General features: G+C 48.1%; 1 protein-coding gene across 2 annotated transcripts; it reads left to right on the top strand.

The window, feature by feature from the left end:
• The first annotated feature begins 100,996 nt into the window (after positions 1-100,996).
• Positions 100,997-233,596, top strand: Slc24a4 (solute carrier family 24 member 4). Of its 2 annotated transcripts, none has more exons than XM_038337416.1 (17): positions 100,997-101,126; positions 103,171-103,281; positions 185,992-186,068; positions 188,803-188,877; positions 191,787-191,871; positions 192,461-192,564; positions 193,289-193,363; positions 196,698-196,723; positions 198,542-198,595; positions 200,201-200,286; positions 204,788-204,957; positions 208,812-209,016; positions 221,282-221,448; positions 227,084-227,198; positions 231,437-231,549; positions 231,976-232,041; positions 233,444-233,596. In XM_038337416.1, exons 1-17 carry the CDS (start codon positions 100,997-100,999, stop codon positions 233,594-233,596), a joined length of 1,812 nt encoding a protein of 603 aa, XP_038193344.1. The 2 variants fall into 2 exon arrangements, with proteins under 2 accessions (XP_038193344.1, XP_038193343.1); XM_038337415.1 differs by having other exon boundaries at positions 200,201-200,343.
• Positions 233,597-247,309: the final 13,713 nt, after the last annotated feature.

The following is a 247,309-nucleotide window of genomic DNA, read 5'->3' as shown; positions in this document are numbered from 1 at the left end:
AGTGGTAGAGCCCTTGTCTTGCTTGCCTAGCATGGTTAAAGCCCTAGGTTCGAGCCTCTGCACTGAAGGAAAAAAATGACAGAGAAAGGGAGAACATGGACAGCGCAGTCTCCTCAATAGATCAGAAAAGAGCAGAGGATGCCTGAGCTGACATGGGGGTGGGGAGGAGGCCCAATGGCGAGAAAGCATGCCTTCTACAGGATAGCAGGGGCAGGGTAGGGCCAGACTGGGAGGAAGGGACAGGAGATGAAGGAACAGCAGGTGGGCCCTGAGACTTTTCTTTGCCTCCTGGAAAATCTAAAAGAACAGGAGAGGGTTTGCACAGTGGCTCGCTTGTACTTGATACTATCTAGACAAATGGGCATTCTGCAGAGACGGTGGGAGCTCAGCTCAGGATGGAGACAAGCAGGGTTTTTCACAGCAGGTTTGAGGGCTGGAGCGGGGCAGAGGCACTGAGTTAAGGTGTGAAAGGGGGTTTCTCTCCATCAGTGTGAAAGTGAACCCCGAGATGTGTAGTCATACTTGGATGTGAGCCCCAAGGACAAAAACCCTTGTGCTTCACTTGCCCAAGAAGACCATGGATGTATATGGACTCGTTCCCACAGTTTTACCTCCTCAACATTCATTTCCCCCTCTGCGAGTAAGAACAGTAGGTTTTGCTCTAAGAAACCTGTCTCTTCCCTGCTCTGAAGAGGAAGGACCACACTCTCGGCTCCAGGGCTGACCATGTGACTGAAGAGTTGGTCACAGTGATTGGTGTAACCTTAAGTCCAGAGTCACAGGACTTCAGTCCCAGGCCAGAGTTTTGGTGGGTATGCTGGAGACTGACTCCAAGACCTTGTAAGTGGCTTTCAAGGTTGACACTCACCCACTGAATTACATCTCCAGACCCAGACCATATGGGAAAGAACACTCCACTTCCCATTAGGCTACTGATTTGGTGGGATCTAGCCCCCGGGAAGGGGTCATCTTTACCTTTTTCTGGGGGAGCATTCTGCCCCAGAAAGAGATCAACACAGAAGAAAGCTAAAAGGGAGGGAGTGGAGAGAAAGCTCCAAACCGGTGCTGCACTTGCGTACCTCAGGAAGTTAGCTACAAACACCGATAGTTCCTGACCCAAGGCTCCTGCTTGTTCTTCTCAGCTAGTTTGAGCTAGATTTTCTAGAATTTGCAGAACAAGGGTTCTGTCTAAAGAAAGCCCACTGCATAGAAACCAGCAGTGGCGATCTTCCCCCCATTTTATTTTATTTGTTTTTTCAAATATATAACAGCCCTAGCTTTTCTGGAACTTGCACTGTAGACCAGGCTGGACTTGAACTCGCAGAGATCTACCTGTCTCTGCCTCCCGAGTGCTGGGATTAAAGGCGTGCTCCATCACTGCCCGGCTACGCTACCACCGCCTGGCTTATCCCCCACATTTGAAAGCTCAGCCCCTCACATCTACAGACTGAAGCTAATACCAGCCCTGCTCATCCCACAGGGCTGCCAAAGAACCAAGGGATCACATAGGACAGACAGACAAGTCTTTCAAAATTATTAAACCACCCCATAACTGCGCCAGGAAATAACCGGCAAGCAGCAGTTCTCAAGATTCTTGACAATTCTGAATGGAAATGTTTCAAGCCATGAAACCAAGCTGCTTTAAGATTTTCTTCCTGTCATGAAGAGAAGCAATAAGTAGAGGACTGGGGTGAAGGCTCAGTGGGTAAGAATGCTTGCTATGTAAGCATAAGGAAGGACCCAAGTTCAAATCCCCAGTCCCCACATAAAAAGCCAGATGTGGCGGTACCCCTGTAATCCCTGTGCTGTAGGACGTGACGGCTGCTAGCCGAGCTCCAGGCTCAGTGAGAGATTCTGTCTCAGAGAAGTAAGGTGCAGAGGGATAGAGCAGACATTGATGTCATCTACATGGGGAATGTACACACTGTCTTGTCACACATGCAGACACCATACACACTATACCAGAGGGGACGGGGAGAGAGAGAGAGAGAGAGAGAGAGAGAGAGAGAGAGAGAGAGAGAGAGAGAGAGAGAGAGAGAGAGAGAGAGAGAGAAGCAGGAGGCCTGGTGAAAGGCAGAGAAAGTTGAGTTTAGATTTCTCAAGGTTTTGTAAACATAGAAAAAAACATCATCAAATTCCTGATCACAGGCAGGACTTAGATTGGATTCGAATGTTCCAATGCTTGGCCCATACATTCTCATTGAACCTTAGGAGAGAGAACGTTGGTGACAAGAAGACAGAGCTAGGCAGGCAATAGTTGCTCAGCTCAAGGGTCCTTGTGACTTCTTGTGCTTTGGCTCGCTTGCCTGCCCCTTACTCCTTCTTTCTCTCTAATCAGGATGAAAGATATCTTGAATAGCCAGGGCTCTTATCTCACCGCATGGGACATTTTTTTTTCTTTAGAAAAAAATAGACAAGGGCAATTAAACTCACCTCCACATAACAATATGTTTAGTCTTCTGCTGATCTTGCAAAGAGAAGGAATTTCCAACCTCCTGCTTCCAATGATAGTAAAATCATTAAGGACACATCTGAACCTCTAAAACCCTGAAGGTTCTTCAGTCGCCACTCAATAGAAAGGTATCAAGACAGTGACCTGGTAAAAGGAGGTGTCCAGTGACCAAGTTGGAAAGGTTCTGATGGAGCCCCATCTGTCCATCAAACACAGGCTTCCTTCAGACTAAGAGGGACACTCCAGGCTTATTAACTCTGTCCCTGTTTCATGCGGCTCAGTCATGCTGCAGCTCTAAATAAGAAACAATTTTCCATTTTGTCCTCAAGAAGATTTTAAATTTAGTGTATGTGTGTGTGTGTGTGTGTGTGTGTGTGTTTTGCCTGCATGTATGCATGTCCATTACATACATGACTGGTGCTTGAGGAGGTCAGTATCCACAAGTGTCAGATCCCCTGAGAATAGTGGGAACAGAGCCAGGGTCCTCTCCTAGAATAAAAGTGCTCTTAACCACTGAGCATCTCTCCAGCCCCCTTAAAAAGATTTAAAATAATGCCAAACAAAAGTCAACATTTTTACCAACCTGAAAATACATATATGTATATATGTAAATATATAGGTATCTATATATGTGAAAATAAATAAAATAGTTAAATGTTTCTATGATTATTTATTTATATTTATTTTGACTTTTTAAGACAGGATCTTACTATAGTCCAGGCTGGTCACAAATTCTTTGCAATCTTTTGTCTTAGCCTCAAGAGTGCTAGATGGAATTACATGAAATACCTCCATGCCTGACTCTAAGATTTTAACTTTTAATATAAAAAAGTCATGTCTAAGCCAGATGTAGTGGTGCACACCTTTAATTCCAGCACTGAGGAGCAGAGGCAAGCAAATCTCTATGAGTTTGAAGCCAGCCTGACCTACATAGTGAATTCCAGAACAGCCTGAACTACATAGTGAAACCCTGTCTCTGGGGTGTGTGTGTGTGGGGGGGGGGTGAGGGAGGGTGATATATCTAAGTTGCATAGCATAATATATCTCAAAGTGTGCTCTCCAATACCCTGATTCAAAATGTGCAATTTGATTCAGACTCTGTTGAAGGTTGCCAACATTTCTGTCCTCATTCCTGGAAATCCTTTAACAGTTTAAGGCTGGGGACCTCCAGGGTTCTAATAATGTAAGCCAGGCAGTGCAGATCTCAGACCTTATTTCTGTGGATGATAAGGTGGGGCCTCAGGTAAACAGGAACTGTTTCAGTTAAGTGTTAAGGTGCTGTACAGGACTGCCCTCTGAGCCAAACTGCCGTCACCTTCATTTCTGCTGGGTCATGCTATAAGCTGGGACTGCTGACTATTTACCTCCCCTCATAGAAGGAGCAGGTGGCGAGGGTCATGGGACCCTCACCTGAGTATCCAGCTGCCCCTCCTAACCAACTGCATGCAATTCATGCGTTCTTGGGGGAGGAGCTTAGAGGATATACAGGTGGGAAGGATGGGAATGGGGCTCTATCTACACAGCCATCGGAAAGTCATTATCCTTGCCAGACGCAGATCTTCCAGTGTAGGTGCTTTAAGATCATCTATTCTCCTGCCAGTAACATCTCACCCACTGCCCTGTACGTACGTTCAACACACTCTGGTTCTCTCGGTGAATTTTGGTGGAATCTTACCTCGCTTTGTCGCTGGAACCTTAGGAGGAGGTGCAGATGCTGTTTGCATCCTTCCCACCTAGGGAAGGAATTTTAGCAACACATGGTACGCATTGGTCTTGGAGTCATTTTGGCCACCCCTGCGCAATGCTGGAAGCTGTTGGCCCATTGGTTCTGAAGTGAGATACTAATGTTGGTTGGGTATGGCGGACTGCTTGCCTGGAATGCAGTTCAGCTCCCAGTACTGAGTAAGCTGCACGAGGGCGCACCCATGTAACCCCAGCATGTATTAGGTGCAGGCAGGATCAGACGTTCAAGGTCATTTGTGAGTATATATTGAGTTTGGAGACATCTGGAACTACATGAGATCTTATCTCAAGCGTTTTAAATAATCAAGGATAGCTTTGACCATTTCTGTGCCTCAGTTTCTTTATCTGTAAATTGGGGTTTATAACACTATCTACTTTGTATTATTGCAAGGTAGAATGAGGTTGTCATCATAAACCAAGAAGATCAGATTATTTTCTGTTTTTCTTTTCTTTTTCTTTTTTTTTTTTTTTTTTTTTTTTTGGTTTTTCAAGACAGGGTTTCTCTGTAGCTTTGAAACCTTCCTGGAACTAGTTCTTGTAGATGAGGCTGGCTTCGAACTCACAGCAATCTGCCTGCCTCTGCCTCCCAAGTGCTGGGATTAAAGGCGTGTGTCACCACCGCCTGGCATAAGCAACATGTTCCTCATATGTACCCGAGGAAACAGGCCTTCAGAGCAAGCTGAAGATCAGTTTCTAATGAATAAGTATTCAATAAACATTAACTATTCATGCTACTTAAAGTATGTTTGAGTAGTTTTGGTCTTATTCATTTTATGTGGATTATATAGTTAATCTTTAGTTATACCATTTCTATATCCTTGGGAGAAAACAGTGCTACGGCTTCATTCATTCATTCATTCATTCATTCATTCATCATTGAGCCAATCACTCAGTCGTGAAGACTCCCTTTTCTGTAAGCCCATTGTATTCCCACATGCTTTCTCTTTCTCTCTGTGTGTGTGCATGCAGGTATGTGAGTGTGTGTATTTGTGTGTGTGCATATATGTATGTATGTGTGCGTATGTATGTATGTGGGTACAGGCAGATCCCTGTAGCTCACTGGTCAGCCAGCCAAGCCAGATCATGAGCTCCAGGTTCAGTGAGAGATCCTGCCTTAAAAAAAAGGTAGAGAGTTGTGCTCAGTAGTTAAGAGTATTTGCTGCTCATCCCAGGCTCAGGTTCAGTTCAGGTCAGTTCCCAGCTCCCACAAGGCAGCTCACAACACTCCAGTTCCAGGGGATCTGGTGCCTCTTCTGACCTCTTTGGGCTCCTGCAAGCATGTGTTTATGTACATATACTCAGTAATACAGACATACACATAAAAATAAATAAATAAAATTTAAATAAAATTTAAAAATAAGGTAGACTGTAACACCCAACACTGACCTCTGTCCTCTATACACTTAATGTATAATATATACAAACTCTGGACACACGGCGACACACACACACACACACACACCCATGTACAGAGACAGAGACAAAAGTACAATTAAATCTCTTCCTTTGCTGCTGCTGGAGCTGCTGCTTCCAATCCAGTGGAATCCCATATGGGTCCTTTTTCTTCCATCACCTCCCTTCTGATTTGGACAGCACCTTTTCTAGCATGTGGTTGCTTGTGGATCTTTTGTTCCAGCCTTCTTGCTTTTCAGTTGGGAAAACATAGGCCTGGGAAGGGAAGGAGACTCCTACAGGTCCTAGAGCGAGAGGCAAAACAGAAAATGCCCCTGACCTCCCAGGTCCCCTTGCTCCCAGATACTTGTGGGTGGCCTGCAGAAATGACCAACACTGGGCTTTAGCCAGAAACTCACGCTCTCAGGAAAGGGAAGAAAGCCAGAGGAATCTACCCGACTGCTTTAGGGTTCAAAGGAGCTCCTCAGCTGGCCCGAAAACTCCTCCCACTGACACTACCTCTTCCTCCTCCCCCTCTCTGTCCTTCCAAAACATGGAGAGCAGCTGCACTCCTCCACAGCTGAAGGTGGCACCTATTCCTGGCAGGTGGAGCTGCTGAGCCCTAGCTGGAAGGTTGCTCTAATCCTGCTCTCTCCCACGCTAATTCCCTGCAAATAATCTCCCAGGCTGGCTTTAGCCTACTTCCAAGGCTAGAAGGCACAGGAGGTAAACCAGTGGCTTAATGACCTGCAGGAGACAAAGACCCTTATCACTCCACAAACCGGATGATGGGCTGGGAGCTGAGATTCAGCGAGGCTGTCAAGGTCCGGAGCTACTCAGCTTCAGAGACTTGAATTCTGCCGTTGCACCACAAAGCTCCCCCGGGGAAAATGGGAAGCCCTCTGTATGGTGAATTATGAATGAGCTTGCTCCTGCCTCTCTCAGCGCCCTTCTGCCTTCCGGGAATGTAACTGTGGTGGGCTGACTTTGCTGCAGTCCCGAGGGGGAATGTCAGTGTGTCTTCCTTGAAATGACTTGTGGGTGGGTCTGCTCATCTCCATCGCCGAAGGGTTATTTGGAAACAGGAGCTGCAGTGTGGGGCTCTGCCTAGCTCCCACACATGCTCACGGTACAGGCCAGTGCGTGGGTGGCTGACTGCTTCAGGTTTCTGCATGGCTCCCAGATCCCCCTCCCCAACCCTGTGATGAAGGCTGACTCAATTCGTTCAAGGCTTGAGGCTCCATGCTTATCCTAGAGAGCCCAGGCTATCACCCGCTGTGTTCCAAATGCTGTCCCAAGAGTCTCACAAATATTAGCTCCCCTAATAAGCCTGAGCAGTGTCTAGTCTTAGTTCCAATTTCTCCATTTCTAGATGGGTAAACTGAGGCAGGGAGAAATGTGGTCACCAAAATCACACAGCAGGTAGGTGGAACTATGATTTAAAGTCATATTAGCAGGGTCACAGCCCTCATGCTCCAAAGCACCCTACTGTATAGTCACTGTTCAATGCATGCACCCTGTGTGACCTTCAGAAGAGACTAGGATAGAAATGTCATGACCCCCAAAATTCCAGCTGGAATAGCAACACCGGAAGTGAAGGACAGAAAGGGGTGTGGTACTCAACGCCAAGTACAATTGGATTCTAGAATTGGAGACAGGGATATTTATTAATTAATATGCAATTAACATCAGTCTTATGCTTGTTTAGCTTTATTATTTGCTGATGTGCCTATTGTCTACAGATGGACAATAAAATATATGTTTGATGAGCGTAGGAATGTTGAGCCAGGCCTGGTGGCCTGGGTCTGTGAGCTCCACTACTCAGAGGACTGAAGCAGGAGGATCCCGAATTCAAGGCATGCTTTTACTATAGCGTGAGTTCAGGGCCAACCAAGGCAACTAAGTGAGACCTTGCCTCACAACAGGATGTGAGAGAAGGCTGAGGATATAGCTCAGTGGTAAAGCACTGCCCTGGCATTTCAGAACTCCCGGGTTCAAGCCTCAGCATGAAGCAAGGAGCTCTGTAGAGTCTCTGCATCTCCAGCACTGAAAGTAACATCTGGTATGCAGTAGTTGCTCAATATTTGTTTGAACTGGACATGCATTCGTTGTGAATTCTCTCATTGAGAGGTGGGTCTGCCTCTCCTCACGTTGCATGGAGGCTTACCTTGGTGGCTCACTCGCCTCGGTGGCCCACTTGCCTGGATGGTTTGCTCAGCCAACACAACCCAGCAGAAGCGCTGCTCTAGGACCTCTGAACCTGTTGTAAGGAGTGTTTAGGGTTCGACCTGGAGTTCTTGGAATGCTCACTACTCCTGGATGGCTCCTTTTGGACTCTTCTTCCTCTTCCAAGCATTTCAAGGCCCCAGAAGAGACTGTACAGACAGCAGCTAAAACCAAGCCTGGGTTGACTGTCCCTGCCAATGACTGGTCACAGCAGAGACTGGGATGGGTACCCAATTTAGATGAGAATTCAAACCATCACAGCTGAAAATATATGCTTGCAATAACATGACAGATCCCAAGTGAGAGCCACCTAGTGGGACCTGGTCACTACAAAGAGTCATGGAAGATAGAGTGGAATTTTATATATGTGGATGAAGAGAGGAAGTGAGCACATGCCCGTGATAAAAAATAAACATGTATATTTTGGGCTCATTCATGTAAAATCATGTATATATGATTATGTATAAAGAGAACCCTAGAAGAGGGCCACCAAATAGTTAATGGTAATTAGTCTCAGGATGAAGACATCCAGGGCACCTTTAACTGTCTTCATGTTTTAAAGATTCATTCAGGTTGCTTAGAGTGTGTCTAAGTTATTTATATAATTAAATATAATCATCAAGGTTATTGAAGGTGAGATGAAAGAAAAATAATCAACTCAGAGTTTTTCTATGACACAGTGGACAGCCTCGAAGATTGCCATGACTGTTCTTGTGAATATCGCCCTGTGCAAGGTCATGTTAATCTCTGGACTAGTGGTTCTCAACCTGTGTGTTGTGGCCCCTTTGGGGGTCAAATGACCCTTTCCCAGGGGTCGCATATCAGATATCCTGCATATCAGATATCTATTTACGATTCATAATAGTAGCAAAATTGCAGTTGTGAAGTAGCAATGCAATAATTTTATGGTTGGAGGTCACCAAAACATGAGGAACTGTACTAAGGGGTCTCAGCATTAGCAAGGTTGAGAACCACAGCTCTGGACCATTCCACTTCTAATATATGTGCTGCTCAAGAAAGATCATGCCTAGTCTTTGGGGGTAGTAAAATTAAGAGGACTTAAAATTTCCATCCCTAACCTTCTCTTTAGACCCTGGGTCAGATGAAATTGAAGAACTTGCCCAGCCTTACAAGACTGCTAAATCAGTCAGAACTTTTATTTGAAACAGAAACCATCTCTGGTTGATTTAAACATAAAAGAAATGTATTAAAAGGTCAGTGAACATCTATTTATGACAAGAACTCTCAGCAAACTAGGAATAGCAGGGACCTCCTCACCCTAATACAGAATTCATGCAAAAATCTATAGCTCCTGTTATACCTAATGTCACAGACTGGATGCTTCCCCCCAAACTGGAAAAGGTAAAGACGATCGCTCTCACCACTCCTAGTTAACGTGTAGCCAGGATAAAGAATTGAGAGAAAGAGAGAAGAGGCAGAAGGATAAAGAAGACCTTAAAACAGCCAACACTATGTCTACACAGGAGAGCTCAAAGAATTTCTAGTCCCTCTTAGATCTAGCATGCGAGTTTAGGAGAATGTAAGACACCAGCTCAATGTGCTAAAATGTACATTTGTCATTGCATCCCCTACATGTTAGCAATGAACAGGGGACACTGAAAAATATTCAAATGATGTCATTTACAGCAACACCAAAACCACAAAATACTTGGAGATAAAGAGTGTGCAAGCTTTGGGAGCTGAAAACTGCAAAATATTGATGAGAGAAATCCCAGAAATCTTAGATGAGATACTGTGCTCATGGACTGGAAATAATGAAACCTATAACACGCCAGCACCTCCCCACCCCAATCTCCACTATCCTATCGATCTCCAGTTTCAATGCGATTCTAATCATTGAATCTAATACGAGCAGGCTTCTGTTGAGAATTAAAAAGGTGATTTTAATATTTTTATAAAAGAGCAAAGTGCCTAAATGGGCCCAAATGGTGCTGATAAAAAACAAAATTATAGGACTTATAATAATAAGTCTGATTTTAAGGCTTATTGTAGATAGAACTGTAGTGATCAACACGGTGTGGTGTTGACAGGAAAGACACGGATCAGCACAACAGAGAACAAACAGTCTGGAAAAAAGCATGGCAAGTGGCTTTGTGATGTCAGTGCTGACGTAGTTCATAGAGGGAGGCTGGTGTTTCCGCAAAGGACAAGGGAACTATTCACTATTTCTTTGCAAAATGCAAGGAACTTCGTGCCACGTACCAAAGCTATCTTGGAACACTTAACTCCAAGAAACTACTAAAATTATGAAACAGGAGAAAAATCTTTGTTATTTGGGGCTAGATAAATATTTCTAGGTACACAAGAAACATGAGTCACAAAAGAAAAAAAAGATAAAATGAAATTGCACACAAATTAGAGCCTCTACATTGAAAGGCACTTATGAAAACAAAAAAAATCAAGCCACAGACTGGAAGAAAAAATTGTAAAACATATCTGATAAAGGACTGGTACTGGAATACATAAAGACCTCTAAATAAAATTCAGTAATAAAAAAGATCCTGCAGGGGTTGAAAAGAGAAATGTCACTCTTCCCCATGAGTTCGTGTGTCTGAACGCTTGGTCCCCAGCCAGGTGCCACTTGCTGTTCCCTCTGGGCCTCCTGAGTGTGTAGGCCATGTGACCAGGCAGCTTCCAGCTCCTACCTCCACGCATTCTCTGCCTGTTGCCACATCTGCCCCACCATGATAGACTCTATCTTTCTGGAACCAGTAATCCACAATAAACCTTTTCTCTCTATCTTGCTTATAGTGGGATGATTTTTCACAGCAACGGAAGTGAAATGAATAGAAAGATTAATACAAAATAAGCAAAAGATTTGAACAGAAACTTTGCCAAAGGATGCATGGGGATGCCAAAAGATGTTATTATAACAGCTGCAATCCACAGTTACAAAACACGCGTCGAGACTACAATTACAATTAAGTGAATTCAAGTCAAGACTATAAAGAAAAAGGTGCTGAAGGTTGAGGCAGGAAGATTGCTTGAGTCCAGAAGTTCAAGGACAGCCAGGGAGCAGAGGAAAATCCTATCTCAAATAAAATTTCTTAATTAAATTAAAGCTATGATGAATTACCACAGTGAGCTAATGGAGTGTTCGACTTTTTCTATCTGATGGTATCCAATGCTAGTAAGGATGCTGAGCAGCTGGGACTCTGGCCAGTGCTGGCAGAAATGGGGTGATCTGGCCATGGTGGAGAGCAGCTGGGCAATTTTCTACCTAGATATGTAGTCCCACCTCTCTGTGTCTAACCAGGCGAAGTGTGTGCACCAGGCTCCTATGCTCTTCGTATACAGCCTTTTTATTAAGTTCCTGTGCTTTCTTTGGGGTGTTTTCTGTGTTCCTGTTGGGCACATCTGTAACAGATAACTTGCTTTATCTTCTCAGTTAGGAGATTTACCACAAAAGAAAAGGTTCCAATTCTAGAGGCTGAGAGGGATTGCAAAGTCCACTACGTCAGTGTGTGTGAAGGGCGCCTTCCCAGCTCTTATCTTTCCAACCAAGGCCAAGAGCTTAATTACCACTTAGCAGGTGGCTATCGACTCTTCACAGGCTCTGAATCAATTAAAAGCCAGGGGCACATTATTGTACATACTTTAGCTGGATCTGCTGGCCTGTCCACCTGAGATGAGAGTCCACCTGGGCCCTGTAGCACATGGGTAGCCCATGAGAGCAGACAGGCTACCCCAAAATAGAGGAGGAGCAGGAGGCATGCCTCCCTACTGTCCCCAGTCTCAGAGGCTAGAGTTTCCAGTAGCCTCAGTGCCCTGAAGGAGCAAGAAAGAGGAGACAGAAGCTGGGAAGAGCAAAGGGAGGATGAGGAGAGGCCAATTTGAGGGTTGGAAACCAAACCCTTTTTTCCCCTTGTGTTCCCAGAGTATCTCAGGCCTCGTTCACTGCTTCCTGTCCTGTCTCCGCATCTCTCCAACCCTTGACATAGCTGCTGAATGCTCAGAGGATCTAGGTCCTCATCCACTGTATACCTACACATCAGTAAAACAGCACCCCTAGGCTGCTGTCTCCACACAGAAGCACCCCTAGGCTGCTGTCTCCATACAGATGGCCAGTTCCCAACCGAGGAAGGAATTCTGGAGGGTGCTTGGGAAAGGAAATGTGGAAGACAGAAAATATGGAAAGGAGCAGGGAGAGGAGTGGAGGGAAACAGGTGCACCCAGACAACATAATCAGAGATGCCCTAAATAAATTATAGAAATCAGAAAGTGGTTCAGCAGTTAAGACCTCTGGCTGATCTTCCAGAGAACCACGGTTCGATTCCCAGAACCTACACAGCAGTCCAAAACTGTATGTCTCTCCAATTCGAGGGGATCTGATGCCTTCTTCTGATCTCCTTGGGCAGCAGGCATGCCAGTGGCACACAGACATACGTGCAGATAAAACTCCACACACATGAAATAGTAAGTTTTAAGGAAGATGGGGTGAATTAGTGAGCAGCTACCTCTGCTTTTCCCATCACTGCAGGCCAACTGCCAGGGCCATCACCTGGTTCGCCATGAACTTCTGAGATGGTTAACTCCGACCTGTCTGAATCGTCAAGGACTTCTGATAAACCACTCCCAGCACCTCTTGGCTTCAGCCGCTGTAAGCCACAAGCTCTTCTTTCCCCTGAGTTTCCAAGAGCTACTGTTTTGTCCTGGTGCGGGGGACACTCTCCAGTTGCTACCTAGCCCTGGCTGCTGGTTGTAGGAATTTATCTCAGGACTTGGTTTTTACTCTTCTTGCTTCACATCCTTAGTGGTGCCAAAATCTCTTTGGATTTCTAAGATGTCTTTAGACTTTTGGTATAACAGCCACCAACCTTTCCTCCGACTTTCTTCTCCTCCCACAAAGAGACCGAAATGGCCAGGTACTTACTTCTTCCCCTCCCAAGCCCATCTGTGACAAAACTGGGGGACACGAGGGCGCTCTTATCCAGCTCTGTGGGACTGCTAAGGAGGGCGCTCTTATCCAGCTCTGTGGGACTGCTAAGGAGGGCGCTTTTTAGTGTCTCCTGGGTAAGGCTTTCCTCTCTAAGATCAAGAGTTGAACAAGTAGCAATCCTCTTTTTCATGTTTGTGTTGCTCTGCACATGTGTGGCGTTGGACTTGTGGCAACCATCTGTGACCACAGGCACAAGCAGAGGAGCAAGCCATTACACCGACGAGTGCGCAGACCTAGAAGCCCACAGGTTACTAAATGAAAATCCCAGTGTCAAGTGTGTTGTTTACTGGGAGTAGGTGATAAGACCATGTTTTTGAAGACACCATGTGTTTTGGTTGTGGAACAAAGAGAGGTCAAACCCGAACTGAGGTGAGAGCTCCTCCCACGGGCTAGCTTTTGCAATGCCTGAAGGGCCTGTGTAGGGAGCCAAAGGAGAAAGGTCATTAAGGGTCTCAAGCAGCTGTTGACTCCCTTGTGCTGTGATACCAACACTCCTGGAGCCAAGAATGCTCAGAAGTGTGTCCGCCATCTTTCATTCTTGAACTATGACCTGGAAATGAGCATGCTCAGGAACATGCTGGCCCGCTAAGAATACATGTAATTATACACATATGTTTTTTCTTGGAATAAAACCCCCACACTTCTGTTAGGAATATTTTCCTAATGCGAGCTCTCTGCCGATGTAAAATCCCAATCAAGCCAAATCAAAACAAGCCAAATTAAGGACTATCCAGGTTTAATGGGAGTTCTGCGTTCTCTGGTGGTTCTGAGGGGGAACAGGGAGGCCGCAAAAGCCACTGGTAGGAAAAGAGACCACGTGATCCTCTGTTGGGAGTTCATTTAAATACTCTGTGGGAGTGGTCCTGACCCCCACCCCCACCCCAGGGAGGGGTCAGGACCTGGACTGCTGGGATTTGGAGTCCAAACCAATATAACTCTAAGGTCTGGGATAGATTCGAGAGACTGGGGCCTATGCTCCCAACTTAACAATTTCTTTTTGTTTGGGGAGTGTATTGCCTTTTGTTACTTGTTACTGCTTGTTTTGCTTGTTTGAGACAGGGTCACACTATATAGCTAAGTCTGGCTTGAGCCTTGGACCTCCTGCCTCCACCTCTTAATATTGGGATTACAGGTGTGTGCCACGGTGGCCTGTGTGGGTATTCTTTGGAAATAACTCCCTTGCTCTCCTTAGGCACTGCAGCTAATAGATCTTTCTCCACTCTTTTATCTCTTGGCTGTGCTATTTTTGGCTTTGTGCTCACAGAGATGCAAGCCCATTATGCTCAGTTTCAAAACTTCTGCTCTAAAAAAAAAAAAAAAAAAAAAGGATGGATTCTGAGCACTGGTGTTACTTCCGACACTCTCCCCTCTTCCTGGAGCCAGCAATGCAATTCACTGGAGACAGACACTGTCAGCATTGTCAGGCTCTCCGTGCTGCCATTCTAGTATGTTGGGGGGTGGAACCTGGGTGGAATCAGCTCCCCCTTTTCCTGGCCCTCTAGTCTAGCTGTCTCCATTCTTAGGCTGTATATTCTGATTAGCAGCAATATAATTATAGATTATAGATAATTCCTATAAAGGGGATAAGCAGGGTGATACGCTGGGAAATATTTGGGGTATCTGGTAATGAGATGAGGGGGCATTTCAGACAGGAAGATAGCTAATGAAAGCTTGGTCATGAAGGGGTCACATTTGAAATGAGGCACGACATGAGAAGGAGTTATGTCATGGTGTAAAGATCCCAAAAGGTTTTCTGAAGCAGAGAAAGCTACAAGTGCAAAGGCCCTGTGGCAGGAAAGAGCTGGGACACGAGAGACACTAAACAAACGCAGTGGAGACAGAAGTACCCTGAGCGATGGCAGGAATGGAGGAAGCTCAGGTTGGACGGGAGAAGTCAGAGTCTGTCAGCCACACAGGCTGTGACAGAGGCTCTGCATGTGATTCTGACTGAGAAGTAACTGAAAGTTTTGTTATGTGTTGTTGGACAGAATCCTGCTACATGACCTAGCCTGGCCTCGGACTGGAGCCACCTGCCTTAGCCTCCAAATATGGGATTGCAGACTTTAAGAAAATCCTGGGCACTGGGGATCTACTCAAATCCTTATGCTTTTGTGACAAGCACTTGACCAACTAAGCCATCTCAGCAATACCTGTGTGAGCCTGATGCTGACTGTATTTCCCAATTCCCAGCATTCCAGGGCACTCCCAGCGCCCTGGTTTGTAGTGTTCTTCAAGAGCCTTACCCACTGCATCCTTCACTATGGGGTGATCTGCATTCTGGGGGCATGGGCAGCATACCTCACACGCCCTGCTTTGAGGAGGAGCAGGCGAGGGTTACTTCCCTCTACCCAGTTTGACGTCCCTCTTCTTGTAGCCCCCCCCCCCCCCCCCCCCGTCCACATTCTCTCTTTTCTCTTCAGTTGTGACCAAAAAGAACATGATGTGTTTCTTCACCAAACCCTCAGGATAGTTTGCCTCACCCTTCCTAGCCTCTGTCACCTGGGACCTGGCACAAGTAAGGCGGTAGCTCTGCTGTCCAGGAAAGCATCAGGAATACCCACTGCCCACCGAGTTCCCAGCTCTGCAGAGAAACTGCAGCCAAGCCCTGGACCCCATTGTTTGCACTCCTGTTGGGAATTATTTTTCCTTTGGGTTTCAGCAGCAAAAATCGCTATCTCTGATAGGAGTCCCTTGGCTTTTCCGAAACAGAAGGAGCAACATGCCTGTCAAAGCAAGGTTATTTTGCATGTACAACTCTTTTTCCTCCCTCCCTCCCTCCCTCCCTCTCTCCCTCCCTCCCTCCCTCCCCCCTCCCTTCCTCCCTCCTTCCCTCCCTCCTTCCTTTCTCTGTTGTTGCTTGCCTTCTGGCCTTCCTTCTGGTTGCTTTTTACACACCCTGAGGAAGTGTCAAGAGACTCTGGTCAGTTCTGTACTCATTCTGTGTGACAGAGGAAGTCTCTGCATTGTAGACATGTTTTGTCACAGTTCAAGAACGTGAGCTTTGAATGTGAGACGTGCCCAGCCCCACAGCCCAGGCAGTTAGTGTGAAGTGCTTATGTCAAGGTGGGCTGCTGCCGGCTGGCCTGGTACTGCGCAGAAAGACGCTGGCGGCTTCAATGAAGGCTGATTAGACAGCAGGGCAGAAATTGGCTCGCAGTTGTCAGAGGTTCCTGCAGAAGTGCTGAGTATGTAAACCCATCATCGCTTACAAACGAGGCTCTGGCTTCAAAGAGCTCAGCCTCAAAGGGCAGCGGGGAAGCTGGGAGGCGGTGCTCGCCTGTGATCATGCCACACTAAAAGGGTGCCCTCACACTCTCTGTCACTCCAGTCACAGAAGACAACAAATGTGGAGGCCTGGCCCTGCTTAGAGCCCAGAAGACTGGCCATGCAAGGAGCTCAAAAGATAGAGGGTTTGGGCAGTGGAAAGCTGGAGAGAGAAACCGGAGGACACGGAATGAGGACAAAGGGCAGTGCTTGACACAGCACGAACACACAATTGCTATTTGTTGCATGAATGTGCACAAAAGGATAAGTGGATGGTTAATGCGCCAGTGTTCTAAGGACTGGAGGTCTGTGGACGCGCAGTAAAGTGAGACTCCTGCCCTGTACAGTGGCCATTGTAGAGGCAGGGGAAGGGGACGATCAAGAACATGCAGACATCTGATGCTTCCCTGAAGGAAAGAAGCTGCCAGGGGGAAAGGGTTGTAGAAGCGCAGGGCAAGTGGGTCTGGAATTCTGCACAGGGCAGCCAGGGCAGGCCTCCATGACAGGTCAAAGAAACAGAAGCAAAATAAAAAGCCAGGCATGGTGATCACAGCCCCTAAGAAGCAAAGACAGGAGGATCCCTGAAGCTCATCAGTTGACTAGCCTGGCCAACGCAGTGAGGGAGAGGGAGTAGAAGGGGGAGGGGATAAAGAGAGGGAGGGAAGGAAAGCAGGAGAGAGACCCTGTGTCAAAAAATAAAAAAGGTGAGTAGCAACATCTTAGCGATCATGTAGCCAACACACACACACACACACACACACACACACACACACACACACAGGAAAGGCCAACTCTATGTGACAGAGACGCCCTGGGTGACACTAAGCTGTGGCCTGGGCTCTGGACAGTGAGTCGGCTCTCCTGAAATGGAGAGAGATAATTGAGAGGACACAAGTGAGAGCATGCTATTCATCAGGCCTGGTGCTTGGCCTCCCTTTGACACGACTGATTTGTTTATCCTGTTGTGTCTTTTGTCCTGATCCCAGTTAATGCCTCTGCTGAAAACTTGGATGAAGATTTTTAGTGAGGAAAACAGGTCGTCTCGGGGGACAGAGAAGGACTCTGTGACAGAACCCTTGTCCTCCCTTTATTGAAATGAAGCTGCCCCAGTTACCAGGAAGACTGTTCGTGTCGGGGTTTCCCAGACAGCTGGCTTAGTTAGTAAGGGCAGTGCAGCATGGGTTGCTCACCGATCTTCTGAATAGCCCTTGGAGGTGGCAGCCTGCAATGCTGACTGACATTTGTGACAAGGTGGTTCTAGCTAGGGCCAGGCCTTCTGCCCCGTGGGTTGCCAGCTGGCTTTATCAGCTCGGCAAGATTCTAGGCCCAAGTGAGAAGACGAGTTCCCTGCCTCTGCCGTCCTCACCCACATCTGCTTTGCTGGACTTCTTCTGACAACGCAGCTGTGATATGAAGAAGAAACTGGGGGTGTTGATTTAGTCTAGAAAACAGAAGGGCTCTATGAGCACAGTATCTGATAGGAGGTACTAAGAATATTCTAGAAAGTTCCCGACCCAGGCAGGGGCATAGTTTGGCTTCGTACATAAGCATAGTCTGGAATAATGTCTGAATGGGTGGTTAGCGAGGAAGGTTTCCCCACCCATTCCTCTTTTGTGATTGCTATCCTGGGTCAGAGCTCTGCCAAAAGAGCAGGTCCTAGATCCCCACACACCCTCACCCTATGCAGCGGGTAAGGGGTAAGGTCTGCCACCTTACCAAGACCACAGGTCTTCTGGCTGGCTCCTGTCCATCAGTTGCTTTCCCTTGAGAATTTGAACTAGTCTACTGCATGGGGCTGACAGGTTGTGTTGGGGTCCCACATGTAGCTCCTCTGTATCACAAACACACATAGCTTTGTGGCACATCTGTCTGCTCTGCACAAGGACTTTTGCCTAACACTAGAGATGCATTCCACCCATGCCCAAGGCCAGCCAGAAGCACCAGTGAATGAATGACCCCAGAGCAGCCCTTAGTATGCCAAACAGAGATAAATGTACCCAGATGCCTTGACCCTCAGCTGAAACAGCAGCTTTCCATGATTTTCTAACAGGACCCAGTTTAGTTGCCCATAACAGCCATTCATTTGATAAAGCCCCATTTACCGACTTCTTTCCCCTGCCTCACTTACTCCCTTAGAGGTGTCTTTGGGGCTATCTCTCCCAAACAGACAACTTGTATGAAATTCTTTTTTTCAGAATCTGCATCTTTGACAACCCAAACTAAGATGGGATTGACTCTAGGAGTTGGTGTGGGTATGAGCTCGGACACTCTTGAGTCAGATGTTAGTGCGGTACCAAGACAAGAGAGTTAGTCCAAGAATGGAGTTACTGAGAGTCAAGGGGAAGATGTCATAAGACACCCAAGAAACATCTCTGTCCCTTTCCACCCTCCAGCTGCTTCCTTCTGCTGGTAACTGATGGAGGAGAGTCATCTGTCTATGTGTTACTTTCATTAGTTAATAAAGAAACTGCCTTGGCCCTTTAATAGGACAGAAAATTAGATAGGTGGAGTAGACAGAACAGAATTGTGGGAGAGAGAAAGCAGAGTCAGGCAGATGCTTCAGGCAGTCGCCATAGCTCTCCTCTCCAAGATGGACGCAGGCTAAGAATCTTCCTGGTAAGCCACCCCTTGTGGTACTACACAGATTACTAAATATGGGTTAAAGCAAGATGTGAGAATTAGCCAATAAGAGGCTGAAACTAATGGGCCAGGCAGTGTTTAAAAGAATACAGTTTCCGTGTAATTATTTTGTGTAAAGCTAGCCGGGTGGCGGGACACAGCCCCATTCCATCTACAGGTAACTCTTCCCAGGACACTTACAACCTGCCAGACACTCCCTAGGTGGTAGATCTGTGCAGCAGCGAAGATTCAGCCAACAAAAATTCCAAGATGCCCAGTTAAACTCAGGATATGCTCACACTAAAAATAGCTGTTCATCTGAATTCCAAATGTGTTGGTTTCTAACTTTATCTGGCAAGCCTATGGCCAGTAAGTCAAGTGTTCATCCCATTTTGAAGACAGGAAGCAGAGTAAAGGAGAAGTCCATCCAGGTCCACACAGCTGCTCAGTTAGAGGGCTGGACTGGAAAGTCTCAATCCAGAACTTCCTCCTCTGTCACCTTGATGGGTTCTTTGCCATCCAGCAGTGATCCGAGCTTATAGGAGTCGTATTAGTGTGTTGGAAAGAGAGGCTATGCATTGGTCAGATAGAAGAGCTGGTGTGCTTGGCCACAGTGCTGTCAATCATTGAGAGCATCTCTTCCCAGGCTTTGCAAAGGAGTGGCCTGGTGTGCATGTCCCACGATGATGCAGGTGGAAAGCATTTTGATTGATCTTTGATTCTTGCCTGGGGAAATATTTAATGAGAACTCCTTTGGTGTATTGTGGGGACCAGATCTTGTCCTGGAAAAGGGCGTGTAAGTGACCCTGTGGATCAGTTGTAGTAAGCCACCATCTGCCCTGGGTTTCCCCCAATAGTCCTCAGTGACAGCTCCAAGCCTCATCTGATTTAACCTTGGTGTGTCTGTGGCATAGGGAGAGGGCTTGAGATAGAGTTTCACTATATCTCTACCAGGCTGGACTTGAACTTATGCAGAATCCAGACTAGATTTGAATTCACAACAATCCTCCTGCCTCAGCTTTGTTAGTTCTGGAGTTTCAGATGTGCCATCATTCCCAGCATGAATCAGCATTCATCTTATTATACGATATTATCTCTAATTAGTCAGACTGGATGGATGGTTTAGTAGTGCTCTCTTGGGTGCTTCTAGCTTTCATGGCCTCACCCAGTTGTAACAAGTATCTTAGCCTGTTTCTGTTGCTATAACAGGATGCTTGAGACAAGGTAATTTATAAAGAGGGGAAGCTTATTTGAATCACGCTTCTGGAGGTTGAGAAATCCAAGAGCATGGTGCCAGCATTTACTTGTCATCTGCCCAGGGCCTTCTATGTCATAACCTGATGGAGGTACCACATAGTGACACATAGTGAGTATGCTAAAGTGGGTCCCTCCTCCTATAAAGCCACTATAACCCCCATGAAAACCCCATTCTCATTACCTTGGCTTGATAATACTAATGACCAATCAAAGATTCCACATTCAAATACCATTAATAAATGAATTTGGGGATTAAATTTTCAGTCCATGAAGTTTAAAGGAACATATTGAAACTATAGTAACATGAAAACAGTTTAAAATTTTTGCTTGTTTGTTTTGTTTTTCAAGACAGGGCTTCTCTGTAGCTTTGGAGCCTGTCCTGGAACTAGCTCTTGTAGACCAGGCTGGCCTTGAGCTAGCAGAGATCCACCTGCCTCTGCCTCCCGAGTGCTGGAATTAAAGGCGTGTGCCAGCACCGCACGGCAAGAACACTTTAATTTTTAAAAAATGTATTTTATGTATATGTATGTAGGTGTTTTGCCTACATGTATGCCCATGTACTATTCACATGACTGATATCCGTGGAAGTCTAAAGAGGGAGTCAGATGCCCTGGTGACTGGAGTTACAGGTGTTGTGAGCCACCATGTTGGTGCTAGGAACTAAACATGGTTCTCTGGAAGAACAGTACATGTTCTTAAAAGCTGAGCCATCTCCAACCTATGAGAACACTTTAGTCTGTGGTCCAGTTTAGATGACTGCTAGCAGTAGCCCTCATTCTCTGTGGCACAAATTATCAACACCCCCTTCTCAAGGACAGTATGCAGGTGCTGGAGCACATGTGACCGGGGGAAGCTAACTGTTACAACAGCTTTGACTGTGTGCAGTAAAAATATTTGATTTGATGCACTGGGCCTGATGGGCACTTGTACCAGTGGCTTGTGCAAGTCTCTGTGGTGGCCCGTGAGATCTTGGAGCCATTAGGCTGCCAATGGATGGTATTAGTAGGAAATATGGGGCATCAAGGATTAGGAGTCATATTAATGTGTTGGAAAGAGAAGCTGCGCACTGGGCAGACAGCAGAGGGAATGTTCTTGGCTGCATTGTTACAGCTGCCAGTCACTGAGAGCATCTCTCTTCCCAGTCTTTGCCTTGCTTAGATGCTTTCACGTCATGCAGGAAGACCATCTGTCAGCATCCAAAGGACACCGAAATCTGAAATAAGCCAATGGTAATTGTGGACTCTACACAAGGCACAAGACCGTTTGTAAGCATCCAAGTCACTGGCTACATGAAAACGGGAAGACATAAATCTGATGGCAAATATCCATGTGTGCTAAAAGATCAAAACTGCTAGCTTTTGGACAGGATGCCCAAGGAGAAAGGTTTAGCACCAGCAGCTACTGAAAGGATATTTATATAACTCTCTGTGTACCAGGGATCTTGATCCATCTGAAAAGACTGTTCTTTAAAATTAATCCTGCTTTTTTGAGGAACAAATGAACTGAATAGACACATCTTCAAAGAAGACGTTTTGTGGCCAATAAGCACGTGAGAAGATTTTTTTCACCACCCACTAGTGAGGAAGTACTAATCATAGGTGACAGGATCGTACTCAAGAGGATGACTGGCATCCAAGTTCGGACCACTAATAAGAGGTGCAGAGCTGAAGTCCCAGCGCTTGAGAGAGGCAGCAGAAGGGTCAGGAGTTCAAGGTCAGACTGGGATCCGTGAGACCCTGGCTCAAAATCGACAAACAACAAAATAATTGTTTTAAAGAAGGGTGGAGATGGTCTGCCGGTTCCTCGGAATCCTCTAAGAAAGTTAAAAGTACAGCAAAGAATGAGCATCTGTCCCAGCAGCTCTGTCTTTGGGCACATGCACCACAGAGTGGGGTTAGGGACTGAAGTAGATGTAGTCTACTTCTGAGCACAGTAGCATTGTTCACAAAAGACAGGAAGCCTTCCACGTGCCAAGAGTGGACGGATGGATTAAACAAAAGGTGTTACCAATACTCCCTAGAGTATTACTCACCCTTTAAAAGGGAGAAGCTCCGATCTCACTGCAGAATAATTAACCCTGAAGACACTAAGCCAGCAGTGAAGCAGCAGCTCTGACATGATCCGACGTGTAGGAAGCATTGTGGAGTAGAGGAATTCCCAAGGCAAGTGTAACAGTGATTACTGGAAGCTGGGGTGGGGTGGGAAGTAGAAGGAGTTACTATTTCCAGTTAGGATGGCATCTTGATTACTTTCCTGTTGCTGATGATAAAATGCTCTGACAAAGGCAACTTGAGGAAGAAAGGATACTCTCTTGTCTTGTAGTTCCAGGGAGAGACAGTCCATCACAGTGGAGAAGGCACTGTGGCAGGGGCAAGAGGCCAGCCAGTCACATTACATCCACGCTCAGGAAGCAGAAAGTGAGCAGGAAATGGGGCTGGGATATCAAGCTTCAAGGCCTGTAGACAGTGACCCATTTCCTCCAGTGAGGTTTCACCCTAAAAGGGTCAACAACCTTCCCAAACAAGGTCACTAGCTGAGGACCAAGTGTTCACACACGTGAGTCTAGGGAGACATTGCACATTTAAACTACGACAGATGGGGCCAGCAAGATGGCTCAGCAGGTAAAGGCACTTGACACCACACCCGATCACCTGAAGTTCAGTTCCTGGGACCCACATGGAGGAAGGAGAGATCCAGCTCCCACAAGTGGTCCTCTGACCTTTATATGTGTGTGCGTACACACACATGTAATTCAATATAGTTAAAACCCAATACAATAGATGATAAAAAGAACCCAGGAAAAAGAATCTTCAGAGAGAACGATGAGATGGAGCAGGAACATGAATTTGGAGCAGGAACATGAATTTACTGAACTTGGGTCATCTCAAAGCAGAATGTACGCAGTGCTTTTTACAGAGATGTGGGTGGAGCCCAAGGCCTTGAGCATGGTTGGCAAGCACCATACCACTGAGATTATCCTCATCCCCATCCAATTATTATGTGTTGATTACAATAATAAAAACAGATTAAAAATGGCTAAGTGAGAAATTTTGTAGTATGTATATTTTACCCTACATAAAAATTCTCTTGCTCACTTTTTTTTTTTTACCCCAAACTTTTCTGCACATGTGCAATGAGAAGTGATCACTGCTAATGTGTGGGCGCCACCGGCAGCACAGCCTCACAGACGGACAGACAGATGATGCCAACTGGAGGGCAATGCCAGCTGCTGTGCCAAGTGAAGGGTCAGGCAGCTTTAAAGAGAATTTGCTTTTTCTCAACCAGTTCATGGATTCAAAGCAAGGCATTAGGAAGCTCATCCTGCCAAATAAGAGGCATCCAAAGGAATGTAAACATGACCACAGATTTAGTTAAAACACCTGGCATTCGAGATAATATTGGCTTTGTGGTCTCAGATATCCATTTTGGTGGAAGGCAGTTTCATAATAAAACAAATGATGGCTTTGCTAAATTTAACTGTCGAGTAGCAATGACCCTGGAATTGGTTGTGATGGACTTGTAATTTCTAATTCATTCAGAACAGCTGTAATAATCTAACCAACTGAAATTAAAGCTGCAGTAGTTAAATGAGACAAATATTTTTATATATACCCAGAGTAACTGTGATAAAGCCGAAGTCATATTAAACCAGCAGCAACAACAACAAAAATCTGGCACAGAGCATGTTTGCTTGCTTTTGCTAAAAGTCATTAATCAGAGTTTAAAAATGCTTGAGCTTTGGCAGAAATATAAAATTGAGGAGGTTCCAGGAGCCCCTGTGAACAACCAAGCTTGGGCATGGATGCTCACATCCCTTGTACAAATTGGCAGAGTGGTTGCTTGTGCCCTATGCACATCCTTCAGGGTGCTTTCCTTTGCCTCTGGAGGCTTCCAGCACGTTAGCATGGGTGCCTCACTCACAGTCTGTGGCCCTCCTGTGTTCCAGGGTAACTGCCAATGGGTAGTTAACATGAAATCACAAACATTCTTAAAGCACCGTGAGATTTTCTGGGCATGGTGGTACAACACCTTTAATCCCAGTACTTGGCAGGCTGAGGCTGGTAGATCTCTGCGAGATGGAGGCCAGCCTGGTGTAGCTTGTCTCAAACAACCAACAAAAAAAACCTGTGGAATTTTTTATTTTTGGTTGTGTGTGTGTGTGTGTGTGTGTGAATTGAGTGCATAGTTCTCAAACTTTGTAGCTGACAACACCATGTCATGATATCATTCAAACATATATGCTCTCACAATCCAAGGGCTGTAGGTTACACACTCCTGGATTTAATGTATGGCCCAAAGCAGTTTTTCATCCCTTGTAGTGAAGAGAAGCAAAAAGGATGGATACCTGATCTAAAATAGCATAAATTCTATGTCAATAGTTGCTCTAATCACATGTTGTAAAAAAGGAACAAAGAAAACATCTACACATGTTTGGTAAAGGCATAGTTCTTCTCTGAAATATTTTTGATCCATAGTTGGCTCAGTCTTTGAATGTGAAACCTATACCTATGGCGGGCTACCTATGCATGTGGCTGGCTGCCTATGCATGTGTGAGCTGCCTGTGCATCTATGGGCTGCCTATGCATGTGTGGGCTACCTATGCATGTGTGGGCTACCTATGCATGTGTGGGCTGCCTATGTATGTGTGGGCTACCTGTGCATGTGGCAGGCTACCTCTGCATGTGTGGGCTGCCTGTGCATGTGGTGGTCTACCTGTGCCTTGTGAATCAGCCTAAGTCTGGCAACATGCCAGACTTTTGATTTTCTTCCAAGAGTCTCCTCTATATTTTGATCAAAAATTCTCTGGAAATACTTAATCAAAATACTCAGTGTGTGGAACACTAATGAAGCTTTAAAAAAACTGTTGATAAATTTGCAGTGATTGAAATCAAAGTGTACAGGACAAGGGGTCAGGGGGTCAGGTACTATGATAGAGTGCCTGTCCATCAGGCACAGGGCCTTGGGTTCAATTCTCAGCATGGGGCAAAGCATGGAGGGGCATCCCTGAAGAGAACAGGGAAGGAGCTGAGCAGAGCTCAGGGCAAGAACATCTGTGGCTCTGCCCGCACTCTGCTCCAACCTTAACTTGATGTGGAATAGCTGAGTATTTGGGTACTGTGGATAATTGTACAAATTCATATTCTTTACCAGAGTGGGACAGAATTGACAAAGCTAACACTCTAAGAGTGACAAAATATTCAAAATAATAAAATATTTTAGTTGATGATTTTAAAAAATCTTCTAACAGTATTTATCAAAAAGAGGTGCTCTAAAAGCAGATAAAAGACAATTTCAGTGAAAATACTTGGATTAAAATAGTTACACTTTTTAAATATGAAATAGGTTAAAAATGAGATCATTTTCCTTGAAGTTCACTAGAAATCTTGGTACCTGTAAAACGTGTTTTCTGAACTGGCTATGGTTGTACATGTCTATAATTCTGGCACACAAGAGGCTGAGGCAGGAGAATCACTGTGGGCATTAGGCCTGCCTGAGCTATAGGGTGAGTTTCTGTCTCAAAGAGAATCCTTTATCAATTAAAAAAAACATGATCTGTAGAGAAGAGTATTTGGAAAATGTCAACAATTTCAAATTTATTATCAATTCAATGCAAATTTGAAGACAACTTCAGTCTACTTTATAAAATTCTAAAAATAATGAGGCCAAAACCCCAAATTCATACTTTAGAAGCATAACTGTGAGAGAGTACTGAAATCAGATACATATACATATATATGCATGTACCAATAATTAATAAAAATGAAGTCATAAATTTGAAAGACAGCAATAAGAGGAATATGGAACGGTCTGGGGGAAGGAAAGGGAGGGGAAAATTATGTATTTATATTATTATTTCGAAACATAAAAAGGTTCAACGGAAACCCTAAAACTAAGGCTAAGAGTGAAGAGGATGCCTGTGCTGACCTCTGGCCTCTGCACAGCCATGCACGTGAGCACCCATGTGCACAGCCACACAGATACATACACATGCACGTGCACATCAAAGCTCCTCATCGATTTTTAGCCTAAAACTCCCCATAATTTTGTTCAAACACGGAGCACCAAAGCCCTAACGGCTTCTCCCAGCTCAGAAATAACACCAAGCAAGACTCATCCAAAAGTCTAAGGACACCGATTTGTATAAACATGCTTCCTGGGGCTGGAGCGATGGCTGAACAGTTAAGAGCACTTGCTGGTCTTGCAAAGGATCGGGGTTACTTCCCAGCACCCACGTCAGGTGGCTCATAACCTCCTGTAAGTCCAGCTCATGAGGATCTATTGCCTCTGACCCCCACAGGCTCGTGCACACACGTGTACATACTCCCTAAATACACAAAATTAGACATAAAGTAAATCATTTTTTAAAAAGAATATCTTCCTCTCAAAGATGACAAAAGTCCTGCCCAGGCTGCCTGCACCACCATTCTGGGCTCCTCTAGGTTGGATGACAGATAGTTGAACCCAGGATTTTAATAGGTGTTTGTTTCCCAAACGGTTCTGGTCAGTGCCAGTGTGCAAAGGCGAGAATCCCTTTGCCATTTGAGGAAAGGAAAGAGGGACTGTCTTTTGCTCTGTCAGCACACAGACACATTGAATTTCATGGCTGAGTGACACATTAGACTTGGCCTAGAGCCCCATTTAAATTTTTCTCTGTTGTAGTAAAACACACGTAATATAATATTACCATTTTAACCATGTTTAAGTGTATAATTCAATGGCATTTGCAGTATATGACACTCCCGATCCACCTCCGGAACATTTTCATCCTGTCAGACTGAAACTGTCTGACAGATTGAAACAGGAGCCCTCTAGTCCCTCCTTGCCAAAGCCTAGTAATGGCTGTTTAACTCTTTGCTTATGTAACCTCCTGCCAATTTGTTCTTTGGTCTTCCTTCTGAGTACCAACTAGGCTGGACACTGCTTAGCTTCCAGGATCAGACACATTTAAGGGGTTACACCATCAACTATTTGTTCTTCTGTAACTGGATTATCTTGAACAATGTCCTCACACAGCTTGAACCAGAATCTGTCTTCTTGGTTTGTGAGCACCCCATATCTTTTGTGAGCTGTGTTTCTGTAAACATGGTGTGTAGTATCTGCTGGCGTCCATTCTTTTGGATGTGTACCCAGAAGTGAAATTTCTGAATTATATCTAAATTCTATATCTAATTTTTGGGGAGCCTGCTAACCCATTTTATATCTTATATTCTCACCAGCAATGTGGAAAGGTTCCAGTTTCTTCCCACCACCTCCTATACTAGTGTTTTGCTTTCTGATAATGACCATCCCCGTGGGTATAAAATGGTATCTTACTACAGCTTTGATTCCCATTTCCCTCTTCATGTCTGTGTTGGCTCTTTGTGTATTTTGTTTGAAGAAATCCCTATTGAAGTCCTTTGCTCATTTTTAGTTGTTGTTGGAACAATACCTCCTTTTACGTAGAAGAAAAATTGATCATAAAAGGGTTACACGGAGAATAAAAGCCCAGGCATGGTGGCACACACCTTTAATCCTGAAGGCAGAGACAGGCAGAACTCTGTGGGTTCAAGGCTAGCCTAGCCAACTTAATGAGTTCTAGACCTACATAATGAGACCTTATTTCAGGGGGATGCTATGTGGGGACTTAGGATGTAGCTCGACAGCTTGCGCAGGGCCTTAGTTTCATGTCCAGAACCACAAAAAGTGTGAGAACAAGCATGCGCTCGCGCAAACACACACACACACACACACACACACACACACACACAGACACACACACACACACATCATATACTTTGGGCTTGGAGATAACTACCCATAATTCTATACCTCTCAGGAGGCTGAGACAGGTACATCACCAAGTCAAGGTTCAAATGGGCTTCAGTGTGAACTCAAAGTCATCCTGGAAAAATTAATGAGACACTGTCTCAAAATAAAAAGTTAAATATGGGTTAAGAATATAGTTCAGTAGTATAGCGCCCGTCTAGCAAACACAAGACCCTAGATCTGATCCCCAGCAACACAGATGCAGACACACAGACCACACACACACACACACACACACACACACACACACACACACACAGCTCTGTGAATTCAGAAGGACTATAAATCTAAGCTGTCCTGACCTCTCAAGAGGGCTCTTTTGCCTGTTGTTTGATTTCAATCTGTACAGAGGAAGAGCCTGAGGTCTGGACGGTTCAGCACATCATGGGCTTGTCTTGCTTTTTCCTGCCCAATAATCACAGCCTGCTTCTCAATGTCGGGTTATGCATTCAGTCGTTGCTCTTCCAAGTGGAAGAGCACTAATCAGCGTATGGAGATAGGGCTTTTAATGAAATACTTAAGGCTAGTTGATACTATACAGGAGAACTGGTTTCATTTCTTAGACTCTTCTGGAAGCTCCTTATTTCTCTATTCTTTCTGTCCTTACATGGCTTACCCACCCACTCTGTCTCACTGCATCATGGATAACCCATTGGCTCTCATTCTGCCTGCTGAGGACTCTAATCCAATAGAACCCATTAGAGGAGATGGACACCAGGAGTGTGTACACCATGGACCACAGGAGAACACAGCGAGAGATACCATCTGTTAACCAGAAAGAGCCTCCACTAGACTCGCACACACCCTGCTGAGCCCTGACTGTGGACCTCCAGCTTCCAGAATGGAGCTGGTTGGTGACTGCATACCACCCCGCCTGTGATATTCTGCTATGACAGACCCTGCTGAAGAGGACACCTGGATTCCAGAGAGATCTCCCATCCCAGGGCAGGAGGATGGGCAGATTCACAAAGCAGGATCCTCTCTAGGCTGAGGTCATGTTAGATCTTCCTGGAATCTTATAGGCATAATCTGGCAACCAAGTAATCCTCTTCTGGCAGAACCCAACTTCCTGCTGTGGAAAACAGAACTTAACAATGGCTACTGAAGTATCTCCCGAGGCTTCCTGGATATCAAGTGGCTGTCATGGAAAAGGGATGATTTCAAAGCCCCAGGCACATACCTATTGGATTTCCTCAAAGCTTGTATGCTTTTACCATGACCAGTTCTCTTCTCACAACCTTTAGTTTGGATTGCTTTTTTTCTTGGCTGCTTCTTTATTACTATTATTATTATCATTTGCTTTTATTTTATGTCTATGAGTGCTTTCTCTGTGTGTATGCAGGTATACCACTGGTTCCTGCAGAAGCCACAAGAGGGTGTTAGATCCCCTGGAACTGTAGTTGCAGATAGTTGTTGGCCATCATGCAGGTGTTGGGAAGTCAACCCTGGTCCTCTGCAAGAGTACTAAGTTCTCTTAACTGCGGAGCCATGTGTCTTGCCCAGAAGATTGGCGCTAAGGATGTGCCTAGGGCAGAGGCAGGATGCAAAGGCGCAAATGTAAAGACTAAGAAAACGTTCCAATCCAGTCCTAGGATTGAGTTGGGTACCATCAGGATTGCCTTACACAGCACAGCCCCCGTGTCCACAGACTAAATTTTCTGAGTCATCAACTTCTTCCTTTCTGCCCCTCCCCCTTTACTCTTTTTTTTTTCTTTTTTTTCTGCAGTCCCTGGCCTCCCTGCCTTCCTTCCTGTTTCTGCCTTGCTCACACCTCTCCCAGCTATATTCTGGGTAACCTTGTGTTTCTTCATGTCTTTGCTTGCAGATGACAGGACTTCACAGTAGGAAACCAGGACTGGCTGAGACTCTTTGGGTTCTCTAACGCCAGCGCCAGAACTGAGTGGGATGAGAGCCCTAGACGGAAGGCTAAGGAAGGGGTAAGGCTGGACTTTGCTTAGGAATGAAGATGTTAAGCCTGGTACTCACTCCACTCCGTCACTTTTTTTAGTGCGCATCTGAAACTTCCTAATACACTGGCTCTGTTGGGGCAGATCTAGGGGTGGGTCCTGGATCCTGCATTTCTAGAGGCTCCCAAGAAGTATAGTAGCTGCTGGAGGTGCATGGACTGTAAGTATCAAGGCCCCAAGTCATTACCTAACTGCTGGGATTTTAGGGTCCTCGAAGGCAGGAGTGCTCCTCAGCATCATGACCTCTAGGACCACGACCCCTGGGAGGTGAGAAGCCCTGGCCTTCCTTCTGCACCTGAATTTTATCAGGTGTGTGTCTGCAGGCAGATTGTGCATCACTACACGTCACCTCTCAGAGGGCAGAACATAGCAGCTACCGCTCCCAGCCTGTGACTCAGACTGCATCCCGGCCGTTTTCCAGCTGATGCTAATGCTACACAGGAGGACTGCTGTCATGGAGTGTCTGAAACCCGGGTACCATGTAGGCTCCACACGAGAGGATCACACGGACATGGGTGTGACACGTATGACGCTGGCTCTGTCTTTAATGCGCACTGTGATCTGGGCACATCCCTCCGTTTTCCGAGATCCTATTTCCAGGCTTCAGAACCACGATGATGCGCTCACTCTGTGGAGCTACTGAGCAGATGGCAGCGAATGTTGGCAGGTACCTCACAAATGCTTGTCCCCACGCTGATTATCCAGCCCACACCAGAGAGTTGTCAGTAGTGTCACGTTAATTAAAAAACTACTTCTAGGGGCTGGGGTGTAGCTCAGAGTCTGAGCATAGGACAAGCGAGGTACTGGGTAAGATTCTCAGCACCCCATGACCCTCACCCCACGGTTATTTTAGTTGTTTCACTTACCCTGTTCTTGGAATAGAGTGTGTGAACTGAATGAATTGGTTTGGTCTTGTTCAGGGGCACTGTTTAGGAAGGCGGAGTCTAGATAGGAATGGCGTCTCAGCTCCTTGAGAGCCCACATGGCTGTAGAGCTTCAAATACTGCTTTTGGTGCAGTAGGGCTGGGACGAGAATTTGAACGATTGCATTTCTAACAAGTTCCCAGGTGGTTTTGGTCTGGGGACCATCTTCAAATAGAGTTTTACAATGGGGCTGAGCAGGTGGCTCAGTGGCTAAGAGCACTCGCTGCTCTTGCAAAGGACCCCAGTTCAGTTTCTATCGTCTACACGTCACCTCATGACCATCTGTAACCCCAGTTCTGGGGTACCCACCCCCTCTCTGGCTTTCACTGATGCCAGGAATGCACATAGTAATACACATCCGTCCATTAGGGATGGAAACACTCAAACACATCGAATTTTAAAATTTTTAAAAAGAAATTAGGATGATATAGCACAAAAAGTCCACGGTCCTATCCCATCCTACCCTGTGATTTCCCAGGTGACTTTTCAGGAAATAGGGATTTGAGATCTCCTCTCGGTGTCAGCCGAGTCTTTCACTCCGAGTGTACATTGACCTCTAGACCCTCGACATGGGCGGCCTCACCTGCTTCAAGGGGCTTTGGGCCAGGGAGGAAGAGGTTGTTTCAGTCAGGGCTGTGTAATGCTGTGAGAACCATTCTAATTGATGTAATTCTCATAAAATAATCTGCTGATCTGTAAAATGGGGAAAATATTATCCGTCCTCGTGATGAGTCACTGTGGATCTGGATGACCCACTGCATCCAAAAGCACTTTGGAAATTGAAAATTTGTAAATATGAGGATTATGTTTTTTTTTTTTAAAAAAAAGAAAAAGGCAAGCTCACAGAAAAGCTTTCTGTGCCAACTTCTGAAAAACGGACTTCAAGGACTTTGCTAGGGGGATCATGGGATGGATGCAGACAACCAAATATTTTTAAAGGTGCTCCTGACTTAATCGAACAATAAATTGGAATCTGTTAATTTTGACCACCTCCAAGAAGAAGAAGAAGAAGCTGGGAGTGAACACCCTTTAATGGTTCTACTTAAATTGCTAACTGTTAGTTAGATTGTTAATGGTTAGATTGTTAACTGTGCCACATCTATAACAGCTGGCCACACACACCTGCATGCCAGAGCAAAAAATCCACGAGAATGGGATTGCAAACGCAGGGTGGCCACTGGAGCTGAAGGACCAACAGCAACGTTGCTTAAGTTCCAGCGCTAGTCTGGAAGCCCATTGACTTCATCCTGTAGCTAGATCCAGTCACAAGACGTAATTGAACAAAAGTGCAAAGACCATGAGGGCTCCCAAAGTGTCTCAAGGTCAGTTTTCATCCGAAGCCTCCAGCTATGCTCTGGTAGGATTTTACGTCCTTTCCTTCTCAAAGAAGAGGAAGCTGAGGCCGAGAGAGGTTAAGGGTCAAGACTATAAAGTTATTAAGTAATGGGAGCGATTGTGGTGGGTCTGTTGATTCCAAAGCAGATGTGCTTTATGGTCTTCTGGAAGAAGCTTCAAGGAGCAGTCCACCTCATCTGGTGCGCCATGGGTTCTGTACCTTCTTCTACACTAAGGAAAGGGGGAAAGGTCCTTCAGTTTTGTTTAAGCTATCTTTGGTTTGAAAGTGTTCCTTCCTGCTGGTTTCAGCTGAAATCAGCTAAAATTCTCTCTCTGTCCCTCTGTCTCTGTCTCTCTCTGTATATGTGTGTACATGGGTGTGGTGGGTGTGTTCTGGCCCATGTAGGTGTGTGTAGAGAGCGTGATTCCAGGTGTCTGCAATCACTCTCTGCCTTTTTATTTTAAAGTCAAATTCTCTCAGTTAACCCAGAGCTACACAGAGAAGAACATGACCTTGGCCCAGGCAGCTGTGTTAACACACTGGAGACTTTATCTTTTTGTATTCAACTAGCCCTGGGATGAATAGGTGGATTAATTCTACCTGTAAGATGTAACTCTGGTTTGCTAAAGTACTCTGGATAAATGGCCTTGTCTCTTGGGGAAAGCAGAGAAACCAGATTTGTTCTCTCCCCTTGCCTTCCTGTCTACCTATTTCTATTTCTCTCTCTCTTTTGCCTGGGGTGCTGGTAGCCATTATCCCAGAGGTCCAGTCTGCACTGAAGGAAAAGAGATCAGGCAAGACCCTAGCCTTCTGTTACATCCTTGAGTTCGGGGTGGGGCAGAGGAGAGAATAACAATCTTGATATCCAGGCTTCCGACATCAAGACAATTCTGTGGATCAAGTCTTAGCTTGTTTCTGTTCCAGTATGGAGGCATTAGACACCCCCAAACCCTATTAACTTGGGTTAAATGGAGGGGGGACCTGAAATGCAGTTTCAGTTCTAGGAACACAATTTTATTCTATTGTCAAGTGCATTGTAACTGGACCAAGCTCGGCCAAGAGGTCCTGCTGGGATGTTCAGGGGAGATGCAATTAACATATTGTTGCTATGCCAACACTAATAATTTCTTTTGGGACTTGTTTTCTTCATATAGGCATTGTGGCTAAGTCAATAGTGTAGAGGAGGTAACTGGCATTGGAAGGGAAGGCTAACCTATTTCAGGGAACAGTCTGTTTTCAAGGATTTGAGTAGTGCCCCTTGGCAGGACAACAGAATGCTAATTATGCATTTATTAAAGATAGCTCCAAACGCCAACCTGGCACTGCCCAAATACCCACAGTTTTAAGTCTGAGGAACCCTGAGTGCTGCTCCCACCATGATATGTGCCCTGGAAGGTGACATTGCAAATGGCTGGATACAGGCATCAATCATTTCCAAAGGCACTTGAGTGTACCCTGAGCATGCTAGGGAATTTGGGCTGAGTTTGGGCTTCTTTAGCAACTACTGGTTACCAACGGCTTTTTATTCACTCCCAAATTAGATTTATTCTTTAGTCTTTGACCCTTTTGCAGTTCTCCTAAGTGACTTCTCAGACATGGTTCTAGTATGTGACATCTACAGAAGAATACAGAGTCAGAGTCTTATAGCTGGAAGTTGAAGGTCAAGGTAGGTGATTTGTGCCCAGTGAGGAAGAACAGAACAAAGACTTAATGGCCTTGCAGTGTGAAAGATGAGCAGCCAGGACCAGAGAGGACCTGTAGCTTACAGTGCTGGGATCTTGAGAATGAGTTCTGCAAGTGGTTCAGCCGGGTGTGAGCGCATCAGCACCGTGGGTACATGAACCTGTGTAAATATGTTTTCTTGTGTGTAAAAGAGGCAGAGTGATCATATAAGCCCGAGGGAGGCAGTGAAGAAGAAGCAGCTGAGCAGCACCCAGGCAGGTGGGAAGTTGCTCAGTCACTGGCTTCCATGGGTCTCCCCTCTGTAGAAGACTTGGCTTAGGTTTTAATCTTTTTAAAACACGCACACTTTTTTATGAGTGTAGGTGTTTTCCCTGCTTGTGTATCTGTACGCCATGTTTATGCAGTGCTCACGGAGGACAGAAGAGGGGATTGGATCCCCTGGAACTGGAGTTGCAGACAGCTGTGAGCTGCCATGAGGGTGCTGGAAATCAAATCCAGGTCCTCTGATAGAGCAGTCGGCGTGCTTAGCGGCTGAGAAATCTCTCCAATCTCCAACTTTGTGCCCTTTTATAAGTCAGTGCTCGGGTTTCTTCCTCGAGCTATTTTGGTTCTGTTTGTCAAGTCTTTGCCACAAGAACTGTAGGCCATTTTTAAAGTGTTGTTCAAGGGTTGGGAATAAGGCTTGGTGGGTCAGTAAAGCCCTTGCCATACAAACATAGGGACCTGAGTTCAGGTTCCCAGCACAGATGTAGAAAGCAGGAAAAGGTGGCACACAGCTGTAATCTCAGGGCTGGGAAGCAGAAATAGGGAGGTTGCTGGAGCTCACTGGCCGGCTGACTTCACAAAATCGATGAGCTCCAGATTAAGTGAGAGACCGTGTCTCAAAAATCCTAAGGTGGGGAGCACCGAGGAAGACTCTTGACAGTAGCCTTTGGCCTCTGTATGCATGCACACGTGTGTACACACAACAGAGCACACAAACACGAGACATGCTCATACCATGAGTGCTAAAAAAATTTAAGGCTCAGAGAGACACTATGAAGAAGTAGAACGGTCAGTGTAATCTCATGATGTCAAAAGTAAATGTTTCTGACTTTGCCAACACTAAACGCCTTACAGTCAGACTTTCTTTTCCTGGATCCAGGGCCTGTGTCTGCTTGCCACAAACTCCACCATTGTCTTCACCTCTAACCACTGAGCTACACATCTCTAGCCCTCCAGTCAGACCTTGACCTCCTTCCTTTCCTCTCCTCCCCTCCCTCTTTCCTTCTTTCCCTTCCTTCTTTCCTTCCTTAACAGAATCTTTAAGCGAATCCCATGCTGCTTCACATTTTATACCCCTGCCTCCATCTCCTGAGTGCTGTGACTACAGGCATGTTCCTCCACGCCAGGGCTAGATTTCAATTTTCCACACTTTCCATCAATGATATCAGGACTCTGATGACTCTCCTTTCTTGCATCAAAAGACAAAAGGGATGGAAATTTGTGGGTCACTACTTACTGTTATCAGAAGGGAGCCATTCTTTCAAAACTGCCAGGAGCATCCCCCACTGCTCACATGGACAAGCCTCACAATTTGACCCTCTCTGGATGTGGTCAACTGGAGCAAACTCGTGAAAGGCCATGCGTCAAGAACACTATGCAAGTGAGAAAAGCTAGCCTAAGGATTAACAAAAGGGTAATTGAGAGCTTTGAGGATGGTGACACGTAGTAGTTTCTAAGGTTACAAGTCAGCATATTGAAAGTCGTGGGCAGTTTGTTTCTCCGCTTGTGACGGCTTGTGGTAACCAGGGATGCGCATGTGAGCCTCAGCTGTACCTTCTCCAGGAGACAGACCCTGAGAGGCTGACCTTCTCAGGCTTCTGGTCGAGTCAGGACAGTTGGAAAGGAGGTGGGGAGTCAGGAAGACTGTCTCTGTCTTCATTCTGCTTTGCCTCCAGCAAATGTGTCTCCTCCCAGCATTGTCTCTATGGCTATAGCTGTCACTCTTATGAGAGATTACAGGGGCCAGCTTCTCCCCTTAGGTGCTGGGGCAGAGACGAAACCCTGTTAAACAATACTGATAACAGCCAAATGCCATCGTGATGCCAGGTAAGCCTTTGTTAGTCTTGTCTCACAAGCACCTTTAGATGTATTTTTATGAATGAATGAAACTGCCAGGACAGTCTGTCTATTCAACAGACTTCAGCAGGGCCTATGCATCGCTCTGCACTCCCGCTACAAGGGACATGTAAACTACAGCTGCTGAAGACCCCTGCATCAGGAAACACTGCTCCAGCCAGATCCACAGCAGCATGGGAAGCCTTCACCTGATGCAGGACAAACCTTGATAGACTCTAAGTGACCTCATTTCTGGCTGTTGCTCCAGACCTTGCTAAGGCGTCTTCTACCAGGTCTGAAGGAGCAAGTACACACCCCTAGTGACTCAGAAAAGGCATATGATGGACAGATGTGAGGGCTGGACCAGTGCTTGGCTGTGATGGATCTTGGCACAACTGGGAGAGGTGCAAGTTTTAAGTACCACATCTACATGACACACCCATGCTATGCCCCTCTTGGCCCTATAACCAGACAGCCCCATTTACTTTTGGGGTCACCCAGGAAGTCTCTCTGTGCGACCCACCCTGGTGTTGCAATTCTCGGCCCCCATAAAAGACTTTCTCCCAGATCTTTTGGTCTCTGTCATGAAGTGCTGCTGCCCAGTCTGCAGCAGGGGCAGCATCAGCAACTGCAGCGCAGGAGGGCAGGAGGGAGCAGAGGCAGTGTAGGTGGCTGAGGGCAGGAAAGACTGAGTCTGTGGACAGCCCAAGATAAAGGGCTGCAGTCAAAGAGGCTGGAAAAAGCTCCAGAGAGCTGCCAAGCCCTAAAAGCTGAGGGCCACTGCCTCAGTTACTTTTCTGTTGCTGTGATAGATACCATGACCAAAGGCCTCTTAAGAAAGAGTTGATTTTGACTTACGCTTCCAGGGAGATGAGTCCGTCATGGGTGGTGGTGGGGGGAGGCATGGCAGGCAAGTACAGGAAGCTAGCTGATCAGATCGCCATCCACACAGAAAGCAGAGAAGAGCATCAGAAGGTGGGGTGAGGTTCTAAACCCTCGAAGCCCACTTGCTCCAGCAAGGCTCCGCCTCCTAAAGATTCCATAACTTCCCCAGGCAGTGCCCACAAAGGGATCAAGTATTCAAATGCATGAGCCCATGGGGGCATTTGTCTCTTTAACCTCCACAGCTACAATACCCCAAGCCCCAGAGCTGTAACAGGAGTTGCTGTTAGGATCCCCAAATCCCAGCTCTTCCCAGAAGGATTGCTGTAACTATGGCCCCCACTTGCTGCTGCCCCGATGACAGATTTAGCAGGTAGAATCAGGCCTCAGCAGGATTGGGCACACCTAGAGAAGAGGGTGCTTTTGCAGGACCCACTGTTCCTCCAGAAACATGGTCTATTATTAACGTTAATAAAACTCTAACAGAGAATGTGGATGCTTTAAAGAATATCAGACCTGCCGGGCGGTGGTGGCGCATGCCTTTAATCCCAGCACTCGGGAGGCAGAGGCAGGCGGATCTCTGAGTTCGAGGCCAGCCTGGTCTACAAGAGCTAGTTCCAGGACAGGCTCTAGAAACTACAGGGAAACCCTGTCTCAAAAAACCAAAAAAAAAAAAAAAAAAAAAAAAAAAAGAATATCAGACCTGCTTAAGATGTTATTACGGTAGAATGATGGGTTTGACACCATCATTCAGGAAGCTGTTATAGGCTTTCAGGTAAGATGTTGAGATCAGCAGTGTTGCCAGCAATCCGTCCATCTGCTACACATTCTCGCTGTCAACAGGACAGTGTCGAGTCGTAAGCCCCACGGCTTTGTCAGGACTTCCTCTAGTCACTCAAGCCTGTATGGCCCACACAAGGCAGACTGGAAGCTTCTGGATTCTGGTCACCCTCCAGAAAAGGCTGCCAAGAATGGAAGATAAGAATCCTAGTATCTTTGCCTCCTGGAAGGTCGCCCTGAGCTGCCAGCATTACCATCTCCTATGATTCCAGAGAGGCCTGATTCCTGGTGACCCATAGTGATGAACGGCTTGCCCTCTGCTCACTTCCCCTTTGAATATCTCATGTCTCCACTTTATCAGGTAAATCCTAGAATGGCTTACCAACTTCAACTCACCCTCCTTTCCACATCTGCCTCTGGGGCAACCTAAGATATTATTTTCCAAAATAAGTAAATTTGGAGTATTTTGGATTCACAGACAAGTTGCAAAAATCACACAGAGACGTCATTAGGTCATTACTATCCCTTTCCTGGCTCCTCCTGTGGTCCCTCCTGTGGGTCAGTCACCATCACTGAGAGGCCCATACTGGTTTACTCCCACCAACTAAACTCTAGACTTCATTGGGATATCATCCAAATTTTGGAGGAAGTCTGTTTTCTGGGAGAGGATGAAGGGATGCAGCCCACATCCTCTCCAGTGTCCTCTGCTCTATCACAGTTTCTCACTCCTTGCCTCCGGTGACCTTGACAGTTTTGAGGAACCACATCAGGATTTTGTAGACTGCTGCTTGGGTTTGGCTGCTGGGGTAGGTTTGGGCAAGGCCTCACAGGCCAGGCACTCTTCCTGTTCTGTCAGACCAGGGATGACATCACATTTTAGACTTAAAATGTTTTCAGTCCCCAAGCCATCGCCAACAGCCCTTTCTCCCGAAGAGGAACCTGGCTGGAGAGTGGTGAGCGTTTGAATGGTCCCATCAAGAACCAGTGACCATAATCCTATGTTCTCTGCTTGTCTGGGAATATGCGCTCTGTGTTTTGGGGTCTGTTAAGATTCTGACTTTCCTTAGCCAGCCGAAGGGATGCAACATAATGGAGATGCTAAGATGATACAAAGGCCTGCAAATCAAAACCACGCAGTGAGATTCCATCTCTCCAGTCAGAATGGCCACCATCAAGACAACAACGAATGCTGGTGAGGATTTGAAACAGTACAGTTAGTCACTGTGGGGATGTAAATTAGTCCAGTCACTATGCAAATCAGGACAGAAACGCTGCAAAAAAAAACCCCCCAAAAAACAGAAAACTAAGAATAGAACTCCCTTATGATCCAGTCGTATCACTGTTGGATCAAGAATCAGAGTTGACTTGTTCGGCTCACCCGTGTTTATTGCCATGCTAATCGCAATAGCCAAATTATGGAATGACTTTAAGGTATCTGTTAACAGATGAGTGGCATCTATACACAGTGGAGTGTGCCGAGCAATAAAGAATGATAGCATTGTGTTTTGTTTTGTTTAAATGGCTGGGTTTGGAGGTATACAGTTGTAATCTTAGCATTCTGGAAGGCAGGAGGATGAGGAGTTGGTTCAAGGCAAGTCTGGAATATATGAGACCCTATTCAAACAAGCTTAAGTCAAGGTAAAAAGTGAGAAATGAATGTTCCAACTCTCTTTATTTTGAGACAGTGTCTCACTAGCTGTCCAGGCTGGCTTTGAACTCACTCTATAGCCCAGAAGACCTTGGCCTTCAGCTCTTACTGACTCAGTCTCTTGAGTATCTGTATTATGGGTTTGCATCACCAGTCCCATATTTTTTGTGTGTCAGTGTTTGACCTGCATCACTTGTATGCCTGGTGCCCACAGAGGCCAGAAGAGGGCATCAGAGCCCATGGAACTAGAGTTACACATGGCTGTGAGCCACCCTGTGGGTGCTGGGTATTGAACCCAGGTCCTCTGGAAGAGCAGCCAGTCTTCTTAACCCCTGAGCCATCTCTTCTGCCCTATGTATGTAACTTCTGAGAAGCAGTGGTATCAACCTTACCACGGTCCTCCAATAATAAAATTATAAGAATCATGCATTGTCAAGCCTGTTCTGGTTTTCATGGCTGTAACAACATACTGGAGAGGGGTCTATAGAGAAAGACAGTTTATTTAGCTTACAATTCTGGAGGCTCAAGAACGTAGTGCTGGCATCTGCTTAGCTCTGGAGAGGGTCTCACAGCCCATGCCACCACAATAGAGGAGGGCATGCCGAAAATGTCATACATCAAGGGAGATGCAAGAGAGTGAGGAAAAGGGAGGATAGGGGAGGAAGCTCACTGTTTACAGTCAACTCTTCTGGTAGGAGGTAATTCACTCCTCCCAGACTTGACCCTTCTGGGGGTGATCATAACTCAGTCACCTCCTACCCTGGTTCACCTCTCAACATTGCCACACTGGGAACCTATCTCTCAGCATTTGAATCTTTGGGGACATGAGCCACATCCAAAGCTTAGCATTGACCTAAGATGCAATTTCCAATTGCAGGCTTCCATGTGGAATTGGTCAAAGGTGTGGTGTCTTTTGGGACAGCCATGTAGCCACATACAGGGACAGGGAGTCTGAAGTTACAGGACGTACATTTAAGTTGCTCCACTGAAGCAATAGAGGACTCAAAATCACCGTGTTCAAATGGAGTCACGTGTGAATTGTCAGCAAATCACAGCGTGCTGCCCAACCTGGCCAGTCCTGTGTCTCCGAGTATAGCTTACTTCACAGGCTGTTTTCCATCTGTGCCTTGCTATGTCCATATTCCTCCACAGTCTGGGCATTCCTCCCAGCTCAGCTCTACCTCGGTCATCTATTCATCTTTGAGTCACCTAGTGCTTGACTTAAGATCAGGCAGATTGTTGTAAAAATGACTGTGGTGGCCTGGAGGAGGTGGCTCCATACAGCATTTCCCTGAGCAAGCCTGAACCTGGGGTTTAAATTCCACCTGGAGTCTGACTCTAACTGGAGTCTGAACTGCTTACATAAAAAGCCAGATGTGGTGGCTCACCTGCAATCACAGCTCTGGGAAAGTAGAGACTGGAGGATCCCCAGGGCTTGCTGGTCAACTGATTCAACTGAATTGGTTAACCCCAGGTTCAGTGAGCCCCTTCCTCAAAAGATAAGGAGGAAAGCTATCGGAGAGGACACCTACCCATACACATGTATATTACCCACACACAGGCTTTCACACACAGACAGAAACATGCACATACATAACAAAAATGAATATTATACTAACTTTACATCAAACATAGCTCATTCGCGTGTCAACTCGTTTAATCCCCCAGAAGATCTGTAGCATTGTAAGAAGATTACACACAGCAGGTGCCCAGGAAATATGGATGGAAGCAACAGTGGCCAGCATCTCCTACTCTTACGTGAGGTCTGTCGAGGAATAGAGCTGGCTGAGAATGGTACACTTGTACTTCTAACAAAGCTCCAGATGGCTTCCTCTATCTCTGTACCTTGGGAATGCAGGCAGGGCTGGACAACACAAGGACCAAGACCCACCTCTTCCACTGCTCGGGAGAGGATTACAGAGTCTCAGGTTTGATGTTTTGAGGCCGTGAAGAAGCCAGTCGAGCCAAGGACTTCAAAAGCCTCATCAGAACCATCCATGTACACCTTCTCTGGGAAAGCAGGGTGTGTACTTTCCAGCACCAGGGATAGAGTGTTAAGAGTTTGAACTTAACATGGAGCCCAGTAATGGTTGCCAAGTGGCCCAGAGTCTGCTGTCCAAATAGGACTGTGATCTTTTCCAAGGCTGCCACAGATTAGGTAGATGTGGGGATGGTTCCTCAGATACTGGGGAATGTTCAGGGGTGATGGGGAGGTATATGGTGGAGGAATGACCTTTGGGTCAGGCAGCACTGTGTTCAAATCCAGCATCATTGGTCATCCACTGTTCAACCTGTGGTGAGCCGCTCACAGATTCTGTTTGCTTGGTGTAGATGTAGAGAATGCAGGCTCCACAGGGCTGCCCAGGAAATGGGATGCTCTGGAGATTTGAAAACAGCATTCTGAACAGGGAATTGGCTGCACAGGTGATGGATGGTCTGGGAAGGCCGTGGGGAAAGTAAAGCAAACAAAGGTGACTAGAAGATATTTCTGGGCCTGACGGTCCTGGGAAGAGGTGATGTCACCTTAACCTAGGGTCACACAAACAAGTTTGCTAGAAGCCTGGGGCTGGCCCTGTCACTGCACAAAGCCCTAGGCACAGGGTCACCTGTGACAGGGAGGAGAAGTCCCTATCCTATCCCTTCTCTACATAGCACTCTCCTGGCTGAACTCAGAAACTGAGCAGGGAGACTCAGAACCTGCTTGGCAGGCTCAGGGAAGGCATACATAAGACCCAAGATGCCTGGACACATCTTAAGGATCATCAGCCCTATTGCAAGACCATCCTCAGGAGCCAACTGGCTTCCTTAAGTCATTGCTGTCTCCTTGGATGGTTTTATAAAAGCCATTCATTGCTTTCTCTATCTCTCTGTATGGGAAGCACCAGGCTGAGTAACATAAGACACCTCACCAGTGGTATTTTATGGATGGGGTTCCTCAGACCAAAGGACCATCAGGGCCAGAGGATTAGGTGAGGCTGGATGCAGAAACATCATGAGAAGCAAGGATTACAGATACATCTCTGCCTATCTTGCCTTCCTCTCTCCAAACCTTCCCTCTACTTTTTTTTTTTTTTTGGGTGGGAATCTTGCTGCATAGCAAATTGACCTTGAGTCTCTTGATCCCACCTCCCAAGACCTGAGATTATAGATGAATACTACCAGGTTTGGTGGTTTTTTTTTTTTTTTGGTTTTTGTGTTGTTTTGTTGTTTTTGTTTTTTTGAGACAGTGTCTCTATATAGTCCTGGATGTTTTGGAACTTGCTATGTAGACCAGGGTGGCCTCAAGAGGTATGGCTGCCTCTGCCAGAGTGCTGGGATTAAAAGCGTGAGCTACTACTCTTGGTCAAGTTCTCTGAAAGAAGCGTTTGAACATCCAGAAACCACAGGCGTATCTAGGAATGCAGAAGGTGCGCCCAGGCTGGCGGGTGAGATCCACACATTCAGTTAGAGCTACCCAAGTGTGAAAAGCAAACATCTGCTCAAGTTCTCCGGAAGTCAAGGGTCCTTCTCGAAAGATAAAGGGCTCTGATAGGACCAAATTTAGCAAGTACAGCTGAGCTCAGGGGAGTGGCTGCTCTTTCCTTCCGCCCCTCCAAGCACCAGTCCACCCACTCCCTATGAAGCACGCCCTTCCTGCTCCAACACAACCCTTGGCTTTTGACTTTCTAAGATGTCAGCTGACCAAGCTCATTGAGTCCCAGAAGCCTACAAATTCTGCACGTCCTCAACTGGCTCCGTTCACTGGGCCCTTAGGTTAAATGACTGAGTCTGTCTCCAGATCCCTTTACAGGGCAGAGTGGGACAGGGGAGGAGCCTTCAAGCTGGCCTTTGGAGGAGCAGGTTGTGGCTAGGCAGGCTATGAAGCATGTTTCCTGCCAGAAGCAATTGCACATCTGGACCAGGGAAGAGCTGACTGAAACAAAGGCTTTGAAAGGACACTAGCAACCAAGCTTTTCTGGGTCCTGAGCTATGTCAGCACTTTTTATGGATCAGACTCCTTAGTCCCCATGGTGAGCCTCAGAAGTCAGTGTTCTAAGCACTGACACCCCATTTTATACAGATGAGGAAACTGAGATGGACAAGGGTGACCCCTGTGTCTGAGATGCGGGGAAGGGTTCGCAGCTGCTGGCATAGCCTACTTCTTTTTTTTTTCAAATTTTTCTCTATTCTGTACTTGTAAAGGTATAATAAAAATGCAGTATTTTAAATCAATCACTATATTAGACCATCCTTTAGGTAATAGAGAAGGCAAGGGAATTCCAAGCTGTAGAGAGTCCATTGACTGAATTGCCTTATTAATAACTCTCAGATCTGATTCTCCATTTTCCAGATTACTTCTTTTTTTTTCCATTTTTTTTTATTAAAGACTTCCATCTCCTCCCCCTTCCCTCCCCTCCCTTCCACCCATACCCCCACTCCACCCCTCTCCAAGACAAAGAACCATCAGGGTTCCCTTCACTATGGAAGTCAGGACCGTGAGGAGTGCGTTTACCCAGTGAGATGGTGGACAGATCTAACGGGAGACCACCAAGTCCAGTTGGAATGGGACTGATGGAACAGGGGACCAAACCGGACTCTCTGAATGTGGCTGACGGTGGAGGAGGACTGAGAAACCAAGGACAATGGCAATGAACATGAACTCTACAGCATGGACGGGCTCACTGTGAGCCTTGTCAGTTTGGTTGCTCACCTTCCTGGACTTAGGGGGAGCTGGGAGGACCTTGGACATAGCCTACTTCTTAAACCTCATGCCTGAGCATCAGACACTGCAGCTTCCACCAGTGAGGCTGGACATTCCCACCAATTTCTGTGGGATGCTTTTCTACCCCCTGTAGTGGGAGACATAGTCCCAAGTGACAGGCAGCTGGATCCCGGGTTCACAGTGTGAGGAGCTGGCGCCCTAGCTTAGGGCTCACTGTCACCTCCTCATCCCCATGCTCCCGTCCTCTTTTGAGTTCTTGCTTACTTGAGAAAGTCTTTAGTTTCTTTCACTTTTAATGGAAGATTTTTGCTGGATATAAATTTCTTGATTGGTGATTTGTTCTCCCTTTTAATACTTCAAGCTCCACTCTTCCTGCTTGCTTGGTGTGTGCAGAGCTGGCAGCTTGTGTCCCTGTTTGTGCATAGCGCAGACATTTCACCACCTCTGGCTTCTTCTGATGTTTTCTCTTTGTCCTTGCTTTGCTGTATTTTGGATATGTGTGCCTAGCTAGATATGAGGGTGTCTTTGTTTTTCTCATTTATTTCGAGTTTATTCTGCCTAGCAGATTGGCGTAGGGTTGTGGCCATTATTTCTTTAAAAGCTCCTCCATTTTCTTTTTCCTGTCTTTCTGGCATTCTAATTATGCACTTGTTATGGTTTTTAATATTATCCCAATGCTCTTTGAAATTGTTTTTTACATTTATTTGCTTGTGTGTGTCTGTGTATGTGTGTGTGTGCACACATATGTGCACACACACTTATTCCAGAGTGTGCATATGGAGGTCAAAGAACAACTTTCAGGAGTCGGTTCTCTCCTTCCCCCATGTGGGTTCTGGGGATTGAACTTAGATTCCCTGAGTCATCTTGAAGGCCTGGTCCCATAGTTCTTGATGTCCTGCTTTGTCCCTCTCCTCTTTGCAATCCAGTGAGAAGTAATTCTGCTGACCTGTCTTCAAGCCGCCTGAGTAGACTATGTCAGTCTCCTGAGGAACCCTTGGAATGTATTTCCTTCCTCCTTCCCTCCCTCTTTCTTCCTTCCCTCTTGCCTTCCTTCCTCCCTTCCTGCTCTTCCCCCCTACCCTCTTCCCTCCTTTTCTTTCCTTTCTTGCCTTTTCTTTTTCCATGATGTTGATTGAAAACTCTCTACCACTGAGTGCCATCTTCAGTCCTGAATGCCAGCCTTCATTTCTGTCACAAGGTCTTTAATTTCTAACATTTCCCTTTGGTATTTTATTAAATTTCCATTCCCTTGCTTACTTAGCTGTATGTCCTTATATGCATCGTGCATGCATAGCAATTATTTTTCTGGAGTTCCCCTGTCTGACATCCCACATCTGCCCTGTCAGAATGAGACTGGTTCTGGTGACTGCCTCTGGGTTCAGGGGTGCTTTCTTATCTTTGGGCAAAACTTGTAACTTCTGGCTGGGAGCTGGAGGTATCACGTTGGAAAAAGCAATGGAAGTAAGCAGGCAGTTGGTGGAGGGTTTCTGTTTATTGTCTAGCAGTGGAGTGTGTTTAATATTTAAGATGGTTGTGCTCTCTAAACCCTTTAGATTCCTCTGCTGTCCTTGTTTCATCTCCGTTTGACTTTGCATTTCCCCACTTAGCCATCCTGCTTAGAAAAAATTCTGTCCTGTAGATTTCTCAGCTATAATCTGTTGTTCCTGTGTTGGACTCTTGGTGTGGTAGCCTGGCTTCTTATTAGTTTTGTGACTTTGGACATGTTCCTTCACTGAGACTCTTTTCTCATCTATAATATAAAACAGAAATAATGTCCCCTTGTAGTACTGGCCTGAGGATTAAATGGAATACTAAATTAAAAATGATGAGCTCTGTGCCCAGGATAGACCACACTCTTGATTGAATCAATGGATCCTTCGGGCTCTGAATCACTAATTGCTACTTGTTGAGCTGGATGCTTGCAGAGTGTTGCTCTGTGTCTTTCAGCTGTGTAGTTAGAATAGAAACTCATCTCTCCTCATCCTCGTGGCTCCGCCGTATGGATGCTGCAATAGGCAAGTCTCTTAAAAATAAATGAAAGTGCCTTCTAGGTAACCCAGATACTTTAAGCAGCACCTAATGACATATTTAAGAGCAAGACCTGCTGGAACCAGGGAAAATAATAACCTCCTTAATGTCAGACACATCCAAGCTACATTCTCCCGTGTAAATAATACGCCCTTCAGAAGCATCCTAATTAGGTATTTACCTCAGCGATTGCAGCGGCTTCACCCTGCTCCCTAGGGTCGTATTAAACATTTGTGTCAGGGTGGTTGGGACTGAAAACAAACTGGCATCAAGAAAATAAATGGTGTCAAAGATTTTTTCCCCCCTGAGAAGATAGAGGGCTGGGGTTCTAGTGGGGGAAAGTGGTGGGAGTCCCACGGGTGGGCAGCCTACCTGTGTATGGAGGCAACTTCCTGTCAAGACTCCTGTAGGGCAGGGAGAAATAGCACTGCCGCTCCATGTCCATGCTGCAGAATTAGGATTTGGATCTGCAGGGGGATGGCTCCCTCCACTCATGTGCTGGTAGGGAGACGGGCTCTCACTGTGAGGAATCACTGGTTTGGGAGATGTCAAGAGGTACTACCAAAATCCTTATTCTCTTTGTCCTGGATCATTGGCAGTCCCTGGAGAGACAAGAGAGGCTTTGATAGCTTTGTCTGCAGCTGAGAAGGGACCTGCCCTCCGGCTCACTTCTTTTCTTTCTTCTTTGTGTCTCTCCTGTTGCTCTCCTGTCCCTCTCCTCACCCAGACCTCACTTCCTCTCCCTTTATTCCCTTCTGGTCTTCTGCATTTATTCCTCTTCAGAACCCCAAGATGCCCAGGCCATTATCACTGCCCCCTGGCTGGGAGATGGCATACCTGGGGCAGATATCTCAATGCTTTGAAAGTTGTGACAGTTTGGGGATATCCAGACAGCTCCTCACGAGGACCTGGCATGCAAACGCAGTTCTTAGAGCCTATTCTGTCACTTGCAGGCACCGTTATTGTGCCTCAGGGTCGAAGCCACTAGCCTTGCCTTACAGGCCTGGCTGTCTGTAGACACACAGTGAAGTCCACAGGACGGCCTGACGTTGAGGTTATCACCCAGATTCTTCTACACTCGGAGGTGTGAGGATTCGGGACTAGCTCACAGGGACAGCAGCAGTCACAGTCCAAATGGGGCAACAGTGTTTGGGTCTCGCTGCAACCCTGACTTGGGCTGTAGGAGCCCAAAGTCTTGACCTTTCTATTTGCATCTCCAGCACCTGCTATGGTTCTACTATACAATGTGACTCAAAGGCTCATGGTCTGAGCCAGTGGTCCCCAACTGGTGGCTCTGTTTTGGGAGGTTGTAGAACATTCAGGACATGGAGCCTAGTTGGCAGACATAGGGTGGAGGCTCGTGGGTTATAGGCCAGAGCTGGTTCTGCCTTGAGCCCACCAACTACCTGGTTGGTGCTGAGATGTGAGCAAACTTCAAGCTGCTCCTCCTGCTGCAGCAAGAGCCTCTCCCACCGCCATTGCTTCCCTGCCATGACAGGATACATCTCACTCAGACCCAGAGCCCAGAACTAAATCCCCTTTAAGTTGCTTCTTATTGAGCATTTGGTCATAACAGCAAGAATAATGTATCCGATGTCCTTCTTGCCTACCACAGGTGCCTTGGTAGCATGAGAAAGTTGAAAGGACCAGTGGCATTGTCTCACTCTGTAGTCCATGACCTGGCATCAATTGACTGGAGCATTGTATCAGATTGTGGGTGCTGCTATAACAAAACCCTGCAGGCTGAGTGTCTTAAACAACAAAAGATGTGTTTCCCACGGTTCTGGAGTCCAAAGGCTCAAGGTCAAGGTGTTGCAGGACTGGCTTCTTCTGAGATAGAGCCCTTTGACCTGCATATGTCTGCCTCTCTGTGTCCTTGCACGGTGACCCTATTTTGCACACCTGTGTCCTATTCTACTCTTCTTATAGGATTAGCAAGTATCCACATGACATCACTGAACTGTAGCCACCTTTTAAAAGTCCCTGTCTGAAGAATCACATCCTTAGCTATAGAGATTTGGAACTTCAGCATAGGAGGTGGGTGTTTGTGAGGTGTGTGTGTGTGAAGGTGGGGTGGGGGAGTTCATGTACATGTGTTCAAGTGTACCTGCACATGAGTGGACTATGCACACGTGCATGCAGGTATGTATATAAGGTGTGCATATGTGGGTGTGTGCCCATGTGCCCAAGTGTGTATACACATATATGGAATATGCATACATGCATGCAGGTGTGTGTATTTGCCTGTGTGTGCACATGCACATGTGTAGGACAGAGGGCAAGTCAGGTGTCTTCTTCAATCTCTCCGTTTTGTTGTTGAGACAGACTCTCTCACTCATCCTGGAGCCAGTGAGCTTCAGAGGCCGCTTGTTTGTGGTTAGCTCCTCCCTGCACACTGGAGTTAGAGATGTACCTTTGTGCCTCACATCAGGGACCCAAACCCAGTTCCTCACTTTGTGATTTGGCCATCTCTGTGGCCCCTAAACTTCAGTTTTTACAAATGAAGAGAGTAGAGCCCAAAAAAGGTGATCCACCTGCTCTTGCCTGTAGCCACACAGTGGGTCTGGTGGGACTGGGAGTGGCACTCGGGGGATTAGGGTTCCTAGCTATGTCTAGGCCTACTCTGTCACCTTTGGTAGATGTTTTCCATGATGGGGACTGCTATAAAGTCACTGGCCTCAGTATGGGTTTGAAAACACCTTCAGATCGCTGAGACATCTCCTGGGCTCCCCAGATGCCAGCCTTCATGTTTGGCTTTTCCTTCAACGGCTAACCAATTTTGTCCTCCTTCAGAGCGCAGTTGGGGAGCACTTCATTGTGCTCATTCCTGACGTATTTTGGGGTGTCTCAGGGGGCTGCTTATACATGCTACAAATGGGCCCTGTCTCTCAACACTCACCCCAAGTAGTAGAACGGTCACACTGTTCTGGTCTGCCAGTGGCTTTGCCAACACTGGCCCTAGTCATCCTGTGTCCTGGGGAACCCTCGGTCCCCCAAACAACAGGGACGATTGGCTCATCTCTCGCATCCCCCCATTGACCTGTCCAGTCTCCTCCCTCTCCCACCATGGCTCTCTAAAGTCCAGCTAAAACCATGGCCTCACCAATGTCTTCAGGACCTCAGGAACTGTGTTGGGAAAGGGGACATGTGGCATCTGGGAGTGGGTCTCCATGCTCCTGGCTGGCTGCCCACGACTCTGGCCAGTGGGCTGTCAATCTCTCTGGGGATGCACCTGCTGCTGTTGTGCTCATGCAGCAGGTTACCATCCATCTTTCCCTAGCACGCCTCCTGCCTCTTAGGGTGCCATCCTCTCCCAGTCAGCATCCCCTCCCAGTCCCGAAACCTCTCCGAGGGGTTTATTGCCTTGAGTAGCACCACGCAGCTTAGCTTCCAATTCTCACCCTCCCCAACTTGGCTTTCCCTCTGCACAGTGAGAAAATCCATTGACGTGGATTTCTCAAAACAATTAGCGCTTCCTTCCCTCAGAGGCAGACTGCTACAGGCAGCGTTGAAGCTGCAGTTCATCCTGAGGGTCGGCTTTGCATCACTGTGAATGATGGCCTGATATGAACGTTATAAAGGCATGCGTGGCAGGCTGTCATTCAGTCACTTGAGAATAAGGACAGCTATCAATCAAGCTCTGCCGTGTGTCCACACGGAGCCGGGATGTGCAGACACAGAGATGCACGAGACCACATCCCTTGCACTCCAATCGTTCCTTCTCCATCAAGGAGCCAGGAGGCCCTCAGCACCTATCAGGGGTCAGGGTTCACAATCTACCAAAGACTGGGTGATCTCAGTGGGGATGTGATCATCCTTGCTGAGGGGTGGGTGGCAGGGAGAGATGGCGTGAAGAGATTCTCAAATGGTGCTTAGGAACTGGTTGGAAATGCAACTGCCCAGCCCGACCCAGCCCAGCCCAGCCCAGCCCAGCCCAGCCTGACCTGGACCAGTCCAGCCCAGGCTCCCTAGATCAGAGTTGCTGGTGTGAGATTCAGCAATCTGTGCTGAGAAGTTTCCTGGGAATTTGAAAGTCATCGGGTCATCCCTCAGTGCCCTCAGCAGGTCATTACCACTGACCCTTCACCACAACCCCTGTGCCGGAGAATTGGCCCTGGTAGCAGGCTGCCTCACTTGTCGAGGGGACCCTCTTATGCCTCTAACAGCTTTGGAGCAGCAGCTGGGCTGAATGATTGTACAGTCACATTCTCTGCCTCCTCTGTGGAGGAGTGCTAGTTTGGGATGCAGACCCTAACCCAGGATCCCTCGTATGCTCAGCCTGTGGTCCCAGTGCTACTTAGTCTGGTTCTGTTCATTTCTATTTCCCCTCACATCCACCTGTGTTCTGGAGATCGACCAGTTAATTACTTGAATGAGAAACCGTGACTGGGGTTCTGCTTCTCAGAACCAAAGTCAAAGACTTCTCTAGGAAAAGAAATCTTTTGCTGGTCCCTTGGCAGGACCAATAAAAACCTGCCAATCAGGATAGCAGAGGACATATATAGGTCGAAGGAATCCAGTGTGTGCAGACATGAAGGTATGACCAGCATAGGAAGGTGGGGTTCTGATGGCCTTATAATGGCTACAGTGTGGGTGCCTGGGAAGAGCATGGGGAGTTGAAATGGAAGTCAGATGGGAACCAGAGACTGAAAATGTTATGAACCATCATGAAGGTTTGAATGTCATAGACAATGAGTGGGAGGTCACAGGAGTGAAAAGAGAATGGGCAAGACTAGATATGCATTTTGGGCAGATGACTGAACTCTAAGGAGAGAGGTTGGAGAGTGGAGAGATGAGAGGTTCAAGCCTCTTGGAAGGAGCATCCAGCAGTCCCTAAATGATTCAGGCTGGACCTTGGGAACTATGGGAGGATCAAGAAGCATTCTGTTGGTGAGAGATGCAGCCTGGGGACATAGGCAGCGGGGGATGGCAATCACTCTGGCCTACGTGGCTGGACAGAGCTGGCTGGCATGGTAATAACTATTCCTGGAAGAGAACTGGGCTCAGTTATGCATCACACTTGGTCAATAGCAGGGTCTGGGCGTAACTGAAGGCATCCACTCAGTGTAGAGCTGTCTCTCAGATTTCTGAGGTGTAGAGGGAGAGGCTTGAAGAGCAGGCAGAAGATGAAAGGGAGACAGACACAGAGCTCGCGTTCGAGGAGCTGGGACGATGTGCTGCCGTGGGAATCGGGGACAGAGCAGGAGGTAGGGGAGAGTGGTCATTGGAGTCACAAGCAGTAGCCGACAACTGCCTACTGGCCACCTTAACTGCATGCATTGTGACCTGGGTGTGGTGACAGCCCACTGGTTGTGGATTGAATGGAAGCTTAAGAGGTGTAGAAAGGTATGAAAGTAATTCCGTGAGGCTTGACCAGGTTGGGAAGGAGACAATGGAACTCTCCCTGGCTCTCCCTTCTCCCCACTACCATCCTGGAGCCTCCTTGAACTGGTAGCATGCCATTGTCAAGCAGAACAACGGGCCAGCTGGCTGGAGTCTGTGCATCAAATCCAATCACAACCTCCTAGACACAGGGAGGTTCTAGGGGTAACCTCCACCTAGAATGCCCAGCTTTTAACATCTAAGCTGCCTGTCACATGGAGGGAGATGATGTAGAAATGTGCACACAGAGAGAGGGAGAGGGCACACTCCAGAATTTCTCAGCCTCCCAACTCACCTGGTCTTCACATCAGCAGAGCAATTTGTATCTCCCTGGACAGATGGTGGCCCAAATTATTTAAACACACAGTTTTCACTTGAGATGCAAATAAACTCCCAGAGGCAGTTGTTACCTCCCCCTCAACCCCCAGGCTTTTTAAAAAAGCCAGGCTAACCAATCACGTCTGATTCCCTGGCTGCCTACTGGAGCCGTCAATCACTGAGAGGCCTCCTGACATGGATGAGAGCGGCAGCGAGCTTCTGTAGGGCTCTCCCAGAGACTTCACTTTAACTAACAAGGGTATTATTTCTGACGTGTTATTAAATCAGCAATCTTCCCCCCATTGCTTCAAAGCTTCTGTTCCCTTGGGATCATGTCTCCCAATCCAGCAATGGGGAGTTGTTTGCCTATGATTTAGAGAAGAGGGTAGAACTAAGCCAAGATGTCTTTACACAGACAGATTAGGGGCCGAGCCTAATTGCCGGTGTTTCCATATCTTCTTCTAGCACGCACTATGCTTGCCTCCCTTGATGTTAAACATTTGTTCTTTCCTCAAGACCTGGTTTCCTCCAGAGATCTGATAGATTTCCAGAGTTTACAAGTAATGTCCCCCAAAGTCCAAAGTTTTGTAATTATGGATAATAATGTCTAAGAGCAGGAGGCATATCATTGTTCCTCCCTTTTCCCTTTTCTCCGAGTAATGCAGGAACATAATGTCTGCCCACACTAGTGGTGCCCGGCTACCTCAGTTAGTAGAGCATGAGATGCTTAATCTCAGGGTCATGGGTTCGGGCCCCATGTTGGGTACCATTTGTTGACAGAAGTTTCTGTCCCACCTGGTCCCACAACTGTTCAGTCCCAAAGAAACACACAGAGGCTTATATTAATTATAAACTGTTTGGTCTATTAGCTCAGGCTTATTATTAACTAGTTCTTACAACTTAAATTCACCCATAATTCTTGTCTATGTTTAGCCATGTGGCTTGGTACCTTTTCTCAGTAAGGAATGCTCATCTTGCTTCCTCTGTGTCTGGCTTGCGACTGTGTCTCTGCCTTTCCTCTTCCCAGCATTCTCCTAGTCTGGTTGTCCTGCCTGGCTACTGGCCAATCAGCATTTTATTAAACCAATATGGGTGACAAATCTTTACAGTGTATGAGAGTATTATCCCATACTGGTAAGGCCAGACTTTCACTCTGCATGCTGATCTAATGGCACAGTCTCTGGGAACACTACTCAGAAATAACATTTCACCAGCTTTCTGGTCATCCTTTGTCCTAGAAAAGTTGACATATGACATTAACCATCATGCCATCCAAGCACGACTGCAGCAGGTGTCCAGTGAGCATGGGCTGAGTGAGTGAATGACTGTGGCTTATACTTTGCTTAGCGTATTCCCCACATGGACCTTCATCTCTTCCTCCCTGGTTTGGAATGTCCCCATTGGCTCTGTTTCCTAGGCCCCCACCCTGTGTTTTGAGATTTGACCCATGTATTGTTTCTACCTGTCTTTTGAAGTAGTCACTGTTCTGCTGATGTAACATAACACCATGTCCAAGGCAACTTATAAATGAAAACATGTAATTGGGAACTTGCTTACAGTTTCAGAGGGTGAGTCTATGACCATGATGGCAGGAATCATGGAAGCAGGCAGGCGCACATGGTGCTGGAGCAGTAGCTGAGAGTTTACGTCTGATCCACAAAGATGAGGCAAGAGCAGGAGAGGAATGTAGAAGGAGAGAGAGAGAGAGAGAGAGAGAGAGAGAGAGAGAGAGAGAGAGAGAGAGAGAGAGAGAACATGGGCTTTGAAACCTCAAAGCCCTGCCTCCCACCCCTGTGACAAGTTCACACTCCTAATCCTTCTCGAACTGTTCCACCAACTTCAGACCAAGCATTCAGATATCCAAACCTATGGGGGCCATTCTCATTCAAACACCACATCTCTCTTAGATTTTGGAAAGACAAATGTGGTCCTGACATCTCTTCCAAGACTTTAAAATATCTTTCCATTGTTACCAACTCATTTAACAGGTGTGTTCTGGACTCTTAGTTAAAAAACATAGTGGTCCTTTGGTGCCTGGCACAGAGCCAAGCAAGAGCAAATGGTCACATTGTAGTGGAGGAGAGGAATGAACAGGGAGTGACAGCCTGGCAGGGCTCAGGTTGGCCTGTGACTGAAGCCCCACACCCAGGTTCATAGACTGTAGTCTCATTGTGCTCACCTCCACAGCCCCTGTCTCTGAACTGCATTCTCCCTGACACACGGCTCTGGTTCCTCAGAAGGTCACAGGAAGCTAGAAATGGCATCAGAGATGGCAATTTACAAACAGGATGAACTCTTCTGGGAGGTGAGTTTTTGAGACAGTCTCTCACTAGTCTGTAACTTGCCAATTAAGCTATGTTGGCTGTCTGGAAAGTTACAGGGATTTACCTGTGCCTGCCTCCCTAATGCTGGGATTATAAGTGTTCTGCTACCATGCTTGTTTTGGTGTGTGTGTGTGTGTGTGTGTGTGTGTGTGTGTGTGTGTGTGTGTGTGTATTCATAAATGCATGCATGCGTGTGCATGTGTGTTACGGGAGTTGACATGGCTCTGGGAGTTCAACTCAGGTCCTTATGCTTGCCATATGAGCATTTAACCAATGCAGCTGTCTCCCCAGGCTAAACTTTGATTTTCCAAACTTTTCATAAAATGATGTCATATGATAAAGTCTTCATATCAGTCTATTTTCTGTTGCTACTACAAAATACCAGAGGTTAGAAATTATACAAGAAAAGATGTCTATTAATTTACATGGTGCTGGGCCAGCCTGACTCCTCTGAGTTCCCCTATGGCGGGATTGTATGCGAGAGGGCGAGGGATCATCGGGTGAAACGGAAAGCCAGGCAACAACCAGGAGCCCTGTGTTAATCCCTTCCTAGAGCAAACCCCCAATGGCCTAATGGCCTTCCACCAGGCCATGCCACCTTAATGTCCCACCACCTTTTAACATTTTCACACTCAACCTAAGCTTCCAATTCGCAAACACGTGGGGAACACACTTAGGCCACATCCAAACCATCTGTGGTAAAACAGACGGGAGAGAAAGTTTTGACTGAAACAGTCAGAGTTTTGCTTGTCTTTCACCTTGGATGGCTTGTAAAGACCTCATAGAGGCCTTTAAAGCAAAGTTCCAAACTGGTCTATAGACTAAACTTCTAAAGACCTTGTATGTGGCCCATCTGTGCTGGTCCAGCCTGTCTGCCTTACTCCCCTTTGGCCCTACCTTTCCACTGCATCCCCTTACAGTAAGAACATAAGTTCACTGCAGTGAGTCTTACACTGTAGTCATCTTCCAAGACAGTGAGCAGATCCAACTCAGCATGTGGGGTTGGCACCTTTGCGCATCTTTGCCTTGGAGTCTTAACCACTTGGTAGTCAGCCTGCTTCTCCACCCAGCAGAGCTGTGAGCTCCCAGGGACAGGAACTACGCCTCTTAGCTTTGCAGGTGGAGCACATTAACAGAACATAGGGAGCCTTGGTGGAACGAATGGGTAGGATCTGAGTGGAGCCACGTGTTGTCCTACCCAAGCAAGCTCTCAGCCTCGTCTCTGTTACCGGACAGTGACATCGCTTTTGATGTTCAGATCTGCCCCTGTCATGAGGGAGGAACACTGTGGCAGTAGGACCTGGAACTCAGCAACATCTCATTGTTTCTTCCTATAAACATTTGTGGTGTACTTGCTGTGTGCTCTGGTGATACTTTGTTTCTGACAAATAAAGCTTGCCTGCAGATCAGAGGGTGAAGCTAAGCCACTGGTTAAACATAGAGGCCAGGCAGTGGAGGCACACACCTTTACTCCCAGCACTTAGGAGGGTGAAGCAGAAAAATAAAGAGTTCAAGGCCACTCCCGGCCACAGGAGATTGAAACAATCTAAAAGAGAAACAAACCAGGCAGTGGAGGCTCACACCTTTAAACCCATCACTAGGGAGGTGGAGGCTGGAATATAAGGTGGGAGGAGACAAGATCTTGGTACATTCAGTCTGAGGATTCCTGGAGACAGGATCTTGACCCCTTGGGTCTGAGGATTCAGTAGAAGTAAAAAGTCTCTCTAGTGCCTGTCTCCTTTGCTTCACTGATCTTTCAGCATTTACACCAACATCTGACTCCAGCTTTTTATTAGTAAGACTAATTAGTGTGCCTCGAAAGGACTGGAGATAGAGCCTGACCAAGCAACATGATAGCTCACCCCCAGAGAGTTTACATGCTATGTACATAAAGCAAGACATGCGCTGTGTCAGATGGCACCCTGTGAGCATGCGTGGGCTAGGGAAAGGCGAGGCGGACAGAGCAGTGTTAAGGGGTTGTGGTTTTCAGCAGAATAAAGAAGTCGATCTCAGGAGTAATGGAGCACTGACTTGAGGGTCATGTGGCGAAGGAACCATGTGAGGCTTGGGGAAGAGGAGCCAGCAAAGACAAAGGCCCTGGCGTGGGTAGGTGCTGGACATATTTGAGGTGCATTTTACTTTGAGTGTGAATGCGGGTGCATGCGCCTGAGTGTGGAAGCAGAGGCCAACATCAGGTGCCTCCTCCCTTACTTTTTTTTTTCAGGATTTCTCACTGAGCCTGGAGCTCACTGATTTGGCAACACTGGCTGGTCAATGAGTTTACAGATCCCTCCATTTCTACTCCCCCAGTGCTGGGATTACAGGTTCATAACATTGCACCTGGCTTTTTGTGTGGATTCTGGGCTCTGAGCTTGGGTCAGCAAGCACCTTTACTGACTGAGCCAACTCCTCAGCCCTCAGACTTCAATTTGAATCCATCAGCAAATCTTCTCTGCCACATCCACAAAATAGTACCTGACTAGTTCCCACCGCCTGCTCTGTCACCTCCCCGGTCCAAACCAATGATTTTTTTCTTTGAGTAAATTTCTAGTTACACAACTGTTGCCGCCACAGTCTAATTTTAGAACATTTCCGTCATGTCTTCTCTAGCCGCTTGACATATGTAGATCATATACCATATGTGTCTTTTGTGTCTGGCTTCGTCCTTTCCTCATAATGTTCCGAGACACAATTGAGCAGAGCCTCATAGCTTCTTGCTGTCGATTAAATTATGTTTCCTCCCTGCATCCTTCGACTGAGATTCTACGCCCTGGTGTAGTATACTCGGAGTCAGGTGTTTGGGAAGGCACTGAGATCTTAAGATGATGGAGAACCTGTACTGAGGAGTGGCCACTGGAGGACACAGATGTTGTAATAAGGAGCCCACTTGTTTCCCAGTCGCCTGGCAGCTCCGACCTGAAATAATCACACAGAAACTATATTATTTAAAACACTGTTTGGCCCATTAGCTCTAGCTTCTTCTTGGCTAACTCTTACATATTAATGCAACCCATTTCTATTAGTCTGTGTATGGCCATGTGACTGTGACTTTATCAGGCTACACGGCTTCTCTCTGACTCTACCTCCTTTCTCCCAGCATTCAGTTTAGTTTTTCCCGCCTAACTAAGTTCTACCTTGTTATAGGTCCAAAGCAGTTTCTTTACTCATTAATGGTATTCACAGCATACAGAGGGGAATCCCACATCACACAAATGGAAGGTGCCAGGCATTCTATAATCCAGCAGAACAAATCTCAATGGGACCCAGACAGGCTGGCACCCTCACCTCAGACCTGCATCGTCCAGAGCTGTGAGGGAAAAGGTAAGCCCCTCATAGGTACCTTGTTATGGTGGTCTGAGCTAGCTAAGACACCTCTACCAGGAATCTGACCTTTACTCCACACTGGGAATCATGCGAGGGTTTGAATCTAGAACAGTGTGTACTAAGTTAGATTTCAAATCAATCTGTCTGGCTTCTATGCTCAGAGCTCAGGGAGTTCAGGGAAGACACGAAGAAGCAGGAAGACCCATGAGAGGGCCGTTCCTAACAGGTATCAGACATGATTCAGCATTAGGATGGCATCACCTCATACACGTCACAACATGGATAACCTCAGAACATTATGCGGAATGGACGGAGCCAGACACAAAAGACCACATGTGGTATGATCTACGTATGTCAAGCGGCTAGAGGAGACATGACGGAAATGTTCTAAAATTAGACTGTGGCGGCAACAGTTGTGTAACTAGAAATTTACTCAAAGAAAAAAATCATTGGTTTGGACCGGGGAGGTGACAGAGCAGGCGGTGGGAACTAGTCAGGTACTATTTTGTGGATGTGGCAGAGAAGATTTGCTGATGGATTCAAATTGAAGTCTGAGGGCTGGGGAGTTGGCTCAGTCAGTAAAGGTGCTCGCTGACCCAAGCTCAGAGCCCAGAATCCACACAAAAAGCCAGGTGCAATGTCATGAACCTGTAATCCCAGCACTGGGGGAGTAGAAATGGGGGAATCTGTAAGCTCGTTGGCCAGGCAGTGTGACCAAATCAGTGAGCTCCAGGTTCAGTGAGAAATCCTGCCGAAATCAAAAGAGAGAGGGGGGGAAAGGAAGGAAGGAGCTAAGAAGGAAGGGAGAGAGTAAGGAAGGGAGAGAGGGAGGGAGGGAGAAGGGAGAAACAAAAAAGAGAGAAAGCAAGGTAGGAAGGAAATCATGAGGTAGAGAATGCCTGAGGAAGACACATGACATTGACCTCTGACCTCCACACCCATGTACATGCATCCACACCCTCACACAGAGTAAAATGGGAAAGGAAAAGAAAAGATGAGCATTGGTTTAATGGAACAGATAGTTAAAGCAACTTGTAACACTTTCTATATCTCAGACCCAGGTCCTGGTCCTTTGTAAAGGTACAAAGACTCCATTCTGTAACAACTCTCCGAAGCATCTCACTTCACAGGAGAAACAGGAATTCGCTAAAGCACTGAGTGCTAAGTGACTTACCTGGATCTCATTGTTAGAGTGACCCCAGGAATGGAGTTGATATGAAAATGAAAAGCAGCCGTGAGAGGAGGGCATGCGTGTAGGGTGGATGGGGCCGCATGGGGACATCTGGGAGAGAGAGAGAGATCAGTGTAGAGACGTCAGTTCCTAGATGGTATTTAAAACCATGAGACTTACCCAAGGGCTGCACACAGACAAAGCAGAGAAGGGACCCCAGACCTGATGATCTCTGGGACTCTCCAAAGTGCCGCCGAGAGGAATGTGTTAGCTGTCTTTCTGTCACTGTGGACCGAAAAAAAAATCAACCTGAAAGAAAGAATTATTTTGGCTCATGATTTCAGAGGTTCTGGTCCATAATCATTTGGCCTTATTCCTCAGGCTTGGGGCAGCTCAACACTTCCTAGCTCTGGAGCACATGGAAGAAGCGGCTCTAGGGAGGAAAAGAAGAGACAGAGAAAGAGCCTGGGGTCCCGGTGCCCTCGATGACCCAACTCCCTTCCTCTAGGTGCCACCTCTAAAGGTCCAGCCACCTTCCAGCAGCACCACAGGCTGGGCACCACGCTTCAAGCAAACGGTCTTTGCAGAGCACACGAGATTCACACTGTAGTGGGAGAGACAGCCATGGGCTCATCAAAGAAGCTAGTCCAGGAGCCCATTGAAGGCCGGCTCCTGAGCTGCCTGGGGCTTTGTGAGGGCAGCTCTGTATCTGTGGAGAGAAATGAAGATGGAACATTTGAGGGCAAGGCTGCTATGCCAGGAAGCCCTGTGAATAGCATAGAAGGTGGTTTGGCTTAGAAAGGAAACTCAGTTCTTCCTCGGGGTGGGGGGGAGGGACTGCAGATGGGCCCAGGAGACAACATAGTCTGACTTCCACGGGCTACATGGTTTTCACTCCAATTTCAGTATAAGCAGAATGTGGAGGCAAAAATACTAGATTCTAGACATGAGTCACCAAGCCAGGTGAGCCTGCCAGCCCAGGTGATGACTAGGGCTCCCCTTTGGTCAAGTAGACAAGGTCTCCACACAGAGATTTGGGTAATTCGTGTAATTTGGGTAATTAATTGGTCTGATTTGCTCTCATCTGACCACACAGGTCTGGAAAGTGTTTGAGATACAATTAGAGGTTGCCACACGATTCCTTATTGACTCAGCTTGTGGGAGACTCTTCTTACATTTACCTGGTGTGGTGTGAATTACTTCATCTGATTTATACAGTAAACATGCAGTGTCTATATTTTCAGCTCTGCAGTGTATGGAGAACAGCAGACGGGAAGCCACAAGACTGACTTCTGCTCATCACAAGGCAATTTATACAGGGCAGTCGGGCAAGTTCATCTGCAAAATACCCTATGAGTTTATTAGGGCTAACCAAACCAAGAACCACAGACCTCACATTAAAAGAAGTCTATTTTCTCACAACCCTGGTGACTCGAAGTCTGAGATCAAAGTGTTGACAGGGTGTATTTCTCTGAGGCCTCTCCCTTGGTTTGCTTACGGTGCTTCTCTCTGTTTTCAGGCCGTCTGTGTGAGCCCATGGCCTAATCTCCTCTTGGAGCAATACTAGCCATACTGGATGAGGTCCTGTCAATATGACCTCATTAAACCTTAAACACATCGAGGTGCTTATGTTTTTTGGGTTTTTTGGTGCTTGTATGTTCATGTATATCTGAGTTCATCTGTGTGAGCACACACATGCATTTGTATGAAGGTCAGAGGTTGGCATCAGGTGTCAATCTTCAGGTCATTGCCCATCTGGTTTCTTTTAGAATCTCTTATTGGCCTGTAGCTTGCTAGCTCTAGATTAGCTGCGTAGTGAGCCCAGGGAAGTCTGCTTGTCTCTGCCTCCTTAGATCTGGGATTACAATGTGTACCATTATGCCTGGCTTTTTAAAAGTGTGGTTTCTGGGGATCAAACTCAGATCCCCCTGTTTGTGTGGCAAGCACTTTGCCTGTATAAGCTGTCTCCCGGCCCTGTAAATCACACTGAATCCCAGCTGTGCTGTCAAGGACGAGGCGCTGAGAAGGGTGATCTGAAAAGGATGCAGGTGGGCTCATAGCACCCATCCTGTCTCAAGATTCTGGGATCCTAGGTCTCCTCTGCCTTGCTAACTTCCCAGGTTAAGTTCCCTTGCTAACTTTCCCAGAAAGCTCCATTCCTCAGCTTTCATGGCTGCTCTGCCCTTCTCAGTGGGAACAGGTGAATCAGGAAATGTCAAAGAGGAGCCAATGAGAACTCTCTAGCAAGGGTCCTTCAAGGGACAGTGCCCCCAAGGGGAAGTTTCTAAATCTGTGGGGTGTATGTGTGTGTGTGTGTGTGTGTGTGTGTGTGTGTTAGACTGTTAAGGTGGCTGGACCCCTCAACTTTTTAGTGGACAGGAACTAGGGAAAAGTGTAGCTACGGGAGGGGTAGCTCCACACAAAGAGCTGAGCTGTCAGTCACAGCTGTCTCTGTATATTCATTCATGTGGTGAGGAAAAACTGTTCCTAATAATCCAGCATCTGATACTATTCTGCATAAAACCGAAAAGTATGGTGGGCCCCTGGTATTCATGGATTCTCCAACCTCAGAGACAAAACATTAGCGGAAACATTGTGCCTGTGCTGAACCCACGCTCTTCTCCTTGCCATTATCCCCTGAACAATTTGGTACAAGAGCAACCACATTCTCCTAACATTTACTTTGTAGTAAGTGTCATCAGTAGTGTCCAGGCCACTTCAGGTATCCAGGAGGATGTCTGCAGGTTATATGCAAACACGATACTGTTTTATGTAAAAAAGGAGTTGAGCATCTATGGATTAGGCCATCCGCGGGGAATTCTGGAGCCAATTCCCTGTGCAAAGATTATATATATTTCCCTTTGCAAACTGTTAATGTCCGCACTTTGTAGACATACCTAGCCAGTCAAACCCGGAAAAGCTTGTGTGTTACTTGCTTTAAACCTTTTCCGACACTTACAGTTAGTTTAGGGAACACTTACGTTCTGTGGCACAGGTTCCTGAAGGAGGACTCTAGCAGCAACCGTGACTGTCGTGCCTGGTCCCAAGGCAGCTCTCTTGTCCTCGGGCATCGTCTCAGTCGTGACAGTTCTGCCCATGCCTGCAGGCATCGGCCTCACTGTGTCTTCTGGTTTAGCTGGGACAGGAGTGATTACAATTTCCCCTCAGTCTTCTGCAGTCGACACATGCTGTAGGAGAAGTTTTAAATAGATTTTAAAATCAGGGTTGTGACAGTATTGCAAAATATTCTAAGACTCCATTCAGTGCCAACTTTGTCCGAGCAGTGGCTCTCTGGGTGAATGACACTTCTCTGCCTTCTTGGTGACATTCTACCTGGGTGGCTTTGACGCAAGCGGGACCCTTCCTGGAACCAGTGTCGTGCTGTCACCTGCCCAGACTGTGACTCAGGACTTAGAGGGTAGACTGGTCACTGCACAGATTCCAGAACGAGCTTTCTGGTGTGGTAGAGCTAAGGACGAGGGCAGATATCAGGAAGACTAGGCCCATTGAACCCAGTTACGCATGCCAAGCAGTGAGTAACAGCCTGAGACACCTGAGGGTCCATACTGGGGAAGAGCGGTGGGGACAGGATTGTCATCAGCAACGTCGCTGGGTGGGGACAGGGTGTCCACAGATGCTGTGCTCAGGGACAGGCCAGCTTGTTGTTCCAGTTTCGTTCCAAGCCCGGGAGCCCCCGCCCCCCCCCCACCTCACCTTGGGGCTTTGGGATTAATTAGTAACACAACATATAAATGAGGCCTGGGCCCTTTGGGATGGCCAGCCTCTCCTGGGTACTGAAGAGGTGGCTCCTGTTCCTTCCTCTCTGGCTCTTGGGCCTAGGTTCCTTTTCCTTTGTGCACCAATTCAAGACATCATGGACCCTCCACCAGAGGGAGATCTCCTTGGCATCATGCCAGAAGCCCTCTTTGACATCAGCCTATGAGTACTGTTGGGTGTCTGCTTTTGGCAAACATCATGAGGGCCCACTCTCCACCTTTCCTCCTCAAGTCCCACAGGAGACCAGTGAGAGCCACCAGATGCACTGGCCTTCATCTCTCAGCTCTCCCAGACAGCCACTTCCCTGACCCAAAGTGTTGCAGGTCACAGAGCAAATTTCCAGGTTCTACCGCACACCTAGGAATCCCAGTTGCTGGAGCTACAGTCTCAGGATCAGCGTTCTATTGATTTGCTTAGACAGGGTCTTGTCAATCAGTACTTTGGTATGAGCTCCCAAAGTCCTATGCATTTGAGAGCCCTTGGCTGTGGACCACAATCCCAGAGCCTTCCTGGCACCCATGACATTTACAGCTGGGAGCTAGTCTACCTGTCTAGTCTCCTTTCTCACAACCAGACTCGGGTCGACCTTGGCCTTGTTCCCACCCCATATGCTTTCCTGAGTTCCCTTTTCGGAGCTCTCTATGCATGCTCTGTCTCCTGTCTGGGTGAACTCATCTCTTTGTCCTTCTGGACTGTTCACATATTTTAGGACAAGGCCAACAGCACAGTTTCCGGAAGCCCTTTCTCCCTCCAATCTGTGTTGCTGCCCAGTATGGGCATACATCAATCATAGTTGTCCTCACCTTGTTTTGTCCTCTTTATCTGGTCCCACACAGCACCAGCCCCATCGGGGACCAGCCCCCCTGGAGTGTAAGGCAAGCAAGCACTTTACCTCTCAGTCCAGCTGCCTGGCCCATTCCTGGTGTATGCCCACGTAAGTGGTCTCTTAGACTCTGGTTTCCCATCTCTTCTTAATTGGAGCTCTGCCGTCTGCTGTTGGGCTTTGTGTAAACCTCCCTCATTAAAAAGCAGTTCCTTTGTTTTGTTCTGTGTGGTTCATATTTAGCCAAAGAGATTTATCTCTCCAATAAATGCCACTCTGCAGGGCGCCACATTCTCCTGCTCTTCCTATTGGGAAATGAAAGCAAGGCCCAGGATGTACCCAGAACCCCCGTGTTGTTGAGTGCAGGAACAAAGGACCATGGGAATTTCCTGAAACCTTACTGCCAGCTGGTAATCAAGGCAACGTCCCTGGCATTTATCTCCATGTTTACAGGGCTACATGAGATTCCTGGTGGAGGTGGTGGTGGTGTTGTAGCATGGAGCTATTTCCTTTGTCCTGTTAACAGCTTTATTTTTAATATGAGAGAAGTTGGTTTATGATCTAAGAGACCGGCTCACCTGTCAGGGAAGGTAGAACATGGTTTTCAGCAAGCCCATCATTCCATAAGGGACCAAGTTGGACCTGCAGACTCCAAGCTACAGAATGACGTAGCTTCAGAGAACACCTGGCTCCTGGTAACCCACGATGCAGGACAGTTTCTGTCTTCCATTGTACATTTGGGTACAAGGTCAGTCTAAAGAAGCCACTGGGTTTGAAGCCCATGTGCACACGTTTGTGTTACCAGAGAACAACCTTGGCTGTGGTCCCTCAGCTGCTCTCCACTTGGCTATTTTTGAGACATGGTCTCTTTCTCTTTTTCTCACCAGCCTGAAACTTGTTAAGTAGGCTAAAGTGGCTGGCCAGCAAGCCCCAGGCATCTGCCTGTCTCTACCTCCCCAGTGCTGGAAATATAATCACGCCACCACCTCTGAGATAGAGTCAAACGTAGCCCAGGGTGGTCTCAAACTCTCTATGTAGCTAGCTAAAGATGATCCTGAGCTCTTCTTTAAAACTTCCATTTATTTATTTATTTTTATGTGTGTGTGTGTGTGTGTGTGTGTGTGTGTGTGTGTTGGGAGGGTTGCTTGTGCCTTGAGGTGCATGTGGCAGTCAGAGGTTAACTTGTAGGAGTCACTTCTTTCCTTTCGTGTAGGATCTGGGGATTGAATTCAAGTTGTCAGGTTTGGTGACAGACACCTTTATACCCCGAGCCATCTCCCTGCCCCTGGCTTTGTTTTTAAATTTTATTATTTATATCTTTTTGAGACATGACCTTACTATATAGGCCTGACTAGCCTGGGAGTTGCTATGTAGATGAGACTGCTGTCAAGCTCTGAGATCTGCCTGCCTCTACTTCCCAAGTGCTGGGATTAATGGGATGTATCACTACACCCAGTTGGTTGAAAAGCAGCAACAACCTGGGGGTCTTGGAATACAGCTCCATTCCTTGTGCTTCTAAAACAAACACTTAACTGGCAGCGATGCCCTCTGCCCTGGCTCTCCTGTCTAAATCATTTCTGCAGCTAAACTGATTGCATAGACAGACATGAGCAGCTGGCCTGAAGACAAGGTTGTCATAGTCTCTGCCATCTGATCTGCTGCTGCATCAGAAGCTTGGGGTAAGCGGAGGCATGCGTGGGTGGCACTCACTGGTCTGGCTGTGTGCTGGGAGGGACACACGGCACTGTCTTCCTCCCAGCAGTCTAAAGCTTCTGAGTGAGAAGGGAACTTTGAAGATCACCTTGCCTGACTTCCCTGTCCCATGCTTGAATTCCCTCTGGACAGCTCCAGCAAATGATGGTTGTCTAGCCCTTGAACAATCATATCTCATGCCAGAAAGCTCATCTCTTGCCCTAGTGGCCCATTTAATTTCCAGCCCCCTCTCCCAGCCAGTGTTCTCAGACGTGAGGCAGACCGTTGGTTCCTGGAACTGTAGAGGACAGCAGGCTGCCCAGCCTGTAGAGAAAACCTTCAGACTGGAAGTTCCCCATTCCTGGGTCCCCACCCACTACTTTCTGTGGGTGGGTGGCAGGAACCTGTAATTTTCACCCTTTTCACGCACGATGAAGATGCCTGGCAAAGCCACGTGAGGCAAGATTCCTGTGGGAATAGCTCACGTCTTCACTTATTTCTCTCGAAGGTAAGGACCGTCCACACCATCCACACCGCAAAGCTGGCTGACACCACCTCAGGACTTGGTGCCATGTTGGGTACCTTAGCACACTCTTGATATGTGTTGAATGGCTACAAGGATAGATGGAGGAGGGGTTGACTGGGTGAGTGGTTGGATGAATGCAGAGATTGATGGATGGAACGGAGGGACGAGCTACTTACTAAGAAGAGGAAGCCAGCCTGGAAATGTGTAGGGGCAGCGATGCCTGTGGAACCTTCTTCATATCAGTACCAAGATGGGTAAGACAGCTGAGGCAGCAATAAAGCATTTGCAAAGAGTATACCTAATATATATCTGAGTGTTGGGAGCAAGCTGAATCTGATTTGCCTCCTTCTGTTGCATGTTAAAATCTGTCATGTAGTCAGTCACCAGTTGGTGTGGAAATGGTGTGGGAAGGCCTTCTGCATCTGTGTTGCTTTTATTGGTTAGTAAATAAAGAAGCTGCTTTCGGCCAGTGGCTTGACAGAATATAGCCAGGCTGGAAGAGATATATAGAGAGAAAGAAGACAGAGTCAGGGAGAAGCCATGTAGCCACCACCGGGGAACCCTGCCTCTGCTGGACCTCACTGAAATTTTGCCAGTAGGCTACGACCTGGTGGCAATGCACAGATTAATGGAGATGGGTTAGTTTAGGATATAAGAGCCATAAAGATGCTTAAGTGATTGGCAAAGCAGTGATTTACTTAATATAGTTTCTGAGTGATTATTCTGTGGTCTGGGCAGCCGGGAACGAACAAGCAGCCTCCCCCAACAACCACTGGCATAGAGAAGAGGCAACTGGAAGGAATATTAGTGGCCAATGGGTTGTACCATATTGTACAGCGAGAAGCCGGTGACGGAAGCAACTTCTCCAAATCACATGGGACATTTTCGGTGCCAGAGACAGCTCTGTGGTCCCCGCCTCCCCATTCTTGATCTAGTCCCACTTTGCAACCACACTTTATTTGCTCGGAGATGATTTTGTTTTACCCTAAATCTCTTCTGTGTTTGTTCCAAAATCTCCACTGAGCACTGATCATGCAGACCCGGGTTTGGATTCTGTAGAAAGTATCCATTCAGCCATCTCCTGCTTTCCATTTGGCCACACATGGGGACTAGCTATAACGAAGCAGGCTTTGGGAATACGTGGATGAGACATGACGTAGAAGAGAGAATGAGTAATGAGTAAACAAAAGGCAACGTGTTCCTGCCGTATAAGGGAAGTGGGCGCTCCAAGGAGAGACACAGAAGAGGTCTTCTCGGTCAGATAAAGCTGTAAAGTTGTCTTACTCTGTTTTGTCCCTCCATCACAGAATGGCGCAGACTGGTTAATTTATGAGGAGCAGAAGTTTATCTGTCTCACGGTTTGGAAGGCTAAGACGTCCAAGAGTAAAGGGCTGTACTCGTGAAGGCATCCGGGTGCAGTATCACCACACAGTAGTGAGCATCACATGATGTGTGTGGGGGTGGGGAGGAGAGAGAGAACAAGACGGAGATCATGAGCCAAACACACTCTTCGTTTTGAAAGCAGGAATCCACTCTACCATCACAGGATGTCCTAGGTTGTCTTCTAGTCCTGTGGTAAACACCACGACTGAAGGCAACATGAGGAGGAAGGGCTTGTCTGGCTGACGTGGCCCAATCACAGGCCTTCCCTGAAGGAAGCCAAAGCTGGAACTCAGGCAGGCCAGGAACCCGGAGACACATACGAAGCAAAGGCCATGGATGAATGCTGCTTACTGGCTTGCTTCTCCGGGCTTGCTCAGTCTCAGTCTGCTTTCTTACACACACCCAGGACAGCCTATCCAGGGGTGGTACCACCTATTAGTCATTCATCAAGAAGAGGCTTCATAGACTTTTTAATGGAGATAATTTGATAACTAAGGCTCCCTCTTCCCCGGGCGACTTCCGTCTGTGTCAAGCTGATCAATAAACTAACCAGCACACAGCATTGATCTGTCTCACTCATTCAAGTGCCAACTCTCAACACTTTCACACTGAAGATTCTAACACACCAGCTTTGGAGGATATAGGTACACCATGGTAAGGGCCTTGAAGGACCAATAAGAGTTTGCTAACACCTACAGAGGGCAGGCATTTGAAGCAGAGAAAATGTGTCTTCTAAGGCAGCAAGCTGGAAAAGACTCAGCTTATCTACAGTTCAAGGTCAGGAACGATGCGGGCTGTGACTCTGACACAGGAAGTGGGGTCACAGAGTCCAGGGTCTTCAACCAGGGAGAAGTGTGTGATTGCTGCCACCATTCTATGACTGGTTGTCCTCATGTTCTGATGAGATTCTGGGCAGCGAAACCTGAGAGAATGAACACAGTAAAGGAGAAGTCTCCCCAAAACCTGCTTATGACATGGTAGCTAGAGCGTGCGCTGGCAGCCTCAACTATTGTGGGAGACATACTGGTTTGCAGACATTTGGAAATGACTTTCACTTTGAGCTTTAATGCGGAAGCTAAACAAGTCTCCACTTGTGTACTTTATAAATGAGCAGGCAGCAGGCATTTGTCTCTCTTTTTTTTAAATTTGTGTGTATATGCTCATGTACATGTACTTATGTGTATAGGTGTATGTTCATGTGTGTTCGTGTGTGTTCACATGTTCATGTGTGGGTATGGAGGCCCAAAATTGATGTCTGGCGTCTTTCCCAGTTGTTTTCCAATTTGAGATTTTTGGTGTTTTTTGTTTTGGTTTGGCGTTTTTGTTTGTTTGTTTGTTTTCTTTTTTTTTTTTGGTTTTTCGAGACAGGGTTTCCCTGTAGTTTCTAGAGCCTGTCCTGGAGCTAGCTCTTGTAGACCAGGCTGGCCTCGAACTCAGAGATCCGCCTGCCTCTGCCTCCCGAGTGCTGGGATTAAAGGCGTGCGCTACCACCGCTCGGCTGTTTGTTTTTTGAGATGGGTTTTGCAGCTAGCACACACCGATTCCACCAGCTCTGCCAGCCAATCCCCAGCACCCTCCTGGGTCTGTGCCTCCCGTGTTGGCATCACAGCTATGGACTGCTGGGCCAGGATTTTTCTGTGGACACTGAGTATCTGAATTCAGTTCCTCATATTTGCATGGCAAGCGCTTTACCAATCGATCCATCACCCCCTTCTTTCCTTCTCTTTCTCAAGCTCTCTAACAATCTCCGTATGGAATCTAGGCTGCCAATTATGAGACTGCGATTTCAATCCAAAGACTGGCCACATCTGACCTGTAACCGATTTCCAGCAGCCATTGTGCCTGTGGGATGCAGAGACATCCGGGGAAGCTTGTAAGTCACCTAACAGAGCACTTAAAGAAATCTAATAAATAAGAAATACAATGCCACCATCAGAGGCTTTCATGGAGGTTGGAGCGAGTCAGAGAAGTAATTTGGGCAATAAATCCTGTGAATTCCCATTACCCACCCCCGCTTCAGACGAGTTAAAAATAGAAGCCTCAAATAAATATATATCAGAGGAAGGAAAAAAAGGAAGGGGTGATTTAGAAGGAATTCTTGGTGGTCAGGCTAAGCCAAGAGTGTGGAAATTAGAACCAGATTACGATCATGAGATACTACAGTGCTTTCCTAAGAGGTAGTTGGGGAATAAATGTCACTCTGCCCTCTAGAAACAAATCAAGATGAGCAAGGTGACAAGCCAGGGACATGTGAGCTGCTAGCTGTCCGCTCACTCCTTGAGAAGTCGTATGGAAGTTCTAGCAGGGGAGCAGAGCTACTTTAACCCAGACAGAAGGTCGGTCAGCAGCTCTGGCATAGACACAGGGAGACAGAAGGCAGGAGAGGGGAGTCTGCTGTCTCGGTGACCTGTCCTGTTGCCGTCATAAAATGTCCTGACATTAACAAGGGAGAGGGTTCATTTTGGTTCACAGTTCCAAGATATCATTCACCATGGTGAGGAAGACATGGTGGCAGGAGCTGTAGAAAGGGGGGCCACATTGCATACAAAGTCAGGCAGCAGAGTGTGATGTTGCTAGTGGCAGCTCTCTTCAGTTCTGGATTCCAGTCTATGAAATGGCGCCACCGTCAGCTTCTGCGGCTCTTCCTGACTCAGTGAACCTATCCTAGGTAATCCTTCACCGTTGTGCTCAGAGGCTTGCCTCCTCGATGATTCCAGTCATTAATTCTAGTCTGTCGAATTGACAACCAGTATTCACCCTCACACCTGCCTAGACAGCCAGATCCGCTGAACCATTCCTGACCCCTAACAGGTGACAGATGTCAGCTAGATGCCCTCACTTCTTGGCTGCCACAACCTGGACATCCTGTCCTGTCTGAATACGATTGGTAATGACCACGACAGGGATAACTTGGTTCTGATACCGAAACCCATCTGGCTTCCCCATCCACCCATTCAATGATCACTAGTGACCTCTGTTGATGAGGTCAATGGACACTTTCCCTGGTTTTCTCTCCACTGCATGTGGCTCTGCGGGGAGGGGAGGAGGGCTTCCTTCCGTGGGTTTCAACACGCCTTACCTTACGTGTATCTCAGTTCTCAATCCGTGTTCTCAGTAGCCTTTGCTGGCTCCCCACCTTCCGCTTGTGCGTGGATGTCATTAGAACACTGCCCTTTACTTTTTCTTTACCCTCCAAGCACCTTTGAGACCCCCGAATTCCTGCCCTCATCCAGTGTATGTCTTAGCTCCTCCAGATCTAGCTACTCCATGCAGCTGCCGCTAACCCGATATGGCTATTCAAATCCCAATTCTTTTCAAAAATTATAGTATTTTAAATTTTTATGTGTATTTTTAAAGGATTTTATGTACATTTAAAAAATGTGTATGAGTTTTGCTTTGCCTGCATGTATGCATGTGTCCCCCATGAACGCCTGGTATGTTAGAGGTCAGAAAGGGCCCTCGTTCTCTTGGAACTGGGGTTACAGGTGGTTATGCAAGTGCAAGGAATCAAATCCAGATCCTCTACAAGAAAAATACGTGCTTTAACCATTGAGCCGTCTCTCTAGCTCCTCCAATATGGATCCTTTAAGAAAATTGAGGCCACACAAGATGGCCCAGCAGGAAAGGGCACTTGCCACCAAGCCTGATGACCTGAGTTCAATCCCTGGGACCCACGTGGTGGAAGAAAAGAACAAGCTCAAGCGAGCTGTTCTCTGACCTCCACACCTGTATCATGGTACAGGTACATCAATACCCACACTCACACACAACATACATACGTGTGTATACAAAATTAATAAATAAATGCAATTTTTAAAATTAAAAGTAAAATAAATATGAATTAGCGGTCCAGTACCTTGGTCATTTAACCTGCAACTTGAGGGTTTGTTAGTGGCATAAAGCCACTGTGGTGGACAGCATTATGCAGGCTTTATTGCCCTTGGATACTCTGCAAACACCTCGCTGCCATGTCTCTAGTATATTACTCATAGAATATTGGGAGAGTGAGAAAGGGGTGCCTAAACCAAGGGAGATAAGAGAAAGGGCTAACAGGTCGGCTTCTGTTTTGAAGTAGCATGCAACCCACTATTAATGGGCTTTAGTCACTAGGGTGAGTTTATTGTGTCTTAAACTAAACAGAGCATGTTTTTTTGCTTGAAGCTTTAATCCAGTAACTGGCCAATGTTTTCAGAGGCCCTCTTCCTGCCTGGTCTCGTGTGCACATGCACACACACACACACACACACACACACACACACACACACACACACAGAGTGTAGACTATCCAAAAGCAAGCATCACCTTGGACATAGAGTAGCTGCCAGTAGCTCCTGGAGTAGGGCTAGTCCCCATTTCATTCCTGTCTGAAGAGGACAATGGCTCTTTTTAAATGTCTCCCCATACCTGAGACTATCACCATGGCCTATGCCAGGGCCACTGAAAGCAGTGCTTGATTCCGTCTTGGGTTTCACTTTGGTCTCTGGAATCATGTAGAAGTAGCTATTTCTGACTCAGAAAGATGCCTGGGCAGAAACTGGAGGCTGCTGGGAGTGAAAGGAACATGGACGCCGAGGAAGCCCCACAGGTGATCAGTAGAGGGGGGGTGGGTCTGCGAGGAGATGAGAAGTGGGTTGGACTCCATGCCCTGCTGTTTCAGAATCTGGTGAGGACTTGGCTCTGTGGGTCAGCCGGAACAGCCAGTCCGAGGCTGGAGCAGAACCAGCAGATCCAGGGTGCGGACGGCTCCTTCCACCTTGTCTGTGTCCTCGGAAAAGCTTTCTTTCCTCAGATGCAGAATCAACGGTTTTTCAAGGTGACCAGAGGACCAGCAAATGGGTGTTTATTTCAACTCTCAAAACACACAGGCTGGAAGGGTGACTTCGTGGTTAGGAAGACTTGTTGCTCTTCTAGAGTACCTGAGCTCAGACACGGTATTACACAGGGCAGCTCAAAACCATCTATACCTCAAGATTCAGGAGACCCTCTTCTGGTATCTGTGGGCACCTGCACACCTGTGGCACACACATGCGTGTGCACACGCAAGCGTGCTCTCTCTCTCACACACAAATAAAAACATTTTTAAAAATACAGTGATTAAGTTGGGTGGTGGTGGGGCACACACCTTTAATCCCAGCACTTGGGAGGCAGAGGCAGGTGGATCTCTGTGAATTTGAGACCAGCCCAGTCTACGGAGTGAGTTCCAGGACAGACAGGGTTACACAGAGAACCCCTGTCTTGAAATACCAAACAGAATATAATGATAAAAAAAGAAGTCATGAATTTGATAGAGACCAAAAAGGGGTATATGGCAGGATTTGAAGGAAGAAAAGGGAAATGTTTATATTATATATGTAATTATGTTTTAATTTTTAAAAATAAAAGGAATGGAGAATGTGTATGTTAGATGTTTTTTATTTTTTTTTTCTCAAAGTGTGGAGATACATACAAAGATTCAGGGAAAGAATTGAAGAATTAGGTGAGTGGTGGTGGGGGGTAAGGTTGCTCAGCCAAAAAAGGCATTTGCAGCCAAATCCTACAACCTGTGTTTCATTCCAAGGACCTACATGGCACAAAGAGAGAGCAACTCTGAAAGTTGTCCTTTGACATCCCTTGATGCCACAGCATGCATGCATGCACAGGTAACACAAGAGGACAGAGTGGTAAACATCTCCAGTTGACACCAAGAAAGAATAAGACCACTCCCATGACAGCATCAGAAGCTAATGATATGTTGGAATGGGAACAGACATCGGTTCGGTCATCTTTATTGCTCCTTTGTTTTTATCTGTTTGCCTTGAATCCACATCACATCTAACAAAAGCACCATATTCCTTAATGTTCTGGCAAAGACATTCTTCAGTCCTCAGGCTGGTAAAGCCACCTCTTTAGAGTGTAGAATTTAGAGAGTACGAATTAGGATAAGCATTCAAATGGATCGCCATCACAGAATGGCTTCCTGAGCACAGTGTGCGCGGAGCAGGAGTGGCTCTGCAGACTCCACCAACAATAGCTACTTTGTTCAGGAGCTTTATGAACCCCATTTAGCATTAAGTAGATTGTCACACCTGGAGGAGCTCCAACAGAGGGGCTTCAATTTTCTTATACGTAATATAGAGTGCTGGGAAAAATTGGCTGAGGAGATTGCAATTCCTCTCTTGCACAAATACTGAAAAATATTTTTCTTTGAAGTTGCTTAAGGTTATTTCTTTTTCCAAAGGCAGAACATTTGAAATGTGTTCGTGGTAGGAAGCCTTTCTGACAATTATTTACAAACCCCTGGGAGTTGGTGAAATGGGAAAGACAGCCACAGTTGTGGGTAAATGGTGTCTCTTAGGAAGATATGTTAAGACGGAAGTCACTGTACCAGTGGAGGTGCTATTAATTGGAAAGAGGGTCTTGGCATATGTTATCAAGTTAAGATGAGGTACTTTGAGTCCAAACCTAGTGAGATGTCTTTATAAGATGAGACCATTTGGATTTCAAGATCTAGACTCAGAGAGGAAAGCAGCGGGCAATGACTGGGACCAATCAGAGTGATGCAGCACCCAGCTGAGGGCACCAAGGATGCCCCCAGCTACCTGAAGCTAGATAGAAACCTAGGAAACAAGACAGGACTCTTCCAAAGACCCTTCACATGGAGCATGGCCCTGTGGCTGCCTGGATCTTACACTTCCAGTTTCTAGAACCAGGAAAAGTGACCCTCTGTTGTCTTGGGTTACCCTGAATGTGGACATTGATTGGGGCAACCCTACACACTCTGAATCCTAAGGTACTTTGTCCACTTTTATTTATTTAAAATACACACACATTGTTGTGTGAGTGATTTATGTGTCCATGTACATATGTGTAGTATGTGTGCCCTTAAGTGGATGTAAAGACCAGAGGCAGACATCTGTTATTCTCTGCTTTATTCTTCTTAGACAGGGTCTCTCACTAAATCTAGAGTTGCCATTTTTAGAAAGGCTTATGCCAGTAAGCTCCAACAATCTTCCTGTCTCTGTCCCACACTCTCCCAGCCTGGTGTTACAGGCACATGTGGCCATACCTGATGGAAGCTGCTGCTTCTTCTTCTCCTCCTCCTCCTCTTCCTTCTTCATCCTCCTCCTCCTTTCTTCTTCCTCCTTTCTCTTCACTGTATGTGTGAGGATATGAATGCCGGCCCTTATACTGATGCAGCAAGCACTTAGTCATGGAACCACCTTGTCTGTCCCTCTAAGGTCTTCTGGATATAGTAAGACATAGAAGCCTGATGGAGGATTCCCATTGGCTAATAAAGAAACTGCCTGGCCCATTTGATTGGCCAACATTTAGGTGGGCAGAGTAGACAGAACAGGAAAAAGGAAGTGAGGTAGATGGCTCAAAAAATTGCCCAGCCTCTCCTCTCTGAGGCAGACCGCCATGCCTCTCCTCAGAGAGAGATGCGATGGAGCCAGCCACCAGGTCAGACATGCTGAATCTTCCCCGGTAAGACACCGCTCGTGGTGTTACACAGATTATTAGATATGGGTTAGTCAAGATGTGAGTAAGAGGCAGAAAATAATGGGTCAAGCAGTATTTAAAAGAATACAACTTGTGTGTTGTTATTTCGGGGCATAAGCTAGCAGGCAGCCAGGAGCAGGGCAGGGCGAAAAGCAGGCCTGCCCAAAGCCCTCACTACAGAAGCCTTCTCTCCTTGGTTCCTCAGAGAAGCACGTCTTCATCCAACTGACTGCAATACCTCACAAATACCTCTCTGTCACTCTGTCCTTTTGCTCACTTCCAACCTCAACAAATCTCCCACTCTCTGAGCACACCCTCAACAACTGGAAAACACAGCTGAGCCTGGAAAAGGAGATTCAAATAGAGACACAATATAGGATCTGGATTTCTGAATACGAATTCACTCCTGAACCCAAGGAGATGATGTGCTCTAAGACATGGACTTTGACAGGGGAGATTTTTATTTATTATACTATTCTTTTTTACATAAGAAAATAAAGTATCTTTTTTGATTTTGCATACCATTCCCAGTCCCCACTCCCTTCCCTTCTCCCATTCCCTCCACAATGCCCCCTCCACCCACTCCTCAGAGAGAGTAAGGCACATTGCTTTGTGGAAGGTCCAAGGCCCTCCCTACTGTATCTAGGTTGAGCAAGGTATCCATCCAAAGAGAATAGGTTCCCAAAAAGCCAGTACAAGCAGTAGGGATAAATCCTAGTGTCACTGCCAGTGGTCTTGCAGTCTGCCCCAGTCATATAACTGTCACCCACATTCAGAGGGTCTAGTTCGGTGACAGGGGATATTTGTACCATAATCTCTGGAGACCTTGCTTGACACATTTAACTCTATGAACCTCAGGCCTGTTTATTTGTAAAATGGGTCTATAATTCCTGCCCAGCCATTTCTTTAGTCTTGTTTGGGTGTTAAATGAGAGAGTGGTGGGGGCAGTTATTTCAAAATGGGAATTACCTATGGAGACATTGCTTGTCCCAGAGTGGCTACAGAGCCCTGTTTCCGGGGAAGAACGAAGAGAGGGAGGGAGAAGCGATAGATTTAACATTCCTGTCTGTCTTCTTCTACCCAGTGCTCAGGGCAGGAGGATCTATCAAAGCAGAGGAGACCTCCAACCAGAGCCTGAGTCTCCAAAGCTAAACCCCCACTCTCACCTTCTTGCTGATACCCCCTGCTCCCAACCTGCTCCACTGATTGTATCTTTACATTATATATGTGTGTGTGTACATATGTATGCATGTGTGTGAGAGAGTTGCTTGTGTATGCATGTGTGTGTGTGTGTGTGTGTGTGTGTGCATGAATGTGTGTGTAGAGGCCAGAAGTCCACATTGGACATTTTTATCTATCATTCTATTCCCTCATTTCTGAGACAGGGTTAATCACTGAACCAGGAGCAAGCCCCTGAAATCTGCATCTTGGCCACCTCAACATTGTACAGACAGGGACACCTGTGCTTAACTTTCACACCCATGCTGGGGGTCCAAAATCAGGTCTCATTGCGTGCATACTAGGCCATGTCCTCAGGCTTCTATAATATTCTTATAACTGGGGAAACATGACCCTACGCCCTCTCAAACACTGTGCCTTCTCCCCCGCCCTCCCTTCTTTTCATCCTCTCTCCCTGTCTCAGCCCTCACCATCCCTTCGGAAAGTTTCCAGTAGAATGAAGGCACTGTTCTCAGAGGCCCTGCATGCAGAGCTCACTCTACACCCCAGCAGGAATTATCCCCTTTGAAGAATTCCCTCTTTAATCTCCTCCAAGGCAGGTCTTTGTGGTAAACAGAACAGAATGACACAATGCGCTTCGATCTAAAAGCCTTATTAAGCAGCATTCAGCAAATCTTGCAAATTTCTCATAATTAGAAGCATAATTAATTGGGTGGGTGAGTTTTTTTTTAATAGTATCTGGTGATTAGAACCAATCAAATATTTCAGATGATCTACTCAGCTTCGTGCAGGGCAATTATCTTCCCTAACGTGTGAATGAGCAACAGATATTTCTTGACTGAGTTAACACATGGTCTCTTACACCTGTGTCAAGAGCTTCATAGGGGATTTGGTCACAGCGGTGGAAGCATCTTTCTTTTTCTTCTGGGGTCTCTCCTGATACAATGAGAACATTTAAAGGCCAGCTTGTGGGTCTAGGAGAGAGAGAACTATGGATTAGGAACATCCTTCCTCTCTAGATAGCACCCTAGGCTGCACACCCTCCGCTCCCTTGCTAACTGTGAGAATTTAGGAAAGTGTGAGTCACCGGACTCTCGGCAGGAGAGGAGAGCTCAATGATGCCCTCCCTTACCCGCCTCATCCACTGGAGAAAATGAATCAGAATAGTCTTGGAATCAAGTCACATGTGTATAAATCGGAAGAGATGACCTCTGTGTGTAGCTTGTGACCCCAGAGACATCTAAACAGGACTGTGGGGATATTATTATTTTCTTTATCTTAAATTCCAGGTGAACCCCAACCCTGCCCTTCAGGAACTGGTCTAGACATGCACATCTGCTATAGTTTGAGTCATGGACAGAAGAGTCGATCCTGTTGGAGACTTCGGATGGTGGTGGGATCTTTAAGAGGCAGGGCTATGAAAGGCTAGAAGGGGAGCCTTCCTGGGCTGGCTTTCTGTTTGGCTACAAATTCTCCCCTCACAGCAGCTTGTGTTGTAATTCTGTCCACCACAAGACAATATAGCCAGCAGGGGGCCTTACCAGACCTAGAACCATGATAAATAAATGAGCAAAATAAACCTTTTTTCTTTATACAGGTCCCTACCTCATGTGCTTTGTTATAGTCATTTTATATATCATCCAACTGAAACTTCTGGTCCTTCTGAAATGCCCTCCATCAATGATTTTGCACCAGTCCTCACAAAGAAAGTGTCTCGTGAGGCTACCTGAGTCTTGACCTCTCAGCAGGCCAGACAAGGGGTGGATGGTTCTCACTCCTAGCACCCCCAGTCCTCTGCTGCCGCACCAGACACCAGTGCACTCCCACCTGCTGTCCACAGCCAGTGGTCATCAATTGAGCATCGATTTCTCGGGAATGATGGGGGAAATCACTCTTTTGCATTCCTGCCTTTGGCAAGAAAGGTCCTGATACCTATTCTTAGGGCACAGACCTTACTCTTGGCAAGTTACTACCAATTCCTAGGAGCCGAGGGAGTGAGGAGAGCCATAGTTAGACCCTTTGGAGAAGATCTTAGACACCAGATCACCCGGGTCAGCAACTGGGAGAACCCTGCTCTGGAGCAATGATGGAAGTGTCCCCTGCAGGGCTGGGTCCTCCCTGGACAGTGGGGGCTTTCACCTGTCTTCACTGGTACATCATTCTGTGAGGCTGATAACGGGAGAAGCCGGAGGTCATGGTGTCATGGGGAGGCTTGAGGGTGATTCTGCAGGCTTCACGGGGAAAGCCAGCCATTTCCACCTGTACCCTTTAGTATGAATGTCCCCCAGATCAGACCAGCCTCTCAGGGTGCATGGCAGTAGGCTGGGGCCACAGAGTTCTAGACAGTTGATTTCCCAAGGACATTTGGAACACCAGGAGAGGCACGTCACTCAAGTTAGAGCTTATTCAAGGGGCAATAACTAAATCTGGGTTTAAGGATGAGGAAATATAAGGTTTCATGTGAGCTCCCTTCACCCCAGCATACATCTGGTTCTTCCAGATTCTCGGGACAGAAGCTTGGGAGCCATCCCAACTCCTCCTTCTTCTGTTGCCCAGGGTTGCTTCCAATCACCAGCCAGTCCTCTCCACTCTGAATTCCTTTGGAGCCAGTGCCCTTTTGTCTAGGTTCACCACTGAGCCTGTGGTAACCTGGAGATCTTCTCATTTGCCTCCCAGTAATTGCCTCTTCAGCCTTCCTTCTGTGATAGTTGCAGAATGGTTTTCATTTCTGAGTTGTTTTTGTTGTTTGTTTGAGAGAGCATCTCAAGAACTCGCTTTGTAGTTGATGTTCTAGGGTGAGTTCAAGGATGGCCTTGAACTCCTGCTCCTCCCGCTCCCCCCTGCCAAGTGCTGGGATCACAGGTGTACACCACATACTATACCTGGCCTCAGAATATATTTAGCGTGTACAGGGCGGGGATGGGTGCATGCATGTGGAGAGAAGACGGCCTCAGGCATGATTCTTAGAAATGCCACTCACTTCCAGGGTCTCTCTGTCCTGCAGCTAGCTGGCTAGGCTAGGCTGGAGCCAGACACAGAAATACTCCTGTCTCCAGCACTGGTATTGTATGTGTGTATGGATCCTGGGGATTGAACACAGCTTCTCATATCAGTAAGGCAAGCTTTAGAAACTGAGCCGCACCCCTAGCTCCTCAGAAGGCTTTTAAAATGGTATTTTATTTTTAATGTATGTCCATATGCAAGTGTATGTGCAGGCCCCCATAGAGGCCAGAAGAGTGCATTAGATCTCCTGAAGTTGGAGTTACAAGTAGTTGTGACACACCCAGGGTGACTGCTGTGAACCAAACTCGAGTCCTCTAGAATAGCAGCAGACTTCTTTGACTACCAAGCCCTCTCAGCAGCCACCACACCCCCGAGAAGGGTTTTTAAAGCCAGATCCGACCATATCAGTCACTCATGCAAAACCCTTGGGCTCTCTTGCTCTCCACCTCCATTGTTGAGAAGTCAACAGCATCAGCAGAGACTTGTGTCTGAGAAGCCACCATGACAAGCGATCAATACCATGAGAGAGGTGGAGAATGGAGAGAGAGGAGCTCTCAGTTTCAAGATTTACCTTGTGGAGTCCAGAAGGAGAGCGAGCAGGGTCTAAGATGTTTGGGTAGGCTCTCCCTGACAGTCCCATGAAGAACATATGGGAAAATAGTGAGGAAGAGAGGGCAGATGGGAGAACCAGAGAAGCAGTGATCCCTGGGAGACACAATAGATGGACATTAAAGCAACATGAAGTTTCATCAACATGGCTGCCTAAACAGGACCTGCACAAGGACGACACCAACAGACACACTAAACAGAGAGGGGAAATCCCATGGGACCCTAATCTCAGACAAAGAACTATAGGCAACCAAGGAATGTTGAGAGTGGAAGGGACAGTCTTCCTCAGGGAGGGTCCCCTAATCGGGTATGCAATACCAAATGGTCAGCCCTGAAGCCCTGAAACCACATACATACAAGTAACAGTGTATACACACACACACACACACACACACACACACATATGTACATGCATACATACATATATATATGTATATATACACATACACATATATGTATATGTGCATATATACACACATATATATGCATATATATACACTAAACAGGTTATACTCATATACTTAGGAGTATGTGTGTGTGTACGCGCGCGTGCAAATGTGTGTGTGTGTGTGTGTAACAATGAAAGAAAAAGTAGCCATGAATTTGAGAGGGAGCAAAATGAGGTTCATGGAGAGGTTGGAGGGAGGGAAGGGAAGAGGAAACTGATGGGATAAGAATTCCAAAAAATTAAAAAGTATTTTTAAAAAGCAGAATCTTCCAGCATACCATTAGTAACTAGCAGGGTTGGACACACTTTGTTTGTAGAGGATCAGAGAGCAAATGTTTTCAGGTTTATAGGCCTTTTAGTCTTTGTCAGAAATATGTATCTGTTGGTATAATAGCTTGAAAGCAGCTAGACACTTTGTAAGTGAATGGTCATGGCTGTGTTCTAATAAAACTTTATTGATAAAATAAGCATGCTGGCTGATACCTTGTGTGAAATGATACCCAGGATTTTCTTAATCAGAATTCTGGGCCTGCCAGAGGTAAGGAGTTGAATATGTACATCTGAAAGTTGCAAAGCCAGGACCTATATAGGTGTAAATACAATAAAAAGAGTGGGATGCTGAGACCCCTAAAAACTCATTGTAGCAAGAAGACGTCCATACCCCTAGGTGTCAAGGGTCAAGAGAAGGAATGCAGTTGGTGGAGCCTGGGTATGAGATGGGGTCTGGAAAAAGGGGTCTCCTGGGAGAGATCCTGACTGTGATCGAAAGTGGTCGTTCTAAAGACTGTGTTCAAGCCACGAGGAGAGGCAGACAGGGACAGCTACCCTGACCTCACTCTTGACTGTTTATTTCTCCCAGAGTTGGCATTTGACTCATCTTCATACCTATCCTCTTTGTGACTCATCCTCCTGCCTCCAAGCCTATATGCATCTTAGACTAATGAATATCTTTAAGATATCACCAGAAGGCTGTTTCAAGACCCCACTTCATTAACTGTGTTAGGAAGGCAGGGGGTCTGATCATGAATGACTTTGAATATCCTGGCGAGTTTGTTCCGGTTGGACTGTGGGCCCTGTGGGCACAGGGGTATGAACAAAGGGCCAAGCAATAGTTGAGTCAATCACCTTGACTATTAAACATTCATATTGAGAGCTGAAAAGTTTCTCTCTCAACCCCTGACCTCCTGCCTCCTTTCCACCAGCTCTTACCTTGACCTGTTCATCACACAGACACAGCCACTGCTCCCCCACAGCCCTTTGTCTGATTCAATCTCTTTTTCAATGAAAATCATTTTTCTCTAAACAGCTCACTATCCATCTCGACTTCTTATAAACCTGCCTTGGGAAGATTTGCATGATGAAAGGGAAAATGAAATTGTCTTCTCCTTAGGGAAATAATTTGTGCACCTTCCGTTTGGAAATTATTCCAAGTTCATGCTTCTTGGGAAAGTCACAAACTGTTCCCTGGAATGGCACTAATAACCCATCCACAAGCATCCTGACCTTCATCTTGGTGCAGTGTTTATCTAGAATCCCCCCTGGCCTTGGAAAAGGGAAAAAGCGTCATAGATCAAGGTCATTCTTGGGCTTTCTTTCTTTTTCTTTCTTTCCTTCTTTCTTTCTTTCTTTCTTTCTTCCTTCCTTTCTTCCTTTTTTTGGAGACTGGGTTTTTCTGTGTGGCCCTGGCTGTCCTGGAACTCACTCTGTAGACCAGGTTGGCCTCAAACTCAGAGATTCTCCTGTCTCTGTCTCCCAAGTGTTGAGATTAAAGGCATATGCCACCACTGCCTGACTTTTTTTTTAAATTTTCTTTTTTATATGAATTTGTGTTTTGCCTATATGTATATCTGTATGAGGGTACCGGATCCCCTGGATCTGGAGTTACAGATAGTTGGGAGCTGCCGTGTGGTTGTTGGAACTTGAACCAGGATCCCCTGGGAGAACAGTCAGTCTTCTTAACCACTGAACCATCTCTCCAGCCCTGTTTTTTTTCTTTTCTTGTGTATTTAGGGGGTACATAAGTGCACATGTGTACACATCTGTGTGAAAGTCAGAGGACAGGCTCAGGTATAATGCTTCAGACACCTTCCACATTTTTTGTCTGAGGTGGGGTCTCTCATGATTCTGGAGCTTTACAAAATAAGCTGGCTAATTCACCTGACCAGTGAGCTGCCAGTGATCTGCCTGTCTGTACTGGCTGTCTTGCCATCTCTGGCTAATGCCACCATACCAGACTTTTATTACAAGGGTTCTGTGGATCTTCACACCTATAAGACACATGTTTTACCGAATGAATTATGTCCCCAACTCTTGTTATTGGACATTTATTAACAATTGGTTAAGGTCCCAACACCAGGTAAGGTCTAGGCAATAGACACATGTGTGTATTTGTGTGTGTGTGTGTGTGTGTGTGTGTAGGGGGATTCTCTATACAACATAAGCCCAGCACAGCAGGATCTGTCTGACGGATCCTCCTGGCTCATCTCTAAGTCAGGACCTAACACATAGTAGGTGCCCCAACACTCTTTGCTGAGTGGATGGATACTTGAAAGAAAGCTATATCCTGTTTTAATCTTAGACTCAAATAACAAGCAAGCCAATGTCCTTACCTATAAAAATGATTTGTTCAACCTAGTAAGAGTTAAGTTCTGCTCCTAAAAATGTCACATGCATGCAGTCACACGCCACATCACCACACTTCTTTATCCTGTGTGGGAGAAACCCATCTAAGCAAATGTTACAAGCATTGCAATCTCCAAAATGTCACTATGTCCTCTATGGGCCTCGTAAACAGGGCAAACTAAGAATTCAACAGCACAGACAGTAAGCTGTAGTATGAATAACTGCTTTTTCAGTAGCCCCCAACCCCCTTTTGTGTGTGGCTGTAAAGAAGAGCAGGCACAGAGCCCCGCCAATTCTCCCTCCACCACAGTTATGTGGAGCCAGTTGATGGAACTTTCTCTGTCCCCACTGGCCACACAATCAGCAAAATGATCAGCGGAGAGCTCCAGGCTGCCCCACTCACTGCCCTTGGCTTTTTGGTCAACTGAGCCCTGACAATAGCAGCCAGCAGTTGTCACGGCTCAGATAATAGGTCCGTGTCACCAGCCCCACATTTGTTGGCTGACAATGGCTCAGATTCTGCAGGCTGGCATTATCCAAAACCTGCTTCCCCACCCCCTACCCTTGAGGGATCTGTGAAAGAGACCTCAGTGGAGCTGAGCCAAGCTAGTCTGAATGACAAAGGGACTCTCCTGAGAAGCCTGAAAAGCTCTATTTGTAAATAAAAATGTCAGGTGGATTGATCTTGAAGAGCAGAGGATCGGGGACACGTGCCCTGCATGCCTGGCAGAGTTCCAGTTAAGACGTCTTCTAATGGCTGTGCTCACAAGTGTAGGGCAGAAGAGGGTGCAGAGAGCTCTGAGGTTCCCCTGTGTAGGTGGAAAGTACCATCCTCCTCTCCCTGAAAGCTCTTCCATGCCAGGTGTTAAACTTTGATCCATGCTTAACAATGAATTATTAGAGGCTCTGGGTCATAGGAGTATGTTATTGTCATCATGAACTATGCCCCTGACTAGCCTTTACAGTGACAGGGGTCATTGTTTATCTTGTCATTTAACCCAATTGAAACCAGACTCCCACTTCTACAGACAAAACAAAAACCAACCGAACCCCCCCCACCACCACCACCAGAAAAGAAACCAGCCACAGAGGGGTTCAACGGTTTGCTTAGAGTTGCCAGCTAATATACTTCAAAGCCAAAGATGCTGTGGAGAGGACTGACTTGAGTCCTCCTCACCTGAGTCATCACTTCTGTAATATCTCAGTCACCTCCTGTCTGCTAGGAATCTAAACAATGAAGACCTAGTCCCCGACAGAAACTGCCTTACTGCTCCGCTGGTCAAACCTCAATCCTGTTTCTCCTTTGTATCACGGAGCCCACGTTGACCTCCCTGGATCTTGTGCTCAGTGGTTACTGTTTTTACTTTGACTACATGGAATAGGTCAAGCTTTCTTCTATGACCGTCTATTTTAGTGCTTGAAGATGAAACACCTCTGAGGACTTCCTCTTCAATCTAAACAATCCCCAGACATCGTTGTTGGTGTTGTGTGCTTTAAATTGTTAAACTCAGTTTAGAACGTGGCCACCAGAAAACGACATGACATGCAACCTTTGGCCTGAGAAACAGTATAGAATTGCCTCTATTGCCTGTTTGGGTTGGAGTCTGTGCTTCCATGGATGACCCTCAGGCCTGCATGAGTCATTAGGATTAACTTCCACTTGGAGGTATGGCATAGAGAAGGTAAGGTTTAAGAACCAGAAATCAAGAAAACATGAAATGAAGGGGTTACTGTGGAAACTCCACAATGGGGCCCAGGCAGTGGTCCAGCTGTTGAAAAAGAACAGGACAGACACCAGGACAGGAAGGCCTTGGTCAGCTCCCCAAGCCATACACCCTCTGCCCTCCTTGGATCCACCAATGCCCTAATTTCAGGCGTCTTATTTTCTGGTTCAGCTAAGTTAAGCCCCATGTTGTTATTGCCAGGGTGACCAGAGAGCAGGTCCAGCTGAAGCTGCTAGTGGTCCATGCAAATTTGCTCTCTCCTTCCGTGATGATGGGATCTAAACTGTCTCCTGGAAGCCGTGTGCTAACCTGGGCTTTTTGGGAGTAACTGAACCATGATGATTTTGACCTCTCTAATAGATTAATCTACAGATAGACTCATAGCTGGACAGGCTACAGCAGAAGCTATAGGAGATAACGCCCTAGCTATAGGACACAGATGGCTGTGTTCTTGAAGGGGAGCTCTTGTTGCTGCCCCACACACTGTTCACCACCACGAAGTGAGCAGCCTCCTCTGTGTTTTCTGGTGGTCTTAGACAATCCTTGTGAAAGGGTCTTTTGGCCCCAAAGGGTTCACTACCCACAATTTGAGAATTGCTGGACAGTATATGGGACATACTTATGTCAGGATATTGGTTATCAGAAACTCCATTGTGACTTGCCATATTGCATTTTATCTGGCAAGCTAATGTTCTTTGGGCCAGCATAGTTTAGGATGTCCTGATTGCAGGAGATTGACCCTCCTCATCCCAAACACAGATCAACCTAGGAGTTGGAAGAACCAGGACTGAGTCCTTGCTCTCAGGCAGGGTCCTCTGCACGTTTCCTGCTTTGGGGTCCCCATGGTAACCACTGTCTTCCTGATCCAGTTCTCTTAGTGGGGCTTGTGAGTTTGTATATTCCAGATCCCACTGTGACAACTGCCTGGAAGCCCATCTGCGACAGAACTGAAGTCATGCTTGTCCCTCAGTCATCGCTCTGCTGCATCATCGTGTGTGCTCCGTGCCAGTCAGCTGTGTGTTGGTGAGCCCCAACACCCGGGGAAGGCAGCTGAAGGGAAGAAAAGGATATTTGGCTTGTGGATTCAGTCTATCATGGTGGAAAAGGCATCGTAGAACAAAATATGGTCATCATGTCAGGAGGAGGGAGGGAGGGAGAGAGAGAGAGAGAGAGAGAGAGAGAGAGAGAGAGAGAGATTAAACAATGTGCTACTTACTGATTTCATCTATCCCTTTTATTCCATATGGACTCCAAGCCATCGGTGAACCTCACAGTCAGAGCAGGTCTTTCCCCTTAGTGACTAGCACGCATTTCAAATAACTCTGGAAATGCTTTCACAGACAAATATGAAGTGTGCCTTAAGAAATAAGGTGCTTCTCCATCAAAATCAAGTCAACAATCAAGATTAGTCATTACTTGGGGCTGGGGCTCAGGGGATAAAGGCACTTGCCATTGAACCCAATATCCTGAGTTTAGTCTTTGGAACCCATATGGGGGAAAGAGAGAACCAACTCACAGGTTAGCTTCTAACTACCATGTACACACTTTGGCATGAACATGACTACACACACACACACACACACACAGCCTGAATAAATATATTTTAAAAGGTTAATTATTACAGTCTCCAGTCTTCTCTGTTAGACCCTGAACATCCTGGGAGCAGAAGCCATATCGTTTTTAGTTTCAATCTTCTCGGGGGCCAGCACAAGATCCAAACCAAAAGTCACTGGGATGGTTTGAATGTGTCTCTCAAAGTTCACGTGTTAATCTCCAACTCACATGTTACTGGCTGGAGGTGAGGCCTTTGGGAAACGTCTTGTTAGCTCTGCTTTCAATTTCGACTTAATGGTTCCCTCCAATCAGATTGTTCTGTGGCCACATCTGTGAAGCATTTTCTTACTTGTTAATTGTTGTAGGGAGACCCAGCCCACTGTGGGTGGTGCAATCCCTAGGCAGATGGGCCTAGGTTGTATAAAACAGGCAACTAAGCAAGCCCCGGGGATTAAGCCACTAAATAGCATTCTTCCATTGGTTTCTACTTCAAGCTCCTCCCTTGAGTTCCTACCTGTAAGCTAAAATCAACCCATGCTCTCTCCCCACTTCAAGTTGTTTTGGGCCCTGGTGTTTGTCTTAGTAACAGAAACTAAACTAATACAGGAGATAATTAGGTTTAGATGATGTTACGAGATCAGGACCCCGTGATCCCCTTAACGACTTCAGAAGAGAAGGAAGAGAGACTTGAGTTGCTACATTTGCTTTATCATACCAGGTGATCCGTTGCACCATGTCCTCAGCCACCAGGTCCTCCTCCACAGGTGCCAGCACCATGAACTTGGATTTCTGTCCTCTGGAATCATGATTCAAATAAACAGCTATTATTCATAAATCACACAGTCTTTGGCATTCAGAAGACAGACTACGACAGTCACCAGTATATATGTGGCATTAACAAATGCAGTCTAGTGCCCACTTGGCCTCCTGCCGACATACTGAGGACTTCAGGCTTACCGGAAATTAACTTACTCAGACCTGTATCCAGGCCACAAAATCCCATGGGGTTGGATCACCCCCAGACACAGCGATGGTTCATTGACCTTGTAGGCTGTTGGGAGGAGCTGTGAAATAAAGAAAGGAGCTCCCCGGAAGGAAAGGACCAAGACCCCAGCCCATCCTCTGAAGTGACTCTGTTCAGATGACAGACGTAGCAATACAGGCCCCTGTAATAGATACCTGGGATGTTGGATGGAGGCAGAATGAGAAACTCAGTGAGGGCCAAAAGTCAAAAGGAAACAAGTGTTTAAATTCAAGAAGACACAGGTCCCAACCAACGGTGGTGAGTTTATACTCCAGGGAAGCGGTTGGAAAGCTGGAAGCCCAGGCCAGATCTGCACAGAACTTCATCCAGGGTATCCTACCTTATTCCTTGAGGGATGGCAATAGGTTGGGTGGGACCCTACGGCAAAGCAGCAGAATCTGAGCTATCTGTATAGCTTCAGCATCAGGCTCTGCCCACCTGAGCGGCTGCCCAAGTTCACAGGCAAGAGGTGAGGGATGTTAGGATTGGACCTCAGCCCTGGCACACCAAAGCACTTCTGAGGAATTCCTTAGTCTGAGCCTCCACTGGCATGAAGAAGGATGAGCTGTGTTCTGGCCCCCATTGGCAACAGCGCCACTGTCTGCATTCACCTGGGATACTGGGAACTCCCCGTTATACTTGGGGGGGGGGGGCTGGCCACCCCTTTCTTGAGAAGGAGAATTGCCATTTCTTTTACTACCAGTTGAACCTTGACTGTTAATCCCCACTCTTTCGGGGTGCCTGGTGTCCATCTGAGCTTAACCCACGATGCAAGCTTTGCTGGAAAGGCCTTCAGGGCCAGGGGCTGCCACTCGATGCCTCCTCCGCTCCGAGCATTGGGCAAGCCCTGCCATGGTCTTCTCCCTCCTCTGATCCAACCACTCCGCCAGCTTCTTCCAAACGGTTAGATCTGGTTCCCTGGTAAAAGAATACGAGGTAGACTTTGATTAGTTTTTTTTTATTCTTCATGAAATCCATGTGAAATAAAAATTATTGTTTCCCCTTTAACATGATCCCCGAATCTACATTCTGTGCTCCTACACACCCCCTTCGATTCCTTCCACTCAAACCTCTCTGGACTTTTTGCTATTTCTTGAGCTCACCAAGTTCTTTATCACCCTAAGGCTGATGCAGGGGTAGTTGCCTCTGCCTGGGATAATTACTTCTCACTCTTCGGTTAGCTGCTCTTCATCCTTCCACGGAGAGGCCTTCCTTGACCTGCTCTCTTTTATTCTTTCTCCGGGACCTTTGTATGTGTGTCCCTGCTCATGTTTATCACGAGCTGTGATCATATATTGTACATATGTGTCCCATTTAAATGCCACAATTGTTTTTTGTGTTGCTGCTGTACTTACTGTCCCCAGTGCATTATCTGGTACATTAAAATGATCCATAAAGACTTCAAATGAGTAACAAAAAAGTATTGTTTCCGTTTTTAAAAGGAGGAGGAGCCAGAGAGATGGTTTGTCTAACTTGCAGAAGACCTGAGTTCAGTTCCCGGTGCCCACACGGCACCTTCTCTGACCTCAAAGGGCTCCAAGCATTCACATGCACGTGAAAATAAACACATGCAGGCACTCACTCGTACACATAAAATAAAATATCTTCTCTTTTTAAAGGTAAGAGCATCTGCTTCAAGAGCTGGTGGGCACTGATAATAGGATAATTGGAATTTGAACACTGGTTGTTTTACTCCAAGCTGTACTTACTCTCTGCCCCCGAAACAAATGATTTTTAAAAAAATGAACTGTGGCCGGGCGGTGGTGGCGCACGCCTTTAATCCCAGCACTCGGGAGGCAGAGGCAGGCGGATCTCTGTGAGTTCGAGACCAGCCTGGTCTATAAGAGCTAGCTCCAGGACAGGCTCTAAAGCTTCAGAGAAACCCTGTCTCGAAAAACCAAAAAAAAAAAAAAAAAAAAAAAAGAATTCACAGGCCTGGAAGCCCCCATCGCAAGTTCTCCAGATGACGCTGATGTAGCTGACTCACAGATGGGGGTGGGGCTGTCTGGGCATCTCCCACATTGGGTGACCCAGAGAGGAGGGCAGAGCTTCAGGTTCATCTACTTCTCCTGCTTTGTGTCTGCTCGTGAGTGATGTGTAATCCGCAGCCCACTGGGGGTCTTCTGGCACCTCCTGACAGAAGCACACCAGTCTTTTCTCCAAGCAAAGGGCACACTACCTTGAGGGCTGTCATTATCACGTATGATCAAGGTCTCCCAATAGGTGAGAATCGAAGGTTCTTTTTTTTTTTTTTTTTCAGTTTTTTTCGAGACAGGGTTTCCCTGTAGTTTCGAGAGCCTATCCTGGAACTAGCTCTTGTAGACCAGGCTGGCCTCGAACTCAGAGATCCGCCTGCCTCTGCCTCCCGAGTGCTGGGATTAAAGGCGTGCGCCACCACCTCCCGGCTGAATCGAAGGTTTTTGGTGTATGGTGTGTACAAAGTCATATACATCTACCTATAGAGACAATGGGAAGATGCCGTTCAATATCCCTATGAAGTCCAGCTGCCACCCAGCTACAGATAGCAAGGACAGCTGGGAATTCTGTACTTTGGGGAAGGATTCTCACCAGAGTTCAAAGTGGTGTGGTGTCTGGTGAGATGGGCTTTCCAGTCTCTGCTCTTCCATGGCGTATGGTACAGTGAATTCAGCTGCAGGTATATCTGTGGAGACTTTAATGGGGCATTTGCCTAACCCAGCCGTGTGGACAATTAATCAACCATTGGGATACTTTAATTTTCTAGTAACTAGAGTCTGACATTACAGACACTGATTTCCATTTAAGCCATCCATATCCTGTGCAAAGGCAGACCTCTAACTTTATCTAAATTTCCTTATAAGTGGCATGGCATATTGTCACATGGTCCCCTCCCATGGAAATTGGGACTGGAGGAGGCAATGACTGGGGAATCTCTGGTCCTTTTCAAGTGAGTCCCCTGGTAATGCCATATGAAAACCACGCATCCACAGGTTCAACTCTTAGAGCTGGAAGGAGCCTCACCTGCAGAAACCAGGCGCCTTGGGTTGTTCCTGCCAGCTAGACACACAAGGTAGTTTAGTTCTTGTTTTTTAAGAAAAGGCCAGGCACACAGACAGTGGCCACCTGCCCAGTAATGTGGATATTTCCGTTTACAACAGCCCAAGCGCGTAGCTTGTACTGTGTTAATATTGGATTATTTCTCTTCATAGTTAGCTGCCTCCTCACTTCTCTGTTTCCATGGCAACACTCCTCAAACACCACTTCCTACTCTGAATACACAATGTAAACAATCTGCTGTTGAACATTTCCCAATGTAGGGGATTGGAGCCAAAGCTGAGAAGCCTACGGTTAGAGAGGAAGGTGGGCCACTGAGAAGCAAGGTGCTGGCATTACAACGGAGGTGCCCACAACAGCTTGTGGGGATAAAGATTCCAGACAGTTACACATCACTCCATTCTTTCTGTGGGGGGAAATTTAGTTTAAGAAGAGGTTCAGGGGGCTCCTCTGCCATCGCTTAGGGATGAAGAGTCTCAGGATCCCGGAAGTGACATAAGTTGCTCCTATTGTGACAGAGCTAAGACAAGAATTAGGGCTTGTCTGAGAAATGCAAATATTTCCCCTCCAAGTGAGTCCTGGAAGCCCTCAGCTGCCCTGAGTCCACGGCAGTCACTATTGGTGTGTCTTGGCATTCTCCCCTATGGAGCCTGCATACTGAGCAATTCCTCCTAAGGTCAGCACTGTCACCCAGCTGGACACCCAGGCCATGCTGCAAAGACCCTGCTGGGTCTGCGTTCAGGGGGTTTTTAGGGATCCAGTAGCTGTATTTTTCAGCTGAGGAAAGCTGGGACTTGGTTTGCTGTCCCAAGCACATCTGAGGACCCTGCTCAAGGCATTGCTATTTTCTTTTTATCAAAGGAGCTATTTTTGTTTCCAGTCTCACCCACGCATAATAGTGTCCACAATTTCCACTTCTTCAGAAGCAAGGCGAGACTATTCTTTCTTCTTTTTTTTTCAAGCAGGAAAAAAAAAACCCAAAAACCCTCAGACCATTTTCTTTCAACTTCTTAGCAACCCTTAGCATTCTTTGACTTCTGAGCAAATGATCACATGATTTCTGTGTCTTTAGCAATGAGCCAAAGGACACTCATGGCCTCAGGAAGTTCAAGAAAGGCTCACAGAAGAAGTTGGAAACAAAATGCCAGCCCCAGGGGGATGGGTAGTGTTGGGAGGTGGCAGTGAGGTCCCCACCTAGCTGCTAGCTAGACTTTGGAGCAGCGAGAGGGGTGTGGAGAAGCTCATCACTGGGAGATTTTCAGCAAGTGACAGCCACCTAATGCTACCCTTGCAGTGCCCCGGGGGGCATCTATGGTCTGTTCCCTCAGCCACCAGAACATTGCTGCCTTGGGGCGGAACTTGCCTGCTGTCTATCCTCCTAAGGATGGCTCATCAGGTCTCCTCAGAGACACCAGTTAGAGACACATAGAACACTAAGAGGGTCCCCAAGAGGAAGACCTGACCCTTGCTGCCTATTCTGAGCAGATCTTACTGAAGTTGCCATCATGAGCGTCTTCTCAGGCCTTCAGAATTTCTCATGAGATGACATTGACAAGTCTGTCAGGGCTCCTGTCAGGCTCCCATTGCAAAGAGGGAATGGAACATTAAACCCAGGTAGCCTCTCAGACACAGGGATGCATGCCTTTGTTCTGTTGCTTCCTCTCAGAGGAAAGAGGGGGCTCAGAAAAAAAAAAAGCTGGGAGGCAGGAGATCATGCTTAGACATTTGACTCCATCACTACCTCACTGTGACCCTGAGCAAGTCATGCCCTTTCCCTGAACCTCAGTTTCCCCATCGATAATGTGCAGGGACTAGTTTGTATTCATATTCCTTAAACACGTGTTCTATAGGGATACTGGGTGGTAGGAGGTGATATAGGTTTGGACATGCCAAATGCAGCAAATGGAAGACGGTCTCCCACAAATCTTCTCAGCCCCCTTAGTTACGCCGTCCACATCCCCCAAGTGGGCAGAGCATGTAGCATGTTCAAAATTGTGGAAGTGAAATTTGGTTCTGAGGTGTTTAAAGACGAGCACATTCCAGATGACTATGATGTCTTGATGGGAACTAGAGGGGATAAGTGACAGAAATGGAAAACACGGGGTGGGGGCCGCCAGCGACTCTATCTGGGGAGGGCCATGGCATCCTTAACTTCTCTCCCAGGCCTGCTGTGTGTGTTCGAAAAGCCACCACATGGCTCTTGGTTATGAAACTCAGCTCGTGGATATTGATGCCCCAGGGCGGAGGGAAAAATGACTGCCGTGTTCAGAAGTCTCTCTCTTACAGGTCATCAGGGCGCCATTTAGTAAGTCCATCACTCAAGGGTACACATTTCTCTCCTGCTCAGCGATGCTACCTCTGTGCAAACTCAGGAGCCAAGGTGAGAAGCCAAAGAATGGTGGCAAGGGCTTCCTCCCCCCGTTACACAGCACAGCCTTCACACACACACACACACACACACACACACACACACACACACACACGGCTCATGGTGGTTAAGAGAAGGTTCCTAGAAACCCAGGCACACCCAGTGAGAAGTCCTCAGAAGGCAATTCTAAGGCAGAGTTCTGAAGTTCACCTGTCTGCCATCTGCTGCCTTTGAAGTGCTGGCCTTTGAGGCAGAATACTAATAATAAGTTTATATATTATATTTTCCAGCAGCCTGAAGGATTAGCACTCTCTGGGCTTAAATGGCCTCATGACTACTCACATGTGTGACCTACAGGAGGATGGTTTTCGCCACTGGTGATGAGGAGGACAGAAAGCTATTCTGCTCTCAGAACCAACAGGCTCTTTCCTGTCCCACTTTGAGATCTCTAAAACGTTTGCATTTCTTACCTGGAATTGCTCCATCTAATAGAAAGTAAGAATTTGTTGCAGAATTTGTCTTTTAACCCTGGTTTAAGAGGAGGGAGAGGGCAAAGAGCGGTCCCCAAAGCTAACCAAGAACATCCATCAGAAATCCTTTAAATTAAATTAAAACGCTGAATCATTCGGATCCATCCCATTGCATAACAGCCATTAAAGTATTAACATTACTTTGGGGGTACTCTGTTACGCAAGCTACTGCTAAATCTCCTCTGGGCCTTTAAAAAAATTCCCCCAAAGAGTGGTTGTTTGCTAATTTATTTGCAAATGGGCTGCATCTGTGTTCATCCTAGCCTCCTATTCAGTTTTTGGTCTCTACGCAAGGATGGCAGAGTGTGCAAATGCACTAGCATTCAAGACGTGTCTGATGTCTCCTTGCTCTATGCTTCTGGGCCTCAGTTTTCCCAGCAGGAGGGATGGGATGAGGAGGCTCATTCTTGGCAAGATGATAAGGAGCAGGGATCTTGGACTCTGGCTTTGTCACTTCTAGGTGTGTGACTTTGAGCAAGTGGCTGAGCTCTTCAGAGCCTCGACCTCTGACATCTGCAAATGATGCCCATGATGGTACTCAGTGCACAGAGTTATGAGGAAGACTCAGTGAGCAGATGGATATCAAGGGCTGGGATGACTGTCTGGTCCAGAGTGAGGACCAACAAGATGATCGTGCATGGCAGAAGACCCTCCTCTTATCTTTGGCTTCTTTTCCTATCCCGACAGGCAGCCATGGCCAGGTGGTTGACCTCCACCCCATGAGAGGAGAGGAAAATCTCCATAGCAGATCTGACCCATCAAAACCATCCCCTGAGATTCTGTTTTCCCACACTGCAGTCTCTACAGATGAACATGTTTCCCTGGATGCCCTATTATTAAAGATGGCATGGTCATGAGATCAAAAGAACAAGGAGCCGGGCCAGGCAGTGGTAGCACATACCTTTAATACCAGCACCTGAGAGGCAGAGGCAGGTGGATCTCTGTGAGTTTGAGAACAGCCTGGTCTACAGAGTGAGTTCCAGGACAGGCTCTAAAGCTACAGAGAAAACCTGTCTCGAAACAAACAAACAAACAAACAAAACAACAACAAAAAAACCCAAAACAACGACAACAACAACAAAAAACCCAAAACCAGCCAGTCGGAGAATAGCCACTTGCTACACTTCCAGTTGGGGTCTTGTGTGAGAGAGAAATAAACTCCTCAAGTGCTAAGTCAGTGAGATTTGGGGTTTCCATAGCAATGCCCTGGGTTAGGTACCAAGGCTAATGGGATTGTGACATCTTCCCCGAGGGACCAAACCTGGTTCCAATGGTTTGACCAGTCAGTTCCTAGTTTCTAATGTTAACGGGGCAACAACCAGATACTCCCAGTTCTCTAGCTGGGGACACAAGCTTGCAGGCCTGGCAAGTGCTGGCCTGGTACCTGGCGAGCTCTCTGCAGATGGCTGCCTAAGCTGGCCGCCTGGGCTGACTGCCCCCACACTCTGGACAATGGAGCATGTTTCTGCTCAGATGCCGCAGGGAACTGCTAGGGTTCCCCAGGCAGTAGCCCACGTTCAAATGCATCATTTTAGCTTGTAGAGCTTTGTCAGCCCCCTGCCTTCCTAGCTGGGCTATCCTCAGAGTGGGAAGGAGCAGGAATTCCTACCTGGGGGGGCCTCAGGATGGGTAAAATGAAATGTTTCCTCACTAAAACTCAGAACAAACACACTTCCCTGCAAAACACGGGGCCAGGGAGAGGCTCACTCAGCACGCGGGACCAGCTCTGATCTGAGGTGGAGATGTGTCTCTCCTGTAGCCCCGCTTTAACAATTCCCATATGCAGATGTGGCCCTAGGTGTCAAGTCCCCCCAACACTCTCTGGGCCCCCCTTTCCTGGCGTCTTTCCTCTTCACCATCATCATCATTCTCAACCACGCATCATGTCTCTTCCAGACAGGCCGAGCTTTTGATTCTTCAGCTGTAACAAATAAATGAAGAAATATGAAAACAGAATGAGTATATTGGCTAAAGATCAAACCCCCAAGCCTCCCTCGCTTTTGGCTGTACAGGGTACTGATTATAAAGGAAATCAGTCTGGCTTTTGTACCATGTCACAGCTTGTACTGAGCAAGAAGAGACCAGTCGAACAGCATGATCAGGGGCCTAAATCGGAGCCAAATGCCTTGCCAAATGGCTCTTGTCCCTGGGCCCAAGGTCTTCTCCCTGCTTTGGTGACAGGAGTAGGGTGAACAGAGGGCCAGCACTCACTGGGGTCGTCTGAGATTGGAAGCTCAAGTCTGGACACATCACTTGACCATAATTCCGTATCTTGAGTGGAGGTGGGTAGCGGCCCACCTAACGGAAGTCTCCCATGTGCCAAGCTGCTCAGTCAGACTTTTTCCAGTCTCCCTTTGGTAAGTAGGTCATGTGACCAGGTGTCCACCAGTGGAATATGAGGGGTGTCCCAGGTACTGCCGTGTCTGGGACTTATGACACTGCTGCTCCTCTATCCTGCTTTCCTCCACACTCCTGTTGACAACCAGGTGTGGGGATGAGTCAGCTGTGATTCTGGGGCTGGCAGAGCCACAATGTAGAAAGGACGAGGAGCCCTGAGTGACAAACCCAGGCTGCTCTTAAAGAGTATCATGTTGCATGTGATGTATGTGTTCATGTGTGTGAGGTTAGGGGCATGAATGCTATGGTATGCATGAGGAGGCCAGAAGACACTTTAAGTGTTAGTTCTTGCCTTCCAAATCTGATTTACATTGTCATGATCCTCCCTCCCTCCCTCCCTCCCTTCCTCCCTCCCTCCCTCCCTCCCTCCCTCCTTCCCTCCCTCCTTCCCTCCCTCCTTTACCCCTTCCCCCTCCTCCCTCTCTCTCATGCACACCCAGAAGACAGCATCAGATCCCCTGGAGCTAATGAGGCTATAAACTGTCCAGTGTGGGTGCTGGGAACTGAACCTGGGTCCTCTGGAAGAGTAGCCAGAACTCTTAACCACTGAGCCATCTCCCAGCCCCACTTGCCTTGTTTGTGACAGAGTCATTATGCCAGACAATCTGGTCTGCAGGCTTCTGGGGATTCTCCTGTCTCCACCTTCCGTCTCATTATAGGGACAGTGGGGTTACGGATGGCTTTACATAGGCCCTGGGGAATCCCAACTCAGGTCTTTGTGTTTAAGCAGCATTTACCCTCTGAGCTAGCTCCTGGCCTGATTGCACGCTCCCTTTGGCACTCTGGAGCTGACCCTCATGACTGTGGTCTGTCAATCCTTTTGGTTATATATTCTGTGTAGGTTATGGTGTAGGAAGTGGTAAGTGCTCTGCTATTAGGTGTCCGGGCTGTGTCTACTGAATAAATAGTGAACATCGGTATTGGCTACTTCTGCACTTAAATCACAAGGATCCGAGGGGCAAGTTTACAAAGTACTTCACAACCGCCTATCTTCATTTAAGGGAAGCAGCGTTGTCAAGTAAGTTGACGATGTGACTGTTGTAAGAAGGGCCAGGCAGGAGTGCCCAAGAGCACTGAGATGTGGCCGCAAGTCCCCGATGACCTTGACTGTGAAGGTAGGTAGAAGTCTGGCCTGGCGCTGAAGTGACAGTGAGCGTGGCTGGCAGCGAAATGCTCGCTATCTCCTCTGTGCGTAGTCAAAAATGTGTTTTCCTCTTCGGGAAGAGCTTTATTAAGCACCTCGGCGGGCTGGACACCACAAACTACAGATAAGACAGCAAGCCCTCGTGCCCCTCACTCACCAGGAGGAGAGTGAACTGTGTGGCAGACAAACTACAGCAGAGATGTCTACAGGGGCCTCTGGAGCAGAGTGGAACCAAGTTCAGCAGGAGGAGGAGGGGCAGGCAGGGAGAGTCTCAGAAGGCCAGGAGTAGGGAAGGTCCACTGCAGAGCTGGAGTCCCGCAGCTCCAACAACAACAACAACAACAACAACAACAACATGTTTAGAAGTCTCCTCAGCTTGGTGAGACCAGGCCAGAAAATGACAAGCCTTGGTCAAAAGGCCACCTCCATGTTACAGCATCTGTAGCCAGCACAGGAGGCTGCAGGTCCCTTTTCCCTTGGCATGACAGGCAGTAACAGGTGCTGCTGCGGCTGATCCCAGGTACCTGTGTGGCCCCACCCCTTGATACACTGCCCCTGACAAACAGCATGAGCTGAACAGAAACTTTTGTTGTTTGCTTTGTTTGTCCTTATTCATAGAGTTTAATCTGGCCCCTCAGTTCTCCGAGTGTGAGCCCAGGACAGGTAGCACTTGTTTTACTTAGGAAGGTTCTAGAAATATAAATACTCAGGCCTCACCCGGGATGATTGGAGCAGAAACCCGAGTAGGGCTCAGCAGGGTAGGTTTTAACAAACCGTCCAGGGGATTCTGAGGCACAAGAAAGGCTGAGAACCATTGCCTGGCCAAGGCAAACTAAATTGGTCCTCTTAAAGAGGAGGAACTAGAAGTCACAGAGATAGGTGGGAGGATGGCCCAGAGGGCAAAGTGCTTGCTGTGGAGCATGTAGGTCTGAGTTCAAATCCACAGCACACATGACCCACATAAAAGTCAGGCATGGTGGCATGCAGCTATAAACCCAGTGTTGGCGGTAAGAGGGACAGGAGACATCTGGAGCCTGACGCTCACTGATCAATCAGTCTAGCTCAAGGTGGTGAGCTCTAGGTTCAGTGAGATCTCAACTCTGTCTGAAAAAAAAAAGGTGGAAAGTAAAGGAAGAAGACACCCAGTGTGAACCTCTGGCCTATACATGTAACCTGGTGCACACATATGTACACACATGCATATGTTCTCCCCGAAAATAACTTTAGAAGTCACAGAGGTCATTCGAGCAGACTGTAAAAACCCAAGTAAGCTGCTGATGAAATAGCAAGGTTTATTATGTGATCCAAAAGGGGCGGGCAGTGGTGGTGTACAGCTTTAATCCCAGCACTCAGGAGGCAGAAGCAGGCTTGATCTTTGTGAGTTCGAGGCCTCTTTGGTCTACAAGAGCAAGTTCCAGGACAGGCTCCAAAACTACAGAGAACCCCTGTCTCAGAAGAAAAGAAAAGAAAAGGGTTCTGAAAGAAAATCAGCGTTGCACCCATCACCCACCCACTGAGCCACTGCCTGGCTGTGTGGACATCTATCCTGTCAAACAAGAAAATGCACAATTGCAGAAAGAGACACTCAGCGTCCAGTGGCATTGATGCCAGGGCTCAAGATAAACCCAGGAAAGTACTTTCCATTTGTGCCTGTGGTCTAGCTGATTTAGGAAATGCTCTTGAATGCTTTGAATTTGAAAGGTACATAATATCTAATTCTCTCTTCTGCAAGCTGAGTCATTAGCGCTGTTGTTGAGGCTATTTGGTAATGGGCACTATTTAAATGAAGCCAAAAAAAGTACAATTTCAAACAAATTGCTTTTTAAACTGTCAAATAAAAGGAATCCATTTGTGCATGTGAGATCACTCCAAGGATGCTAACTATTAACTGAAAGCAGTTGGAAAATGTCAAAGAGAAGTGTTGTACTCCAGGGCTGGCTGAACGTTTCCAGGTGGAAACTAAAGACTCCTTTGACCTGATCCGGAATCAACTTTCTGTTTTCATTAGCCCTATGTGAACTTCATGGATGCAAGTTTTAAGTATTAAATATTAAAAACAAGCCACTGGGTTTATTTATTTATTTGGATTTTTGTTGGTTTGGTTTTGGTTTTTTCTTTTGAGACAGGATTCTTTTTTTTTATTTGTTTATTATGTATACAGTATTCTCAGTATTTTGTCTGCATGTATGCCTACACGCCAGAAGAGGGCACCAGATCTCATTACAGATGGTTGTGAGCCACCATGTGGTTGCTGGGAATTGAACTCAGGACCTTTGGAAGAGCAGGCAATGCTCTTAACCGCTGAGCCATCTCTCCAGCCCCCCCCTTTTGCTATTGTTGCTTCATCTAATGCTACCCGAATGCTGTCTCAGATATCAGACATAGGTGTATTATGACATCAACTTTTTGTCTTAAATTGGGTATTAAGGGCCCTCGCCAAGCAGCTTTCCAAGTAACATATTTAACAGTTTCTTCTTCCTTTTGTTATTGATGAATTCATCCTTGTCTCGTCTAGTCAATGAGAAGGAAAGTCTGAAGCTGTGTGGAAAGTAACTTTCAGTCTCTAGTGTTGGAGCTTGGTAGCCAGCACCAAGCTGGAGGATGAGCCCCAAGGATGAGACACCAATACAGACCAGACAGAATTCCAGATGGTTCTACACAAGGCCCACTCGGCTCTTTCCGTTTCATACCCTCTAGGGCTTTCCACCTGTGGGTCAGTTTTGTGTCCACAACTTCAGTATCTTTGTAACGTCCATTATATTGGCAAATTATCCTGTGTTGTTTGGGTTCTCTGAGAAGTTGGAAATGAGGCTATGATCCCCTGCTTCAGACCCTATTATGTTTCTGTCTCAAGATCCCTTATCTGGGGAGGGACTGCTTTCCTCCAACTCTGTGATAGGGAGGGGGAAAAACAGCAAAATGCCCAAGAATAAGAGCATTGTGTCCTTGAGAGCAGCTAGAAGGTAAAGCCTTTCCAACAGATGTTACTATTGTTCCCCTCCCCCATGATTTTAAAAAAAAAAAAAAAACACCATTCCGGCTGTGGGAAGCAAGAGCCGGAAGTTCAGCAGTGGGAAACTCATTCATGAAGAGAATACTCAACTGGGAACTGCAGCTTGACGGCCTCACCTTCCCCAGACACATTTTGCTGGGTGTTTGTAAGCCTTGGATTTGGTGATCTGCTTTTTATCTACCTGCCTACCTGTCTGCCTGTCTGCTCCCTGTCCCTTTACTTTGATTTTTTTCTATAGCTAATAAACTCACCCATTCTCCTGACTATGCTGAACAATGTATAGAAAGGAAGATGCTGGAAACACTGATTCCCCCCACCCCACCCCCACCCCCACCGCCACAGCCACAGCCCACTAGGTACCTCTTACTTGTCTGTCCCCCTACTTGAATAACAAATGTAAAATGATCCTGTCAATGAAGTATAAAGGAACCTTGCAAGTGGTGGTCAGCAGAAAGAGGCGTACGCCCCCCCCGCCCCCAGTCCCCAGAAGGGACAAATGACTGTGCCCGAGGTCTCCAGGGAATCTGGTTTAAAACGCACATTGTTGCTCAGTAGGTCTAGGGTGGAGCTGCGCTGCCTGCAAGTCTCCTAAGCTCCCAGGCAATGCCTGGCTGTTGTGGACCACATTGCGGCCTAATGAGCAGCAAGGGAATGCTGGCTCTGCAAAACACTGACTTTCAGAATCCCACTTAGGCATGCATCTGAGGAACCGGCCCCCTTTGGTTCAGCGTTCCTTGAAAGCAGATACTGGGTCTTAATGCACATGCTTGTTGTTGTTTTGTTTCTTGACTGGTTGGCACTTGGCACGGAGCCCACACATCGTGGGTATGTATTTATTTAATTAAACAGAGTTGGCTTTGATCCAAATATGATTTTGAGTGGACTAAACCCCTAGTAAGCTCTGGGTAAAACCCGACAGGGAAGAAGTCTGAGTTAGAGATCCTTCCCGATAAAGGTTCCCTTTATTCTGCACATGACACCTCTGTTGCTCTTCGGAAATTTTACTCCTGTCACATTTTAAACGCGGTGTACACTAGAGAGCCAAAAGGAAGGGAGATGGGCGAATAAACCTAAACCAGAAAGTCCTGCAAAACTGTAAGGTTGCAAAACATCAAAGGCTCGCAACTGTTGCTGGTTGAGCCACAGAACTGCCGAGTTTCTCCCTCTGCTAGATTACCAGCGTTTTGCAGGTCGGTGTTGCGCCCCCCGATACACAGGTCCCTAGTTAGCCCTGAAAGCCCTGCAGAAACCGGTCCCGACGGGCGACGGTTGGCTTGGTGCAAACCTGTTTGTTAGCGCTGAGCGAGCAATTAAGCTGCTTGTGCATAGGCGACCTAAGAGTGGTGGTGTTGACCTCCTGAGTCGCTTAGGGGGCTCGTGGAGAACCAGGACCCAAGCGAGAGTTCTATAGAAACCCTGATTCTGAGAGTCCCTGGCGATGCGGTAACCTGTTCCACTGTACAATAACCACAGGTGCTGAGGACTCATTTCGGCTCCCCAGGGTCAGAGGGAGAAAAAAGGGGGACAAGGAAAAGGGATTATATTGGTCAGTGGTTGGGCCTCCCCCGGGGAAAGGGAGAAGCGCAAGGGGAGAGAGCCCCAGGGGAGGCGTACACGTGCAGGGGAGGGAGCGCGAGAGGCAGGCGGGCGGGCGGGCGGGAGGGGAGGAGTAGGGAGGCGAGAGCAGCTTGCGGGAGGCGCCACGGCCTCGCAGACGCAGGCGCCGGCCGCCAAGGAGCCAGAGAGAAAGTTCCCGGGGACAGTTCGCCTGCCGGAGGGCCCAAGCTGAGGCCGCTGGCCGAGACTGTCTCGAGTCCGGCGCGTGCAGCGCGCAGTTCGCCTGCACGTACTTGGCTGCCCGGGCTTGCTTTTCGAGAAGCAGAGGAGCATCGCGGGCGGGCGGGCAGCCGGAGCGGCCGCGACTAAACTTGGACTAGGAGGATGCTGCGAGTGGGCGCGGCGGCGCGGGGCGCGGGGGCGCTCGCCAAGCTCTGATTGCTCCCGGCGGGCTCCGAGCGCGCCGAGGCGCAGTAGGCAGGTAGTGGCTCCAAGCGCCCGGACTGAGCCAAACCTACCAGCCAAGGCCGCCAGCGCCACCGTGCAGGCATCGTCTCCTCGCCACGGAGTCATGGTGCGCGCAGCGCGCACGCCCCGCGAGGAACTCTGAGCTCCGGCAGTGCAGTGAACCCCCTCCTCCGGTATCCCCACCCGAGCTTCCCGCGCCTGCCTTGCTCGCGGACCATGAAGCTATCGCCTGGAACCCCTTGCTTCTGAGCTGTGTATCGTCCCCCTGCAGCCCTAGCGCTGCTGGACCACCGACAGCGCTCCAACCGACCCTTCAATCTCGGAATCTTCTTCCAGGGACGCCGGGCGCTTGGAGATGGCGCTCCGCGAATCCCTCCAGCGGCGCAAAGTTCGCAGGAGGCGAGAGATGCTGCCGCAGCAAGTTGGCTTCGTTTGCGCCGTGCTGGCCCTGGTGTGCTGTGCGTCTGGCCTCTTTGGAAGCTTGGGTAGGTGCAGGGATGATGTTCTCTACCCCGGTAGTCAGGGGCCCTGAGCTGGGAAGCCTCAGGACAGCTACAGCTCCTTCCCTGTCAGATTGGTCCCCAGGGTTTCCACTCCCGGCCCGGTTGGGGGGGGGGGGCGGGGTAGTGCGCACCCAGGAGGGTTGAGGCACGCGTTGGACTGTGGCGCCGGTTCTGCTAAGCTGCTCAAGCTCCCTGGCGTTCTGGACGCGGCTGTAGGTGTGTTTTGCTGGGGCCAAAGCCTGCACCATCTCTCCCTGGAGTGAGCAGGCTTGGGCAACTCAGGGCGGCCCAGAGGTAGATTCTTTCGCTTTAGGGTGTGTGAAACTGAGCAGTCCACTTTTCTGTTCTGCACAGCTGCAAAAATTGTGTTCGGCCCCTCAGAGACCCAGATTCTTAAGCTAGGTCTCAGCTCTCCCCTTGCTCGCGCTCTGATTCAAACGGATAGCCTGGGTATTCTGACGCGTCCTCCCCATCCTTAAAGGGAGAGGGGCAGTCTGTCCCCGCGGGAGATTGCTGCCATGTTCCAGCATTGCTTCTCCCAACTCCGCTTAATCCCCACGGAAAGGGAGGGCTGGCATGCGCAGCCCTGATCTACACTCCTCCAAGTAGAAGGCGACCTGGGAGTCTGTTAAGACATGCAAATTTCAGGCAGAGTGGGGAAAGACAAGAAACTTATGAAATATTTATTTCGAAGGGATTTGGGCTCCTGGTTAGTCTTGAAAAGACTTTCAATACTGCCTAGATATTTCAGAAATGGGTGCTGTGAACCTTTTGGGGTCCCCCCATGTAAAATAAATTTTGGCGGCTTAGCCACCAAGGCAAAGGCACAGGGGAGGAAGGGCACCTTTTTGAGTGGTTAGAAAGCCCATTAACATAGCATCTCCGGACCATGTAGAGACCTGTGCAGTGATGAGAAAAGCAAGTGACACCTGATTACACTTTAAAAAGAAAAGGACACCACTGTCTTTCAACACCCAAACTGTGATTTGGGGGTAGAGGGCTGAAGAAAGTTTATTTTAACACATCAATATCCAATGTTTTGCAAGTGGACAATTAAACACAAGAAATAACAAAATGTTTAGGTGTAGGCATTATGGAGGAGGTAGTGCTATCCAGCTGAGAGAGTGGGCATCTGGACAGGTAAATGGATACTTAAGCATCTGGACAGGTAAATGGATACTTAAGGAGCAGCCTGAAGCCGTAGCTGTTTTTATTTGCTAGATCAGGAGTTAGCTTCGGGTATTTAACTATCTCTGCTCAGAGGCCACCATGCCCTCTCTGATATGGCTCTATGTGACCCCTTGCACCCCAGCATGATGACCTGGGAGCCTGATACTATAGACTGTCTCCACTTTGAACCTACTAAATCAGAGTTGTAGTTTGACCAGATCCTCAGGTGATGTGTGTGCCCTCCTGGCCGCCTACCTTCAGCTGGCTGAGCTCACAAATTTAACCACCCGGTCGTAGGAACCACCTTGAGCAAATTTACTGAGAAGCATTTAATGCTCCTAATGAAATCCTTTGTTGAGTGGGGGTGGGTGGAGGGAGCTTGTTCAAGGTCAGATCACCCAATGACCCGTGTGTGAAACTAGAAACAATGGATTAGATTCGGGGAAACAGAACACGGTGTGTGAGCAGGTGATAGCATTCTGCCAATCACCGTAGCACTCCCTACAGGTGCTTCTAAATAGCCAAACCTGAGGCTGGAGAGATGGCTCAGCTGTTAAGAGTATGCTCTGCTTGCTCTTTCTGAAGGCCCAAGGCCGATTCCCAGCACCCCCAGTCAGGTGGTTCACAAACACCTATAACTCCAACTCCTGGCACATCTGACTCCTCTAGCCTCTGTGCACCTGAACTCGTGCACTTACCCCATACAAACAAATACATATAATTAAAAATAATAAAAGCCAACAGCCCGTGACTGTGGCTGACCTAGCTATATGGACGAGTATAAGGTCATTTTTGAGAACTCAAGAATCCCATTGACCTGATGGTATCTGTGACTTGGTTTTCTTTTCCAATCCAGGCCACAAAACAGCTTCTGCTAACAAACGTGTTCTGCCAGACACCTGGCGAAACAGAAAGCTGATGGCACCGATCAATGGAACTCCACCGGCTAAGAACTGCACAGATCCTGGTAAGATGGAGTCTCCCCTTTCCTGCAGGCATCTAACCCAGCCTGGATTTGATGCTTGTGAGGACAGATCCAGCCAATGCTGGGAAAGACCATCTTAGGAACCTGAGTGAGGAAGGGTCGCTGATGGTGTTGAAATGAAACCTACAGACATTCGTCAGCCATGCTGCTAAGCAACACAGGGCTTCCTTTTTTTTATCCAGCGACTATGAAGGTCACACTCAAGAGTCTAAAAATGTTATCTTTTGTTCTAAAGGCAACATATTTCCCCTGTTCTCGTGATTCTTTGACTTTGCCCTGGTGTCTGTCATTCCCCTCTTTGCCCGCTGTGTGCATTTGATGACCCCCCTTGGGACAATGTGTCCGTAGCTTGTGGTAGATATCTTTGTGAGGTGACTTATCAGGGTGGGAGCACTCCAGGCCACTGAATCAGGGAGCTGTGGATTGGTTATTGGGCCTTCCTCTCTAACGGAAGTACTCAGGTAGTTGGATTTTTCTTGTCCCAAGAAGCAGTTTTAATGTCCTTTTCAGGAGTATCTTGGGTGGTAGGCTCCCGATCAATTCTGCTTCAGGCAGGCTTCTCAGGAGTAGAGAACGTGATAGCAGGCATGGGAAAGCTGTCCAGGCCTCTCAGAGGGCAGGTCTAGGGCATTCTCTCTGGATCCATCAGTGGGGTGAAGAATTCAAAAGTCCTGAGGGAAATGGAAGATTTTGTTGTAGATGACTTTTCTACTGAGTTGTTGGGCAATCACATAATTTTCTGGGATTTCTAGCCTATAGAGTAGTGCCTTTTCGAATAGTGCTTGCCTGCTCTGGGCTGTTGAGGAATCTGGAGAGGTTCTGCAGAGGGCTGTGTGTAGGAGATGATATCCCCGGGGAAAGGAGTGGGCTTGGATGTGAAGCGCCAGGCTTCTGGTGCTGGCTTGAGTAAGGCAATGTCTTCTCTAGGTTAGGAAAGGTCTGTGGTAGAGATGCAAGTTGTTCAAAGTCACACAACTTGTTGGCACTGAAGCTAGCTTTGGAGCCCTGGTCTATGTGCCTACATTGTGTTTGGGGTTCCATGTGCTTATGAAGGTTTTCGTTGTCTCCAAACTGTGTTGCTTACAGAGAGTTCAGCACCATGAAGCTCTCTTTGGAGAATGGAGGAGTAGTGAGCACTTTCAAAGCAGCATTGTAATTCCTACGAGCCTGGGCATCCAACCCATCACAGCGACCCTATGGGCAGTGGTACTTTGCTGCCATTACATTCCCAGCTCATCTTCTTAGTTTGGTACCGCCCTGGCTCCTGCCAAGGGGTTTACTAAATCATTAGCATGTGTAATGCCAGGGATGGGTAGTACTGGATCCCTTCTGTCATCCCAGGGACCTGACATTCTAGAAGTGCCCTCTTGAATTAGACATGGCCCCACTTCTAATGCTAGAGTTTTCTTCTGCTCTATCATGGTCCCTGTATTTTCAGTCTGGTCAAAAAGCGTTGCACGGACACTCATGCAGTGTGTTCTGTCTCGCAGGAAGGCACTGGCCTTGTCTTGTGGAGAGGAAAATGCCAGAAACCACCCATTTCTTTAGCAATAATTAACACTCAGATTACACTTTACCCTGACCATATCCAGAGTGGAGCCTAGCACATGAAAAGGTCCCAGCCAATGAGAAGATGCAGTGAAAGCACATTTGATGTGTGACATACAACAGTCTTCATGGTATTTTTGTAAAGATGGGGACATAAAGGCCAGTTTAGTGGCTTCTAAGATCTTTTCTCTGGGTTACCTGACTTCTGGTGCTGCCTTAGTTACTTTTCTATTGCTCTGGCAAAATGCCATGACCAGGATAACTTATAAAAAAAATGTTTAATTGGGTGTAGTGTTTCAGAGAGTCCATGATGGTGGAGCAGTAGAAACAGCTGAGAGCTCACTTCTTGATCCACAAGTCGGAGGCAGAGAGAAAGACACACATACATACTGGTAATTGCACAGAGCTTTTGAAATTTCAAGTCCAGCACATGACACACCTCCTCCAACAAAGCCCACCTCCTAATCCTTCTCAAATAGTTCTACCAATGTGAAGACCAGGTATTCAATGAATGATTCTCATTCAAACCACCCAAAGTGCCATGCCCTTCCCACCCCCAAGTCTTCCCAGGCCAGGTAGGGACTTCCTTCTATGCCTCCTATCTTTCTAGTTTACATCTCAGCAAACATTTGCTATTATTTATGCCAGCTCCCATGTGGACACAGACTGTGGAGTCTAAGCAGGTTACAAGAGGCAATCTCTGCCATTAGGTAGCTTATAGCCAGTGGACAAGATCTGGACCCAGAAAAGCCAGGTAACAATGAAGGATCACAGAGACCTATAGTCAGTCCTGCAGGAGACACTTCCTTTTTGATACATACAGGAGAAAGAGCTGGTCTGCTGGGGTTCTGGGTATAGAGGAGGTTGCCCTTTGTTTCAGTGGCAGAAACCTTCCCTATTGAGTTTAGCAAACAAGGGGAATGATTGACTTGGTTAACTGGAATGGGGTCAGAAGTCAGAGGTGTCTATAACTCAGCTCCCCCAGTCTCTGGACTCAATTGTGTTCTATCATGGGAAGGTGGTCACCAAAAGGCCATTCCAATGTCCTTGCAGGCTCTGAATGTTTCCAAGAGTATATCTGAACCCCGAGACATGTTCTGTTGGCTTGGCCTTATGATAACCCTATTTAGGTCAGATAAGATGGAGCTCTAGATTGTCTTAGGCTTCTGTCACAGGCTAAACATCTGGAGTTAGCAAGCAAAGCTACTTCTCCAAGCTCTACCTGGGAGTCGGTGTGCACGTAGGAGTCAGTGCGGCCGTGCTCCTGAGGGTTAGCATTGCTGGGAACCCGAGAGGCTGTGCGCCCGGGCACTTGGAGGTTGATGTGGCTGAAACACCTGTTGGTGTTTCACCCAAGGCTGCAGCTGTGATAAAGGTGCTGGGGCTCCAGGTTAGAAGTTCAGGAGTGGAGCAGTGCCCATGTTCGTCAAGAGTGTGGTAGGTATTTCCAAGAGGAAGTCAGAGTTGGTGCTGCCAAGGCTGGGGCCCAGAGGTTCATTGTAGGGGCATCACTAATCCAGAATACGCAACCTAACAAGGTCCCCAGTGAGTCACGTGTACACCAGATGCCAGTGAGCATGTGCTAGAGCACTGCTGGACACTTGCAGGTAGCTGATGGATGAGTGTTCGAATGCTAGACTGGAGGCATGGCTTATGGTGGAGCGTTTGCCTAGCATGCGCAAGGCTCTGCCTTCGGTTGTCCCAGTGCTGAAAAATCATATGTGAATATTTAATAAAAAGTTAGACTTGGTTTAACATAGTAAATTTCCTAAGTATTTGTTTATTTATTCTTCACATAGGGAAATAAAAATAATTACTGCATTATGGCCAGTGTCGTCTATAGGAAAATCATAATTTTCCCTCAGAAGCTTGAAGGTACGATCTGACCTCCAGGCCTTAGATATTTCTTTTTGCAGTCTATACCAATGGTTCTTAATCTTCCTAATGCTGTAACCCTTTAATACAGTTCCTCACGTTGTGGTGATCCCTCCAACCATAAAATTATTTTCGTTGCTACTTCATAACTGTAATTTTGCTCCTGTTATGAATCGTAATGTAAATATCTGTTTTACAATGTTTTCCCTTGTGACCCCCCCAAAGGGGTCACAACCCATAGGTTGAGAATTGCTGGTCTATACACAGAGCAAGTACTACAGAAGGCAGAGTACTGGGTGTGTACAAACTCTATACCATAGTAACACATGACAGAGGCCTTGAGTCCCTCATTTATAACTTCTGCCTGCTCTAACAAAATAGCCTAGGCTGGGTGGCTAGCCAGATGCTTTCTTCCAGTTCTGAGGTTGGGAAACTGAAGATCAAGTTGCTGGTTGCCCTGGTGTCTTGTGAGGGCTCTCTGCCTGCTTTAGAGAGAGCTGTCTTTTTGCTGCATGCTCCTATGGCAGTGAGAAAACATAATGAAGCTCCCTTCTCTTCTACATCCTCCTTCTCTTTCCTTCCCCCTCCCCCTCTTCCTCCTGCTCCTCCTTCATATGAAGCCACTAATCCCATCATAGGAACCCCACCATCATGGTCTTATTTAACACTAACTCCCACCCCATATACCTAAAGTCATCACCTCCAAATATTACCATATAGAAGACAAGGGCTTCAACATGAGGATTGGGGCCATGAAGCCCATTCAGTCTATAGAAGGAACCAGTGAGTCCCCACGCCTTTCTTGATGGTAACACCTAGAGTTTAAGGATGGCTCGTCTCAACCCTGGCCTGCAGAAAGAGACACTTCCTGGAGAATGTAGATGCCAAGGCCCAGCCCTGAACTGGAAACCAGGCTCAGGGGCAGATACAACTTTTAAGGCTTCTGGGCATGGTGGCCTCTTTATCTGGCGTAGGTTTCTGCTCATCACCACCACTGCTCATCGCTACTGTCCAAAGGTTGCCCCTGGCTAGTCCAAGTGGACCCTCAAACCACCCCGTCTTGTTTCAGCCCCTCACACGTGCCCATCCTGTCCATTGTTGCATTGCTCCCTACTCTAGAGCACACAGCACGAAAGCCTCGTTTGTTCTCCCAAACCATGGCATGCGTTTCAGCTTTCCCATTTGCAGCTTGGGATGCAGGCGTAATAATTACATCTGCATTACAGAGGCTGGCTAGGATCATACACGTTACCACTCATCAGCCCCTTAACGTGGTGTTTGGCATGTAACACACCCTCTGCCCCATGTTATAGGACTGTTACATGCTTGGTTTTCCACCTGCTCACTCGGGTGTCAAGACGGAGCTGGGGTAGCCATTTTGTTGATGGAGTTTGATGGGGATGAGTTAACCACGCATGACACCAAACATTGGCTCTTGTCTTGTGGAAACACACTTTCCTTAGTTTGCTGTGTCTTATCTTCGAAGGATTTCAAATTCTGAGGACAATTTTACTAGAACATTTTTACATAGAAAAATGTTTACTTCTTACTTGGGTTTCTTTCTTTCTTTTTTTTCCTTTTAAACCGGGCAGAGCAGTTCTCCCCACCCAATTTGACATTTGAGGTTGAGAGAGTGCCTTGTTTTCAGCTATGTTACCCTGTAGTTTGGGCTTCTAATATCCTGCATCTTTAAAAGAGAGGTGAAGGAGAGAGGAGGTTGGTGTGCTCTCCCTCCCCACTCCCCCCGGCCCCACCATTGCTGCTGAGGGATTTGGCTTTCCTGTAGAGTTTGCTGTATTGTATTGAGGTTTCTTCTTTTGAATGTGCATTCTGAAATGCCTGCTGGCTGTGTGTCCTTGGGAGGAAGACTGGGAGGAGCAGTCTGATGACCAGCTTGAGAGAGACTGAGGATGATGGGCCTTGTAGCTTATCAGGGAAGCAGAGGAGCTGATGCAGGTATTGGATGGAGGATGCTCAGGGGAGCAGAGGAGCTGATGCAGGTATTGGATGGAGGATGCTTTGAGATCCACTTGCTTTTGTGACTCTGCCCTTGCTTGTCTTTCTGTAGCGGAAGGAGGTGAGGGAGGGTGTGCATAAAAGTATGTGGTGATGGGTTTGGAAGGGAGGGACATGACAACTGGAGCTGGTACCAGCTGGCCCAGGAAGATGACGTCACTGGACAGGTGCCCGGGCAACAGTCGCACACAATGCAGGAAGCAGAGGTGCCGAAAGCATGAGGGAGAAAGGGGAAGAGGAGAACTAAACTGCAAAAAGCACATCAGGATTGGGTAGAGGTGCTGGGTACAGGCTACAAGGACAGTATGGTGATAGAGCCACCAACCTGGTCATAAGTAGAGGCTGAGGAAGACAGTAATCAGTCTTCAGTGTGCCCGGTTTTTGCTGCTTGGTGGGGAGAAGGTGGGATAGAGTCAAGGGGTCCAGTGCTTTGGGAGGCAGAAGTCTGGTTCTAATGTCAGCAATGCCAAGACTCTGCCTATCATTTGGGCTTTCTCTACCTCTCTCACCCGTGAACAACATGAGGCGGTACTGGATAGGTAGGAAGATTTCTGGGAGCAAGAAAAGACTTGGGTCTGCCCATCTTGGAGATGGTGGTTTGTGTGGTGAAAGCAGACACTGGGGTTGGAGTCCCAGCTTATGCCTTACCGGGCGATGTGACCTTGAACAAGTTATGTAATCTCTAAGCTTCAAGTTTTCCCTTTTGTCACGAGGAGAATAGAAGTTCCTACCCACCTTACCAGGCTGCCAGGAGACATAAGCCACTTGGCAGATGGAGTTCTTGAGTGGTACCTAGCACATGGCACTGATGCCTTGGCCACCATGTGTTGGGCACGTTCTAAGTATTCCCTGCGTCGCTTCTTCTAAGAACTCTTTGCATAGGGGCTATTGATGCTCCCATTCCGCAGATGAGAAGACCAAGGCCACCCAGGGAACAAAAAGCAGAGATTGGGGTGGGGAGAGAGAGAAAGAGAGATAGGAGAATATATTCAATAATTATATTTCTAAAGAAGTTTTAGGTTTATAGGAAAATTGAACAAACAAAAAATATAGAGACATACTTCCCCGGTCCTGGCCCTATAGCAGGTTACACCTAGCTTTTTACACTTAGCCTTAGGGTGTTACATTTGCACACATGAACTCACATTTACACATTGTTGTTAACCAAAGCCTGCAGCTGACTTCAGCAGTCACTCTGTCCTCTCTTCTGTGGCTTCTGAACGATGGGTGTCCACTGTTACCGACTCATACCATATGATTTGATTGCTTAAAAGTCCCCCGTGGAACCAGCTTATAAAGTGTGGACTGGGAATGTAGCTAAGTTGGTAGAGTATTTTCCTAGCATGCATGAGGCTCTGGGTTCCATCCCTGGCACTGCCTAAGACTGAGTGTGGTGGTACATGCCTTTCGGAGGTGGAGGCAGGAGGAACAGCAGTTCAGGATTGTGGTTGGCTCTATAGCCAGTTCAAAGCTCGCCTGGGCTGTGTGAGACCCTGTCTTTAAAAGGAGTAAGGGAGGGTGTTGAACTGTGAGCCTATTTCCTGATCCATAGTTATCGTAAATGGGGTAGGAAAAGACAAATTAGAGAAGTGAGCCTCTCCCTGCTGGATGCCCTTCTGAGGAATGAGGTGTACCCATGCCCGGCAGCAGCGAACATCATTTTGTTTCTTGGTATGTTTCTAGTTTCTAATACTGATTTGTTTGCAATCAAAAACCAGTATCCCCCTTTATCCAAACTATTGGGGTCATCTGCTAGCAAAGCCACCTCCCTGCTGGGCCATCTACTGCCCTCTGACTTGCAGATTCTCTGTTCCTGACAGATATTCCAGCCACTCTCAGGCCTCCCGCAATCCAGAGCGTACCTACTTGGCTTCCTGTTGAACTCTGAGGAGTGTTCCTATGTGGGTTAAAAATGGAAATGATTAAGCACGTGCCGCCTCTGGCAGAAGCAATATAGCCATGTGATTCCACACGGGAGTAGCACACTTAAGACGGGATCTTAGTATGTGGTGTGGTCCATTATTAAGGAGGTATTGGAACGTGGCATTTCACCGAAAAGGAAGACAAATGACCACACTGGATTCTCTCAGGGAAAGCTGTGAATATCCCCGTTGGGAAAGGAAGGGGAGTCACTGGTGGCTGAGAGTGAAGGAACGGGAGCTCTGCCCAGGGCAGATGGGGCTATGTTCTATTGGGTTGTGGTCCCTTAGCTTCCTTTGATGCTTCAGTTAAAAGTACAGCCCCGGCCTTATACTCAGAGCAACTGCAACATAGCACTCATTTCTTAGGTATCTGCCTGCTTGGCTCTGTGTGACGCTCTGAGCCAGAAGGGACCTAATCCTTGCTGCAAAGGGGTGCAGACTTGAACGGAGGAGGCTGACCTCAAAGGCTCAGGGTAGCAGGGAAGGACAGCTAAGCAGATGGCGCCGTTGGCGGCGTTTGAAAGTCACCGTATCTCCTCTGTACCTGGAGGAATGCATACTGACAACAGCCGCGTCTCACTCAGTGGCTGTCTGAGGGGACAGAGAAAACAAACAGCAGCCAGGAGTGGTGGCACACTCCTGAGTAATGAGACTTCAGGGAGTTAGCAAGCAGCCAGTGTAGCTAAGGTGAGAGCTACAGCAGATAACGTAGATTGTAACATTCTGTAGCCAAGAGGGGGTGGGGCGGTGTAGGTATATACCACGGGGGCGAGATAAAGTTGCCAACTGGTTCCCAGCAGCCGTGGTAAGTCACAAGTCCGGGAGATCACCATCTCAGTTGGCTGCAGATGAAACGACACAGGCATTTTCTAGTCTTTACCCTTTAGCCTTTAACCTCTGTGAGGGCAGGGGTCATATGCACTTTGGCCTTGCTTCTGAGGCTGAGGCATAAACTCAGTTTATAGAATTTGGTGACTGGCTGCATAGAGCCCTTCGATCTACCCACTGGGAGCTGTACCCCACAGATGTAGCCACTGCCTCTCCACGGTCTCTTCTAACCTGTGGACACCATGGGGTAGTCCCGGAGCACTCGCGCAGGGGACTTTGAGGATTAAGGACAGGACTCTAGAGACTTCTGGTCTCTAGGTTCTGTACTTTTTAGTTCTGAGAACTTGAACTCTGTTATCTTCCAGCCTGAGGAAAGGAGCAAGGTTTGTTTGGTTTTTGGACTAGAACCGTGGCTCGTGTGCAGAAGGTGTGTATGTGTATGAGTGTGTATGTGTTTCTAACTTACTTACATGGTTCTTGAGTGTGAACTCTGTTGATGATAACATCATTTCCAATGTCGAAAAGTCAGATCCAGACTGTCTGTCTGCAGACTAGCTCCAAAGTGTCCACCACTGGTTAATCTCATTCACGCCACAAGCATCTGACTCTTCATTGTGGACTCCACAGGCAGTGAGAGCTCAGCAAATACCACACCAACTGACTCCGTTTAGGCCTAACGTGTGCTACTGAGGTAACTGCATATATGTAAAACCTCTGTGAAGGAAGCCTCCGGGGTCATTTCTTTGGAGTAGGAAGCCATCTGTGTGTTACAGTATAGCTGCTGGATACATGTTGACCTGGGCTAGCTTGTCCACGGAGCCCATAGGGAGATTTAACTGACCTATGTGTGGACTCTGCCTCCAGGGAACATCTGTTCTAGCTAAGGGGGTAGAAATCTGTGGAACGAACCTGTCATACGCACAGCGCTGCACTTCTGGCAGAATGTACAGAGGCGTTAAAGCTTCAGTGTCAACAGAGAAAACAGCACATGAAAGGAGGCCCAGAGGTTGGAAAGGCGGGTGCTGAAGGTCAGAGAGCAGGCACTGTTCTAAGTGCTTAGCGTTCATGGCCTTGCCAATCCTGGTCACTCCCCCTGTAGGGCAATGGGGTGGCATCCTTGTTTCCATTTTTCCAAAGCTGTAAGTTAGATACAAGGAGGAAAAATAACTTCTCCAAAGTCTCTAGCTCAGAATTGAATCTAAGCATCCTGGTCATAACCTGTGCTCCTTGGGTAGCAGGTTGTGGGTGCCCCCAGACAAGGGAGTAGTGGGCCTGGGGAAGCTGAGGGCACATGGCACCTAGATGGGTTGGGTCAGTGAATCATCCTGTCATGTATGTTGGGATTAAGAGCCTGAAACATCCAGGGACCTCTGTGCTCTGTCTATGGGCAGTAGGGATTCCTGGTGGGTTCTGAGCAGCTCCGTGGCTTTGTGCTGGCAACATGGAGAACTCAGACTGAGATGTATCAGTGTTAGCATTGTGCTTAATATGCTCCCTTTGCTTAGATTTGACAAAAGGTGGAACAACTTGGACCTATGGTAAGGAGATTTAGGCAAAGATAATGGTTTTGTGTAGGGTGCCATTAAATAAGAGATGTGCAGAATCTGTTGGGTGTGTAAGATGGGGGGTAGACATTGTCAACTCCACCACAGGTGACTTCTGCGGTCCATCACACCACCACTTTCTGAGATGGGAGCACAGGAAGTCCCTCCCTTCCTCTTCCCCCTCCATTCCTCATGGACTCCTCTGTGGGCACCCTAGTCCAAGAAGGGCTTTCCCCAAACACATTGCATGAATTTTACCTTATACTCCAAAGTATGCCTCTGACAGACACTCACTGGGCATCCAAGCAGGACACTGGAGGATGCCAGGATGGAGACATCCTTGTCCTCACAGGTTGGAAGGACAAGGTAGGCTTATCTTCATTCTGTGCCACCCGGAAAGGCACATGGAAGGGTCTGATGTGGTTAGAAGGTTTCACAGAGGATGCAGTGGTCAGCTGTCCCTTGCTGCAGATGGGTGCTTGCTGGACAGACGGGGTGATAGGACATGCTGGTGCGTACAATGGCTGCAGAAACAGGAAGGCCAGAGAGACCCTAGGGCAAAGGGGATATTTCCAGCTGACATTAGGTTTGCCTCCCTGGCTGTCTTCGCTGCTTTTCTCATCACTGTGGCAAACACCTGACAAAATCAATTAAAGAATGAAGGGCTCATTACGGCCCGCAGTCTGAGTGCTGTCCGTCACGATGGGAAGGTGCAGGACAGGAACCTGGGGCAGCTGGTCATAGGGCATCTGACTCCTGAGGCCAGAGGGTGGCCAGTTCTCTATGCTGCCCCCAAAGTTAGGGCTCTGCTTACCGTCCCTCATGGGGGGTTTGAGGAGCAGAAAAGATCACTGCTGTTTCCTGGTGCTGGGCAGATGGATGGGAGATTCGGAGATGACAGAAATAATAATGAAGCACGAAGCATCATGGAGAGGGGATCCCGGGTTGCTCCAATGTTTGTGCTCTTGCTACATGGCACCTCCCAGATGTGGGCATGTAGTGTATTATACTTGAAAGAAGGGATTTATTTTAAGTGTGTGTGTGTGTGTGTGTGTGTGTGTGTGTGTGTGCACGCGCGCACTTGCATGTATGCACACATGAGCACGGGTAGCTGGCATCAGGTCTTCTGGGACGGGAGTTACAGGTGGGTGCTGGGAACAAAACAGGTGGTTGCTTGGGTTCTACAAGAATAGTGTGTGCTCTTAGTCGCAGAGCCAACTCCCCCAGCCCCGCTTGCTACACGTGTTATTCCAGTAGGCTTTGCTCCCACAATTGTCCCCTTAGAGCGGTGGTTCTCAGCCTTCCCAGTGCTGCGAACCCCCAACCCTAAAATTATTTCGTTGCTACTTTATAACTGTAGTTTTGCTACTTTTATGAATTGTAGTGTAAATATCTGACATGCAGGATATCTGTATGATATGTGAATCCAAAAGGGTTGTGACCCACAGGTTGAGAACTGCTGCCCTAGACCACTGGGTAGAGATGTTGTTTTTAGAAGCAATATTGGAAGTTCTTAAAGCCACAAGGAGAATTATGGACTATGGAGTCTTGTCTCTAAAACACGACTAGGAAGGGCCTGTGGCCCTTGCAGTGAGGCTCTTCTGTCTCAGGGCTCTCATTCTCAGGTCCTCCTCTGCCTCATCCCACCACACTGCTGAATCTTTTCGGGGGCACCTGGGATGCCTCCTTAGGAGGACCCATGGCCTGGTTGCCTTATGTCTGGACCGAGTTGGAGATGAACTCCTAGGGTGAGGGACCCCTGACCCCTTACTGAAGTGGCCTCTTCCTGCTGAGGCAATATTCAGCTCTCCTGTGAAGATGGCTGATGGAATCTGACCCTGGGAACGGCCGTCCAGATTGGTTGCTTGAGTGATGTGGGTCATTGGCCTGTTCTTGAGAAGCCAGTGTGAACCAGACATGGGCCTTGCCACCTCAATGGGCCTCGTCTAAGAGAAGCCTGGTTCTAGGAAGGGAGTAGAGGCTCTGCAGAGGTTCAAGGGAGCGTTGATAAAGACGATTAGTGGAGAAGGTAGAATGATTTATGAGCAAGATTAGAGCGGCTAAGAGGTTCTGGCTTATTAGCTGAGCCGCTGGGAAGGAAGGCTGTGTGAAGGGGCTCCTGGCCCCGCCTTGCTGCAATTTACCTGACTGCCAGGCCTGCTCCCAGGGAATCCTAGGTCCAGGAGAAGTAGCACCAAGGGCCAGCTTCTTCTGCTTAAAATGCCTCTGGAACAGAACACTGGCTTCTCAGTCAGCCTCCCCAGGAAACCACAGGGAAACCCATCACCTGAGGGTTTTGATTAGACAGAGTGGAGTGTAGAAGCTTTACAGGGAGGATGCTAAGCGACCAGCGGGGTAGGCTCTCTGCAACACTGCCTCTTTACAATCTGTAATTCTTGGTAGTTCTTCTGTGGGCCCAGGAGTGGGTAGGCTCCACAAAGAATCGCTTTGAAATTCCTTTGAACATTTAAACCTTGCCTGCATTTCCCTTAGGTGGCAAATATCTCAATTTAGTGCGGTGTGACAAGGAGCTAAATGACTTGTAGGCTTTGGCTGACCCATACGGTTAGGAAGAGGCAAGGGAAGGTGGGAGCAGTGGGTTCCTCATTTGCAGACTGCACACCTGGGAAGGATCTGGCTGTGGTCTCCATAGCCCTGGCTCACCATGAATCTTCAGCTGTGGAGGGGGGTGGCAGAGGAAGACAGCATGTTCCACTAATACCCATGTCCACCTGGGCCCCTGCTGAAATGCAGCTGTTTGAAGTCTGTACCTCTGCCCAGCTCCTGGGTGCCAACAAGGTTGCCTGTCTGGCAGTCAACCTCACTTAGGATGGTGGCGGTATAGCCTGCCTGCTCTGGGTTTCTGTTCCCGGTCTGCTGCTGAGCTGTGTGGCCTTGAGAAAGTTGTTTGGCCTCCCTGGTCTCTGTTTCTTTCTCAGTGGGTCTCAGGACTTGCCTGGCATACGTCCTGGCAACCCATGCCCACTGGCTGCTGAGCTCCTTGACCCACACATTATTGGAGCTCAGACATTTGGAGTTTGCCCTAGCATCTCCTGAGCTTCTATGAGAATCCCTCTTGGTCTACAAGGTGACTTCCCCCTGGCTCTATCCCCTTCCTCAAGGTACTTTCCATAACCAAATAGTTTGCGTCAAAACCATAGACTCAGGCTTTCTTAGTGACAGAACCACAGTAATATATTCAAGGTCCTGGGATGTTTAGCAATCAAGAAATCTTTAAATTGTAAAAGTAGACATTTTAATTATAGAAACGATTGCAACAAAATCTACCATTTAACTATGTGAGTCTGGTACATTCACATGTGGTATAAGCATCTCCATCATCCATGTCTGTCACTTTTTCTCATATTTGTAACCTGAAACTCGGTGCCCATTAACCATGATCCCATTTCCCTCCCTAGCCGCTGACAGCCACCCCCTGACTGCCTGAGTCTATTAATGTGACTGCTCATATCATCAGGATCACCCGTTGTTTTTCTTTGCTGTCTGGCTTCACCTACTCAGCATAGTGTCTTAAAATCCATTTATGTTGTAGCAGGTGTCAAAAATCTTTCCCTGTGTATGTATTGGGGGTGGGCGGGGGGGTGAGGGGTGTCTGTGAAGGCCAGAGGTCAACCCTGGTGTTGCTCCTGAAGTCAGCCCCATCTCCCCTTGACCCCAGCCATTTTTTTAAGGCAGGGTTTCTCATTGGCCTGTGACTCTCCAGGTGAGTAGGGCTGACTGGTGAGATTCCCAGGGATCCATTCATCTCTGCCTTTCCAGAACTGTGATTACCAGTACATGCCACAACATTCAGATTTCAACACGGGTTCTAGGAACTGAACTCAGGTCCTCATGCCTGCAAAACAACCACTTTATGGTTCAAGTTACCTGCCCAGCCCTAGAGATCCTTTCCTTTTGATGATCAAATGATATTCCATTGTATTTACAAACCACATTTCATTTATTCATTCATTGATGGACAATTAGTTGTTTCTATTTTTGAATTTTACTTAAAATTGTTATTTTAAATAATACCACTGTGAACATGTATGTAAAATAGGTTTGTACTATAAAATTTCATAAACTTAATATTAAATCATGTTTTGCAGGGGAACAAGATCCTTAGCTGAGGTTCTTGGCCCTGGCTGTGCCATAAAGTCATCTGGGAGCAGATAAAAATACCCATACTAGGTTCTCCCATGGACCAGCTGACTCAGACCCTCTAAGGCGGGAACCAGGATACAAGTGTTTCAGTCTCCTAGGTAATTTCCTGATGACCCAAGGATGGAAGAGTCTCTCTGGCACAGTTGCTGAGACTCACATCCATTGGCAGTTCAAGGTCAGATCAAGAACTGGCAACTCATCCAGGCAGTAGTGGTGCACACCTTCAATCCTATCACTTGGGAGGCAGAGACAGGCGGATCCCTGTGAGTTCGCGAGATCCAGGACAACCCCACCCCAAAAGAACTGGGAACTATTGAATCCCAGGATGCCCCGTGATGTGTTTCCTGTGTTGGTTTGGCTCATTCAGAGCTTCTGCCTGTCCTGGCGTTCCTGTCACAGTCTCGGGGGTATAGGGAGATGAAGTTGGAATGGACAGGATTGAAGGGATAGATGGATGATTAACAACAACCTTGGCCTTTGACTCCCATAAGTCCCCCACTGCTAGGGAGTCTGGGAGAGTCATGGGGGTACACAGCCAGGGACAGGCCTGTATTCACAAGAAATACCAAGCAGATGCAGATGCAGATGCAGGCCAGCACCCACACTGGGACCCGCCTCTCTGTAGCTTCAAAGAATCATTTTTTTTTAAATATAGATGATGAGTTTTTGCTGATAGAGGCCCCCCAAAGCACCTGAGTTCCTATTCCTCAACCAGGATGGTGGTGTTTGCTTCTCCTGCCACTTAGAATTCAAGAGACTGGAGTCCCTGACCTACAGCTCCCGACCACACAGCCCATGCTCGTGAGTGGCGCCCCACCCTAGAGACAGGGATTTACCTCAGCATGGCTTAACCCTGGAGCCACTATTTAGTGGTTTGCCAGCCTGTCTGGCACTGTGATGACTGAGCGCACTTTGGTTTGATGTATGAGAGTGTGGGGGGAATAGCTTCAGTTATTACTTTTAAGGCATAGGATGGGCCTTGATGAAAACAAACCCCAAAGTTCGTTGTCTTTCTTGTTCGTTGGGTGGTGTCTGATCCTGGTACCTTTTATAAAGAACCCACGTACCCTAACCTAACAGCAAGCTCTAGATCCTAGCAGTGTTTTGCCACATCCTCTGGGCACTCTGGGGACATCTGTTTCCTGGCTCCCTGAGCACAGTTTGCAGGAGCAGAGCTGGTGAACCCATGGTAACGGGGCCCACATGTTCCCTTCAGTCTTAGCTACCAGTTCGCAGGCAGGCTGCCGAGCCTGGGGCTGAGAAAACCTGCGTCCAGTACAGGCTGCCTGACCTTAGTGTCATGAGGCAGTGGGCTATCGCTATCAATCTTTCTTCACTTGGGGAGAGTGGACCAATGTAGTTTGAACAAACTGGCAAAAAAATCCGCAGGACTGGTGTCCTCCATTGTGATGTGTGATATCAGAGGAAGGGGTCAAAGAAAAATAGCGAACACAATGACTGGCTCTTAACTAGAGCCCCCTTGGGAGAATTCTGGTAGGGTGATGATCAGTCAGCAAAGCATGTGCAAGCGTGAAGACCTGAGCTCCGTCCCCAGAACCCACATTTTAAAAGCCATAAAACCATTCTCCTTCTAAAACTTTTGGTGTTGGGGATACTAAGCAAATCCAGTACCGCTGAGTTATACCCCTAGGCAAATCGCCACCCAAATGCTGTGTGTGCATGTGTGTGCATTCTTATGTGCATCTGCATGTACATAAGTGTGCACATATGTGTGGGAGTGTGTTGGCACATGCTTATAATCTCAGCACTGGGGAGGTGAACACAGGTGGGTCCCTGGGTGAACTCACTGGCCTGCTAGCTATGCTTAGCCAGTGAGCCCCAGGCCAGTGAGAGACCCTGTCTCAAAAATACTAAGATGGACAGAACCTGAGAAATGATACCTGGGGTTGACCTGTGACTTTTACATGTATACATACGTGCATGCACATGCCTCTCTACACATATGTGCACCTGCATGCCCATAGGAATGCATAAACATGCACACACACAGCATGTAGTGACCACAGAGGCCAGAAGAGGGCGTTGTATTCCTAGAACTAGGGTTACAGATGACTATGGGTTCTGAAAACAGAATTCAGGTCCTCCGGAAGAGTAGCCAGTGCTCCTAATGCCTGAACCGTCTCCAGCCCCCCAAATCTTTTTTTTTCTAATAGAAAATCTTTTATCTATTATTTGACATTTCTATACATGTTCCATCTTGATCATAGTCACCTCGGATGCTTTCCCACTCCCTTGGGAACCCCGTCACACCTCCCGCTACCATCAGGTCTTGAGATCCACCTTCTGCCTGCGGCTGTCAGGAAACATAGTGCCTAGCGTCTCTCTTCAGAAGTTGGCAGCCAGGAAGGAGCACCTGCAGACTTATCAGACATTTCCTGTTGGTCTCCATAGGCTTGAGTGATGCTTGCCTTCAAGAACAGCTAATCCTGGAGGCTGGATCTTCCTAACCAGTTTCTCTGGCCTCCTAGGTCAGTGGGATTCCACTCTCATTCCTCCTCTGCCCCCTCTGGGTCTGAAGTTTGCTCAGCCATCTGTTCCCTGCTTAATTATCCAAAAAATCCTAGAACCTCTGATAGGAGGAAGACTTCAGCAACCGTGGATGAACAGAATAAAGATCACATTAAGGAACGCTCCACAAGAGGGGGAGGAAAGGCGGAGTTGACATTGTGAACATCGTGCGTGACCTAACTGCTCCACATTCAGGAAACACACGCTCTCTAAGCCAAATGGAAGGCTGCCTCTCTATAGGCTCATCCACCCACTAAATGAGCATTGCTCTAATGCTGTGTGCAGACGGCTTAGGTACGGAGACGGGCTCCACATTCAGGGTCCTTAAATTGTCAGCCCATAGGAAAGTCAAACCATGAAACACCATTAACTGAAAAGACATGCTTAGAGGCATTCGTATCTGTGCATCCTGGGAGTAGAATAAGCCATTCCATAATCCAGCGGAGCAGGAGACTTTTTTCCTGGTGGCCTCCAGGAGGGATTGGTCTTGAAGGTAAGAGTAATTTGGATACCGTGGGTAGAGGAAGCTGCATGGAGCTCGGCCCTGGGGCTCTGGGAGCCTGTACTGTCATCTGCCTTGACTTACTGACAGCTCTACTGACACACGCGGGAGGGTCCAATCCAAAGAACGGAGTCCTAGTCAGAGTGACACAGATGTAGCTGTGAGGGGTGAGGCTGGTTTCTTGCAGGAGAGAGACCCCCTCAGACTGGCAGGGAGGATAGACTGGCCCAGTGAGCACTCTCTGGCTGCTCCGCCAAGTGTCCTAGCATTGCCTCTATCCAAACTGCAGTCTTTGTCTGTACAAAAGCAAGAAGTCTAGGAAGCCGTGCCAGGTCCTGGGTGGACTTCAGGGTTCTGCTGCTATTTTTGTTAAGGAAATGAAGGTGTGAGGGGCCTGAGAGGGACAGAATGACGGGAGTGAGGGTGAGCCCTTCAAGTGTACTATACCCCACAGCAAAACAAAGGTATCCCCATGTCGGGATCTCATTGGCGGTGGAACACTACCAACCATCAACCATTCATCAATGATTCTTTATCCAGTAGCATGTTAAGAGAGCAGACTGAGCCAGGCATGGTGACACAGCCCTATAATTCAGCACATGACAGGTGGAGACAGAAGGATTACCCATTCAACACTAGTATGGGTTGCACAATGAACCCTCCCCCCTCCCCCAACACACGCAGGATGTGGAGTGTGCTGGTTGGTGTTAAAGCATGGGTTTGCCATCTCCTGCACTGGCCTCCAGCAAGCCTGTTGTGAGCCCTCTGTGCCTCAGTTTCCTTACTTGTAGAATGGGGATGAGAACTTGATGGTGAGGTTTTAGTGAGAGCTCCCTCCCTCCCTCCCTCTCTCTCTCTCTCTCTCTCTCTCTGTGTGTGTGTGTGTGTGTGTATGTGTTATTCTGGCCAGGCACTGGGGAGACCAGTAGCAAACAAAGCCTGCTAGTTTAATTTAGTTTAAGAAAACAGAGAATAAAATAACCATGCGAACAAGTAAATGCCTATCTAGCATCCATGCTAAATACCGGAGGGTAAGGAGATGGGACCAGGACGGGCTTGGAGAGCTATGGTGAGAAGTTGGAAATGCCTCTTGGAGGTCACTGGGATCCAGAGACGGTAAAGAGGACTGTGTAGTTATCTGGTAGAGAAAGGGAACCATGAGAACTTTGTACTTCCCGTGTCTGGCCAAGGGAAAGGAGTCGTAAAAGCCGTGAGAAAGTACGTGCTGGTGTCTTCCGGGTGTGACCAGCACACAGTGAGCTCACTTTGATAGTTTCTCTTCCCTCTAAGGACATCATGGCCTCTGCATCCATGACAAGTCCAGGTGTCATAGCGTCTGCAGTGCTCTAGGAAGTACTGCAGCTGGGCGTGAAGGTTCCCACCTGTGGCCCTAGCATCTGAGAGATTGGGACACAAGAGAATAGTCACGAGCTTGAAGCCAGCTTGGGTTGCCGTTAAGGCTCTGTCTCTAAAACAAAGCAAAACACAACTCATGAATCAGTGCTAGCCCCGAGAAAGGGTGAGTGAGGTCGAGATGGGGACATCTCCCAGATGACGTGTCAGGGTAAAACCTGAGTTCAGGAGAGAGGGACGGCTCGCTGCCAAAACCGTCTTAAAAGTGGAAAGCGTCTCTCTTCCAGCTGTGGTCTGAAGCCACAATGGCTGCTTGTGGTAGCCATGGCTCCACTGAGAGGAGAAAATGGCCCAGAAGGTTCTGGGACTGTGGTTCTCTATGATGGCTGCTCCACAGAGTGGCCTGGGAGGATTTGGAAGTCCCTTGTTCCCAAACACCATAACCCTGGGCATGGCAGTGTGAGTGGATGGTAAACTTCCTCCTTGGTCAGACATGAGGCCAATGTTAGGAACCACTGAGCTGGGCTGGGTGGAGGTGTGGGCACTTTTGTTCTAGAAGATCCTGGTGTTGCAGATTTAAGATAAGCATCCCTGAGAGGAAGACCATGGTAAGAATGGCCTCGAAGTCAAAGTCTCTGAAAAAAGTGTCATAGAAAATGGGACTGCATTACGAAGACCTCTGCTCATAAGAAAAGGGCAAAGGACACCGTTTCCCTGGATCCACTATCAGCCTTGTTTGTTTATCCCAGAGAGTCTATGTAACTCTCAGCTAGGGTGGGACAAGGGAACCGATGTGTGGCAGTATGTGGCAGTGTGTGTGTGTGTGTGTGTGTGTGTGTGTACAGGTGCACATGCCTGTATATGCATGTGCAAAGACAAGAGGACAGTAGATGACTTGTTCCATCACTCCCTGTCCACCTTATTCCTTTGAGATAGGGTTTCCCACTGAGCCTGGAGTGATGTTGGCAGGTGTCAGGCCCCAGTGATCTTTCTATCTCTGCTCCCTACCCTAGCACAGACCTGGGGTTGATGGCTTTGACTCATGATCATGCCCAGCATTTTATGTGAGTACTTGGGATTTGAACCCAGGTTTTTACACATGTACATCCTTAAAAACTGAACCACATCACTGGCCCCAGCCTTGTATTTTTGAGATGGGATCTCTCACTGGGACCCAGAACTTGTCGATTAGGGCAGAATTAGAGTGTAGTTATCCATCCTGCCTGAGAGTTGCTTCTTCACATTGTAGCTTGACCTTCAGCTTTTTACTCTGGTCTAAAACCCTTTTGGAGATACTTGGGTTATAAAAGTACTTTCATGGCTGGAGAAACAGCTCAATTGGGAACACACTTACAAAGCAAGCTCAGAGACCTGAAATTAGACCCTAGACCCCAAGAGTAAGAAAAAAATGGCAGCTGCAGCTTGCTGGCCCATCAATCTAGCCTAGCTGGAGAGTTCTAGATTAGTGAGACAACCTGTCACAAACTAAAGATGCATGGTGCCTGAGGACAACACCTGAGGTTAGTGAAACACACACACGTGCGCGTGCGCACACACACACACACACACACACACACACACACTTTTGAAGAAAGTATGCCTTGTACCTAGCTATCTCATGGGTAGATTAGTTACTCCTCATTTTAAAAAGAATAGATGAGGTACCAGAGCCACTTGTACACCCTTGTCATCCCCAGGTGAGCATGCAAGAGTGAGGACCGACTTTTCAGGAAGACACTGACAGATGGAGCCAGGTACCCTATCTTCTAAGAGTGTGGGTTCAGCAGATTTTGGCCTCTGTGAGCCCCAGTCTTCTGATTCATGAGATGCCAATGAGCCTGACCATGCAGATTCACATGTGTTTGGATTCATTAAGGCAGCTGACCTGGTTCTTCGTCTATTTATTCTTCTCATATAATACATTCTGGCTGCAGCCTCCTCTCCTTCCACTCCTCCCAGACCCCCTTTCTTCACCTCCCCTCTTTCCCAGATACACTGTTCCTCTGTTTCCCTTCAGAAAAGAGCAGGCCACCCAGCCTATCAACCAAACACTGCATAACAAGATGCAGCAATACTAGGAACAAGCCTTCAGATCAAGGCTTGACAAGAGGGGCCTGGTTCTCAAACACTGACTTTATAACACTTTTATACTGAGTTTTGCTCTACATAAGGGGGTCAACCAACTGTCTCTGTAAAGAGAGCATGCACCTTGTCTGCAACAGCCACTCAACCTGGCCACTCTAGCATGAATCTGTAATGAATGTGTTACAATAAAACTTTTATTAACACTGAACTGAGGTTGCCAAGCTGATTGACAGTTCTCAGTTTCCAGAGCCTGGGGCTCTTTCTCTGGCCCCATGCTACTCAGCATTAGAAGTAGGACTATCAACAGACTGTTTCAGGGTTGATCATTGATACCTTTTGCGGGTTCATTTTTCTCAGAGTCAGACTTCAAAAAGTCTCATTTAAGAGTTCTTTTGGTGATGGCTTTCTGTTGCCTGGGACCACTGATGCTTCCAAACGGCAGGCATTGCTTACAAGGAGCGCTTTGCAAGAGTGGAGAGAGAACTTGGGACAGAATGCCGACTATACCGAGGGTGGGTTATGACCCAGTTACAAGGAAAAAGCCTTGTTTGTGGTGACAGGTTCCGGAAGCCCATGGAACAGACCCCACAAAGCCCTTCTTCAGGTAAGAAGGCTGGCTTGAGGCCCCCTCAGCCCCCTCAGTCCCCCATTGTCATAACAGCTGGAAGGCATTTCTTGAGAATAGAGGGTATTTCCCTTTATAAGCTAAACTTTTCATATTGAGCTGACTGCATAATAGATTATCCATAGATTCATACCCAAGTGGAGGGAATGCTTCCATTTCCTTGTGCCTTTCTTCCATTCCCCAGTGGCAGAATTTTTGAAAACTCCAGGGCTCTATCACAATTGGGGTGTGGACAATGGCATAGCCAAGACTCTGAGCACATCTGTCACTTCAAGAAAGATATTTTTTGAGACAGGGTCTCACTATGTGTCACTGGCGGGTCTGCAACTGCTGTGTAGACCAGGATAGCCTTGAACCCACAGAGATCTGCCCGCCTATGCCTGGGATTAAAGACGTGTGCTCCCACACCTGGTGTGAATGTTGGGAACCCGAAAGCCAGAAGCGTGGGTCAGGTGTGTTAATGACTCGTGCTTTCCAACGCTTCCTGTAGCTGAGTCCTGTTGCCAGTGCCAGCATAGAAGAGCTTCACAATGAGCATCTTCCTAAATGGAGGCTCTTGTGGATTTGAGAAAGAGCCACCCAATGGGTCTACAGGGAAGATATCTGTCTCTTCACCTGGCAGACACTGGACAAGAGAACCAGGGGACTGGCCACAGACATTCTCTTCCCTTCGAAGCAAACAACCTTAGGGGAACTTGCCAGACTGGGCAAAATGAATTTGCTCGTTCCGGCTGCAGGCAGATTGTGTATGGAACCTGCTACAGTCTACTTATACACAGTCAGCACAGGACAGTGGTTGCTGCTGACTAACCTATGCCATTGATAACACGGTAGATTCAGAGTCAGCTGCTTCCCGGAACCTTGACTGCTGGGTTATAAAGAAAGCATATTGCAGGGGCTAGGAGGATGGCTCAGTGAATAAATTACTTGCTGTAAAAACATGAGACACCTTAGTTCCACCTCCAGAACACACCTAAAAGCAGCTGGGCATAGCTGGGCGGTGGTGGCACACACTTTTAATCTCAACACTTGGGAGGCAGAAGCAGATAGATCTCCATGAGTTCGAGGCTAGTCTAGTCTACAGAGCTAGTGCCAGGACAGCCATGACCACACAAAGAAACCCTATCCCCGAAAAACAAAACAAAACAAATAATCAAAACAAAATAACAACAACCCAAAACCAACTGGACACGGTGCTGTACAGTTGTAATCCCAGCACTGAGAGATGGAGTCAGCCAGCCCACCTGGCCTAATTGGTGAATTCTCACCTCTTAAGAGACCTATCTTAAGGCATTCACACACACTCAATCACACACACTCACACACACTCACACACACACTCAAACACACGCACACACATACACACATGGAGGGGAGGTTTGTGCCTCACACGCACTCACATACACTCACACACACACTCACACACACGTGGAGGGGGGAATTACGCCTCACATGCATGTCTCAACATTCTACCCTTTCAGGTACTGTCTGCAACCTGCGGAAGAGAGGAACTCAAGTAGGCATCAGTCATACACCCCAATCACGAGCAGCAATATCACACATGCACTAGGATGCAGCTCACCTCACGGGTCAGGTTCACCAAGCCATGAATGGACTCAGGACCATTTGGAGATTAGGCTTTGGGTACCACTGCTAAGGACCAAGGATGCAGGTTTTTATCCCTGGTTACCTAACTGAAGATGGTCTCTCAATTCCCTCAGCTTAGCCATGAATCTCAAATGACATTGATGGCATCCATGTGTGTCCATTTCTAGCACCCACTGTGTCCTAAGTTACCAGCAACCACACTTGATTCTTCAGATTAGCAAAGTAGCCAATGCTGATGCAGGGTTGGGTGGAGTTGGGCCAATCCTATTGGCTTACTCAGAAAGACCAAATGTTTGTGCCCCGCCCTCAGTGTGATGGCATTTGGAAGTGGAGTCTGGAGAGTGATCAGATCATGAGGGTGAACCCTCAAAAGTGAAATGTGGGGTCATGGTTTTATTTTATTTTATTATTTTATTTTATTTTGAGTGTGGGGACTTTGTTGTTGCATTGGGTTTTTTTTTGTTTGTTTGTTTTTTTGTGTGTTTGTGAGAAAGAACTTAAATTTGAGTGGGTAGGGAGGGGAAAGAATCTGGAAAGACTTATGGGGGGATATGATCAAAATATACTTAAATTTATAATGTTTTAAATAATAAAAAAGAAAAACTGGACCTTGGAGCACTTTGGATTTTGGACTCACCCATTGGGAATATTCACCTGATAAAGTCTACATAGACATTCCAAAGTACAGAGAAGTCCAAAATCCAGCTACTTTTTGTCCCCAGGCACACTGGAGAAGGGAGACTCAGCCATGTATACAGAACTTGAGGTGTATGGCTGCCCAGGTATTTCCTGCTGTGGTAAGCAGCCGGACCCTGGCGTTGTTCATCACCTTCCTTCTCCAGACTTAGCAGGCCAGCCCTGATCATAAGGAGAAGGTGGTCTGCCCCCCTTCACTTCCTCCCATGCCCAGCATTCTGGGGTGCTGTCGGCTGTGCTCATTTCACTGGTTCCCCAGTGATCCTCACACATTTACACTGTTGCTGCTGTAGCCAAAGAGGGCAGAACCAATGTTACAATGTTGCAATGTTGCAGAGGGGACCTATCTTGACACATGGTCCTAACCAAGCTCCCATTGGTTGGTAACCTTGCCGTATTTCCGTGGAAGAGAGACCAGTTTTCCAGCTGCCACGGTGTTGTCAGTGTGGAGGGTGAAGCTTTGGTTACTGCTTTCCTCATGAAGGAGGCTGAGCATTTTTTCCTGTTTGAGCCATGCGGGGGCCCACTCCACAGGCCCTTTGTTGTTAACACCGTTTTCTTTGCAGATGTTTGGTTAGCCTTACCTTGCTTGGGTATTAGAAAGGGGGTACGTTGGTCAGGTTGACAAATGGATTCCTCAGTGGTCAGCCTATGCAGCCAGTTCAGGTCTCTAAAGCTGCTAATTGTCCCACCTGTGCCTGCCACAGTCCTTTAGGGCTGGAGTTACCCCCCACGGTTACCCACTAAGAGAACTGCCTGGGTTTTGTGATCCTTTCATGAGGTTGATCCTAGGAATTTGCCTGTGGGAACCCAGAGCCCAGGCTGGGGCCTCAGGATGCCAACTTGCCCCTTGAAGAGGTGTGTCCAGATCCCGGGCTAGCTTCCACATTACCCACCTGGGCTACTTTTGACTCATTTGTTCCTTATCAGAGGCATGCCTGCAGTGAGGTGGGCTCTTCTCTGTCTGGAGACATGGCGGTGTTCAGAACAGATCACTGTCTACCCATGATGCTTACAGTCCGGTCTTTGGAAGGAAATAGTTACATTGTCTGAGCTAAGGACAGAGTGTGGGAAATACAGTACCCAGCTCTCACGCCTTTCTGACAGGACAGTGCCTGTGAGACCTGGGGACTCTGGTGAGGTGCAGCTCCTGACTGGAGACACTGTGTGTGTGTGCCCTGAGGTGATGTATGGTGACTAGCAAGGCCCTGAAAACTGTTCCTCAGGGAGAAAAGAGAGCAGAATGAGGGGACCCTTTGTGCTAGCATCTCCCCTAGGCCTCCTAGCAAAGGCCTCCCTCACGGAGAAATGATATGTGTGCCGAAGAGGACATGAAATGGGGGGTGGGGTCTTGAGGGCACAGCCACTCTGTGCAGGCCTAAAGGTGGGTGATTGGGGACTAGCAGGTGAGGGAGGGTCAGAGGGTGAACTCTAGAGGTGGGAGAAGGGCAGGTGTGTCCCAGTGTCACCCACCACAGCAGCAAGAACTGACATTGCACACAGACACTGACAGCCTCAGCCCCTGTGGGTCCTGCTCTCAGGCAGAAGCTACATGGCACGCTTGGGTGACTTCCCCAGAGGTGCCAGCTTCCCCTGCAGCCCAAGCCTTCATTCCTAGCATTTATGTTTTGAGATGAAGGTGTGGGGACATTTGCAGCTCATGCAGACACTGGTCTGTTGTTTTAACCACAGAGTGAGCATCCTAGGGACCAAGAGAGCTTTGGATGCTTTTCAGTTTTGAATATTTGCATATACAAATGAGATGTGTTGGGTATGGGACCCAAGTCTAAACAAGAGATTCATTTATATTTTATACACTTTACTCCCGTAGCCTGGAGGTAATTTTATTTAATATTTTTAGTGTATCTGCATTTTTACTTTGGTCTGTCACATGAGGTTGGGTGTGGAACTTTACATTGCGCTGCTGAAAATGTCAGACTTTGGAGCACTTTGGATTTGGGATTTCTGGACTCAGGGTACCTAAATACAACAAGCTAGAATCGTCCCGGGGGAAGGTAAATGTAGAGAGTGAAACTCAGGCTGGGACGCTGTGAGCAGTTGGTGCGTGGAAATCCAAGTGCATAGGGCCTGGAGCATCCTTCACGCTCAGGCGTCCCCAGCAACATGGATCACTCCTCTTTGACCCAGCATCGGTTCTTCCCCTATAAACAGAGGACAAAGTTGAGAAAGCCACGGGTGTGCCCAGTTCTCACTGGGACCTGGCTCTGTTCCCGTTTCCAGTTCTTCTCTCCTCACCAGCCCAGATGTGCTGGGCTCCCTCCCATACCATGATGTGTTTGGGGACTTCATACTCTACCAGAGCCTTTCTGGGCAGAGCTGATCCACATAGTGTGGCAGGTTGCTAGGGTCACTGGAGACAGGCAGTGGTTGGTGCCAGGACTGAGTACTGCCACCTTCTTCCCATTGTCACCGTAGTTCCAGCTTTGGCGCAGTCCATTCCCCTCCAACATCATAGCCACTTTCCTTAGTATCTTCAGACGTGAGACATTTGTCACCAAAGACTGCCTCTATATCATAGGCTTCCTTGGAAGGATAAGGTTGGGGGTCAACCGTGGCAGGACCTGACACAACTAAGACCCAAGGAGAACAACTTCGTTGCTTCTCAGCCAACATCAGCAATATCAGATGTTTGCCTGAAGAATCAGGCAATCCCGGGTCAAAGAAGAAGCTGGTCATATTTATTGAGTGCCACAAAAGTAACCAAGCTACAAAGAATAAATGCTGCATGTCCAACTAGAAGAAATGGTTTGCGGGGTGCTTTTCATTGGGGTGGGGAATTTGTTTGTTTGTTTGCAAGCACAGCAAAAGAATTTATTGAGAAAGATGAACTTCCAAGGAGTCAGGCTGAAGCAAAGGTGAAGGTTTTTAACAGGAGAGAGATTGAGACTGTGTAAGTCAGTGTGCATGCGTTCTTGTTTGTGTGAGTGTGCACGAGTGCATACGTAGGTATGAAGGTCAGAGGGCAGCCTTGTGTGCCTTTTCTGAGTCACCTTCCTCCCTTCTTTTTGTTTGGGACAGGGACTCACACTGACCTGGAACTTCACCGAGCAGGCTAGGCCTCCTGTCTCCCTCTCCTGTCCCCACCACCACAGGCCTGAGAGGTGCACACCACTGTGCCAGCTTTTCACACGGGTTATGGGGATCTGAGCTCAGGCCCTCATGCTGGCAAGGCATGACTGAGCCCTTTCCACAGTCCCTGTTTCTTTTCCTTTTTAGTTCTGTTGTTCAGTCAGGGTCTTGCTCTGTAGCTGATGCTGGCCTTGAACATACAACCTTCCTGTCTCCACTTCCCTAGTGCTGGATTACAGTCATGCTGTACCACAGCTGGCCTTAGAAAGGGGCATTGGTGCATACATGCTTATAGCAACCGTATTCATGGCAGCCAAAGGGGGTGAACAGCTAGAGTACCTATTCACAGTTGAGCAGATGAGCACGCGTGGTCTGGACAGACAATGAACTATCATTCAGCTTTAAAAAGGCAATTCTGATTCGTGCTACAGCACAGATGAACCTTGAGGGCATCACACTAAGAACAATGAGCCTGTCCCAAGCCTGCATGCTTCCAGGACTCCGAGGCACCCAGAGTAGTCCAATTCATAAAGATGGAAAGCAGAACAGGGGTGACAACAGCTGGAAGAACATGGGAAGTTACTGATGAATGGGTGTAGATTCCTTTTGGAAAGACACACTATCCTGGAGATTGATGGCAGTGACCACACAGCAGGGCATGGAGTTAATGTCGTCAAACCACACACATGAACATGGTTGATGATGGATTTCTGTGATGTGGATGTTAACATGGCTTGCAAAAATTAAAATATTTGAATTGTATTTCAAAATCATGACACATCAAGGAAATTTATTTCACCCTGTCTTAGCCTACCCAGCGGCCCTCCTCAGGTCAAGCTTTCTTCTGAGGCTATGTGGTTAGCTGGCCCAGCCTGGCTGGGGGTCTAGCCTGTTGCAAGATCTTCTTACTATGCTCCCTGCCTTCCTTCTCTCTCAACCCCAGTCATGAGGCAGCAGAAGCACTCCCAAAATGTCAGGAGACATTACCACACACAGAGAAGTGTATGTAAGGGAGAATTGTAGGTACAAGCCATACGGAATGAGCCTGTGACTGACTGAGGTTTCAGGGGCAGCATTTCCAGGATCCCCAAAAGCCATGTCCTGCCTATCATACCATCCATCTTCCCCAGAACCACAGGCTTACCCAGATATAGCTGGCCCCTGCCTTGTGCTTCCTAAACTAAGTTCAACTTGCTTGATCTTACTTTAAAAAAAAAAAACAACCTTTCTTAGTAACTATAGTCATGCACCTCTCTCTATTTCTCTCTCTGTCTCTCTGTCTCTGTCTCTCTCTCTCACACACACACACACACACACACACACACACACACACACACACACGTGTCGACGTGGAGTTGTTACGTTTCCTCTCCTGTCGTTGTGGCCTGCATTTGTTGGGGTACCTCTTTAATGGGTGGAACGCTGCCCACCTCATCCCTATGCACTGAGGACATGCGGTCTGTTGTTTCCTGTGTACACCAGGTATGCCTGTCACCTGGCACACCTGCTTTCATTTCTGTTGAATGAGACGTAGAAATAAAGAAACTAACCACTTTGCCAAGGTTTGCACCAACCTGTGTTCCCTCTAGTGGTGTTCAGAGGTTCTGGTAAATCCAGAACCTAACGTGAGTTCTAACGGCCTTCCGAATAATAAGCAACAGTGTTTCAGTGTGGTTGTGCTCAGGCAGCGCTAAGCTGCTTGTCAGCACTGACTCGCTGTGAGTGAGCAAGTAAGGGTTTTTGTGAATAAGAAATCCTACCGGGAAATGGCCACATTGTCATGAGAGAATTTTTGTGGGGCCGGGAAGATGGCTCAGATAGTAAACTGCTAAGCGATCACGAGGCATGAATACCTGAGTTCAGCGCCCAGCACCCATGTAAAATGCCAGAAGTGCTGGCACACATGTTTAATTCTAGTGTTGGGGCAGCAAGGACAGGAGGATCCTTGGGGCTCATGGGCAGCGAAGTTAGATAAATCAGACAGCCCCAGGTCCCAGAGAGAGAGACCTTGTCTCAAAAGAAACCAACAAAGACCAACAGCTCCTTAGAAATAGCATTCAAGGTTGACATATGGCTTACACACATGCACACACGCACACACACTTATGCACGTGCACACACCACATGCACACACACGCACATGCACACACACACTTATGCACATGCACACACACACACACACACACACACACACACTCATGTATTTTTGTGGAAATTGAAAGCGTCATTGATTACACCAAGGCCTTTTCTTTACTAGCACTTATTTGGCGCTCACACATTGTAGGCATTGTTACATGAAATCCCATCCAAAACAGGAACTTGGTTATAGAAACCCTTTAGAGTCAGAAACTGTGTCATTGTGCCCATTTGGCAGATAAGGAAAGGGAAGAATGACATTAAATACTTAAGGTCACCTAACTGGGGCATGGTGAGAATGTGGCTGGAAAGAGTAGGAGGGAGAACCATTGTCTTTCCAGGACTCCTGAGTGTCAGAGTCCCAGAATGCACCGGGGTCTACTGTGGCATTGCCCAGGGGGTCTGTCAGCCTGATATGGTGCAAACTGCCGTGTACTTCAGCACCTCCAGCACCCCCAGTGGCCCCCAGCACCCCTGGCTCCTCGTGAACACAACTGCTTCCGATATCACTAGTAACCATGTGTTCACTGACCTTGTGTGGAACTTGAAATACATGTGTATTTAGCAATTACAAGAGAAATGCATGTAAACACAAGTAATTTTTAAAGCTTGGGTACATTTCTTTTCATTTCTTCTTTAATAAATTAAGTTTTTTTGTGTTTTGTTTTACACAGAGATGAGCGTATTGAATAGACTTCCAACCTGATTTTCTCCTCCTTCACCACTTGGTTCATAAAGCTCTTTCCTGGAAGTAGAATTATTTGGGCAGAGCACACATGATTTTCTCTCTTTTTTTTCCAAACCCATTTTTAATTAGAAAATTCTGGTATGTCTGATGACCCGAGTTCGAGTCTCAGAACCCACATGGTAGAAGCAGAAAGAGAATTTGCTTCCCTGAGTTGTCCTCTGACCCTCCCCCCACACCTTAGTATTCACCCCACATTCACCCCCTACACACAACAATAATAATAAATTTTAGAAAGGAAACTCCATTACAAGTTAGATCATTGGTGCTATGGAATTTCATATGCTTGCTGTTCGAGTTCTCTTCTGTGTGTAAACACAAGACAGCTCATCGGCCAAGAATCACCTTCTCTTGTTCCAAGTGCTGTCGGTTCTTTTGTTGTGGTATTAACAGCCGTTGTTGGTAGGTTTGGTCCACCAGGGGAGTGTGCAGCTGTTGCGGCAGGAGAGTCGATCTAGCTGGATAAAGAAAGGCTGATCAGAGATGAGCTTTGTCGTGGCTGCTGGAGGTTTAGCTCAGAGCAGGCATATGTCAGTGCTGGGTCCCAGTTATGGAAATTCATCCCCTTATGGTCTGAGCCCAGCCGCATAGAATCCCCCTCTGGATCTAGACTCGGTTTTCCCTGTTCACAGTTAGAGCAGGGGTTACTGGCCCCACCAAGCCCCTTGTATTTTAATAGCATCCTAAAGAATCGAAATGTTTGAAGGCCAGAAGGGAAATACTTAAGTGAAAGGCTTTGGGGCATCGTCATTGGTTCCTGAACAGGATGGGCTGGCCAGATGCCTACTCTGCTCTTGACTAATAAAAGTTTATATTCCTGTACTGCACACAGTTTTTAACATATGGACATGCTGGCTTTCCCACGTGATCCTTGCCGAGCTGTGTGAGGTAGGAATGGAATCTGTCTCAGTCTCCAAACACCGACTGATGGGTGAGGAAGTCGCTACAAGGAGAAGCCAAGAAGTCAGAGTTGTCGTCAGCCCCTCTGGGGATATAAGCCTTGCTTCCCAAGTCAGTTGTCCTCTTATTTGTGGTGTTCAGCAAACACATTTCGTGTCAGCTGTCCAGCTTGAGTTATGTCCTTGAGTGACCCAGCTAATAAGCTTCACTCTTGACCCTCTCTCTGGATTGGCCATCTCCCCTTTTACCTAACACACACACGTGACCACAAAGCCTCCTGTTGGAGTTTCTACCACAAAAAAACCCTTTGAGTCCAGCTCAGATGCACTTTTCACAGGATGAGACATCGTGTGTGCTGATTCAGAATAAGCCACCCGAGTCTTCTCAGCACACATTCGAAACGAAAGGGAGGATTTCCCACAAAGGTCACAGTGTCGTCATGTCCCAGCATGCATTGGAGCATGGCTTCCCTGTCAGAGGTGACAGGATGTGCGAAGTCACAGCTGTCCATAGCCCAGTGTGCCCATGGCTGTGACTGTCCCCCCCACCTGTGTCTCCGCTGAAAGATGTTGATTGATTATGTAATAGAATGCTTTTTAGTTCTGAAGATACCATTTGAAAGTGCAAAAATGTTCCCTGTGCTAGCTATAAAAAAAGTGTTTTAAAAACAATCTTCAGCTTCGTGTATTCTCCTTGGAATGTGTCAAGAATGGGGGAAGAGAAGCCAAGCTGGAGACTTTGGGCATATTTGGAGTAGTTGGGGCAGGTGAAGTAATTTTTTTTAAAATTATAATAGCTCTACTATACGAATTTTTGCTTGTTGTCTATATTTGTGAAGACTAAAGCCGCTGAAGGTCAGAGTCAGGAGGGGAAGTGTGAAGGGACAGATTTTCCCAAGCCAGCAGCAGGGATGTATTCATTCTGTGACAAGCTCAGGTGTGGGACAGAGTAAAACAGAATGAGGTCCTTACCCACATGGTGCCACATTGTGGAGGAGGGTAGGAGAGTGGTACCCAAGTGGGCTGTGTTTGGGAGAATGATTAGCACAGCCTATCGCTACACCTTAAATGAGGGTGTCTAGGTAGGCAAGGTGGCTGTGGGGGGCCCTGTGAGAGCAGCTCTTCTTTGGTGGTATGGACTCTGAGGTCCCCCAAGATTCTTCCAGGCAGAAACAAGTATCTAGTTAGAGACTGAAAATGGAACTTAGACATTAGATCGGTCCGAGGCTGTCGGTGGTATCTTGAGGTGGGGTCAAGATTGTTCTTAGGGAAATACCCAATCTTGAATTGTCATCCACCAGCCCAGAACGACTCCAGAACAATGTCTGACTCCCATGTGCTTAAGAGAGATGAAGTAATGTGTGGGACTGATGGCCTAAGCCTCACGGAGGTCATAGCAGGCCTGGTTCTTGGCCTTATGTTTGGGAGACAAGGCCAGGAATTTTCTGTCCTTCCTTGCTTGGTTCAGAATGTAAACCTCAGGCTCGGTACTAATAGTCAACTAGCCATAGCACATAGCATGGCCTGGGGCAGCGCTGGGAGGTGGAGTCATTCACGCTGTGAAGGCACCTGAGCAAAGTGTGTTTGACCCAGCACAGAGAAGAAAGGAGATGTAGACATCAGGCTGCCTGGTGCATGCCCACAGGCCTCTGGTGGTTCAGATCTGTGTTTGCCAGACCTGCCCCTCTCCTGTCTGGCTTCTCAGTGCTCTGGAGAAAGAGCCCCAGTGCTCCATTCACAGGGTGAACCTCAACCACATCAGCTCCGTATATTCAGCTCCTTCTGTTCTGTGAACCTCCTACCCCTCCACCCTCTCCTCTGTGGGGGATTCTCTGCTGCCCACCTGCTGCCCCTCTGGAGTGTACTGGAAGGTGGGGTAGATAAACCAGGTAGGCTAAACCCTCTGTGATTTATATCACCTAGTCCTGACTCAAAGGGATACCTACAGGAAGAATCTGAGTCCATGGCAGGGGAACTGATGTCCCAGGAGCTGCTGGGAAAATGGGAACTGATGAAAAGGGAGGGAAGTTGTCTCAGAAGCCAGTAGCCCTGCCACGGCCATGGTCTCTGGCAGTGCTGGCTTGCTTTCTCCTGAGGCCTTATGACTGCATTCCTTTCCCTGCTGGGTCTACAGAGCGTTCCACTCCTGGCTCTGTGCTAGGTCAACACGCTCTGCCCACATAACTTTGTGACATGAATGACCCACCTCCCAGGGGCTATCAGGCCATGCTGTGTGCTGCAGCTAGTTGGCTACCAGTACCTAGCTGATGCTGGCTACTGGTCCTGTACTCCTCCGACATTTGAGGCATTGATTTTACCAGGTGTCAGCAATATAGAGAAACAGCCTGATGGTGGTCAAACATTGCATTTACCTACCACCCTGACTTCTGAAAATGCTTGCTATCCACCTCTGACCTTTGGTTAAAGTCTCCAGACTCTTCCATCACCCTTGGAATGCAGTAGAAACTGCCACGCCTGCGGTCTGTCCAGCCACTGTAACTTTATTTGCATAGGATCCCTGCCACACGTAACACCACCATGTCCTTTATCTGTGGCACTTCGGGTGCTCCCTGGCCTCTATGCATCTTCTTCAGGGTGCTTCTGGCTCCTTCTTTATCCAGCCTACACAGCACCTCTCCACAGAAGCATTCCCAGCTTGCTCAGACAGTGTTATTCTGTTTTCCCACTGCCGCTTTCATGACATAATTAGATTATAATTATTGGTGTGTCGCATAATTAGCTTATCATAATTAGCTGTCTTCCTAGACAGGCTGTGAGTGCTGGGGCTCACACAAGCTGGTGGTGGATGCACGATGGTCCCTAACCTCTGTGGAGGAAACTGATGGAGGCAGTTGGCACTTATGGACAGGGGGCTCTGCTAGCCCCCCACCTCCACTCCAGAAAGGAGGGAAGGCCAAGAAGAAGCCAGGTGGTGAAACCTTGCCTGGGAATCAGGAGGTGGGATAAGGGCTGCTCTTGAGGACAATGGACAGAAAGGGACCGAGAGGCCCAAAGAGTTATCTGTAAACACACAGGGCAAAGATGGTATAAACACACAGCTGTGTGCAGCGGATGTCAGGGAAGGGGACAGTGGGTGTGGGCACAAAAAAGTGACTGTGGGAACTAGAGAAAACAGTCTTTCCCTTGGTGTCACTGTGATCACGGGATGGGGACAGGGAGGGAGGAGAAAAAGGAAGGGAGTGAGAGAGGGAAGGAGGGAGAGAGAAGGAGAGAAGGGATGATAGGGAAGAGAGTCCCCTCTGCCTAGAACTTTCCTCCATCTTTACACAGCCAGTTCCCTGCCTTATTTCAGATTTCTCTTCCAGGATCCCCACAGAAACTCAGAGGCATCCATTGTTCCTGCTAGATGGCAGACGGCACTAGTGCCCAGGATGGAGGTTCCCATCTAAGCATATAAAACAGACAGTGTTGGGCACAGACTTCCTGTGGACTGATGGGGGCTCCTCTCTTGCCCTTTTCCCTCCTCCTAGCAACCTGCTCACATCCCACATGCGCCCCGGAATCCCTCCGTCTCTGCTTTTCTCTCGCACCTGACTTCCTTGCCTATTCCTCTAGTGGAGCTCATATGGTTTCCCCAGAGTCTTTGGGATGTGCTGCTCTGAATGGAACTGCCCTCCCTCAGGACAGCCAAGCCTCTTGGTGTTGACATCACCTTACTCTGCCCAGTCCCCTCCATCCCATGCTACTGTCCCGTCTCGAGAGCTGCCAAAACACCAGGCCCACCTACCTGATATTCTTGGGGTGAAAAGTTTGAGGTCAGTTGGAAACCTCTTGGCTAATTGCAAGGCAACCACCTGGGCTCCTAAGAGACCTCCATGCCAGGCTCTCACCCTCACTTGGAGCAGGGCCTTCAGTAGGACTTTCAGCGCATGGTCATAACCTTTTTGTATGTGCAGCCAGCCTGCATGGGCTTATCCTGACTCTCCACAGTCTTCTATGGCCCCCAGGTATCGAGAGCTCTCTGAGCTGTGAGGACAGTTAAGCTCTGGGTTTCTCATTCCTGATCCTTTTTCTTTCTAAGCCCTCTTCTGAGCTGCGTATCCATCATGGCTTATCTTACGCTGTGATATGTTGGGGGATAACCAGCCAGACTTCCTTCCTAGCTTCTTAAAAAATACTTGGAGTAGCATGCATACAAGGTCCCCGAGCAGACCAAAGATGACTAGGATGTCGGTTCCTGGTCAGCAATTACTTACTATGTGCTGACCACCGTTCTTGGAGTTTAATGTATAATAACCATTTCTTACAAGACTTGGGGAAACTGAGGCAGAAGGTAAAAGAAAAAATGAATTTGCACAAGATTACATGGTATGAGTGGTAGAAATGGTATTGGTTGGCTCGGTGCTGGTGAGAGCCAGAGGTCAGAGGTAGTTCTCACGTGCTTCCCATGTGCCCTGTGAACTCTGGCATAGTATGACGGGCAAACCAAGGCAGGCTGAGGTCTACATTGTGCTGTTAGTGAATGGTGAGTTTGGTACAAGCACACATTTACTCAGCCCTCAACCCCACGGGACTGGAACAGGGGTGGGATAGAATTTTGTTCCCAGGAGGACGACCCCCAGCCTGGTTTAGGAGGGAAGACATCCCTCTGAGCTGTAACGTTCCACCTGGAAAGTGGTTGAGAACCAAGGGTAGCAAGGAAAGTGGCCAGCTGTGTAAAGCCGCGGCAGCAGCCAGACAGAGATGCTAACAAGTGCCTCCAGGAGAGAGAGGACCCAGCCTGCTGTTGAGGTTGTTGGCCCAGGTGACTGATGTGTGCTGGCATGTGTGCTAGCATGCAGGGGTGGTTAAGGCCACCCCTCCAGTTTCTACTACATGGAGAGCATCGGAGGCTGGAGAGTTGCGGGAGATTGATACACACCGGAGGTGATAATGCTGCAGCTTGGGGCCAGGCAGAGAAGGCAAAAGGAAGGAAGACTGCCTGTGGTTACTGGGCCTGTCAGATAAAACCCAGTGGGACTTAAAGGGACAGTGGATACACATGTGCATCATGTTGGCTTTTTGTATAATGTATTTCCTCAAAGTGGCACGTCCAGGGACAGGTGCTTCTGAATTCCTCCAGCAAATGGGTGTGGGATTCAGTTGCTATTTCAGTATTAAAGGCCACCAGCTTGCTGTTAAACACAGTGAGCTGAAATGCATCCTGACCTCCATTGCTCCTCAGAGGCCCATTTCAGAAATGAGAAATCAATTAAAAATTTAAATCCAGGAAGTCAAGAAAGCAAAAAGATCAAGAATTCTGGAAGCCAGAAAACAGAGGTCGGAGAAGGAGTTGGTTGTCTAGAGAAGGCAGCAGCAGGGGTGGGTAGGGGTGTGGCAGGGGTGGGCGGGGATGTGGTGGGATGGGCACGGGTTGGAGCAAAAGAGGGTTGGTGCACCAGTCGGAGATTTTTGTCAGTGTGACAAACATCCAAGAGAAACATTCTGCAGGAGAAAATGTATGGTTTGGCTCATGGCTGTAGAAGTGTCAGCCTGGGTTTGTCCATTGCCAAAGGCCTGAAGTGAGTTTGAGCATCCTGCAGGGAATGTATGGTGGGGCAGGGAAACATACTGCATGATAGGTGGGGAGCAGAGGCCCCTCTGTACTAGCTGGGTATCTCTTTCTTCTCCCTCCCCCCATCCATGGTTATCACCTCATCAACAGACTCAGTCTGTTGGATGGTGTCACCCAGATTCAGTGTGGGTCTGTCCCTGCTTGGTTGTTTTTGGAAATGCCCCATAGCCACCAAGAAGTGTGTGTCACCAACCTCCTACATGTCTCTCTCTTTTTTTTTTTTTTTTGGTTTTTCGAGACAGGGTTTCTCTGCAGCTTTTTTAGAGCCTGTCCTGGAACTAGCTCTTGTAGACCAGGCTGGCCTCGAACTCACAGAGATCCGCCTGCCTCTGCCTCCCGAGTGCTGGGATTAAAGGCGTGCGCCACCACCGCCCGGCCTACATGTCTCTTAATCCAGTCAAGTTGGCAGTCAATATTAACCAGCACAACTGGTTAAGGTCCAGGCCCCCATGCCCCGTTAGCACTATTTCTGCCTTCGGAAGCAAATGAGGGTTCACACTAGAGAGAAGGAAGTTGAGGGTATATAAGAAAGTAGTTAAGAGGGAATAGACATTTGAATGCCAATACCTGTAGCCCCTTCCCCATCTCAGCCAGCTAGTGGCCAGTTCTGGCCCCCATCAGGAGACTAGAAAATTCTTCTCTGAGGAGACTGCTCAGCCTGAGTATAGTGCTCTAAAGACCCCTGAAATCTTTTCATCACCCTACTACAAGGTCTGCAGCCATCAACTTCGCCCTCAAACCCAGAGCTGGCTGGAAGTGCTTCGTGTGTCTTAATTAAAAGACCAGACAGATGACCAAGAAAGGCATGATCTTATGAGTTCAAGATAAACAGCTTTTATTCGTTAATATATGCATGTCATGGGTAGAGATCAGAAGGCTTCAGGACAACCCTCAAAGCCCAGGATAACCCCAAGGATTCACCCAACTTAACGACACTGAAGTTGACTGCTTTCCCCATCTCACAACACACATTGTTATGACTTCTTGAAGGCAACCAGGGGTGAAGGTAGGGAGATGAAAACTGGGGGAACCACACACTGCCTGAAGGAATGTGGGCTTCGCCTTCCCCATGGAGTGCTCTTGCAAGACTCTGACAAACCCATGCGTGGGGTGCTCTGCATTGAACTTGCCTGGAGACTTTGAAGATGTCAACAAGAAGAATAAAAATGATCTCTAGAGAAAAAGAACCAAGAAATAGATCGGTGGTTGTCAACCTGCGGGTGGAGACATGGGGGTCACATATCAGATATTTACATTGTGATTATAACAGTAACAAAATTACAGTCATGAAGTAGCAATGAAAATAATGTTATGATTGGGGTCACCACAGCATGAGGAACTAGGAAGGTTGAGAACCACTGCAAGAGAGCCATACCCCTCCAAATGCAATGGTTACCTCTAGACCAGGAAACATTGTGCACCAGTAAATCTGCTTAGAACAGTTCAGCAAAACGAATGTGTGGTATGGAGACAATAACTGGCCAATATCAACCCACCCAAGTAAAGGACCCATGACTATATGCTACATCTGTCTCCAGACCAATTAGAGAAATCTGACTGTGACTATTTGAGATAATGTTGTATTAAAATTAAATTCCTTGGCATTCATAACAGTGTGTATGGTGGTGGTGGGGGGAATTCAGTCAGCTTCAGTGCCTTTGTTAGGTTGTATGTGATTATTTTGTTGGGGTCTGATCTGAGCTTGAAAGGCATCCTCCTGTCTCCTGGTCTCTATCCACAAGATGCCTGTAGTACAGTTCCCTTCTTATCTTGATAGATAAAATTATCTCTAAACCTTTTAAAGGTTTCCTTTGGAGGTAGATAGTCTGCTGAGGCCCATTGAGGTGGAAGGGAAGAATTTTATTCTAAGGAGGAAAAGGTAGTAAAATATTTAGGGTAGGATTGCCTGTGTTAGCAATTGCCTTCCTGATGATTCAGCCAAAAAAGAGTATGGGAGCTTGGGGAGAGTTTAGTGCCCCCAGTTAGAATCTCCAGCACCCACATAAAAGTCTGAGAGTGGCTACATACACACCTGTAACCCCAGTGCTGTGGAAGAGCACAGGGACAGGAGGATTACTGGGCCTTGCTGGGTGCGATCCAGCTCCAAGGTCAGTGAGAGACAGACCCTGTCTCGGGGGAATAAAATGGAGAGTGAGTGACAGAGCAGGGTGCATGTGTTGTCTGGCTTTTGCATGCACACGAGTCCATGCTCCCACATGAGTGTATGTACAACACACCCACACACCACACATGCACACACACAACACCACAGATGCACAAGCCTTTGATAAAGGCAGCAACCATGACTTCTCTAGGTAGAAGACCCTGGGTGTTTAGACTTGAGACTTTTACTTGGGTTTGGGAATTTTGCAAAAAATGTCAGAAAGGAGCCCGCAGACATTCAGTGCAACTGAAGTGGATAGCTCAAAAGTGTCCCAGATGGTGGAGCAAAATATCAGAGATGCAAGGAGCACAGGGGGTCAGCTGTGTGACTCTGGGACATCACCTGAGTCTGTGAATCCTTTGTCACAGGATGGGAAGCGGGGCTAACATTTTTGCCTGCTTTTCACACAGACGTTAAACAAACACGGTGCTGCTGTCTGTGTGCTTTTTACTCTGATTGCATTTGTTGGCCCATTTTATATACTTATTTGAGGAACATTAAAACATTTCTTTTCCTAAAACAACCGTGAAAGAATAGAAATGATCAGAAATGAGAGAATACCATCAGAAGGCCCAATGTCCAAGGTCCAATAATAAGAGTATTCTAGAAAAGGGAGACAGGGGGGGAAGGGATCATAATCATATAAATTAATCTGAGACTATTTGGAACTGAATTTCCAGATGACATATTTGTTAAGTCCGCAGTATGGGCTGGGGATATGACTCGGTTGGTAGAGTGTTTGATTGGTACTCACCAGGCCACGAGTTTGATCCTCAGCACCACATAAACCAAGTGTCCTGGCAATGCCTATAATCCCAGCACTCAGGAGACAGAGGCAGGAGGACCAGGAGTTCAAGGTCAACCTCAGCTAGACAGAGCGTCTGAAACTAGCCTGAGCTATAGGAGATCCTGCCTCAAAACAGTCAGATCTTTAGCGAAAGCCAGATCCGGGCCTCGCCAATTTGGCTGGCCTTTACCGCTGGCAGATTGTGTCCAGTACTGAGAAAAGTGAATGGAAGTTTCCAAAGGGAGAGAAGGAGGTTGCCAACAGAGGACTCAGAAGAGTGGCGTGGGACTTCCTAGCAGAGGTGCTGATGCTGGAAGCCACTGGGTGAGTCCTCCACTAAATGCACCTGTAGACTGAGCCTCCTTCGTGATTCAGAGCAGAGAGAAGCATGTAAGCCCTCACAGAACATCATGAAGACACAGTGGCCCGCGGGCACCCTGCGTTCATGTCCCCCTCTGGTTCCTGGTGGCTGTCCACAGTCTACTGTATGTCCTTGACAGGAAGGACTCAGCCATGACAGCCTGGCTTCACCTCCCCTCTGCCCTCCCTGACTGCCATTAGTGAGATGCTTGCTGACTACCCAAGTTGGGGTCCCCTGATCCCCAGAGGAGGATACCCCACAGTCTCTAGACTCAGCCCAGTGCCACAAAGTACCCCATGAAAGTGGTACGGCCTCCTTTCTCACTGTCCAGACAGCAACAGTCAGACAATGGTGGTAAGAGGTGGTGAGAACAGAGCCGAGCTCTGCACTGATGGCGTGGCTCTGACCTATAACATCCTTAAACTACACGGGCTCTGGGTGGGATACAGGCTGCAGGAGGGGAGCCAGCACACACAAGAGCAGCTAAGTATCAGCCAGAGTGCCTTGATTTCCAGCCAGCCCTTGAGAGCTAAGTAATGAGTAAGTGAGCTCACTGAGCAGGCTCAACCCTCACTTCCATGCCTCAGGCCCAATTCAAACAGCAAGTAGTCAGGGACATGACTTTCTTTTTTTTTTTTTTTCTTTTCTTTTTTTTGCTTTTCGAGACAGGGTTTCTCTGTAGCTTTGGAGCCTGTCCTGGAACTAGCTCTTGTAGACCAGGCTGGCCTCGAACTCACAGAGATCCGCCTGCCTCTGCCTCCCGAGTGCTGGGATTAAAGGCATGCGCCACCACTGCCCCACTTTCCCCTCAGGTTTCTAAAGCTGGGCTTGAATCTGACCCTCCAGAGAGGACAACGTGTAGGTGGGCATCCCCCACTGAGCACAGGGAACCGTGTGCTTGGTCCCCAAAGTGTCTGAGAGACAGTGGAAAGCTATCATCAACCACACTGTACATGTGGATGTGTGTGCTGACCCTGCTGGGGGCTGCCGAGCCGGGTGTGGCAGCATCCTACAGTCCAAGTGCCCCTGGGTGAATGTTCGGCAGAGGAATGGCTCCCCCACCTCAATCGGTTACTTTCTGTTACTGTAATTAAACACTGTGACCAAGAGCAACTTACAGAAAAAAAGGGGTTATTTTGGTTTGCAGTTCCAGAAGGGGAATCCATAATGTCAGGGGGGAGTACAGGCAGCAGTCAGCTGGAGCTGGGAGCAAACAGGAAGTAGAGAAGGTAAAGCCATTCAAAGCTCACCGGAGTGTAGTACTTCCTTCAGCAAGGCTATGCCTCCTAACAGCTCCATAACTTCCCAATCAACAGCCAACAAGGGAGGACCACGTACTCAAACACCTGCATCTCTGTGGGACATTTCTCATTCAAACTGTCACTATCTTGTCCATCACACTGTCGCACCCCCCAGTCAGCTTCATGCGCAGTCTCTGATGGATTCTCCCTGAGTTTGCCTCTTCCTAAATCCCTTGGTGACCAATCCCGCAAGGCAACCCCACTTTCCAACTTCAGTATAGATTTCCAATGCTACTGAATGCCGTAACTACCATGCCTGGGAATCTCTCTATTCAAACCCAGGCTTAACAAAGCTCCAAAGCAGGGAGAATACCCCAAAGTCGTGCACTTTGCTTGTTTCCAAGCCTTGTCCTAGAGACTATTTGGTGGATCAGTATATGTGTGAGCCCACCAGGGTCCGATGCCCTGCTGCCAGCCCCAACTGACGCCCTACAGGGAAGGAGTCTGCGTTCTCCTGTGTGAAGAGCTTCAGAGGCAATGCAGCTGCCACCTAAACAAGAAGATGAAGCCCCAACTTGTCCTGAGGTTCCCCCAATAGTGATTCTTGGCCAAAAACTGAATTCAGGGTCACCTCTGTCTGGTCATCAGCCTGTGAGCGGTCACTTCCTAGAGCCTTGTCAGGAAACAGAGTTGATCTGTGACGGTGGAAGCTTCTCTCTGTGCCTGAGGTCACCACATGGGTGTCAGTAGGATGGGCTGAGCGTCTTGCCCACACTAGTCGAAGTTCTGGAGAAGTTACACAAGATTCCTTGAGGGGGCGATTTGTCTTGCCCCAATAATTCCCTTTTCTCGGATCTCCCCCATCCATCTTTGACATTTCCTCGTTGGGTTCAGCCATTGAGATCTGGGCCTGGATTTGAAACTCTGCTCTTATTATACTGAGCCTCCAAACAAGCAGGAAGTTTCTGCGTGCTGTTACATAGTTGGAGTTGGGGGAACTTTTAAATGGTGGGTGTCTCGCTTTGTGGTTTGCTTGCTTGACCTATTTTTGTTAATAGGTCTTTAATTCTCTTTAAATTTGCCCCATCCTTGGGTTTTATTAAATTCCGGAATGCACATTGTATTGCCGAGTCCTCCGGGGTAACAAAATGTCAACAGATTAAAGAGTACATTTTTTTTTCATTGCCTGAAGCCCTCAGGAATAGAACACCAACCTAAATCTCATTAGAAAGGAGGCTTGCCCCCCGCCAGTCCTACCCCAGAACTTCTGATTATAGGACTGGGGAAACCCGAGAAATTAAACCAAAGATTAAGTTCTCCTCCAACAATTCCAGCATTTACCAAATTCTTCTCTAGGGATTGGATTTAACAGGATGAGGTGAATTTTAACCCTATGCTCCTCCAAGTGAGCTATAACATCTAGAATTAGGCTCACTGAGTGCTTGATCAGGGAGGAGATACCAATTGAGACCCACTAGAATGTTCACAATTTAAACAGAAGCACCAGGAAGGACTTGGAGACGCTGTCAGCTCTGTGCATTGCTGGCAGGAATGTAAGATGGGGCTGTGTTTGTGGAGAGCAGCATTGTAGCCTCTGCGTAGGCTGAACAAGGAATGGCCTCATGACCCAGCAATTCCACCCCTAGCTTTCCACTCGGCATAACCATACACAGATGCCCAAGCGAAAAATTGCTGATAAATATTTATATCAGAAGTATTCACAGTAGCAAAAGCTAAGAAATGAATGAAAAAATTGTGGTCTATCCAATAAAATAAAGCATTGCTTATTTATAACAAGGAACGGGGCCCCGATTGCTTCAGTAATATTAATTGAAGATGCAAAATATTGCTCTAAGGAAAAGAAGCCAGACATTTAAAAAAAAACACATACGGAATGATTCCATTTATAAAAAATGCCTCAAATAGCCAGACTCATAGACTTGTGGTTGTCAAGGGCTCTGTGTGTGCGTGTGGGGGGAGTATAACTAGGTAATAGATACAGAACATTCAAATGAAGAAAATGTTTATAACTAGAAGGTGTGTCCACGTGACATCACAACTGTTAAATGTCACTGAACTTATGGCTCGTGAATATGGTTGTATGAATTAGGCATCACAATTGGATTTGGTGGCTTTAAAACCAGAGTATGTGAAGTTGGTAGAAAAAAGAGGTGGTGGAGGATCAGGGAGGGGTTGCAGGGGAGAGAATAGGTGGCAGATATGATCCAAACACACTGTGTGCATGTATGAGATTCCCAACAAATTCATTGGGAAAATAAAAATGGGAAGGGGGTTGTAGCTCAGTGCCGCAGCCTGTGCTTAGCATGCACAAGGCCCTGGGTTCAGGACCCAACCCACACATACATTCGACACACATGAACACATGCATCTGGATACCGTGTTGCAGGTACCCTACACACGGGCAGAGAAAGAGAGGCAATTTGGGCTGTCATCTTCATTGTTCATCTATGTTCCTGTTTGTTATGCAAGCAAGAGAATCAGGGCTTCTGCAAGCTGGTAGCTTGGACAGCACAATACAGTGGTGGAATGGGCTCTAGAAAGAGGTGGGCATGGTTCAGTCCTGGCTCCTCCATGCAGTACGTTGTTAGGTAAGTTACCAGTTTTCCTCATATGTAGCATGGAATGGCCCATGGGATCCATCTCACAGAACTGCTGGGGACACAGTGCTGTCTGGAAAGAGTGGCTTTGCATCCCACCTTCTAGTTACCTCTCCTACATGGTTGTGAATTGTTTCACTATGTCCCTGACTCTTCTCTTCTATATGGGTATGAACTGTTCCACTATGTCCCTGACTCTTCTCTTCTACATGGGTGTGAACTGTTCCACTATGTCCCTGGCTTTTCTCTTCTACACGAGTGTGAACTGTTCCACTATGTCTCTGACTCTTCTCTTCTACACGAGTGTGAACTGTTCCACTACATCCCTGACTCTTCTCTTCCACATGGGTGTGAACTGTCTCACTACGTCCCTGACTCTTCTCTTCCACATGGGTGTGAACTGTTCCACTGTGTCCCTAACTCTTGTGTGAAGGATCTCATGGATGGAAGGACACTCTGCATCCCCATCCAGTGGCTCTCAGGTTCAGGGATCGCAGCATGGATCGCAGGTGTCCAACAGAATTTATTTAGTGTGGTGTATACGTGTATAAGTATTATAGGGTGTGTGTTCACATGCTGTGTGTGCATGTGTGGTGGCTACCACTCTTCACCATATTTTTTGAGACAGAGTTTCCCACTGAATCTGCCTCTTGCTATTTTGGCTAAACTGGCTGACCAGGGAGCCCCCCGGACCCACCTGTTTCCACCCCAATGCTGCCCCAGCACTGGGATTACAGGCACTCATCACCGTGCCTGGCTTTTGGTGTAGATGCAGGGGATCCAATCTCAGGTCCTCACGCTTATGAGGTAAGCACTTTACCTATTAAAGTATAACTCCAGCCCTGTCCAGGCAAATGTTTAAATATGGCTGGCTTGCCTTTCTTCTGGGACCTGGCTACTGTACACTGTCCACAGGAACCTGCCCCAAACTCACCAAGTCTCTGGAACCATTTACCAGGTGCTGGAACAGTCCCTATCTAGTTCCTTCTGGGAGGCAGCACAGGTCACCTGGCCCAAGCTAAGCCAGAAATTTTTCCACTGGGGATTATATCCCAGCCCCAGGGCCAACTGTTAAATCTGCTTTAACATGGATGCCCAGAGATTTTAGGTCCCTGGGATCAGACTCTTAAGTCAGTGGCTCCAAGGTTCGCTCCACAGTGTTGGTGATATCTGAGGTTGTCATGCCTCAATGTCGGCAGGGAGGCTCCAGGACATCCTGCAAGGCACAGAATAGCTCAGACAAAGCTGAGTGGCCCAAGGTGTCCATAGAGCTGAGGCTGAGGCCCCTGGTCTTGGTGACTCTATTGCCCAGGAACCTCCCCACCAAGCTCCTACCTTGCACACCACCTCCTCATCTCAGTGGCTGGGAAGGTGTCACTCTACCCCGCGGATGAGAACAGTTAAGGCCCACAAGAGATGAATGACTTGTCTGAGACCCACAGCTACCACATGGTAGAGTTAGGATCCAGACTTAACTCTGTCTGTCCTGTTGATTTAATCATCCACTATGAAAATGAGGGAAGGACTCATACCTTGTGGCCACACCAGATCAAACAGGACAAAAATAAAGACTCTTTACTTAGATAAAGCCAGGCTTCCTGAGTGCTCTTTCCTTCCTGAGAGTTGTGTAAGGCAGTCCTTGTTCATGATAGTCCTTTGTTGGCATCGTGGGGAGGCAGGGAGACTTTTAAACAGACACATTAAACATGCCATGCTAAGTATGAAGAACCGAGGCAAGGGAGACCTGCTTCCTCACACTACAGACTGATACCAGACTCTGTTCTGAATCCAAGGCTGGCAGCACATGGAAGGGCATGGAGCAGCATCAGCAAAGGGATGGCTGACCAGACAGCTGACCTGTGGCACCAACAGAGAAGCGTGACTCTGGAGGAGAGTGGGCCTTCCCGTAGAGCCTAGTGTTCTGCCTGAGGAATGGGATGGATGGGAAAGATACTACATTCTGTCTATTTGTCAGGTTGCCCTATGGCCCTGAGGGAGGGCCGTGGTTGTGGTGGGAAGGAGTGGCTGTACCTAACGGCAAGGCTTTGAACCACCGTGGGAAACAAGCTTTTTTCTGGTGGGGAGCTAAGCCTGGCCTTGGAAATGGGTGGGCTGGAGCCCAGCTGCCTAGGCACCACATCACATGTGAGGTCCACCTGGAGGACTGTGTGCAACAAAGTCTCCCTCACCCCCAGATTTTTAGGTTCCCTATGCACTCGACTGCTGGAGTTGGGGACTATTGTGGGCAGTGCTGCCACGAGCACCTTTGCACTGTGGTTTGAGGGGCATATGCATAATTTCTATCAGGTGACAGTAGCTAGGATTATTGGGCTGTAGCCATGTATCTGCATCATTCATAGACAGAGCCAAATGGTTTCCAAAGCCTGTTGTTTTAGGGCCCCACCTATGAGCATAGGCATTCTGGCTACTTCCTGTCACCACCAACATCTTTGTTCTTGGATCTGGTACATTCAAGGTGCATTCCCTGGAAATTTGAGGTTCTGAATGGCTTTTTTAAAAAAATATTTATTATTTTTAATTATGTCTATGTGAGGGTGTTATGTGCATGTGAGTGGAGCTAGAGTTTCAGGTGGTTGTGAGCTGCCTGATGTGGGTGCTGGGAACTGAACTTGGGTCCATTGAAAAAATAGTGTGTATTCTTAACCTCTGAACCACTAAGTATCTTTAAAAAAAATAAGTGGTGTGTGTGTATGTGTGTGTGTGTGTGTGTGTGTGTGTGTTTATAAGTGTGTTAAGTGGAGGACAGAGAGCAGCCTTGGATATCATTCCTCAGGACATTGTTCACTTTGAGTTTTAAAGACAAGTTGTCTCTCTGACCTGGCTAAAGAGCTCCAGTGATCTGCCTGTCACTGCCCCAGTGCTGGGGTTACGAGCATGCAGCACTGCAACTCCCTTGCTGCCCCAGCGCTGGGGTTAGGAGCATGCAGCATGCGGCTTTCTTGCTGCCCCAGTGCTGGGGTTAGGAGCATGCAACACTGCAGCTCTCTCAGTATTTTAACATAGTTTCTGGGGCACACACTCCATTCCTTGTGTTTGTTCAGCTAACACTCTACTTACTGAGCCATTTCCTGGACCACATAGTGCTTTTTTTTTTTAAATACTTACTGGACATTTAGATATCTTTGCCCAGTTTTCTTTCTCTCCAGCAGTTTCCACCTACCATCTTGCCTGTTGTCCAAGCTGGTTCTTCAAGCTCTTCCCCTGACTGGCATTAATTTTCTCCCCATTCTCTTTCAGCCTTGGAACCTCAGCATTTGCTATTATTCTTGCTGAAACATTCATCCTTGATTTTGATGGTCGTTCAATGCCTCAATTACTTGTCATTTCTAAAGTGAAGCCTTCCCAGACTTACACACACACACACACACACACACACACACACACACACCCTTTGCCATACAGGCACAAAGCAATAATGCCGGGCCACACTGCCCTTCACAGCTTTGGGGCTGCTACGGTTTGACCTATTGATTTACTTTAAATCAGAAGTGCTGAGAGCCAGCCCCACTGGGCACGCTCACTGGCTCCCGTTGCCTGGCATGCAGGAAGTGGCAGAAAAGTATTACTTGACTGTGCACAGGGTTGACTGTTTCACGTTGACTGTGCACTTTGAGTGTTTGCAAACCCCTAATGGGTTGATCCATGGCAATTCCTGGTCCTGAGGTGGAGTTGCCGATCAAGGCCTGTGCATGAATATATATCCACTTGCTCTGTGTACGGTAAGCATCTGCATAAAAAAAAGCAGTCTGTGTGACTTTGGGTTGCTGAGGGGCTGGGCATGAGGATAGCGCCCAAATTGTTGTACATAATTTCAGTTCAGAATCATAAACACAGCTCTCAGCAACTGCAGGTTCCGTATTTGCAGAGCCAGCCAACACTGGACTGAAAATATTTCTTAAAACTGCAGCCATACAGAATGTGCTTTGACCTTGTTTCTCGTTCCCTAACAATGCAGTGCAAAAACTGCCTAGGCAGCATCTAGATGGCATCAGATGTAGCAGGAGGTGCAGCACACGGGAAGATTGCATGGGTTACATGGAAACACCGCAGCATTTTCTGCAAATGACGTCTGTGCAGTTGGATGTCCATGGGGTGATTATCCATAATTAAAGGATGATCTGAAAAGATTCAGGCTGCAAGCTGAGGGTCAGTGTCTGAGTGGGCTCCAGTTTCTTCTTTGTGCTCATTTGATAGTATGAGATTTTTTTTCCTATGGCAAGCACAGATTTTCTATCCCTAGGAATATTAAAATTTAAAGGGAGATTTCTGTTTTTCAGGATTCTTTGAGTGGTAGCTTAAAAAAAAAATCTGCCTTCGATAGAAAGGGAATGTGTCAAAGAAAAATGCACATACACACAAGTGCATGTGCATTCACAGAATCACATGCATATACAGATGTGTGTGCACACGTGTGTGTGCATATGCATGCATATACACACTAGTGCATATGCATTCACAGAAGCACATGCATATACAGGTGTGTGTGTGCACACGTGTGCGTGCATATGCATGCATATACACACAAGTGCATGCATACGCAAGGGCATGCACACACACACATGCACACACACACACACACACACACATATGCATATACACATAATGAAAACTCCTCCAGATTGAAGATGGATTCACCCTTGCTCTGCAACCCAAAGCTGTTGGATTTCAGGCAAATCAGCTGAACCCTGTGAGCCTTGGTGGCTCCCTCTGTAAAGTGGCGGCAACAGTCACATGTGTAACTGTGCCTAGCGTATAACAAACATGCCATTTGTGTCAGCTGACTGTTGGAATATGTCAGAGGACTATGTGAGGCTCTGCTAAATATAGTATCATAACTGTTTAATCCCTCCACCCCCATCCCACTAAATTTCTCTGTGAGGAAGGGGCAGTCCATTGACAGAGTAAGAACCGGACACGGACCCAAGCTTCCTCCTCCATAGGCCATTGATTATTAACACCAGGAACCAGCCCTGTGACTCCATCCTGGAGAAGCTGCTGGGGAATGATGGACCAGCAGCTGGGATATTCCTCCAGATTGGGACTCTGACCCAGACCTGCCTTGGGCATTCTGCCCTCTGGTGGCAGATTCTGGAAGTGCAACTTTTCTTTGGCATGCAGCCTCCTGGTTGGCTCTGGACAGAACAAAACCCACATCCCTGTCCATCTCTGGTCAGGAGCAGTGAGGCCATTGCTACTGCTTCTTAGACATGCCTTCAGGCCCACGTTGCCTTCCATCTTCCCATGCTGACCCAGGTGACCATGGCAGTCATGGGCCAACTGTCTGTCTCACAGGCCCCCAACTCTCGTTCACAAGGCTTTACAGTTGTCCTGATAACCAACAGACTGGTTCATATCCCTTCCATAGGTAAAAAACTTAGGGGAAGTCCTGTTGATCGAAGGCCTAACCCCAAGATTGAGGTGTGCCGCATACCTGGACCCTACCGTGACCTCTAGTCTCATCTGGGGACCTCCTCTCCCGCACGCATTTTTTCATAGATCCAGAGAATGCATAGAGAAATGAGCTTGCATGTGCAATTGAAGCTGGGTGGGGGAGATGCACAGATTACATCAGAGGGAAGACTAAAATCCTTGGGTATTACTGGCACCATGTGTGCTGCCCCTCCCCCGCCTCTCTGCCCATGCCTACGCTGCCTATAAGATACAAACATGTCTCCTCTTCTCTGAAATATTCCCTCTGGGCACACACCATCCTGATACAGAGCAAGCGACTTGTGCCCCAGCAGCTCTTGCGGTAGTTAGCCCTCTGCCTCCCTCATGCAGGGATACCCTATCCTGAACACGTTCTTGCAGGGCTCCTAACGTGAGATTGGCAGCTGCAGGCTCAGGCCAAGGACAGCGTGATGGGGCAGGGGCAGGGAGGGGCAGAGGGAAGGAGAAGCCACATCATTCCTGACTTCATATCCAGTCAATGGGACCACTGCCTAACTAGCTCTTGGATGGTGCTAGCTTAAGGGGGTTGATACTGTTTATGTCAAGATTTGAAAAGAATACCATATCCATGAAGCCATCTAAAATCACCTGGGAGGCTTCGAATTTACTGTGCTTACTTGAGCCCCAGTGCCTGTCTCCCCAGTCCACAGCTGTGTGCTCCGTGGCTCTGACCCAAGTCACCTTTCTGTCCCCACACTCCAGGCATAGATCAGTCTCCAGTACATGCTGAGAGGGTTTCTGGACATTAGGATGAGTCTTAAACCTGCCCCCCCTCCGCCATTAACCTCCCTTCAGAACCACAGGCTCACAGATATGGTTGATGCTTTGCTGTTGGCCCTCGCCCCTCAGCCTTGACCAATGCAGCCGTGAAATTGAAAGCAAATTATAATTACTGGCTAGAGCCAAGACCACTGCTAGATCAGGCCTGGCCTTTCCATTCGCCTGTGAATTATTTCCAGTATTGCTCTGCCTCAGAGCTCTGCCCCCCCCAGCCACCCGTCTCCCAGCTCTTCTGAGGAGTTGCCCAGCGTATTTCATGCTTGAGTTGAGGGAAAAAAAACCATCAGGCAAGACAGAAATATTCACAATGCCTGAGCAGTAATCAGAAATTCATTTTGCTCATGTTGATGGGTCCATGTCTCTTCTGAGTCAAGCCAGAGTCATTAAACTGTTCGCTACAAACTAATTCTGGCTTATGTACTGGAAACACTCCACATAAAACGCTGGGTCTGGAACAGACAAAAGGGCAAGTGGTTCCAGAGGCCGCACAAGCTCGGGGCTGTGAAGACTGTGAAGGCCAATGATGTTGAAGGGTGAGAAGCATCTATCTCTCTCTTTGTTTGTTTGTTGAGACAGGGTTTCTCTGTGTAACAGTCCTGGTTGTTCTGGAACTCACTCTGTAGACCAAGCTAGCCTCAAACTCAGAACACTTGCGTCTGCCTTGCGAGTGCTGGGATTAACGGCATGAACCAGCACCACCTGGCTGAGAAGCATCTCTCATTATTTCCACATTCATCCATTCATTCACTCACTCATGGTCCCTTCCCATGTCGAGCACATTGCTGGAATAGGAAAGGCTGCCGAGAGACATGCTTACTGCTTCCTTGACAAGGTCCCAGTCCAATAGGGAAGGCCGAGTGAGAAATCATCACACTGCCCTTAGCCTGAGCCTGTAGCTGTCAATCTCACGTCAGGCGCTCATTTCTCTCAGAGCCTTCAGGAGCCATGTAAGAATGTGTTCGGGATAGGGGATCCCTGCCTGAGGGAGAAGGGATGGCTAACTACAGCTAGAGCTGAGAGACAAGTCACAGCACTGTAGCGGGGTGGTTTGGGCCAGGAGCGAATGTCTCAGAAGACGGGAGACTTGCTTGTATTTTATAGGCAGTGTAGGCATGTGCATGGGGTGGGGGCAGGGGGGGCAGCACACATCTATTTATGTGAGGCCTGGCTCCGATTGGCCACTCTCAGAGAACCTGAAGAAGCCTGGCTCCAATTGGCCACTCTCAGAGGACCTGAAAAAGTTGAGCTCCATGGAACTGACTGCTTGCATTCGAATCCTGGCTCTCACCTGCACTTGCTGTGCTACTTTAGATCCTGAGCCTCCGTTTCCCTGCCTGGAATGCATTGGGGTACAAATTATACTCAGGAAGTGAGGGAACTCCGAGTGGTAAGAAGGTATTTCGAGAGATTTAGAACTCTGCCAAGCAGACAATAGTCAGAGTCACTCAGCCTCGAGCCCCGGACAGCTCTTTCCCTTGGGTGCTCAGGAAGAGCAACAGGCCCCTGTCTGGTGAGAATGAGCTAGAGACGCCACAAGGACCATATATTTTCCACCCTGGACTTCCATGTGCTTTTGAGCTCGATGTTCCAGTGCCTAGACCAGAAAGGGAAGGTGAGGAGGCCAGATGGCCAACCACTTTTGGGGGAGGAAAGCCTGCAGATGGGTCTCTTGACCCAAGTGGTTTGGAGCCTGCTTGCCCCCACAAGATGCTGGGCCCTACCCCCATTTAAAGGAAAGCCCTAAGAGAGAGCCCCTAGAATGGTGATTGTCTGATTCCAAGACCCCACCTTAGGCGGTGTGGCTGTTCCCCAGAGTGGTTCCACGCTTTTTGTCCCATAGATGTGTCTTGTCAGTGGAGGCTGTTCCGGAGGACAATGTGACCTCGGAGGGAAAGGGTGGCATGGGGTGTGGCAAGGCTTTCTGGAGTGGGGTTGGTCTGCCTCCTGTAGCCTGGACTTGGCCTCCACTGTCGTCTCAGCTAGGAAGCAGGATGAGGACAGATCAACTCTGACGACCCATATACCCGATGGAAACAGCTACAGGGAGAAAATACTGGGTTCCGGTTCACCTTGGTGGGGGTCAGGGCAGGGTAAAGAGCACAGCTGGGGCTGCAGGAGTGGGGAGCAAAGGTGGTTCCCATGGCAGCACCAGGAAGCAGAGAGGTGGGCACATTGATCTGGTGACCTTCTCCCATTCTGCCTTGCAGTCCACCCAAACCCTTGGCCCCACAGGAAAATGCCAACCACATCCGGGGTGACTGTAGCCCTGTGATGGGCCCTCTGTCGTAGCATGCTCCTAGACACACCTAGAGTGGACCACAACCTTCCAGATGGTTCTAAACTCAGTCAAGCTGATGGTGAGCCTCACGCATACCTACCTCCCGAGGCTACTGTACAGATTCTAACACACAACAGAGGGCTCTTGGCAGACCTTCAGCAGCTCCTGGAGAACACAGCTGCTAGGCCCCCAGCAGCGTGCTGTTCTGAGATCCGGTTGGGAGCAAACAGCTCAAGCCCCTGTCCTGGGAGAAGGGCTGACTTGTAGCCCTTTTTAGCTCAGGATCAGTCCTAAAGGAGGGGTGTGCCGGAAGTGCTCTAACCAAATGAGTATTTAAAGTCAACCCAGCTCCTCTGTCACAGACCAAAGGCCCCAGTGTGAGCCATCGCGCTGAAAGGTTTTGTGTGGTATGGGCAGTCATCTGTTTCTGTAGAAAGCAGACCGTCTGAGCAGAACTTGGTACTTGGGGGATGAGCATGGTGTGAACTGTGACCTGTCGTGCTCACAGTAGTGACATTTGGGGTTAGGAAGGAGGTGCCTATGACTGTGAAAGTGTGTCCCTAAGGTGGCTGTCAACCCCGTCACCCCTGAATCCCAAGCAGGGAGCCCACTGTCACCCTTTGGCTCCCATGGACACTATTCACCAAGCCTCCACCCGCTAGTGAGAGGAAGAAGTGGCACAGAGGGGTTGGGCACCGGGATGTGTGGTGGGGTGTTCTGTCCCCGGAGAGGAGTTGTGTTGCGCTTGTTGTTTATGTTGTTGTTGCTGTTGTTGTTATTACTGTTGTGACTTGGAATTAGCAGCCACATGTGGTGAGCAGTCATACAGATTTAACTCCTGTTCCAGTGTAAGATATACGTGACATACTACTTCCTTTACCATGGTAGCAAGCACAGTCACTTCATGGGGCAGCCATTGCTCCCCCCAAATACAGAACTCTTGCTTCTTCTCAGACAGAACCCCTGTTTCCAGCTCCTCACTCCCCTGCCCCTTGTACCTATCAACTACTATTCCCATTTGCTGCGCCTGTGATTTTAAATGCCCCCAAGCACCTCATGAAGATGAAATCAGGAATTTCCTGCCCTGTCATAACTAGTTTGTTTCACATAGCATAGTGGCTTCACGGTTCGTCCACGCTGAACCCAGCATCAGGTCCCCTTTCCTTTTTTAGGGCCGAATAGTATTCTTTTCTTTGCACACAGCACATTTTATCATCTTTCACCGATACTTGGGTTCCGTCCACCTCTGTTGTTGTGATTACACCGCTGAGTATATTCGTGTGTGAATTTCTGTTCACGTGCCTGCTTCCAGTCCTTCAGGGTTTACACGTGGGAGTGGAGTCGCTGCTGGACGGTGTGGTGATTCTCTGCTTTATTGCTTGGTTTTTAACTGTTTGTGTGCAATGCAACAGGGCGAGTGGAACACGGGAGACTGCAGCAAAGGTGAAAAGAGAGGGGGAGAGAGAGCGAGATCCCTCATTGTCTCAGCCTTAGTGGATACATGGGTGTCCACACAATATTCTCTGAATCCCTAGGCTCTTTTCTGTTTTCTGCATGAAGTGATGCTGCCCAGCATGGCAGCTGCAGTACTTCAGCATCTCAGCACAGTCAGGGTTGACATCCCTTATGCAGTATTCCAGGCCCAGGCCCTGGCTGGTGGACCAGTTTCCTATAGTCACTCAGGGACCCCTTCCTGCCTGTGGCTCAGCCTCCTTTGGTGGAGTAAATGTATATGCTGCATGGCTGGTGGATCTGGAGGACACATGTCCCTAAACTAGTGAGAGCAGGACATCTGTCCCCATAGACCAAGAAAAGAGCTGGAGAAATGTGCAGCCTTTTCTCGCTCTTCTCTCAGAAGTAAACTGTTGTCTCTTGCCTGCCTCTTTCCTGTGACCACGTCCCTCACCATACACAGACCATGGTTGCTGATGTGTGAGTAACTGAGGCTTCCTGACACTTTTTCCAGATCGTGGCTGAGCTAGAATCTGATTGAGACCTGACTCCCAGACTCTCCCTCATCCTCCGCAAAACAGTTGTCGGGATGAATGGTGCTGGGCCCTAATGGTTGTGCAGCCCAAGCTAACATGGCCCCTGGAATCCACCCAACTTCTCTGGCCTCCCTTGTGGCTTGGCCCATCTCCCTCCCCTCCGTGTAGCTCCTGCCTTTGTATTAAGACAGAGTTGACTATACAGAACATGAAGTGGGATGATGGCATGGCTCTGGACACTGCACGACTCGGGGATAAAGCTACACCCCTTTGCCCTCTTCCCACAATCCCCATCCTTGCTTCATCCCCCAAAACATAACCTTCCGCCCTCACCCAAATCCCAGGACTCCTCTGTTCATTAGCCACTGCCACTTCCTGTACCTTCCCTGGGCTCCCGAACTTTGCTGCTCAAATCTTTCCTTGTTGGCCCTTGGGTTTCCTCATTCCCTGAGAGTCAAATTCCCAAGCACCCCCATCCACTTGTTTTCTTCCGGTTGTTTGGTTTCATAGCTGGTGCCTTTCTGCTTTTTGGTCTGATGCCAGCAAGTCCCTTTGGTGGAGCAGGGTGTTCTTCCCACATATGTTGTTGGGAACCCTATAACACAGGATCCCTCTTCCCTTGTGTCAGGCTGCCCTGCTCCTCTGGACCTGTCTTCCTAACCTGCATTGTCCCTGCTGTGTGAGGCCAGTGTGTCCTCTCCTGGGTTGTCCCTACCACTGTCCTCTTCCTCACGGCTGGGGCTGAGAGTTTCCTCCTGGTCACAAACAGAGTGCCCACATCACCACACTGGGCGGGCCTGACCACCTGCTGTGTGTCCAGGGCACAGAGGGATCAGCTGCTGACAGCCAGGACCCGATGCCCTCACCTCCTCGGTGTCTCATGGGAGAGGCTCAGAAACACTTCTCGCTACCTCTGCCCCGCTTCCAGCCTCTCCTAACAGAAGCTCTGCCTCTAACCATTTGACTTCCCCGCTTTAAGATATAACATGGACCTGATTGGAATGGTTTCTAGAACTTTGTTCCTTTATAGCCTGTGGTGTGAGATGAGAACAAGCAATCATACTCTGTGGCTTTGCTGTTCCCCAGCCCCTCCAGACCGTGCTTTCTGTCCCTTTACTCCTTACCTCACCCACACCAACAGCTTTCAACCCAAATAGCCTGGGAGTATTGCGGCTCTAACTTCAGGAGCCACAGGTGGGGTGCGGCCAGGATGAGGTGATGCTACCCTGTGTGGCAGGCGCTCATAGTTCAGCATCTCTGTAGTATTTCAAACTGGGTTTCTGGAGGTGGAATACCCTCCTTATGGTTACCTAAGGACCCAGGCTCCTTCCCTCTTGTGGCTCAGCCTCTTTGGTGGAATAAGCATCCTGCTGTCTGTCTGGTGGATCTGGAGGGCACGTGTCCCTGCAATGGAGAGAGGAGGGTATCTAGCCCTATGCATCAGCAGTGAGAAAAAAAATGTACCCGAGAGAATGAAGCTTGGCATCAATGCCGTGGGCCGAGAGAACCAGAGCAGGCACTGGAGGGCAGCTGAGTGTGTCTGACACATTTGGGAATGGAGGGGAAAGTAAAAGCGTTGTCATGTGACTCGTGACCTCCTCAGAGTCTGCCCTGGCGCCCCCTGCTTGTTACCACTGGAAAAGGAACCCTAGTCTCCTGGCTGCTGCCCATGCCCATGCCCCTGTCGTGGGTGCCCAAAACAGTACGTAGTATATGGCATGAGTCATGCTGTAGCCATCCCTAGAAAGAACTTCGTGCCCACTCTGCTGCAGTGTGACTCTGCCACTTTGTCACGTCTGGGCATGTGACTCCTGATCAGTAGGATGTGACAGAAAGGGCCATGTGCATCCTGGAGACTCCGTTCGCAGCTTCCATCTGTCTCCTAGGACTCACAGCAGTCCAGGTGACAGAGTCAGGGTTCCAGCCGACTGTCAGTACTGGCTGTGTGTGTCCCACGCTGAGTCAGACCTTCAGGTGGCAGAGACCTCAACCCCATCCCACTGTCACAGCTGAGACCCCCAGGTGCAGACGGTATTGCCTCAGCTCTGTGTTCTCAGCCACCTGCTCTAGCAATAGGAGGACCCTGTGGCTCCTTCCTCAGTCAGCTCCTTTCCCTAGCCTGTCATCTTGTTCCCTTCCTTTTAATAGCATCAGGGACTCAAGCAGGAAGTCTTCCAGAGATAATGCAGGTGCCATAGTTAAGGTTTTTATTGCTGTGAAGAGACACCATGACCACTCTTATAAAGAAAACATTTAATTGGGGTGGCTCGCTTACAGTTTTAGAGGCTCCGCCTGTTATCCTCGAGGCTGGGAGCATGGCTGCAGGCAGGCAGATGTGGTGCTGGAGCTGAGGGTGCTACATCTTGCAGGCAACAGGAAGTCAACTTACTGTCACACTGAGGGAAGCTTGAGCGAAAGAGACCTCAAAGTCTGCTCCCTCCACCCAGTGACACATTTCCTCCAACAAGGCCACACCTCCTAAAAGTACCGTTCCCTTTGGGGGCCATTTTCTTCCAAACCACCACTGTGGAATTTCCAGACTCAAAAGCCCATGTGAAGGAAAGGAATGTGTTGAACTGGCAAACATATCTAATAGCTGATGACGCATGGGTAACTTGGAGCAAGGAAAGATGTGAGCCCTGAGCTGGGTCAGCCTGGCATCATTCTAGCCTGCTGTAGTTTCATAAGGCGAACCTTGGCTCATAAAGATTAGGACTCCGGTTGCTACAAGACAGACTGCTCACATCTGGGTGGTGTGGGCAGATTTGGCTCAGCAGCTGTCATCCATCGTCAGGACTCGTGGCAGCAATGTAATCCTGTGTACTCATAGCCAATATTTCCTTCCAGAGCCTTCCATGGCCTCAGATAGGAGCTAGTCACCTGGATGCCCTGGTTTGGTTTAAATGTTGGTGTCCTCCTCATCATAATTCTTGTGTTGATATTTAATCTCTGTGCAGTAGTACTAAGACGGCGGGCCTTTGGGGATGTGAGGGACCAGCATCCAGGCTTGAGGGAATCCTGTTTGTCTGTCACGTAAGGACACATCAAAGAGCTGTCACCGATGAGGATGCTGGCACCTTGATCTTGAGCTTCTGATCCTCCAGAACAGTACATTCCCGTTGCTTTTAAGCTGTTCGGTGTGAGCATCTGAGGTTCCATCTCAGGCAAGGGACAGCAAAGCCTTCCGTGCTGTGCAGAGGAGGTGTTGAAGCAAGGAGGAGGTGAAAACTATCGGCCAGGGCTCTCTCTCCTTGCGAATCATATGTGGACTCCAAAGTAGCAGTAGCGGTACCTCATCTGGGGTTTCTGAAGGACAGTTGCTAACTGGAGGTTGTGGAAGGTTCTGTCATTGTCCAGCTAATAACCAACTGTCTCCTCATGGACTACACAGGGAGCATGGTCAGCGGGCACTGCCATCTGAAGGCCACACAGTGCCACATGGAAAGAAAGAGCCCTGTCGTGTCCAGGTCCATCCAGGAAGCCAGGCTCTACACAGAGATCATGCTGCGATGACCCCTAAAGTTTTCTTCTTAGTCTGTATATGTCACATTCTTTGAATAGGGAGGGTTTATTGGCTTGAGAAAAAAAAATCATATCCATTTTTATTTTTTTAATGTGTATATGTAAGAGAGTGGGAGATGCCTCTGGAGGTCAGAAGACAACTTTTTGGGGGACTCACCATTATCCTTTTACTGTGTGGGTCCTGGAGACTGGCCTCAGGTCATCAGCCTTGGTCTTTACCCACTGAGACATCTCATTGGCCCCAAGACATCTGTTTTATAAAATAAAATTAACGTGGGGCGTGATCTCTGTGTAGAGCTTGGCTTCCTGGATGGACCTGGACACTACAGGGCTCTTTCTTTCTATGTGGCACTGTGTGGCCTTCAGAGGGCAGGGTTCCTTAGGAAGTCTGGATCACCCTGCTGTGGACAAGGTCTGTCAGCATGTGTGAGCATGAAGAGTTGAACTCTCTGGTCTGGGCGTGTACTTTGCTCTGTGAGGGCCCTAGTCACTGTCTTGCGATGGCTCTCTTTGTGGCTGCCTCTCCTGCTCTCCATTCTTAAGTAAAACACTGTTAGCGCCATCCCTGGCTTCCTTTGGTGACAATCTGTTTGTTTGCAACCTGGGATGAGATCAGCTGCATATGCATATCTTGATTATCAGTTGCTAAATTTAGACTAAGGAGCTGAGATGGCTCAACGGGTAGAGCGTTGGTGCTAGCACGAGGACCTGAGTTCAAATCTCCAGCACCCACATAAAAAACTGGGTGTGGTCATGCTCGTGCCCGTAACCCTAGCTCTGCGAGGGCAGAGGCAGTAGGATTGCTAGAGTTTCCCGCCTGCCAGCCTAACTCTAGGTCCAGTGAGAGCCTCTGCCTCAAAGGAATAAGGAGGAAAGTCATGGAGCAGGACACCTGACATCATCCTGTGGCCTTTGTGTGCAGTTGCACACCCATGCGCACATATACCACACCACACACACACACACACACACACGTGCACACACACACACGTGCACACACGCTCAAGCTCCATTGCCTTTATGGCCCTTTGCTGTGGTACTTCACAGTTTGTTCTCAGCTGCTTGTCGTTGGACCTAGTGTGAAATGCACTGGGGTAGATGACTGAGGTTGTATTTGGAAGGCAGAGGTGTCTATTCCGAGACTCCCACAGCACAGGAGCCGCCTTCTGTGCCCAGCACCTGCTGTTCCCGCCTGGCTCCCGCCTGACTCACTGTGCTTGTGGCCATCTGTGACTAATTGAACCATCACGGCCTGGAGTTATTTGGGTTTGTGTCTTTGGCTTGAAAATGAATCTGTAATGAGCCAAGAGTAGCTTCCGTCACTCTCTTGCCCACTGGTGATGAGGGAAGAGCTTTTGCCTGTGAGAAGCTGGCCAAAGCTGTGGAGCCTGGCCCCTCTCTAGGCTAACAGCACTTGAATTTTCCCTATATTTTGGACCGGGAAGGATCAAACCCAAGGTCTTATGAGTGTTAAGGCAATGCTCTGTCACGGGGCTCTCCCACAGCTCCCAAAGGGGACATATTTATTTATGTATTTACTTGCTTGCTTTTGATCCCGGCTTTTGTTACATGGCCCAGGCTTGCCTTGAACACCTGGGTTCAAGCCCTGGGCTCAGGCAATTCTCCTGCATCTGCCTCCAGAGTGGTTGTGATTATTGGTGTGCACTGTGCTCCTTTTCCAAGGAGGATTGGATTGGCAAACCAAGAAAGGGCAAGTAAGCAAGCATGAGGGTCAGAGGAAGTGGGGTGAGGGAGAGGGCAATAAAGCTTGAGGGAGGGGTACTTTGAGAGCAATAGCGGGGCCCACGTTTGAAGCAGAGTACCGTTTGGAGCGACCTAGAGTTGACATGCTGAGATCCAATAAAGGTAACATAAGACCTCACCCGTGCAGAAGTCGTTCCTACCAATACCAAAATTCTCATTCCAAACATTGGTATGCTAACACACTTGTATTTCGGACCTATAGGATATATGGAATTTGTCTCCCAATAGGCCCTGACCCTTCGGCACCCTCTCTGAGATCAAGCCATAAAATCCAAACTGAGCAATGGATGGATGCCAGGAGCCCATCATCTCAGGAAGACACATCCTAGTTCTCCACGTATTTCTTGGTCCACTCAGGGCCCCATCCAAAATTGGGCATCAGGGTTGTCAAATCTGTTGGAAGCCAATGGTCACAGGCTGGTTTGGTCCTGAAAGGATGCTATCATCTTGGGTCAGTAGAATCCACAAACGGCCTCTGAGGAAGAGCATGGCCCAACCACATTGGACCTAAGAGAGGAGAGACTGGCATCTGCTCACAGCTGGAGTGGGCATCACTGGGGAGTGCCAGAGATGCGGTCACCTAAGAATGGCTTTGGAGAGAAGATGTATAGGAGGATTGGATGTGAAAAGGAATCTCAGAGCTGGGAGCTCAGTGAACAAGGCCCTGGGCTTCCTCAGCACAGAATGGAAAAAGAAAATAAGTAAATAGAGATAAAGGTAGACGACAGAATAAAGAAAGGGCCAGCCTCCCAAAATCTATTCTCATGAGCATCTCCTTTCTGAGGTTGTCAGAGTCGTACCGCAAGGCTGGCCAGCCTCAACCCTTTGCTCTAAGGTCCAGCAGCTTCTCCATCTCGGGTCCCCACAACTGTCCCTCCTGCCATGGCAAACCCCTTCCCACCGCTTCCCCATGGGGAGTAGCTTGCCTGGCTATCTTACAGTGTTTGAGGGTGATCACATATACAGCTTTAGGGGGCCCCAGGAAGATTTAGGGTCTTACTATCGCAACAACATAAGCACATGGAGCATCACACGGGAAGCCCTGCCCACCAACTGAAACGTCCATTGGCTGAAAGGTATTTCCCACAGCTGTGGAGTTCTCTAGACCCAGGTGCCACAAAAGGATTTATAATTTCATGGTCACTGGGTCAGTCAAAAGTGTCATCCTGTGGGGGAACTGTCTCCTTGTTCTGGCAGCTGGATATCACCTCACACTCAGCACTTAGAAGGTGGGAGGAAGGATTTCCCATCCACATGGCAGATACAGACAGGTCAGGCCAGCAGCCCTCGGTCAGCTTTTCCCACACCCAGCAGTGGGACAAGGAATGTGTCTAGAGGATTAGGAAAAGACCACTGGGTTTTTAGAGACTTTATGTAGCATGTTGCTTTACAATCACTTTCTGTGTATGGTGAGCTACCCAAGGAAGGAAGTAGGTTCCACACTATGGTGGTTTGGAAGAAAATGGCCCCCAAAGGGAGTGGCACTATTAGGAGGTGTGACCTTGTTAGAGGAAGTATGTCACTGTGGGTGACAGTCAGTTGACTTCCTGCTGCCTCCTGGTCAAGATGTAGCCACACCACGCCGTCATGTTCCCCTCATGATGATAATGGACTGAACCTCTGAAACTGTACACAAGGCCCCTCAATTAAATGTTTCCCTCATAAGAGCTGCTGTGGTCATGGTGTCTCTTCACAGCGATAAACCCTAACGAAGACACACACCGTCACATTTTAAATTTGGTGCTGCCCATGTTTTGGTGGCAGCTGCTCTATTGCTCATGCAATCTGGACGCTTCCTGAGCTCCTTATGCCAGCGTTTAGGGCAGGAATTCAGCTGGCCACCAAGGCCATGAACATGGAGGAGAGGCTCCCCGACTCCTCTGGGGGCTGGAGGCTCCGGTAAGAAGAGTTCTCGTGGACTGGAGAATTGCCACAGAGAAGCCAACTTTGTTGGCTGAGAAGGTGGACAGAGAAGAAGCAGTGAACCGTCTTCAGTGAGCGTGACCAGGAAAGAGAAGCTGCCTGGTCGGAGATGTCCCTGGGGAGGAGTGGGTGGCAGGTGGGACACGAGCTTCAGTGGAGTACCGCTGTGTCTGTCACCTTCTCAGACCGTAGTGGAGACAGGGAGAGCGGGTGCACACTGATGTGTGCCGCTGGCCATTGTCCCTTGCACAACCCTAGAGGGTACCGTGCAAAGGGCAAACGTGGCTTATTTTTCTGTGTTATAACAGTATTCTGGCAGATGGAAGCAGATGCCTTGGGGAAAATTTTCTAGCTATGTCCCCCCGCTTGGGCTCTTATGGCTGGCATGTGGAAACAGGGAAATAATGACAACAGTACAGTGTGCTGGGAGCAGCGAGACCCCAGATCCTGAGTTTCTTGTAATCCCTGATCTGAGTGCCTACAGCTGCTCTGAACACGAGACCTTCAAGAGTTCCTGATGGCAGAGTGGTTTCTGGTGGGTTTGGCTGGGGCATGGCTACCTCTATATAATCTGTCCCTGAACACAATAAAGGGGGCATTCTTGGGGAATTCAAGGATGACTTGTGTCTCTGTCTCTCTGTCTGTGTGTCTTTGTGTTTTTTAACCTCCTGCCCCTTGCCCGAATCTCGTGAACTGGGTTCAAGCGCATCGAATGCAGACACAGGGGCGCGGTGCATGGCAATTGGAGGTTCCCACAGAGATATCGGCACAGTGACTTCGGTAGGTTTGCATCCAAAGCTGAGAGGAACTTAGACGCACCATCCATGTGCCTAAGAGAGTTGTGGAGGGCTCCTTAAAAGGCCCCCTCATTGGGAAGAGCATTCCCCCACACAGAGGGTCAGCTCTTTGTAATAGTAAATCCAGACTGCCTGAGTTCAAATCCCAGCTGTGCTGCTTACTGTGTGACTCCAGCAAGTTATCTAACCTTTCTGCGTTCTACCTGAGTTCCTGTTCCTTTTGCAATACCCCCAAGGTGGGTGTGCCCAGACAGGTAAGTGGTCATGTAGGAAGGAAGTCTAGAGAACAGGAGAGTCACAGTCCTATAGGACAGTACTCTCCCTCCTCTTCCCCACAAGGTTCTAGTTTCTCCCTGAGGTCAAATGCATTCAGCACAATCTGTTGTTTCTCCCTGAACACTAATGGCTATGGGAGAAGAAGAGAAACATGGAATGCACACAGTCACAAGGTTACTTCCCAGTTTCCTGGCTCTGGAAACTTCCAGAACTTTATCAAGTGCTGACTGCAGTCCCTGGGTGACTATTGACTCATGAGGTGAAGGTGAGCAGTGTTTGTGTTTACAGGAACAAGCGAGTTGTTTGTCTCAAACGCCATGTGGTGTGTGAGTCCTGGGGAGCTGTGAACCCTGGATTCATGTTGTTACCACCCTTGGTCTCCAAGTGGGTTATTATTGTCATTATTATTATTATCATCACAATTACTATTATCATCGTAATTATTATTATTATCATTTATTTTGAGACATGATTTCACATAGCCATATTGGCCTTAGATTCCCTGTAGCTAAGGATGACCCTGAATTCTGATCCCCCTACCTCCCGTTCCTCAGTGCTGGGATGACAGCCTGCACCACCATGCCTGGTTCATGCCATGCTGGGAATTGAACCCAGGGCTTCATGAATACAAAGTAAGTATTCTGCCAACTGAGCTACATCCCCAGACCCCAAACTGAGCTAGTTGAGCATCCGCATCCTCCCCTCTACCTTTTCTGGGTCTGCATTCTTGGTGACCACTGGAAAGGAAGCTCTACCCTTTCAGAAATCACTCCAGGGTACCTTGCTGCCATCAGAACTGTGGTGGGCAGTGCAGGTTGACCAACAAGCCATTCCAGGCCTGTAGAAAATGGTGTGAGGTCACAGCCATGGTGGCTGAAAAACCCAGAGGTCACCATGCAGCCTTCCAGTCTGGGTGCCTGACTGTAGCCTCAGCAGAGATGCAGGGACCCGGGCTCCTGTCCTGAAGCTCCACTAGCTTCCGGAGGTGGCTTTCAAGGAGAAGTAGAGCAGAGCTGAGGAGATGCCGCCGCTGCATAGCCGGGGACAGAAGTGACCTGCGGATGCAGGTCAGGGATGCCTGCTTCCAGGCAGCACTTCTGCCTTGGACCACAGGGCCTTTGGTAGTAATTCTCCTACCCTGCAGCCCCATCCTGCCCCAGGATGAGGTAGTGCCTTGCCCCCTATAGGTAGTCCTCTGTCACCAACTTCAGATGCTGTTAGGGCCGCTTTTCACCAGACTGTGAAGTGACATATGTTTGCTTTTCTCTTTTACATTTCTCTGATCTTCTCTACCCATTCTGTGGTATGATGGTGTTACTCCCTGGGAAATAATTGCGCCATTTTAAAAAGAAAACATTTGAACCAACCACTCTAGTTCAACCACCACTAGAAAAGGGGGAGTAGGTGCCCTTGGCCCTGTACATAACCCTGGAACAGACAGGCTGGTGACAGAAGGCTGATGGTCTGGGTGCAAGCCCCAACTTGACCACTTGCTGTGGGACTTTGGCCAACTTACCCTCTGTGGCCCCTTCACTCAGCTATTGTAGAGGTTTCTGCAACCTCCCAGGATGGTGGGTGCAGGGCCAAGCAGACTAAATTGGTGGGGTAGCCCTCCGCTCAGAGGCCACAGTCCCTCTGGAGAGAGATTGGGCACATTACAGAGCAGACTCAAGTGCTGCTGGCATTCATAGCAGGGTGTTATGAGCAAATGGCAGAGCCTCCCTTTGGCCTATGGCTGGAGTGACAAAGAGGTGTCTCTGACCTTGCCGCTGCGCATGAAGGATGACAACATCAGGGTGTGTGTGTGTGTGTGTGTGTGTGTGTGTGTGTGTGTGTACACCCACAGGGGAATGAGTCAGGATGGAAATACAAAGTAAAGAAGGTGACTAAATTGACCTGGGACTTGGACTCTTGTGCTCAGACTATGGCTAATGCAGTCTTCTGGGGACATCTTTAAGGAAGTGTCTCGCCCGTGTGGACTTGGCCATCCCAGAATAGCAAGTAACCTGCACCCCTGGGCTGGAAACTATAGAGCAGTTGCCGTAAGCTCAAGAGCTGATTCTCCAGAGCCCACAGAGAATAGAAACTTCTGTTTTAAGATTGGAGCCACAAGGGGGCGGGGGGGTCGAAGATATAGAAGCCACTGGCTGGGAGCTCTCCCCTCCACATAGGGTGGCACAGACCAGTCACAGAACCTTTCCCAGCCTCTCTTCTCACCTACAGATTGGGGCTAGTGGGCTCTTCCCCAGATGGATAAAGAGGCAGAGTTAAAGGTTGCTTCCTTCTTTTCTTCTCTGGAGTTGAGGGTGTTACCTCATCCCTTGTCCCAAAGTGGGTCAGTCACTGTATGTTGCCCATAAGAGAGTTTCCCTGGGGAAACTGAGTCATGAACGTTTATTTCTGTGCCTTCCACCTCTTACCCACCAGGGAATATAGGGAACTTGTAGCCCATTGTCGGTGAAGTCTGAGTTTCTGTTGTCAACATTCCATACATCCTGGACCAGAGCCCTCTGAGAAACCGCCAAGGTCTGACGGGGAGGCCATGTGTGGGTGGTTCTTGGTGTGCTCTGTGGGCAGATATGGGCCAGGCTTCCTGCCAGAGCCAAGAGAGCTCAGCTATAGTTCTTCCGAGAACTTTCTGTCAGACTGATTGTGGCTCGGTGGTACAGAGCAGGGCATGTACAAGGCCCTGGGTTCCTCACCAGCACCATAATCATAAATATAAGAAAGATTTCCTACCTGACCAAAGAAGTCTCCCTTCATGGCTGAAGGTGATTATTCAAGACTCGGCGCTGGTCAGGGTGCTGAGCCAAAGATGATTGACAGCTCAGCATTAAACAGGGCGTGCCTCACTCCCTCCAAGGTTCAGGAAACACCAAGGAACAGGGGGCTGTGAAACGTTGTCTTAGGTGTAGCCTGGCTTTGTCACTCACGAACTCACAGCAGCCATGGTTGCCCACATAGGGCCTGCTCAAGACTGAGCTATAGAGCAGTCATTGTCACGGGAGGGGCAAACAGGATGTGCTATTGCAGGATGACAAGCACAGAAAGTATAGTCAGCATGCTGTCATCTGAATGTACAGTGTCATGTGTCCAGGCCAAGTAACAAACGCGGCCATCCGCAGAGCACCTAGTTCCCATTGTCTCTGTTCCCTCCCCCAAATAACACCATCTTTCTTCTGAAAACGGGCCGGGGATTCCTTTTAGAAGGACACCTCTTTAGGTAAACACTCCCCTGGCACCAAGAGAGACTGTCATGGCCCCACTGTTCTTGTTCAGAGTTGCAAAAGTGGAGTGCCTCACCCAGGACCCTTGCTTCACCTCCCATGTGCCTCAGCCCCCCATCCCTCAGTCTAAAAGGTGGGTACCAATACCACTCCTGTTGTACAAATAGAGGATGCTCACCCTTGGGTGAGAGTGGAGGGTGCCACCAACCTGGAGGTGTTGAGACAAGCCGAGTGACCAAGGTCACTGCCACCTCCACAGCTAGATTCCCAACAGAAATTCTCAGTGCCTGTGCACTCCTGTGCTGTGCCCTGGGAAAGTGCATGTGCAGTCTCTGTGCGTTTGTGCTAGCTTTCCCAAAGATGGGTGCTCTGTATCAGAGGTCCCTTCACCCCACCTCGGCAGCCCTGCCCGCTGTTCTGCATCCTGCTAGCCGTCTGTCTGACCAACCTCTCTCTGTTCACACCCATGGAGTTCATGATTGAGTACTATGAGCAAGCAACCCTGGCCAAAGACCCCTGCTCTGCCTCCCCAGCATCTCTCCATACTCTCTACCATCCTAGCACCCCCAAATAGGTCAGAAGGTGAGACAAGAGCTTTCTCTCTTTATTTGTTCCTACTGCTGCTAGGAACAGTTATGTGTGATGCCCCAATCCTGCCCTTCTTTGAAAGCAGTGCCTCCATCCCTTTGGTTAGGCATTTACCCTAAAGTCCTCATAGCTGGCACTAGTCCCACTAGCTGCTACCTCCCAACTGAGCCTGTCCTTGGGGCATGAGACAGTTCCAGGTCCCAGCAGCTCATGTTGCCTGAATCCATGTCTGCTGAGAACCCCATACTGCCTCCTGAAGTACCCCTCCAGAGGGCGTCCCTCGCTCACTATGTATCTCGGGATTTCCTTGGACCCAGCTTTTCCCTGACTTGTCTGTTCCCAGCTAGAGTTCATTGTTTGTTTTCCACATCCCATAAAAGCCTGGCTCAGCCTTCTCCTGTGGCCTCGTGTCTTGTTACAGTCACCATTAGCCACACATCTGTCTCTGCCTTCCCAGCAGACTGCAGAGCGAGCGCAGGCCAACCTTGCTTCCGTAACAGCCCTCAGCACAGAGCTTCCTGGGAGTTCAGCATGCACCGTACTTGTGTCGAGGGATAGCGGTGAGGCTCTGGCTTCTGAGAGTTTACTGCTCCCGGGACCAGCATGCTGGCTCTACGCTGTCGAGAACCACAGGTGGCAGGATGAAAGGATTAAGGAAGGATGAATAGGAACATGTTGTCATTCTACACTGAGGGTAGCTCACTCACACAGACCAAAGATGTGCCTGTCATGAAAGATGTGGCTTTAGGTTGTCTTAACTAGATGTTAAGAAATGGACTAGAGAGGTGCAAAGTCACGGAGCATTCTTATGTATTCCTAGCTTCCCAAGTAGGTGGAGGACCCCTCTGGGAGTGGAGAGCATGCGTTCTGTGTTCTGACGGCATATAGAGAGGTCAGTAAGTCGTCATGGAGATGGGAAGAGTAGGGCATTAATAAGAAGATGAAGTGAGACCAACATCCGCATTCAGTGTGAGAAGAAGGCAGCCACATTCCAGTTTGTTTGGATTCTGGGACAGGTTTTCTCAGCCAGCCATTGCTGGCATCTGGAGCTAAGTAACTCCTGATGAATTTCAATAGGATTTTTAGCAGCATTCCTGGTCTACCTCCCTCCTACCCCCTCTCTGTGTAGGCAGGTCAGAGGTTGGCATCAGATAACTTCCTCAACTGCTCTCCACTCCTGGAATTCACCATTGGCTAGCCTGGCTGGCCGCCCAGCTCCAGGGAGTCTCCTGTCTGTCTTCCCCAGCGCCCAGCTTTTCCATGACTGCTGCAGATCCTAAGTCGGGTGCTCATGCTCGTGCAGCAAGCGCCTCACCCACAGAGCCATCTCCACAGCCCTGATGCCCTGATGCCCGATGCTTTTGACTTAGTGTTTCTCATCATTGACTTTTCCTTCCAGCATGTGTATTCGGGTGGGAGGGAGGACCTGATTGAGGAATGGCTGACATCTGGTAGGGAAGCCGATCACGGCCTGTTCCATAATGAACAGTTATGAGGGGCACTGGCTTGTTCAGAACCTTGCTGGGGAGAGGCCACAGTGGTACCTTCCCATCATCACCTTATGTGAGGGGGTACTGGAGTAGTACCTATTTTTTTTTTTTTTATATAAAGGCTGCTTGTTCATTCCCAGCTTCCCAGACTCAAAATAACCACCTAAAACTGTATTAATTAAATCACTGCTTGGCTTATTAGCTCTAGCTTCTTATTGGCTAGCTCTTATATATCAATTTAACCCATTTCTATTAATCTGCGTATCGCCATGTAGCTGTGGCTTACTGGTAAGGTTCTGTCCAGTGTCTGTCTCTGGCAGGGCTACATGGCATTTCCTGACTCCACCTTCTTTCTCCCAGCATTCAGTTTAGTTTTTCCCACCTAGATCTATTCTACCCTATCACAAGCCAAGACAGATTCTTTCTTCATTAACCAACAAAAGCAACACGTATACAGAAGGACCTCCCACATCACCTAGTCATCATCATAATCTTAAGTGCTGTTTCACCTCACAGTCATTTCCCCAAGTTGGTAGCTTTGGAACTGGGGGTCTTGGTGGCAAGTCCTCTGCCAGCTCCTCCTTGCAGACAGGTGGGTCATATTCTGCGTTCTGGCCCTGGATATAGTTTACCTTCTGAGTTTGTTGAATGTTTGGTTTTGGAAATTTTATGCCTTGCCTTTTGTTCTACGGCCCCGGGGGAGAGACAGCATGAAGAATGCATATGCTTTTAATTCTAAACCTGAAACAGTGTCAAGGCAGAGGTACCTACAATCTTTGCTGGGCCGGGAAGGTGCGCTGTGCCCATGTGCATGGCAGGCTGAAGGAAGTGTACAGCTGGCGACTTTTCACATCGCCATCTTTCTCGACTGTTTAAAATAGACAGGAGATGGCTGTAGGCTTGATGAAGAATTCATGGTATTGAACAGGAAAGAGTAAGAGAGATGCACCAGGGAAGCAAAGAGGTGGCTCCCAGTCCAGAGCAGCTTCCTGCCGCTGCTCCGTGGGAGGGACAAGAATGAACTTTAACTGGGCAGACATCTACTGAGAAAGCTTGCAGATCACTGCAGGCTCTTGAGGCCAGCTCTGGGTAACAGCACTAGCTGAGCTCTTCTGACAGTCCTGCGGCACCGTCAGATTCCTAGCTGCCTAGCTTCTGTGATCTTGTTGACATGTTTGAAGGGAGGTGCTAGTCCCAGAAGACATCTGAAGGAAGAGAAGGCCACTAAAGCGGCCGGGTGACCCAGTATGGCTCATCTTGTATTCTGCACAGTGGTTCTGTAAAGCCTGCTTGTTATGAGCTGAGCGCCTCCTCCAGCTTGACAATGCCTGTAGGGAAAGCAGAACTAAACCATCTCCTTTATGCTTGTGAAAGAAAAGCCAGGAATAAAACTTAGACCCTAGCATCTCTCTTGGAAATGTTCTTTACAATTAGATCCAAAGATGAAAATCAGCCCCAAGCCTAGAGAAGGCATCCACAGACTTTTTTTGTTCTTCTGAGATTGTAGCAGTTGGCTGTCCAAATCCTGATGTCATTTGAATGTTAGTAACATGCCTACTGTGCATGGTTCCACTTGGAAATCGTAGGGCCCATCAATGTCTTCTCTCTGTGACCTTGCTTCATGCTCTGGGGTGAACCTCAGAGAGTAAATGGCCTCATTGGAAATATTCTCAAGGACCTTGTGTCTGCCAGCCAGTGCTCACTCAGGCCCTCTCTGCTCCAGGTAAGCAACTCTGCACAGGGGCAGTGTGTTCTATCCTTTCCAGAAAGGTCTCAGCAGACTTCCCAAATCTGCCAAGAGAAATCTGCCCCTCTATTTCAGTCAAGTCCTAGCTAGTGACTTCTTGCCTTGAGTCTACTGAGAGGAGCAGGAAGGTAGGGACTTGGTGTAGGAGGCAGGCTCGGATCAAGGACGATGATGCTATGTGATCAGGTGAGCCACAGGGACTGAGTGTGAAGGATGGGCAGCCTTGGCTCACAGCAGTGGGATGCACGTCTCTCCAAGAACTCTCATACGTTTGCCCTCCACTAGCCTGATTGCCTAGTCCTGTCTTATTTGAGGTCATGGTGGCTCCTCATGCCTCACATCCCAGCCCAAGCCTGGCATGGTCCGGAAAAATGCCAGCTTCTCCAGAGAAATGGAGCCAATAGCTCTCTCTCTCTCTCTCTCTCTCTCCCCCTCACACACACATACACACAAAGAGAGACTATATCTCTCCATGCAGCTATAAATCCATCAATTGTTGTAAAATGGCATTTGTATATAGTGTATTTATCAGTTTTCCATCAGTATAACAAGCTACCTGAGGCAACTGATCAATAGAGGAAAGGTTCAACTTTGTCGCCATATGACTTTGGAGGCCCTGGCCCAAATCCAGTGGTCCCCATTGGTTTGGGCCTCTGTAAAGATGACGCATGATAACAAGAGCCATTGTTAGAGGGAATGGCTCTACACATATGGCAGGAAGCAAGAGAAGGAGAGCAGGAGATCTGGCTCCCATGACCCCTTTTTGAGGGCGTACCCCAGTTACCTGGAGGCTTCCCTCTGGGAACTTCCCTTCAAAAATCCATATCACCTCCCAATTGCATGATCCAGGAGGCCAGTCCTTTAACACATGAATCTGTGGGACACTCATCCAAATCACAGCAGTGGTGTGTGTGTGTGTGTGTGCACAAGCATGTGTGCATGCACAACACAGTATATTTAAATCATTGGCTTACAGGCTCATCATGACTGGCAGGCAGTAGGGAAGTCACAGGCAGTAGCTGGGGTACTGTCTGCAGTCAGATAGTCTTCTCCCCGAAGTCTTTGCTTTGTTGTGAAGTCTTCAACTAACCTGAGTGGAGTTGAATTCACACCCAAAGTACTGGGAATAATCTTGTTGACTTAAACTCAGCAGATGGTAACTGTTAGCTGCATTTATACAACAAGCTCACAGCGAAGCCTAGATTTGCATATGATTAAATAGCTGGTTCTGACAGGCTGGTCAAGTTGGCACATACGACTCACATGGCAACCAGCTCTCGGCTTCCTGCCCTGAAGACCAGAGCCTGTGAGGGGACAAGAGATCCAGTCTTCGTCATTCCTCCCTGTCAGAGCCTGAACCATCACTCCTCACACCCAGATGAGGGAGCCCCCGAACCCCAGAACCCACATTTCCATAACCATCTTCCACTAACTGAGTGAGACTGGACCCTGTGTCTCTGGGAATCACAGAGATCCTTCCTGGCTGATCAGCCTAAGGCAGTTTGAACTTTCTCGGCTAATCGGGCTGATTTTCACCCCAGTTCAGCATCCTCTGAAAAAGTAGTGCATGCCACGAAAGATATACGCCAAATAGTGACGCCTTAGAGGGGGACACTGTGACCTCACTAGATGACAACTATGACTCAAGACAGTGCCCACAGATCATAGGATATAAAAGACCTGTGTGTGGTTGCTCATACCTACCATCCCAACACTTGAGAAGCTCAGGCAGGAGGATTGCCTTGAGTTCGAGGCTGGCCTGGATTGTATAGCAAATCCCAAGACCTAGACTATAGAACCTAACCACAACCAAAGGCTGTTGCCATGGTCCAGCGCTTATTCACACAGGTGCTCTGGGTACACATGTTCTGTGATGGGGTTAAGAGGGTCAACAGATATGATGTAGGGTGACTTGTTTTCCAAATCAACCACATCACAGTCCTAAACCATATGACATATGTGCAGTTTCTTGGAAACAGGAACTTTTTAATCAGTCATAGTGAGGTCATGCATCCCTTTGAGAAAGCCATCTGGAGAGCCAGCAAGAGGAGACTGTTGAACAAAGACAGAGGCTGGCAGAGGCGTGACGGGTCTACTAGCCAGGAAATGCCAAGGACCTTGGCCACTACCAGGTGCTGAGAGAGACCCAGAACATCTGCTCCTGGAGGCTGCCAAAGGAACCAGTCCACACCAGGCCATGCTGCTTGTTTTTCATGCTGTCATGACAAAATATCCAACAAAAGCCACTTAAGGAGATACGGGTTTCCTTTCGCTCGTAACTGTGAGGTTACCGTCCATCGGCATAGTGGAGTCACCACGGTCCCAGTGAGCCTGGTCACACTGCGTCCTCAGCTAGGAAGCAGAAAGAGATGCTGGAGCTCAGCTCACTTTCTCCTCTTTAGTCATCTGGGGACCCCAGCCTGTGAATTGGTGTCCCCCCCACATTTAGGATGGGTCTCCACCTCAGTTAACTCAGCCTAAAGACCCCACCACACCTGTGCCCAGGCTTGTCTCCAATGTCATTGTCGAGCTGGTCAGGTCAACAGAATTAACCATCGCTCAGTCTTGCCAGCTCCTAGATTCTGGATGCCTGGAAGTGTGATGGATCTTACCTGAGACTGGTCTCAGCATCGGAGCCTCCCTAGTGTCTCCTGAGACTTCGGCAGCTGACTTCTGACCAGTGGAGGTTCGTCCATCTTCAGGAAGCAGTGGCCGTGAGGACCCTCACGGTCACATCTACCCGTGGGATGGGTCCCAGAGAAGCACTTCGCTTCCTTTCACGGTCCTGGGGAACTCTGCTGGTGACACCCTGCCCCGAGTGTCCACATCATGCCGAGTTTGGCTCTCTGAGTGGCAGGAACACATCACGACCCACAGCTGAGACAGCTCCCTCTCAGGCGAGTTCAGCCTGAGGACTCTCCACAGCCCGCTGCTATCTGGCCCTCGCCAGACAATGAATAATTGTTTCTGCTGGTGGAGAGACAGCTCCAGTTGACACATGGGCCGGATTCACTCAGGCAGACACACCTCTGCCAGTCAAGAATGTATAGGGAATGTGTGGGGCCTGGCCCCAGCACATTGAGTTCTATTGTCACCGATGATGACAGAGGCAGCTTAGGTGACACCTGCAGTCCTGATTTCTGGAAGACACAATGCACATTGACAAAAACTTACCTGAGACTGGTCCCAGCATCAGAGCCTCCCTAGTGACCTCTGAGGCTTCCGCCTCTAACCAATGGAGGTACATCCATCTTCAGGATGCAGCAGCTGTGATGACCATGTGCATCAAGGTCACATCTATCCGTAGACGATGTGTGTCCTGTGCACATGTGGGAACTGGGTGCTGGTCACCTGTTTGTCCTCATCATGAGCAATATCACACCTGGAAGCCTGTAGGCTATCAGCAGTGGTATGCTTCTACTCACTGGGCAGTGGCACAAACAGCTCTGGCATTTTAAGGTTTTATGTGTGGTGTGGTGTGGTGTGTGTGTGTGTGTAGCTGGGACTCAAACTCAGGGCCTTATTCACACTAGGCAAGCACTCTACCACTGAGACACATCTATAGCCCCCTGTGAAGTATAACTTTTATACAATAAAATGCAGCCTTTCAAGTGCACTGATTGCGTTTTGACACATGTTCTTAACGGGATAACTACTGCTCTAGTTGCAACCTGGAGTATCTTATTATTCCAGAAATTTCCTTGTTATCTTTTTTTCTCCAGTTTCCCCTTCACCGGAGCATTCTGATTCCCTGTTTTGACCGTTCTTGGGCCTCTTGGTGTGGGAAGGGCTACGCTGTACCTTCCAGCACTGGCTTCGTTTATACATTATCGTACTTTTTAGTGAACACGCAATGTAAGAGGTCATCTTGTGGCATATTCATATGTCCTTAGGTCTGACTTTTAGCCCCCTGCCCCCTGGACTCCATGTTTTCACTCCCAGGTTGCTTTGCCCTGGCACCCTGGCTATTCCCTCTCACTGTGCTATCATATATATTCTAGAACTTCCCTTGCCTGTTTTCTTGAAGCCTTTTGCTCTCTTTTTCAGGGCCACATACATCACCTTCACCCTTGAGTCTTTTTTATGAACCATAGTAAGTTGGCTTAATATGTTTACAATGAAAGCAGTGTGGGGCAGGGGAGCCATGGAGGAATCCTTTCCGTGCTGTGCCTGCCCGAGTCTCTTTGGGTCATCTCCGGATCTTTGCATGGGCTTCTTCGTTCACAGCTGTAAATAAACCACATGTGACTTGTGTGCTGCTCTTTAGAATCTGTAGCAACAGCCTTTTCACACCTAGCCGTCTCTGGCGCTTCTTGTTCAAGGATGCAGACCCTAAATCAGCAACAGTCCCGGGACACGCGAATGCCCAAGGAGCAGATAGAGGAAAACATTACCATAGCTTGACCGTGATCATCTTCCCGGACAGCTGGTGGCTCCCACTGTCTTATGGTTAGCAGTACCAAGCGTCCTTGTGTATGGCTCCCCACCCTCCATTTCAAATGTTATTCTTAGAACAAACACCAGATGAAGAAATGTTGGACCAAGAGGAGCAATGTTTCGTGGTTCCTGCTGTACAGTCCAGTCTGTTGACAGATTGCCCTTCAGAGCGTGGAGCTGATGGCCATATTTCACAAGTTCCTTAAGAGGCTGGGATGTCGAGCAGAAAAGGCCGTTTGTCAGCTTTCTGCTGCTGTAACGAAATACCTGAGGGGATCCACTTATAGAGAGGGGAAGTTAATTTTGTCTATATGCAATTGGCCCTATTGCTTTGGGGCTTGAGGAGGGGCAGCACGGAGTTAAAAGTCAGCCCACAGAATGGAAGACAATTTTTGTCAATATTCATCTGGCAGTGTATTACTGTCTAAAATATGGGAATAAATCAAAGAATTAAACAACAAAAGAGTAAACGATACAATCAGTAGGTGAACAGTAGAATTCAGAAGAATGAAATTATGTCATCTCATGGCCATCAAAAGAGAGGAGGGAGGGGATGGGATCCCACAATCCCCTGTGAGGGCATGTCCTTGATAACCAAAGAATTTCCTGCTAGAGCTCCCTTTAAAGCCCCCATGACCTCTTGATGGACTAAGCCTTTAGCACATGAACCTTCAGAGGACACTCAAGGTCCAAGCTGCAGCAATTGGACGTGAGTTGGGGCTAGTGGCCACTGAGCCTGAGCCCCAGGTATAGGGCTGATGGCTACAAAACCGTGGTCCAGGGACTTTAGGTCAGATGCACTGGCCTGTCTGGGCTTCCCGCAGTCTGTGCTCTGACTCTTGAGGTTCTGTCACTAACTGATTGGGTTGCTGAGTGAAACAGCTGACCCTGGATGCTAACATTATCTGTAAGGTTGGGGGCTGATGAGATGAGACCAGCAAGGGGTGCTTAGCATCTTTGGAGCTTCACAGGGTGACTCGGAGTCCACAGCTCTTTTGACCCCTGTGAACTTTCGTTCCTTTCTGGGTGGAAATCAACTAAAGTGTAGTAGCTGAGCAGCATCAGGTATAAAAATTCCATGATTCCAGGAAGGAACGATCCTATTGCTGAGGTTTTCAGTCATATTTTATTTTTGCTAGTGCATAATCTCTTTTAGCAATGTAAAAAGACAGGATTTCAAGCTCCTTTTCATGCTGTTTGAAGGCAACACCTTCATCTGATTATGTTTACTCCTGTTTGAAACAGGAAACAGTGGTATAAGACCCTAACATGTGAACTGTTGCCCATGAAAGGCATGAGGTTTTCAGCAAGGTTATTTTAAACCGACAAATTGGGGGTGGGGGAAATCTTGATTTCTTGGCTTTTGACTCCCGGCGCCTGAGTGGTTTCTAAAACACATACCTTATGTAAGTTGAAATAATGGAAATTTGAAGCTATTTAAATGACTTCCCAGCCTCCCAGTCTCCTTTTCAGAGTTTCATAATAAACGTCATGGCTTGGAACATGGGGTTATTTTTACCAGAAAGCAAAGAAAATGGCATGTTTGGAGGCAGTTTCTTTAAAAAAAAATTCACTTCACAGTTTACATTCCCTAAAGAGAATCAACTAATTGAAAGGTTTGGGAAAGATTTGCCTCCAACAGAAAGCACAGCTCTGTGGGCTTTCTGTCCTGTGGAGGGGCACTGTGCAGTGGCCAAGAACCTAGCACCAGGGATACAGGGCCAGGCAGGCCAGACTCACAAAGCCTTCTGGGCAGGGCTCTTTAGTTACCCTTCAGTTAGGTAAGAGGCCAAAGGCACCTCCTGAACGCTGGCCTGGTAGCACATTGTGACAGAGCCTGGTGACATGAGTCTAGCCAGCATCGCTGGAGCTGAGTGCACACCTTGGCGTGATCTGGGTGGTATAGGCAGGCAGGGCCAGACAGTACTGAGCTTGGAAGGTCTGGACCAACTTCAGCGTTTGTCTGCTGTGGATGTTGAGAAGCTGCCTAGCAGCTGGATGGGAACACACAGGAGGCTCTCTAGAAGATGGGGGAGTGGTGGCCCAGCAGGAGACGCTGTAGGAGGCAGAGATAAAAAGGTGAACGGATTCAAGAATGGTTTGAAAAATGAGCTTTGCCAGTCTCTGTCTCAGCTCTTAGGGATTCTGGCGGTATAAGTAAGCTTTGTACAAGATATAGAAACCACGTTAAATATTTTACACAGAAAAAATAATTTAATTCAGGGTATCAGGTACTCAGAAAAGTACAGGAACAGCTGAGGAAGAAGTGCCATGGGCTAAATGTTTGGGTCACCCCCAAACTCATATGAGAAATCTTAGGTGTGGTGATATATACCTATAATCCTAGCACTCGGGAAACAGGCAGGAGTCACAAGTTTGAGGCTAGCCTGACTCATGCAGTGATATTCCCTCTGAGAAAAAGAATTGCAAAGAATCTTAGCCCCCCCACTCCAAGTGATAAGGTTAAAAGGTGAATTCTGGGAGTTGGCTGGGTCATGAGGACTCTGTCTCACCACTGGGGTTAGTTAGCATCCCTTGAAAACAAAGCTCTGGCAAACCTGGTAGTACAGGGTATAAAATTAGCTACCTTGGAAGCTGAGTCTAGAGGATCCACAAATTCAAGGCCAGTTAGACCTTAAAGCAGGTTCAAAGCCATCCTAAGCAACTTAGTGAGACCTTGTCTCAAAATGAAAACAGCAATGGGGATATAAGCTGGTGGTAAAATATCTGCCTAACATGCATCATACCCATAGTTCAGTTTCTAGTACCATTGTGGGAGGGGGGACTCTGGAGCACTGCCTGATCCCAGCCATGTGTGGACACAGAGAGATGGCACCTTCCATGACCTAGGAAGCAAGGCCTTGATCTTAGACTTCTGACCCTCTAAAACTGTGAGCAGTAAGTTTTCAGTATTTCGTAAGCCCCTTGGGTTAGCATCTTTTGTTATAGCAGCAGAGACAGACTGAGGCAAGCGGGAAATAGGATAATTAAACCCCCAAATACCCTACTCAGAATTCAGGATGTGGGGCTGTAGTCAGTAGAGCCTGTCAGTGTCTGTAGCCGTGGTTGCCCATGGAAACAGCATCGAGAAGAAAGTTGACCTCTTTTCTGCTCTAGAGGTCCCCATGGTCAACAGGACCTATTTCACGATCAGAACCATAGCACGAGTGAGCCAAGGCTCATCAAGAACACAGCGTATGATGGTATATGTGACTAGTCCCCCCTGAAAGTTCATGGAAGGAAGTAAAATGGAATCTGGATGCATCATGGTCTTTCCTATATCGTAGGGTCTGAGGGAACAGGAGACATCAAGGACTGTGCCAGGATTTCCTTCCTGCAGCCCATGTACATGGTGGACCATTCACTGAGGATGGGTTTGGCTGTCTACAGGATTGCCAAGGTCCGTTTTACAAGTGCTGCTCAGAAGTGTTGAAGCTTGGGAGGCGTCTGCAGAGATTAGAAAAACAAAACCACAGAGAATGAGTAGAGAGAAAAGAAGGCTAGGGAGGAAGCCCCAAGAACACAGCATTCAGGGGTCCTGCCATGGACATGGTCCCAGCCAAGTGAGATGAGGAAGGAGCGGGAGGAGTCAAAGAAGCTAAACAAGGAAGTCTGAAGAGGTGGGAGCACACAAGACATGTCTCTTCAAGCATTTTGTTAAGTGAAAGATGCTGACTGAGAAGTTTCCCTGTAATGGGACTTCCTTGATAGGACTGTCTGTAAAGGGCATGTGTTAACCGCTAGTGGCCAGAATTTGGAGGCTAGGGGGGTATTGATTATAAATAGTCAGCACAAGGAACTTTGGGGGTAGAGGAACTATTTTGTCTTGAAGTGTGATGGTGGATGCATTGTCAGGCTAGTCCTGGACCATCAATTATTTCTCGGACCAGCGGGGAGGCGTGGGAATAAAGACACAACTCATATCTATTTATCAAAAGGGAGTTTTTTAATGATCCCTCGTGAAATCCTGAGTTTACATCCTGAAAATTTACCCACATTTATTCTTCAAACAGCTTTTATACCAAAATGTAAACTGAGGGGAAATTTATTAGCATTCTGTTTCCTAGGTAGCCAGGCGAATGACTTTGGTCACGTCCACACCTTTTTATGTTTGCTCTGCCATGTCTTTCTGAGAAGTCTGTGCCTGCTCTGTCACATAGACTGAATTAACATCTCTGTCCAGGTGATCTCCCAGAATTACAAAGAAGGAGCAGCGCGGCATTAGCATATCCTGACCCTTTGTTTAAGTTTGTCTTAAAAAAAGCTAGGTGACCACCTCCTTTGTGGCAGGTGCAAACTGGCCTGAAACTCTGACCACCATACAAAGTAGAAATATGTATAATATGTATAATATAGCCCTATAATGTGTGACCTCATGCATTTCTAAAACTCAGAACTATGTACCACAAAAAATAGACTTTATCATACAGAGAATGGAGAGATGGTTGTCTGGCTGGCTGGCTGGCTGGATGGATGGATGGATGGATGGATGGATGGATGGATGGATGGATGGATGGATGAGTGGGTGTGTATGGGCAGGTAGATGAATGACAGATGGATGGATGGGTGGATGGGTGACAGCTGGGTAGGTGAATGGATGACAGGTGGATGGGTGGGCAGATGACAGGTGGATTGATAGATGAATGGATGACAGGTGGATAAGTAGGTGAATGGATGGATGAAGAGACGGATGAGTGGGTGGATGGGCAGGTAGATGAATGACAGATGGAGGGATGGGTTGATGGCACACACACACATATATCTTACTTAATTGCTTTCTGCCTTGTTTATCTTTTAAGATTTTTTCTGCCGGGCGGTGGTGGTGCATGCCTTTAATCCCAGCACTCGGGAGGCAGAGGCAGGCGGATCTCTGTGAGTTCGAGACCAGCCTGGTCTACAAGAGCTAGTTCCAGGACAGGCTCCAAAGCCACAGAGAAACCCTGTCTCGAAAAACCAAAAAAAAAAAAAAAGATTTTTTTTCTTACATGGGTTAGTGGGTGTTTGCCTGCATGCTTGTCTGCACATCATGTGTATGCCTGGTGCTCATGGAGGTCCCCTGGAACTGTAGTTACAGATGGTTGAGTGCAAACCCAGCTCCTCTGGAAAAGCAGTCCATGCTCTTAACTAATGAGCTATCTCTCTAGCCCACCACCTTGCTTTTTCGAGACATAGTCTCTTACTGAACCTGAAAGTCACCATTATAGCTAATCTAGCTGGCCTGCAAACCCCAGAGATCTACCTCTCTCCATGCTGTGATTACAGTCATACTCTATCATATCTCACCTTTCACATGGGTGCTGGAAACTTGAACTCAGGTCCCCATGCTTGTACAATAATACTTCCCCACCCAGCCATCTCCCCAGCCTGAGAAGCAGTCAGATCTATAAATGTTCTAAGGACACTGAGGACTGCCCATGCTGGGTTTCCCCTGGATACATGGAAACTTGACTAGTGAGATGCCAGGTAAAATTCTCTCTCCAGGAGCTCAGTCTCTTGTCATGGCCCTTTTAGACCCCAGGAAAACAGAGCCTGCCCCTCAGATAAGAGGCCTTGGCCCTAAGTATGCCTGTTGTAGCTAAGATGCTCAGCTGAGGAAAGTCAGGTACTGAGCTTCATCTCGGCCTCTTCACCTTCCCCTGTTGTAGCTGTATGGTTGCAACTGACTCCTTTACCTTGAAGTGCCAGAAGGGGGAATGATGAGTTTCTTGGGACTGTCTGCGAGATTAAGGCTTTGAAAAGTTGGCAATGAACTTCAGGCCTTGACATGGGTGCCCTTCTTTCTATGGATCCACTTCATGTCTTCCCTTCCCCCAAGTCAGTGGTGGCTTGCTCAGTCCTTTGGTCACTGTTCCAGAGGCCTTTCACCATTGCTCAGTGTAGTAGTTTAAATAGGTATGGCTCCCATGGACTCATGTGTTTGAATGCTTGGCCTATAGGAAGTGGCACTGTTAGGAGTGTGACCTTATTGGAGGAAATGTGTCACTATGTGGAGAGAGGCAGACTTTGACGTCTCATATGCTCAAGCTGTGTACAGTGTGGTAGACAGTTCACTTCCTGTTGCCTGCTGATCATGATGTAGAACTCTCAGCTATCTCTCTAGCACCATGTCTGCCTGCACACTGCCATGCTTCCAGCCATGACAGTAATGGACTAAACCTCTGCAACCATAAGTAAGACAATTAAATGGTTTCCTTTATAGCAGTTGGCATGGTCATGGTGTCTCTTCACAGCAATAGAAACCCTAAGACAGTCTGTTGTTAACTTGTACCATGCACTGTGCCTGAGACTCAGCACCCTGCTTGGCATTTGGTGTGGAGTAAACACTCAGGGTACAAGCGTTAACTCCTGCTCTTTCAGGATAGGGGTATTCCCACGTTAATAGACTTCTGCTTTCTCAATAGCTTTGATGGTCTCTGAAAGTGGGGTCACCCTCCAAGATGCAGCCGCTGTACTCAAGGAGGCTCCAGATACACAGAATATTATTCACCAGTCCCGAGAGTATGGGTTCACTGAGTGGGGGCTCTGGAAATGTCCACATTCATACATTCTAATGAGCAACGCCACTGGCGAAAGTATATCTTGGGAAGGACAATGCTGGCAGAAAATCACCGCACAGATTTCTGTGTCCACAACAATGCTAAAGTGTTCCTTGTGGACTTCAAGTGGCAGTTTGTAGGTGCTGAAGGAATTGCGGGTACTAATAGACCCAGGGTCCATAGGGTCTGTCCTTCAGTGCTCCCAAAGATAGGCAGCAGGAAAGATCTCCCTAAATGTCCTGGGTCTTGCATACATGTCAAAGCAGAATGCAAAACAGGTAGATACTGTGTATAAGGATGCCTAAGTATGTCCAGAATCAAGAGCGACAGACTAGTCCTTCAGGGGAGACTTCCTTTTATCACGCTTGCTCCCTAGCTCCCTCTTCCTGGGCTCTGGGGGACACTGACATCATCCTACTTCCCTGAGCTTCGGAGCCCGCTGCAGGGCCTGCAGTCAAATCTCTCCTCCCCCCACACCTGCCACCAGGGATTTCTGTAGCTTAAAAGCTTAGGTGTGACCTCAAAAGTCATGTGTGTGCCCTGCTGATCCCTCCCTCCTCCCTGTGGCGGATCTGAGTATTGTGGGTGCAGTGAACTCTCTCAGAATTGCAAGCCTCACACACTTGAACACGGCCTGGATTCTCCTCATCCTGGCAAGCCTTGGGAAGGGAACCGGGGATGGCACCACTCCAGCAGGCAGGCTGGCTCTCCTGTGGTCTGCACAGTCTGTGACTTGCTCTGGCCATCTATGCTCTAACCCCTCCCGCCCCCACACAAAGCCATTTATTGTTTCTCTTACTTTCACAAACCAAGGCTGTGCATCACCTGCAGCCGTGGAGACAGAATGTGCTGGGATGTGAAGTCATCAGGGCTACTACCTGTCTTATACAGAGTCTATTTGGATCACACACACAAGGTAACAGCCCCCAAGGTGCTGTCAGCTTGCTAAGGTCACACAGATCCTAGGAGACAGAAGTGTGTTCCAAAACCTCAACCCAGCTCCTCTAAAGACAATGGACACCTGAACACAGGACATGTCTGCAGGTCAGAGTTGTTCATGGTGACAGGGATTGACTAGTACCATGCCAGCCTCTGAAGGGTTCAATCCTGCAGCAGGGAGTGGACTAGTCTCAGCCAGTAGCCAAATGGGAGGAGTGGCATGGCCTTCTGCCCACTGTGGCCTTTGCTGTCCAAGCCAAGGAGTGCCATACCTATTCAGCAAGCTTTGTGCTTTTCACAGCAGATTGTCACCGAAGAAGCAGAGGGCCTTCGAGGTTAGGTGACATAACCACACGGCCCATGGCTAGGTGGGTTGGTTTCTTTTCTGTGGCTATGTCAAAACATCACGACTAAAGGTGACTTACAGAAGGATAAGGGGGATGAGGCTCCATCATGGCCGGGGACGCATGGCAGCAGGCCAGCATGGTGGCCGGAGCAGGAAGCAGAGAGATCGCATCTTACCAACAAGCATGAAGCAGTGAGAATGAAGGAGACAGGGTTTAAATTCTCAAAGCCCATCTGGCATGATGTTCTTCCTCCAGCAAAACTGTGCCTCCCAAAGCTACCTAAACCGACCAATCAGGGAGCCCAGGTTCAAAGGCCACCACCAGTGGGGGACATTCCTTATTCAAAGCACTGAAGTAGATGACCCTGAGTCCCTGAATCCAGAATCTTGGGTTCTCTCACCCAGCCACTTCTCTATCTAAGGTTGGTACATGCATAGCTCAGCATGTATATCCCAGCGTGTGAAAGCTTTGGGTGGGCATGAGAATAGGGGGCCATAGCAGCTGGGAGCTCTACAGGTCACCTACTGATACGCTGCCAAAATTAAGGCTTTGGTTGACAGTCACTGTACCCTGCAGCCTTCCAGCACGCACTTAGGGGTGCAGGGAAGGCAGCAGGACAAAGCTATTTATGTAACTCATAGTCCCATCCTGGCTGGAGGCCAGATCGCATGTCCTCCACCTCAGAAAAGCAGAGGTTTACTCTCATTCTCAAGATGCCCCCAGGAGTGTGTGAATCGGCAGCTTTCCTCATACTGGCTTGAGAATCAGGAAATGTCTTGAAAGCTCTCAGCAGAACCACCATCTAAGGTCTGTGCTGCGAAGCCCCAGAAGTTTCCACTTCCGGAAACAGGCTCCGGGCCACAGGGACGCAGAGTCTCTTCCTCCCCAATTCCCCATCTCCAAGTAGCAGAGGCAGGTCCTTGAAATGGTAGCTGCAGTTCCTTAATAAGAAGTTTGATTAGAAAATAAAAATATAAAGAAGGGAATGAAGATATTTTTCTTTAAGTACTTCTTGCTTCAGAGCGAACGGGCAGGCTGTCTGGTGCCTGGATAGCTGCCAGATTCCGTTTCTTGTCAAGTGAATCTGATGTTAAAAAAGGGAGATTTTATAACGTTCGTTATAAGCTTACGAGCTTAGGGCCACGTATTTACAGAGCAGCATTTCTGTCTGGGACATCTATTGCGTGTCTGCTGTAGATCAGCTCTCCTTCCATACCCGAGGGCTGGCAACTGCGCCAGCCTCCCAGTGGCATGAGATAATACGAAGCGAGAACACATTTCTTGTTCCTCCGTTGGCTGAGGCAGATGGGGTGTCACTGGGCATATTGTGTCAGTGTCTGAAGAGCTCCCAAAGCCACCTATTTCTCATTCCACCAGCAGGGTGTCTGTCTTTGGAATTGCAGCTGTCCCAGTATGTGTGACGTGCGTTATACCATCTTTCAAGACACAAGGCAGAGCTCAATCCCAATCAGCTCTCAAGTACCCGGATGTCTGTGGCTAATCCAGCAACCAGAATTCTCGTAAAAGCTCCAGTCTGCCCCACACTGAGGTCCAGCTGGCCAGTCAGCTTGAAGCCAGGGGCCCCTGAGCTCCTTGGTGGACTGTGGGTCTCCAGTGGGTTTGCTGAAGGTGTACTGCCACCTAACACCCTGCTGTCTCTTCTCTTCCAGCGATCCACGAGTTCCCCACAGACCTGTTCTCCAACAGAGAGCGGCAACACGGCGCTGTCCTACTACACATCCTCGGTGTAGGTATCCTCAAGGGCCAGGAGCCACTAACTTTCTGACGCAGGAGCTGCATCTGTATAGTATATAATGACCATAGAGCAGTGGTTCTCAATCTTCCTAAGGTCGTGAGATTTTAATACAGTTCCCCGTGTTGTGGTGGCCCCCAAACCATAAGATTATTTTGTTGCCGCTTCATAACTGTAATCTTGCTACTGTTGTGACTCGTAATGTAAAGATCTGATATGTAACCCCCAAGAGGGTTACTCCCCACAGGTTAAGACCCACTGCCATGGAGTGTCTGAGTTCTTATTTACTCCTTGCAACAACTTGGGAAGAGAATAGACATTAGGCTATCTTGTCCCAAAAGACTCTTTTCTTAAGTGTCAGGTGACTGTGTCCAGTGTCACCTAGTGTCTCCACTCCCAGCACAAGCACATGGTTCATTTCCTGTGCCTCACTTTCTAGTTTGATAAAACAGGGGTGATGGCCCTGCATCAGACTAGATGTCAACCGCACCGGACATGGTACGCGGGTCCTCTGTAAGTGCTTGCTGCCGTGGCTCCTGTGTTTGCTTGCCATTCTCCTCGCCACATTTCTTGTTCCCCCTTTACATTCAAATGAGACCCTGCCCACTTGGGGTGGCTGGCCACAGACCCCTCCTCTCTGTGGTCAGACAAACTCTAATGGCAAACAATAAAGCAATAGCAACTTAAATAGGAATTGAGAAAGTCAAGCCCACAGCGTAGATTGCTGTTCTTGGATAGGACAGACCCTAGCTCAAGTCAGATTTCGGCTCCCTGCCTATTTTTGCAAAGATTTGTTCGCTTGTTTATGTATGTGTTCATTTATTTGAGATAGCATCACCTATATCCAGGGTGGCCTCAAACCTACTGTATAGCTGAGGATGACCAAAAACTTCTGATCCACTCTCCCAACCCACCCACCCTCCCACATGCATCTCCCAAGTGCTGGGATTATAGGTGTGTGCCGCCTTGTCCAATTTACGTGGTACTGAGGTAAACCTCTGACTTTGTGTATACTAGGCAAGCAGTCTACTAGATGAGCTACAGCCCCAGCCCCTATTAGGTAAAGTTCTTTATTAGAAGACAGCCACTCCGTTCATTGCTGTGCTCTCTGAGGCGGCCTCCAACTCACAGAGATCCACCTGCCTCTCGCTCCCAAGTGCTGGGATTACAGGTGAGCACCACAGCTGCCAGGCTTCTGTGGGTGCTTTTGAGCTCCCGTGGCAGGACTGAAAAGCTGCATCAGGGTACATGGTCTCTAGAGCCTAAAATGCTTTCTGGCCCGTGGAAACCAACAGAAGACTCTGCTGAATGGTTGCCAGAAAGTGAGGCTGGTCACGGTCAGCTTCTTTTTGCTTCAAATCAGCCCCAGCAAATTTCCTCCTGCTCAGCAATTGGGCTGCCCACTACTGTCTGCTTATAAATTTAAACTCAGAACCACTAGCTTTTTTCTAGAGGTAATTTAATTCTCTGGTGGAGAACAAGGGCCAGAAGATGACGAAGGAGTTGTGACTGGCATGAAAAACCACTAATGAAAGCAGTGGCTAGAATGGGGGTTGTGGGCAGATTTTGAACTGTGAGCCTGCATATTATTTCTAGGATGGGGTTATTATCTTTCAGACATCCTGGCATTCACATGCTATCCCCTTTTACTAGGAGATGTAAATTTGGCAGGTTTTCCCCATAGTTCTGTGGCCCTGCCCCACAAACGAAACCTTTATGGTTGAACCTGAGAATCAGTACCTCAGGAATTTGGCAAGAACCCTTCAAAGTAGTAATTACCAAGCTAAGACTGGAGGACAGAACACAGACCATTATTTGATTTTTATGAATAAAGTTTTATTAGAACACGTGCACGCCCATTCCAGGGCTGTTTTGGTTTTATAAGTGCAAAAGTAGTAGTATATAGCAGAGACTAGTTGTCCTACAGAGGCTAAAATATGACTCCCTCCCTCCCCCACTTCGTGTGTGCGTGTGTGTGTGTGTGTGTGTGTGTGTGTGTGTTAGTGGGTCTCTCCCTCTCTCTCCCTTTCTCCCCTTTACATTCAAATGAGATCCATCTCTCTCTCTTGTGTGGTATGTATGTGTTTATGTATACATGTATACATGTGCACATACATGCTTATGGAGGCCAGAGTTCTATATCTGGTGTTTTGCTCAATTGGGTTTCAACCTGCTTTTTGAAATAGCTTCTCTCACCAAACCTGGGCTTTGCAATTCAGCTAGACTGGTTGTTCAGCAAGCTCTGAGAATTCTCCTGTTTCCACCTCCCCAGAGCTGGGGTTCCAGGCATGTCCCACTGCACCCAGGGGTGCTGTGGATCTAGGCTCAGCTCCTTATGTGTAAACAGCAGGCACTTTGTCAACTGAGCCATCTTCCCAGCTCCTCTCTTCTATTTTTTTTTTGAAATATGATCTCACTATGTAGCCCAGGCTGGCCTAGAACTTGCTATCTTCCTACCTTAGCTTCCTAAAGGCTGAAACTGTAGGCATGTGCCATCCTTCCCAGCTCCAGATCTGGATCTCTTACTCTGTGACAACAGTGGCAGAAAGCACAGGCCCGTGTGGCCTGAATTTATGACAGTCTGCTGTTCAGCACTCTGTTTCCCCATGCTAGGCCTCGGATCCCTTGTCTATCAGGGAGGATAGGGAGAGGACAATTCTTGGTTGCTGGGGCTCTCCATCTGTGCTTCTGCCCGCAGCCGTCACTGAAACCAGCTTTCCCTTCGCAGGCTCTCTACATGTTCTACGCCCTGGCCATCGTGTGTGATGACTTCTTTGTCCCCTCCCTTGAGAAGATCTGTGAGGTACGTGGAAAGGACCTGGACCCCTCCACAAAGCCCTGGGTGACTAGGAGTGCCTGTCATGTAGCTGACAAGGACAGGAAGGCTGGGCTAGGACAAAAAGCACTCTGGCAGAAAAGACCACCCTACAGCCACCTAGTGCTGCACTAGGTCAGTGTCAGTGATGACATCCTGTTCTGAAGCTCAGCAGGATCCATGGGCTCTGTGAAGTCACCCTCCAGCCATTAAACCCTAGGGGCAGTGGTTCTCAGCCTTCCTAATGTTCTGATGCTTTAGTACAGCTCCTCATATTGCGGTGACCCCTCCAACCATAAAATTCTTTTTGCTGCCACTCCATGACTATAATTCTGCTACTGTTATGAATCGTAATGTAAATATCTGATAGGGGACCCCAGAGGGGTTGCAACCCACAGGTTGAGAACCTCCGTTCTAGAAGTCATAACGTGTGAGTCAAATCTGGCTAGCCAGGGAACAGGCAAGCCTGGGACTGACTGCATTGGCACATTTCCCACAAACCATAGATGGCAGTCCCAGAGAGGTCCTGGGTTGCCTAAGTGCTCCCCTGGGCAAACACTAAGCCATGGTGACAGGCGTCCTCTCTGTCCCCATTTACACCGTGTTCTCCCTCCAGCTATTTTGCTTATTCATTTTCCCTTTCCCTTACACAAGACCCCAGGCTCCCTCTGTGGTCTGCCTTTCTTGTAAGCTTCTAATCTAGTAGGGAAAAAACCTTTTGTTCTCAGTGCTTACCATGTGCAGCCCCTTGGGGATTGCCACCCCTCATCTTATGAAGTCTCCCAGCTCTTTGCAGCCATATTGTCAGGGTGGGGACAGATGGCTCTTAGAGACAGATACCTTCCTTCAGTTCAGCTTGTTTCTGGGCACAACCAGGGAGTAGTGTGTCACCACACAGTAAGGAATGGCTGCTTTAGAACCTGGGTCCCCCAAATTGTGAGCTTGAAGAAGAGCTCCGGGTTTCCCCTTCCCTGACTTGCCCACATGGAGCATGAGAGATTAGTGCAGAGAGTTTTTAATCTCAGAACCCTAAGGATAGAGGTTGGGGGACAGTGGTCCCTACACGGGTTCTTTGGCTGAAAGCTGCCCACACCTAGGAAACATGTAGCCATGGCCCCTAACTTAATGTGAGTTTGATCTTTTTCTCTGACAAGACAGCTGACGTCATAATTTGAGGAAGAATACACTTACTTAACTCATGATGACAGGGGTTTAAGTACACGCTGGCTAGCTACATTGTTTCTAGGCTGTGCTGGGACAGACACCATGGGAGAGAGGGTGTTGATAGAACAAAGCTGCTCCCCTCATGGTGGCCAGAAAAAGAGACAAAGAGAGATGGATGTTGAAGACAAATCACCACCCCAAGAACACACTCCTAGTGACCCACTTTTTTTCTATAGGTCCCACCTCCAAAAGTTTCCAGTGCCTTCAGATAATAGCATCAAAACTTTGACTCCATCGGTGGCTTAATCCAGATCCACTGATGAGGCCAGGGCCCATGGGATCCAGCCACTTCTCAAAGCCCAGCTCTGAACATTGTTGCACTGGGAACCAAGTCTTTAAGCCAGGAGTCTTTTGGGAAATACCTTGTATCAGACTAATGTCTACTGAGTACAGATCCACACCCCTCCTAGGCGACAGCTTTGGAAAACCATAGCAGTAGGGTTGGAGCCTTTTTACTCTCTTGGGTATTTTCCAAGGAAATAGGATAGGGCTGCAAACTTTGAGGGCACCAGGTGCTGTTAGGGTTGTCTGTGGCCATAAGGACCGAGGGATGAATAAGGGTGCTGGTCTTAGTCTTCCTTTAAGGGCCTTTGATAGCAAGGAGCTAGAGGGAGGGAATGTCACTGCTGGGGAGAGGCCTAGGAAGGCTACTTAGAGGAGGTGATGTTTGTCCAGGCTGGGGAGGTAGGGAGTATTTCAGCAAGCAGAGGGGAAAGGGTTCTAGGAAGAATGGTGCAGGCCAAGGCCAGGAGCTGAAGGGACAGCAGGCAGCATGGCCTCGATCCTGCGGGAAGTGACTGCAGATGCTTGGTGGGGCGCCTGCCTCCACTGCAGACTTTTCCCATTGGCGGCATTGAAGTGGGTGGATGTGGGGAGCAGTGCTATGTCCCTAGCCTGTGTTGAGCCCAGAGCTCTGACCCTTCTGTAGTGGGACTGACCCCAACCTTCCTGCAGGGCTCAAGAGCCCAGACCACCTAGGGCTACCTAGGGGTCCCCTGTCTTCCATTTTGGATCAGAAGTTGGGCCTCCATGGCTGAAACATGGCCTTGCTGAGCAGCATGGGTTCATACAAAAAGCTCCTATCCTTGTCCTGGGGACAGACCCTCTGGATGTCTGAGAGACTGTCTGGGTGCTAGGTTTGCCACAGAGAAACATCCAGAATGTAGGAACCAGGCATGTATTGGGGTTCAGATCCCACAGCCTCAGGATAGTTTCCAGACTCTCGCTCTGTACCACTGCATACTCCACCTTGTCCTGACCTCTAGGGACCCAGAGGTGGCAAACGCTAGCTCTACCTTCATGGTCCAGAGGAGAAGGTGAGTGTGTGTACTGCAAACCCTCATCACAGAATCTGTTTTAACTAGGATTAAACAGATGGGGTCTGAGAGGGTGTGGCTGGCCCCGGAGATGCGGGCAGACTTTCTCAAGAGTTATGGACAGCAGCAATCCGGGAGTGTAGAGAAGGAAGAGAAAACAGATGGGTCAGGTGGGAAAGGGAAGTTGAAGTTTGGCAGAGGGCATAGGGTGTGTGCTTTGGGAGGAGAGGCTATGGTTGCGGAGCTGGGCTCAGACCAGCATGATGCCACTGGGAGCTTTCTGCTGCCAGCCAGCCCAGCGACTGTGTCTACCCCACCCTTGCCACACCCCAGTTGCCTGTGTCCTCTCTGTTTCAGAAACTTCATCTGAGTGAAGATGTGGCTGGTGCCACCTTCATGGCTGCTGGAAGCTCGACACCAGAGCTGTTTGCTTCTGTCATCGGTAAGGACCCCAGGCAGCTAGGACACAGTGCAGAGAGAGCCAGCTCTGAGACTCAATTTCCCCCACCTGTAAACCTAAGGCGTCAGAGGGGCAGGGAGTAGACAAGTGATTTCTTAGAGTTTGGGGTTCTGATGGGTACTGGGCCTCTTATGAGATGAAAAATATTCTAAAATTAGACTATAACCTTTGTTGTAAAATTTTGAGGATCTGCCAAACTGCTGGACTGCATTGCTAGTTATGCTAATTATGTCTCAATAAAGTTATTTAAAAACACGGGTTTTGGTTGAGATGGCTCAGCCAGTAAAAGTTCCTGGCATACAAACCTGAAGGCTTGAATTCAGTCCCCTAAACCCAAAGAGAGAGCCCACTACTGAAAACTGTCCTCTGACTGCCACACATGTATCATTTTACACACACACACACACACATACACACACACACACACACACATGCACACACCATACATATGATAATGATGATCATGATGATGATACACTTAATATGACTTAATTGCAAAACATATGTGCATGGGAGGCTCAGGTTCCCAGGGTTCCACTGTGGCTTGGCCATTACCACTTTCTTATTTCAGGTGTGTTTATCACCCACGGAGATGTTGGTGTGGGGACAATTGTAGGCTCTGCTGTGTTCAACATCCTATGCATCATTGGAGTGTGTGGACTCTTTGCTGGACAGGTCAGTGGAGTTGTTTTTTTCTTTGCCAGCTGAACCAGTCCCTGTAGGATGGGAGTGAGCATCTCCTGAGATAGTTGGGGTAACAATGGGGACACCCTGGTGAGGCTGGTCATGTCACTTATCTACGCTCTCCTCCCAACCCGTGTCCTCCCCTATACACTGGCCTTGGCACTCCTTCCCTTCTAATGGCTTGCGAACCTGAAAGGCTAGAGCCATGTTCGGGAACCTGGCCAGTTTATGGTGGGCATTTTCAGGCAATAGCAACAGCTGTTTAAGAAGGATCTCCTTGGACCGTGATTGGAGTGAGGTCTTGGAGCCATCTGGGCTGCTTGCATCCTCTACAGACACAAGGCTAGCTGTGGTCAGAACCCATTTGACACAAGGTCAGAGTCTCAGAGAGTGTTAGGCTTGTCTCACAGCGGAAGATCATGGCAAGGCCCTACCCTGCTCAGGGTGGCAGAGGTAGGCAGCTGATAGGCCATCACACACACGTGTGTCTACCGTAATGGCCAGCTCTTGCTTTGAAATGTGCCTGGCCACCCCCACTTTCTGGCTTCCCCACACCTGAAAACTTGACTTGGGTTCCGTTGCCATCACCAGTGGTAGCCAAAAGCTAGCAGTAGCTGAGGCGGCACCCCTAGGCCCATCCTCCCTCTCTCTGGGCAGCTGGCCTGGTCCCAGCCTCTCGGCAACAGCAGCTGATGACTCCTCTCTGACCTGGCAGGTGGTGCGGTTGACGTGGTGGGCTGTGTGCCGTGACTCTGTGTACTACACACTCTCTGTCGTCGTGCTCATAGCGGTGAGTCAGCCCTCACACCCCAAGTGTTGGGTGGTCAGGGCCCCATGAAGGCACAGGTACCCGCTTGCCTGTTCTTGACCCTATGGCAGGAGAGGTTGCAGCACCGACGGTGGAATGTGTTGACCCCCTCTCTGTGCTCACATTGGCCCCTCACCCCACTTCTCACACTGTGCCTTCCTCTCTAAAGACCTCAGCCTTGATCCCTGCATAATGGGATTAGATCCAGGACCATTTTGATGCTTAAAAGCCTTGCACGAAACAAAATCTTCAATGGAAGTTCAAGCATGGACCCACATGAGGCCCTTCCAACCCTGTATCTTCAGACCACTTCTAGGAAGCAGGTTTCAGGTTGAGCAATAAACCTAAATACTCAGGAGACTGTGGCTGAAGGACGTGGTCAAGACCATCTTCAGCAGTTTGGAAGGACCGTATCTCGAATTGAAAGCTATAGAAATGAGAAGAGGCAGCTCTGTGGTTGTGGGCCAGCCCAGCATGTGCAGGAAAGGGCCTGTGTGCAGTAGTGCACAGTAAATAATAAGAAGCCAGTGTCTGGGTTCTGTGATACTGCAGAGTGGGGGAGAGGCCTCCTCAAAACTATCACAGCGGGCAGCTGGGAGCCCAGGACAAGAGAAGGGGTGAAAAGGCAGAGGAGCCAAAAGAGGACCCTGGGGTCTGTTAGTGTGGACTGTGCCCCCCAGGCCGCAAGAGCTGGGGTGACATTGTGGTCCATACAGTGAAGCACACTATCAAGTGTGTGACATCCATAGGGGAACAATGCTGATCTCTGCAGTGCTGCAGGAGGACAGATGCCTGTGACATGTTGGATTTCAAGGAAATGTGTGACCGTTTCTATCTGTCCAGACCCAAGAGTATGACTACCCTTATATTCATTATCTACTGCTTTGTAACAAAATTTCTCCAAAGCTGGGCATGGGTAGGGTGCACCTGCAGTCAAGGGCCAGAGGTATGGCACCTGGGAAGCTACAGCAAGAGGAATGTGAGTCCCAGGCCAGTCTTGGCTGTTATCTAGTGAGATGCTGTCAAAACAAACCCCAAACCTACCAGCTTAAGACAGCGAGCACTGATGCTGTAAGTGAGAAATCTGGGGGGGGGGGTGGCTGAACTAGGAAGAGAAGGGTCTCAGGACACACAGTCAGCTGAGCCCCCTCTTCAGGAACACTGTAGTGGCTGTCAGCTGACACCAAGGCCGACCAGGCCATCCCACAGGGTAGCTGTGCCCTCACAGAAGAGGTGAGGAGGTCAGGTTACAGAAGGGCTGTGCCTTCCACCTTAGAAATGGCCAGCAGCAAGTGAGCACCACCCCCATGCTCAGAGGGGGCGTAGGTGATCATTGGGACAACTGAGGCCAGCTCAGAAACTACCCACCACACTCAGAAAATGGCATGGCTAGGGGAAACAAGATACCTATGTGAAATCTCAAAAAAAAAAATAATAAATCCACAGTACCCTGAACATACCATAAATGGGCAATAAAAATAGCTCATAAGAGACTGGCATTCTGTTGGTAATCATTTTGGCAGTAAGTCACTGGAATATCCAATGACGTCATCTGTTGCTGGTCCAGAAACTGCCAGCCCTCCTCTGCAAAGGCAGGCTGGTGCCAGCGTTTGGGGCTTGACCCCAGGGTGGTGCCCCTCTGCCCACTTGAAGTGATTTCCCAGATAATGAATTATTCCTCATAAAACTCTAAAATGGCCAAGGAAGACTCTTCAGTCTTCCTAAGAGTAAATTTCCCTGGGTGTGAATTAAGTATTCACTTTAAACGCTTGAGCTTGTACAATAAAGTCAAGGTCACTGTTTTTCTGCTGCCTGAGTATTTGTTGTAACATGTTCACTATATATTTTGTCTAGTATCTGTTTCTCATCCCATGTGCGAAGAAAGCTTCACGGTGTAGAACTGTCTCCGCCTCTTGTCCTCCTCACATTCTTCCTGTCATTGCCTGTAAATGCCAGTAGCCCTCCTTTGAGCTCTATAAGCTAAAAATGTCCCTGTAAAAGCATCTCAGATTCTCCCTCTGTTGCGTGGCCTTCCTCAGAACTGTGGGTCCAAAAGGCTCCCAATGATGTCTGGCTAGGGAGCTTGAAGTGACTTCCTAAGGCAGTGCCTGTATGTTCTGCCCATTGCCACAGACAGGAGACCCAAGTCCAAACAATAGCCCCTAGCCTCTTCTGGTACCATATATAGGGACCCTTTTGTTTCCATGGTCAGGTTGTTGGAAGCATCCCTGCCACCTCTTCCTACACTGAGCTGTAGAGTCCACCCCTTCCCTTGGCCACAGAGCATCCTTCACGTGTGTCTTGTCCCAGAGATGCTGGGTGGGATGCATGTTATGTGGGATGTACAGAAAAACAAAAAGAACCAATAGGAGGCTGGTAGATGAAGTGATAGGCAGATGTGATTGATAGACTGAGAGATGGGTAGATGGTCTGATGGATGGAAGGGCGGATGAATGGATAGATGGAAATGCTTCGGGGAATGAGCTCAAGTGGTCTTAGATCATGCCACCTGCAAGCTAGGACCCAGGGAGCTCAGTAACATAGCCCAGTCCTGGGCCGAATGCTTGAGAGACCATGGCAACACTGGCATAAGTTATAGAGTTAAAAGGCTAAACGTGGAAGGAGAAGGAATGGAGTCGTATTTGCCGTCCTCTGGCCATTTTCCTCTGGTGGTGTCCACCCATAGTGAGGAAGGCTAGCTCCTTCCTTCTCAGTCCACTGATTCTAATGCCAGTCCCTTTCACGAACGCCCTCACGGATACACCAGCAATACTATTCTGCAAAGTACCTGGGTACCCCTGAAGCCAGGCAAGTTGGCACTTAAGATTAGCCTATGTGTTGAATTTTATCATTGTCCTCTACCAGATACCCCTCCACACACTCACCCTGCCTTCGTTTAAACAGCTGGACCTTGGAATTCCAAAAGGGGTTACTCTTTGTTTTCAAGAAAACAAGCCCCTAGGCCACACACATGTGTGATATACATGTAGGCACAGGTGTATAGCTGTCTTCCCTGAATTCTCTCCAATTTTAGCAACTTTATTCTCATAGCAGGGGAAGCTCCTGTCAGGTCTACCCCAGCGACTACCTAGGCGATAATAAAACATAGGCTGCCTCACTTGGGATGACGACACTGAGCCAGTGAGCATCTCGGAGTTACAGTCGGTTCCCATTACGACCATTTCAGAGCTGCCATAGGTTCCACGGTGGAGCGACTAGGAAATAGAGAGATCAAAGGCCAGTGTGTGTTAGATCCAGGCCTGGACTCTGTTTCTTTTGTAATCAGTGTATCCCTTTGTTTCCTTTGCTTTTCCAGTTCATATACGACGAGGAAATTGTGTGGTAAGTTTTTAACCGTTTTCTTGTTGTTGCTAAGTGCCAGTATCTATGTATGCTGGGTTGACAAATCATTTTCAGATTTAGTTTTGCAAGCATAGATTTGCTGGTGTATGAAAGTGATGGGGCTGTCATTCCCAGCAGCCTTGTTTTTGTCCTATTAGAATGACAGAATCGTTTCCCCCAAGGTTCCTGCCCGGCTGCTATCAAGATACACATAAAACTAAACTAACGAGGGCAACCCTACTTCACACAAAGATAAGCAAGAGGGAGAAAAGATTTGGTCATGGGTTTGTTTCTGGGAGGAAGAGGTCTCAGAGGTGCCCTGGCGAGGCAGTGAGGGAGGAACAGGGTCCCAGATGCCACCGAGACAAAGGTGTGTCATCAGACCCCTCCCTTGTGACTGTTAGAGGAATCAAACTCAGGGAATGTAGAGGTTTTACTACAAAAATCAAGAAGCTGACAAATGCCTGCCTCACAAGCAGTGAGGGCCTGAGTTCAGTTCCCCAGCATCCACATAAAAAGCCAGGTGTAGGGACATACATCCTAATTCCAACACTGCGGGGAGAGGCAGGAGAATCCCCAGGGTCGCTCTGCCATCCTGTCTGCCCAAATCAGTGCACTTCAGTTAGAGTAAGAGACCCTGTCTCAAACAACAAGGTGGAGAATGACTGGGAGAAGCTCCCCAGTATTGACCTCTGGGCTCCACATACCACATGTATATAAGTGTGCACTCGTGTGTACATATGCACATGTCCAGACACATATACCATACACAGTCACATCAAAACAAGCACATTTTTAAAAGTAATTTTTAGAAGAAAATACTTGTGATACTTAACAGGAGTTAACTTTCTTTTTTTATTTTTGGAACTGACTTTCTTAAATTGAGATTCATGAAGTACAAACTTCTAAGGAATACGCTGATTCTTCTCCCTACTCCCTGGGGTATGTTGGCATCTCAGTTCATATGCCACACAATTGCCTGGTCATTGGCATCGTCAAGAATCTGCACCTGCAGGTAGCAACTTTTGAGAACACACTCAGATGACCACTGAGAACAGCAATTGCTTGACAAGAGTGACGTCATGCCCAGCACCTAGAGAGCCCTGGTTAAAGGCCATACCTGGTCTCATGCCTTCAGCTGTGGATGGACTAGGATGGGTTGTACTGAGATGATCTGTAGGTCCATTTCTGGTTCATGAATTGCATGTTAGCAAGGAATGAGCTCTCAGAACGACTGGCCAAGCCCAGTATGCAAAGGCTTCAGCACATTGTCCAGAGAAGCAGAAACTGTGTAGCTTCTCAAGTGTGCAATCACAGATGCAACCCCACTCTCCTCACAATAGTTTGTGGGGTTGGGTTATATCTACAAGACAGCAGTAGAAGAATGTTCCAGAAAGACAATACCACACTATATCTGGTAGATGGCTCAAAAGGCTTCTGTGCCCCACCATGTCCCTTTCCCAGGGATTGTGTCTCCCTGTTCCCATAGCCTCTCTGGTCCCTGACAAGACTCTAGAGTGGGCCTAGGTTCTCTTAAGGCTAAGGCCATGGGATTTAGCATCTGGGGGTGACAGCTGGGGGTGGGGCTCTCCTTAGTCCTCTAGACTGCTATGATTGAGAAGACCCAAACCCATCCTTCTCTCAGTTACCAAGAGGACTCTCAATGACAAACAACCCTATGCTGGGGTGGCCCACCTGAATTCCTGGGACAGAAAAGCGAGGCTATCCCACCTTGGCACTAACCTTGACCATGCAGCCCCAGCCCGCATGTACCATGACCTCCTGTGCTCTAACCACAATCTCCTTTCTCTCTCCAAGGTGGGAAGGCCTGGTGCTCATCATCTTGTACGTGTTTTATATTCTGATCATGAAGTAAGTGGCCTCTCCCTTTTCCTGAGACCCGGAGGTACCCCTGCCTCCATCTCCTACTTATGTCCCTGCTCAGAACAGGGATGTCCTCCGTCCCACCTTTCAGTTTCTTTGGGGCAGCCTTCATTCTCTAGTGGACATCGTCAGGGCATCCACAGTGGGGAACTGGCTCAGACACTGGTGTCTTTCTTCCACAGGTTAGGGGACAGTACTGGGTGGCTGATGTAGGGCTTTCCAAAAATGAGTCCCCAGAAAACACCCGTGTCCCTCCCTGCTCTGGGCAACTCCTCTGCCCCAGGGTATAACCACTCTTTTGCTGTTTCAATAAGTCTAACAATACCATCCTCAAGGCTCATCAATTTAACCTCTGTCCCAGGCCTTATCAAATGCCAATTGTCAAGGCCACTGTTTTTCCTGGCAACAGAGCCACACTTATAATTCTGGGGGTGTATTCTGGGTTGGAAAACCTTGAGCCACTTGGGAAGCTGCCTGAATCTGAGTCATCTTAAAACTACCCATGAGGAAGATTAGACAGCCACAAAGATGAAGTTCTGGCATGTGCTTCAGTACGAATGAACCTTTTAAAGCTCACCAAATAGAAGCAGCCATTCCCAAAAGGCCAATGTTATTTATAATTCAGTGTTCACAAGGTATCCCGAAGGATCAAGTCCATGTCATATAGGTTAGAGGTTAGTGAGAGACTGGAGTGATGGGGACTGATTAGCGGGTGCAGGCTTACTGTTGGGATGATAAAAAATAGTTGGGGAATTATTAGTGATAATTGTATAATAATAAGTATAATCAACATCACCAAAGTTCTTAGAACATAGGAAATAGCTATAGTGATAAATTATATATATGTAGGTATGTATGTATAATACATGTGTATTTATGTACATATATGTGCATATATGTAATTCTACCAAGAATAACTATTTATGATATTCATGAGCCTAGCTGCATGTAGGTTTCTTTTCTTTCAAGTAATTAAAAAGAGAACACCATGGGTGTTATGAGAGTCCTCACCTTTATATAAAACATCATATTGTATAAATACCTCACAAAACATATTTTCTAAAATGGGAAAATTAAACTGTCTAGCAGCCCAAGAATTCTTTAGTGACTGCCATCGACAGCTTTTTAGTGAACAGCCAGCAGCAGAGAGGCTGAGAGATGAAGAGCCACTCTCTCCTCTCAGAGGATGGCTGTACTGGCCTTGAGTGACATGGGAGGTAGATGGTCACCAAGCAGCCCACTTGAGCAACAGTTGCTTTCTGGGGAGGGAAAAGGTGTAGCGGTGATGCCGCCTTCCAGCCTGTCTTGTCAGTTGGGCTGAATTGTTTTTTTTTTAGGATAAGCTCTAAGAAGCATTAAATGCCTTGGCTGTAAGGCCTCTAACACCCCGAGGAGGGCACTATAGCCCAGTGGAAGCAGGTGCCTCCAGACTGTACATGCTCCCAGCATTCCTTCTAGAAACCACTTCAGCTCAACTGGACAGCCTTCCTGGTTACCATGTATGCCCAGCAACCTGCATGCCTGGTGCCCCATGCATCTGGTAGGGTGAGACCCCCTCCACTGCTCTGACCTCTTGCCTTCCCTGACTTACAGGTACAATATGAAGATGCAGACATTTTTCACAACCAAACAAAAGAGCATTGCAAATGGTAACCCAGTCAGCAGCGAGCTGGAAGATGGTAATGACCTCTATGACGGTAGCTATGACGACCCTTCTGTGCCATTGCTGGGGCAAGGTAAGGCTGAGCAGACAGGAGCTGTGGACCCTTGTGGAAGCCACTCTGCAGACCACACACACACACACACACACACACACACACACACGCACATGCACACACACGCACGCGCACATGCACACACACACACACACATACTGTCACCATAAACCTTTAGTCCTGCACACCCCAAATGAGGAAAGAAGACCCCTGTTTGAGATGTTACTCCGATCGACAGTTCACTTAGATTAGAAAGAATAAAAGGGGGAAATCCCATTAAAAAATACATGAATTAAATCATAGAAATTTCCCCATGCTTCCAGAGGCAGGTGGGAAGTCCGATTGACTTTAGACATGCAATGTTGGTGCCCAAGAGAAAAGCCCAGAATAGGAAGCTTAAGTGTTAAAACTTGGGCCTCCCTGTGCATCTCAAGTGCCAGGCCATGTCCCTGGGAAATCCATCCTGGATGGTGTCACCCCCTACGTTTGTGAACACTTGCCTAAAGGTACAGCCTTGGAGCGTCACAGCAGCCGAGCCCATCCCAGAGGCCTGCTTGGAGTCCCATTGCTGAAAATAGCTTCATTGAACCTAGACAACAATGAGAACTCTAAGGGAGACTTACATGGATCTAATCTACATGGGAAGTAGAAAAAGACAAGATCTCCTGAGTAAATTGGAAGCATGGGGACCTTGGGAGAGGGTTTAAAAGGAGGGGAGAGGCAGGGAGGGGAGCAGAGAAAAATGTAGATCTGAATAAAAATCAATTTAAAAAAGAAAGAAAATAGCTTCATTGCCCTAGCTCTTCTAGGAACCGGCAGCCTCTGGAGCCAGGCCCTATCTTCTTGGTCACAGTCTTTGAATTGTCTTGATCTGAGAGCTACTTTTTTGAGAATATCCTCAATTCTTAATAATCCAGCCAGTTGTCAGGTAACACCCCTGCCATGGGTCAGCTGTCCCGTCCAGACTAGCTTTAAAGCCTGTGAATGGTACTTGTGTTGGGAAAAGGAAGTCCAGGGCTGTGTGGCATCCTTGGTCCACTCCAGGTGTCCTCTACCCCTTTTCCTCAGTGCCCCAGGCAAGTCTCGGTGTTTCATAGGGGTCTTTAGCTTGCTTGTTGTATCAGGAGTGAGTGGTCTCAGAGGTTCTCCTTGTCTGTTGTGGTGGCTAAGGAACCTGTGTTCCTCAACCCTCTGTAGCCTCTGTCCTGGGCAGAGCAAGACAGAAGTTTCATCTCAGATGCGTTTTGCACAAGTCTCCTGTCGTGTCTTGGATTTTCCCAAGAGGAAGGTGCTTGTCACAGATGCTCTACTGAGTGACACATCTTTCTATTAGGAAGAAGACACCCATTGAAGCAGGAGTTTCAATTCAGGGACCCCCCCCCAATCCCTGGAGACACCCACATGAGGGACAGCCCCAAGGAAGGCTGGAGATGAAGGCGTTATACATGTCTCATTAAGTCCCAGCTGGCGTCACTGGGAGCGAGTTGTGGGACACTGTCCACTGAGGGGAAAGCTCCAACACTGGCCATCGTTTAGGATTTAGCCTCCCATAGTCACAGAGACTCTGGGGTACCCATTGCAGGCCCCAAAATCTGTCAGGAAAGAGGCTGCCCTGCTCAGCACATAAGCGATACCAGAAGGTCCTTTAAACCTGGGTGGCAAAGAAGGAAGATCTGAGTGGAGAATCAGGATGTGCCCACTTCCTGATGCACTGTCCAAATGCTGCTGCCTGTCTTGAGTTTGCCAGTGGATGCCCAATCCCAGTGCCCTGTGGGAGCCCTGTGTGTGAGATCCTCAGCTCTCACTTTACCAGGAAGTTCAGGCTCCCCAAGCCTGCTGCCCACAATCATGGCCTTTTCCTGGAGCCCTGTGGTGATTCTCCATCACTTTTGAACCCAGAGACAGTAGGGCTTCATTGGTTTAATACCATTGTCTCTATATCCAGGGTAACTTCTAGAAAGTAGGAAGACTGGTCACTGAGCTGGCCCAGGCACTGGGACTGAGGGAGAAGCAAAGCGAGTCTCTTACCCCTTATTAAACAGATGCATTTATAGCAAAGGCCATGGGAGGAAAGGGTCCCAGAAAGTTGGATAATGAGCTACAGGCCCTGACTTCCGTATTTGGAGAACCTACCCAGATATGTGGACTTGGGGACCGCATCCAGTCTTTACTGTCCCCAGAAGACACTCCATGGAACGATTTACAAGTTGTTACAGCATAATTTCCCTGGGTAGAATGGGAGGAAGAGCTCCCAGTGACACCCCAGGACTGAGATGACCTGGACATCCCGCTTTGGTTGTCTGACAAGGTTGCCATGGCAGGAGACAACATCACATCCTTTCCCCCATCCTCAGCCTCCTGGCAGGTGTCTCTCTAGTCATGGTACCGAAAAGGGTGTCTGAATCACCTCCTGACGTTTTGAGGAGTCCCTTGGGCTGGGCTTGTAGCTCAATGGTAGGGTGCTTGCTTAGCACACACAAGCCTCTAGGAAGAATAAATAGGACATAAACTGCCCTCCACAACCCTGGCTTTCTCATAAAATCCAAAGCTTAAAGCTCAGCTTATTTGTAGGAGAAGCAGGGAGAAGCTGAGTTGTACTTAAATATGTTTCAGTCTTCTGACTGCTTCTCTGGTGGCCTTGTTCACAGCCTTGCAGCCAAATCTACCTGGCCACCGGGTCCCATATTGGATGAAGTTATCTAGCTCAGAGAGCTCCCCAGGAGACCTTCCAAGCTGCCCTAGTGTTAGTTAGACACAACCTAAGTTTAGAAAGAGACAGGAGGGGCAATACCAGGCCTTGGATGGAATTACCAGGAAAGCATCTTGTGGCTGAGTACCCTCTGGCCTACCACTCTCAGCTTGGGCATGATGTGGGCAAGAGAGCCAGGTGTCATGGCTCCTGTCTCACAGGCTGCACAGCTTTTGAGAGCAGGTCCTGTCCACGGGGTACCTGTAGTGAGGCTGGTTTTACAGAATGGAGTGTAGTACCTGCTACAGGGGTTTGCTGGGGCCCCCTCCCTCTGGCAGCCCAGAGCATCAAGGCTCCCTGTTGGAAGGAGCCTGCTACTAACACCCTCCTTCATGCAAGCCCCACCCCGGCATCCCTACCAGCAAGAGCTCTGCCCCCAGATTCTGCCGCCGCACGCTAACCCACCTGTGGCCATCTGTGCCAGCCTCTGTGTCCTTAACTCTTCTTCTAAATTGTAAGTAATCTGCTCTCCTCCTGGCCATAACACGCTTTTAAGCAATAAACACAGTCCATGAGCCAAGCCCCACACTGTCCACCTCTGTGAAGGTTGGTGTCCGTCTTGGACAGGCGCATGGGCCTCTGGCTGTTTCTAATCCACCTGCCTCCTGTCTGCTGAGCCTTGCTGCCTGCGTGGGGTGTAGTGTCTGTGAGTGTGTTTGCCCGGGCGGGGGGAGGGGTCTGTTTGCTGTGCATTTTGTACGTTTTTATACCATTAACTTCTGCATGAGTTTGCCCTCTGGACCTGCTCCTTGGTCACTCAACTCTTCACGCGGGATGCCACGGGATCTGGTAACGTGTGCAGAGGAACACCATACCTCTTCTTAGCCCCTTCAAGGGGACGTGCTACTTGCTTCAAGGGTGCTGTGTTCGTGAGTGGTTTGATTACTTCCCCTGGTGCTTGGAGTGCCATGCCGAGCTCTTGTGGACACAGGCACAGGACTGGGTCTCCCAAGAGAAAAGAAAGAGTTGGAGAGGGGAGCCAACCACATTGAGGATGTCAGGGTTCATCTAAGACACTGAGGCCAGACGGCAGCATATCCTCAGATAAAGAGACTCTCTCTAGGACCCCTAATGTCTGGTATAGGGCATGGAGCCACATCTTTGACCGCCCAGCTTGCCTTCTGGGAAACAAAATTGAAAGAAGCCACCCCAATAGCAGTGAAGATGGCCCACTTCAAGACAGAGCAAAGGCCCCTAGGAAAGGTTAATGTGATTCTGTCCTCTGTTCCCAGCATTTCCACTCCTAAAGACCCTTATTGACTTGGAAAGTTTTATCTGAGTGTCTGAAGATCAAGGTGGTGGTAGTGGGCCTGTCTTGGTCATGAGTGACAGATGCAGGGACCTGTCTATGGCATAGGGAGGTTGTCCCAGTGGATCCTAGGCAAGACACTGAAAGACCCTTGCAGCTAGCCAAGACTGAACTCCTACCCCACAGAAGAGAGGGGTCTGGAAGAACCAGGCACCAACCATGGAGAAGCCAGGTGTAGCACATGGGTAGCAGGGCACCTGCTGAATCTGTCTAACTTGCTGAGTCATGGGTATGTCAGAAGTAAGCCACACTTTGAAGAGAGATGCTGAAGCTGGGTCTCTCACCTCAGAGTAGCTGCCAGCTACCAAGCATTGCCCCAAGATGTTGGCCATGAGGGAAGTGAGTCCCCATCACTAGGGCAACTATCCTTCAAGGAGTCAACACTGATCATGAGCTCTGCTCTACAGTGAAGGAGAAACCTCCCTACAGCAAGACCCCAGTGGTGATGGTGGATGAGATTCTGAGCTCTAGCCCTCCCAAGTTCACCTTCCCGGAGGCCGGCCTGCGCATCATGATCACCAACAAGTTTGGGCCCAGGACCCGACTACGGATGGCCAGCAGGATCATAATTAATGAGGTAAGTTAACCCAGCACATGGGTACAACCTGTAACCCTCGGACTGCATGTGGTGGAGAGTACCTATAAACGCCACCCAACACAAACTTGTAACCTTGCCTAAAGCACGAATTTTTTTTAACTCAATTACATGCCTCTTAAGCATGAACTTTGCGGATGACAAGACCATGTTGCAGGTCAGGAAGGCTGGGTACACTGGCTAGCAGAAAGTGAATAGCCTTGGGTGGGTCTGGCAGTTCCACAGGCTCTGTTCCCTTAGGACTCTTCGTGGAGTTTCAGGCATGGGAAGAAGGAAGGGGGGGGGGCTGCAGAGGCTTGTCATGGAAGCTTAAGCAGAAGGTGGAGGAACCCCACGCCTAAGCTATTTCACTATTTGTCAGTTGCTAGAGTTGAGCTAATTAGAGAAAGGGGAACCTGCAGTATGGGTGGTTTCTTCACAGTGTTAATTAGAGAACCAAGCATGAACACACTCCCATTCTGTGTGGATTATGACCCTTGAAAAAGCACCAGTTGTCTTCGTGTTCTGTTGCCGTTCACCATGACCAAGGCAATTTATAAAAGGAAGCCTTTAATGGGGAGCTCGCTTACAGTTTCAGAAGATTAATCCATCATCCTGGCAGGGAGCGTGGCAGAAGGCAAGCAGGCATGATGCTAGAGAAGGAGCTAAGAGCTCACATCTGATCCACAAGTTGCAGGGAGGAGTAGGGATAGGGTACCGGACAGAAGGAGGGAGACAGACAGACAGACAGATACAGACTTGGTCTGGTGTGGGCTTTTTAAGCAGCCACTTTTATCTTTTTGCCATGGGGCACAAGTCACAGCACAAGGGGGAAGGAACTCCTAGAGGCAGATTTCCTCCTAAATCAGCAGGGGATTAAACAACTTGGGGGGACCAGCTCCAAAGTCCCCCCCCCACACCCAACACTTTTCTCTAAGACTTCTACATTCTTGAGGCCAAAGTCCACCCCCAGTGACACACCTCCTGCCACAAAGCCACACCTCTTAATTCTTCCCAAGCAGTTCCACTAGCTGGGGACCAAGCATTCAAACATATGAGTCTATGAGGGCCATTCACCTTCAAACCACCAAACTGGTGAATGAGGGTGGCCTCTGAGGATTTGTTCTTCACACCTGTCATTCTGAGTGTCTCCTCATTTGGAAATGGTAGTCAGAACTTGGCTAGCACTCAACCAGACTGCAAAGATAACATGGTACATTGCTCAGCTCCTTAACCTGTTTCCAGGCCTTGCTTTCTAAGTGCATTCCTGATCTTGCTGGCTTTATTCTCTGAAGCATGCAGTGGCCAGAGGACAAAGATGGTGAAACTTAGCACACAGGTGTCTGCAAAAGCATTATTCCCCAGAGACTAAAGCTTGTCTCTTTGGGACACTTATGCTTTGATTTATGGTTCAATGTGCCATATGGGTGGAAAGTACATTAAGCAAGGGGAATGATTTCTGGACTTTAAGTCATTATGGTCTATATTCGTGAAATTCATTTCAGGGAACTTTTATAGAACCCTGCCCATTTGTCAGAAACCTGAGAATCCTACCCACAGGGTGCTGTGGGGAGTGTGGTAAATAACTCCAGAAGATTGGGGGCCATGACTTTATAGCATCTTTTATCACATAGGTTTGAAGTTGTGTATTTGTTTGAGAAGGCTAGGCTGGTCTCGACTTCATGGTGCAGTCCAGGCTGGCCTAGAACTCAAGATCCTCCTGCCTCAACTTCCTTGCACTGGGCTTCCAGTTATGTGCACCACCCCAGGCTGGAGTGGCAGGTTTTGATGAGCTGGTAAATACAAGTAGTTGGTACCACAAGTGTTTTCAGCCCTGCTCTGTGAGGTAGCCTGAGAGCCACAGAGTCTGGGCTCCGGAGAAAGGAAGTGAGTCCTAATCTCACACCCACCACTAGATCTCTGTCTCCTTGGTCTCAGTTCCTGTCTGAGGTTCCTGGACAGGGTGCTTCCAGCTTTCAAGATTTCATCCACATGCATTGCAGGGTTGTGCCTGGGGCCTAAGCAATATCTTTAAAGATAGTCATCATAGGATGGAACAGAGGAGAACGAAACCCACAAAATATCTAGGCTTATTTCTTGAGACACTCTGAGGAAGTAGTTCAGTCAGTAAGGTGCTTGTTTCGAAAGCATAGGGACCTGAGTTCAATCCTCAGAACTTGCATTTTAAAAGCCAGGCCTGTTGGCGTGTACTTGGCAATCCGAACACTGAGGTTCTGTTTCAGATAGGAATGGCAGACAGCTCTTAAGGTTAACCCATTGTCCTCCACATGAGTGATCACCTGTTGCATGCACACCTACATGTTTGTGCTTGCGTATATGTGCCTGCATTTGTATGTGCACATAACCGTGCTCTTGTAAACACACATACACACACACACACACACACATACACACAGTCATTCACACATGCATGTATGCATATATGTGACACTGTGATCTCATTTCTTCGGTCATTTTAAAGATTGTTTTTCATTTTCATTTTTAATTATGCTCATGTGTGTGAGATAGGGTGTAATCCTCTGTTGACTCTGAAGCCAGAGCTGTGACCCTCTACAGTCTTGACTTTCATCCTACCATGGAGCGATGACCCTGCCTTTATATTCTGTCACTGCAAAAATAGGTCTTTTTATATTTGTTTTTTGTTTGTTTGGTATTTCATGGACAGATTTTCATCTAATCCCAGCTAACTAACCAAATACTGAGTGTTTAGGCCTGGCTATCAGACAAAGGCCCCTTTGGTGTTTTTGGTGGATTATGTTAAGGATTGTACATAAAAAAAAAAAGTTGAGAAGTACCCCTCATCTCAACATATACACACATGTATCCACCCTCCATGTGCGTGCGCGCGCACGCACGCGTGCACACACACACACACACACACACACCTGCATGCACACACGTGCACCATACTTTTCCTGGCTTAGGAGTCTTTGTCTCGAACCTACGTGAAGACAGCTCAGCAATCTTTAGAGCAAGGGTGAGCCTTTGTTATGAGTGGCAATGCCCCCTTCCATGAGACCACCAGGATGGGTGCTGGGCACCCCATTATGGAAGTTTGTCGAGAACCACATCTCCGCCCCTGAGTCTCCTGTTGAATTGGTAGGGAAGGATTTGAATGTTACTGTAGAATGCCCATGACCCATGGGGCTGACCCATAAGGGAACAGGTGAAGAGAGCTGAACAGAGATAGGGCTCAGAGAATGTGAGGCATTGGGGTTTCTTATAGTCCAAATTGTTCTCCAACTACATTAGGTAGCCAAGCATAATCCCTGATTATGATTGTACTGTCCTCCTGCCTCCAGTCTCCAAGTGCTGGGGCTCTAGGCATTGTGGGGTTCAAACCCAGATCTTCATGCATGCTAAGCAAATAGTCTACCCACTGAGCTATGTCCTCAGCCCTGTTGATTTCATTCAATATGCCTTCTGTTCATGCCTATGTTCAAAGAAGCCATGGACTACACAAAACCAGCCAGGCTAGGGTAGCTCCAAAGCTGCTTTTGTCATTAGCCATGTCAAAGGGTGATGGGTGTGGTGGAAGCTGCTTGCTTTGGAGGACACACTCATCAAACATGAACTGAGACTCAGAAGGACAATCCATTGACAGAAAACCTAGAAGATGTTGGGAGCATTGGTTCTTGGATATGGGCTAACTGAAGCTGGATTCCATACTAGCACACACCCAGAGCAGGCCAAGTGGGAAGGACCAACTACAGCAAGGTTTAGCAAGGATGGGAAGCAACCAATGGCTGTTGTTAAAAGGGGGGATTGTAAGACAGAAGGCAATGCATGGTTCTACGTCACTCAGCTTGGTGTCTGTCTTGTCTCCTGTCCCACAGCGACAGAGGTTGATCAACTCGGCCAATGGTGTTAATAGCAAGCCACTGCAAAATGGGAAACATGAGAACATGGAGAATGGAAATGTCCCTGGGGAGAACCCTGAAGACCCACAGCAAGGCCAGGAGCAGCAGCCGCCGCCACAGCCACCACCCCCAGAACCAGAGTCAGTAGAGACGGTCTTCCTGTCCCCCTTCTCAATGCCTGGTGAGTCTGGAGGTGCTGGTCTTCTAGCCACGCTTCTGTGGGTACCTTTGGAACCATGCCTGGGTCTTCTGGATGGAGGCCCTCATCATGGAGTGGAAGAGAGAGGGCCAACATTAGGTCACCAGGGTGCCCTAAGGCACTGGAATAGCAAACTGTCAGTAGTCCAGGGAAGAGCTAGTTAGATACAGACATCACTGAATGTGGTTGCAGCCTGAGAGCCAGAGAGAGGCCATCTGGCCTACAGGAAACACTGGTAACTCCTGGTGACCACACTTGAATGCTCTGGGCAGCTGGTCTGTCTTACAATAAAAAAGCAACAACCAGTAATACTATTTCTATGGATACTAGTGGCGAGGGCATAGACCCATGATCAGAGGGGTTGTCACATGGACCCATGCACTGATGCAGGGGTCCAGAGAAGGTGGCATCTGGTGTCACCATATCAGTATGGTCTTCCCAGGTCACCTCATTATAAATACTTTATACAATTTTTTGTCTTGTGTGTCTCTCCACTAAACTATCAGTTCCCTCAGGGCGGGCATCTTTGTCTATTTGACTTACTTCTGTATCCCAGCACCGTATCTGCACACTTGGAAACCTATTAAGTGAGCAAACTCATGAGTTTCCAGAACCCACCCTGTGTTCACTGTACTCAGCCTTCCATGAGTCTCTGCTTCCGTAGGTGGGGCCCAGAGTCGTAAGCACTGGGCTCCATTCCTGTCCTTCTGCCTACCACCCTAAGAGGCAGCAGAATCTGGAACTTTCCAATTTAAAGATTCATATTGTTCTTATAAAAGTTCTGTGCTTAGCACCTGACTCGCTAAGTACCTACCCTGTTTTGGCCACCTCTGTGTAGCTGGCCTGGGCCCACCAGTCTGGAACCCTGGGCACTGTGTCTGGAGATACAAGCTCCCCTGGGACCATAGACTTCCCTGGAGTTTCTGGATCAGAGAGTCTCCATGCTATGTGCCTACTTCAGCTCCAGGTATAGTCAGATTTTTCTTTGGACTATCACCTCACAAATGACATGGAAACTTACTATTAATTATGAAACCCCCCCCTTAACTATTTCTTATAACTTAAATTAATTCATTTATTTTGATCTATGTTCTGTTGTGTGGTTTGTTAACTCATCTTTCCATAATGCCCATGCTGCTTCCTCTGTGTCTAGCTGGTGACTCTGCCTTCTTCCCAGAGTTCTCTCTCTGGCTGGAAGTCCCACCCATACCTCCTGCCTAACTACTGGTCATTTAGCTCTTTATTAAACCAATCAGAAAGTACTTTGGCAAAGACACATCTTTACAGTGTAAACAAATATACCCCAACACCAGGCTCTTTCTCAAATCCAGGACCTAGCCTTGAGCCTGGAACAGGGCCTGGAGGGTGCATGTGTTCATGCTTCTTTAGGGTGTTCCAGGGATTTGGCTGGATTAGGAATTGCTAGACCTGATCAAGCACCTTTTTTTTTTTCTACCACCAAAAATGAAATCTGACCCCTTCCTGGGGTCTCTGAGGAGATCAGTCCTGGGATCGAGGTCCCCTTTGCCATCCAGATGGCCCAAAGGAACTGGTGTCTGGACCATCAGTGATGCATCCCTGCATCCTGTATCCCTGTGGGACCATATGCTGTGCATGTTCAGTCCATTTAGCTGGCCAGGGTGAAAGTCACATTAATTTGGTAGGAGTTGTCCCTGAGTTATCTGCTATCCTGAAAGCCAAAAGGAGTGGTCCTCTCCAGATCCAGGGTCTGCAGTATGTTCCTGTTAGGACACACTGATAGGATTTCCATAGAACAGGGGCCTAGGAGAACAGTCCATCCTCCCAGAGCCAGCTCCAAGGCAAGGCCAGTAGACCAGGATGGGCCCTGGGTTTATAAGAGACAGGGACACAGGCCTTGGGTTACATCCTGGGTACCCCTTTAAAGCCCTGTGTCACCCCACCACCAGCCCCATTCCTCTCCAGGGTCTATAGGGTCAAGTCAGGGGACACAGAACTATGGTAATCAAAGGACCAGTGCCAGGTGGGTGGAGGGGATTGGAAGCAGAGCTATAGCAAGAAAGGCACAGTCTGGAACCTGTGGTGATGGTCCCTTAGTGATCTCTGTGTGGCACAGTCTGGAACCCGTGATGATGGTCCCTTAGTGATCTCTGTGTGGCACAGTCTGGAACCCATGATGACGGTCCCTTAGTGATCTCTGTGTGGCACAGTCTGGAACCCGTGATGATGGTCCCTTAGTGATCTCTGTGTGGCACAGTCTGGAACCCATGATGACGGTCCCTTAGTCGTCTCTGTCATGGTCTCCAACTCTGAGAGGTGGGTATGGGCAGCTCTGTGCTTCCCTCTAGTACTCCCCACTGGCTACTTCATTGACTTCCTGGTCTCAAGATGTCCAGGGGCCTACAAGAGAGACACATGAGGGTCAGCTCTTGCTCTGTGAAGTCAGGCAGCCCCTTGGAAGGGTGACTCCCAGCCTTGAATGTGGTAAATGGAGCAGCCCCTAGGACTTGCCCCTCTCCCCTACACCCAGATCTAGGTCACTTCAAGGGTATAGCTGTGGGGGTCTCTGGGTAGGTCACTACATAGGATGGTACTAATTCAAGAGACTCCCCCAGCTGCCTCCTAGATGACTGCCTGTGAATCCTCCCCGAGCCCTTTGGGGAGCTCTGGCCTTCCTCTGTAATTGGCCCACCTTCTTTCTTGGTTCCAGGATGTCCTTGGGTGTGGCCTTGACCTAGCCAAGATCAACAGCTTCCTTAGCTTCCGCTTGGTGCTGGCTCCAAGCGCAGGATCCAGCCTGCTTCCCTTATCCAGGGGAAGCTCCCTTTGTGTAGCAGAGGTGTTGACAGGGTTGCCATGGAAACTATAGTCCCTCTTCCTCCTCCCTGGGAGCGGAGTAGCCATGGAAACAGTACAGGGTGGTGGTTGTCCCCCTAGGTGTGGACAGGGAAGGCAGAGGTCAAGGTTCACAGGAAGTGAGAGGAGGCCAGTGAATACCACACCCAGGACCTCAGTTCTGGGCCTCCTTGGCCTGCGTTCAGTCCAGCTCTGCTGGTTTCACAGACCTAGGGCCTGTGGTAGCTCTGAGATGTCCCCCTTGGGGTCCATGAGGCTACTGCTTTCCCCACCTTTAGGAATACAAGGGACTGGGGGTCTTTGGAAAGGGAAGAAGCTGTCCCTGGGACCAGCTTGGACTCGAGAGATTGGTGCAAGCCATGCCCATGCGATGCTTTTGTGCTGTTTCAGGCAGGATTGGGGGTAAGCTCTGGAGTCCAGGGTCCTAGATTTGAATTTCAGTCCCATCCTTCCACAGCACTGACCCTAGGCCAGTTGCTCACTTCCCTGACTCCCTACTCCTCACCTACACAGTAGAGTGCTGGCACTTGTATCCTAAGCAGTTCATATGGTAATATCATCAGGTCTTGCATGGTCTACAGCATAGTAGGCACTCCAAAGAACTCTGCAACATGCTCTGTCCACATAGCATGTGCTGCACACAGCTTCCATCCACCCTGATTAGACCACGGGCAGTGTTCTAGAAAAGTCACAGGCATGGGAACCCCTGTGGACCTGGGCTTGCCTCAGTTTTGAAGGTCCACGGAAAAAAAGGGCCCATACTGAGTGCCTATTGCATGCCGGCATGGGGCTACAGACCGTTCACAGTTATTCTCGCCAGGCAACATCTGGGCACGAGGCTCTGTTCTGGCCTTAGGGCTGCAGTTGGGACTGTTCCCTAGGAGCTTCCAGGCTTGCCAGGCAAATCTGAGGAGATGACCACGGGATGTGTTTTCTATCATGTGTGTTCAACCTGAATGTAGATCAGGTTAGCTGTGAATGCAGCCATCACAAAATCTACCTACCTAAAACACCAAGACTTTTGTTTTTAAACTGGGCAGTTCTCAATCATGAATTTTAAAGATAACAGCATTGTGTTGCAGAGTCACAAAAATAAGAAACTCTGTGTGTGTCTGTGTGCATTTGTGTGTGTGTGTACGTGTATGTGTCTGTGTGTCTTTGTGGTAATGGTGGTGGTGTTTAACCCATGGGGCTCTAAGTTGGACATCCCTGGAATTTAATGTATGACCCAAGAAAATTCTACTTTATCCACTATAGCCTAAGGGAGTCCAAAGGCTGGCCACACATGCCCTGTTTCCCTCACTATAGCTGTCCGGAACAGGGGCAGAGGCCCTACCTTGACCATCCAAAAGCTAGGGTAGTAGTGCCCAAGCCTCCCTATAGCCTGGGCCCACCTTATTGATGCTGGTTCCCTCTACCCGCTCCTTCTCCCGGCCCCCAGAAGCTAGGGTGTGGTCTCCCAGGGAAGAGGAGCAGCATTGCCTCTTGTGGAAGCCAAGGTCTGTAGTCTTTGCTCTACCCTAATCAGTGGGCCAGTGACCCTGAGCCCTGGCCAGGGGAAAAGCTCAGACATGAGTTGTCTGTAGCAGGGCTATGATCTGGAATGCCCTGTGTGTCCATGGGAGCCTTCCTGACCCTGCAACGGAACCTTTTTCTCTCACTTCATATTGTACCTACCAGGACCTTCCTGTTCCACCACTGGGTCAGCCAGCATCTGCCGGGATGCATGCCAGGGGCCGCCCACAACAGAATTCCTATAGCTCTCTGTACTAGTCAGGGTGCTGAAACAGACACCACAGACTGGGCCCTGTAAGCAACAGAACCTCTCCTCCCACTGTTCTGGAGACCTGAAGTCTGCCATCAGGGTGGCAGCATGGCTGGGCTCCTCCCACCTAGGGATGGCCTCCTGGCTGCCCATTGCAGCTCAGCTGCCTCTGTGCATACACCTGGGAAAAGAGAACATTCAGAATCTCATCTTCAACACTCTGTGTGTGTCCATGTGTATGCATGTGTGTGTGTGAGTGTCCATATGAAGGCCAGAGGTCAGCCTCACATGTGTCTATGTGTGTCCATGTGAAGGTCAGAGGTCAACCTCAGGTGTCTTCCTCAGTCACTCCCTACCTTGTTTCTTGAGATGGGGGAGGTGGGGGGTCTCTCATTGACCCAGGGGCTTGTCAGTTCAGCTGGCTAGTGAGTCCCAGGATCCTACCCATCTCCACCTCTCTAGTTCAAGGATAAAAACAACATCACATCTGGCCTTCTATTTTTCTTTTATGTGGATTCTGGAGATTGAACTCAGGTTCTCATCCTTACATGGCAAGTACTTTACTTGCTAAATCAGGTCCTGTTTCTTCACCATTAGGAGCTCATTGAACCTGAATTGCCCCCTAAATGACCTGACTCCAAATACAGTCACTTTGGGGTTGGGGCTTCAGCTCTCAATCAGCTCTCAATTGAAGTAGCAAAAGATGCAGTTCAGGACATTCCAGGATTTCTCAGGGCTTCTACCCTTACACCTCGCCTTCCTCTGCTTGGTGGGGCTTCTGATAGTGTGCTGGTCGGGATAGCCTTTGGGTCCTTCTATCCCTAGTTCATGGTACTGATAAAAGTGTCTCTGCAGAAGTCCTGGGACTGCTTCCTCTTAGGTGGGATATCTTATCCACAGCGCCTAGGATGCTGTGCACAGTTCCACCTCTGTTCCCTCAGCCCAGGCCCCAGGTGTGCACAGCTCCACCTCTGTTCCCTCTGCCCAGGCCCCAGGCATGCACAGCTCCACCTCTGTTCCCTCTGCCCAGGCCCCAGGCATGCACAGCTCCACCTCTGTTCCCTCTGCCCAGACCCCAGGTGTGCACTGTTCCACCTCTGTTCCCTCTGCCCAGGCCCCAGGTGTGCACTGTTCCACCTCTGTTCCCTCTGCCCAGGCTCCAGGTGTGCACTGTTCCACCTCTGTTCCCTCTGCCCAGGCTCCAGGTGTGCACTGCTCCACCGCTGGTCCCTCTGTCCAGGCCCCAGAGAATCTTGGAACTTTTGTCGGAAATGACCTTGCTCCCTCCTTGGTCATGGGAGCCACCAGACACACCTCATACTTAGTGGGCAGCCTTTAAGCCAGAGTCGTGATGTCACATACTTGTCCCTGCCAGTCACTCTCCTGCCAGTCACTCTGTGCACCCCTGAGGTATCAGCTCACAAACCGATAGGAACAAATCCTGGCAGAGCACTTTTATTCTTGACTACAACAACTTTATCCAGACATATTCACACCTTTTCATGGGTTTGTTAAGCTGTACAACCACCCCCACAGTCATTATGATGGAGTTGCCATCGTTTCCCTAAAGAAATTGTATAACCATTGCAGCCCCCCCAACACTGGCAACAGCTAACCTACTTACTATCTCTTTAGAGAGCTATAGCCTGCATATTTTATAATTATAAAATTAAATGAGATATAGCCTCTTGTTCCAGGATGCTTCTACTTAGCATAGTGTTTTCAGGGTTTATCCACACTGTAATGTGTATTGTACCTTTTCCTTTTAGTGAATATACCACACTCCTAAAGATGTTTGGGTTGTTTCTACCTTTTGACTTTAAGTAGTTTTAATATCGTTAATTTATCAACTGCTTGATATTATTAGTTTGCCATGCTGGGGATCAAACCCATACCCTTGTGCATGCTAGGTAAGTGATCTACCACTGAGCCATAACTCCAGCCCTGTAAGTGGTGGTTCAAAGAGCTAGAAGAGCCTCATGCTCCGTTACAGGAGGCTCACTAGTTTTTCTTCAGTGAAAGCAGTAGTTCTCCGTGGTTAGCAGCAAATAGTCTCTGAATGTTAAAGTTTGAAGCACTACTGGGAACTTTTAGACTATATTCCAAATAGGAAACTGAGTCAATGGCTTACCCAAAGGGAAATCTCTGCCAGGCCCAAACCCAGCCTGCACCATGTCCGTTTTCCAGGAAATCCCATGATGCATCCTGTCGGCCAGATAAGAGCAGCACTGGCTGGGACATCCAGGACACTGTGTCCCTGAGCCCGGGGCCTTTTCTGTGATGCCTGAGTTTGGCAACAAAAGCCACAGAGCTCTTTTTGCCCAAAGTGGGTTGTTCAGAAGTTTGCCAGGTTGTGCCCAGTGCTGTAGCAAATGCAGCTCCCCTGTAACCTGCTCCGTGCTCATGAACCCAAAGCCACAGAAAAGGGGGGCCCCACCTCTCCTTGCTTCTGCTTTTCAGATTGAGGAACCTTCTGGGAAGTCAGAACTAGGAGGAGGATACCTTTTGCTTTTTTTTTTTTTTTTTTTTTTTTGCAGCCTCTGCTGGGGGTGGGGAGGCACGACTTAAAAACTTGCCATCAGAGATTCTAAAGGCCCCTTTAGTACCTGGGTGTCTGTGGGTCAGTCATAGTGAAGTTGGAGAAGCAATAAACACCTTTACTGCTAACCTAGACCTGAGGGAGGAAGCAGGAGGAGCCTGGGGAGCCCACAGAGTCTAGTGAGGCTGAGGGAAGGAGAACACAACAGGGTTCTTTCCCATACACAGTGGTCCCTAATATCCACTAAGCATCTCATATTTATGCTTGGACTCTGGCAGTGGCCCTGCTGGGAGGGCTGGTGGGTTCCCATTTCCCCAGTGAGGAGTCTGAGATTAGGAAAGCCCCATATAGGTGAATAGGAGCCGCAGCTGGGCCTGGCACCCAGGTTTGCCTGTCTGTAAGTGGTTGCCTCTGGCTATGCCCTCCTTTGACTTCAGTGAAAATGGTACAGACAATGTGAAGGGAGGACCCGCTGCTAGGTCTGTGGCTGGTAAGCCCCAGAGCCTGCTCTGCTGAGAGCACAGGATGGGACCAGCAAGTCCTCACAATCCCTTGGGGTTTCTCACACTCATCAAACAATTAACCCACTCTAGGGCCTCTGAACTCAAGGCAAGGCCCTCAGAGGGAGAGCCTTCATTTGAATGTTCAGCTTTCCTTAATAAGCCTGAGGAGCCTTGAGGAGGTGGGCGGGGCGTGGGGGGTGGGCAGAGGGTGGGCAGGGCCAAAAGAAGATATCAGATACTCTCGAACTGGAGTTACTGGCAGTTGTAAGGTGCCATGAAGATGCTGAGAAACAAACCTTAGTCTTCTGGAAGAGCAGCCAGTGATCTTAACTACTGAGCTCTCTCTCCAACCCAAAAATAAGTATCTTAAGTAACAGCTCCCTGTGGCTCCAGCTACTGCAAGCTGAGTAGGAGGAGCCAGAAGTTGGAGGCCACCCTGAACAACATAGGGGAGATCCAGTCTCTTCTGAAAAAATGCAAATTCTCAGACCCTTCATCCAGATCTTCCAAAGCATCAGTCCTGTAGGCAGGTAAGATCCTTCGGAGGGGCTCTGTGTTTGAGAAGCAGTGATACTGTCTCAGCCATGTGGACGCTTGGCTCCAGGGCCCAAGAAAATCTCTCAAGCAGCCAGGGGTGCAGTCCACCCCAGGACCACACAACTTAGCCACTCCCTTAATTGAAGTGTCTAACTGGTGATCCACCCAAATGGGTATGAGGTTTCTATCGACTACCACATGTGCTCTCGTTGCTCTGGTGTGGCGGGCCGTCTGTTCCGTTACAGCTCATTTGAAATAGTTTCTGTCACTTAATTAAATTGCAATGTTCTACTTCAAGAGAGAAATCAGAGACTTAGGGAAAGAAACAAGATGTTCTTGGTGTTGACATATCCTTCAGCCTGTGATGGTGTTTGCCCTGACAGTGCATGAGAAGGGAAAGGCTGGGCACTGGGAGGGGCTTCCAGCAGCGTTGAGGTAGCTGTCACTGGGAGGTAAGAAGGCTACCCATGAACCATCAGCGTTGGATCTTCAGGGACGGGCATGGACATTTTCCCCACCACCCTGTGGCCTCACAGCCTTTTAAAATTACTTCTTGGTAGTGTGTGCTTGTAGTCCTTGTACTGGGAAAGTGGAGACAGGCTCAAAGGCTAACAAGCCTGGGGGAAATGGCACCCAGTTCAGACAAAAAGCCAGGTTTAACCTGCAAGGTTGACCTCTGGCCTATATACTCCCATGCTTGCACATATATGTGTGTGCGTGCATGCACAAACACACACACACACCCTGGTTTCATGGAATGATATTTAGCTTTCACTCTGTGTAACCCCACTATCTTCCATTTCTTTTTAAGGAGAAGCTGGTTTCCACCCACTAAAGTGGATTTTCTAATCCACCAGTATGTGACACTTGACGTTAGAAACCACAGCAGCAGAGACAGGGTCCGCTAGAGGATTGTTTCCTAGGAAACCAGTGGTGGGTGTTGATGCTAGCTGTTGGGTGAGACCAAGATGATGACAGATGTCAAAACAATATGCAAAGCCCATACCAGCAAAAGGACAAATGCCTCGTGCAATTTGGTGTCTATGAAAGAAGAAATGTGTCCTTCCCCTGTTTTTGTGTCTGTCTGCAGAGAGGTTCCTGGGTATTTAGGTGGCCAGGCCACAGTTCCCCAAAGTGAATAATCTCCCTGTGTATGGAGCCTTAGAATGTCTCAGCCTGCCTCATCAGCCCAAATGGGTCGGGGTGTAGTTGGCAAGAGGGGAGCCTGGAAGTTGGGACAAACCATGGGACAGAAACCGTTCTCCTGTTTATGCTGGAGGTTCCCAGTATGGAGAGGTGCCTTTAGAATGAGATAGGAGACAGATGTTTTTCTGATTGCATCATCTGGCTGGATAACCAGCTGGCTTGCTGACCTCAAGCTACCCACATTCTCTTTGCTCCTTATAGGCAGCTTGGGTTAGTCTGTTGTCATTGTTGATTTGTTTTGTTTTTGTAAGCAAACACACTTGAATTATGATTATTTAGGAAATAATAAAGTGCACGTAGACAGCTCTGAAACTGATGAGCTCCAACCTGCTCCGCAATTTAAAAAACTGAGACATAATTCATATGCCATAAAATAGACCCTTTATGGCACATTTCCCTTCTGTGTTCAGAGAACAATATGATCATCATCAGTATATAATTCTAAAATATTTTGTTATATAAAAAAATCACCAAACACACCCACAAGCAAAGACTCCCCAGTCCTTCCTCTCTCCCTGGTAACCACTGGGCTCCTTTCTGCTTCTGGACATCTCGTCTGGATGGAGCCTAGCGCTATGTGGCTTTTGTGTCTGACTTCCTCCCTGCTGAGGCGTGCCTGCCTCAGTATTTCAGTTCTTCCCCTGGCCTTACAGACCACAGCTGGCTTATGCTTTCCTCGCCGGAGTTATCATTGGGTTGTTTCCATTTGGGGGCAACTATGAGCATTTGTCTTCATCTCTCTCGGGTGTGTATGGAGGAGCCAGATCCTGTGTTAACTCTTGTTTTGTTTTGTTTTTCGAGGCAGGGTTTCTCTGTACCTTTGGACCCTGTCCTGGAGCTAGCTCTTGTAGACCAGGCTGGCCTCGAACTCACAGAGATCCACCTGCCACTGCCTCCCCACTGCTGGGATTAAAAATGTGCACCACCACCACCCGGCTTCTGTTGAACTCTTTAAGGGACCTGTTAGACTTTCTAAGGAGCCTATACATTTCACATTTGCTCCACCAGTATGTGAGGGTTGTACTTTTCCACATCTTTGACAATATTTGTTAAGTCTTTTTAATAGTTACAGTTATGAGTGTGAAATAATTTTAATTGTTGCTTAATGACTAAAGAATATTACATGTATTTATATATTTTTTTAGTTTGTGTGTTGGGCATTATAAAATAGGTTTAATGGCCATTTGTATGTGTCTTTGGAGAATGGGCCATTCAAAACCTTTTTCCCTTGTATGTGCACACAGGTGCACATGTGTGTAGGAAGTGTATGTGTGTGTGGAGGCCAGAGGTCAATTTGGGGCCTTATTTCTCAGGAGCCATCCACCTTGTTTTTGAGACAGGTTCTCTAGTTCTCCAGCCTGTCTAGTCTCATGGCCCAGGGATCCTCCAAGGGGCACTCCTTCCTTCTGCATTCTTTGAACTTAATCCTTGCTTCTCTGTCTTGTCTTGGGAGGAGCATAATGTCCTGGGTTTTAAGTGGTTCCCACTTCAACATGGGCATTTACAGTTAGAAGTTTCCTCTGGGCCCGTCTCCACCGCATCCTGTGTGTTTTGACATTTTACATTTTGTTTTCTCTTTCTTCCAGTATTTCCTAATTTCCCCTGTGATTTCTTCTCTGACATGTCAGTTGCTTAGGACTGTGCTATGTAACTCCCCCGGGTTTACAAATCTCCCATTTTTCCTCCCAATACTGAGTTCTAATTCCATTCCTTTGAGGTTAGCAAACACTCACTGCCTAATACTGCTCCTAAACTCACTGGGTCTTGTTTTACAGCCCCACACTCAGTCCACGCTGGAGAACTGTCTGTGGGTACTCAGGGAGAGTATGCATACTTTGTTTTTAAAATATCTGAAGGCTAATAAGATGACTCCTAGGGTAATGGCTCTTGGCATCAGGACTGATGACTGAGGTCAATGACCCAGACCCACATGGCAGAAGGAGAAAACCAGCTTCCACAACCTGTCCTCTGACCTGTACACACCAGCGCTGGGACATACACCCCATGTACCCAAACAAAATAAATACATACAGAAATATATGTATATGTATGTGTGTGTGTGAGAGAGAGACAGAGAGAGAGAGACAGAGAGACAGAGTATATTTTGTTTTTGTTGTACATGCACACATGTGTGAGTGCAGGTATGCATGTGTTGTATGGAGGTTAGAGAACCATTTTCAGGAGTTTGTTGTGCAATAAGTCACTAGAGCCTTGACCCATAGAGCCATCTCACTGACCCCAAACGTGCCTTTCTTGCACGAACACACTGATGCTTTTCACCAGCTTCGGGGTCTTGCACACGAGCTCTCGGTGTGCCTTCCAGCTTCTGCTCCCTCCTCCCATGTGCTGGGCCATGTGCCTAGTGCTTCCCACACTCTGTGTCACACCATTGCTGCAACCACCAAGACAGAGTGAACGTTCTTATGAACAGATGAAGACAGCAAGACGCGGGCTCAGCCCCTGGCTTGCCACACTCCACAGGCCAGTTACTATGTTGCCATTGCCCTAGTCTGACCCTTATCCTCAAGGAACAAGCAGAATTGATGGGATCACTGCAGCTGTCTGATCCCAGAACTCATGTCCCACCTCCCCTCCCGCTCCCAGGACCAGTGTCATCCCTGCCTGGCTCACCTTCCTTGTCTGGTCAGCATAAGGATTACAGTGGACCTACGTGGGTCAGTCAACAAGCATTGAGTCCTCCTGGTACTTGCAGATGACACAATAGAGGACAGCCCCGTGGCCCTGGTTCCTTGAAGTCACACCAAGTTTAACTTGAAAACAATAAACCGGGAGTGGACAAGAAATCGTGTAACCCAGTGTCTTTCTCTCCCACCCCTTGTTCCACCGCCAACCCCTTCGCAGAGGCCAAAGGCGACAAGGCTAAGTGGGTGTTCACCTGGCCCCTCATCTTCCTCCTGTGTGTCACCATCCCCAACTGCAGCAAGCCCCGCTGGGAGAAGTTCTTCATGGTCACCTTCGTCACGGCCACACTGTGGATCGCCGTGTTCTCCTACCTCATGGTGTGGCTGGTGAGTGACGCCTCCCCGCCCCCAGCCTCTCCTACCTGTGGGCAAGTCGCTGGCCTTGCCTACCTCAGTGTCTTTCTCAGTAGAAAGTGGTACTAACATTGTGCCCTGCTGTGTGCCTGAGCGTGGGCACCATGCATTGTTCCCTCTGAGATGGGAACAAGCGTTGGGAAGGGAAACATACAAGAGGCTGCTCTGGTGGGATGGGCAGAGTAAGGGGAGACCAGTGCTGGCCCCCTCATTTCTAGGGTCCTCAGAGGAATGTAAAGGAAGGAAATGGTGGCAGCCAGAGATAGCAGGAACCCTCTGTCAAAAGCTACCCCTTTCTGTGTGCCGGACACACAGGGCAATTTTATAAAAGCCCCATTTGGCCTCATAACATCCCCCACAGGATAAATATCTTTAGTGTCCCCATTTTACTGGTGGAGAAACTGAAGCATGAAGAACCCACAATTGTCTGAATAGCTGTGGCTTATGATAGAAGTGGAAAGCCCCTATTTCCTGTAGGGGGCTTAAGAGGGGTCTTGACTCCAATATGGCTGGACTTCCATGCATTGTGAAGCTTGTCTGTCAGTTGCATGCAGCTCATTAAATCATTTCCTTTTCCTCTTAACGCAGAGGCCAGCATCAGGGAAGGTGATCAGGGCTGGCCTGATGAGGCAGTGGGGCCAGGAGAAGCTCTCTGCGAGCCCAAGGGCCTCTTTCCCTGCCCTCTAGAGGAAGGATGCAGGTTAGCAGGAAGGATGGATTGTGGCCAGTTGTACAGGGCCTTGCATACGCTAGGCAAATTCCTGATACTCATAACTCATAACAAGAGAACAGAGTTGAAGCCTAGTTCTTTCTCTTAAGACCATTGCAACTGAGCAAGTGACTCACTGACCCAACGTGAGCCCTCCTATGAAGTTGGGGTGACCACCATTGCCTCTCAAGCCTGTTGGCCCATTGTTAGATACCTGCTCCCCAACCAGCCACCATCTCATTTCCTTTCTTCCAAGCCCTGTGTGTGGAAAGCCCAAATGTTGGATCCTAAATAGCATGTGGAACATTTTTTTTTTTGGTTAGTTTGTTTGGGGGCTCTTGTTTTCTTGCGTTGGTATGGGAAAAGAGCTTGAAATCTTTTCTACCCACATCCCTAGAAAAAGACGACTCTCAAAGACAACAGCAGCCACACCTTAAAAGAATTGACTCTCGCTTCTTACTTTCCCGGGATAGAATGAAAAACCAGCCATCTTTACATTTTAAAGGGAATCGTGATGTTTCTTACCAAATCATATTCCCAAAACATGACAAGTTAAAAAAAAATATTCTGTGACATCTGAGTAGGCGTGGGGATTAGGAAGGTCAAATTAAAGAATTTGTGAAATCCTTTCTTCTCTCCTTACGGAAAGGGTCGGTACTGTCAAGGAGCTCTAGGTGGCAGATGGATGGAACACTCCTACCTTCAGTGTCTTCATTTACAAATCCTGCTTTTGTTCTGAAAACCAGAGTCGTAGCCCAGGTTTGACTGGGGTCGTGGGAGCCACCCTGCTGGGCCAGTCTGGCCTGTGGTATGTGGCCCTGAGTGTTGATGGCCTCCGTTTGGGTCATAGAGAAGACAGTGCCTCTGAGCTCACCTTGGTCTCTATGATGTGCCTGCTCTGGTGGCCAGTGCTTCCTCCATTATGTCTTCATGGGGCACCAGGCTACCCCCAACCCATCACCTTTAAGGCTGTCATTTCCAAGGGGTTAAGAAGAACCCCTTGCAAATGTCAGAGGTGCACACTTTTAATCCCAGCACTCGGAAGGCAGAGGCAGGAGGATCTCTGTGAGTTCAAGGCTAGCCTGGTCTACAGAGCAAGTTCCAAGGCAGCCAGGGATACAAAGAGAAACCCTGTCTCAATTTTAAGAAAGCAAGACAAAAACAACAACAACAAAAACCAATGTCAGTGTCAAGCAGAGGGATCTTCAAATGGACTGTTCTTTCTAAACCACAATTGGGGAAACTAAGAGAAGCTGGGAACGTGGCTCTGCTTTCCATTCAAAGCCTGCATATCTGGAGGCTTGGAACACTGGGGTTTGAGTTCAGGGTAGAATAAGGTCCATGTGACATCCCTCAGACTCTGAAGTATGTGAACATACCTACATATCATGCCCATCTTCTGCCCCTACCCTACTGTTTCTTAGCCACACGGTTCAATGGTTAAGGAGAGTCAATTCTGGCAGCACCACATGTGGTAGCTCAGTTACTACCCTTAAGATGGCCAGCGTCACCAATTCAGAACTCGTATGCCACAGCCAGTGGCCTACGCAGACAGCTTTGGTCAACAGTGTGAACTGAGTGATGATGGACCAGTTGTTCTATTATCCCTTTCCTGATCCCTCCTTCCAAGTCCAGGGCACATTAGCTTTGTGCCACTGTCTGAGAAAATGAAGTGTGTCTATCTGTCTGTCCCTACTCAAGAGCAGGGGTACCTGCTAGGGTGTTGAACCCTCTGTCAGTGTGGGCAGTGTGTTCAAACTCATCTGCTGTTCTTCTCCCAGGGCTGTTTCTGTAATCTCCACATAGTGGCGAAGCCTGGCATCCTGGGAAGCCTGGCTCTCTTTAGTCTGGGGCTCTGAAATCTGATTGCTCTCATTTTCCTGTCCCCATAGAATACAAACAAATGATTGAAATGGAAGGAAACATTGCACCATGGCCATGTGGCCTAGGCCCGGTATCCACATTACACTTCCCCATTTCATCTTTGCCATGAGAACACGAGAGGGCTTCGGCTCAGAGAAGCGAGCCGGATTGTCCAAAGTCATACAGCAGTTTCTGGGACTGGAACCATTAACTAGTGCCCTAGTTTCATTACTGTTGAAAAAAAAAAACACCTGGACAGAAAGCAACCTAAAGGAACTTAAGTCTGCTACTCATATCACATGCAACTCAAGAACAGAGAGGGAAGTGGATGCATGGGGCTCGGCTTAGGCTCTTCCTTCACTCTTCTACAGTTCAGGACCCAAGCCCAGGGATTGGTGCTACCCATAGTGGGCTGGCGCTTCTCACATCAATTAACACAATTAAACAAGCCCCCGCCCACACACACACATGCCCATAGGCCAACCTCATCTAGACAATCCCTCATTGATACTATCTTCCCAGGAAATTCTGTTGTTATAATGAAAAAATATGACTGGAGGAACTTGGGGAGAAAGGGTTTATTTGGCTTATGCTTCTACATCACTGTTCATCACTGAAGGAAATCAAGGCAGGAACTCAGATTAGGCAAGGACCTGTAGGCAGGAGCTGATGCAGAGGCCATGGAGGGATGCTGCTTACTGGTTTGCTCCTCATGACTTGATCAGCCTGCTTCCTTATAGACCACAGGACTACCAGCCCAGGGATGGCACCACCCACAGTGGTGCAGGCCCTTGCCTATTAATCACTAAGAAAAAGCCCTACAGATGTACCTGATGGACACATTTTCTCGAGTGAGGTTTCTTCCTTCCTGATAACTCTAACTTGTGTCAAGTTGACAATTAAAACTATCACAACTGAAATATGATCAGTTCTGAAGGACACCACTGTTGATGGTCTCTGAAAAGAGGCAAGCTACAGCCAAGGGGTAAACCAGGGTGGTCCAAATGCCTCTAAGACTTCCTATCTTGCTGCCCCAACGCTGCTGCTAATAGCCCCAGCCAGCTCTCCGGTGTCATTATCTCAAATGGCATTCACTGGCAGACTGTGTGACTATGCATTCAAGATCTTCTTGAGAAGTCTTTGATCCAGCAGGTTTGTGTCTTGGAGTTTCTACTAAGGAAGTAAAGAGATGACAATTCAGAGATTGACATACAGACACATTGATGAAGAGGAGATTGGAGCATTCGGCTGGTAGTACATGCTCCATTGCAAGCATGGTGCTCATGGGCATTGGTACTTAACTCCCTGGTTCTTATTTGTCATAACAATAGTGTCCTCCTCACCAGTAGGCAGTAAATAATAGAACAGATAAGACTGTGAAAGTGTGGTAATTTGAAGAAAATGGCCCCCAAAGAGAAGGCCACTTTTAGAGGAAGAGTGTCACTATGGAGGTGGGATTTGAGGTCTCCTATGCTCAAGCCACTCCCAGTGTCTCAGACCACTTCCTGTTGCCCAGCACAAGATGTAGAACTCTCAGCTCCTTCTCCAGCACCATGTCTGCCTGCATACTGCCATGTCCCACATGGTGATAATGGACTAAATGTCTGAAACTGTAAGCCACCACAATTAAATGTTTTTCTTTATAAAAGTTGCCATGGTCATGGTACATCTTCACAGCAATAGAAACCCTGATTAAGAAAAGAGAGTGAGATACCTTTGTAGAGTGCCTGGAATACAGTAAGTCCTCTAAAGAGATCCAACAAGAAGCCATCCGAATATTAGTGAGGGATGAATTATAATGCACAGGCCACACAGTGAAATCTAAGCATCATTGTAAAATGTGTTCAGGTGGTGGTTGTGCATGGAGACATATTATTACATGAAACAAGCAGTTACAGAATGGATAGTGATAATATGATCTGACCTCCCTTTTCTCCTAACATATACTGCAAAAGAATGATCAAGGATATACAGACATCTTCAAATGGTTCCCAGACCGGCAGCTTCAGGGTATTAACCACCTGGAAGTTGTTAGGCCTCATGCTGGGACTCTGGGGAGAGACCTGGTGGTCTGGTTCTAACAAGCCTCCAAGGGATTGTCTATGTCCTCAAGTAGGACATAGGACATCTGTAGGGACACACCTACAGATGTGATGTGTTAGTAGTGGTTATTAATGGCTCTTAAAAAATGGTAGTTAACTGTCATTTTCATCTTATTTTATAAAAATGTCTAATGTGGGGCTGGAGAGATGGATAAAAACAGTGGATAGAAACACTGGCTACTCTTCCAGAGGATTCAGGTTCCATTCTCATCACCCACAGGACAGCTCACAGCCATCTGTAACTCTCGTTCCAGGGGACCTGATGCTTCTTCTGGCCTCCTTGGGCAGTACATGCATTAGTACATGCGTGTAAAACTCTCATACACATAAAATGTAAACAAAACAAAAAACAATTTCAAAGAAAGTTTTTAAAGCAATAAGCAGTTAATGCATGATCGGGGGAATAAACAAGCAAAGATTTCCTTGCTGAGCATGGTTGCACGCACCTTTAATTCCAGCGCTGGGGAGGCAGAGACAGGAGAATCTCTGAGTTTGAGGCCAGCCTAGTCTGCATAGTTCCAGACTAGCCAAGACTACATAGTAAGACCCTGTCTTAATTTTTGTCTTTAAGAAGCTAAGGCTGTGGCTCCATTGGTAGAGTGCTCCTCTGGCGTGCATAAAGCCCTGGCTTCAATCCCCAGCACTGCTTAAACCAGGTGTGGTGCTGTGTGCCTGTAAGCCCAGCTTTTAGGAGGTAGATAGAAGCAGGAAAACTCAACGTTCAAGGTCACCCTTAGCTACATAGCACATTCAAGGCCAGCCTGGGCTACATGGAACCTTGTCTCAAAAAAAAACCCTTTAAAAATAAACCATGTTAAGGTTTTTCTCCTAATTACAACAATATCACATTTAATTTAAAGCACACAAGGTAAGGAGAGTTTCCAGGGCTGCACTGTGAGTTCACCCTGATCTCTGAACCTGGCCTCTTCTGCAGGTGACTATTATTGGATATACTCTTGGGATCCCTGACGTCATCATGGGCATCACCTTCCTGGCAGCCGGCACAAGTGTTCCAGACTGCATGGCCAGCTTAATTGTGGCAAGACAAGGTATGGACTGAGCCTCAACACCTGCACCCCTGGCAAGCTCCCTGCCTCCACTGGCTGAGTTATGGCTCTTACGAGGGGCAGTTGTCAGGTCCCGCTCAGGGGCAGCTCATGGTGTCTAGAATTTGTCATTTATTAGATTCCTGTTGTGTCGCTGTTCCTGAGGGGATGAACAAATTTCTGTTTGCACCACATAGGGCGTCCATGATGTACTAAAGAAGTGATGTCATCTAAGTCTAGCTTGGGATTACTTACAGAGCATGGGTGAGCAAGGGGTTTACTTACAGGGACATGGGAAAATCTCCAAACAGCTGCACCGCTAGGAAGTCCCACCCCGCCATGGATGACAACCTCATGATGGAAGCTACATCACAGAATCCACTCATCAGTCCTTCCTGTGTCTCAGCTGTGCAGGCCCTAGTGGGGAGGGGGATGCTAGAGCCGACAGGCCTTGTGTAGCTGGAAGCAGGGGGGAATGGTAGGGAGAGGGATGCTAGAGCCGATATGCTTGTGTAACCAGGAAGCAGGGGTGAGTGGTGGGGAGGGGGATACTAGAGCCAATAGGCCTTGTGTAACCAGGAGGCAAGGGTGAGTGGTTGGGAGGGGGATGCTAGAGCCGATATGCTTTTGTAACCAGAAGGCAGGGGTGAGTGGTGGGGAGGGGGATGCTGGAGTCAATAGGCCTTGTGTAGCCAGGAGGTAGGAGCAAATGGTGGTAGAATTCCTCTCCTGCTTGAGAAGTCAACCATAGGCCCAACTGTCACTGTATTGTTCTCCCCAAGTCGTTGTCATGACTACAGGGCCAAGGTTATCTCTGTTCCATGATGGATATGGAATGATCTTGATATGCCCAGATCTTTTTAGCCACATTACGGCTAATACAAAGGTGGACTCCCCTAGATCTCTTGAAGGGTGTTCCTATGTGGTTGTTTTAAAGGAAGCATGTCCTGAGGTTACCGTATGAGTTGGGAACGGAGCCTCAACTTGGAAGTCAGCAGCAAATGAGGGATTATATACATCAGTTACTTTTGTAGCTGTCGTGGCCAAATTACCTGATCAAAATGACAGAAGGGAAAAAAGCGTTATCTTTGCTCCTGGTTTCCCGAGAGCTCAGCCCATCACAACAGGGACTGCAGGGTAGAACGTGGCACTGGATGAACGTGGCACTGGACGTGATGGTAACGAGTCTCCACATCCTGGTAGGTTGGAACCAGGGGCCAGAAGCAGTGACCTACTTTCACAAGTTAGAGTCCACTTCCCAGTGGCTCCACAGTGTCCCCAAACAGTGCCACCATCTGAGGAACACGTGTTCAGGACATGAGCCTACTGGAAACGTTTTAGATTTAAACCATAACAAACAAGAACCGTGTCTGTCTCCAGCAGGCATCATGAAAATCCTAGACAACAGAACTTTTCTGTTCTGAATTCCAGAAGTTGGGAAGCACTTTGCTTTGTATGTTGGTTTTCTTTTGGGCTTATGAAGTTGAGCAAATTCTTGATGGCAGAACCAAAGAGCTGCTAAGCCTGCCCTTTCATCCTTAAGTGCCTCTCTACCAAGGTGAGAGCATTCTGTACTGGGCTAGCACATGGCTTCCTGGGAGGCAAGAGTTTAAAAGTCCATGGGAGAGGGAAGCCAGACAGCAGGAGTATCCTCAGGAGACAGGAGAAGAGGGAGCACAATGGAGAAAGGTTGGCTCTGGAAATAAGGACACATTCCTTGAAAACATACAAAGGCTGACAAGACGGCATGAGGAGAAGGTAGCGTGAGACGGTGAGGTAGGCAGGTGCCTGACAGAGAGTTAAAGGCCATTGGAAGCAGCAGCTGAGGGGAAAGGAATTTAATTGTGTGACCTTTGACATTAGTGTTTGCTTCCTAGGGAAGATCAACACAACCAAACTTACCCTTACTCAAAGTCTGAAACCTGGGGCCTGGTGCCTGTGAGGCCTGCCCGCTCTTCATGGTCCAGGAAGAACCTGCTTGGCTCCTCCTGTGAACTGCAGCTCTTTGGCTTCCTGGGCCTGTAGCTGTACGCCTTAGGCTGTTTCTGTTGTTATAGGCTGTGTGTGTCTCTGTGTTTCTGTAGCCATGCTGCCTTCTTATAAGAACAGTTGTTGCTGGATTCGAGCCTGCTTGATTCTGTATAACTTCATTTGATGGCATCAGTATAAATCCTCAGTTCAGTCACAGTCAGGGGCTTTGGGTGACCGTGAAGTGGAGGCAGAGTCGGAGCAACTCCATACATGAATACAGAAAGTAAAAGAACGCTGAGCAACGTGGGGGCCTTGCTGGCATTCAGTCACATGACCTGGGCAAAGTCAGTCTCGTGTGTACTCCACAGCACACAGGTGACAAAGTCAGCCCTGAGTGGGCGCCAGGGAAAGACAAGACAGAAGGATGCTTGGTTTAAACCCTGACTAGGAGGAAGCATTGCCAATGAAGGGTCTTATTTAGGAACAAGGGACAAGCAGAGTCCTATAGTAGGATGCTGGCTCCCTCTATCTACAGCAGGAGAAGTGTGAATGGGGCCAGGGGGCTTGGGGTGCAAAGCTGTCATAAGGTAACAGTGATGTGATCCACAGAACTCAGAGGACATGGTCAGGGTTAGAAACTTCTCTGTGACAAAGGCCCCCATTCAAAGTCAACTACGTGAAGCAGGAGATCACACAGGGTCTCTGACAGGAGCTTCTGCACCAGGCCCCTCTACAGGCTCCCTGCAGGTCAAAGCAAAGCCCTGTAGGTATTGACCGGGGCACTCACATTACACCCAGACCCTCAGGCCCTGCACCGGCCCTGCAGGTTACAAAAGCCCCAGGTGACTTGTGTGTTCATTAAGGTGTACACTGCCCTAAGGCTCCCAGTCACCTGTGCGGCTCAGAGAGATGCACTCATCCCCCACCCCTTCTTCCTGTCTCTAAATTCCAACATCTTTAGCCTGTCCTCACCAGGTACAAGTAGCTGGTCCCAAACAATCACTGCACGTTGCTTTAAGTTGCTAGAGGCTAAGAGCCTAGTAGTCCAGGGCCATGGAGATCCAGACCTCAGAGCCCTAAGCTACCAAGATTCTGAAGTTCTTCTTACCAAGGAGGAAGAGGCATGTGCCGGGGGTCATCAGAGGACAGCAGTGGGAATGAGGGAGAAGGAGTAGCCGGGCAAACTGGAGAGTAGTGAAGACACAGGTCTGACTTGATGCTGGACAGACTTGATGATGAACGTCACAGCTACCATAATGTCTATATTCTTAGGCATTCGTGTTTCAGGCTTGTCCCTTCTGTGCCCACATTTGTGGGTACCGGCTTTCGTTGTAGAGTTCTGTCAACCTGAGTCTCTTCTTAAAGTTTGTTCTAATTCGTGATCCCCACCTCAAGAGAGGAAGTGCCTCAGCTTTGTGACCAACGGGGTCTTGGACAGTGGGGCAGGAAGGAGAACAATGGCCACTGATTAGAAAGAGAAAGGTCAACCTTCAGAAACCACTGGAATGTACGAGTTGATACTATGTGGTCCCCAGATAAGGTCATGGGTGCCACTGTCTAGGCACAAATATATGTCATGGCTTCGTAGAAAGATACTAGGCCAGCATCCTGAGGCTGAGCCTCTAGCAAAGTGTTAGCCCTTGGTCACCTGCCACGTGACAGTGGTGGTCCCACCCAAACCCAGCGTAGATGGGGGAACTAAAGGAGGCAGAGCCGGCGGTGGGCCCTTGACAATGGCAGCTGAACCTACAGGAGGATAATCGAGGAACCTGTGTTCTGCTAGAACCGGTATTGGCAGAGGGGCAAACAGTATTTACATCTCACATTTCTGGAAGCTAGAAAGTCAAGGTCGGGGTGGGCAGGGCTGGCGCCTTCGGCAGCTATGAGGGAGACTCCTTTTCCTCTCCCAGCTCCACATGGCCCCCTTTGTGCTTGCGTGGTTTTCTCCTGTGTACTGTTGATACCTGGGTTTCTCCTTTTCCTAGGATACCAGTCATCATAACCTTCTTTATAACCCTTGCCCTCCAAATAAGGCCACCTCCCGAGTGCTGCTGTGGGGTTAGGACGTCCACATGTGGATTCAGCTCACAAATAGGTCCTATAGATCTCCTGAAAAAAGGGGAGTCTTAGACCTCACCGAAATTTTTACAAACATAGAGTCCATGAAGGACTCCCTTCCCTTAAACAGCACTGATAGAGGGGTTCAGAGAGGGAATGGGTGTTCCCTGAGACCAGCTCCTGATGGAAGGAATGTGTTGCTTATCCGCCAGGCCTTGGAGACATGGCAGTGTCTAACACCATCGGAAGCAACGTGTTTGACATTCTGGTGGGGCTTGGCATCCCGTGGGGCCTGCAGACCATGGTTATTAATTATGGATCCACAGTAAGTCCTGCCCCTTCCTAAAGAAGGACATAGGTATGTTTCAGAAGGAAGGATGGTGCCCACCCAGCTCCAGCTTGGAGTTCTGGAGAGATGTGTTACCCTTTGTCCTTAGTTCCTGCTCTCTTTGATGGCTTCTAGAACAGCCTAGTCCTGTCTGCAGGAGGAGTCCATGCTTACTACATGCTCATCAGTGTCTCTTCCTTTTGTATAAGCCCACTAGCACCTCTCCCCATCCTGGGCCACTTCCTGATGAACCCTGTAGACTTGAACCTGTGGCTCCCCCTTGTAAGAGGTCCTGACCGTTCCTACATGCTCATCTGAGGAAGCCCTGTGTTTCCCAGAGGAGAGAATGAATATTCTGAAGAGGTCTGGGCTTTTGGAATAGACTGGCCAAGCAACTCAAGCTTTGTGTGCTTCGCTTTCCAGGTGAAGATCAACAGCCGGGGTCTCGTCTATTCCGTGGTGCTGCTGCTGGGCTCCGTTGCTCTCACTGTGAGTTTTAGTTTCAAATGGGACCATTGTGCACATTTCATTTCATCCAGTCCAGGGTGGTGCACATGTATACACCTCATTTGGCGAACGTATACATCTCTGCCAAGGAGATGTATATGCTCGAAAATAGCCAAAACCTATTCTCTCTCTCTCTCTCTCTCTCTCTCTCTCTCTCTCTCTCTCTCTCTCTCTCTCTCTCTCTCTCTCTTTCTTTCTTCCAAGAGCAACTGCAGCCACCATAGTACTTCATCCTGAGCAAATAAGATGTCACCAGGGAACCTGGGGAGTGAGCTTGGTCAGTGAAGGCCAAGGACCTGAGTTTGAGTCCCAGAACCTACATTGTTAAAATAAGGGATCCTAATGATGCACACTTGTAATTCAAGTGCACACTTACAATTTGAGTGTAAGAAGAACAGAGACAGGCAGGTCCTTAGAGGCTCTCTGGCCACCCGACCTAGCCACGTTAGAATGTTCCAGGTTCAGTGAGAGACTTTATCTCAAAAGGAAGTAAATAACATTTGAGAAATGATAGCCAAGATTGTTCTCCGGCCTTTACATGTACCCACATACATGTATGCATGTGTGTGTGCACACACACATACAAAAGTATCTCTAGGGTTGTCATATCACATGGTTACATCTCATTTCTTTCTGACTGGTCCAGTGAGAGAGAAATGCTCCTCACATGCTGATAAACAGGGGGCATGATAGTCCTCGGGATAAGAGGTAATGACTGTGCGGTCCTCCTGGCTCTCATGCACAGACCTATGCTGTGTACTTTTTCTCTGTGGCATTTTATTCAGTCCTTGCCACTCCTGATGAGGAAGGTGCTATTATTCCCATTTTGCAGAAGAAATTAAGTCTCAGGAGTTAAGCAGTTTGCACAAGGTCATGGAGTTAGCAAGCAGCAAAAATGTGGTTTGAAGCCAGGCTGCTCTGTCTTTACAGAGCTCTGTGCTCTGGGGAGGCAGCTATGGTCCATTCCAGAAAAGCCTTGATTCAGGGATAAGAATCAGAGGGAGCTTGTTCCCCCAATGTATGCACAGCAAAGCAGCATGGTGGGGGCAAGCAGAAGTTCACCCAGAATGGCTCAAATGCGCCCGGGAAGTGTGCCGAAGGGAAACAGTTATAATGCCAAGTTCTGAGGCAAAGGGGAAGGTCTGGTTTCCTTAGAGAAGGGCCATGGTGAGGATATATTGTACCGTGAGGAAGTAGCCTGTGCCCTAGGGAAGGGCCAGTGTGGGAGACTGGCGGCTGTGGATTCAACCGGAGTCTAGTCTCAACTGGACCAGCGTCTTGAACATTTTGTAAGATCTGGAGTCTACACTGTTAGGTTTGGTGAAAAAGAGCCTTTGGGTCTCTCGGCCTCACCAAGCCTAGCTCTCCACTTGTCTCCTTCCAGGTCCTTGGCATCCACCTCAACAAATGGCGCCTGGACCGGAAGCTGGGCATCTACGTGCTGGTCCTCTATGCTGTCTTCCTGTGCTTCTCCATAATGATAGAGTTTAATGTCTTTACCTTCGTCAACTTGCCCATGTGCCAAGAAGACGACTAAAGCCGAGCTGTTGCCCGAGAAACTGCTGTGGCCACCATGATGCTGGCATCTCCTCTCTCTCCTTCTCCACACAGGTCTCTCCTGCCTTGGCAGCTGCTGTCAATTCTTTCATGAGCTGGAAGGAAGGGCAACCATGGTTTTGGTCATGGGCCCGGCCACAGGGCCTCTGGTTCTGCATGGCAGGGGCCAGGCATTATTTGAGCAGCTCCACAGACTCTCGTGGCTGCCGGCTGCGGGGACACATCATGTCTCTTCTCTCTTGCACACTTTAGTCGCCAGGACTTCCGTGTGCCGTGTGTCTTTCTGTTCCATGGGCTCAGGAATGAGTCATTCAGTGAACAGAAGGTGCCCTAGATGAGTGTATAGTAGGACTGTGATTGGCAAGTGTCACCTCTGGGTCCGGAGAAGGCAGAGTGTGTCACCATGAGCATCCAGCTCTGCTGGGAACACTGGAAACTTGGAAGAGACAAGGCATTCACCTGCAGGGGACTGAGACCACTGCAGTTATAGAAAAAAAAAATAGGAAGCGTGGACACATCATTTCCCAGTAGAGGAGAGAAAAGCAAGCAAATACTGTTATCCTTTCTTATCGACACATTCAAAAGATGAGCAGTGAAATATTAAAAATAAAACATCACATAGATCATCATACTTGAAGAATATCATTCCACAAAAGGATCATTGGCAGTGACCAAAACGGTTACCCTTGGAGAAAAAAAAAATGAACCTTTTGTGTGTCATCTTGTGCTGGCTCCAAGACGATTTGGTTTGGAATATAGAAAAAATGGTGGACGACCACACAGAAACGGGTGCTAACTCGGAGACACAGTGGGGAATGTAGTCCCAGCGACACATTTCAGACCTTAGGATGCCACGCACCGCCCCTTCGGGTCTGTCAACTTCTCTGTTAATGCTCTACTTTCCACACTGCCCTGAAGGACCCAGTTGTTTCCATGCCTAGCCAATTGCAGAAGTGATGGTTAATGACAAGAGAGAGCATCCACAGACCCCTCTGTCCTAGTTGGCTGAAGCCAGGTATAAGAAACGGACCATAGAACTTTTAGATCTAAGTGTTTCAACTTCACAGGCAAGGCCAGGGATGGGCGATGGACCCAAACACAGGCAAACATGAAATGATGTTTGATTACTTCGTAGCTCTGAAATCTCTGTGTGACAGATTCACGACTATAAACCATTCCTGGATTCTAATGAGAAAGCACAAAATTAATTTTATATAGTGAGGTTTTTATTTTTTTAATGTTTCTATTGCAAAAGTCTATCAGGTCTGATGCACTTTGAATACTGAGCTATTTTGCACAGTAGAAGGCATGGGGATGACCCAGGGTAATGAGAGAGGGGTTTTTAGCGATTTTAACCTTGGTGGCCCCTGCAAATCCAGCAGCAGAGTCCTTCTGGGCCCATGGTGGAGTCTGTAGAGATATTCTCTGCATTTCAGGGGACGAAGCATTCAGCCTTGTGCTCCCTTAGGCAGAACTATGATGAGACCTCGCTCCCATTACTGGCCTTCAATTCGAGGTTCACATCAGTATTAGAAGGCTCAACTGAATCCAGGCTTTGCTTTCTGTCTGTCTGGATAAGCTCGGTGGTCTTCAGAGTGAGACAGCAGAATTTCCCTTAAAAAGAATAGCTAAGCCTGAGGGAAGGAGCCTGAAGGTGCGCCTCAGTATAAACTCAAGCTGCAAGAGGCTTCAGAGTTACTCTAGGCCCTAGTAGCTAGTGTACACACACACACACACACACACACACACACACACACACACACACACACCTCCCTTTCACAGGCATGTGCTAGCTCTGAGTGCTTCTGTCTCCCCTTGGATCCCCCTAACTGCTCTAAAATATAAGCTTGGATTACGCTCATTTCATCAGCAGTTGTCGTCAAGTGGATCTAGTTTAGCTGCAAGATGTAGCAAAGCTGTGGCCAAACATACCTATCACCCCTCCCAAGTTAGCTAGGACCCCTGATTGGCCAGGCTGGCACAGTGGCATGAGTCTGACATTGCCATGAGTGGAGATGTATGAATCTTAGTTCTTGGCTCAAGACCCCATGGGATCTTTAATTTACCCAGAAGTTTCCCAAATCATATTCTAATACCTGCCCTTATTGAGTGTCCCTAGTTTTTCCTGAAGAAAAAAAAAGACCAAATGCTATTTCTTAGATGTTGTTAGAGCACAAGCCACAGTCTCTGAGGGTCTGCACTGTGCTGTGATCCTCTGGGTCCTCGTATGGCTTTCAGAGAACATCCCAGCTGCCTTCCCCCTCCTTCAGAATCGGCTGGAAGCTACAAAGTATCTCACAACTGCAGTTAGAAATGGAGAGTTGTGCTTTCAGTATGTAGAGCACACATCTGGCTGTTGCCTCTGGTCCTTAATGTGCCAATGCACCTCAAAGGCTCTGAGCATCTCTCATGTCTAGGAAACTGCAGGCTGAAAGTCAAAAGTTCTCTGTTTTCAACCAAATACTTTCTCCTCATGAGTTTAAAGATTCATTTGGTAATATAGGCCTTTAAAAACATGCTTCCATTGCTATACAGAATTACTTTCTTTGTTTTATCCCTAAAGTTAAGTTAGCATGGTGTAATTATTTTTGCCTCAAAAGAAATACAGTTAAAAAAAATACACTTAGCTTCTTGTCTCTTCAGAGGCAGAAAAACAAGCATAAATCTCTATGTTCAATTATGTCTGTCTCTCCCTGAATCCTTTACAGGTGGGGCAACCTGTGGACAGAGAGACAATGGGGACCAAGAGGGGTTTGGATCATTCCTCCTGGGAAAGCAGGAGAGAGTCCAACACAGCACTGTACTCCTGTGGCCTCCCCACTCCCTTGGGTGTAAAACTGGACTGCTCTTGTCCCATACTAGATCAGTGGCCTTCTAGTCCACCTTGGCTTCTCTCCCCCTGGAAATCAGCAGCGAGTAGTACATACCTTTGAACCCACCAGGGCGCCGTGTCTACCTGCACACTATCCCAACGCTGCCTGGGCCCCTGGGGGAAGGCTCGGGCCTCTCCTTGCCACCTGCCTTTCCCTCCTTTGTAAGTTAGCCTTGTAAATGGATGGAAAACATGACTTTGCTCTAGGTAGGTGCTTACAGGACAAAGAACTTGCTGGTTAGAGTTAAAATTGCCAAGAGACTGAACCCATCAGCCAGGTTTTAAATGCTTGCCAGAGGAGCTCTGATGTCTCCCAACACAATCTCCACAGACCCGGGTTGTCCTTCTCTAGGGCAGTGAGCAGATGTATCCAGGACACATCCTGAGGGGATCCATACCCTGGAATGGCTCAGATGCAATGATGTATACATAGAAAGTTCTAGAAATTTTTGAAAATGTTCTCCTATTAACTCTTGAGTGGCAAGAAGTCCTGATTCCTACCAGTTGACTACCTAAGGCCCTGTCTCCCTGAGCCCAGATCCCTCTGTCCCCATGTAGACTTTCTCCAGGTGCGAACACTTCACCTTGGTTCTCTGGTCTCTGCAGCTTGTCACATCCCATGAGCCCCTCAAAACTCATACTCCAGCTAGGCTTCCTCAAAGTCTAGCGCAGTGGTTCTCAACCTGCGAATCTCAACCCCTTTGGGGGGGTCAAATGACCTTTTCACAGGGGCTGCCTAAAACTATCAGAAAACACAGATATTTATATTATGACTCATAACAGTAGCAAGATTGCAATTATGAGGTAGCAATGAAAATAATTTTATGGTTGGGAGTCTCCACATGAGGAGCTGCATTAAAGGGTTCATTAGCCATAGGAAGGTTGAGAAGCACTGGTCTAGAGAAGGGGGCCTTCCTATTTTCTAGGCAACTCTTCCCACTGTCAGTTCTGTGGCCACAGGAGAGAGACGTTTGTGGCCTCTGCCCACAGGGCACAGAAGAGGGGACTCTGTGAACACAGCCTGCCTTCTTCCAGTCTCACTTGCATGAAGTTTTTCTTGCTGCAGAGCACGGATGCCTAAAAGGCACGTTCCCAGGGCAGTCAGCAGGGTGGTCCATGGTTGGCATCTCTGAAGCCACAGCATCAGCTACAGAGTTCACATACATGCTGTCGTGTTACCAAATATATATAGCATATACCCAGATATACACATACACACATATGTGTGTATATATATATATTATAGCCCCCCAAAAATCCCCTAATGTTTTAAGTAGGTTTACAAATTGCTGTGCCCCAGGGCTGTGCATTAGACACTGCTGATGGTTTTTTGTTTGTTTCTTTGTTTGTTTGTTTTTGATAAAAGCAGCCTCAACCTGAGTACTAGCCTTGTGATTCCCTTCATGTCTGGACTCGGGACAATGTCCCTTCGTCACAGTGCCACCGAGTACAAGCAAATGCATGCCTTCATGCAGCTGGGAAAGGGGGCACGTTTCTCCACTTCTGCCACCTAGGAGGGGCGATCATTTTAGGGAAGCCAGCTGAGTGATCTAGAAGCTTTGGTCACCCTGGGGGCAGTGGGAGAGCATTAAGCAGTATAGCTTTTCAGCCATCTTTGCCTTCCAGTTTCCATGCTGCTGACTCCTCAGATACCCACGCCCACCCACATACCCACGCACACACTGCTAGGGAGTCGGGACTCCCTGCCGAGGCATCTTTTACCCTGTGCTTCAAAAGCTCTTCTACCCCCTCTCTTTCTTGTCCAGTTGTCCAAGCGCATCGCTTCCTCCACGCCCCTCAGCAGGGCTGAAATCCAATCTCCTCTAGAGCTCCCTGGTGTAGTCCTGGGGGCTCTGGGAAGTGTCTAAGGGTTGAGAACACAGTCTCCTTCTGTGAAGGGCAAGGCTGTGGCTGGGTGGCTTGTCTGTCCGTTACACTGACAGGGCCAGGGCTTGCCTACTCCTTGTGAAAACCCAGGATAGATGCCAGCATGACCCACATTTCTTTCCACAGAACTGTCATAAGCCAAGCAGTGGCTGCTCAGGCATAATGCTAGTTGTGGCTTTTCCATCCATGAGTTCAAGAAAATCCTTAATCCTGGGCCTTCCCTGCTCTGTCCTTAGAAAACAAGTTTATCTGTTGTTGTTTTTAGCTACTAATAGAAGAGACCATGTGGTTTTGGGTTTGGTGTAATCAGCTTTTGTCTACTATGGAAAGGTCTAAGACAACACTCACCCTTTATCACTCTAGAATTTCCTGCAGGGAAGTTTTGGGGTCCACTCCAGAGGAAGCACACAATCCTCTTCCAGTAGGAGGACTTTCCTACTTCTGACCGTGCCTGGGACCTAGACAGGGTCACTCTGCTCCTCTAAGTGAAGTGGGTGCTCTGTTGGGGGTTCTAGCTGCTGGGTGTCCTGCCTCACTTTGAGCAACTATTCCTCTGAGCTGTGGACCCTGTGACTACGTTCAGGCTTCTTCCACCTGATCTGCACCAAGCTCATTTGGGGACCCAGCAGACAAAGCCATGGCTGATCCACTGTGGCTGACTTTTGGGGATCTCCAGTCTGTGTAGGGTTGGCAGCTAGGCTGTGAGGCTGAATGTGCCATTCAGAGCATTCTCTCCTGGAAGGGCGCCCTCCCCCGTGTCTCCAAAGTCCTTCCTGATGTCTGATTACACAGAGGCAACAGAAGGCTGCCAGCCAGCTGCGCCAGATCCAGGGGCAGAGGTAGGACTGCCAAGCGAGCTGGGTGTGAGATGGCCAAGAACATCCAACATGCCAAGGGCCAGGCTGGGCACAGTCTTCCCGGGGGATTTGGACCTTTTTTCAACACAGCCTTGCCTGACCAGGTCACAGCAGATGGAGGTAGAGGAGTCTTGAATCCTAAAAGAGCCTCCTTAAAAACACTCCAGCCCGAGAACTTCTGAGGCCATCCATATGCCACCGAGTGCCCGCAAGACATCCGTGGCATGCTGGGCTGAGCAGCGTTATCTTTGTTCGTTCTCTAACAGGCAGAGCAGGAGCAAGGGGTTGGAAAGCTGTAAATAATAAATATATTTATGTCGCTATTTATTTTTTCAATAACTGTGACCTCCTGCACTGTGAATGCTCTGTGATATGAGATTCTTAGTTTAATAAACTGTCATTAAATTTGAATGAATTGATATTATTGGTTCCCAAGCACTGGCATGACTAACGTTTGCTGTGAAGAAAAACAACCTAGAGTAAAATATGAAGCTAAACCTTTCTAAGATGCCTAGCAGTCTGTATTGTGTTGCAATATATCAAAACCCTGGACACGTCAATACAGTAAACAAGCACAAAGCACCCCTCCTGATAGGCCTTCCATCCACATTTCCATAGACTCAGACATGTTTTGCATTTTTGGATTTTTTTGGAAAGAATTACACTGGAATAACAGCCATTGGATACCGTTCCTATTTGCATATTGAGAAAAAAAATAAACTTAGAAGAAGGATGAGAAGTTGGAGCTTTTAATTACAATGGTTGGAAATGAAAATAACAAAGTTGGGCTTATGGTGCCCCTAGACCAGCTGGGAGGAGTCCAGGGGGCCCCACCCTTTCCTAGTGGGGGCTGGGTCACACACTGTGTCCCACTACACACTTTGCAGGGCTTCAGCTTAGTTGTCACCATCTTGAAATTTGTATGTGTGCTGCCCATGTGGACACGTTTGGGTGTGCATGTGCGCGTTTGGAGACCAGAGACCGACGTCAGATGCTGGCTTCTGTTGCTTCCCTCCTCACCTTTTGAGGCAGTATCTCTCACTGAGAACAGCATTGCTATAGGGCTGAGCCATCACACAGAGATACTTTTTAAAAAACAGTTTTATTATATTTCTTTACTGGGGGGAGCGACACATGTACACACCACAGAGCCCACGTGGAGGTGAGAAGACAATTTGTAGGCGTCGGTTCTTTCCTTCCACCATGCGGATCCCAAAGACTGAACTCAGGTTGCCAATCTCGGCAGCAAGTGCTTGACACACTAGACCATCACACTGCCTCGCAGACATGAGTATTTCTGTGTAACGCGTGTTCACTGTTACACTGTGCACAATAGCAGGGAAGTAGAATCAGCCTAGATACTCATCAAAGAATGAGTGGATAAAGAAAATGTGGCATAAATTAGTGGAATTTCAGCCATAAAAGTTTGTAAAATTTGTAGGAACTAAAATACACTGTATGTTCTGTCTCGTATGTTCTAGCTTCTAATTTTTATTTATTTATTTGTTTGTTTTTCATGAGACAGGGTCTCTGTGATTCTGGCTGTCTTGGAACTCCCTATGTAGATCAGGCTTGAACTCAAAGATAACTGCCTGCCTCTGCTTCCCAAGTGCAGTATTAAAGGCATGGACTACCATATATATATATATATATATATATATATATATATATATATATATGTATGTATGTATAGATACTATATATAGATACTATATAATATATATATATATTATATAGTATCTATGTGGGATGGGTGTGTGTAGGGCCCCCCGAGAGGGGGAAGGGAGTTGAGGAGGTGGAGGGGGTAATAGAGCACTTGTGGAAAGTTGAAAGGGGTGAAGGGGTAAATGGAGTGGGGAAGGATCAACCTAAACAACCTATATACGAAAGCACCATAATGAAACCTGCTAGTCCACGTGGTCACTAAATAAGCATGGGCTGAAATACTCAGCAGTTAAGAACACTTGATGCTCTTGTAGAAGACTTGGGTTTGATTCCCAACACCCACCTGGGAGTCAACAATCACCTGTAACTCTAGCTCATGGGTTCTGAGGCCCCTTTCTAACCTCTGAGGGCACCAGGTACACATGTGGTACACAGACATGCAAGCAAGCAAAAATACAATAAAAATAACCCAAAAAAATTTTAAGAGGGAGAACATGAGCAAGGAAGTCAGGACCATGAGGGGTGCACCCACCCACTGAGACGGTGGGGCTGATCTAATGGGAGCTCACCAAGGCCAGCTGAACTGGGACTGATGGAGCATGTGATCAAACCAGACTCTCTGAACGTGGCGGACAATGAGGGCTGATTGAGAAGCCAAGGACAATGGCACTGGGTTTTGATCCTACTGCATGTACTGGCTTTGTGGGAACCTAGTCTGTTTGGATGCTCACCTTCCTAGACCTGGATGGAGGCGGTAGGACCTTGGACTTTCCACAGGGCAGGGAACCCTGACTGCTCTTTGGACTGGAGAGGGAGGGGGAGGGGGAGGGAAATGGGAGGAGGGGAGGAGGTGGAAATTTTTAATAAAAATATAAAATAAAGAACAGAATTCTAAAAATAATAAAATAAAAAATAAAATTAAAAAAAAAAGAAGCGAATGAAAAAGCACATTTGCCACGCAGTAACCTCCGCGTCCAGACTCCTCACGAGCTGCTAGGGCTAGGCTCCTGGACACCCACCTTTTAGAAGAGGAGGTTGGTCCCAGGAGTTTAAGGAATTTGCCCAAGGCCACACAGTGGGGATGAAAAGAATGGAACAGAGGCTGGACCTTGTCATCTGAAACAGAGAAAGCTGCTGTCTCCTAGCAACCACACGCCCTCAGCAGCACCCAGGAGAGTGACTCCCCATTTGAGGATACTTTTACCTGAGGACCCAGGGGTCTCAACTGAGAGAACAGCAGAATCCCAGGCTGGGACCATGGCCTGGTGACCACCAGGTAGGATTAAGTGTCCCTTCATCCTACCCAGCTTACTGTCAGTCACAGCTTCACAGACGCCTCCCTGGTTCATGTAGAAGATGACATGAGAATACCATAGTGATTCACAGAGAAAGTAGCTATTCTCCCGAGGGAGAATGAGCTGGACACTAATCAATTCCATAGAGTGAAAAAGAAGCAATCACTGCCTCCCCCAAGCAGTTAGGGAACAACCAGCTCCACAAAGACACAAGGCTCCCTGCCCTAGACTCTAGGGGAAAAGGCCTGTGAGAGAGACTAGTAATTCCAGAAGTTTCCACCATGGGCACTCAAGCTATTGCAGGCTGTAATTCTTTTTTTTTTTTTTTCTCATCACTAGCTAAAGATGGAGATAGGGTCCTGTTTCTAGGTCTTTGCATACACTGATCCATCCCCCAAAGATGCTCCATTTGAAATCCTACTCCAGGGTTTATGTGATGGCACCTGCCTATAACCTCAGGGATTATAGGGCGGCTGAGGCAGGGGGATTATGAGTTCCAGGACAGCAGGGAGGATATAGGGAGACCCTGCCTAAACAAACAAAAAAGCTTACTCTAAGAAACCATGACTGAAACGAGGTGAGAGTTTGCTTCTTGTTCATATCGATGAGAAAGTTCAATGTGCTCCATGATACCAGTGACCCAGCATCCTTCTAGGCTACTTCATCTTCCTCAAAGTCCTAAATGGCTACCTGACTTCATCTTGGCTACAACCTCATGAGCAACCTTGAGTCAGAACCAACCAGTTGAGCTGCTCCCAAGTTTTTAGCCAAGCAAGGATCTGGTGGTCGATGGCTCATATCCTAGCACTTGAACAACTGGGGAAAGAAGACCTCAAACTCAAAGCCAATTTGGGCTCCATAGCAACACTGTCTCAAAAAAAAAAGACATAGATTCATCCTGATTCATAGAAATGATATAAAGTGGGGGGGGGTATTGTTTAAAGGTGTTATATTGGAGGTGATTTCTTTTTATCCCTCAGTGGGAACGAACATTATGTATACAATGTTTCCACCATGTATCTCTGAGCCTCTAACCCAGGAATGCATTGGTGAAGGAGAAAGAGCTACAGATTGCCTACACCAGCCCTGAGGGAGGAGAAACAAATCTTGTCACATGTGTCCTTGTCCTTGTGTCGGCGGCCCCAGCAGTGGACACAGCCAGGAACTGCGGCCAGCATCCTTTAGGAACCTCCACTCAATTAACGAGAGGGATCCTTCCTTGACTTTGCCACAGGGAAGAATTCTAGAATGAGCCAGTGTTAAGTAAAGCTGAAGTTTATTTAAAAAATAGGAAGAAAAACACCCAGGGAAAGAGCACACCCAAGAGCATAGGTGTGTTTCTCAAATAAGATGTCCTAGTGGTGACTGTCTACAGGATTTTAGAGACTTAGAACTTCATTGTTTAAAGGGCTCTGTTTCTTAAATAGTCTCTATTTATTTAAATTTTATTTTTATCTATCTGTTTTGATAAATAAAGTTATAGGTTGTCCCTAAGGTGCCACAGATAAGACTAGAACCTAATAAAGTAAAGCCAGGAGCCACTAGGACTGCAAAGGAGATTAGAATGAACCTTTACTATAAACTGGATAGCTGGGAGAGTCCCAGAAAACGGCAGGTTTGTAAATGGGAAGGGAGAATAGCCTGAAGGAAATGTTAACTGTACTGAAATCCGGCTTTCAGCTGGCAGGTTTCAGTCTGACTTTATCCAAATAGTCTCTTCCCAAGTTGCCATAGTTCTCCATCTTTCTGATCTGTCTCCCTTCCCTGGTCCCCGCACACAGCAAGACTGCATTTGCCTGGCTCTAGGTGGGAATTCTGCTCTCCAGGATGAGCCTGACCTCCTGGCTTGCCTTCTGGCAGATGAGGCAGCTTGGAGAAGCTGAGCCGCTTAATATGTAACCACTGGCCTCTTGTCAAAAATGTAACTCAGCTTCCCAGAGGTCACTGTTGCAAAGTCTCTTTCCATCCCCTCATTCTCAGGGCTGCCAAAAGGAAGGCCCAGCTAGGCCGGCAGGGGAGAGCCTGCCTGAGCCTGCAACCAGCAGCTAGTGTTCAGTTAGGGCTGGGTCTGTCCAGGCTTCTCTGTGGCTATCCTACATTGTCAGGAGGGGCAAGAAAAGAATCTTCCAGAAAACTGACTCTCTGCGCTTCATGTTTGCAACATTGTCAGCAGCTTGAATGACAACAGTGACTCAGGGCTTTGATTTTTAATGATAATAAATTACACAATACTCTTCGTAATAAACTCTGGACAACACGTCCACAAGTCGTTCTTGCTGATTGTTTTTTTTTGTCAGCCTCTTGTGGCTGTAACAACCTCTTAGCAACTGATAAATGACACAAATACTATAAATGAACATACTTTTGTTGACTACCAAAGGGAAATCACAAAGGTGCATATCAGTATTCCATCCCTGGTCCCATGGACACTCTGTTACATTTTTGAAAAATGTAAAAATGATTGTTTTGGTTTTTGCTTTTTTACAACGTAACAGCCAATATGGCACTTTTAAAGTCAGCACTTTGAAATCTCATCTGCTTATAATAATCCTGTGCTTAAGCATATATCCTGGTGAGTCTAGATGTGTGAGCAGCCCTGCAAAATTTACCACCACGGAGCAGCAAAGTGACTCACTGTGTTAAAGGTACGTGCCACCAAACTTGACAACCCAAGTTTGGTCCCTAGAGCCCACGTGGAAGAAGGGGAAAACCAACCTCCCACAAGTTGTCCTCAGACCTCCACACATGCTCCGTGCTGCAAGCATGCCCACATCCACACATAGGTACCCACACACCAACACACAAAGTAAGTAAGCTAATAGACACATAAATGTAATTTAAAATAGTTTTAGACACCACTATTAGCAAGACGTTGAACATATTGATCAGTGTCCTCGTGTGACCCCAGCTGTGACACCGCTGAAAGAGAAAGTGATGAAGCCTGCATAGTTCTAGGCTAATGTCAGCGTCTTTTTAATCACGTTTCAGCCCCTCCCCGATCTGATCAAGGAAAAAGTCACACACACACACACACACACACACACACACACACACAACCCTCAGGCCAAGTATGAGCTCTATTGCTTCTTAGCAGTAAGACCCATCAGGGTCTGGCATTATCCTATTCAGAGGGCAGGCATGCGACCACTGTCTAATTGCACGTGGGGTTTCAGTCCATAACAGGAGGTTTTTTCCCTTCCTGCAGGACACATGATCCTGATTGTTCTCAGGCTCGACCTTGGAGTCATAGGAGAACTAACCTTAGAGAGGCCAACCCCAAGGAGGACAGAGCAGGGAGAGGGATCAAATATCAGTGGTTGATGGCACCACCTACCCCTGGCTCCATCACATATGGATTCAGCCACAGCAGGTAGTTTCCAAAGATGGCTGGCTGTTCCATGCCTGTTAGGTACCTGACTTGGTCTCTGACAACACAAGGTAAGATGTCACCTCTGTGACTAGATGTCACCTCTGTGATTAGTTCGTGTAAGACTGGGACTTCCCAGCTTTGGTGCAAGAGCCCTCCCACCTTGGTGGCCATGTCAGTCTGAGCACATTGAGGAGTGTGAGGAGCTGAGGGAGGTGACTGGAGCCCTCAACCCTTTAAGGAACTCAGTCCTGCCCATGCACCTGCCTGGGAGCCGACTCCTCCCTGGCTGAGCATGCAGATGAGACCCCAGCCTGGCAGCGTTTAATTACTGCCTGCGAAGAATATGGCTGCAGAAGCAGCCCTCAGCATGTGCCCAGACTCTGCTTCAGAGATAGAGATGTGTGTGTGTCAACCCCTTGTGCTAACTGATAGCGCTGCTTCTCCCAGCAGAGCCTGGTGGCACGTCACCTCAAACCCTTCTCAGCCAGGGCAGAAGTTTGTGTTCCTGTATGGCCATGGCACCGGGTGACTGGTTTAGCAATAACAGCACGTCCATACTCCAAAGCCTCAGGAAATGGAAGTGTGGGAACCTGTCGGGCATCAGAAGAAGGTGAGAACCCACAGAGCTGCTTCCTGCTGACCTCTTTCTGCCGAATGAAACATCCTGAAGAGCCACTCTGCCGCTGTTTCAGTTTCTCCAGTCAGGCATTTTGACCTGGCCCGTCTGGAGACACTTCTATCATATACATCAGCAGAAGCACCTGAGTGGCAGTTATCTGACAGCAGCCATGCTAGCAAGTCCAGCGCCTTGGTTACTCTGCCCAAGGCTCACAGCCAGAAGCCCCAGGGTCTGATCTCCCCCGCTCCAACACAGACCAAAGGACCCACAGGCCTGACCAAGGGGCTGCCTCGTCCACCCCTCCAGCTTCCAGTCACCATGGTCACAGTGGATCAGGAAGGAAACTCGTGCTTACTTCCTGGTTGTCCCCCTAGGTTTACCAGGAACCTCTGCAGGGCACAGCCATTTCAGGGTCTGTTGTGGAATATTTGTTTACACTATGAAGATGTGTCTTTGTCAAGGCACCTTCTGATTGGGTTAATAAAGAGCTGAATGGCCTATAGCTAGGCAGGAAGTGGTTAGGCGGGACTTCCAGGGACAGAGAGGCCTCTGGGGAGAAGAAAGGTGAAGTCATCAGCCAGACACATAGGAAGCAGCATGAGGAGTACAAAGAAAAGGTATCTGAGACACGTAAAAGAACATAGATTAAAAAAAAAAACAGAGGTAATTTAAGTTATAAGAGCTTCTAAGTTATTGACCAAGTTTTGATAAGTAATATTAAGTCTGACAAAAAAAAGTCTGCCTACAGAGGTCTGGTGAGTAGCCAGCCTTCAGGAGGCCTCTGTTGAGGCAAGAGGAAGGCCTGGGACTGATCTGTGGAACTCAGGCTCTTAGGGTTTGTCCAGAGTCAGAGCTGTGTCCCACAAGGAAACCTATGGGCTCTAAGCATGTCTTATCAGCCTGAAGGGCCTGGCCAAGTGCTGTATAGGACGGTTCACCAACCTAGGTCCAAGGACACCTAAGAGTGGCCTGCCTGCTTATTTGAGGAACAACAACCAAAGATTCCTTCCTGAGGTGGTGGCTTTCTTCTGGCCTCATGTGTGTTCCCTCTATTACAGACAAGCAATGGAGGTTCTGAGACAGATGTACCCACCACTGCCCAGCTAGTCTTGGGGTTGGATTTGAACA

Source organism: Arvicola amphibius, chromosome 7, assembly GCF_903992535.2.
Source record: "Arvicola amphibius chromosome 7, mArvAmp1.2, whole genome shotgun sequence".
Taxonomy (NCBI): Eukaryota; Metazoa; Chordata; class Mammalia; order Rodentia; family Cricetidae; genus Arvicola; species Arvicola amphibius.
This window is presented reverse-complemented; position numbering and strand designations above follow the sequence as displayed.

Excerpts from the sequence above, each read along its gene's own strand:
- Slc24a4 (XM_038337415.1), top strand. The coding sequence starts at position 100,997 with ATGGCGCTCCGCGAATCCCTCCAGCGGCGCAAAGTTCGCAGGAGGCGA. Across the intron at positions 101,127-103,170 it reads TGGCCTCTTTGGAAGCTTGG|GCCACAAAACAGCTTCTGCT; the intron begins GTAGGTGCAGGG and ends TTTCCAATCCAG. Across the intron at positions 193,364-196,697 it reads CTGTCGTCGTGCTCATAGCG|TTCATATACGACGAGGAAAT; the intron begins GTGAGTCAGCCC and ends TTGCTTTTCCAG.